At 38.0% G+C, this 288,358-nt stretch overlaps 16 protein-coding genes across 28 annotated transcripts in view; 10 read left to right on the top strand and 6 right to left on the bottom strand.

The window, feature by feature from the left end:
- cxxc5a (CXXC finger protein 5a) overlaps nucleotides 1-14,847 on the bottom strand; it is a 24,794-nt gene extending 9,947 nt beyond the window's left edge. The window contains exons 1-2 of one of the 5 annotated variants that reach the window (XM_084138052.1): nucleotides 14,306-14,847; nucleotides 2,035-3,065 (exon numbers count right to left, since the gene is read on the bottom strand). In XM_084138052.1, the coding sequence (XP_083994178.1) occupies nucleotides 2,035-2,841 (807 nt within the window). In that variant the 5' untranslated portion in view covers nucleotides 2,842-3,065; nucleotides 14,306-14,847. Of the gene's footprint in view, nucleotides 1-2,034; nucleotides 3,066-14,073 lie in introns of all 5 variants that reach the window. The other 4 variants (XM_084138049.1, XM_084138053.1, XM_084138051.1 and 1 more) reach the window with 4 other exon arrangements.
- A 12,922-nt stretch (nucleotides 14,848-27,769) lies between these two features.
- On the top strand, nucleotides 27,770-87,412 carry ppp3ca (protein phosphatase 3, catalytic subunit, alpha isozyme). 2 transcript variants are annotated; one of them, XM_084137432.1, is made up of 14 exons: nucleotides 27,770-28,018; nucleotides 49,562-49,762; nucleotides 58,138-58,262; nucleotides 63,745-63,856; nucleotides 66,105-66,250; nucleotides 66,382-66,521; nucleotides 76,582-76,659; nucleotides 76,852-76,946; nucleotides 77,422-77,547; nucleotides 77,679-77,756; nucleotides 78,507-78,591; nucleotides 81,435-81,532; nucleotides 82,113-82,160; nucleotides 86,656-87,412. In XM_084137432.1, the coding sequence occupies exons 1-14, from the start codon at nucleotides 27,964-27,966 to the stop codon at nucleotides 86,832-86,834; spliced, it is 1,566 nt and encodes a 521-aa protein (XP_083993558.1). In that variant the 5' UTR covers nucleotides 27,770-27,963; the 3' UTR covers nucleotides 86,835-87,412. The 2 variants fall into 2 exon arrangements, with proteins under 2 accessions (XP_083993558.1, XP_083993559.1); XM_084137433.1 differs by lacking the exon at nucleotides 82,113-82,160 and having other exon boundaries at nucleotides 27,778-28,018.
- A 1,447-nt stretch (nucleotides 87,413-88,859) lies between these two features.
- ecscr (endothelial cell surface expressed chemotaxis and apoptosis regulator) lies at nucleotides 88,860-93,484 on the top strand. 4 transcript variants are annotated; one of them, XM_084136562.1, is made up of 10 exons: nucleotides 88,860-89,206; nucleotides 89,574-89,651; nucleotides 90,093-90,212; nucleotides 90,300-90,344; nucleotides 90,497-90,589; nucleotides 91,475-91,591; nucleotides 91,661-91,759; nucleotides 91,857-91,890; nucleotides 92,812-92,882; nucleotides 93,016-93,484. In XM_084136562.1, the coding sequence occupies exons 1-10, from the start codon at nucleotides 89,146-89,148 to the stop codon at nucleotides 93,075-93,077; spliced, it is 780 nt and encodes a 259-aa protein (XP_083992688.1). In that variant the 5' UTR covers nucleotides 88,860-89,145; the 3' UTR covers nucleotides 93,078-93,484. The 4 variants fall into 4 exon arrangements, 2 of the variants coding, with proteins under 2 accessions (XP_083992688.1, XP_083992689.1); XR_014609190.1 differs by having other exon boundaries at nucleotides 88,867-89,206; nucleotides 92,789-92,882; nucleotides 93,016-93,315; XR_014609191.1 differs by having other exon boundaries at nucleotides 88,873-89,206; nucleotides 92,760-92,882; nucleotides 93,016-93,315.
- An 8,682-nt stretch (nucleotides 93,485-102,166) lies between these two features.
- Nucleotides 102,167-112,588, top strand: dnajc18 (DnaJ (Hsp40) homolog, subfamily C, member 18). The gene is made up of 8 exons (XM_084137665.1): nucleotides 102,167-102,658; nucleotides 105,861-106,056; nucleotides 106,135-106,280; nucleotides 107,961-108,173; nucleotides 108,480-108,592; nucleotides 109,818-109,927; nucleotides 110,773-110,945; nucleotides 111,245-112,588. Exons 1-8 carry the CDS (start codon nucleotides 102,517-102,519, stop codon nucleotides 111,367-111,369), a joined length of 1,218 nt encoding a protein of 405 aa, XP_083993791.1. The 5' UTR covers nucleotides 102,167-102,516; the 3' UTR covers nucleotides 111,370-112,588.
- A 1,658-nt stretch (nucleotides 112,589-114,246) lies between these two features.
- Nucleotides 114,247-132,806, bottom strand: brd8a (bromodomain containing 8a). Of its 2 annotated transcripts, XM_084137662.1 has the most exons (20): nucleotides 132,571-132,805; nucleotides 132,033-132,126; nucleotides 131,376-131,445; nucleotides 130,936-130,985; nucleotides 130,725-130,847; nucleotides 130,569-130,649; nucleotides 127,276-127,340; nucleotides 126,960-127,084; nucleotides 126,697-126,888; nucleotides 125,443-125,536; nucleotides 123,577-123,711; nucleotides 122,278-122,417; nucleotides 119,414-119,825; nucleotides 118,151-118,194; nucleotides 117,812-118,038; nucleotides 117,170-117,262; nucleotides 116,995-117,063; nucleotides 116,359-116,641; nucleotides 115,150-115,194; nucleotides 114,247-114,687 (listed from the first exon to the last, which is right to left on the bottom strand). In XM_084137662.1, the coding sequence occupies exons 1-20, from the start codon at nucleotides 132,707-132,709 to the stop codon at nucleotides 114,628-114,630; spliced, it is 2,541 nt and encodes an 846-aa protein (XP_083993788.1). In that variant the 5' UTR covers nucleotides 132,710-132,805; the 3' UTR covers nucleotides 114,247-114,627. The 2 variants fall into 2 exon arrangements, with proteins under 2 accessions (XP_083993788.1, XP_083993789.1); XM_084137663.1 differs by lacking the exon at nucleotides 115,150-115,194 and having other exon boundaries at nucleotides 132,571-132,806.
- Nucleotides 132,807-134,318: 1,512 nt separating this feature from the next.
- Nucleotides 134,319-140,264, top strand: hnrnph1l (heterogeneous nuclear ribonucleoprotein H1, like). Its single transcript, XM_084136688.1, has 11 exons — nucleotides 134,319-134,423; nucleotides 134,890-134,997; nucleotides 135,083-135,238; nucleotides 135,482-135,625; nucleotides 136,053-136,191; nucleotides 138,455-138,636; nucleotides 138,731-138,840; nucleotides 138,947-139,082; nucleotides 139,184-139,267; nucleotides 139,493-139,591; nucleotides 139,684-140,264. The coding sequence occupies exons 2-11, from the start codon at nucleotides 134,913-134,915 to the stop codon at nucleotides 139,770-139,772; spliced, it is 1,224 nt and encodes a 407-aa protein (XP_083992814.1). The 5' UTR covers nucleotides 134,319-134,423; nucleotides 134,890-134,912; the 3' UTR covers nucleotides 139,773-140,264.
- Nucleotides 140,265-141,026: 762 nt separating this feature from the next.
- On the top strand, nucleotides 141,027-144,574 carry hbegfb (heparin-binding EGF-like growth factor b). The gene is made up of 6 exons (XM_084137996.1): nucleotides 141,027-141,248; nucleotides 141,607-141,825; nucleotides 142,327-142,516; nucleotides 143,029-143,184; nucleotides 143,280-143,368; nucleotides 143,697-144,574. Exons 1-5 carry the CDS (start codon nucleotides 141,206-141,208, stop codon nucleotides 143,347-143,349), a joined length of 678 nt encoding a protein of 225 aa, XP_083994122.1. The 5' UTR covers nucleotides 141,027-141,205; the 3' UTR covers nucleotides 143,350-143,368; nucleotides 143,697-144,574.
- A 757-nt stretch (nucleotides 144,575-145,331) lies between these two features.
- Nucleotides 145,332-161,989, top strand: pfdn1 (prefoldin subunit 1). The gene is made up of 4 exons (XM_084136378.1): nucleotides 145,332-145,402; nucleotides 145,935-146,101; nucleotides 146,185-146,269; nucleotides 161,560-161,989. The coding sequence occupies exons 1-4, from the start codon at nucleotides 145,370-145,372 to the stop codon at nucleotides 161,641-161,643; spliced, it is 369 nt and encodes a 122-aa protein (XP_083992504.1). The 5' UTR covers nucleotides 145,332-145,369; the 3' UTR covers nucleotides 161,644-161,989.
- Nucleotides 161,990-162,720: 731 nt separating this feature from the next.
- slc23a1 (solute carrier family 23 member 1) lies at nucleotides 162,721-173,543 on the top strand. Of its 2 annotated transcripts, XM_084137928.1 has the most exons (14): nucleotides 162,721-163,783; nucleotides 166,010-166,180; nucleotides 166,286-166,443; nucleotides 166,525-166,613; nucleotides 168,264-168,331; nucleotides 168,424-168,605; nucleotides 168,696-168,816; nucleotides 169,003-169,159; nucleotides 169,360-169,507; nucleotides 170,446-170,551; nucleotides 170,795-170,924; nucleotides 171,991-172,134; nucleotides 172,234-172,329; nucleotides 172,461-173,543. In XM_084137928.1, exons 1-14 carry the CDS (start codon nucleotides 163,751-163,753, stop codon nucleotides 172,712-172,714), a joined length of 1,857 nt encoding a protein of 618 aa, XP_083994054.1. In that variant the 5' UTR covers nucleotides 162,721-163,750; the 3' UTR covers nucleotides 172,715-173,543. The 2 variants fall into 2 exon arrangements, with proteins under 2 accessions (XP_083994054.1, XP_083994055.1); XM_084137929.1 differs by lacking the exon at nucleotides 162,721-163,783 and having other exon boundaries at nucleotides 166,045-166,180; nucleotides 166,541-166,613.
- Nucleotides 172,990-178,782, bottom strand: LOC311097920 (uncharacterized protein). Its single transcript, XM_084137927.1, has 3 exons — nucleotides 178,671-178,782; nucleotides 178,487-178,539; nucleotides 172,990-178,034 (listed from the first exon to the last, which is right to left on the bottom strand). Exon 3 carries the CDS (start codon nucleotides 177,948-177,950, stop codon nucleotides 174,129-174,131), a length of 3,822 nt encoding a protein of 1,273 aa, XP_083994053.1. The 5' UTR covers nucleotides 177,951-178,034; nucleotides 178,487-178,539; nucleotides 178,671-178,782; the 3' UTR covers nucleotides 172,990-174,128.
- A 2,124-nt stretch (nucleotides 178,783-180,906) lies between these two features.
- Nucleotides 180,907-195,258, top strand: ccnjl (cyclin J-like). Its single transcript, XM_084137661.1, has 6 exons — nucleotides 180,907-181,181; nucleotides 181,770-181,865; nucleotides 186,552-186,762; nucleotides 191,355-191,654; nucleotides 192,630-192,789; nucleotides 192,899-195,258. The coding sequence occupies exons 2-6, from the start codon at nucleotides 181,788-181,790 to the stop codon at nucleotides 193,371-193,373; spliced, it is 1,224 nt and encodes a 407-aa protein (XP_083993787.1). The 5' UTR covers nucleotides 180,907-181,181; nucleotides 181,770-181,787; the 3' UTR covers nucleotides 193,374-195,258.
- A 2,972-nt stretch (nucleotides 195,259-198,230) lies between these two features.
- fabp6 (fatty acid binding protein 6, ileal (gastrotropin)) lies at nucleotides 198,231-199,575 on the bottom strand. The gene is made up of 4 exons (XM_084138308.1): nucleotides 199,448-199,575; nucleotides 198,624-198,799; nucleotides 198,449-198,538; nucleotides 198,231-198,366 (listed from the first exon to the last, which is right to left on the bottom strand). Exons 1-4 carry the CDS (start codon nucleotides 199,512-199,514, stop codon nucleotides 198,304-198,306), a joined length of 396 nt encoding a protein of 131 aa, XP_083994434.1. The 5' UTR covers nucleotides 199,515-199,575; the 3' UTR covers nucleotides 198,231-198,303.
- A 3,545-nt stretch (nucleotides 199,576-203,120) lies between these two features.
- pwwp2a (PWWP domain containing 2A) lies at nucleotides 203,121-211,616 on the top strand. Its single transcript, XM_084137021.1, has 2 exons — nucleotides 203,121-205,157; nucleotides 209,550-211,616. Exons 1-2 carry the CDS (start codon nucleotides 204,079-204,081, stop codon nucleotides 211,483-211,485), a joined length of 3,015 nt encoding a protein of 1,004 aa, XP_083993147.1. The 5' UTR covers nucleotides 203,121-204,078; the 3' UTR covers nucleotides 211,486-211,616.
- A 4,257-nt stretch (nucleotides 211,617-215,873) lies between these two features.
- ttc1 (tetratricopeptide repeat domain 1) lies at nucleotides 215,874-224,058 on the bottom strand. 2 transcript variants are annotated; one of them, XM_084137022.1, is made up of 8 exons: nucleotides 224,009-224,058; nucleotides 222,883-223,422; nucleotides 222,703-222,763; nucleotides 221,515-221,627; nucleotides 220,825-220,861; nucleotides 220,499-220,647; nucleotides 218,823-218,877; nucleotides 215,874-216,318 (listed from the first exon to the last, which is right to left on the bottom strand). In XM_084137022.1, the coding sequence occupies exons 2-8, from the start codon at nucleotides 223,396-223,398 to the stop codon at nucleotides 216,185-216,187; spliced, it is 1,065 nt and encodes a 354-aa protein (XP_083993148.1). In that variant the 5' UTR covers nucleotides 223,399-223,422; nucleotides 224,009-224,058; the 3' UTR covers nucleotides 215,874-216,184. The 2 variants fall into 2 exon arrangements, with proteins under 2 accessions (XP_083993148.1, XP_083993149.1); XM_084137023.1 differs by having other exon boundaries at nucleotides 223,991-224,033.
- Nucleotides 224,059-227,324: 3,266 nt separating this feature from the next.
- Nucleotides 227,325-238,104, bottom strand: adra1ba (adrenoceptor alpha 1Ba). The gene is made up of 2 exons (XM_084136561.1): nucleotides 236,856-238,104; nucleotides 227,325-231,865 (listed from the first exon to the last, which is right to left on the bottom strand). The coding sequence occupies exons 1-2, from the start codon at nucleotides 237,781-237,783 to the stop codon at nucleotides 231,294-231,296; spliced, it is 1,500 nt and encodes a 499-aa protein (XP_083992687.1). The 5' UTR covers nucleotides 237,784-238,104; the 3' UTR covers nucleotides 227,325-231,293.
- A 46,916-nt stretch (nucleotides 238,105-285,020) lies between these two features.
- Nucleotides 285,021-288,358, top strand: part of havcr2 (hepatitis A virus cellular receptor 2) — a 4,011-nt gene continuing 673 nt past the window's right edge. The window contains exons 1-6 of one of the 2 annotated variants that reach the window (XM_084136821.1): nucleotides 285,021-285,144; nucleotides 285,713-286,051; nucleotides 286,140-286,208; nucleotides 286,758-286,826; nucleotides 286,930-286,979; nucleotides 287,155-287,239. In XM_084136821.1, coding sequence (XP_083992947.1) covers nucleotides 285,102-285,144; nucleotides 285,713-286,051; nucleotides 286,140-286,208; nucleotides 286,758-286,826; nucleotides 286,930-286,979; nucleotides 287,155-287,239 — 655 coding nt within the window. In that variant the 5' untranslated portion in view covers nucleotides 285,021-285,101. The remainder of the gene's footprint in view (nucleotides 285,145-285,712; nucleotides 286,052-286,139; nucleotides 286,209-286,757; nucleotides 286,827-286,929; nucleotides 286,980-287,154; nucleotides 287,240-288,358) is intronic. The other variant, XM_084136822.1, reaches the window with a different exon arrangement.

Here is a 288,358-nt window from a genome sequence, read left to right as displayed (position 1 = left end):
ACAACCCATTTCACTTGTAATGTCAGTGAAACAGGATATTCATGAAGAACACTCGATTTCATCCACTGCGATCATGAAAAGCCAAAATGAAAACTGCTAAAACTATGCAAAAACACCACTATTCAACAGTTTGGTGTCAGTAAGAGTTTTTCTTTTGAAGTATACAAATACTTTTTTCAGCAAGGACACAAAGTTTCTCAAAATTTGACTGTAAATATATTTATTATGTTACAAAAAGATTTATATTTCAAATAAATGCTGTTCTTTTGAACTTTCTATTCATCAAAGAATCAAAAAATGTATCATGATTTCCACAAAAATGTAAAGCACCACTAACTGTTTTCAATAATACGAAATGTTTCTTGGGCACCAAATCAGCATGTTAGAATGATTTCTGAAGGATCATGTGAATGATATTTTAAATTAGAAAAAAAGTTATTTTAAAGTGTAATATTTCACAATATTGCTGGTTTTACTTTTTACTGTACTTTTGATAAACGAAGCCTTGGTGAGCATAAGAGACAAAATTTAAAAAGTGTCAAACGTGAAACACTTTACAATGAGGTTCATTAAGTAAACACTAATTAATGCAATTGCTAATATGAACTAACAATGAAAAATATGTTTACTGTTTATAGCATTTATTTAAAAATCAAGGTTAATGTAATTTTTTTTTTACATTTGCTAATACATTTTTTACATACACAAACATTGTTAACAATGAACAATAGTATATTTATTAGTGCTGTCAAATCGATGAATCACTTATATAACATATAAGTTTGTGCTTATATAACATATGTGTGTATATATACTATTATATTTATATGTGTGTATTTGTGTGCACACACAAACACATGTAGGGGTGTGTATGTGTGTGTGTGTGTGTGTGTGTATACAAACAGACAGACACGTGAACACACACACATATATATGTATATATATATATATATATATATATATATATATATACATATACATATACATATACATATATATATATATATATATATATATATATACATATATATACATATACATATATACATATATATATATATATATATATATACACACATATATTATATAAACACAAACTTTTATTTTAGAATCAATTAGTTGTGATTAATCGATTTGACAGCACTAATATTTATAAATTAACATTGTATGCTGTAAAATTGTTGTTTATTGTTAGTTCATTATACCAAATGCATTAAATAACGTTAATAAATCAAACAGTAGTGTAAAGTGTTCCCATTTTCTCTGGAATAGCATGCACTGATCATTCACAATGAGCCCATGTGCATTAAGTAAATGGGGTTCATTTTAATTTCATGATGACTTCAAAATAAATAATCCGCCAAATTCGTCTGCCATAATTCAAACACTATTGACATTTGGACACTCTGTAATAAGTTTGGAGGACCATCAGCCCCAACTGATGAGAGAGAGTAGGGGGTGGGCTGTTCGTCACTGACACCTGGTGCTCCAGATGACTATAGCCCTATAGCCAGATGGATTACATAAAAACACATACACAAATACGTCCACATCATGCCCACCGCTACATCCTCAAACATACTAGCGGGTTGAAGAAACTCACTACGATTCTTGATCTTAACAAAATCAGCATCTCTCTGTAAAACCGGTCTAATGAACGCAGGGACCTATAAAAGCAGCCACACCGGAGGGCGTCATGTCTCTTAGGAGTGTCCTAGTAGTGTCACAGAGGCATGATGTGGGAAGAGTGACGTGATGCCGCAGTGGGGGGCAGATTAGAACAAACCCCATGGTGCATGTCTGGCCGTATCTCCCTCCCCCACTACTGTCAGTGCCACCTGTCACCCCAAAGTCTCATCTCCCAGCCTAACCCTCAGCAGAGGCTCTCTCAACACCACCATTGAGTACAAAGTTCACCCGAATTTGAAGCAACAAATGTTATTATGCTTTCTGGCCACAAAACAATCCCTCTGTAATGTTAGTGCACACAAGCAAAGGAATTAATAAAGCTCACAGAGTCTCAGTATCGTTTACCTCCAGTGCAGCAGACGGTTTCTTCTTGAGCTCCTCGCACTTGCGGAACTTGCAGATCTGGTGGCCCGTCTTGCGGTTCCGGCAACTGCTGCACTGCTCGCAGTTAATCCTGCGCCGGCAAGGTGGACACATCCCACAGCGTTTCCTTTTCTTCTTCCCGGAGCTAATCGCGGAGGCTAGCTCGCTTTGCACTGGGTACTCCGTCAAGCCGGCCATGTGCAGTGCGCTGTCAGCCAGGAAGACTCCGGCTGGCGTCATGATGAAGAGCCCCGGGTTGAAGGGGAAACCGCCGCCCACGCCGTACGGGAAGTCTGTGTGACCCCCGACCGCATCGGCCACCGACGCCCCCTCCAGGTCGACCGTCCCAACCTCGCCCGCGCCCACGCCCACTCCCATTCCCCCTGGCAGCAGCATGTGCTCCATGCCCGCCCGCTTTAGCAGCGCAGCTGCCTGGGCAAAGTGCAACAGGCCGTTCTGTCCCTCCAACACCTGCTCCAGGGTCCGGTCCAGCTTGCTCGACACCAAGGCCGAGGCGGAAGGCTGCTGCGGCTGCTGCTGGGCGGGCTGGGGCTTGGCCGCGTGGCTCTTTGCCTGGCCGTTGTGTTTCAGTCCGTTGGCGGTCTGGGGGCATGCGGCGGTGTACTGCGAGAGGGTGCGAGACCTCTTCAGGCTCTTGCTGAGGGGCTCGCTGATGATGCCGCTCCGGTTGCGGCGTTCGATGACGGGGCTGTCCTCCCCGCAGTCCTGGTCCGTGTCCTGGTCCTGGGCCTTGGGTGTCCGGCTACCCTCCGGCTGCCTGCCAGACATGGTCCAGCCCCGGGGTGTGAGCTCGGGAGGGGGGGGCGGGGTTGGGGAGGGGACGGGGGCTGCCGAGGGAGGAGCCAGGCAGCGTTCGAGATCCGTTCAGTTCCCAGGTGAGGGTGGAGCCTCCCCGTAACGGGCGAAATGGCCGGCCAATGGCAGGCAGACTCCGATGCCCTCAGCTCTAGACTTCAGCCCTCATCCACATCTTTCCGCCGGCAACCTGTAAACTAAGACACAAAGACAGAAGGAGAGAGAGACGGAAAGATGTTGAAAGCGGTCTGATGTTTAAAAGAGACCTTGACAACAAAAAAAGCAGTGGCTGTGAACAGTGAGAACCTTTCTTTCGCATGGCTCCAACATTTTATTGAGTGCTGTACCGATGCCCCTACTGTGCCTGAGAAATCAATATGTACATTTATCTTCAAACGCTATTTAGAAGGAGTAAAAGCAAAAATGAGACAGAAATGAACAGTAGGACAGCCAGACGATGTGATAAAAAGCACCCTGAATAATAAAAAAGCAAAAAACAAAACCATGAAATCATTTTCACAATTAGCTTTTAAGAAAAGCGAGACTCACTGCTTCTGTAAAAGATGACATGAGACTGAAGACGGTGCAACATACTGTACAGTAAACTTGAACCCATTAACTTTATCAGCGTATGTGTTATAGAAAATGAATAACATCAACTTTTGTGAAAATAAATTAATATGTCTTTGGCAAGTGCAAGTCAAACTTCTAATGAATGAAGTCATTTAGATAACTTTTAAAAGGTCAGCTGGGCAAGCACAAACCTGATCACCTGTCTGTTCCTTTATTCACTGCAGTAAGAGTGGGAGTACAGGGTTAAAACTATGTAGTATGTACTCATTTTGAAGGGCCGAGCACAAGTACTCTGAAGGGTGCAGGCAGGGCATTATACTGTCCCATATGTATACATTTTTTTTGTAGGCATTCATATGTGTACATCTGCTACATATTTCACTGCCACTTTATTTTTGCTTAATCGATAACCTAAACAATCTCTAATCACATATACAGGTAGATACTACACTTGTTAAAGAGGTCATTCTACAAAACAGGTGCCATTTGTGTCCCTAAATGATGACATCAGCTATCTATTGTTAAATTACTTCTTTTACTATGTGCTAATTTAGATATTTCTCTAAACAGACAAAAAAATTATAATAATTACTTTCTTTTTCTGCAAGACCCCACTTCTTATATCCACATTTCTGATAAAAACAAATAAAAACAGAAATAAAAAAAAACTATTTTGTTTTTCTTCTCTCTCTCTGTATAGTATTAGTTCCCATGTTATACTTCATCCCTGTTACCATAATTGTTGTGTCTTTTAAACCATTTCATAAATCCCCCCAAAAAACTCTTCTTCCTTTCAAGAAGGGAACTTTCCAAGGACAATTAATGTCTCCTCTTTTTTTTTTTTTTTTAGCACGATAGCTTGTGTTTTGGTACATTTGAGAGTAGAAGCCCATCTTAAAATGTCATATTAATATTTGTAATGTCAAAAAAAAATAAAAAAAATTCTGTAACACTGTCAACCCCATCAATCCCTGATGGCCTAATTATATCCTAGAGTGTTTATCCCCGAATAATTCAAATGCATTAAAGTAGTTTAAGATGGCGCAAAGTAATTTTTTAACACTTAATAATGTTTAAAATCTTACAGAAAATTACTTCAAGATTTTGTAACATAACACAAAGAGACCTGTTGTCAATCACACTGTGAAATATGAAACATGACAGAACGTTGTTAAACGTCCGGACACAGAATTTTACAGAATCCAAACAGCAAAAACTCAACTTGTTTTTTTATTGGCTGGCCCCCTGTCCACAACAGAGACATCCACAAACACCCACACACAACCCCACTGAGAAAAGCTGAGGAAATGGCCGGGCCAGTCCTTATAAGGGAAACAAAGGGACAGGGAGGGAGAGAGGAGAGGATGAGGGGTGGTGGAGGGGATCTACGCAGTGTGTGGAAATTGGAAGGCCAGAATTAGTGGGAGGTAAAGCTTCAAAGGCAGGAGCGCAGCCCCCGCATTCTCCCCAGCTCAGGGGTCTGTGGCGCCAGCGGACCACAGCCAGCCTCTTTCTCTCTTTTGCTCTCTCTCTCTCTCTCTCTCGTTCTCCTTCTCAAACCAGGGGCCACACTGCACCAGGCTGCCTTACCTCACGCCTGCCAAACCTTCCCTGCCGCACACATCTCTTGCTGGGACTATGGAAGCACCCGACCTTCACGTCCCAAAAGCACTGAAATTACATAGCAGCGTTTTTATTCAGTATTAGCAGCAATGACTCACTTCCCATCCAAAGCTAAGGAGAAAAACATGTCTCTAACGGACCATGCTAGCTTGCGATGGACAGCCCGTGGTTTCTCTTTTATCCTGACTTGGAATGGCAATATGGCACATCTCAAATCCGTTCCACTCTTATGGTTGCTGCACCAAGCCAACAGTTGGCCACACACCGCCACACACCAAGTGTTATCCTAACAGCGTGTTGTAGTCTGTCCCCATGATATGCACTCCTATCTGCATTATTGTTTTGTTTCTATGTTATGATATGTTGTAATCCTAGATCAGTGTACACTACCATTCTAAAGTTTTTAAATAGCAAGGATGCATCAAATTGATCAAATGTGATAGTAAAGACATTTGGGCAAAACTTTAGTTTAGGCTCCAATTCTCACTATTAACTAGTTGCTTATTAGCATGCATATTACTAGGATATTGGCTGTCATTTAATACTTATAAAACACATATTAATGCCTTATTCTGCATGACCATATTTTACCTTCTACTACCCAATAAGTAAACTTAACAACTACCTTACTATTAACAAGCAGTAATTAGGGGTTTATTGAGGCAAAAGTCCTAGTTAATAGTAATAGTGCTTTTTATAACATTCTATTCATCAAAGAATCCTGCAAAAAACTGTATCACAGTTTCCACAAAAATATAAAGCAGCACATCTGTTTTCAACATTGATAATAATAAGAAATGTTTCTTCAGAATAACCAAACCAGCATATAAGAATGATTTCTGAAGGACGTGGACTAAGACGGCTGAAAATTCGGCTTTTCCATCACAGAATTAAATTGCATTTTAAAATATATTGAAATAGAAAACAGTTTGTATGTATTGAAAAAGTTTTTACTCCATTTTTGATCAAATAAATGCAGCCTTGGTGAGCATAAGATATTGTTTCAAAAACATTAAAACATCTTACTAAGCCTATAACAGTGCAAAGTTCTGAAAAGTCTTGTTAAGAATGACAACGTGTGTGAAAAAGGCAGCGTGGCCAGTCAGATGGGGTAAGAAAAAGGCAAGGGACAGGTGGCTCAATGTTAGCACTACTTGCTTAATTACTGTTCCCAAAGTAACCATTAGGGTGATGGAAATGGGCCCACAAAATGACTTGGCAAATAAGCCCACTGGACATAAATTAATCGATTTGCTTCCTCCTGTTTTGAGACGTTTTTTCCCTGTTAGGAGTAAATTCAGTCACAGAGCTTCCCTGTGAGCCGGATGCTTTAGGCGATATATGATACCATTGATCTAACAGTAAATACAAAAATGCAAATACAGTGTATGATGGTTACTAAGCGCATTGTCAGTTCTCTGTAGTTTGTTGTCTTGTGCATCCCCCCCCATCTGCTCCTGTAACATATGACCTGTGTTTGCTGATGTCTCGTAAAAGCTGAAATAAGTCAATTTGTCTGTCGCTGCCTCCACACCGGTTCCTGTCAATCATTGTAACCTCTTCAACATCAGGTCCACCTTTAAGTTAAACTATCTTCCGGCTTCTCTGCACAGTATTCACTGAGGACTCGCGTCAAATCATGCCTCCTCAGACCATCTGATTTTATCAACTCATCCATCTACAAATGTGTAACTCCCACATTCTGTCAAACACAAGCACTTTCACGCTCTTCCAACATTTTTGTCTAATTAACTCACAGATTTTTCAAATTAAGTCAACTGATTGTCATTGCAACATTTCCTTCATTCCTCCTTGACAGTATCATTTTTTTTTCCTGCCACATATAATTGCTGCTCACTAGCTATACTGTTTCAATGACCAGTATGCTTGAATATATAATAGTAAGGACTTAAAATAATCAGCAAATTTGTCTCTTTCCACACTGAACTCAAAACTGCTGTATGATGTGACACTAGAGAACATATTTCATGTTTACCTGTGAAGCTAAATTTTGGACCAATGATCTTTCACAATAGGCGAGGTTACTCAGTGTAACGCCACATAAATAAATATGGATGCACAATGTTTGAACTTTATCCGACTGATAGCCTAAAATATATACAGTATGCGCAGATATTATATATCATTCTACCTTTTGTGAGACTAAATACAAAAAAATGCTCACCTTAAAAGTCCAAATGTCTATGACAAACTTCACATAGAAAATTGCTTTTAATTTTAAAAAATAGCGCAACTGCAGAAAGCAATCTTTCTTATAAAAATTATAGAAAATAAATTATACAGTATATGCCTATGTAAAACATAAAACAATATAAAAAAAAAATTAAAAAATTGTTTCTGCCAAAAATAATTGTTACTGTTTATCTCACACTTCTTTTCTCAGAATTGTGAGATATAAACTCAAAATTGTGAGTTATAATGTCAGAATTCTGATATATAAACTTGCAATTGCACTTATAATTTTTTCTCGCAATTCTGACGTTGCAAGTTTACATTTCACAATACTGAGGAAAGAAGCTAGAATTGTGAGGTATAAACTCGCAATTGAGAGTTATAAAGTCCAATTCTGAGGAAAAAAAGACTGACGAAATTCTGACTTTATAACACTCAATTGCGATTTTATATCAAGCAATTCTGAAATTATAACTCGCAAATTTCGGGTTTATATTACAATTCTCGGGGAAAAAAGTTGCAATTGCGAGAACAAAAAGTCTGAATTGTAAGATAAAAAGTCGCAAATACTTTTTTTATAGTCTCAGCCGCACGGACCGCTGGCTGAAAGTCTGATGCATATGACACACTTAAAGGTACAATATGCAACATTTTCTGGCGCTAGAGGGCGCTACATTCCAAACAACAACAACGGCATAGCTTGATGAAGATGTGAAGGAGCGTGGAATGATGGGAACTGTTGTTTTCAACTCCACCGTGGATGTAAATCAGTCAGATGGGAATCGAAAAATCATGTTCATGGATGAGGCTAAGTTCTATTTTTATAAATGTTGCGTTTAACGACATGCTTTTTGTGGCGAGGGGGGCGTGGTTCAGCGCGGTCTGTAACGGGAGAGAGAGAAACGAGACGAGCAAAAAGTAAGTAGGTCAAGTGCAAATGACGAACACCTGTGTCTTATTGCAGTATTATTGGCGTAGAGAGAGAGAGAGAGACTGAGGACTCGTACGAGAGACTGGAGAGAAAATTGGACGCAGAGAAAGAAAACCGGTGGATCCGAGCTCTCATTTTTGAACTGTTTTGTGCCGTTGCGGTTGCCACGGTGAATGCGCGTTGTGCGCGACTTTTGTTTGTTTTGTATTATTTTAATAAAGTACGAGTCCCAGTCACGCCGACCCCTGTCTTCTTCCTTCCTGACTCTTGAACCGTATCACACTTTTATTTCACTAAAATGAATTAACAGCAAGACAAGTAAGGTTTAATACTAAATTGGTTATCATAGATGTTACTGTATTTGTCGAATTCATTGTTATGATAACGCTGCGCAGTTTTACGTGTTCTAAACAATTGTTGTAAAAGTACATTCGAACATACCCACATCATTTGCCAAAATACTGATTAATCTTTATGTATAACACATGCTATATTTATTTACATGGCCATAAACACCAGACGTGATAAACAATGTCAATAAACTAAACACAAACCTAAAGCAATACTTTCCTTACATAAACATAACTATTACCGAATGCTACATTTGGAAAATATAAAATTAAGCATGCTTTGTCGACAGGACCAGCTGCAATCGGTAAAGAATAATTGTGTTCCATAAGGACTGCACGAAACAAGCTAACGTTTGTTGCTTGATAGACGCTACAACTACAACTTCCGCATTTGTCCAGGACTCCACGCAGTACGAGCGGAAACTGAGGGTAACGCGGATATGACGCAATTGACTGGCGACTCCCAGCTCACCCCTGCTCACCCCTGCTCTAACGCCCCGTTTCCTTGGTTAAAATCGCAATTTTCTCACGATTTAAAAATAGTTGGAAACATTTGGGATATTGTAAGTAATCAACTTAACAAAATATATAACACTGGCCTTGAGATTTTGGGATATTTTAATGCAAAAATCTTACATATTGTACCTTTAACTTGAAACATTTTCGAAGTCGTCATCTGATTGGTTGAATTCTAGGCCTACAGTAGCCTATGTCCGGGAGATGTGTGTGTCACGTTCTTTAACGGTCTGCCTGGAAACAAAGATGCCGTGATGCCAAACCCCCTCATGGAAGAGAAAAGCTGTCGTGTTTACAACTGTGACAATGAGCGCTTATCAGGATCAACTTAACGCTAGATTTTCAAAAGGATTTCAAAAGTTTGTTCAGTTCGCGGCATAGACTCTTTCAAAATATTCAAGAGTTTTACATGCCGGTCAGTTATTGTAAGGACATCGACGTTACATTTTCACACCCATAAACATGACGCGGTACAAAACGAACTGTGATTGGTTGCTTTACATGTCAGTCAGATGGCCTCTGGGTGGTCATTGGCCAATGAAAGGTGCCATGGAGTCCAGACCTTCTACAGTCAGTCTGAAGGTCTGGCTATGCCAGACTACCTTTTTTATTTTTTTTATCCAGTGGCGGAAACAAGTTTCCATAAAGAATCTTACAGGCTCTGAGTAAACTTTTTTTAATTAGGTATGCCAACTTTTAGTATGGTAATGTGGGTTCCCATGATCATTTATTGTCATATATATACTGTATATTAGCATTTTTACTAATCAGACAAATAATGATAACTTTAAAAAGTCTTGTTTATTGGCTGAAACGGAGCATCCCTAATTAGAAGTGATCGACAAAATGTCCTGTCAGTCTTCTCTGACAAGATGAAGACAAGTTCATCCGATCTCATCTGTCACATGGTTCAGCTGGTCATTGGTTGCTTCTGTCAGTCGTTTCACACAAAATGCAGATATAAATGCAATAAGCACATTTTTGTTCCATCCTTAAACTGAAAGTAATATGTAATAACTTGGTGTCAGAGATGGCCAATATACACCAGTTTGATCAATTCAGCTCTCCAGTGATTTAGAGAGCCGCTTTACTCTTCATAATCAATAATGTTTGACTGGTTAGGGGTAACAAAGGACAAAATGGGACTGTGCTGTAACGGCAAACGGCAACATTACCTCATATGATCTAAAAACAGAAGTGAGTATGGAATATAAATAGCTCTTTCCTAAAGCTGTCATTAGGTTACGCAAACTACAATATCCTATTTTGTTTCAAGTCCAATGTGTCACAAATGTAAGATATTAGCCTCTGAGGATAATATGCTTTGATCAAAGGGAAATTATGAGCAACGACCTTGGTGAATTGGACTGACAAGAGAGGATTCGTTTTCAAACAGAGGTTGAGAGGTCAAGAAACTTACAGCTGAACAGGAAAAGGCAACACCGACCAGACAGCATGGAAAAGCACTCAAAGTTGAGAGAAAAAGAAATTAGTGCTTTTTTTTTTTTGTTCAGCTATAATGACAGTTAGAGCGTTGATGTTAGCAAATAGCATTATTTGTGGTTGTTGTGTGAATACTAACTAGGCCACTTTTGTGACACAGAATCAATGTTGTTAATGGTATCATATTACAGGATATGACCAATTAATTCAGATGCTAATACTTTCGGAGCTCATACTGTTAAAGTTTGAGAGTGAAAAACTGCTAATGTTCTGATCAATTGAACCAATTAGTCGCACAACAATTATACGATGGAACAGAACAACAATTGTAGGCTTCATCTTCCCTCTCTCAAAATAATAGTAATTTCTAGGTGCCAAAGGTAAAAAAACAACAAAGTGTTTTAAATAAATATGATAATTTTGATTTGGAAAACTGCAATACCCTGCGTGTCAAAAAGTATAGAAGTAGTGCGGCTATGATAGCTGCTACACACATATTCAGCAGAATCATTAATGTACTAAAGCACAGGATAATAGCTACATAAAGATGTGTCTGGAGAATTTTATGACTGATATCGCTACATTAAAAGGAAGGAAGTCTAGTAATGGCTAATTACTGCACCCAAACAGGAATTTGAGAAGATTGTTTGGAAATATTAAACTTTGCTTCCTGTAAATCCTTAAAGTCTTTAAATCACAGACAGTTTCTCCTCTCATTTCCATTTGCCGTGTTTAGCAATTATTGTGACAGTTTGACATTATAACTGTCAGTAACTACAATAACTTAACACACATTGACATTAATTTTATATTATTAATTCATTAATTGGAAGAAACATTCAGTATGTGTTTAAACATTTATGTTAACTGACAAAATGTATGCATTTACGTTTGCAAGGCCTCTAATGGTAATATGTCATGTGAAGCGGTTTGTAAAGAGAACTCGTGCCTCCTCCCTAGGGACAAACACGCGACTAATTGGTCCTCCCCCTATTGAATACCAACCCTACAATCCTGCAGTGAACATGAGTTTTACACTTTAAATAGAGATGCACCAATACTCAATTTCTCTGCTGATACGATAGCCAATTATTCAGAAGGATATCTGCCGATATACCGATAGTTTGATTTTCTTAAGGACAAAAAATCTCTCCCAACTAATGCTGTAAACTATACATCTCATATATCCTACATACTACATCCTACATACTATATATCTCATTTGGTACATTACTATAATATTAGAGGTTAAAATTAACAACAGACCTATTATATTCAACTGGTATAGTTTCAGAAATAATAATTACACTCAAAAACTGAAATGTTTGTCTGCTTGAATGGGGTAAAGTAGTTTTCATAAAATGTATTCAAGCATACATGCATAACTAACAGTAAATAACCAGTGTTTTTTGATAGCTAACTAACGTACTGGGAACATTGGATAACTTTCCTGAGGTAGATGCAACGTTATATGATATATTGATCACAAGCTGTTTTATTGACGTCTTTCCGCGGTTTAAACACTTATTGAGCGATTACATGAGACATAATTCGTTCCGGTAACTTGCATTAAAGTGGAAGAAAAGATTTATCAAAATAATGTTTGGTGTAGGGAAAAACTGCAGACCTGACAAACCTGGCTTGAACTACGGATAATTCAAAGGGTCAAAATGCTTTTATGTTGCTATTTTTTTTTTTTTTTTTTTACTTTTAATGCATTATTGTCTCATTAACTAAGTTCATGCATTTTCTTCACAAACAGTATACACAGATACATCGGTGCATCTCTAGTTAATTTTTTTTTTTAAATAAATAAATATTTTTTATATATATATATATATATATATATATATATATATATATATATATATAATTTATTTATTAATATATATATAATTTATTTATTAATATATATAATTCAGTCACAAATATCACTAATCACCAATGCAGAGAAGTTATACATTTTATATTTCAGAGTATATATTAAGGATGATAATGATTAATGATGAACGCCGTTGTTGTGTAAACAAACGGCCATAAAAAGTTTTAAGTATTTAGTTGAAAACGGTGTCCTGTAAACAGCCCCTTAAGCCAGGGACACACTTAACAACTGTAAGGCCGATTATGAATGAAATTTGATACTTGACGTATCATGCCCAAACCCACCAAGACAGTTGCGTTCAGGCGGTGTTTAAAATCTGCTTCAGTCGTTGAAAAGTCTGTAAGTGTGTTCAGTTCAGTCTTAGAATGTTTCAGCTAGTCGTTGTGTGTCCCTGGCATTAGTGGCGCCCCCCTGCTTCGATTTAAGATTGGTTAACGATTCATCGATTAATTGATCATTAATTACAATGATCGATTATGGGAATTTAATTGACAACCTTATAAAATCTCTCTAACAATGTTTATCTGGGTTTTTTTTTATTTAATAAAAAAAAAACAGTCAGCAAATCAACAACACTAAACTTCTAACATTTGTCAAATTAATTTCCAAGACAAATTTGAAGTAATGGATAATCTAATGCCACTAAAGCGCTGAAGCCTCTGAGAGGAGAATACAATAACAGATTTCATCGCAACGTCACGCAGCCAGGCTAATATCGAGCAATTCAGGTACGTAACATCTCCCACAAGACACGCACACACACACACCTATCTCCCCCTGCCGCTGTCTTTCTTCCTCACAGCGCTTCACGATTACACACACACTCACTCACTCACGCACGCTCTCACACGCAAGCACACACGAGCACACTTGCGCACGAGATCCAGAGGACGTTGACAATAATTCATGTTTTCAGAGCTCGCTCAGCCAGATGTGAACTTTGTCGAGCGGCGCCCTGAGCATTTGCATGGCTCAGAGTTAAATGCGCTTGAAAACTTCTCCAACTCTTTGCGTCATTGCGAAAGTTAATGACTGGCAATCACACAAACAGTGCGTGCATGAGCGCCGCGCGCTGACGGACTGCAGCAGTAAATCCCCGCGCGCTCTCAGTCTCCGCGGCGACATCCTGATAATGTCCTCTCAGTGAACAATGAAGCGCACATTTTTGCCTAATCCCACCGCGATGAGTTGCACTAATCACCACAATTCACGAGCGACTAAACAGCAAATTGAAAATACATTTTAAAAACCCTTTATATTTTACAACATACCGTCATAATAACAACCACAGGGTTTTAGTAATGCACAGGTGTGCTGCCGGTAGACCAAAAGTTCCGCGTCTATAACATAACGCATCATCAACTACAATACCACCTGTCGTTACATGCTGGAGCAACTATCATAAACGTCATCGGCATCATAATTTTACTAGCACTTATTCAAGAAAGTGTTAAGTTTATGCAGCCCACCATAGCATTTAAATACGATTACAGTTTGTACATTCAGTCAATTAAATGTAATTCTTGCGTTCTATAGAATTAAAGCAATATTATACTTCCTGGGCTGGGAAGCGTAATCGTGTTTCCATAAGAAAATAAAGCAAAATATCTGCTGCAACGAGTCAATATTGTCCAGTCGCTAGAAATATGTGTCGGATCTTAATTCAATTTGACATTAAAGCAGCACAAAAATACCTTTTGTCTAGACTCAATGATCTGAAACCTGGGTCTCTGCGGTGCCAGTGTACGGTCTGCAGCAGCACGACTGACAATGTACGGTACAATCATTCTCCCGTTCTCCCAGCCAACAAGATCGTTAGGAAGATGACATCCCAACTTTGAGCAGACTTCAACAAAGTATGATTCCCCCCCTTTCTATGTATCTGCATATTTGCAAACACTGGCCCCTTTTTTTATTCGCACCTACCAAGGCAGATCCGAGCAGAGGGGAGGGCTTCCACTGTCCGAGCGCCCCTTCTCCAAGCCTGTCGTTGAGATTGATGGCAAAAAGAAGGGAGAAAAAGCTTATTCTTCACTTCCAGAAATCATGTAGCCTTCGACCGAGCCGTGCGCGTGAGGAAGAGAATAGAGAATTATTGCTAAACGTACTTTCTGGGAAGCTGAGCGTGTGGGCTCACCAACCTTTCGATTCTCGCAATCCCACCTCTACATCCAGAAGAACATGCAAACACATTTCATAGATTTTTGGAGCTTCACGTAAAAACCGAACTGGACTTTCGACGACGCTGAGACGCTGAGGAAAACACACAGATTAACAAAGACATTTCGCGTTACGCAGCGCCTCTTTTTGGCGACGTTTTAAATGTCGAAGCGTAACGTGTAGGGTATTTCTCGATGTGCGCGTACATCGTGAAAGATCTGAGGGTTAATGTTACGGACGGAGAGTGTTGATGGCTCTGTCTCCCTTTGCACTGTGCAGCCTGTGATTTTTTTTTTCTCTCTAGGAGCAAAAGTTGATATGTCGTCATACCGCTTTAAGACTGAACTTCCATTCAACACATTCATATTTACCATCAAACAATGTCAGAGGATGCACGTGGTGGCTGCATGACTTTGTAATCCTACTGTTTGATTTCATTTCGAGAATTTCTTTTTATTATTTAACGGAATAAATTAGTATGGAATAATAAAGTATAAACGTTTCAATCATGTTTTGCACTTTTTGAAACTTTGTTATGCAAATAATATAATATTAAAATATATTCTGCATGAATTAAGATTTAGCTGGCTATCGGTAGAGCAAATTCTTCAGCGATACTAGACTAGTAACATCGTATTAGCTGCCATTTTAATGTTATTGCATTGTGGGTCAATGACTTTTTGTCCAGATCTGAGGTTATTCAAAAATGTTTTTTTCAAAAGTAAAAAAAAAAAAAAAAAAAACTCTTATACGATTAAAATGTTTATAATTTGTGATTTGTATGGTTTTGTAATTGAAAAAAGAAAAATCTTGTAAGTAGTCTGATGTAATCTTTTAATAGTAGGCCTAGCCTATTTCTTTACATTAAGCATTGTTGCATTATTAATATTTTAAAAACACAAAATCGATGTGATTTTGTCAATGTGTCAATTTTGCCAGTCAATGTGATATAATCAACATGCAAAAATACATTTTGTTGTCATGTGATGTAAATGTAATCATGACCCATGATAACTGTCAATGCCATTCAATATTTAATCATATAGACCTATTACATATTTAGATCTTTTTTAGGCATGTTTAGTCCAGTCAAATTGAGTTATCTAATTGAGTTATCTAAATGTATATATATATATATATACATACATTACATACTTTTATGTCAGACTCGATTAATCGAGATTAATATGACAGCAGTATATATATATATATATATATACTGTTTATGTTGTGTACACTCAAGTGTATTTAATGTGCAAGTCAGTTTTTAAATACTTTTTAGGGATTACACCACTTGACATTTTTAGTTATTTTTATTATTTAAAGTTATATTAAATAATTTTGTAGAAAGTGGTCTGAACATTCAAAAAAATATGAAACCAACTTGTATACAAAAATTGCATTTAAAAAACTAGACATTTTATCATTTTTAGAGCCATACGTTTTTAAAAGGATTTTCTCTTTTTTATAAACTCGGACTTTTTTATTTCTCATTGACCCATGAAACTGTGAAAATGAAATGCAAACATGAATAACATTTCATTAAAGCACGCTTCTTCTTTTTTTTCTTCTTTTTTTAAGTGGCGCAGAACACACGTTATACCGCTATGAATTGTGTGGTCTGCTATGGTAAACAGGGGTCAGCTGTGGTCGTTCGGCTCCTGGTTTCGCTAAGTCCACTCCGCTTCTTTTGAATGTCCTGTCTGCTGGCAGGCGGCCAAACGAAGTGTGTGGAAATGACACCGCCAGGGCGGCAGAGATTTTCCTTCATTTCTCTCCTTCCCGATCGCAGACGGGCTGACATTGGCTAGAAAGTGGAGCAGCTCGTCAGGGACAATCAATGCGAATCGATCGAGCCGCGCGGGTTTGAGGCTCCGAGCTGGAAAATAACGCGCGTGCGAGTGAGAGAGAAAGAGAGAGAGAGCGCGCGAGCGAGAGAATGGGGAGGGGATGTGTTACCAATGCTCACCTCTCTCACACACAAATATCGCCTTTACTAAAACCTTCACTTCATGGAAGGCACGTCAAAGACAGTTTACTCCTGAAGCAAGGATATTTTATCATATTCATCAACATTAAAAGGATATTGTTTTTCCCCAGCTGTCAAAGCTAGGCTTGGTTGCAGTTACAGGTTTATATTAGCAAGAGTGCCAATACTTTAATATAAACACCAAGAGTCTGAGACCACTATTAAAAGGCTTCCATTTTTGCTTTTTTCTTCTTAGAAATGACAATATGATCATATTCATAATTTGAGTGAAAGGTTGAATTAAAACATTAATATTAATTTCAGAATTACTTAATATTTAGGGTGAATTAGGGGTGATTGGGACAGTTTTTGAATTTACACGTTGTGTAAGGTTTCTTGCCTAGTTTCCATAAATTAAAACATAGGCTGATACTTTTGAAGATGTTACCTATCAATTTAAAGAGGAAACATTTTTTGGGGAAACATTTAGGTGTTTGGGACAGCACATCTTTTCATTGATTTAGGCTAGTGTACGCATATTTACTGCACAAGTTAGTTTATATGATATAATTTCACATGCTAGATTTCCTTTTTCAGTTCATCATTATTAAGAGTCCAAACTTTATTTCTCAATGTTTATAAATACATCCCTCATTCAGAACACAACATGAAATTGAGGAAAAAGTACACATTTAACCATGCACATTTTTGATGGAAACAGGAATATGGTGTATTACTACAACAAAAGCTGCCATATTCACTCAAGTTGTGGATGGATGGGACAAAATAAAAACAACCTAACATGACATTAACTCAGTTTTTACTGATTTGTTGCAGTAGTGCATCATTCATGTTCCATTAAAGGTTTGTTCAATAGTAGCTATGACAATTTTATGACCTTATTATGAAAACTAGCTAAAACTTAAGTCATTTTCCCCACTTCATGCATTTCAGGGTCAAAATTATTTTTAAAAGCATGCCCTATGTATCAAATAATCTCCAATAAGGGCATTCAGTTTTGATTATGTGTGATATGTACAGCTATGGCTCAGCAAAAAAGTTTTTATTTTCACTCATAGACGAGACAATAATCTCTGTACAGTTATACCATCTCATTTGACCTTACGTCACAATCCCTTAAAGGCATAGTTCACCTAAAAATGAAAATTCTGTCATAATTTATTCACCCTCAAGTTGTTCCAAACCTTTTCTGCCAAATATAAAAGACATTTTAACCAAGTTGATGGACCCCATTGACTTCCATAGTATGGAAAAAAAATACTATGGTAGTCAATGGTTCCCATCAACAATTTGGTTACCGATATTCTTCAAAATATCTTCTTTTGTGTTAATAAAGAAATTCATACAGGTTTGGAACAATTTACGGGTTTATTTTAAACAATCCCTTTAACCCACCCTCCACATCTTTTTTGCTTTTATGACAGCAGAAAACAACTCTGTAGTTTTGTCTAAAACTCGATGATCTTCAGCATTATTGAAATGTTCCAAAGAGAATCTTATGCTTCAGTGAAAGTATGAACATCAGACCATCCAAAGACGAGTTCACATGATCAATGACACAAATTTGCTTATTAGTGAACATAGCTTGCACATTGTAATGATTTATGTCTGTGTTCTCTACGTGTTCAGCAGTTCCCCGTTATGTTGATTAGTCTCCCCAAGTGTTTCTGATTAGCCACGCCCCCTTGTTATCTTGTTTAGCTTGTCTGTCTGTGTATTTAAGCCCTGTGTTTAGTTCAGTCTTTGTCAGTTCTTGTATATTGTTGCACCATGGTGGTTGTTCTGTTCCTGAGTCTTACGCCTGAGTTTATGCATGTGAAGTTTTGAGTTTATTTAATAAAAGATTACTGCATGTGGATCCTGCTTCCTCCTCTGCTTCAACCAAGACGTAACACACATAGCCTATCTTATTCTTTTTATATCATAATTGTTATTTGTTTGAAATTTTTTCAAAATACTACTAAAACTTTGTAGACATTGTCACATTTGCAATATTCCTTGAATATCAATGGCATTCATAGATCTGGACATTGCATCATGAAGGTCGACTTACTTCAGAAGTCGTGACTTTCGCTTCAAGTGCTTTGTTGTTGGACAGAAATCATGGTGGACACCAGGTTTAATCTTGCCTATTTACTGGGTAATGTATTTGGGTAATATTCAAAAACATCTTGGTATAGTAACACTCTGGTAATGCCATAGCAACTATGTAGTGATGCCATGGTAACATCTCTTTTGCCAAGAAAAAAAGAACAAAAATGAAAAAGCGCTGGTAAATTAATGGTGATTATATGGGAACTGTTTGACACAGTGGTAATGACATGGAATAGGCTATAAGGTAACTGTGTGAACAGCAATAGCTCTGTGAAATGAACCAAAATATTAATGTTAATAATTAATGTCTCATTTAGCTATTATGTTCTCATTTAGCCAATTTAATAAGCTGTTGCTAAGCAAAAAGTTTTGGCATAGGCTACAAAACTGTTTCATTATTAGCTGTCAATGGCCTATAACATCAACAATACAGATTCTTCTCAGTTCAGAAAAAATATATCTAGCATGTACAGGGGCCACTGTTTTCTAATCCAGGTTTGCGCTGCGTTACACGGGTTGTCTAAGTTTGACAATTAGCTTTTGTTTCACTGCTGACATATTTTCGTGGTCGTGGGCTGACACGCACGGGTTTCGTCAGAGAGATAAGCGCACAATGGACGCATCCAGTCCCTCACTGACGGGCTGGCGTGAATAAATTGGACACGCATTGCTTCGTAATCCCCTGAGTGTCTCTATGGCTCTGGCAAAGTGCCTGGCCTCACCGTATCTTACATTAAGCAGACGTCAATCCGTTCGTCCTCCTTTCGCTTTTGAAAATCACTTCCATGTCGAAGTGCCTGACCGCTTTCTGTGCCTGGGCTCCACCAGCTCTCAAGTCCTCCAGAAGAAACAGGTCCAAAAGAGGGGGTAGAAAATATTATCTGACAGTCCGGCATTGGTGACTGAAACTGATTATAACGACAACGTATAATATAGGCCTACGTGTGTTCAACAGTAGCATGGGCAAAATAATTTGATAGGAATTTCTGTTCCTCACCCAAAGTATTTAAACAAGCATATAACGTGAGCAAAATGTCAGCTGTAAAGAAGTTTTAATCATAACACTTAAGTTTTGTCATATATTATGTAATTTCATCTGTAAATGCGTGATCAATAATGAAACTACTTATTTAATCAAAAAAAGTAATAGGCCTATTGTTAAAAATATCAGAGTTCAGCCACTCTTTTGAGCAACAGTTGTGAATCCAGTAAGTATGCCTAATTACTATCAACCAATCAGGGGTGCGTTTCCCGAACAACGACGTAACTCGGTGCTTAACTAGTGCAATGCATCGTTGAAGAAAACAACTAGCTAGTCACGACTGTTTCCCGAAACCATATTGTTGCAAATTGGTCGTTCAACCATCACGCACGTGGTGGAGTAACAGCCTACCTACCTTCTTTTAATGAAACTGTTTGAGTTCGAATTAACGCTAGATGTTTTGATATAAATTCCAGACATGGCATTTGAGGACAATTTCTCATTTTTCTCAGTTATTTTGCTTTATTTCCAGATTCAATCATAGGCTCGTTCTTACATAGTCGAGCACGTTCACACATGCGCAGTCTTCAAAAGCGGTGCTTAAAATCTCTTGACAAATTAAAAGACGTAAATGACACTTTTATGTCGGCTACTATTCTAAATTAAAGACACAGGTTGTACTGAATGTCAGCTTGCTTATTTGGATCAAGATAAGGATTTATTAAGTCCACAAGTCTATGAAGAAACAAGAAACATATGCTTCTAAACACAGGTGGAGAGCTGTCGTTCCAACCACACAATTTTGCAATGGTGTTATGTTCGTTGGAACGATGGTTTTGGGAAACACGGACTCGTTGAACTATGCTGATAACGATGGAACTCGCGAACATTGGCCAACGATGCTTCTGGGAAACGCACCCCAGGCTGGTGTATAACGACCCCAGTGGTGAAAATTACGTTTTTATTGTAGTTTATGTCTATGTTGTGTTAGACATCATTTTGCTTTAAGACAGACCATGTGCAAATTCATAAGTCACCACCATTGCTGTGTATTTTCTTTTTAAAACTGCAGTGATCTAAAGACAGTCTCAAAAACGCGGTTTGAAATTGCTGGTTTTTCTTATGTAACAAACTACCTTGTTGTAACCAATCAAGTCAACCTTTAGCATATCAACATTAACTATGCTCTGAAGCAGTGGAGTCTCAAGAGAACCCAGGTTATCCTGGTATATTTTTCTGTTGATATGAAAAATCAGGTACGTTTAGCAATATATCGGGTGAATTATGCATATGATGTATATTTCAAGGTTATGATGAAATATGCCTTTCTCATCTAGCGTTCTAAGTTGTTCAAATGCTGTTTTATAAGAGACGTCACGGACAATTGTGCAACAGGTAGGCTATGATTCAGTTTACGGCACTTCTCATTCATTTCTATGGTATCAGCAAACAGTGATTGACTGTCGCACAACTGAATGAAATTAAATGACCTCAAGGCTGTAATGTGATTACTTATCAAGGCACATGTGATCCAAGTTAGCCATTACACTTTCTCCAATGGACCCTCATATCGCCCAATAAGACCATAGCTGCGTCACCGAGGCGCAATGAAGACCGTCCAAATTGCATGACGAAAGTTGTCCCAATTCGAAGGCTCCTTCAAATGCGTCCTCCAAATGCGTCCTTTGTTTCCCGTGAGATGAAGGATACAAAAGATGGCCTTCGTGGCCTTGCCTACCACAGAATTCATTGTGCGCCACTGACGACAGGATTTTCTTTAGAGGCATTGCCAAATTACACTTTTAAAAGTATGTATTGTCCCATTTAACAACGCTCAGTCCCACCTTCGTGGCCTTCAAAGGATGCAGCCTCTGAATTGGGACACAGCTCATCTCTGATCAGGAATTTAAAACTGTTGTGATTGAGAGGAGGCAGAGACTAATTTGCATATTCATATAGCATTTAAGATTGACCTCATAAGAATTGTGAGGATAAGAAACTGACATTGAATGAGACTGATAGAGATTGACCACATGGGATCAGAACCGTTGCATGGCATTGTACATCCTCTCTTGAAGGGCCTCGCAATTTAGGGTGCCTCGTCATGATCATGAGTTTTAGTCTTTAGTTCTCTGTAAATGAAATGCTGGTTAATGATAATTTTTTAACGCAGTATAGATGGCAATTATGAGCTTTTGGAAGGTGGAAAGAACAAACATTCTTAATTCTTAAAAAGTAAATTAATTTTAAAAAACTTATTTTTTTCCAACCAATAATTCAATTCCTAGCCATGAAATAAGCCTTTAAATAATTAAACATTAGCTTGGACTAAAGCACACTTGTAGATTATTAGACTGAAATGACATCGTTCACACAGCAGTGGAATATGGTTGTCCTGTGAAATTGATAAGGTTATGTTCACACACAGTTCATTATTAATGAGAGCATCAACAGCAACAACAGCATTTTATTACCCAACTAACACACTTAAAGTTGGCAAAATGAAACACAATTTGTAGTATTTTCCTCCTTATTGTGACGTATAAGAGTAACACGCTTCTCAATCAAGAAAAAAAAAATGGGACTTGATTTTGTCCATGGGGAATTGGTTGAATCGATGGCTGCGTCTGAAATCGCATACTCTCTTGAATAGGAACTTATTTTGAATAAGTAATTACTTCACGGCCACTAAAAAAAGTAAGTTCTATATAGTGTGAATGTGTGTAGTATGAATGTAATTTGGACGTGCACATTTTCCATGCTGTCATTATTATGTGACCAACCGGCATAATTTACGTCGCTTCACTGCCATTCACGAATCCTCTCCTGTGGCCTCATGGGATAGTAAAGTGTCCATTATGCAAACTGAAGAATCTCGTCCGGGAGTAGTAGGCCATCTGGGTACTTTTTGCCTATAAGTACTATGAATTCGGACATACTTCTCTTGTCACATACTGTTTTTCACCTATTATATAAGGAAGGGAAGTATGTGATTTCGGATGCAGCCAATGTTGTGGTTTACTATAGAGTAGTGCAGGAATGACATTTTTGTCGGCCAAAGCACAAAAATGAGTTTGCATTTTAGCACTTCTGGTTCCGTCGTCCTGAAGTCAATGGGGTGTTTTGAATGGGTTTTTGGTTAAATGTTCGATATAAGGTCTGCGGTGAACAAGCTCAATATAGATTCACACTTTATTCTAAGATATAAAAGCTTCTGTAGTTTTTTTAATGCTTTTACATGTCTTAAGTAAGTTACCAAGTGTGTGTCCTAAAAGTGACAGCAGAATGGAAAATACCGAGCTGCCTGTTTGGCTGAACATTGGCTGAAAAAGAATGAGTGCTATAGTAGGGAGCAGCAATGCGTGACACAGGAGAGTTGTGGTGGGCGCGCTCGCCCCGGGGCTACGGCCACACTCAGATCTTTGTTGCATTCAGAGAGAGAGAGAGAGAGAGAGAGAGGGGGGAGGTATTAGTTTTACTTTGCCCACTGCTTCTCACTCCAGTCCAGCTGCTTATAACTAGCACCGCAGGAGTGCCCCAGAAGACTTTCCGAAAAAAGAACTGCCAGAGACCGAACAGAGAAAGATGTCCGGTTTCGCAGAAGCTCAGGAATGTTGGGAGCTGTGTGAGATTTCCAAACAAACACCGCAGTGCTGCTCTCTCCTCTCTGCCCCGAGGCACAGCCCTGCACTCCTTTACATGCTCACCTCCCACCGCCGCCTCAGCACAACAAGCTCCCCATCATTCTGAATCATCTGTTCTGCTAATGCGTCATTTGTGCGGTTGTTTTTCAAAGTTGCATTGTTGCTTAACGCATCTCTCGTCTCCTCTAGACTGTTTCTAGCCCCTTTTATCCAAAGTGTTGGATTATGAGACACACTTTGACTCTCCCTCTGCGTTCAAGAGCATATGGCTCTGTGAAAAGCCGCCCCAGAAAGGATGACAGTGAAAAGCTTGTGCTATCTCTCTGTCTATGACCCAGTAGTATAAGAGCAAGAGAGCTCCATCTGAGCCATGCAGCATAGGGATCAATCTTAACACTGGCAGGCAAAAGTGAATTAGGGGAGGAGAAACTCAACAGCCAAATGACTGGGACTGTCATCAGAGGAACAGGTGTGGCCTCATACTGATGTTTTCACATGAGATGCCGGTGAGGCAGATCCGCTAGGGTACAATGTAAAAATGTTTGGATCTCATCAGGGATTCCTGAACATGAAACATCAGCCCAACTGCGCATGTTAAAGTGTCAAAATGACTAGAACAGATGCATAATGATGTAGGAAAGAAGGAATCTAGCGTCCTCTAGTCATTCGGAGAAAGAACGTATGAGAAAAACATACAATGAAAGATCACCATCTGGTGGTCATTTGGCTACATTGTGTAGGCCTATACTTAATAGAACAAGTGTGGTTTTTTTTCCTGTTACTTTCACTTATTCCATAGTTTAAGAAGCAACTAGGCCTATAGGTAAGCAAATCCTTCATATGTATTGACAGAAAATGTTTGCTTTCGCATGAGTCATAAATCCAGAAGTGATTTAGATCTGATTAGTCACACAGTTAATGCTTATCAATGTTGCTAGTTTCTGTCTTAGCACTCCTTAAAGGGATAGTTCACCCAAAAATGAAAATTCTGTCATTAATTACTCACCCTCAAGTCGTTCTAAACCCGTAAGACTTTCGCTCATCTTCGGAACACAAATGAAGATATTTTTTATGAAATTGAAAGCTTTCTGTCCCTCCATTGACAGTCTACGCAACTACCACTTTCAAGCCTCAAGATAGTAAAGACAACATTTAAGTAATCCATGTGTTCATCGCCATAGTAACTTGTGCTCCACGGCTAACCTGCTCCGGGGCAGGTTATGTTCCAGGTAAGAGATCTCAAACTGAAATTGGACCAATCGGCTGTGAGCAAAGTGACACATGTCTGATGCAATAAAGTCACTCCCCCTGTTTCTACTCCAATTTAGATGTCACTTCATACTGATTTTTAAAGATTTATTTATGTAAATATTTTACCCATACAATTTTAGTTTATCAATTATTATGCACTTAAATGAATATAAACATATAGCCGTATAAATAAGCTTTAGAATCATAGATAAAGCTATAAAATGACTACATGTGAACTTAAATGTTCACATCTCTCTATACCCATATCAACTATATAAACTAACTTTTACTTGCACTTTACTTGCACGTTTTAGTTGTCCTCTTTCATAGACAGCTCTTTTCTTCTTGCTGTGTAAATTTGTTTAAATTCTTAATATTTTTAAATCTCGTAATATTCTGCAGAAGAGAAAAGTGAATCGCAGTTTCACTGTTCCACAGCATGTGATTGGCTGTTGGCTACTGATGTCACACCTAAACTCCTAAGCTCAGGATCAAAGCCTGAGTTGACAAAGAAAGTTTATGAACAGTGTCATGGTACCAACAAAGCCTGATTGGATTTTGTTTTGTCAATTCGAAACTAATCCTGTAACCCTGAGTTTGTTTAAATTCCATCATGGTACGGCCCCTGCTCTCACGTCAGCACAACACGCATGCGTCGTGGTGCTCTCGTGAACGCGCTTTGGAGATTAATCTTTTGTAAATAAAGTGGTAAATTACCCACGTCGCTTCATAAAATTGAGGTTAAACCACTGGAGTCACTTCTAGTCCTTGAAACTGGTAGCTGTCAATGGAGGGACAGAAATCTCTTAGATTTCATTAAAAAGATTTAATTTGTTTTCCGAAGATGAACAAAAGTCTTACAGGATTGAAATGACATGAGGGTGAGTAATTAATGACATCATTTTAATTTTTGAGTGAACTAATCCTTTATATATTTAGGAATATTCAGTCATCATTTACTCATCCAGATGTCTTTTCAAACCCGTATGACTTTCTGCTATGGGACAAAAAGGGGGTGTATTAAAGAATACAACTCTTTTCCATGCAACAAACTCCCAGGCTCTTAAACAAGAACAAGAATTACAACAACAACAAAAAAAGTGTAAGAAACAACCTGAAAATTATATTTTACATTCTTTACATACTTTTGAACTTTATGTTCATCAAAGAATCCTGAAGAAAATCAATTAAAAATTTGAATATTAACATAGATATTAATAAAAAATTAAATAAATTAAAATCTGGAGCAGCAAATCAGCATATTAGAATAATTTGGAGTAATCAGTAGGAGTAGACTGGAGTAATGATGCTGAAAATTGACTTTATCTCATAAAAATTGACTTTATCTCATAAACAATCATGACTGCTGTTTGGTACTTCTGCTGTTTTCAATGTTTGGCGGGTGTTTGTGGCACATTTTAGTGAAAAATACAATTTCTAATATCTGTTATAATCTGTACTTCAGTATACTCTGAACACACAGTGTACAAATCAACCTGAATGTGGCAACAATGAATATTACTGCACTGTGTTGGTGAATGTGGCTTGAAACTCAGCAGCTGAGTTTGTGCTCGCATAACTTTAGCCTGCCCTGCCCTCTATGGGAAGAATAAGGTATTGCATAACTCTAGAAATGCACAAACAGCTCAGCCCTCTGAACCAATGGGAGTTCCCTGCAGCTGTTTTTCACCAGTAAGGAAAATAATGTGATGATCACATTCACAAATCAGCCTTAGTTGTTGTTTAACTTTTTATTTATCTTACAAAATTTACCATACCATTACCATACTATTACTATAGTATAGTATACTATTACTACCGTACATTCTGTGATTTTGATTATTGCATTTTATGTAATTTTTGTTTAATACCACAGTTTTTTGTGAAGTACCAATAACAGTAATAAGTTGTATTTTTCAATTTTGGTTGAATCTCCATAGCCCTGCTAAAAAAAAAAAAAAAATAAAAAAAAAAAAAAACCTTTTTCATCAACTCTTGTTTAATAGGCAACACTGAAATACCATATGTTGCCTACTACAATCATTTAAACAAAAATCGTTCTGTCTTTTGCCTTATGTCTCTTTTTTTTTACACATAGGCTACCAAATTATCAGTTTTAGTAATTACAGTATACTGTAAAAAAATGTATACTGTACAACATGTTTTTACATTGCTTTAACTCATCAAAATAAGTTAAGCAATTTTTAACTTTTTTATGTTATACAAGATTCAACTCTTTTTTTTTCTTTTTTTTTATAGGTTTCATGTAATTTAAGTTGAAATAACTTAAACATCCAATTTGATTAAAAATGTAAGGCAGCAACTACTTTTACAGTGATGAACAAAAACATATTTTAGATTTTTAAAGTATTCATAACTTTTGTTTAAAAATATACCACATCCATTAAAGTTAAACTATTCTGTATTTGTAATGCCTTAGTTATTATTACAGACAGTTATTTTTAAAGTGGCATATATAATTGTGATCATTATCCAACTCCCGTTTAAAATAGCACTCAAACTCCGCGTTACCAGCTAACAATTTTTGGTTGCCAGAACGTTCTGTGAATGTTTTTGCATTGCTTTAACTCATCAAAATAAGTAAGGTGGTAGAGAGGAGGTTGCGATTTAAGTCAGTTTTTTAAGTCAGTTTAATGTAGCCTAATTTAAGTTGATTATACTTTAAAAATATATATATAATTACAGTGATAAACTAAAACTTTTTTATTATTATTTTGGTGGAAACGATTGTCGCGATTACAAGTATTCACAACATTTGTTTAAAAAAAATATACCACATCCATTGTAACTATAGGCATAGGCATACCTTAAATTCTGTATTCTGTATTTTTAATGTTTTGGTTATCACAGAACTTTCCCCTAACCTACCCGTAACGTTCTATCAATCTATTTTCATCATATATTAATAAGACTCACCACTCCTAATGATGATGGTATAGTGGGACGATGTCACACATGATGCGGGACACATTCGTCCAGAGCAGACCTGAGTTGCATTTCAACTTGATTATCAGTCATGACGATGAGCGAGCGACGCCTTCTCGGGAAAGCCCTTCACCTCCACCTGATGGCAGCATACGCAGCCCCTTCACCCGGGTGCGTGCGTGGGAGTTCCCCGCTTCGCCATGTCGGGGTGGTGCAACGCGCTGAAAGGATCTCCCGAGCGCTCTCTCTCTCTCTCTCTCTCTCTCTCTCTCTCTCTCTCTCTCTCTCTCTACCGCCCCCACCCCATCAGCAGCTCCATCCTCCCCCTCACGACAGTCTCAGTCTCAGCAACAGCAGCAGTATCGTCCTCCTCCACCCTCTCCAGCATTATCCGGCGGTGAGACACGGAGTAGACGCATCCAAGTGATGCCACTGCACCAACCGAAAACACGCCGAGAATAAAGCGCTTCTTCTGCGAGGAGGGAGAAACACATTCGCCTGGAGACATCCACTGCCCATGAAGATGTCTAACGCTGACATGGTCTTGAACTCCACCGATCGGATAGTGAAATGTAAGTGCATAATTCCCCCCCCCCACCCCCACCCCCCTCCCTTCTACCTGCATCTTTCATTTGTGACCAGTGTTAAATATGGATGTCGTGCCGTTATTTATGTGCTGTTTCTTAAAATGTTGTCCCAGCTTATTAAGACGTTTCGATTTATTAATGTTTAGGACTGAATGGTTTTGAGATGCGAGATTGTTGCGATGGTTTTCTCAGCTATGGTTTGATGTTAATTGAGTCGCGGGCAGGAAGAGGGAGATGTGTTAAAAAGGCAGATCCAGTGGAGGCGGTGATGCAGCAGGATTTTAGGTGGCATCACGCAGCTCTTCCTGTATTCTTCAGAGATAATGAAGCAATAAGGGTTTTCAGTTCGTTTTTAGCTGTTTGCTTTCAGGGGGAAGCCTCCAGTCTGAAGGTAAATCATTCGAGCTGGAAACTGTCACGCCCCCGTTGCGTCTGATTGATTTTCTTCCATTTACTGGTCACGTATCGCACATTCATATTCTCACAGGAACATAAAAGCAGAGACTCAATACACGCTTCACGGTCTTATGTAGAAACTACACTTCTGTTTAATTGAAGGTGCATGCAGTCATTTTTTTCTAAAAAGGCTTGAAAGGTTGAGAAATAGTATCAACGTAGCCTAATACACACGCGCGCGCGCGTGCGCACACACTCAATAAATGTGTTTTTTCACTTGAAGCAAATGTAGTCTTTTCCTTTATTCTCTTATCAGAGTGCACTAGAATGCTTCGTTTGCATGTTAAAATCACACAAATTTGATGCCCCCAGGTGCCCCCCAGTTTCACAGACAAGGCTTAAACTAGTCCCAGACTAAAATGCATGTTTGAGCCGTTTTAACTGAAAGCAACTTGCACTGACATATCTCAAGATGCACACCATTAATGTTTTTTTTCTAAGGCATGTTTATAAAAGCTACTTAAATTGAATTAAGGCCTTATCCTGGTTTAATCGAAACCCTGTCTGTGAAACCAGGCCACAGAGAAACATGAAAAACATAAAAGCTACACAAACAGCTTCGGTAGGGTCAGCAGTTAAACTTAGTGCATCCAGGCCAATAGGTGTCAGTATACAGTCTTAAACCACTAGTATTGGGATGAGTAAGAGCATATAAATGTAAACAACAATTTACGAATGTAGGCCTACCTTTAATCCATTACTGTCTTCGAAGTTAAGGAACATAAATGCTTGAGTATTTAATTAGACATGTAATTTATTTTAAACTGGTTTATTTTATTTGCGTTACTTGGGGTGTTGGCTTGCATTGATGCGATATCATCTGACCCTGCCATGACAGATAATGGATCACCTTTTTACATTTGTACTATCATGGATTCTCCCTTCTCCTCTGAGGTCTGATCCTTTTGTCTATTGGCTCCATTGATGGATATATTATATATTTTATAATACTAATAGGTTTGTGTAGAATTGCAGACTCTGGAGGTATTCAGCCTCCTCAAAACAGTCAAATCCCAATGCTGGTCTGTGTCTTGTGTTTTTTTTGTTTTGTTTGTTTTTTGCACAAATTAACACTTCAGCCTAGCTGGTTGATTTGAATTGCAAAAATCTGTGGGCCTGTGAACTTTTGAAACAATTTAATTTGCATGCAAATGTGGCCACATTTGAATGTGTTTTCTACTGTGTTGTTTTGATAAATAGTATTAACACTTTAAACACCCCTTGTGTCAAAGACATAGTTCACCTAAAAATGAAAATTCATTCATCATTTACAGACATCCCACTTCTCCCGGAAGGTCCTGGAGTCTCCCGCATATTGATAGCGGCTCCCTGATGCCCGCAAATTATGTACAATATCCCGTAAACCGAGTGTGCATGAGAGAAGCCCTGTTTCCACCTGATATTAAGATGTGTTTTTGGTGATCTGATCTCAAATGGTCAGCCAAAACACATTACCGTTTTCTCCTGGTATTATCATGCTTTTCAAATGTGTCTTCTGTGACCTCTTGCGTTTGGCATTTATTTTTACACTACATCACTTTCACATTTGGCACACGAATACTAATGAAGGAACAAACTCGCAAATGCATATGATAACTATAATATCATATAATAGGCCTGTAATATAACAGTAGGTAGGGATGCACCGATATGAAAATCTTGCCCGATACCGATAATTCTTTACATTTGAAAGCCGATAATCAATATATTGGCCGATAAATTTAAATCCACGTTTTTATATAATTTTTGAGAGCCTGATTCCAAAAACAAAAGTCTCACCATTAAAAGCCATGTCCCAAATACTTCAGTAAATCAAACCTATACAGTACAGTAGCTGCACATTGCACTTAACTGTATTTTTCTGAAGTGATTCCAATCATATTTCAATTTAAAACTATCATAGCAAACAGTGCGCATCTAAAGTGTCTCAGCTGAAGGAAAAATACATTATTAATCGGCTTTAATATTTCGGCCAAATTTTCTTATCGGGTCGATAACATTAAAAAGGATCATATATCGGCCGATACCAATATTGTGCACCCTAATAGTAGGCCTATAATATAATATTCTGTTGTAATTCAATGTTCTTTTTTTTTGTGCCATCTTCCGGGTGGGATGTCTAATTTACCATTCAAAACTCATATGACTTTAGTTTCTTCTGTGGAGCATAAAAGGAGATGTTAGGCTGATTTAGGGCCTGAGTATTGTTCATAATCGCACATAATCACCCTGAAGATCATTTAACTTGTTCAGTTCTGAATTGTTGACATGAATATTTTTGGCAGAACGTTTGATTTTTATCTTCCTTTGAATTCAGAATCTTGTGACAAGGGCCATTAAAACTCAGGCTTTGATATAAGTCATCTGACCTCTCTAAAAGTTAAGGTTGAATTAGTCATTGCCACACGTAATGAGTCATAGCAGTGACCCCCCTCTCCCACGCAAGCGGCTACCTCATAGAGGTAGTTTAGATCTGGCCGTTTTAGCCGTAATGCCATTCTCTGAACTACCCCTGTCTCCTCTCCCCCTTATGTATAAATGAGGGCTTTTATCATCAACAAAATGCATCAATAAATAACCACATCTTAAATCCCAGTGATGAGGTTAGCTAAGCATTCATATGCGTTTAGCAGTGTGCAGCTTGCAAATACAGTAGAGAAACAAATAATGTGTCTCTGCATCCCACAGTGATCAAAGCAGGATTTCATAAAACAGTGCATGGTGTGCCATTTGCAGAGTTTCATTTACTAAGTGCAACTAGAGTTAGGCCTTTCATTTCTGCACTGGCATAATGGATTTTATGGCGCTTTCCATTTAGCGTTTTGATATGCTGGTTTATCGTCTCGTCTCTTTATACGCCAAATCATTATATTGTACCCGCACTGCTAACATTCTCAAACTCGTTTCATGCTTGCTAATGAATAAGGCCTTTTGATATTTCACAAATGCAAACTCCAGTGCAAATTTACATTCTGAAAAACATTTACAGATTTGCAAAGGTGATAAGTTCAGACTTGGGAAATCATGAAGCAGAAGCTGAACATCGTGGCTGTTCTGTGGTTGTATTAATTCTTTACAATTTACACAATTATTATTATTATTTTATAATAGTTTAATTAATACTATAGTTTATTTAATATTTTTGTTTAGTGTTTATATATTCATATATTATAATATAATATTTATAAGGACTGCATCTTTTACATGCAATAATTGCTTTACAATAATAACATAGTTCTTTTGTTAATATTATCTTCCCTATAATTACAATGAAATCTATTTAATCTCTTGAGTCTTCCATTTTCACTTAAAATTGAAAGAACACATTGTCCACAATTTGAACTAAAGTTATGTCTGCATTATTATATATCCTTTATTTTATATATATATACATATATCAAGTTTGTATGTTTACATTCAGTTATTTCACTTTAATGGCAATGAAAATTATCTATTAATTGTCACTAAAGTGAAATTACTGAACCTAAATATACGAGCTTGATAAAAATGCTCATTTTAGAAGGAAATTTCAGATGGCAATTAGAGGCTTTTGCATCTGAAGTCTTCATATATACATAATATAATGAAATATTATTGTAATTAATAATGATTAATAATATATAAACCCATAACAATATAAAGATTCAGTGAATATAAAGAGATGATTCTTGCAAAACAAACCCAGACCCCTCAAAAAGAGATCAAACTTATAACTTACATTGATCACATGAAGCATGTTTTTCCTGCACTTTTTTATTGTTAGTCTATATGTCTATATACAATGTGTCAGAAGGGCACACAACTGTAGTTACAATATTACCTTATTTATTTACCAAAATACTGAGGTATAGCAATACTAATGCATCACAATTACACTGCTTAACACTATGACTGACTGAAGATTAATTCTCTATTTGAATGTCTACTGAGAGTGAATGAGTCAAATTAGCATTTTGTTTTACTTGCAAAGTCATTTTAAACTAATTGATAGATACAAACTCTATGGAATCAATTAGGCACAATACTAAATGTTGATGTAGATAGTGTTTCAGGGCAGTTTAGTGTAGTTATCAGGCAGAGAAGAAAGACAGCGTACTTCAAACTTACAGCATGTCAATCAGTGCCTTAAAAGTGTCTTAAAGCCCAGAAGAGGAAGGTCAAGTGTTGCTTCAGCTTCTGAATGCCCACTTGCCCACTCGTGGTTCTGGGTTGCCTACATGCCAGGCTTAGAACGGCCTACTTTAGTGAGTCCAATTCTAGGACATTAACTGTGTTAGTTCTGATGGGGCTTGGCGAGCCACATGGGGCTCAAGAGGTATTGTCAGGATATAAACGGGACACCCAGAAAGGTGAGTCACCTAGCGGTGGTGGTTCTCTGGGTCATGTTCTGATTAGGACATATGGAGATTACTACAATTAGTGTTGTTACAATGCTGTTGACCTGACATGGTCATGCTTACAACTAAGAAATGTTGCCGAGTAAGCTGTGCTGTTGTTTCTACTGTGACAACCAACTTTGCTTTGAAAGTCATTGTGTCGCAAGTATATTTTCTAGGTAAAAGAACACATTACATTATTTCATTTTATGGGGAAAAAAACAAATGTTAGTTATGCTTGAACCATATCAGTTACTGGCTGATATTACATATTTTTTAATGATCAATATAGCATTTTTGGTTGTGTTTATTAAACCCACCCAAACAAATGCTCTGTCATTTAAGCTTCGGTTTCTTTGTCGGTTGATTCAAATAGCTCAGCATTGAGCCTTCTCTGGCCATATTCATCGTATACATTTTTAATGAGTTAATAAGCCTGTGTTTTCCCTTTGAATTAGTCTGATCCCTTGGGCTATTCATTGAGTGATCATCCAGAACTGTTGTTCAAGCAATAAGCTCAAAGCAAAATATGAGCATAATCTGATGGAGAGATGAAGGAGTCCATTCAGAGGCAGTGATGGCAGGTGCACAAGGGTGGATGGTGGTAAGGTGGAGTAATTACTGACAGAATTAAAAGAGACGAGATGGATGTTGGGGATCTGCTTGCCTGATATGTACATGCAGGCTTTATATAGTAGTGTGGGTGAATTATTTAAGCATTGGGTTGCAGCAGTGTTTCAGTTCACATGGCTCTTACATAACAACACTTCCCTAAGGTCTACTGATGAGATGGAGAAGAGGAGGGAGATGAGGGAATAAAGAAGAAAAGATGAAAGAAAGGATGAACAATCTTAATGCCTATATTCACACCAATGTGAATATTCAGTAGAAGGACAGTGTTGAATAAAAACAGTAGGTTCCTATAGGCTTGTTCTTAACAAGATTCTTAATCATATTCTTGCTGTATATGAATTAGAATTTTCCCCATAAACAGTTGTTGATGTAAAATGAATAATAAATACAATTAAGCTTCATGTTGAAATTATGATGTTGACTGTGTGCGTCATCTGTTGTAGCATTCAGCACCAATGTTGCACCAGAGAGTATTTGTTTATCACTTAGTCCAACAAATATGTGTTGAGGTCTTAGTGTTCCTTTGACTAAAATAGGTATTTCGAGAAGGGAAACTGAAAAAGGGAATGGGGGATGTGTGTGTGAGAAGACTGGAGAGGTGTAAGACAAAGACGTTTCCTTGGAGAAAGGTGGACAACAAAAGGGAATATGAAGAACATGAAGAGAAAGGCTGAAGTAGATAGGCAGGGCATAGGAGAGAGGGGGAGAAAAATAAGACAAGAAGTAGAGACAGAAGGAGAGCCACGCATGAGAACGCTTGTAAATTGCACGTATACATGACAGGTCTGTGGATGAAGGCTGGAGCTGTCTCAGCGTCTGCTTGTTACAGCAGTCCTGCTTCAACACACACACACATCAAATAAAAACACATGCTTCCCTACTATATAGTAGGTGACAAACAGTATGTGACAAAAGAAGTATGTACGAATTCACAGTACTCATAAAACAGTATACAAAATGAACCCAGATAACCTACTACTCCCAGCGAGATTCTGAAGTGTGCATTCGATGGACACTTTACTATGAAGCCACGGGACAGGATTTGTGAATGGCAGTGAAGCGGCGCAACTGATGATGGCAACATGGCGAATGTAGTATGTCCGGATTACATTCATACTTTGTTACTTATTCAAAGTAAGTACCTACTACTCAAGAGAGTATGTGATTTAAGATGCAGTCTATGTCTGTTTTGGTGCTCTAGCAATAAACAAAACTGCATGCGTTTTGCTTAAGATCATTGTAGCCGGAGCTACTTCTATTTGTTTATGTGTGACGAGTCACACTGTGCTACTCTGCAGAGGTTGTCGTCCCGCCCGGGATAAAATAGTCTGAATATAAACACTTATTTTAGGTGTAATGCTGGTAATGCTATTTTAGGTGTAGGTGTGATTCAGGATAAGACAAAAACCCATTTTGGAAGATGGATTCATGATGTACTCGCTCATTGTACATTTTGTACATTTTGAACAAAAAAAGGTTTCATAGTGTGCCTTGAAGTTATGTTAGGGCCGTTGCATTGGGCTAGTGAATATTGGTTCACTTTTGAGAGTTAATTTCAAAAGTTATAGTCTGCTCTTTGTGGCGCTTATATCATGTCGACATGACATGTCATTTTTCAGCTGTCCTAGCAAACAAACAACAACAAAAAAACAGCAAAAAAGCTCTAATGGTCTTTAGCGGGCATGCATATGGTCAACACATGTTACTATATGGGAGATGCAGGTTTTATTCTAGCCTGCATGATTTCTCCCCATGATTTCCTTTCAAAACAAAAATGTACAAATCCAAAAAGTAATTTAAAAAAAACTTCCAAAAAAGGCTGTTATATTATTGTTAAAAAAAATAGACATTGCGATATTTTGTTTTCTGAGATTGATATTAGGCTACGATACGAAAAAAATACAGAAACGTTGACCAGATGAATAACTATATTTGGAAGGACTTAATTATTCTAGAATGATTGGGGTGATTTTGTAGGGGAGTGCATTTGTATAGAAAATAAAAATAATTTTTGAAAACTTTTTCTTCTTTTTTTTTTTTACTTCAAAGACATTTATGAGTGTGAAACATCGTTTTAGGGCTGAATGATTTGTAAAACATTGAGTGTTCACAAATGGGTTAACTCTTTACAAGACCTAACTCAAAACTCTTTCAGTAACTAAAGTGTACAGAGTTAAAAATAAAAAATGAATTTTCATAGGCCTCATTCCCTGTTTTAGGCCCATTCAATATGACTATAAAATATAATTTGTTTTATATTGTGATTAGTATTAATTAAAAAATAAGAAATAATTAAATTGCACCAGGTCAAAATTGAATTGTTGAGAGAGAGAAAAAAAAGATACGTTTTATTATTACATTCAAAAAATAATGTAAAATACCGGTAAATAAAAACAAAATGTTTACAGCATTATAAACATGTATTTATTGTACATATATCCCTTACTAATGCCCGCCATGCCCGCTCTGGCCCAGCCCCTGCCCCCCCGTTCTCATACCAGTCAGCCGGGCCAGGCAGCCACACTAACTCCATCTCTTTCATCTCTCCTTTCTCCAGCATATTGGCTTTTCATGCATGGGTTGTGCTCAGGCCTGCAAGCTGCCACAGCCCATAAACACCACGTACGGGCTCGGCACACTTCAGGTCTGTGCATCTTTCGAGGACCACTGACGCATTTCGACACAAGCGGTGCTCATGTTTTGGGTCGAGTCTCATGAAGCAAGTGCTCCCAATTCTGGTTGCCAGATCTATTTAGTTATGAGTATTATTTTTTTGTAATCCAAACAACAACCGAGGTCGGACACAACGGCATTGGGACCGCAGGGCGTTAGTCTGAATCACTAGTCCGGAGTGATTCCTAGCTGCGCTGCTTCACGCCGCGCGCTTGATCCCGCTAGAGTTAGACACCGTGGAGGCTGTTATGTAATTCAGTTTCTTCAGTTATTAATAATGTCCTGTCAACATGTCCACTTCTCTCTGTTCTTTTTAACAGGCTTCACAGCTCTCCGTCACCTCTGAAATACCTGAAATGGTACATCGATAAAAGATCCGCTGTGCGACGTTAACGATGACAGATACAGATACATTGCGCCGATGACAGATACATTGTTAGTTTGCAGTACACAGTATATTAGTTTAAAAACATGGACAATGGGTAATGGTGAGAAGTGAATAATCTCACTGAATAGTGTCACAAGTTATTGTAAACGAGTCATGAGCAGAATGAGTAATGAAAGCTTTCTGCTCACTAGAAGCGATTGTGGGTTTGGATGATTCTGGCCAAGATTACAAAGGCTGAATGATGCCATCACGTTTATGCCATCAAGTTGACATGAAAATTAACCCTATTTATCTTTTAAATGCATGTTATTGATCTTATTGGGAACAATTCACCAGTGTATATGTTTAATTTTTTTCTGTGACACTCAATAAGCATTTAATTTCAAGGAACACATTTTTTTCGTTCTCTTTAAAGGATACATGTAATGGGACACCCGAAAATGAAAATTCCGTCATTAATTACTCAACCTCATGTCGTTCCAAACCCGTAAAACTAATGAAGATATTTGAATGAAATCTGAGAGATTTCTGTCCCTCCATTGACAGCTACACAACTACCACTTTGACGCCTCAAAAAGTTCATAAAGAGAACGTAAAACTAATCCATATGAATTTAGAGGTTTAGTTCAAATTTTCAGAAGAGGCTGGATCACTTTATATGATGAACAGATTGAATTTAGGCTTTTATTCACATATAAACATTGATCAGCGAACAGAAGCTCAACAAATCTGTTTGACACACGAGAACAAACCTCATTGATTTTTAATTGATGCTGCGTAACATTAGAATGAATGGTTATATATGAATAAAAGCCTAAATTAAATCTGTTCAGCGTATAAAGCGATCATGTCTCTTCAGAAAATTTGGACTAAACCGCTCAATTCATATGGATTAGTTTTACGATCTCTTTATGAACTTTTTGAAGCTTCAAATTGTGAGTTGTGTTGCTGTCAATGGAGGGACGGAAATCTCAGATTTCATTAAAAAGATCTTCATTTGTGTTTCGGAGATTAAATTAAAGTCTCATGGGTTTGGAATGACATAAGGGTGAGTAAATGATACATTTTTGATTCAAAATTATCCACAATAACATTTTTCATATCAGTTGATATTGATAATTATCATGATAATTGTCAAATCTTTATTTCTTACAGATTTAAAGGCAGATTTTTGCTCCTGAGTGAAAGTTGTAGAAACCAGACAGTTTATGATTTTAAATACCCTTTATTGTTAGAACATGAACAATTCTTGCCAAACAGGATCTCACAAATCCAAGGTAGAATATTCAAAACATTTATAATAAAATATTTTTTCTTCATCAAAATATGCATGTTAACTTAAGTTAAATCCTTTTCAGTCTTTTTTCCTTAACAAAAGAAATTTTGTTTGTAGAAAAAAAATATTTCTTAGTTTATACATGTTCTAACGGGTTATAGATTGTGTTGCCTGACTTTGATGTTGTGTATCTTTGGCACAGTTTGCAGTGCAAGCTGCAATATTAGTAATATTATGCCTATGTGTTTTGTCCCTAGAAATGCACTTTTGATAGTAGCTTGAGTTGACAGTAGCAGTAGCTTGAGTTGGGATGCAGATGTAAATTTATGTTCATTAACAAAAACAATAACTCCTGGAAAAATTGAAACAACCTCATAGGGTAAAATTGAAACATTCTGACTGTTTGAGTCAGGACTCTACTTGTATTAAAATTAACCACTGGTCATCCATTGTATCATCCATTTATATCATGGTAACCAGTAACCACAGATAAAACCATACGCATATAGCACCTCACTGCATGATAAAATGTAGTCATGGTAAAATTTAAATTCTGTGGTGTTTGTTAAAAAAGGTAGCCTATATACATGTTTTAGTATAAATACAAATGCACAATAGCTTAATAACAAAAAGTACTGTAATGATATTCCATTACTCCTTTAATACATGTCTACATTAATAATATAATAAAATTCAATATGAATGTGCCACATTTCTGCAAAAATACCATAGTGCAGTTCAGGGATGGACTGGCCATCTGGAGCACCGGGAGTTTTCCCAGTGGGCAGCTGTACAATGTGGGCCGGCCAGTTAAGCCCCGTTCACACCGCCAGTGACTTTGTTGCTGTATGTCACTAGTCTTTGTATTGTGAAGATGCTTGTGGGCGTTCCTAGTTCCTAGATATAATTCTAATTTTAATTAAAATAATGAATGTTCATTCTAATTAGACAGTAGCAATCTGTTGTTGGAGAGTGTTGTGATATAAACTACAGCAGTGCTCAGTGCATTAAATCATTAACCAGATTAACGATCGATCAATCAACAAATTAAACTCACTCCTACTGCCAAAAATTACTAAAACATCATTAGAATTTGACAAAATAATACAATTTCTTGTCCCTGATAATCAACATGGTGCAGGGGAAACTGTAATATGAACTGCAGCAGTCCATCATATAATTAACAACTCAAACTATCAATTTATGAAACAAACTCACTAAGACTGTACAGTAGTACATAGTAAAGCACTATATACAGTGCAATGCATAAGTGAATACACCCATGCTAAAGTTGACTAAAAAGAGGAATAAAAATCATATTTTGGAAATTGAACTTAATGCATTAATTTAAAAAATTAGGAAAAATCCAACCTTTAAGGACACCAATTTTCTTTGTGAATGAATAATGTATCGTAAATAAATAAATGTTCTTCCTTAAAATACATGGTGCATAAGTGAGTACACCCCTATGTTAAATTCCCATAGAGGCAGGCAGATTTTTATTTTTAAGTATTTTTTTTTTTTTTTTTTTTGGATACTATGCATCCTGATAAAGTTCCCTTGGCCTTTGGAATTAAAATAGCCCCACATCATCACATAGCCTTCACCATACCTAGAGATTGGCATGGGGTACTTTCCATAAGATCATCTCTCAATGCAAATCAAACTAGCTTTTAGGCTAACTGAAATAAAATCATGCCAATCTCTAGGTATGGTGAAGGCTATGTGATGATGTGGGGCTATTTTAATTCCAAAGGCCAAGGGAACTTTATCAGGATGCATAGTATCCTAAAAAAAAAAAAAAAAAAATACTTAAAAATAAAAATCTGCCTGCCTCTATGGGAATTTAACATAGGGGTGTACTCACTTATGCACCATGTATTTTAAGGAAGAACATTTATTTATTTACGATACATTATTCACAAAGAAAATTGGTGTCCTTAAAGGTTGGATTTTTCCTAATTTTTTAAATTAAGGCATTAAGTTCAATTTCCAAAATATGATTTTTTATTCCTCTTTTTAGTCAACTTTAGCATGGGTGTATTCACTTATGCATTGCACTGTAAATGCCTCATTCATTCATAAAGTACAATTTTTCTGAACTTTTGTCACATGGCTCGCGTCGCTTGACAAGCCAACATTCTGTGGCCAACGGTCACTGTCGTGTCGCCGCAAGTCGCCAGCCAAGCCCTCCATTGATATGAATGGGATCATGTCGCTGCTTGTCGCTAGCGGTGTGAACAGATGACATTCACGGATGTTACTCCATGTTGTAGACAACAAAGCAGTTTTCTTGCCACTACAAACAAACATTTTGGAAGTAAAAAAAGACTAAATATAAATGGAAATCAGTACATAAAATGCTTGATATTAAAGATGAACGAGAAACAGCGAGTGCTTTATGCCATCGTGGCTATTTATCTGCGGCGAAAGCAAAAGCACCGGTCTATCTTGGTTCACGAAACCATTCAGCATGAGGACTACCACCATATGTACTCAGACATATCATAAATTATAGGAAAGTTGCTGTCCCCTAAAATAAACTTCTCCTCCATCTTGTCTCGACACTCCACTACAGGATATAGTGATGGATCATGTGCGCTCCACTGACTTCACTCTGATTGGTTGTCGCTACTGAAAGTTGCTCTTCATTTGCATAAAGTTCAACATATCTTTGTCGCGTCGCTGGACACGCCTACATCCTGTCGCAAACAGTCACTGTCGCTCGTGTCGTCGGGAAATCGCCAGCTTACTATTGAAATGAATGGGATTGTGTCACTTTGTCGCTGGTAGTGTGAACACTGCATTAGTGTTGCTAAAGTAAATCCATGATAAATGATGGTGATTTGTAGATTGAAAAGCCTTCTAACTGGATCGCGCGTTTCTCGCGCTGCCATTTGAGGCTAGCGGACAAATGGTACCTGTGGCGTGGTTCAAATGAGTAGCGCTGTTTACAGGATTTTTTGTATGTCCATTTTATGAGGCTTGTTCTATCAGCATATGCAAAATCTTTTAAATGATTCTGGGTCAGTTACGCATATGTTGCATGCAGTGACAATTCACTGTGTATTTGATGTGTCATCATCGTTAGCATTAGCACAATTGTGTGCAGTCTCGGCCTAAGGCTGAAGCTCTTCTGTTAACATGATGAGGACATTGACAGCCATAGACAGTGTCATGCTGCCAGGTGTGCTTGTTGGTGAATCATGAATTGTCTAAGAGACACAACTGCTATGGCTGTGCATTTTCTGCCACACACAGGTAGGGGTTATTCCCATATTATTGTCCAATACGCAGGAGGGATGTTATGTGTTTACACCCTTCAGGTTTCAGCTAAAGGTTTACTGTCAGTCACAGGCATCCAGAGCTTTCCCACAGGAGCAAATGAGGAGAGAGAGAGAGGAAGAGAGAACCTGGCTGTTCGGCATAATAGAGCCATAGATTTCACAATGTAAGACAGTCAGGAAGACAGGCAACCGTAACAGAGCTTGTTAAGATGAACGTAAGATGAGGCGAGACCACAATAGACTCATCCAAAGAGGAATGTACAGCCACGGAGTCTGATATACAGACAAGATTTCACTTCTAATGAAAGTGAAGTTTGAATGACTTTGTGAGAAAATAAAGAGCTAGTCTAGGTTACTTCTACATGTGAGAAGAGAAATGTTCCAAAACTTACTAAACTGGATACCTAGACAACAATTAAGACACCATTCTGCCTAATTTTGAACAAAAAAAAGCATTGTATCAATCTTTTGCTTAGATGGAAATCCCACAATGTACTGTGACTCAATAAAAAAATCCTTTTAATAAGGCAGATGACAGATTTTTGATGTGTTCGATGGTTTTAGATGGGTTTTCGGGACTGAAGACCAGTTGTTTGAGCAGTTTCTTTTAGCAGTATTTTCAGCTATTATATTTCATTTAATACTGAACAGTTCTATAGAGTTCAAAAGTGCCCGCCCACTTTTACAGCAACCTTGGTTTTGGAAGTATTTTTCTCTTTCAGTTATACCATAGGGATTAAAAAAAAAAGAAAAAAGTATTTGTTAAAGAGTTATAACCCATGAACCAAACCAGCCAGCTATGAGGTGAATCATAACATTATAAACTTTGGTTTGAAGCATAAACTTATTTAAAAGTCAGACAAAAAGACAAAGGTACAAGTGTGTGGGGTAAAAGGCCAAACTTGCCACCTCATACATTTCTAAGATTTTTTAATAAAATAAACCACTTTTACTTACACACAAAATCTGTTGCACCATCAATGTTCAATACAAACATATTTTTTCTGCAGTCATACACCATGGGAGTTGTGCTGTTTTTATATATATTTATTTTTAGCATCTGAACATCATCTGAATATATATATATATCAATGATACTAAAACACTGAATTATGCATTTTAGCATAATTAGCTCAAGCTATATGTAATTCATTTTGTGCAGTCTTCTAGATGACTATATGCTCTGGGTGCACCTTGTTTTATTTATGTAAATACAAAGTTCTGTCATGAGACGATGGCGCAGGCTAATAGGTCCTTAACTCTGCTTGCAATCACATCATTCTCTATAGGGCGCAGATGATTGGTTCCTGCTGTATCAGTAGCCAATGAGCTCGCTGCTCAACCTTCAAAAACTTGGTCAGCAGTAGCAGTAGCAGTTGCAGCGTGCTTTCAAAAACCCTTCACCTTCCCCAGCTCCACCTGTATAGATCTGCTACGGGTAATTCATGTATACTGTACAACAACAGCAGCATGTCTGTCTTTCTCACAGCAGCATGTTGTAACGCATGTATGTATTGGCAGTAGTAAGTCCCGTACTTGCTCTGTAGCAGCAACAATAATAACAGCAGCAGCGTAGCAGATCTATACCGCCAAGACCAAACACGTCAACAACATTATCATTTCCATTACCATGCCAAACACTCAGAGAGTTGTCATGACAGAAATATGTGTAAATTATACACCCCTGAGGTGTATAAGAGTGTCACGCGCCAGCTTGACGTGATAATCCAAACAGTGAGGCATGACACTGAAGAACAATGAACTCGAAACATCAGGAACCATCAAATACAAACACCTGCTTTAAACATTAATATGAGACAATGAACAGATGATAACTGAGGGTATAAATACACAAGATGACAAGGGGCTTAATGAAGGACAGGTGATTAGTTATAATGGTAACAAAGAAGGGTTGCTATGGAAACTAACAAGATGGTAATAGAAAGAAAAAGAAACTAACTAAACCACAGGAAGAGAACACAGGCACAGCAAGACAACAGAATATCAAAATAAGAGTCCATGAAACAGCGACAAAGGGAATCGTGACAAAGAGCAGGACGCCTTTCTCCTTTGTTTTTCTTTTTTTTTTTTGCCATAGCGCACCGTGATTTATTGTTTATTAGCTCCAGAATTAAATATTTTGGCGTGTTTATGGTATACATAGAGAAGGAAAGAGCTGCTGCAGACCTGTACATTGGAGATTTAGTCCCAAATCACAGTGTGTACTGTGTCTGAACCGGCCACACTTCAGTAGTCACCGGCTGTTGCTCGGCAACATACACCACAGTCCAACATCTTGTGAAGTGAAGAGCTAAGCTGCTGTTTTCCATCTCACCCTTGAACCACTCTCTTTCTCACTCTATTCATTTTGCTCTCCATTCCTCCCTACGGAGACTGTTGTTCATTAGGCATTTCACATTCTCCTGTTTCTCTCTTGTCTATTCTTCCTATTAAGTTTCTTCTCACTCCGATAGGCCACACGTTGTGCTCTGGACCATCTCATTATTGTTCATATTTACACAAACTGCCTGTCTATCTTGTAATCTTTCTGTCTTTCAGGATGCTGTGAGAGTGCGTCTCAGCCCTCTAGAGTATTGGGAGAAGGCGAAGATGGGGACAAATAGGGACATTATGTTCTTGTGGAAGAGGCATTATGTTCAGATGATGCTTCTGCGTTGTGTCTTTCTCTCTCGCTCTCTGTCTTTCTCTCACTCACTCCGTCTGACTGTGCCGTGACGTCTTTTGGTGGACTCTCACACTGAGTCAGAAAGGTGCCAAACGATTTGTTAAAATGCTGTCACTTCGCACAAATTTGCTTCTTCAAATTGAGAAGAAAAACCCTTCAATCTTTCATTCTCCATTGTGTCTCCTAGACAAGTGCTTTCTAATTTGTGTTTTGTCTTATGAGACTCCCAGACTCGTCAAAAAGGCTAAAGGGACTATAAATCAATGACAAACCGAAAATGATATACTGCATTAACATTAATGAAGTAAAGAGTTTCAGAAATGAGTATCTGTCCATGCTATTCTGTATGCGGATGATTAGGCTAATCATTAAAAGATCGCAATCTTGTTTCAAACATCCACTCAATCTCATCCCTAAACAACAACGATTCTCCCGTGTCTAATAAACCTTTGACAAAATCTCACCCGAATATTCAAATCTGTGTTGGTGCTGCTGCTGAGCCAGAGAGAGCAGTTGTCTTGTATAGGTATGAAACAGCTTCCCAAACAGCCTTTTCAACCAAACACCGTATTATTATTTCTGTGTTATATATATTCATATTATCACAGAAGAACCTGGATAAAAGTTTATTGTTCGGATATCAACACTGATGTCTACAGAAGCAATCAAAATACAGTAAATCACCTTTAGAGAGTAACATGGCGCTTCAAAAAAAACGATTGTACCGATAACATTATTACACCACGTGCGACAAGTAACTGTTAAAAAATCTATTTGTTATTGAATCATTCATTCAAGAGATTTGTTCAAAAAACACTGATTCATCAATTAATGAAGTATTTATTCTTATTGTCATTGAAATCATTCATTCATTCAAATTTTAAATAGACTGCATCAAGCAGGATTTCATGAGATGGTGGTGGCTTAACTCATGAATATTAATTACCTTATGTAGAAATAATTTAACATAATCATTCACTTTTCTGACAACGTTAATGTGAGTTATTGATCTGGAGATCAAGTGTTTGTTCATTTCCAAGTCAAAACTGAAATGTAAACCGAAACATTACTATTACAAATGTTTGAAAATAATTTAAACAATTTCAATCCTTTTGAGTTGCATTGAGAAACTTTGTACATTTGAGTTGAGTTGAGTTGTACGTCAGTGCATTTAAAATGAATATCCATATATTTGTTGTCAATGGAGTGGATAGCAGCGAGGCGCAGAATATCTGTGTGAACATTGCCGCTGGTGCTTTCCATGAGTGATAATAACTACCCCAAAATGTGTTAATGCTTTACATGCTAAAGGCTATCTTATCAATGGAGTTCCTGAATGTCTTGCACAGATATCTTGCGTTATAGCTGACATATGAAACATTAAGTTGTGTTCACATTCATCATTGTTCTGCAAGTTTTCACAAGCAAAATCCAGTAACCACTAAAATCCACCCAATTGGGAATTTTGCGTGAGGGTAAAATATTTCCCCATGCAGATTTGGCAGCTGGTTCTAGTTGGTCACCCAGATTTGTCACGTTGACCAATAGAAAGCTGATTGGTTTGACTGTGGCGTGCTTATTACATCGCTATACTATTGATAATAGACAATGAACCTTTCTTCTCCTCAAAAATTCATCTAAACGTGACAGTCTTTAGATTTGTTAACAAACAGAGGACCAAGGAAACCAAGCATGTGCGAATATGCAGAAGTAACACAAGTGCACCCACACACACTTTTTCGAATGGGCTGTTTCCTTACCGCTGTTTAAATCCTATGCAAGGCCTAGTCTCATTATCCCAGCAGCAGGAACATGAGATTTCTCATTTTTCCCCCTCAAGTCAAACATGAATTATTTAGCTTTGTGTTGATCACGTTGAGTCTCTGCCCTGAGCTTCCCTCCCCAGTTCCCCTACTGTATTTCTCTCTCTCTCTGAGCTGTGTGTGATGTTGCTAGCCTCTACTCAGCAATATAAGATGCATGTTTTGCTTACAGAATTGCCCATATCTCAGAAGTCTTGTTCTGAAATCCTGCTCTGAGAGACTGTCATCTTGTATCTGAACAATGTTTTAGCGTTTCTTCTCAATGGCACTGTAACTACACTCCATAATTATTTCTGTACAGTGCGGAGCGAATCTTCGCTAGCATGCGCGTAAATAATTCACCATGCCAATGTTTTGTTGAAGCCAAGTCCCACATTATCAGTGTACACATTAGTGAGTCATAACGGAAAGAGACTGCATTTGCCCCAATTTTTGGTGCAGATATTGTTTTCTCTGTCTAATTTCTGAATTGAATTTTCACGCAGCTGAGGATCGGTACGTCGTCCGCTGCACCTTTATCAATTATTCAGATCCGGCTCTTTGGAAGCTTTAATAAGCAGCTTGTCAGTCAACTAACTCATAGCAGTTCCGGCTTTGTTTTTGTGATATGAGGCCAATTTTGCTTTGCTGTAAGTGAGCTGAGCTCAATGAACAAATGATGATGTTAGGCAGCCATGGTTAAAGAAAAACAGTTTTGTGAGGAGTTTAGTTGACAGAGAGCAATTTAAGAATGGGTCACTGTGGTCAAATCATACTGGTCACTTATCTAAAAAATAAGTGAGGTCTAGTTATTTGATATGTTATAGTTTATTTTTTTTTAGTGGTGGTGCTTTATTTAGCATGTTAACTGCACTCTATCCAGCTGTTGCTGAACATCCTCTAAGAAACGCGTCTCATTGGGATCAAATAGCCTTTTAGACAAGCCACTAAGTAGTTGCCTTTGAAAATATGTACATTATTGTTCAAAAGTAAGGTCAGTAAGATTTATTTTGATGAAATTAATACTTTTATTCAGCAAGGATGCATTAAATTGATGCAAAAAGTGACAGTAAAGGATTTTATAGTTAAAAAAGATTTCCATTTCAGATAAATGCTGTTCTTTTTAACTTTATGTTTGTCAAAGAATCCTGAAAACATGTTACAGTTTCCACAAAAATATGAAGCAGCACAACTGTTTTCAACATTGTTAATAATAATAAATGTTTCTTCCGCAACAAATGAGCATATTAGAATGATTTCTGCATAATCTTGTTACATTGAAGACCAGGGTTATGGTTATTATAGTTAACTAAAGGATTTCATGAGATGGTGGTGGCTTAACTCATGAATATTAATTACCTAATGTAGAAATAATTTAACATAATCATTCACTTTTCTGACAACGTTAATGTGAGTTATTGATCAGGGGCCGTATTCACAAAGAATTTTAAGGCTAAAAGTCACTCGTAACTTTAGGACTCCTAATTTTTTTTGACTAAGAGTAATTCACGAAGCATTTTAGCCCTAAAAGTAGCACCTAAGCCTGGGACAGCTTAAAAGAAGTCGAGAGGACTCCTAACTCACTAAGACCTATTCACAAACCGCTTTTTGTGGCATTTCACGTTGCGATGTTTTGAAATGCGTATGCGGCGGCTACAGGAGCTTCCAATCGCGAGGGAACAATTTTGCATTGTAGGCATAGGGATGCAATAACGCCACCAACAACAACCAAAACTAGGCTACTCATTGCATGTAAACTAATTGTAATGTTTCATTGTGAATCAAATTAAAATGTTCTTCTCTTTGCAACCGTAGGCAGAGGCATATAGTGACTGACAGATTAATTCAATAATGTTGCAAAGATATTGCATCAATCCATATGTTTCATTAGGCTACTAGGCTATTTGTTTTGCCTTACTCTTTATTCATTTAGGCTATTTATTCAGTTATTCATCATCTTCCGTCCTTCGCACTACTTGTGTAGCGCACACATTCTCAGACCTATCACCTGTCACTCATCATCGTAGGGGAGGTGTTTGGAATCATTCCCGCGTTACAATCATCAGCCAATCAAGGTGGTCACTTCAGTCAAGCTCGTGCATGAGTAATGACGTCATCCATAGCAACGAAGACTCACTCTTAGTTTAGGAGTTGTCATTTTTCTTTACTAAGAGTAGGTCTGAAAGGTGTTGTGAATAACTTTTAAGAGAAAACTCCTAGCTAAAATCTTTTAGTGCGATTTAGGAGTAGGCTACTCCTAGTGGTAAGATAAAATGCTTTGTGAATACGGCCCCTGGAGATCAAGTGTTTGTTCATTTCCAAGTTAAAACTGAAATGTAAACCGAAACATTACTATTACAAATGTTTGAAAATAATTTAAACAATTTCAATCCTTTTGAGTTGCATTGAGAAACTTTGTACATTTGAGTTGAGTTGAGTTGTACGTCAGTGCATTTAAAATGAATATCCATATATTTGTTGTCAATGGAGTGGATAGGCGCAGAATATCTGTGTGAACATTGCCGCTGGTGCTTTCCATGAGTGATAACTACCCCAAAATGTGTTTATGCTTCACATGCTAAAGGCTCACTAGCAGAAATGTATTAATGGAGTTCCTGGATGTCTTGTACAGATATCTTGCATTATAGATAACATATGAAACATTAAGGTGTGTTCACATTCATCATTGTTCTGCAAGTTTCGGTTGCATTGTTCTGCAAAATCCAGTAACCACCAAAATCCACGCAATTGGGAATTTTGCGTGAGGGTAAAATATTTCCCCATGCAGATTTGGCAGCTGGTTCTAGTTGGTCACCCAAAACTAAAACCATACACATTTTCGTTACTTGAAATAACAAAATTTAATATAATTTGAAATTATATATTATTTTAAAATAAAATATTTTCCCAGGCTAGTTTCAAAAAAAAATTCTCATTTTGATTTAGTTCAACTTGGTGTACTAAAATAACTAAATCTTTAAAAAAAACTATATAGACATATAAAACAAAATTACTAAAACTTTAACTAAAATGAAAAGAAATATGAAACATATAAAAATAAAAATGAATTAAAAATATGAATTAAAAAACTATATTTGCATCTCAATGATAATATTTTAACACTGCTGAAAGGCTGCTGAAAATGTCATCACAGGAATAAATTACATTTGAAAAATGTATTATAATTTTTTTATGTTTCACAATAGTGCTGTTTTTTAATTTATTTATATATTTTATACTCTATATATTATACATGCCTTGGTAAGCATAATAAACTTCTTTAAAAAAAATACCAACCCCAAACTTTTTAAAGTCCACCTGTGGTGAAAATCAAGTTTTTAATGTTATTTATATGTCTATGTGGTGTTTTTAATATGTACAAATTCAAAAGTCAACACAATTGCTGAGTATTTTTTTCTGAGTATTTTCACAATTGCTGAGTATTCTGACGTCACAAACTACCTTGTAACCAATCACGTCAACTTGTGATCGTCAACAAGTGGATCTCTGAGCTGGTGCGAGTGAGTGGAGGCGGGGCTAATTTGCATATTAATAGAACCGTGTATAGCCTACTAAAAGAGGCAAGGGTGTAGAGTTACTTTCAAGCTATTTTAAGGCATGAAGATTTTTTTCTCAAGGAAAAACCTTTTAAATATGTCATTTTGGTGATCAAAGATGAGTTTTAAGGGATACAATTATTGACTACAGGGGGACTTTAAGAGTAGCTTAGTTTTGCACACCACTGATGTTTTTGGGCAGCCATTTTGATTTAACAAACAAATCCTTAAACCTGTATTCCATAAACGGATGATATGGTCTCAGAATGTAGTTAGTTAGTTACAAAATATATCCCCACTGAAAAGTTATGCTTTTGTGCAACATAACTGATTCATTAAAGGTGACTGTAACATTCAAGTTCTGATGTATTCTTTCTGTTTGTGCTCCCCTCAGCCGTTCCCTTCCCCTTGAGTCACCGCCTCACCACGAAGGAGGTGTTTGACTGTGAGGGGAAACCAAGGGTGGATCTCCTGAAAGCCCACCTCACTAAAGAAGGCAGGGTGGAAGAGAACGTTGCCCTCCGAATCATAAACGAAGGGGCCTCCATCTTACGCCAAGAGAAGACCATGCTGGACATAGAGGCACCTGTCACAGGTACTTCCTGCTTCTTTTGGTCTATTGTGGCAGATTCACCTCACGTACAATTTAAAGGGTAATGTTTGCTACAAAGTGCTATGGTTTCATTTGACGTGTCTTTAAGTGACTATGTGTGCAGTGTTTTGCTGCAGGGTGGATATATTGTCAGACATTAGTCGATAAAGAGCGTCTGTGCATTAGCATCTGTGTGTACATAATGCAGTTTGTTATCTGACAGCGTCTGCATGTGTTAACTGTATATCAGTGACAACCTGCTTTGATACCGTCAGCAAACAGGACTAAAGAGTTTGAGAGAGAATGCACAATCCTGACCTCAAATACAAAAATAAACTCCAAAGCACCCGACTGGAAGTTCAAAGAATGAACAAGAGCGGAGAAAAAAAACCCAAATGGCGGCAAAGCGAACAAGCGCTTAAGGTGTTTCCGTATGAAGTTTACCTGTGAAGGGAGCTGTCACTTTAAAGTTTGATCACTTTTATGCTTGTGAATGTGCGTATGTGTGCGTTTCTCAGGTATTTTAATTCCCTCCTTACCTGTCATCGCATCAACTGTGAGGTGAGAATAGAGGGAAAATAGTTTTAAATTAAAACTAGGGTAATGCACTTACCACATAAAGCATGTCTGTATCTATTCAATGGCTCGTCTGAGCAGTGCGTCTCTTAATGCGAAGCGCTATTACGCTTTTACCAGTGTCTGTGGATAATCAATAGAGTTGAGTACTTGATACCCGCGTCCATCTGCAGGAGTGTGTCAGCCGTGATTTCCGCTGTCTCATCCGCGTATGAGCCGCTTACTCCTGAAAGAAATAGGTCCTTGTGTAACTGCAGCAAAAAATAAATAAATAAAAAATAGGCAGAGATAATGGACATAGCTTGATTAATTTTTCTTTGTAATGTGATTCTGCTCACCCAAATCTCCTTCACACTGGTGAAATTGCAGTATTTTTAATGCTGTTTTAGTGCCTTTTTTTGTTTATTTAATTTTTAATATCTGCTACGTTGCAATTTACACAGGAAAAAAGACAAAGAAGCAATATTTTAAAGTTGCTAATGTTTTGATTCAAGGAATATATGGGGAATTCAATTTATTATTTTCTTATAATGTCGGCATATATTTTTTCTCTTGTTTTAAGCATAAATCTCACTTAATTTTGTCCGATTTATTCCTAATGTTTGCAAAATGTGTAATAAAGACATTATTTTTATATGTATTATTATTATTATAATTGATATATTTTAATTAAAACAATAAAAGTATCTTTTTAAGATTTTGGAAAACAAGACAAAAGAAATACTGATTAAAAAACGATTGTTTTGCTGTGTGGGAGGGCTGTAAAATTGAGACAACTTGTGTTAAAATTCCTGAAACAAAGGCTGTTTTTGGCAGCTGAAAAAGTCACACGGTCACAAGGTTCGGTGCATCAGGAGTCGCTCACTGCTGTGTTTAAAGGCGCAAAGCATTTGAGTTCACTCCGGTTCAGTCGCAGTCTCACAGGAAGAGTTCAATTCCACGGTGCACTTAGATTTGTCTGGTACAGTGCAGCTGTTAAAATCCATCAGTTGATCAGAGCGACCTACAGAGCGAGAGAGAGAGATAAAGAGAGAGAGAGAGAGTGGTTCTCTGCTGCAGAACACACCTACACCTCTGAGTCATCTGCATCTAACAGCTCAATATTCTCTCTATTTCTCTAAATCTCTTCCCATCATCCAGTTCTGCTTGCACCCTGTGTGCCTGCAGTGGGTGATGTGAGAATAAGCATCTCCCCCCCCACCCCCACCCACACACACACACACACACACACACTCACTCAGCACTGCACAGTCACTGCCACACATAAAGAGAGATACTTACAATTATCACCATTTAGAGTTCACTGTGTGTGTGTGTGTGTGTGTGTGTGTGTGTGTGTGTGTGTGTGTGTGTGTGTGTGTGTGTGTGTGTGTGTGTGTGTGTGTCTGTGTGCGTGCTTGATTGATGTCTGTCCCTGAGCTCAGAATATTTGCCCAGATCAGCCAAAATTAGGCCAAGTGAAGTTTATGCCTGCCGATTGTCTATTATTAATATCAAAGGGATATGAAATATGCAGGAGGCACAGTGTACGAGAGGAACCGTCATTGTCAGTAGATCCGCTTCCTTTGTGATGCAACATAATGGCAAACAAAGACATATCTGCTGCCGTTTGTCACTACCTTCACCCAGCTGTATGGCCATCACCTCATGCTATTGTTAATCAAGACTGCTTACACAATCACACAGATGCACACACACATACGCAGAGCGCTGGTTCAGGCCCATTCGCTTATGTTGAGAATGATTTGTGCTGCGTGCTGCTCGCTCATTAAGTCCAGCTTACATAATGGAGAGCAGAGGATGAGGAGGAGAAGAGAGGATATGAATAGAAGAGAGAGGAGAGGAGTTATGCAGAGAGGAGGAAAGAGAACATATGGGAGAATAAGAGGAGCAGGTGAGAGGGTAGATGAGAGAAGAGACGAACAGACGAGAGGAGAGGTGGGGAGGAAAGGAACTGAAAGGAGATGGTGTGAGGAGATGAACAGATTGGAGAAAAAGGAGCAGATGAGAGGGAGAGATAGAAGGGAGAGGAGATAAGCAGATGAATGGAGAGGAGCGAGGGAAGGAGGAGAAGAGCAGATGAGAGGCGATAAGGAGTGCAGAAGGGAATTAACATATGGGAGGACAAGGAGATGAAAGAAGAGGTACAAATGAGAAAGGAGGAGAGGAAATAGACATATGAGAGTATAAGAGGTGAAGATGAGAGTGAATAGGAGAAGATGGGAGAATAAGATGAACAGAGGAAAGGAGAGAAGCAGATAAGATAAGCGGGGAAAAGAGAGAGGAAGGGAGATGAAGAAATGACTGAAGGAGAAAAAAGAGTGGAGGAAATGGTCAGATGAGAGGATATGAGTAGGAGTGGATGAAAGGAGAAAGATGAGAGGAGTCGAACAAATGAAAGGAGGAAAGGAGATGAACATATGAGACACAAGGAGCAGATGGAGAGGAGAAAAGAAGAGATGAACTGAGAGGAGAGAGAGAGGAACTAAGGAAAGGAGATGAACAGAGGTACGTGGAGAAGAGGTGAAAGAAAGGGGGGTGAATAGATGTGACCCTGTTCATCTCCAGTAGGGGTGCACCGATCCGACTTTTTCAGTCCCGATACCGATACCGATGCCTGGGCTTTGTGTATCTGTCGATACCCGATACCGATCCGATACTATAGTTGAATTAATAATAAACTGTATACCTTCCACCTTATACCTTCCTTGAAGAGACTAAAGGCACCAGACTTTACTAACTAAACATAACTAAGACAAAATAACAGATGTATGTAATGTGTTGAATTCTTATTTATTTAAAAAACAATTGTGCATTCAAATCGAAAATAGAATATAATCAAACTTCTTTAAATAAATGTAAAAAAAAAAAAAATGTAGCAGTGGAAACAAAAAAACAGTGTATTGGTCAAACATACAATAGTAATCTGACAGTTTCCAAAAATTGTAAACATGTAAAAATATAAAGTGCAAAGTCCTGCAAACAGGAATTTAAAATGCAACATAGCAGCTGTACCTGAGAATAAAAAAATAAAAAGTTGGTCGAACAACAACTTGATCACACATACAAATAATAATAACCAAACATTGTAATGTAGTGCAGTGTCACACCACCATCACAAACATGACCTGTGAATGCTCACCTAATTAGCAATGGCAAATTTAAATGTCAGTTTTAATTATCATTATGTTTCATATTTTTAAAAATGAAAACAAAAAGAAGCAGGGTTGTGTTTTATATTTCGTGTTGTTATAAATATATGCAGTAAAGATAATCAATGTACGCGTTTGCCTGAACCACATTTATGTGGCCATTAATATGTTTAATTTTTTTTTTTTAAATGAAAAGAGGCAGAGTGGTGTTTTATAACATACTTCGTTTTATTGTTGGCTAAAATATACATAAAGAGATGACCGGAGTAGCCAGAGCGAGCTGAGTGACGCGATCAAGAGCGCTGCTGTTCCATTTGCAGAATAACCGGACTCGCATCCTCTCGTCCTCGGGAGTTCGTTCTCCAAAGTCGAACTTGGCAAGTCCGAACTACCAAGGACGGACGCAAGTCCGAAGTTTGCGTACTTGGTATTGAGAAACGGCCTCTGGCTCGCTCCATGTTGCTTCTAGCATGCGACACACGTGAAGCTGAATGACGTAGGTTCTGCTGCGACGACAAAAAAAAAAAAAAAACCTGGATCGGCCCGTGGATCTGTTATTTTTTCCGATCCCCGATCCAGCTATTTTATCAGTATCGCGGCCGATATCCGATCCTAATATCGGATCGGTGCACCCCTAATCTCCAGGTGAGGAGGGGTTACAAAATAAAAAGAAAGGAGGAGATGAACACATGAGATGATGATTTGAGATGGGAGATGGAAGGGAAGTGAGATAAGCAGTTTACAGTAGAGGAGGAGAAGAGGAGAGAAAAGAGATTCTGAATGAGAGGAGAGATGGAGAGAAAAGAAGAAGGGAAATGAACAGATGGTGAGCAAGGAGAGAAGAAAGACGAGAGCAGTCGAACAAATTAAGGGAGGAAAGGAGATGAACAGATGAGAGGAGAAAAGAGGAAGAAGAAGAACAGAGGAGAGGAGGTGAATAGAGGACAAAAGAGGAGAACAGGGGAGATGAATCAATAAGATGATATGAGAGAGGAGAGAAGAGGAGCAGATGAAAGAAGATAAGAACATGAATGAAAGCATGAGAGGAGAAAAGAGGAGATGAACAGATAACAGGAGTGAGAGGTGTGATCTGTTGGATGGATCCGATATCAGGAGTAAAGGAGGAGCACAGAGAGAAAGATCACTGTGACACACATGGGATTCCATCAACATTCTCCTCGTGTGCTCGGGTGGCATGTGACCCACACGGGAATGTGAACAGGCATGTTAATTCCACGTTTAATACCTCTTTCTCCCGAAGCACAGTTAAAATCAGCTCCGCGAACCAGCCGATTCGTTTAAACAGAAGCACTTAACACCGGGACCCGGGATCATTTCCATGCACAATTCATATACCTCTTCATGCATAATGTAATGTATCAATATGCAGGATCCGCTCATTTATATACAGTAAACGCCACTTACTAACACAGCCAGGGCGCATCTGATTTGCCTATGCATTATGCAGCTCTGATGCTGCAACGTGACTGGGCATATCTGCATTCCCCCCACCACCCCCACCCCCACCGTTTTGGATTATATAAACCTAGTATCCATATCTACAAAGACTTTAACAACAGGAATTTCAGACAGCGGCAGATGAGCAGGTTTGAAGTCGCCAGGAGTAAACCAGGCGCCCAGGGGGAGAGAGAGCCCACCTGGGGATACATGGTGAACCCTAAACTCCTGTGAGACCCGTCTAACACACGCATAACAAAAGCAGTGTGGATGAAATGAATGTGTTTTTAATGACTCGATTTATAACATCTTTTCCAGATCTTGAGCCTCATATGAGGTGAAATCAGATGGTCTCCCACAATGCATCTGCGTGTTTATCGATGGCTTGGGTGCAGTAGAGGAGGCAGGGTGAGAGAAGGGAAATAAGCACAGCGTGAGAAGGCTGAATACAAGGGGGCGGAAGAATCGCTTTACTAGTCGGTGGAGGAGCGAGCGAGCGCAGATAAGCGAGAGAGTTCAACTTGTCACCTCCCTGTCATTCAGTCCTGCTCCGGGAGGAAACAAAGTGAAAGAAACAGCGCTAACTGCAGCCCCTGTGACCCCGGCCTTCGAGAAAACGGTCCCTTTAGCCATTCTCCACATCATTTCCTCTAGAGGCTTTCGTTTTTTCCTCACTACGCTGCGGTGCTTGATTACTTCTAGGGCTTTTTGCTCTATAGTGTGTGTTAATGGTTCATGTTAATGGCCCATTTTGGATGTATGTCAGACTCGGTGGACTGCTTGCGGCTGCTGTGTGATTTAGGACAGATAAGTCCGCTAATTCATTTGACATAAGGGATCTTAATTTAAGCGGCTTCCCCCGAGACATTTAAGGCTAAATAAGTGGTTTGGCTTGAGAATGGATCTATCGATTTGGGCATTGATCTGGAAGTAAAGGAGCTGTTTGGGTAGAGCCTGACAGAATGCTTATGATTTAGCATTTTAAGAAAAGGAGGACAACATGATAGTCTATTTTTGTTAAGCTTGAAACATGAATGCTTGTGTGTTCAGAAAGGAAACATTAGTGAGAGTAGATGAAGGCCTGTAGAGTCGATTAAAATACCCACAAGTTTATCTGTGAGCTAGTGTACTCCTAAATGATGATCATTTAAAGGGATAGTTCACCCAAAAATGAAAATTTTGTCAGTTGTTCCAAACCTCTATGAATGTTGAACACAAAAGAAGATATTTTAAAGAATGTTGGTAATCAAATAGCTGATGGTAGCTTGACTTCTATAGGGAAAAAATAATTGTTTGGATGTTTGGAACAACTTGAGGATGAGTAAGTGATGATATAATTTTTCTTTTTGGGTGAACTATCCCTTTAAAGTCACCTCAAAATCAAATTTGATAATTCTTCTGTTTTCAAGTGTTTTCAAAAATTCAAGTGTTGTGCCATTTTAAACAAAATCATTGACTTTTCTGTTGCTTCCAACTACATTTCACTCACACCATGAGATTGCAGATTAGCAGACGACAACAATCCAACCAATTCTCATTCGAGAAGTAATTTCACTTAAAAATCACAGAAAAAAACGACTGTTTCATGCTGACAGTATCTCTCTTCTAGGAAAGCAAGTCAAAAATATTGAATATGAACGTGTCTAAACAGCCCATAAGAAGCTGCCTGTTATACAGGGATCCCTGAAGACTGATTGGTCAACTAGTCGTTCAGGCAACCCAATGAGTGGTCGAATTTGAAAATATGTAGTTTTGCACATCCCTGTTGTATGTATTGCCTTCCTGTTCCAATAAGACATGCTCTATTGTTCAAAAGTTTGGTGTCAGTCTTTATGAAATTATTACATTTATTCAGCTGTGATGCTTTAAATTGATTAAAATTGACAGTAAAGAAATGTTACAAAAGATTTTTTATTTCAAATAAATGCTGATCTTTTGAACTTTCTATTCATCAAAGAATCTTGCAAAAAATATATCAAAAATATTTGTTTTTTTCAGCATTGGTAATCATAAGAAATGTTTCTTGAGCAGCAAATCAGCATATTAGAATGATTTCTTAAGGATCATGTGACATGACTTTTAAATGTAAATGTCATGTGACACTAAAGAATAGAGTAATGATGCTTCAACTTTGCATCACAGAAATGAATTATATAGGCTATATTAAAACAGTATAATATTTTAAAATCTTACAATATTACCATATGTACTGTATTTTTGATCAAATAAATGCAGTCTGATGAGCATAAGAGACCCCAAGCTTTTGAACAAAATTGTACATTAACAAGGAAAGAAAACTGCTTGTCAAGCGATTTCATGATGTATATTAAGTGGGAGAAACAGGAAGTGACATGCTCCACAGTTTCTCACAGGTCTCAAGCATGGTGACGCACTTACACTAGGTCATATCACACAATCTGGACTTTTGCTGTAAACCCAGATTCCTCAAGCGCCGGAGTTTGACTGAAATTCTCACAAGAGTCAGAACAGACACACTTGCCTATAATTCCACGAACCTCTATCTTCGCATGACAGCGATGTGGGCTTTGTATCTAGGTATAGGGATATGTGACGAAGAAGCTAAGAGGGTTTTAAACGTGTGTGTCCGTGGCCACACCCACACACACTACAGGCTGAGAGGCCTCTGGGGCAAACTCTTAGGCAGCATCTCCATGCCAACGCAAACTCCTCATTTATTTCATTCTTTATTCTCATCAAATTCATGTCTCCATGGAAACAGGAGTTTGCGTTGCTCTCTCTCTCTCTCTCTCTCTCTCTCTCTCTCTCTCTCTCTCTCTCTCTCTCTCCCTCTCTCACTCTCAGAGAGAGAGAGAATTATGTTGCAAAAGGAGCAACAAAGATCTTCAGGCCAGCTACAGCATGTTGGATATAGGTGTATCTTAGGTGTTTCACGGCCCTAGATGTGCACAGCTGTGATTGTGCTTTCTGTCAATTCGATCAGTTCATTATGACTCAAGCAATCTACATGTTGACATTAAGGGATTACGCGGTTACAGAATGATTTTAGTAGCTATGGCTGTATGAATCCCCCATGGATTAACATTTGTATATTCTGTATATTAAGCAAACAAACAGTTGTGTCTGTTTGCATCCAGCTCAGCTAGTCAATATTTTCTCCTCTCTCTCTCTCTCTCGCTCTCTTTCTCCGCCACCTTCTTTTCCTTTATGCAGTGTGCGGTGACATTCATGGGCAGTTTTTCGACCTGATGAAGCTGTTTGAGGTGGGCGGCTCTCCAGCCACGACACGATACTTGTTCCTGGGCGACTATGTGGACCGGGGTTACTTCAGTATCGAGGTGAGAAGAGTATGCATCCATCTATTTAGGGCTGGGTGATAAACGATGTCATATAGAGATCGCGATACAATTTATGTCGACATTTTCACTCAATATGAGTATGAATTACCCCACCAATACTTGCTCCACAGCAGAAATAGACGCTACAACAGCCAGTCAGTCTGCAGGGAGCCGGTGAGGGAAACGAAAGTGAAATTGTGTTAACCTCCAAAGCTAACCAAAGCTGAGGAAATTGTTGAAAAAAGGATAACGCAACATCAATTACATGGAGGTGGTTTGGGTTTCTCTTTTGCTCTTTTAGAAAAGTTGCCAGCCACCGCCAGCAGTTTTTAACATTTTCTCCAAAAATGTCATGGCCCCCAGAATATTTTGATCAAAAAGCTGTGAAAATAGCAATTTTGTCAAAGACTACATCTAGATGGGATTCAGAACGTAGATGGAGTAGATCGAGTCCATCAACACCCCTAATGCTTGCACAGTCCTATAACTCGTCCTGGATTGACATTTCAGCAGTTTTGATTTATATGCTGTTTAATGTTGATGATCGTGTGATTTTACAAGTCAAGTCACATTTATTCATAGCTTTACAGAGATAACAGGAAAATAATGCAACAAAGTTTGTTTCCAGAAGAAAATAGCGTCACAGTCCAGCTTAAGTAAGTTCAGTGATGATTCATTTTTGTTGTAAACAAAAAAAAAGTTATTAATTTAGTTAATTTATGTATGTAGCCGCTCTGGAGAAAACCGTGATCGTCCAGCTCAGTTTTGTTCTCATATAATGGTGTCAATGCAGGCAGATCAATAATATTGTTGAATATTAAATTAAATACATTAAATTTACGTATGCATATGTTTGCATATAATATCGCTTGTTTCTGCGTCTTCTTCACGTGTGTTTTGATCAGGGGCACGTTCAAGTTCAAAACGGTGCGCAACGTTTTGCTACGGTTTCCGGGTTGAACGTCATGTTTCCTGGAAACGGCGTGCACCGGTGTGCAACGGGGTTTGAGATACGTTTTCTCTTGTTTGGTGGGTGTGTCAGAACTGCAGTCCAATCAGCAGCAACATGTATATAAAGCACACGGTATTAAAGTGAACTCGCACAATGGGTTCAAGGAAAGTAATTTACAAATGTGTTCTATGCAGCTCGGTATACACAACAACTGAGGATATTAGAAGACATGTTTGTGTAAGTTTTATTGTAAAAATATAGGATATCAACATAATGATGTAGTTGTTTATATTTTTAGCTTCATTGCAAGTGTATGACATTTGGTATAGAAATAAACAATGGTAATTAAGTGCTTTTCCTAAAAATGAGAAAGAAAATACAGGGTATTAAAACAGTATACGAACTACAAATAAAGTCAGTATGTGAGGCTAAATAGATGTGTTTTAGTCTGAATTAGGTAAGATGTGTGCTTCCATTTCAGTTTCAGCAATCCCTTCACTCCATTGGGATGTTCTCTGTTGTTCTGGACGGCAAGTGCAGTAACTGTAACATCGGGCATATTTTGTAGTATTAAACACATATTTATACCGACTTCATCAGGCTCCGAAAATTCTTCACAAAGAACACAAAGAATGGCCTTCTCAGCTGCCATAGTTGCAACTCTTGCGTCATCAGAACAGTGTGTTCAACGCATCACCGTTTCTGTTTAAAAAACGTTGTGCAACGTTTTGTTCGGGGCTGAACGCAGCCCAGGAGATTCAGTACTCTTTCAGAAGATGAGTAACAGCGCCCCCTACCGTATAACAGTGAAAATAGGGAAAGCCGGAAAATTCCGTCAATGGCAGGGAAGCGTTTTCTCACAAATGACAGAAATTTCTGTCAACTGGTGGGAAAGAGTTAAAAGCGACAAAGCTAAGGGCTAAGTGATAGACTAAGACTAAGTGCTAAATGATAGACTAAGGGCTAAGTTATAGAATTAGACTAAGGGCTAAATGATAGACTAAGACTAAGGGCTAAGTGATAGACTAAGACTAAGGGCTAAGTGATAGACCAAGACTAAGGGCTAAGTTATAGACTAAGACTAAGGGCTAAATGATAGACTAAGGGCCAATCCCAATTCTACCCCTTACCCCTTCACTTTCCCCTTCCCCTCTGTTTTGCGTGTGCACGTGAAGGGGTAGGGCTGTCTCAATTCTCTTTTGGTTGGAGGGGTAGGGGTAAGGGGAAGGGCCAGATAGCCCTTGAAACGAAGATTTTTCGGGACCACACTTCAAACGAAGGGGTATGAGAAATGTACCTGCATACACCGGCTACAGAGGCAACATCACTGCCAATAATCATTTTCTTTGTCACATTCAATCTTGTGCTCATATTTACGGTCATGTTCTTTAAAGAAACGGTTGCAAAAAAATCGTTAAAGTTCGTTAACAATATGACGCGTGTAAAAAGCTAAAGTTTGAAGCGAAGTGGACGCGCGAATGAGGCGAATTCGCGTCCACTGCGCCACACTAAACGCCTTTCATTCGCGCCGCAAGACCTCCAGACGCGCGTAAACGCGTCTTAACATTGAAATCACACGCGCCAGACGCTCTATTCGCGTTTGGTGTGAACGCAGCTTTAGGCGTCGAAGATATCGTCATCTCCGTTGTTTTCTGCAAACTTCAGAAAAAAATACAAAAAATAGCTGTAACTCACGCAAGACTACAGCTGACGACGGCATCTTGGAAGTTTGTGATAAACATTGGTGCATCTCCTGTGACGTAACTTTAGGTGCTAGCGACGATGTATAATGACATGTAACGGTGTAGTAGTGGTGTCCCATTTCTTAGGGGAATATTTTCACCCCTACGCCTTGACACTCTGTTTCAAGGGGCAAGGGTTAGGGGTAGGCGAAGGGTTAAGGGTAGGCGAAGGGGTATAAAATAGAATTGGGATTGGGCCTAAGACTAAGGGTTAAGTGATAGACTAAGACTAAGGGCTAAGTGATAGACCAAGACTAAGGGCTAAGTGATAGACTAAGACTAAGAGCTAAGTGATAGACTAAGACTAAGGGCTAAGTGATAGGCCAAGACTAAGGGCTAAGTGATAGACCAAGACTAAGGGCTAAGTGATAGACCAAGACTAAGGGCTAAGTGATAGACTAAGACTAAGGGCTAAGTGATAGACTAAGGGCTAAATGATAGACTAAGACTAAGGGCTAAGTGATAGACCAAGACTAAGGGCTAAGTGATAGGCCAAGACTAAGGGCTAAGTGATAGACTAAGACTAAGGGCTAAGTGATAGGCCAAGACTAAGGGCTAAGTGATAGACCAAGACTAAGGGCTAAGTGATAGACCAAGACTAAGGGCTAAGTGATAGACTAAGACTAAGGGCTAAGTGATAGACTAAGGGCTAAATGATAGACTAAGACTAAGGGCTAAGTGATAGACCAAGACTAAGGGCTAAGTGATAGACTAAGACTAAGGGCTAAGTGATAGACTAAGACTAAGGGCTAAGTGATAGACTAAGACTAAGTGCTAAGTGATAGACTAAGACTAAGGGCTAAGTGATAGACCAAGAGTAAGGGCTAAATGATAGACTAAGACTAAGGGCTAAGTGATAGACCAAGACTAAGGGCTAAGTGATAGACTAAGACTAAGGGCTAAGTGATAGACTAAGGTCAGTGGAACAAAAAGTTGAACATCTTTTAACTTGAGCGGTGCCTTTTTAGTGCAACGGTCAAACACATCTGTCTAGTGCAGGTTTACATAGAAAAAACAATAGAAAAGTGAAATGGAAAAACGCGTTCACGGCCTAGACGGTGTGCAAAACATGTCGTTGGTTGGTTCCAACCAAGGCAGGAAACCCAAAAAACCTTTTCCATCATCATCCCAAGTCCCAACCACAACACAGAGTGTACAAGAATGTGGTCCCATGTTAATCTGTGTATCATAATGACTGGTTTACAATGTTTATATTTTGCACTTTTTACTTAAATTACTACCTCTAAATAATTTCATAGATGTAAAATCAGTTCATAGTTAATATTTTTTTTAACTTTATTTTATCCAACTTTATTTGTAAAGTTTATTTACAATATAAAGTAAATAATTTAATTTGTATTTGCAACCTAACTTCTATTGTTTTAAGGCAGAAAAAGCTTAAATTTGCACAGCTAAAAGTTTACGTTATGTTATTCTATTTTTGCTAATAAAATATAAAAATGTAGTTAATGAACCTTCTGGTTTCTCCAGGCTTCAGTCATTGTCTGGATACTCTTCAAGCTGGCAGCATTATCAAATTATATATTGTGATAAATATCGATATCAATCAATATGGAAAGAAAATATTGTGATCATATTTTTGCTATATCGTCCAGCCCTACATCTATTCATGGTTTCATGGTAATCACGTTAATTGAAAGAACTGAAAGAATTTGGATTAATTTGAATGAAAAGGTTAATTTGTGTCATTACCATGTCTAGATTGAATTTGCATTTCAGTACTGATTTTTAAGAAAAATCGGCAGCATTTTATTAAACATAGTGAAACTGTGTTAAAAAGAATAACTGCACTAGCTGAAAGCATTATTAAAATAGTCAAAATATTTAATAAACTAATTCTACGAAAACTGGCAGAGGTTAAATGTTGTAATATGTATGTATGCATGTATGATGACACATGTCTAAAAAATAAGAAATATTCCATGTAGTCTTTCAATTAATAAACATTATAACTAATTTAATCAATGAATTAATTAATTTAAGCATTATAATTATAAAAGCATTAAAAAGCTTTTGTTTTCGATGGATTATAGCATGCCAAATTGCAAGACACCACTGTAACTGCTTGCACCATGTGACAAAAAGTGTTTTTTATTGAAAAAAAGTATTAATAATAAGAAAAAAATAATATGACAACTTTAAAAATCCCCCCTAAAAATGTCCATTTTCCATTTTCAAGGCAGTCGGTAGGTTTTGAAACTCACATGAAAGCATAACCTACAGTTTCTTTTGACCAAGCAGACATGGTTATTGGCTGATAGTTATCCCAGTTATCTTGTAGTGTTCCTTTGAAAACAATTCTTTCACACACGTCAGGGAATCTTCCTCCAGCTTCAAATAGAGAAGAGGAATCAGTCATCCGTGAGCGCTGTGCTCTGACATTCACGTTCTTTGACATGTCCAGTTTCTGCCATCTTTGACTGTAGGCCATGATTAGCTCTGCGAACACATTTCAACACAGACTGCTCAATTCAATCACTCAGCTCCCAATGTTTTTGGTGGAGAAATCTTCTTCTATTTGTTAAAGCATAAATACATGAGATCAGCATGAGTTAGTCAGCCTGGAAACCCATGTATGGTTTGGTCCGCGGGCAGCCAGTGAATGTGATGAGGGCTGACAGTAGATGTGATAACATATGTAATGTAATTGGAAGTGTATCATTAACACTACACAGACATTGCGCTGGCCTGAATTAGCATGATGTCTGTAGGTATCTCATGGATGTGGCCATATGTTTCAGCTCTTTTTCTCTCTCCTTCTCTGTAGTGTGTTCTGTACCTCTGGTCACTGAAAATCCTCTACCCAAAGACGCTATTTTTACTGAGAGGAAATCATGAATGTAGACATTTGACAGAATATTTCACCTTCAAACAAGAATGTGAGTATTCCCCTTTTGCGCTTGCAATGCTGTTTTAATGTGCTGGTTATGTCATTTGTAATGGCGAAAGAATTACTAGTGAAAAGTATCAGTAGTAAATTAATACTTTTATTTAGCAAGGATGCATTGAATTGATCAAAAGTGACAGTAAAGTTATTATTATGTTACTAATGTTACAAAAGATTTATATTTGAGTTGTTTTGAACTTTCCATTCATTAAAGAATCCTGAAAAAAATTGTTCACGGTTTCGGAAAAAAAATATTAAGCAAGCGGTTATAAATGTTTTCAACATATTTTCATAATTTGACACTTAAAGACTGGCGAAATGGCTTCTGAAAATTCAGCTTTGCCATCACAGGGATAAATTACATTTTTAAAAATATTAAAATAGAAAACTAATATTATACTAATATTTCAGTATTACTGTATTTCTGATCAAATAAATGTAGCCCTGGTCTAAATACTTAAATACTAAATACTTAACTTTTGAATGGTAGCATATATATTTAACATCATTTATTTTTATATTATATTTCAAATCTGAATTTACATCTGACTTGTAATTCATAGCTCAGAATAATGGTTTAAAAAGATTGGAAAGGTGTAGATTCCATAGCGATTTATTTTTCTGTTTTCCAGTATATTTAATATAATTTTATAATTTCCTTATTTAGAATAAATAATTGTATTGTATGTTTTATAGGTAAGTTTACAAGAAGTTTAATTTGTTAACATTAGTTAACAATAACAAAGGTTAATATGTCCTGTACAAATAAGAGATATTGCTGATTGTTAGCTCATGTTAGTTAATGCATTAACTAATGTTAACAAATGAGACCTTATTGTAAAGTTTTAGCTTTATCTGTATATTTGATTTGTAATTCATGTTTCAGAAAAATGACATGTTTAAAAGGGGTATATGAATTTCCATATCCCTATATTTCACAGTAAATAATCAAATTAGATTAACAGAGCATAACCCTCAATTTCCTACTATGTCTATTGTTCCTGAAAAGGACAAATCTTTCCATTTAAGGTGAATGAGGTTTATAACGCAGAGCAGTTGGGAGGGGGGAGGGGTGGAGGGGGGTGGGATGTGGAGTATGAGGTAATGCTTCAGAACGGAGCCTTCCCATGAGGCAGAGCGGCGGAGCACAGAGACAGGTGAGGTGGGAGGGAGAGGTGACGGCAAACTCTTTCTGTGTCTACTCCACTGACGTGTCGGCATGGTTACATATGCTTTTGAGAGGTGGCGTATTGAGACATAATGAGAATAGGACACGCGTCGACACACTGAGAGAAAAAAAAAACCTTCTCTGTCTCGAGACACTGTTTATCTTGTGTGTGAGTGTTTGTGACGCACTGAGACACATGGGGCTGACCATTAAAATTCGGTCCCAGTAGGAATCTAATGAGGCCAGAGAAAAACATGATAAGTGCTGTCATAACAAAATAGCTGTTGTTTGCAACAAATATTAGGTTGTTTTTGGCAAAAGAACTGTAAAAAACAAACAAAAAAACATGATGTCACCTCTGGTATCTTTCTTAAAATGACTTTCCTTCATTTAGCCTTAGGGGGCATTTCGTGGGAAAACAAGATTTTTTTGTTCTTTTGAAATGAAAGAGCTTGATGTACTATGTCAACATACTTTAATGTTAACGCATGCTTGTGATGTCAGAACCTTTACTGTATTAGAATGACCGCCCAGACGCCCACGCTTACGTATTAATTTATGTAGCATATTTACATATGCTCATTTAGTTCAGCAACTTCTCCCTGATAACAACAGTGCCATTTTGCTGAGAATAACCAATCATAACTGAGATCATTTACATAAATACCAAGTTTATATAGGTCCTTAACGGTCACATCGTTAACTACATGACACCAGCTGAATTGTGAATGCTGATGGTACCATTTACTTTTTACTCTTAAGAAAGAATTCTACTCATTCAGCAAGTTAATGAGGTGACAGATGTGTGCAATCAGACTACATTTCCCATCATGCTCTGTGGCAGCACAAGAATGAAAAAAAAAAAAAAAACACACACAGATAAAGCATCAATTACACATCTAATGCATATTCTTTGGTCTTCATTTTGTTATGCTAGCACTAAAAATGTCTTTGGAAAGTGAAAAACAGAGTAACAGATATTGGCTCATGGCTGTCTGTGTACATTCATTTTCTATGTATTTGATAGTACCTTTATACTCACTTGTTCTCTTTCTCCCTCTCTGTGTATCAGGTAAAATCAAGTATTCAGAGCAGGTTTACGATTCCTGTATGGATGCGTTTGACTGTCTGCCCTTGGCAGCTCTCATGAACCAACAGTTCCTGTGCGTCCACGGTGGCCTGTCCCCAGAAATACAGAGCTTAGACGACATAAAGAAGGTACTGCCAAGCCATGCGTTAACAGCAGCGCTGTGTGTGGGAGGAGAAAGATGTCATGCATGGCCACAAGAAAGCAGTGAATGTGTGTGTATTACTGTATTCTGTATTATATTTGTGTCTCTGTGGCCTAGTTGGACCGGTTCAAGGAGCCCCCAGCATTCGGGCCTATGTGTGATTTGCTTTGGTCTGATCCACTGGAGGACTTCGGCAATGAAAAGAGCCAAGAGTACTTTAGCCACAACACAGTCAGAGGCTGCTCATACTTTTACAGGTGGGTGATTTTTGTGTTTTTAAAGGTGTGTGTTTTGATGTGCCTGAGTGTGGACATGTTGTCACACTATATGAGAAAAGTCACAAAGAATTCTGCCATAAAATGGCCTATTATGGAATACCTTTAAAAGTTAACATACAACCATTGTTTTATACTAAATATATTGTAATCAACAAATAAATTTGTTAAAACGTGAATGGCAACTTGCCCAAATAAAAATATGACAACAAAATGTATTATTATCAATGTTGAAAACAGTTTTGCTGCTTGATATCTTTGTGGAAACCATGATACTTGTTTTATTTTATTTTATCACAGGATTCTTTGATGAATAGAAAGTTCATTAGAAGAGAATTTATTTGAAATAGAAATCTTTTTTAACATTATAAATGTATTTACTGTTACTGATGCATCCATAATGAATAAAAAGGTATTAATTTATTTTAAAAGAAACCCTACTGAACCCTAACCTTTGAAAAGTATTATATTTTTTTTACATGAATTTTCAAAATATTTTTTACAAATCTGTTTATATAGGTTTTATTGTGTTCACCTTTTTACACACCTATAGAAAAAGATATTAGGATTTTAGTTTGGAAGACAAAATTATAATTTTTTAAGATGATTTTGAATGAGGTGTTTGAAACCAACACACAAAACCACTGTTTGAGAAAATGAGTAATTGAACTTTTCACTCAAAGTCTTATAGTTACTTAGAAACAGCTTATATGACAACTAGCCCCAGTTTCCCTTGAATGTATAAATAGGCATATGTTATATATGTGTCAGCGTGTATGTAGATGCTTGTGTAACAGATTGTGTGCACATATTTGAGTGTATTCATGTGAGTGTGTGTATGAGGACAGCCGAGTCGGTGGGGGGTTGTCGGGTCTCTCCAGGTGTTCAAGGTTGCCCTTGTTTTCTGCCCTCTGCTCTGAATGCATAAAGCAACAGCCTCTTAATATTTCACACACTGCTGAAAATTTGATGGAACAGCAGTGAGCATGTGTATGTGAGAATGAATGTTTGTTTCTCATAGCGAGAGTAAAGATTGGTCTTTGTTTTTCAGCATTTTGATGTTGTGCTTTAGCATTAGCATTAGCATTTCATCTTCTGTAGCTATACAATAGCGTTGTGTGTGTGAGAAACAGACAGAAAGTCCTCCTGTCTATATCCATCCATTCATCCAAATTTGGGCCAGTGATTTGTAGCCTTACATTTATTAGTATGTCTATGCGTAATACCAGTGGCAGCCATGTTACAGGACACACAAGACTGAATTTATTACACATACACACAATGCTTCATACTCTACTTAGACAGATACATACCCACACACATTTATGTTATGCAAGGCTCACAGAAGCCATTTGTTTTAATCTGTGTTGTCAGTGTTCCTCGAGCTGCCCACCTCCCTGAATCACCATGTTGGTGTTTAATCACTACTCTTTCACTCCATTCACTCCGTTTGTTTATGTGATTGCCTTCATGCTAATGCAGGCTCTATGTATATGGTTATATGGTTCCTATACAAATTAAGACATTTAGAGTATAGGATAAGCAATTAGTAGCAAATTTTACATTTTATCCATAAGCAAAACTGTAAATTATTATTATTAATTTTTTTACACAGAATATTTTCTGGTTCAGTTAACATGCATATTGTTTACTTCCTGTAGCTATTGAAATAGTGAGTATTTTTACTTTTACGGATTGACTTCCATTGTAATGGTGCAGTCACATTAGGTCAAATTAGCAGTAAAATTAAGACAAAATGTTGGACTGGTCTGTTGTCAGTAGTTTAGCGAAGTATGAAGCACTTGCTCACACAGAATAATTGTCAGAATAATCTGAAAGTGGACCAGACTTTATGCTGATAGCCAAATGTCAGACTACGCGAGACTAGGGTGAAGATATCAGACGAGGAGAAGGGGGGATGCCTTTTCAGCCTCTTGATCGTACTGTAGTCAGCAGAAAGAGTGAGATGGAAGGAGGGAGTGAGTGAAGGGCTTACACTGCGGCCAGCAACGGCAACGCAGCTTTGCGATCTATCCCACAATCCCCAAGGGCTCTGCAGTGTGGTGTTGCCATGACGACCTGTTTCCTCTTCCCAAACTGGAGCGACTGATAGAGAGAGAGAAAGAGAGATGCAGAGGAAGAAGTGATTGGTAGAAAGCAGTGGTAAAGCAGCAGTGCCCCCTCATTAGCCGATGACACGAGAGAGAAAGACAGAAAGCAGCTCACACACCCTTTTACACACTCTCTGTGTTATAAGCAAACGTATGTTAGCACAGCAGCGCTTTCTCACAAAGAAGCTTGGCAGCGTCCTTCCACGTTCATTTTCATTCATTATATGAAAAAAAGCAGTGTGAACATTCTGCCTGACAGCTCCTTTTCTGTTCCACAGAAGAAAATGTTACAGGTTTGGAATATAGGTGGGAGCTCTGAGGTTATAGGATATTATTAATTTCTTGGTTGCGTTATGATTTTTTACCTTTTTCTGTGTATAGCTATTTATTTAATCTGCGCTGGACTGCGTTGTTTTCATGACAACGATGTACTAAAAACGGAAAAGTTTTTCCCTGTTCACACGGATCCACGAAAACGATTAAAAAAGCTGTGTTATGCATGCCAGTCCAGTAGTTGACGATGTCACTTTGTAAGGAAACACACTAGGCGCCTATAGACTAAACATGTAAAACCGTTCTCTTACGAGAGTCCTCTCGTACTGCGTTTTTATCAAAACGCTACGGGAAAAGTCTCTTTTCACGAAATACTGAAGCAAAAAATTATCCTTAATTTTCATACATGTAAAGCGCGTTGCAGCAGTAGTCAACTATGGCGAGACGGCTTGCTCGCTCATTGGCTGCTCTGCGGCAACTGCATAAGCCTATCGAGCGAGGCCTGAGGTGACGTCAGGCCAATGAGGGCGCTTCGCGCCCTCCTTGCCATTTCCCGCCGAGACGGGTGTGGCTAACCTCTATAAAAGGAGCTCGAAAAGGCTGATTCACTTGATTTTCATCTCTTCAGCGAAGCACACGCATCGCTGGATCACGAGGAAGCAAGCGTCGTCTGAGGCAAGCACTTCAGCGGGACGAGCCACTTGAAGCCGCTGGCCTACGCCGCCTTCTACAGCCGTACCTGCTGCGCTTTCCGACGCATATCCTTTCATTATCCTTTTTACTGTTCTTGTGTGTGTGTGTGTGTGTTCGCCTTGCGACACTCACCCCCTAAAAGAGCTGCGTCTTTTTAAAGATGCCTTCATGCGGCTCGTGCCGAGCCCCACTCACCGAGGGAGACCGCCATGTCATCTGCGTCTCCTGTTTGGGTGAGGACCATGCAGCGCTCGCGCTCGCTGACGGCGGCTGCCCTCACTGCGAGCTTTTGCCTATGGTGACTCTGCGGACTCGCCTGGCATTCTTCTCAGAGCCTGCATTCCCCGCCGCGCTGCCGCGCCGTAAGAAGCGCCGCTCGCAGCGGGTCCCGGAACCCGCTCCAGCCCGACTAAGCTCGCCGGTTTGCCCGCCTGCTTCACCGGCTTCTCCCGAATCACTTCCTGATGCTCAGCGCCCGCAGTCTGCCGCCGCTTCATCACAGGAAGTCGGTTCCGAGGCCGCGTCGGGGGAAAAGGATTCCTGCTCTCTGCTAGCTTCAGGCAGCGAGGACTGGGCGAGCTCCGAGGATCTCGCGCCTGCTGCCCGCAAGCCCACTACGAGAGCCAACATTGAGAGAGAGCTCATGCGAGTACTCGCGCTGGCCGCGGCGAGCCTCGGCCTCGAGTGGTCTGCTCCGGAGCTCCCCTCTCGCACCCGGCTGGATGGTAGCTTCCTCCCTGGTGAGCGCACTTCTCCGGATTCAAAGCCCGCTCCTTTTCTTCCTGAGCTGCATGAAGAAGTTGCGAAGGCCTGGAACGCGCCCTTCTCTGCGCGAACGCGCTCGTCTGTGTCACCAGCATTTTCCTCTCTGGATAATGCGAAAGACCGAGGCTACCTTTCACTTCCGCCGGTGGAACAGGCGATAGCAACCCACCTTTGCCCGCCCTCTGCTGGACGGCGGACTAAACCGGTGTTGCCTTCAAAAGCCTGCCGCATGACGTCGACGCTGCTCGCGCGAATTTTCTCCGCCGCTGGGCAGGCCGCGTCAGCGCTACACACCATGGCTACACTGCAGATATTTCAGGGTGATCTCCTCCGTAAGTTGGACGAGATGGGACCTGAGGCTATCTGCATCGCAGATTTGAGGAGTGCTTCAGATCTAACACTCCGCGCTACCAAGTCTGCTGCACAAGCCATGGGAAAGTGTATGGCTTCCGCCACTGTTGCTGAGAGGCATCTATGGCTGACGCTCACGGAGATGGCTGATTCCGAGCGCAACGCGTTTCTCGACGCCCCGCTGTCTTCCGCTGGCCTTTTCGGTTCTTCTCTCTCCGAGTTCGTGGAGAGATTTACTGAAGCCCAGAAAGCGTCTCAAGCCTTCAAGCACTTCCTCCCGAAGCGCTCTGGTTCTGCAGCGGGTCGTCAAAAACAGACTCCGCGGAGCTCTCAGCCTCAGCCCCCGCCTTCGGCCGAATCCTCACAGCAGCGACAGCAGCGCAGCTCCGGGCCCCGCTCTCGCTCAACCAGCCGACGCCCCGCTCCGCGCGGGCCGCGATCGAGGATTGTGGTGAAGCCGGAAGCCCCGAAGAAGTCCTAGCTCGCCTAGGAAAGCGCAGGTGTGTGAGTCCCGCTGCGGCCGGTCTCTCACCCAAGCGCGCCGCTGTTTCAGTCCCAAGACTTGCGACTGTTCCAGCGTTTTCTGCAAGATGCAAGCCTGCTCAGCCGCCCGCTTGCCTGCACACAAAAGCCGTTTTTACGGCTACCCAGATATATCCCGAAAAGAGTGTATTTTCTGGTGTCCCGGCCACGGCCGATGGTGCTATAAGTGTAGTGTCTATGCCCACTCCTCAGTGCCCATCTCTACACACAAGCACAGCCCTACACTTAGGGCTCGCGCACATAAAATCGACTCAGGTCGATTGCGCTTCCAACATAGTGAAAGTGCCCGCACAAACACTATGTCTCACAGGCCACAGGCTCTCTGTAAAAACGAGACCTGTGCGCGCTCGCTCTGCTCAGTCAGACAGTGCGCCCAAAGCAGTGAATGTGCCCGCTTCCCGCCCACATTTACTCGCAGACATGAGTCCCACGGGACCCGCTCAGCCCTCCCTCACTCAGTCAAGCGCTGTAGTAAGGTCGAGGACGAGCGCTCTGCCCGCTGTAATAAGCGCGCCCCCCGCCTCGAATGCCACAGGCATAATGCCTACGTTATCGCGCCCCGAAGCGCCTCTGTCGCACGGCGAGCAGAGCGCGCTTCGCATCCAGCCCTTAGCCAGCCATGCAGAAGCATGGGCAGCGCTTCCAGGGGTTTCGGACTGGGTGCTAGGCATTATAGAGAGAGGCTTCTCGCTACAGTTTTGTCGACGCCCTCCCCGCTTCACAGCGCGCGTCCAGACTACGGTGGTTTCAGAAGTAGCACACCTACTTCGCGCCGAAATATCAAAACTGATAAGCAAAGGGGCGATAGAGCGTGTTCCCCGAGCTCAAAGCGAAGGGGGGCTATACAGCAGATACTTTCTAGTCCCCAAAAAGGACGGCGGTGTCAGACCCATTCTGGATCTAAGACGGCTAAACAGAGTATTAGTGAAACGCAGTTTCAAAATGCTCACGACCAGCAAAATTCTCGCGCATGTTCGCCGAGAAGACTGGTTCATGTCGATAGATCTGAAGGACGCGTATTTTCAAATACAGATAGCGTCACATCACAGGCGATACTTGAGATTCGCCTTCGAGGGTCAGACATACCAGTATACAGTCCTGCCTTTCGGCTTGTCCCTGGCACCTCGTACATTTACGAAATGCATGGACGCAGCGCTCGCTCCTCTCAGACTCAGAGGCATGCGAGTGCTGAACTATTTGGACGACTGGTTGATCCTAGCTCAATCACGATCTCAGCTCGTGAAGCACAGAACCATTTTACTCGATCACCTCGAGAATCTTGGTATCACGGTCAATTGGGCGAAGAGTTCACTGAACCCCAGTCAAACGATTTCGTTTCTGGGTATCGTTCTGGACTCGCAGTCTATGACGGAAGTCTTTTCGCCGCGGCGTTTTCACCCCGCTCAGGAAGTTTCAAAGGATGCTGGGTCTCATGGCCTCAGCATCATCAGTTCTCCAGCTGGGCTTGCTCCGCATGCGCCCGCTGCAGTTCTGGTTGAAAGCGCGAGTAACGCGCGGAGCGTGGGTGTCCGGCCGGTTACGCCTCAAGATCAATCAAAGCTGTGTGACAGCCCTGATACCTTGGTTGGCGGACGGCTGGTACCAATCAGGTGTAAGCCTGGGGACTTCCTCGAGAGTGAGGATGGTGTCGACAGATGCATCCACCTCGGGATGGGGAGCGCTGCTCGAGGGCAGACCGTTCTTCGGCCTGTGGTCGGAACGAGAAAAGCTCCAACACATCAACTGCCTGGAAATGCTGGCAGTGCACAATGCGCTGACGCGTTTTTGTCCCCATATCAAGGACCAACACGTCGTAGTCCGTTCGGACAACACGGCCGTGGTGTCCTATATAAATCGCCAGGGCGGTCTGAAATCCACATCCCTGTACAGGCTGGCGAAACGCCTCCTAATATGGGCTCAGCACAATTTGCGCTCGCTGAGAGCAGTGCATGTGCCTGGGCTCCAGAATGTGGGCCCAGACAGACTGTCCAGGAACAACATTCCCCTGGGCGAATGGTCTCTACACCCACAAACAGTCCGGCTGTTGTGGGAGAGATTCGGCAGAGCGGAGGTGGACCTATTCGCGTCCCGCGAAAACGCTCATTGCCCCGTGTTCTTTTCCAAGAACGACAGCGCGCTGTCCCAGATGTGGCCGCGCTGCCCGTTATACGCTTTCCCCCCCGTCTCCCTCCTGCCACAGGTGTTAGAGCGGGTCAGGGAAACAGAATGCCCAGTGCTGCTTGTAGCACCGTTCTGGAGGAACCAAACATGGTTTCCAGTCCTGATGCAGCTAGCAGACTTCGCTCCATGGCCAGTGCCATTGAGGAGAGATCTCCTCTCGCAGGCCGGGGGCTCGATTTGGCACCCACACCCAGAGCTGTGGTCCCTTCATGCGTGGGTGCTCAACGGATATCCGTTGACCTCGCAGAGGGAGTGATAAATACCATCACTCAGGCCAGAGCGCCGTCGACTCGGCGGCTTTATGCCTCAAAGTGGTCGGTTTTCTCCGGCTGGTGTACAGCTCGGAGCCTATCACCTCTCGATTGTGAGGTGACGGAGGTTCTCTCCTTCCTACAGGAGCTGTTGGATAAGGGCAGATCCCCTTCCACGCTCAAAGTTTACGTGGCGGCTATTACAGCGTTCTCCGGAACAAAGCTGGGTCAGTCACTAGGAAGGAACGATTTAGTCATCCGCTTCCTCAGGGGAGCTAGGAGGCTGAATCCACCCAGACCTCCTTCAGTTCCTATGTGGGACCTTTCTACAGTCTTGACGGCCATGAAAGGTGCCCCTTTCGAGCCTATCCAATCTATTAGCCTCAAACATTTGTCTTTCAAAACAGTGTTTTTGATGGCTCTCGCTTCGGTGAAGCGCATAGGCGACCTGCACGCGCTCTCCGTGAGCCCAGCGTGCTTAGAGTTTGGACCTAATGACTCTAAAGTCATACTCAAACCTAAGCATGGCTATGTGCCAAAGTCCCTCAACACGCCGTTTCGGGCTCAGGTTATCTCCCTGTCTGCCCTGCCGGGGTCAAGTGAGGAAGGGGACTCAAGTTTTCTTTGCCCTGTTAGGGCTTTAAGAGCTTACGTGTCCCGCTCCGCTGTCTTCAGACAGACTGAGCAGCTTTTTGTCTCGTTCAGTGGACGTTCCAAGGGAATGGCTGTTTCGAAACAGAGCTTATCCAGATGGATAGTTGACGCCATAGCGCTGGCTTATACTGCCAAGGGCATTCAGTGCCCGTTGGGAGTCAGAGCGCACTCCACGAGGGGCGTTGCCTCCTCGTGGGCTTGGTCCAGCGGGATTTCCTTACAGGATATATGTACGGCGGCAGGCTGGGCCTCGCCGTCTACATTTATCAGGTTTTACAACCTAGAAGTTCCCGCCTTGCAGGCTAAGCTACTATCGGTGTAGTCGATTCAGCTGTTTAACTAGAACACTGAAATCGCATGCGCAACGCGCTACCGACTGTCTTATGGGCAGAATTGTGTAAGACCCACATTTCCCACATTCAGTTCAGGTTCCCCACCCTGTCTATGTGATGTCATATTCGCGTCTGCTGGCGCGACCATATAAGGACGGAGGGAATACCCTCTTGTCTCTAGACTCTCTCTGTGAGGTCATGTTTACGTCTGCGGACGTTACAGTTTAGGGAATTAAGGTCCCCCATCCCTTAATCCCGGATTCTTTGTGAGTCTATCTGGTGATTATGCACTGTACATCTGGCTTAGCTTCCAGTGATCGGTGTTTTTATCCCAGCACGCACGGCGTTTTACAAGGGGTTCCCGTAGCGTTTTGATAAAAACGCAGTACGAGAGGACTCTCGTAAGAGAACGTACTCGGTTACTAACGTAACCTCGGTTCTCTCTAGAAGAGGGAACGAGTACTGCGTTCTCTGCCGTGCGTACGGTTCACTCTGGTTTGCTTCGGCTATGAAAATCAAGTGAATCAGCCTTTTCGAGCTCCTTTTATAGAGGTTAGCCACACCCGTCTCGGCGGGAAATGGCAAGGAGGGCGCGAAGCGCCCTCATTGGCCTGACGTCACCTCAGGCCTCGCTCGATAGGCTTATGCAGTTGCCGCAGAGCAGCCAATGAGCGAGCAAGCCGTCTCGCCATAGTTGACTACTGCTGCAACGCGCTTTACATGTATGAAAATTAAGGATAATTTTTTGCTTCAGTATTTCGTGAAAAGAGACTTTTCCCGTAGCGTTTTGATAAAAACGCAGTACTCGTTCCCTCTTCTAGAGAGAACCGAGGTTACGTTAGTAACCGAGTACGTTTTCACCAGTTCACGTTTTTGTAGTTTACACAGAGATGATAACAGTATTGTGTTCTGGTCCCCAAAATGCTGTTGCCATGTAAATTAATGGCCAAAATGCATAAAAAGTTTTCAGTTTTTAGTTGAAAACAGTGTTGTGTAAATGCCTTTTTAAATGCTTTATGCACATATTTGTCGGATTTATGCATTTCTATCTATCAACACTTATCAACGCCTAAATTAATCTGTAGCAGTCAGGTGGTTCAAGTACTGTAAGAGCTCTGTAAGTTGTTTACATTCATTATTATTGTAATGTTATTTGAGACATGAGGTAATTTAATGCCATCTTGTGACACTTTGCAGACTGTTCATTGTTAGTTTATGCTCATTAAACAGTATTAACAGATACAGATACTTTTAAGTATCAGATTATTAACAGATACAGATTAACAGATACTTTTCAACATTAGTAAATGTTGAAATGAATAGGCCTAATGTAGTTAACTTATGCTAACAAATTGCAAAGTGTTACCGAAATGTCTTATCATAAACTTGCCCTGAATCTTCTTCTTTTTACCACAAATATTCTTTTGAAAAATGTACTAAACCATATATCTAAAATTCTTGGCATGAGAATACTGATACAGCTTCATGAGATAAAGTATCACAATACTTTGAATTGAAATGCCATTGAAACACAAATCATGTCAGGGTCTGCTGAGACTGTGAGTGCAAAAGTGTGTGAATGTTAATGTATATCTAAACATATATGAACTCTGAATTGCATATACATAAGAACAAGGCATTTCTTTCTCAGGATATCTGTAAACATGGATATTGAGTGATAAACAGTTGAGCGCCACACTGCCCCTGCTGGACACACATGGAACTGCACTCGTGCTCCATTCACACATGAGTGTTTTGCTTGGCTGACAGTGGAAAGCATTGAAAAAACAATACAACATTAATGAGACTCGTCCACCCACAGTTTCTGAATGTTGGCTCTTATTTTCTCTCTCATTCTCTTTTCCTTTTCTCAATCACTGTGTTGCAGTTATCCGGCTGTCTGTGACTTCCTACAGAATAATAACTTGTTATCAATCATTCGAGCACACGAAGCACAAGATGCAGGGTATGTATTTCCTGTCTGTAGCTCTTTATTTTATTTGTATTATTTGTGTACTAATATGCGCCTTTTAGTGGTATATAAGGTACAAAGGTGTCCTTTTAATGGTACATCTTTCCATACAAGTACAGTTTTTGCACATTTTGTCTATGAAAGTAAATGAAAACATTTGTATCTTCCCTTTCCCTCTTCTCACAGCTACCGGATGTACAGGAAGAGTCAGACTACTGGATTCCCTTCCCTAATTACCATCTTCTCTGCACCAAACTACCTTGATGTTTACAATAACAAAGGTGAGTCCTGCTTTCCCTTACAGTGAGATATGTGTGAAAAAATGGAGTTTCGTGATGAGAACAGAGAGCGTGGGCAGAACCATCAGCTCAAGTGACTCCATCCATGTGGTCTCATCATCCGCTGATGGAACAGGGTCAACCTCTCTGCAGTACCATCTAGTGGAGGCTTTTTGTGAAAATGAATGTTCAGCCACTTACAAATTGATGTACTGTATATCAGGATGTATTTACGCCATTTTTGATTGGTATTTTTCCTCAGAAAGCTCGTTTAGCTGGGGTTTTGTCATATCATTGTGTGTACACACTATTTTAGCGAATCATTCCAGGAACACAGTTTAGAAAACGATTCCACTTTAATTAGTTGATACAAACCCAGAGGCTCAGGAAGCCACGGTCTCTTGAGATTATTTCTCATATTATCGATTAGAGAAAACTCACATGCTAGCTCACTTTTTCTTATTACTCACTTCCTCAGCTGCCGTACTGAAGTATGAGAACAATGTAATGAACATCCGGCAGTTTAACTGCTCCCCTCATCCTTACTGGCTGCCAAATTTCATGGATGTCTTCACCTGGTCACTGCCATTTGTGGGGGAGAAAGGTACCTCTGTCACATAAATATTGACCGGCTTGACAATTCTTTTTGCTTAATAAAACATTTTGCTAATGTCCGATTACTTTCAACTAAATGTCATTTTGATATGTTGTGGTTGACTGTTGCTTGGCCCGCAGTCACGGAGATGCTGGTAAATGTGTTGAGCATCTGTTCTGATGATGAGCTGATGAATGATGGAGAAGAGATCTTTGACGGTGAGACATCTTCACTTGTACGCTTCACTGTCCTATGCAGAAGATAAACATGATTTATTCCACATGAAACATGATTATGATTTCTCAACAGAGAGGGCCTTTTCTTTGGCGTCAGGTACATCCTGAATTATGACTCATGGTCATTTCAATATCTTTCCTGTTAAGTAGCACCGTTCTGATATTGTGTTTGTAATAGCCCTTAAGTTCTGTGCTTGACTTAGCTAGCCGCTACAGGAACTAACTCCAGCAAGTATTGGGAAAGCTACTTTAAAATGTAAGCATTTCAAGTTACAAGCTACTTATAATTAAAAGCAATTTAAACCACAGTCAAACTGGTTGGAAACAAGCTAGTAAACAATAGCTATTTTGTAGCTAATAATATTTTAGCATTATTATTTACTTTAATCAGAGCAGTATATCTCTGATTCCAAAACAGTTAAACAATTTACACTTTACACCATATACAATGTGACAATGTGAGTGTTTTGTCACTCTACGCATTGGAAAAAGTAGCTTGTTACTTTAAAAGCTTCATGATTTTAAGAAAAAACTGAGCTACACTACTGAAACCTGTAGGTTAGTTAGTAGTGTCGCTTCTTTAAGTTAGTTACTCTTGAAACTGCCGCCAACACAATACATACTTTCTTGTGTGTCTACATCTGTGTATATAAAAGAAGAAAAGTTTCTGTAGGTTTTTAGCCTCTGGTCATACAAACTGAGACCGCTTCATGTTTTTCTTTCCGCCCACAGCCAATGCAGCAGCTGCTCGCAAAGAGGTGATTAGGAACAAAATCCGTGCCATTGGGAAGATGGCCAAGATGTTCTCGGTGCTCAGGTACAAATGGGGCTTCCTCCAGCTGAGTCATTCAGTCTGCGGTCAGCTGGGTCACATGCTTATGAAACCGTTCTTGCTTGTCATATATGATATATAGAAGAAAGGCTTCTTAAAAGCAAGATATTGCTGATATTCAGTACACCATAAAACTGGGAGTAAGAAACTATTTTAAAGGTAGTATTTTAAAGGTTCAGTATTGAATTCTTTGGACATCTGTGGTTGTAACATAAAAATGCAAGTTTGGGGAGGATAATTATGTCAGTAAGTATTTTTGAGAGACCCCTTTCCTAAAATACAAAGGCAGCTGTATATTTTGATTCATAAATACCCATGTATACTGTCTAAGAATAACAGTAAAAGTAATTTTATAAAGATAACAATTATATTGTGAATATATTTAAACCAAAATATGGGCACAATACTTTTTTTTATTTCTTATTTATTTACTGTAAAAAAAAAAAAAAAAATCACAATTTCTATTGTGATTTCTGTCCAGCCTTAATGCAGAATGAAAGCATAATAATTTAAGTTTCAGTAAATGTTAACTTTTTCTTGTCAGAAATTTTTGGCAGACCCCAGTTTAATAACTCCTGGTTTAATCTGCTTGGTTTTTTAAATGTACTCAATATAAAGTTCACTGATAACTTATTTTAAATGTACACTACTTTTCAAAAGTTTGGGCTCAGTGTGGATTTTTCACCTGCTTGCACAGACATCACACGTCATCAGTGTGTTTTGTAAGGCTATGCAGAGTTGTTGTCAGACAGTCACCGAGCGCTGCAAACAAACAGCAGCCGTATTTACAGGTCCTCCTGAACCAAAACAACAATCTTATGCTGCCTTCACGCCATGTCGGAAACATAATTACAAGATGGCCACCAGTGACGTTCTACCCGGAGTTGTTCACGTCCTCAGACTCGAATTTGAGTTTCTGTGTCAACACTATCAACGCCAAAATGAATCTGCAGCAGTCAGGTGGTACAAGTGAGAGCTCTGTTAGTTGTTTACGCTCATTAGGTGAGACATGAGGTCATTTAACGCTGTCTCTCATGATGCTTTGCAGAATCTGCTGTGTGCGTTCATGTGTTTTGAAGGAAGCATGGTTTTAGAGAGCACTCTGAAGGGAGGGTGGGATGTCATGCTTTCAAAGCTAGCTTGCTATTGCTAGCCTCTCTGAAATTGCCCATCCTACCTTTAATACTTTTATTTTTGCATTAAATTGATCAAAATTGACAGTGAAGAACATATATACACTCACCTAAAGGATTATTAGGAACACCTGTTCAATTTCTCATTAATGCAATTATCTAATCAACCAATCACATGGCAGTTGCTTCAATGCATTTAGGGGTGTGGTCCTGGTCAAGACAATCTCCTGAACTCCAAACTGAATGTCAGAATGGGAAAGAAAGGTGATTTAAGCAATTTTGAGCGTGGCATGGTTGTTGGTGCCAGACGGGCCGGTCTGAGTATTTCACAATCTGCTCAGTTACTGGGATTTTCACGCACAACCATTTCTAGGGTTTACAAAGAATAGTGTGAAAAGGGAAAAACATCCAGTTTGTGGCAGTCCTGTGGGCGAAAATGCCTTGTTGATGCTAGAGGTCAGAGGAGAATGGGCCGACTGATTCAAGCTGATAGAAGAGCAACTTTGACTGAAATAACCACTCGTTACAACCGAGGTATGCAGCAAAGCATTTGTGAAGCCACAACACGCACAACCTTGAGGCGGATGGGCTACAACAGCAGAAGACCCCACCGGGTACCACTCATCTCCACCACAAATAGGAAAAAGAGGCTACAATTTGCACGAGCTCACCAAAATTGGACAGTTGAAGAGTGGAAAAATGTTGCCTGGTCTGATGAGTCTCGATTTCTGTTGAGACATTCAGATGGTAGAGTCAGAATTTGGCGTAAACAGAATGAGAACATGGATCCATCATGCCTTGTTACCACTGTGCAGGCTGGTGGTGGTGGTGTAATGGTGTGGGGGATGTTTTCTTGGCACACTTTAGGCCCCTTAGTGCCAATTGGGCATCGTTTAAATGCCACGGCCTACCTGAGCATTGTTTCTGACCATGTCCATCCCTTTATGACCACCATGTACCCATCCTCTGATGGCTACTTCCAGCAGGATAATGCACCATGTCACAAAGCTCGAATCATTTCAAATTGGTTTCTTGAACATGACAATGAGTTCACTGTACTAAAATGGCCCCCACAGTCACCAGATCTCAACCCAATAGAGCATCTTTGGGATGTGGTGGAACGGGAGCTTCGTGCCCTGGATTTGCATCCCACAAATCTCCATCAACTGCAAGATGATATCCTATCAATATGGGCCAACATTTCTAAAGAATGCTTTCAGCACCTTGTTGAATCAATGCCACGTAGAATTAAGGCAGTTCTGAAGGCGAAAGGGGTTCAAACACAGTATTAGTATGGTGTTCCTAATAATCCTTTAGGTGAGTGTATAATGTTACAAAATATTTTCAAATATATAATTTCAAATAAATGCAAAAATATTACACAATAAAACACAACAATATTAAGCAGCACAACTGTTTTCAACATTGACATTAAGAAATGTTTCTTAAGCACCAAATCAGCATATCAGAATATTTTCTGAAGAATCGTGTTACACTAAAGACTGAAAATTCAGGAATTACAGTTTACAGTATTACTGTTTTTACTGCGTTTTTTGATCAAATAAATGCAGCCTTGGTGAGAATAAAAGACTTCTTTCAAAAACATAAAACAATCTGGTTGACCCCAAACTTTTGGACAGTAGTGTAAAATCAGTGTGTGATATTATTTCTGATGGTTATATCCTGTCTTTGCAGAGAAGAGAGTGAGAATGTGTTGACCCTGAAGGGCCTGACCCCTACCGGCATGCTGCCCAGCGGGGTGCTTTCTGGAGGCAAGCAGACTCTACAGAGTGGTGAGAACACGACCCAGTACTGGCCATGTTCCTCTCTTGGTTCTTGTCTCCCTCTATCTCCTACTCTCTCTCTCTCTCTCTCTCTCTCTCTCTCTCTCTCTCTCTCTCTCTCTCTCTCTCTCTCTCTCTCTCTCTCTCTCTCTCTCTTCTTTTTTATTTCCTCCTTTACTGTCTCTATAGTGTCTGTCCCTGTCTCTTCCACCTGTCTCTCCATCTGTCTCTCTCTGTATCCTCTGACAAACTCCGGGCTTTGGGGTGCTGCTCTTTTAGTTCCCCCAAAGCATGGACACATTAGTGGGTCGGTTTACCCTTCGTTGGTAAACTGGGGTGAGAATGAGTTTCTGAGAGGCCTCTAGGGTGTCCAGAGCACAGCAAGCGTGAAAAGCAGGAGAAGCCTCCTGCAGAATGTGCGAATGGTCGAGGGTATTGTCTGAGTCTGTGGTCCATAGTCTGGTTGGCGTGCATGTGTCTCTCAGGGTTGTCCCGACGCCCGCCGTTGCTTGTGCACAACTGCTGCCTGTGCGTTTCTGCTGTTGCATGGCTTGATCAGGTGTAACACACTCCCCATCTCTCCCTCCAGCAACCATCGAAGCCATTGAAGCCAACGAACCGGAAGAAGACGGAGAAGGTAATTCCTGGACATGTATCTGGGTGTAATCCAGCATAGACTGGTAGAACATGGTAGATGGTTTCTAGCTGGTGAGACCAGGTGGTATCGGGTTTGTTTCTTGTTTCAACATGGTCTACCAGTCGAAACCACATTTCAAAACACATCTACCAGTAGATGCTGGATTTTCCAGCACACTGTGAAGTTGACTGCTCTGACTAGCTATCTAACACACCATATTAGATTTAGATTAGACCAGAAAGCCACCACATCACTACGAAAAGGTACCGCACATGTCTGGGAACAGATTGGAGTCAGACTGTTTTCAAATAATCTGACATAGCCTAAATTGCTTACTGGTTAACAATGTGGCTGTGTCCGAAACACAAGGTGTTATTGCCCACTCAGTCGATGACTAAACAGACAGCACCTAAGGAAGTGATTTCACGCAGACTTCCAAAGCACCATAATATCACATTGAATGACCCAAAAAAATTCATGTGATTTTTAGAGATAAGTAAGCAAATTTTCACTGCCGGGCTCAACGATATGGATTATTATTATTTTTTTTATATTCTGCTTGTTTTGCAAACATTTTCACACAAAAAAATATAGATTTATACATTACCATTAAAAAGTTTGGGGTCAGTAAGATTAAAATAAACACTTTTATTTAACAAGGATGCATTCAATTGTTCAACAGTTAATTCAAATTGTAATAATATTTTATAGTATTACTGTTTTAACTGTATTTTTGATCAAATAAATGCCTTGGTTACTCCAAACTTTTGAATGATAGTGTATATTTACATGTATAATGTTATATTTGTAACTTTACCTGTATAATGTTTACATTTTTAATTTTATTTATTGTACATTTTTCAGGAATACTATTTAAGAAAAAAAAGGCAATAAAAGCTCTTCAGCTCTTCACTCTTATCTTCAATAAGAGTTCTTCAAGACAGCAATTAACTTAAAATGGCATCCATGGCATAACATTACTGATTGGTTTGAAATTTTCAACACATTCTTACTATCTGACCATGCCTATCACAAGCCACTGACCCCAGGTCAGCCATCCTTATTGTTGAGCCCTGCACTGACTACAGTATGTGTTTCTCAGTTAATATGCATCTAGACATTGACAACAAGAAAAAAAAACATTTATGAATTAATTTACTTCTTTGAACTGCTCCGTCAGCCAGCCTTTTCCACCAACCATCAAATTGCATGCAGAAAGGCATGGAAGGACGCATCTACTGAATGCTGCCCTTAAAAACAAACCAGATGAAGGCATCTTAATATATTAGGATTCAAATTTGCCTTGATGCCTTCCTGCCCCCCTATATTGCATGCAAATGCAGTGTTCTTTTTTTTAGTTTTAGACACAGCCATTATGCAAGTCAGGCATCACAGGATCCTATTTGTATATCATTTTTATTAACAGCAACAGCAATTTAACCAGATATTTGCCATGCCCTTTTTGAGTGGTGACATTAAGGGAACATTCCTTTTATATCTTGCATGATGGTTTGAAGTAGCATCTAAACTGGAGGCATGATTTTTTGATGTGGTATGTCGGGCTCTGCATTTCCTCTGGCCCTCATGGTTCAAGTGTGGGCATAGCATGTGATTAACCGCAATCAGGAACTCTCAGCCAACCAGAGTGTGTTCCTCTTCTGCAACCTCTCACTTTCTGAGACCAGCTCACCTCAGTGATACACAAATGGATGGACACAAGGGGTTTGGATACTGCTTTCTATTTCTACAGTTAATCGGTTGACAAATAAAGACAGAGCTACTGTGAGCTACGAGGTTGTTAGTCTATGGTAAATGCTTCTCTCAAAACCGGCAGCCTGCAATATTTCAAATTATTTTTTTAAATAATCATGTTTAACAGCTGAATTTGTGGTGAAAAACTACATCACCCATGATGCTGTACAGAAAATTCCACCAATCAGAGTCAAGCAAATCATGACAAGCAAATAGCCTCAAAAGAGCTTACGCCCTCTCACCTGAAGCACTGCGAATGACATAATCAAGTCGGTTTCTCTACGCTCTCAGAATACTTAAAAATGTGTGCACACACAAACACACACATATATATATAACTTGCAATAAATATTGTTTCTATGAATATAATCAACTTTACATTAATAGTTTTATATTTCTCCATCATTTTTTTAATTCGACATGTTGTTTGCAATGCTTCATGGGATTGTGGTTCTTTCCCTCTTTAAAGCCGTTAAGTACCTTTGTTTTTTTGGTTTAGTTTTTTCAATTGAAAAAAATTTTTTTTGCTTCAAAGCAAAGTGTATGATGTTGTGATTCACCTCGTAGCCGGTTGGTTTGGTTTGTGGCTTATAACACTTTAACGAAGACTTTTTAAAAATCCCTATGGGAAAAATAAATGGAAAAAATATTTCTGGAACCAATGCCTCTTAAAAACTATTTGATGGGCACTGTTGCATTCTAGGAAACGCAACTGATGCATGACTATAAAAGCATTTACAAATTAGTTATTAAATTATTTATTTTTTTAAATAAATAAGTGAATATAGATATTTTAAATATTATACATTTAAACATTTAAAATATTTTTTAGTATGTGTGTAATAAAAATATGCTAAATATAAGTGCATTTAACTTATTCTTTATGTCAATTTTATGTCATTTGTTAAAGTGCCCCTATTATGGTTTTTTCGAATATTCCGAAAGTGCACAATAAATAAAGCTATTTTCTCCCAAAAGAAAGAATAGACTCTGAACCGCCTAAACGAGTCATCTGTAATTCAAATCCCACTGCGTTACGGTTCTTTGTCACTAGAAGATACATTTGCATAATGCCTGCCTATATTGTACGTTGTCTTGTAACTTGTACGGTAACTTGTCCCCCCCTCAAACACGTAATTTTACTAACGACTACTTCTCAAATCTCAGAGTTCAATGCGGGATTCGCAAAATGCTTGCGCTTGAAAGATGGGTCAGTACCCAGTTTATTTGGATCAGTTTGCTCCGTTTTGTTGATTGGTCTACCACACAACAAAACAAGTTTGTTGATGGACATACACTTGTTAATGCTGATGGTGAGGAATTACAGCTGCAACATCTCATAATGTACATGAAACTGAGTAGCGTATCACTGAGAAATGTCCTGCTCGAGTCGTCCTTGTGATTGAGGTTCGGGTTGAATAACTAGTTCTTCCAATATTTCACCATCGAACTTGAGCTCGAATTGATATGGTAAAATCGACTTCATCGTTACTGTCTTTACAGTTTGTACAATCGGCGAGGACTGAGAAAGCCTCCGGAGCTGAAGTTCAGTTATGGTAATGGCCGTTTAGCTTCTGACAAGCGCTTTAGGGGCCAGTCACTTGTCGAGTCTTTTGCACACTCAAGTTTATTATATTAAATGTAGGATCAACACCGCATCGAGATTTCTTCTTTTGTTCACCGCATGAAAAGATGAATGAACAGCGGATATTACTTGAAGGCTTACAGGGTGGGTTTTTTATTGTTCATCTCCATAAATATATCTAGTAGTAGAGCTATTGCAAGGGATGGAAATCCATTTATCCTTTGCTGAAACTTCATCGTCTTCATGGAGAAGCGGCTCATGATTGCTTAGCATAGTGACATGTGAACGGCCACTGAAGTGGTAGACCAATCGTAACAGACTGGGCCGTCTGGCCAATCAGAGCAGAGTAGCTTACAGAAAGGAGGGATTTAGAGAGACTGATTCATCCGACAAGTCGTTTGAGAATCATTGAAAATGAAAGTGTGTTTTTTGACCTTTGATACATGTAAACCTGTTATAGGAGACTCCAAAACAAAATTAGGAACCTTTAAAATAGCATAATAGGGGCACTTTAATGCTTCTTTTTGTTCCACTTATTTTTATTTTATATAAATTAAACAGCTTTAAATATGTCTATTTATTTCTCAATTTCTCTACCAATTTCTCTTTTTATTTATTAATAAATTGACAATTGATTCCTTTATTTGAGTTCTATTCATAGAATATATTTTGAATATTCAAGATATACACTACTGTTCAAAAGTTTGGGATTGGTAAGATTTATTTTATAAAAAATACAGTGAAATATTATTGGAATTTAAAATATATAATAACTGAATTTATTATAATAATAAAAATAACTGTTTTCTATTTTAATATATTTTAAAATGTAATGTATTCATGTGATGGCAAAGCTAAATTTACAGCATCATTAAATCTTCTGAAATCCGTCTTCAGAAATCATTCTAATATGCTGATTTCCTGCTCAAGAAACACGTCAAAAACAGTCGTGCTGCTTAATATTTTAAATCTGCGATACAATCAGAATAAAATGATTAATTTCTTTTTTTAAAAATCATACTGACCCCAAACTTTTGAATGGTGGTGTATATGCAGTATAAACTAGTTTATCAGACTCTAATAAAGAGAAATGATGTAGTGGCTGATGAGAACCAAGAGTCTTGCTGTTCATTATGGGCTTTTCCCGTCTCTCTACAGCCATCCGCGGCTTCTCTCCACAGCACAAAATCAGCAGTTTCGCGGAGGCTAAAGGTCTGGACCGCATCAATGAGCGCATGCCACCCCGCAAGGACGGGGTCAACCACGTGGGCCAATCCATGGGCAAGATGAACGTGTCGGAGACCAACGGCACCGACGACAACAGTAACATCCAGTGATGAAATGGCTGCCCACTCACCTGCACCTGAGTCCATGCCACCGCCACGACGCATGGCAGGACAATGCCAAACTTGTGATTTAAGGCCTCCTGCTTCCAACAAACACCCAATGACATCACCTACACATCCCTCCCTGCTCCAATGTACAATTAGAGAACCAAACTATCTTAAATGTGTCACTGAAAAGGGGGAGACTGTTTTCTTGCTGTCAGCTTGCTGCTTGCAATTTTCGAAGCGGATACCTTGCCGACGGCAAGTTTCTGCCTTTTTTTGGGAGTGTTGAATGGGAAGGAGGGGTGGGAGGGGGGGTGATATGCCTGTCAAGGGCTGAAAGTGTCTTTATCAGAGAGGGGGCGGTCTCAGTTCCTTTCCGACTCCACCCACAGACCAAGTGGGTGGGGTTTAGGAACTCTCTTAAGCCTGATCCATCCGGTTCGTCGGTGCGGGTGATGAGCCTGTACTGGTTCCACGCACACTTTTTTTCCTCTTTTCTTCATGGTCCCATCTCATAATGAAATGATCTCACTGTTGATGATGTTTTGCTACTAGTATTAATAAATATACAAATTTGAAATGACAAAAAAACGAAAAAATCTTTGTAAGAAAGGACATTTAACGACAAAACCTGTACATTTTATTACTTACGATGCAATCTTACCTGGGGGTTTTTATTTCTTGATTTGGTTTTTGGTAAGATGCCATGAAGCAGTAGAAGAGATGAGCGGTTCTGCTTGTCCACTGTAGACACTCGTTCAACCGTTTGGATTGAAGAAAATCCGCAGCGGGAAATCCAGCTCGACCTTTGGCGCCACCTTCCTGATTGTTTCTCACTTGCCTGTATCTCAAGAGAGAGAATGCACATAGTACATTTCGCAAGTCAAATAAATATTATATATAAATATATATATAAATATATTTAAATATACGATTATTAACAATGGTCGAGGACAATGATTTTTAACAGCATCTATGGTACTGAACGCATCAGTGCATGCAACTAAGTTCCTTATTGATATGTGAAATTATAATTGTGATGTGTTTCAATATAGTAGACTTGAATTATTTCCCTTCAGATTATATTTGTAAAGGTCTAGTTTGTTTTTATATCTCTATAAATAGATATGATTTTGTAATCTTTTATTTAATTTTTTTTTCTTTTCTTTTTTTTTTTTCATCAATATAATTTTATTATCGTTGATTTTATTTTTGTATAGTTTCTCTGTACAGGCACTGACGCTCTTTCCGAGGTGTTTTTTCGTCATCTTTCGTTCTTTCTTTTGGTTCTCTCTGTTCAGTTGGTGTACAGAAGTTGTTCAGTTGTGTGAATGAACATATTACTCAGTGAAAAGCAACATTCAGGCTGCCAAAGCATGATCGCATGGTTTATTCAAATGTAAACTAATTGGACACGAGGAAAATTCAGTGTCTCACGTTGAAGAGGAAAACTATATTATCATTATGACTCTTGATGATCTTCTTCTTATTCTTACAATTAAGCTTACAGTTCTTTCATTTCCACTGTTTTCTGATCCTTGTTTGGTCCAGACGTGGTTTATTTCAAAGAAGGAATTTTATGGATTTGTGACTATTTTTCTTGTAATTTTCTCTGGAACTAAGTTTTCGCATTTGACTTCCTAAATGAAAACACATATTGTAAGCATGCCCTATGGGACAAATCACTTTTTTTACTCTTGAATAAAATATGCATGAACTAATCATGTCTTTCCCCTTTTAATGCTGGTTTGAAAACAAAAAAAATGTTAATGTATTCATTTATTATTCTCATTTAAGAAAAGCAAACTGATTTTTTCGACAGACAATCAAGAATGAAGATGCCATTTTAGATGTAATATTAGTGTTTAGAAATGCAAAGACCATAGTATGCATAAGGTTCTTCATAGGAACTGCTAAGTTTCAAACGCTCAACTTATGAGAGCTTTTTTCCATGAGGGCTTTCCACCTGTTTCCTGCTATTCTTCCACAGGAAACTTCCACAGGGGCCACAGTAACTTCTCCCTGAAACCAGACCTCAGCGCCCACTGACACACACCCATACACACGCTTCTCAGCAGGGCTTTGTAATACTATGTGCTTCCGTCATGTGTTAATATTATACAAAACAGGAAACCGATTTGGACATACTGGTTCATACTTCAGCCAATATCACTTGCTCAAGAACATTTCCATACAGTTTTTCTGCTTTGTCGTTTTCATACACATTTAATTATTGCAATTATATCCTGATATCTGAGATACATATACGGCTGGTTCTGTGAAGACGGATGAGAGTAAAACCCATCTGGATTGAGCCATGGAGCTGCTTCTCTTTCTTCTCATTCTCGTGATTGCATCTTCATCCATCATTTCAGCAGGTAAGTGTCAGTTTATTTATGTGTGTGTATATATATATTTATATATCATATATGATCACTGTGACTTTGCCATCATATCAACATTTTGCTGATCCTGGAACAAATGTTTTGTCTGAAAATGTAGTCCTAACACTACCCTATCCCCACCCCTAAACCTAATGTGACCCGTAAGTTATCCCTAAAATCAGAGGGAAAAGATAGGTGAATAACACTGATGGTTTTAAGTCTAAACTTGAGAAACTGTATACTTGCCCCTCAAATCTGATTGGTTGATTGGAATGTTGATTAAGGAACATTGCACTTGGTGAAATTACCACTATATATATGTAATAAAAAATAATGTATGTTTTCCATGGGACCTGCACAGGAAATGACACAAATCTTACAAGTATGGCACCTCCAAACACAACTGCTTCAACTCCATGGTCTGTAGATTCAAGTACAAGTGAGTTATATTGTCTATGAATCTCGGTAACAACATTTTCAATTCAAACAAGAATTTACCATATTAAAGATGTTTGAGCATATATTGAACAATTACGAACCATCATATTACCATTGTTTAGATAATAGCAATAGATAAATGTCCAATAACATGCTTTCTAAATGTACCTGTGATGGTGTACTTTATATGAAGCAATTACACATTAAGCACAAGATATCATTATTTTAGTTAGTTTAGTTTATCCTTTCTTGTCTCCATTAGGATAACTTTTTCTTGGGCAATCGAATATTGCTTTAGCATGTATATAATTTATAAAATATACAAATAAAATAACTTATTATTACCATATAACTTATATAACTTCTGTATATTCTCATTTCACTTGTAAATTATATTTATCCCTATCTTGATTTAAATGTATCTGTCTTAATTTTATTTCAGCAGTCCAAATTCAAAAAACAGTGTCTTCTACTTTTTCATCTCATCATGAGGATGACAAAACCAGGCACACCTCAAAAACTGTGAGCACAACCACAGCTCCTTTATCTTCCGGGCACACAGGTAAGGCACAAATATAACTTATACAGTATAGTTTGCACATCAACTCATTCAGCTCACACACTGAACCCTGTACCTCTGTTTCTCCAGGCAGTACTGATGGATCCAGCCTCGCTTCTTCAAATAGGCCATCAGGTAGTAATTATTAACCGCTTTTAATTAGAATATTCAGAACATGGGAGAAATTTTGTCTGTAATCTTGCTTATCTACTAGTGAAGTTCTTTCTTTGAACTGTGAGGATATCACAATAAATGTTATGAAAAGTATAAGTGTGTATTCATTACAGGACAGTCCATGATTACCAGCGTTACATTTACACCACCAAAATCCATAGACACAACTCTAAATGCCATCTCATCCCCAGCGGCCAAAACAACAGGTTTTATCTGTACCTTCTTCTGGCTTTTCCACCCAACAATTCTTATTTACTGAAATATGAACAATAAGTATTAAAGGTGCAGTAAGTGATTTCTGAGAAACGCTGTTTATATTTGAAATCACCAAAACAAACACACCCCTACCCAAGAGGACCACACCCCTATCTTGATAGCTTATGAGGGGACACGCCCCTTACTGCTGATTGGCTACAAGTGTGTTTCGGCACTCTGATCAACTTTCAACAGCTTTTCTCAGAAATCACTCACTGCACCTTTAAGTGTAAAATGGACATGGTATAATTCGTTCAAGAATTTTCAAAAAATAATAATAATAATCTAAAAACATTTTGCTAACGTTCCCATATTATCCCATATTCCACATTATTTCTCATTGTTTTCTGAACGTTCAAAACATCCAGCTGTTTTTAAAATGCTTTAAAAAAAATCTTGATAATACAAATGTTAAGGGAACATTCCATTTGATCATTTTGCACACATTATGGGAATGTTACTTTTGAATTTTCTCATAAATTTAAACGAACATCCAACTTATTTTTTGAGAACATTAGGTAACATTTTAACAAACATTCTATTACCATTACTGGTATGATGTTTGTTCATATATTTGAGAGAACCTTGCCAGAACATTAGCCAAAGTTCTGAGAATGTTCCCTTTTAGCTGGATGGTTGAATCCCTGGGTTTAAAATCAGTGAAAGTTGATGATACCCAATTTGAAATGTATGGGGCGAAAAATTTCTTTTGAAGAACATTTTATCCCTTATTTGAGCTGTACTTTAAAGAATTGTTCATGTTGTACAGTAAAGTCTAGCATTTTCCATTTCAGACTACATTAAACTATTATTTCACATGTTTGCTCTATGTGCAGTGGGTGTTTCTGCACTTCCTAAGACTTCAACAACAGTTCATTCAAACATCAGCATGTCAGAGGTGACGGCAACGCCTTCACAGGCACCAGACAGCAGTCTCACTATGCTCGCCTTTGGTAGGTTTTATACTGATATTCTCATGATGCACATTATTTCTTCTGCTGCATAATATTTCCTGTCTGCAGGTGTGATGAGTTTTATACTCATTTTAATTGTTGTCATGGTGATCTTGGTGATCACTATCAACCTCAGGGGACGGTGTAGAGATACCAGGCAGAACAAGGGTGGGTTTCTCTCTCGTTCTGTCAGTTTTAAGATTACTTTTCAAAGCAAACATGGCTACAAGCTTAAAATCAGTTTTGTTTTGGTTTTTGTTTATAGATGTTAAAGGCTATGACTCTGTGGTATCGGACAGGTGAGGACTCAAAAACCCACACACATAAATACAAAGTGCTGTCATGAGACTCTAGATGGCGCAGGCTAACAGGTCCTTAACTCAATCTGCTTGCAATCACATAATTCTCTATAGACATTATGCGGCAGAGAAACTAGGGCGCAGCCATCTTTAGAATATTGTCTTTGAACTTCCGTTTTAGCGGTCGCTCTGTATATCTCTATGGCATTGCTGTCCAGGAGTAATTAGCTTTTGAAGTGGATTTACTTAATGTAAAGACAACGAAAGTTATCATGAGGATTGTAATGTTTTAAGCAGATGTCTTAAAAAATGTCAGTAGACCGGGAAGATTTTAAAATGAGCCGTTCATTCATAAATACGCAAGATCACTGTGAAAATACAGACCGGAAGACAACAGACAACGAGCGCAGTGCTGAAAAGGGGCGGGGCTACATTAGGTCTATAGGGTACAGCTGATTGGTTCCTGCTGTGTCAGTAGCCAATGAGCTCGCTGCTCAACCTTTAAATACTTGGTCAGCATTTGCTGTAGCAGTTGCAGCATGCTTTCAGAAACCCTCCACCTTCCCCAGCTCCACCTGTATAGATCTGCTATGGGTAATTCATGTATACTGTATTGTAAAGCAGCAGCATGTTGTGTATGTATTAGCAGTAGCAAGTCCCGTACAGCAGAAACAGCAATAACCAGCAGCAGCGTAATAGATCTATTCCGCCAAGACCAAACATATCAACATTGTCATATCCATAACCATGCCAAAAAAAAACATGAGTTGTCATGACAGAATTGTGAATGTGCAGTTATCAACATAGCTTGTTTTATGTAGGCTATATATAATAAGAATAAATAAATAAATATTATATACTGTGTTTAGATAACAGATCTGTTGAAAATTAATTTAAGCTACTGCTTCAATTTTGATCAAGCAACATGATCAGCAACTGTGAGAAAGAGACCATCACTCTTGTCTCTGTGAGGACAATAAACACAGAAAACGGTAAGAACGTGCATTCCCTAAAATATTGTTGTGTATGTGACTAAAACAGGGAAAATAGCACCCCATTTGACATTATTGTAATATATGAAAGCGTAAATGTCCTACTGTGAGATTTCACCTCTGTTCTCTGCAGATACAGATTCTCCTCAGATCTCTTCAGTTCACAGCACTATAGTGGACAATGAGGACCAATAACTTACCAGAGACCTGCTGGGCATCAAAGATGGAGTTTGAGTTCACTCATTCATTGTGCATGGAGATTGGAGGCTGCACACTTATTTTTGATATTTATAATGTTGACTGAATGTGAATTAATGTGCCTCTAATAATGGTCAGTGTACAGATCACACATTATGTTTATTACATGTATTGCACTTCATATAAAAATATAATTATGTCTGCCATGCACTTAAATATTAAACATTTCTGTCAATTTTTGTTTCTCTTTTTCAGATTAAAAAAGTGCATTTATGTATATAATGTCAAGTATAAGTCAAAAAGGGAGATACTGAATATCTTGGTTATTATAAGGTTCCAAGATAAAAGTCAAATTATACAATTAAAAAAAATATATGAAAATAAATTACTTATTTTTTTCCCTGGGCAATAGCAGAGGTTTTTTTATATAGCTAAGGCTTTATGCATGCATGCATAGTGAATTTGATATTTATTTGTTTATTAGGTAAATATATTAGTCATTTTGTCATGTCACTGTCTTGATCACCCTTTCAGATGTTTATTTTGCGATAACGAACGTATGACTCTACATAAGTGGTTTTCAATATTGGTCCTGGAGGCTTACAGGGACCAATGTTGAAAATACGCACATTTTGTATGTCTCCCTTACCTAACACACCTGATTCAGATCAGCTCATTAGGAGAGGGCTCCATGAACTAAGGCTGCGTCTACACTAATCCAGAAGGGCTACCTTTGTTTTTCTCTGCGTTTTGGCCTTCCGTCCACACTGAGACAGCATTTTTGTCTTGCGAAAAAGCTTTTTGAAGATGGTCTACCAAGTGGATAAAGTTGACAATGCGATTTTCGCATTATATTGTGGGCTCGGATTTATTTGAAAACGATGCTGCATGTTTAGTCATGTCATGTGATGTATAGATATCGGAGACCGGGGGTGGTTGTAACATGCGTAACACTATCAATTCCACCAATTAGGGATAAGACAGAAGTAATATGATCACTTTAGTATTTTCCTACTTCCTACTTGATCCCGAATGGTGATTGTCAATGCTGGAAACAGGCAAATGCAGAATATATAGAGAAAAAGTTATTTTGAGGTCAGAAAGTAAAGATTTTAATATGTTTAGTATGTACTATTGTAGATCAAATTGTATGATTTATATTAGATTAAATAGTTTCTTAGGCAATATGTGATGCGTTTTCCCCCTGCTAATTTTAAGTGTTTTAAATAAAGTGGTTTGCATGGAGCAATTTAACAGCACAAAGCCAAAGAAGGTTTGGGTGAGATGTGCCCTATGCAGTTTCTGGGCCCATCAAGGAACAAAGGAACACCATGTATTTGACATCAACTCACAAGGTCTGTGATATTCTTGGAGAGGGTTGAATTGGTTCCATTTGTAGTAAACAAATGTGGGTACTTTGTATAAAAGTTTGAGAACTCAAGCTGGTTCTCTCCTGTGTTCCTGCTATGTGCTATTCACTTTCACAGTGTTGCTAAAGAGCAATGTTACTTTGAACAATGTTCATATTACATTCCTTCTAAGATGACATCAGAAAAGCTTGGAAAAGGTGGATTACAATTATAAATGGTGTGTCTGACCTTCTTTACTTATACCTGAGTAAATGTGAATTACCACACTCTTGACTGGTAAAGGGTCTTTTTACACTCTGATTGGATTTCTATCTGATTTGTTAAAACGGTTACATTTACACTTTTACGTCCACAAAACGAATATAAATCCGATCTTCAATTCTCGCGCTATATGCAAATTTAACATCACGTCAACGAAAGCAACAGACGTAAACTGCATTTTATTTATCATCAGCTAATTTCAAGATCAAAATTTCACAGCTACCTGTTGGCAATCCTTGCAACCGGTCCCTTCAAAATATTCTTCTTATGTTGTATATCGTCCCTTCTTATATTGCAAGAAAAAATATTCTAGTTAATTTAATTTCTAACTATTCAATAAAGCAGTGTCCTGCAGTATAACTTGCACTTCCAAAACTATTTTAACATTGTTTGTAATTCTCATAATCATTATTATACCTGTACTATTAATTACCTCATATTATTTGAGAAATATATGGAATGTAGGCTATTTGTTACACTGCAGACTAAGTGAACTGCAATCCTTTATTTTCTTTTAGATGTGTGTGTCTGTGTGTGTGTTTTATGTTGTGTTATGGCAATAAACTCACCCTTGATCCTCATGATGTCCTCGCAGTCCAGCTGTCTCAGCAGATGTGGTGAACTGTCTCACTCTCTGACGGACTGGCTGGATTGTCCTGATCTTGAGGCTGGAGCTGGACGTCCTCCACTTGCTGGTCCAGTAGAGGATAACTGGAAGGAGGTTCCTGATGATGTCCTCTAAGTCTAAGTCTTATCTAAAGAGAGGAATATCAACCAAAAGCTTGTTTTAATCAAATAATCTCAATCAAATTTTGCATACTCATAATAATTCTTCATTTAGTGGAAGCTTAGGTTACTTGAAATCTTAAAAGATTAAGCGTCTTCATGTTTTATCTATTTATCACTTGTCTTGGAAAATAAGTCATTGATCTGCATTTTTAATGTATGATTGTGCCATTTATATTGTGTGTAAATGATTAAGAGACTTTTTGATGTTTTGCTGGTCATTTACCAATAGTACACCTCCTGGATAGGGGTTCATCAGTGTCCTAGTGCTGCCTGAGCTTTGGTGGATTTAGGGCGATACAAATAAAAGATAAAACAGGCAAACATTCGAAACCTCTTCTTTTTCTGCCTCTTCTTCTTTGTCTTCTCCTCCCCTCTCACCTCCTCCCTCCGCTTTCTCTTTACGAGATAGTCACTGTCCCATAACCAACACGATAAAACACTATTAACAACTGTAAACACACCGTAAACTGTTGATAAAACAAACAATGTTAAATGTTAATGTCACTCATTTGATGAAAAGAGAGACCAAATACAATTCTATTTTGTATTTTTACACTAACTAATGTTCTATTTATTAAAACAATATAGGCTACATTTCATTTCAAGTGTTTTATGCATATTTACATTTATTCCAAAATACTAACTAAAGGCAGTAACTATTTAAAAAAATATTTTCATGATTTGTTATCACAACTTTTTATCTTTTGTCAAATCACCTTAGATAATTAATGTGGTTCAGATAACATATTTTGAGTGTATGTTAATTAAACCAATCCCCTTCATTGTATTAACTCAAATATTTAATTTCAACGAACTCAAAATTTTAAGGCAACCAGGTAACTTACTTTTTTTAAGTTAAACCAACAATAACTTTTTACAGTGCTTGATTAGATGATTATTTTTCACCTGAAGTTGTGTTTTTTCTCACAGCCACACGAGGGTGGCAGACAGCGCTTTCATCATGAAAATTACTGTGTGCATCTGATCTGCATTACCCTACCAGCCTATGTTTTAAAAAAATAAATAATAATATATTATTATTATTACGGAATGTAATATGAATTCGAGTGCCTTACAAACCCTAGTGACTGCCCTGCGTATACCTTTTGGGGTGTTCATTTAAAATAATTCTAATTTAAACGTGAAAGGTCATTTTTCTCAGTGTATGAGCAGGGGCGTAGCACCAAATTTTGGGCCCTGGGTACAAACCATCTTGCTGGGCCCCCTTACCAAATACCATAGTGATACCAATGGGTGGGGTATTGCATTTTTATCATAAAAACACTTAAAATGTAAACAAAATAAGCCACACTCTGATTAATATATTTTTGTTTTATTATCTTATCAGTAAGAGTTGTTGGCCATAATCCTGGGTCCTCTGACAGTCCCTCAACAGTATCCCTAAGTCTCTCATTCTCTTCTCTTTCCTCTTCAGCTCTGTCCTCCTGCTCCTGACTACCTTCATCACATTCTTCACTTTCCCTCTCATCACTTATATGAATATCAACCTCATCTTCTATTTCTGCCTCTGCTACAAGAGGAAATAAGCAAAATGGGTACATTGTTATTGTACACATTTAAACTTTAAACTGTAATTAGTAATTACAGTTTAAAGTTTAAATGTGTACAATAACAATGTACCCATCTTGCTTATTTCCTCTTAACACTTACTAATTACTAAGTGTTAAAACAGGCTAAAAGCTAAAAGCTCACTATGTCTCACTGTCACATACACCTCACTGTCACTGCTTTCACCTGGCCATGATGAGGGGCCTGCTGCTGCAGGGTCTGAAACTGAAATATATGGCTTCAAATGGTTGCTAAAATATCCTTTATTGTCACAATACCTTTTTTAAAGTGTAGGCTAAGTACAAGTTAATTGATGATTATTTGTCTGTTTAAAATAAATGCAGACTATAGAATCACAGGGTACACTAACCACCAAACTAGACATTCAGTCTTTGAATTAAGTTTTAAAATAAGTCATTTTCAATCATTAAGATGAGCATTAAACTGAGAACAATCCTGTAGCCTACTTAATGTAATAGCGTGCGCGAGCTAATTTGCATAACAATGCGGTAAAATAGGCGCTAATGATCTGTGTTTTCGTGGGTGTTAGATTTTGACAATGGAGGGAAATATACAGTGTTTTCATGTAAACTTCTGACTCTGGGGAGAACTGCAGCAGAAGAGGAGACAAGCTGCGCAGCTGCCTGGAGTGGCAGTGTGTTGAACTCCCAGCTCCACCTCCATCTGCTTCTCACTCCCTGTTATTTACCCAGAAACATTGTTTGCTCGCTGTGTGATACTATAAAGTATTGGTATATTATTCAAATAGAGTACAATCATAAATGTATGCTATTCTACCTGGAGTATATTTATGTTAAAACAATGTCAATGCTCGATGAGGCATTTGGAGCTCACCTTTCTTTTCAAAAAAACTGAGTGAGCAACTGCTTGGTCTCATTTGCCTTTCTCTTTTTAATCTTCTTTTCTTTTCGTTTTTGAGCCCCTGATTTTCCTTTCTTAAGGAAAGACATGACTCTTCCCCTGTCTTCCTAGTTCCTATCACGGCTCACTCCAGCTCCTGTCTCATCAACTGATTCACCCACCGCAGGTCCGCAGCAGAAGCACCTGGGTAGGGTTGCACCAGTCGTTCGTAAGTTCTTTCTTAAATTGGAACGTAAAGTCCACACTAGAGGCTTAGTAACTACTAGCTAGTTTGTAACTAACTCTGAACTTTATTCCGTTGCACCATTTGTTCGTAAGGCAGAACATAGCTAGTAGGTCGTAAGCTCTCCGTAAAGTAATGCGTAGTCGCATAATATGACGTTTAGCCTCGATGATCCAATAGCAGCCTTCAAATACGTGAACAGATGTTGTGTTGAAATGCTGTGAATTTCAGTTTATCCTTCATTCTTTTGCCTCACGTTACTAACGGTAAAAATAAGTTTCCATTAAATACGATACTTGATCATGAATAGCATAAGTGTTTTTATATGTAAATAACATTCAGAAACTGTATTTGAAATGAAATGAATAAGGATCAATAAATAAATATTGATGCAAAAAGCATAAGAAATTACGTTTATTGATTATGACTGATATTTGACATGCACAACATGGACCGATGCGCACAGCGGCGTGCTGTTTAAGACGGGTTCGTGTTAAAGATAGCCGCTAACAAAGTAATCTTTTCACATAATGTTCTCTCTTAAAATGTAAGCGAGTGTAAATGTCAGCATAATCATATATGTCTAAAGAATTGAAGTCTGTCAGGTAAAAGAAGAGCTTATTGATGCAGTTCAGTCTGCCTGATATTTTATTCCATCCGTTACTCCTGATCGGAGGCTGCCGTAAATATTTAGTTTATACGTAGAGTTACGATTCAACTAAGTTTAATGGTGCAACGCAAAAATATTTAGAAGTGCGTAAGTCGTAACTTAGTGTCCATTTACGTCAAAACTAGGCTAAGTTATAACTCACAGCTGGTGCAACTGGCCTGCGGGTCGTACTATTTACATTGATTCGAGAGGGGTGGTGGGGCCCTGCACAGCATGAAAATGACTTTTTTTATACCAAACCAGTGCCTAACTACTAGTTTAGTTTTGCACAGGAACTTTTTTATTTGTACATAAATGCTATACAAATGTTAGTGCATGTATATGTATGTATAGAAAACTGACTTCTAAGGGCCCCCCCCCCCTGCCTCGGGCCCTGGGTACTCGGTACCCTTTACCCCCCCCAGTCCGACGCCCCTATGTATGAGAGCCATCAAAGCTTATGCTTATCCATCAAATGACTCCGAACTATACCTACAAATAACGGGATGATCCATAAACACACATGCCAGCATCACCCATTAAAGGCAGGGTAGGTAGGAATGGTCTAAAAAAATTATTTTTCAAATTTGTTTAAACTTTATGTACATATCAATACATAATTAAAATGTAAGTACTCTGAAAAAGAAAGAATAAAAATCGAGTGTCTGTAGACCTCTCAGGACTGTTTTAAAGACAGTTCATTATTTCCATTCACTCCACCCCCTCCCTTCTGGGCTCCTTCCAAAGCCACGCCCCCAAAACACATGAACGCGCGACTCCAACCGCTGAGCTGAAGACGCATTATTTACCTGAGACAAGCAGAGAGGAAGGAGCACAGTGCATGTAGTGACATCATGTCAGAATCACATGTAATAAAAAAATCTAACGCTAATTGCTTATGAATATAAACAAATAAGATGTATTTTAGTACTCACTATCAAGCTAGCATATTGATATTGGTAAATTTAAAATATATATTTTTTGATTCGCTAACGAGCTAGTTATATAAGCTAAAAACAGGTTGCATTGATACACTTTTTTACATTACCATCAGTAATATTGTGATGAAGATGAATTTCGTGTAAGATTCATAACATATATGGTGTTCTGCATGTAGGGGTGGGAGATATTGACAAAAATGAATATCTCTATATTTTTTTCCAATATCTAGATATCGATATTCAGGCGATATTTTTGCCATCCTTCAAAGAAATGTGAGCAAACTGGCAAAGAAGGTCCAGTTGGTCTTTTGACTTGCTGCATTTGACCTATATTATACTAGGCTATAGAAAAAAACAATAAAGGAGCTAACTAAACAGAATCTGTGGCAGCCCCTACTTTTTCCACTTACAAAAAAAACAAAAAAAAACTTAACTAGGCACTTCTTGCAACAGTGATTATTAAATCAAACAACAATATGGTTGATGATCAATTCAAAGTAAAAAAAAAATAACATTTTCAAAACGGTATAAATCCATTCATTTTTCCCCCAAAACGCTATAAATCCATCTTTTTTTTTTTTTTTCTAAATTTATGGTTTGTCTTTTTAAAAAAGTTTTTGTCTTTTATTTTTCGTGTTTGCATTTATGAAGAAAAAACAATATTACTTGACAGTTCTCCATTATGGACGCGAGCGCTCTGAAAGCTGCACTAAGACTTTCAAACTTTAACAGAGACCTCAAAACAGAAAGCACAAAGCCTTTCTTTAAAACGAATTTCGTTTTGTATTAATTGTATCTTAATTTTAATATATATTTTTTTTCATTAATTCATTAATATTTTCATTCCTGGATTAAATACATAAAGTAAATATAGGCTATCAATCACAACATAAGGTGCTTGAACTGGAGATTATATCATCGTGAACCGAACCGTAGCCTCGCCTCACAGGCCTAAAAAATGTGGAATATATTTACAGAAATCTGGTTCTAAACAAAACCATCCAAAACAAAATAAAACTATGTAGCCTAATAAATGTGCATTTCTCCGGTGCATGCGTTCACTAGCCTACTGCGAAGATCGCGAAGATCGCGAGTCAAATATCGTCAACTTCATCTTTGCAGCCGACACAGAAATTAATAAACAATTAAAATGTCTTATTGCAATATTTTACACATTCATAATCATTACTTTTGCTGGTTCTTTGAGGCAGCTTTTTAGGTTTATGGCGTTTTGGAAAAGAGCTCTTCACGTACAAACATCGTTTCACCAAGGCACAGCAGCCCTTCAGCACATAAGAACAAAAAGAGAAAAAGCACGGACTTACTAATTACGAAACTTTGATGTGGTTGAACAGGTGAAACAGTCACAAATTCCTCTGCAACTCAAACATTCTCAGTACGAGTTATGAAGGAAGAGAACAGCATTTCAGTTTTCAGCGCGTCCTCCTTTGATTGCTGTGTTGTGACTGGAAAAGTGCATGCAGGAGCACATGCGCAAAATGTAGGTTTGTAAAATGTCCTTTTGTAAAATAAAAAATAATTTTAGGGCGAAGCAGAGGAGGTCGTGCAAGAGGCCGTGGCGTGCAACTAGGGTCCGAGGAAGTAGAGGCTGAGGACGGGGTGGTCGCTGGAAAGCCACGATGATATTGACACGCGTTTTATTTCTTTGATTATCCAAAGACTTTTTGTTCATTACCTTTTCTTGTACTGTCTTCTTTTTTTGCCTTGTTTGCCTTCACTAACTGCATGCCGGTAATGTGAATTTTGATTGCTCTTTCTCTGCCATTGTTTTGCTATTCCTAGGTTCCGTGCCTCTCGAATTCCTCAAATCAAACGTGCGCGCGCAAGTGGGCAGATCCCGTGGCAAAAGGGTGGTTGCCATGGTTGCGAGAGAGAGTGACAGTCGCCTAAGCCAATCCTTTGATTCGTCCCGAATCGAAATAATGAGCTGTGTTTAATACAGATTAAACGGTCTAGAGTCACTTGATTTTTATACTCTTTTTTTCAGAGTACTTACATTTTAATTATGTATTGATATATATAGAAAGTTTTAACAAATTTGGATCTTTTATTTTTATATAGTCCTACCTACCCTGCCTTTAACGCCGGGTACCATTTAGGACAGGGTTCACCAATCTCGGTCCTGGAGGGCCGCTGTCCTGCAGAGTTTAGCTCCAACCACAATTAAACACACCTGAACCAGCTAATCAAGGTCTCACTAGGCATACTAGAAACTTTCAAACAGGTGTGTTGGAGCTGGTTGGAGCTAAACTCTGCAGGACAGCGGCCCTCCAGGACCGAGATTGGTGAACCCTGATTTAGGATTATATAGCGTGTTGCCTTCATGCCCTTTACGGCAAGGATTGTCGCTTTCTGATTGGCTGTTTGGATTGTAGTCCCGCACCACGCGCGTCCGCTTCCGGTTAGCGATGGAGGTTGCAAGCAGTATTGCATTTCTGTCTTTCTCGCACATTTTACAGTGACGAAGCCAAAGGGTCAAACATGAATAGTTTTGATAATAAATTCATATACGATTAAGTCGCGTCGTAGAGGTGTCATCTAAGTGCGGAAGATGTCTAGAATCGGAAGTTAAATTGTTGTGGTTGCATTAGCATAGCGCAAAAGATTTAGCTTGATGTCAACAACATCGCGAGTCATTTTTTACACCCAGACAAGACTTATTTTGATTATTTTGCTTCACTTAGTTAATTGGCAAGTCATTTAATGCGGGTTTGAGGTGTCATTGCTTGAAATGACCATGTTTGAGATGGACAAAGAGGAGTCCGACAGGCTGATAGAGAAAGCCAAGCTGTGCTTGCGGTCAGGACGCAAAGAGAAAGCCTTGCAGCTGCTGTACGAGGCGCAGAAGATCTACCCCAGCACCCGGGCCAGAGGTTTGTATCATGCTGCTGTTGTTTGATTGACAAATCAGGTGTGTTTGGTTGGTCAGTGTGCTGAATAGAAATAGAAAGTGCAGCGTCTGGATGTTGTGTGTTATACAATCTGTCATTAGGTCAGCGGTGGGTTTGGGTCTGGGTCTCTCACTCTCTGGTTGATATCAAGTCAAGTAACCTTTTATTTCTGTAGCGCTTTTTACAATACGGTTTCAAAGCAGCTTCACGGTGATAACTGGAAATTAATTAAACAAATATTGTTTTGGCTGTACAGCAGCATTGTCCAGTTGAAGTAAGTTCAGTGTTGATTCATTTCCACTGTAAAAAAAAAAAAAAAAAATCATTAATTAATTTAGTTAAGTTATCTATACAGTTTCTCTGGAGAAAACGGTGACGTCATTGTCCAGCTCAGTTCAGTTCTCATACAATGGTGTCAATGCAGGCATATCAATAATATTGTTGAATATTAAGTGTCCCCAAATAAGCAAGCCAGAGGTGACAGAGGCAAGGAACCCAAGCTCCCATAAGGTGACAAAAACCTTGGGAGAAACCAGGCTCAGTCTGGGGACCAGTCCTTTTCAGGCCAACGAACTGTAATAGCTTTACAGGTCAGAAGTCAGATTGGGATCAGAACATTCAAAATATTGAATCCAGTTCCATCTGGTTGAAGATTGGATTCATCTCGCTGTTAGGGAGACGTGTTTGGATGAGGATCTGTGCCATTGGCTGTCGTGCCAAAGCCTTCATAGGGGAGAGACTAGTTGCATTGTGCTGCATTGTTGTTGTGTTTAGGCACTGGTCCTCCATCTGATCCGGATACGGCCCAGATTTGGCAGACTAAGGTAACCTCGGGATAAACAGAGAGACTAATATTAGCGTAGATGCCATTCTTCTTATGATGTAACATCAGGTGTTATGGGAAGTGTTCCCTGTTCTGACTGACCTAATTTATGCAACCTAAAAAGATCTGACATAGGACGTTTTGAAAGCTTTGATGCCTCTCAGTGGAGGCTGATCTTGTTAGACACGCACCCCTTGTGATCCAATCTTAAAAAAAAAACGTATGTATTGTTTACCCTCATGTGGTTCCAATCTATGATGTAATGAATAAATCAATTTGAATGATTACCCAAAGTTTATTGGTATTATTGTTCTCTTTTTCAAATTATAAATGATATAACTAAACAAATTCATTAATTAGGTTGCATCATACATCCTATGCTGTGCGGTGATTTATTATTGCTCATTATTGTCTATTTAGGGTCTTTTAGTCATTTGAATAACATGGGTTATCTTAGTGATAAATTACATTTTATTATAATATTACACCATCCAAATATGTATTTATTTCCTTCTATTTCTTGTTGTCATTGCAGGCTGGTTTAGCCTATATTCAGAGTTATGAAAAGTGATTAGTGTTGCCTGCTTAAAATAGCCTTGAACATAAAACAACAGGACAAAAAAAATAAGGCGCGTCCCAAATCACGTAGTTGTGCACTATTCTACGTCATTTTGTAGTATAAATAGTGCGAGTAGTGCGTTCACACTGAAAACTCTAAAAAGAAAAAGTGCACTTTAAGTACCCGAATGATGCACTTGTTTAACCGAAAAAACGAAGTGTGGAACATTGGACACTTTATGCACTCAACTGTCACAGCTTTAATTACGTAGCGGCAGGGGAGGGGTCGATTTCAGACTTCGACGTTGAAAGACGAAATAAACTTATAAAGTTCATACACTACACGGTTGAGTATATAGTGTATATAGTGCATAGTGCGTCATTTGGGACACAGCTATAGTTGATGACTAAAAAATAATAATTTCATGACTCTAGATATGTGAAGACAGTGGCTTAATACAGTGACATAGGCTATGTTTTTTAGCCATATCAAAACATTAGTCATGTCATGTGCATGGGTAAATTTTACCTGCTGGCGGTTTTAGGTATACAACCACCCCTGGCGGTTCTAGTGTTAAATTTGCCCTTGTATTCTTTAATCTAAATAACTTCCCCTCCCTCTTGCAGCTGCACCTCTTTCTGATGACGTGTTAACTGGTGTGAGGGCGGGACAACACAGCAATAGCAAACCACAACCATCCAATCAATTCCTGATGAACAAAATCAAGTCCCTCCATAGATTTTTTTTCTTTTCTTTTTTTCTAGAAGTTTCACAGGGATATGTGTCTCAGTAGGAAAGAAAAGACTATCGCAGTTTCTGTTCCTTGCTGACTTTAAAGGCACAATATGTAACTTTTTTGCTTTAAAAATAGCAAAAGTCACTATATCTATGTTATATATATTTTTTTTAGTTGTGTACTTCCATTATCCCGACTGTTTCCAACAACTTTCAAACCAGGAGAAATTTGTAATTTAATTCGAAGACGCGTCCCGTTTCTTTATTTCCGTTTTGTCACCGTCAATGGCGTCATATCCGCGTTGTCCCTGGTTTCCGCTCGTGCTGCCATAGCAACCACAAATGTGTAGTTCGCAATGTCTATTTGCACGCTGTTGTTGTTTCGTTCAAACATTATGGACCATGGCAAGCAGACTTTGGATAAAAAAGGAGAACTAAAACGAGAATCAATATTAGCGCGGTGTTTTCGAGATGCCGAGAGCTCCCATAGACAGTATATAAACGAGAGCTCCACGTCCGAGACTTCGACCGCTCCTACATGACTTTATTAAACAGGTGAGCACATTTACATAAAACCTAATCAATGTTTTATAGTTCAACAATGATAAAATGTCAGAATATGATCTGTATGTTATTCTAATGTTGATTGGCTTACTGCTAGTCTCATACAGACAAACTAAGTTAACATACATTTCAACACATTTAAATACAGTTTAGTGTGCTAGTGTAATGTTAGACCAAGTGAAACAGCGCTGCGTTACCTCACAAGTTTAATTTGTCTAATAAACTGACTTGTGTGTTGTAATTCTGCACTTGCGTGTAGTTCGGCAGAATGAAATGTCCTTATTCCTTTTATATCCGCGGGACTCTCGTCACGTTTGGAGCTGATAACTGTCTCTTAGCAATCCCGACCAAGTGGACCAGCAGAAAAAGTCGTAATTGTGGAGTCCTAATACTAATATATAGTTGTTGTTTTTTAATACATAGTAAGCAAGTAAAAGCTGGTTCTAAAAGTCACTACATTCAATGCAACAATATGTGAAATGATTCCCAATTTCTCTCGTTAGTACTGATTGATGCCATCGTGAAGAATGGTGGGACTCCCCCTGAAGATGAGCGCACCTTCACGCCTCCACCTGGCTGGAGGAGCTCCGATGAAGACGGCCCAGCTCCACATCAGCGGATCAGAGGCCAAGAGAGAGCCGAGGGGTCCAGTGACGACAAGAAGAGCTACACCGAGGAGCAGCGGCAAGGAGTGCTCAGGTACTGACAGAGGAATTGTCACCCAAAAACATTCAAATTAAGTCATTATTAATTTATTTACTTCCTAAACCTGTGCAGGATAAAAAGATGCAGAGACTTCTATGAAATTCTGGGGGTGCCAAAGAATGCCAATGATGAGGACTTAAAGAAAGCTTATAGGAAGCTGGCACTACGCTTCCACCCGGATAAGAACTGCGCTCCTGGAGCGACCGATGCTTTCAAAGGTAAATGCTATATGATATATTTTTTTTCAGTAAGGATGCATTAAATTGATCAAAAGTCACAGTAAAGACTTCTACCATGTTACAAAAAAATCTTAAATCCTTTTTAACTTTCTATTTATAAAAAATAAAACATTTCCACAAAACTGAAGCAGCACAACTGTTTTCAACATTGATGATAGTTATAAGAAATGTTTCTTAAAGGGGTCCTATTATGCTCTACACTTTTTTTAACTTTAGTTAGTCTGTAATGTTGCTGTTTGAGCATAAAAAAGATCTGCAAGGTTACAAAACTCAAAGTCCACTCCAAAGAGAGATATTTTATTTAACAGAATCCACTTTACAAGAACTACAACGAATGACTCATTTGGACTACAACGCATTTTTTTCCAGGCTTTATGAAGTCACAATGTTACTAATTTAAATAATCCCCGCCCACAGAATACGTAAGAAAAGGGGACTAGGCCTGGATGAGCTGCGTTAGAGGAGACAGTGTTGTCGCTGTCCAAGAGACGCTGTTTCCAAACATTTCCAAAACTCATTTGTTCGACCTTCCTAAAGCTGACGAACTTAGAGTGGTTAAAAAAAATGTAAACACTGTTTCTGAACATTATAATCCCAACATTTATCTGTGTGCTGCACATTTTACGGAGAACAGCTTCCAGAACCTCAATGCCGGCTACACACAAAAGCTTCTCCTGAAATGGAGCAGTTCCCACTTTGTCGGGACAATCTGTTGTTTTTTGTAGTTGCGTTTTCTATGAACAGTTCTAATTAGTTTTTTTATGTTGTTGCTGTGATGTAAACAAATGGCAAAGCTTTGCCTCTGCTAGCCTGCTAGCCAACATAAGTGTTGATATAGTGTTTACTGTAGCTTTTGTAAGACGGTTCACCATCCCTTAGGAAAATTTGTATTACCATAGTTTTCCGACAAATATCATGATTAAATGGTGTTTAACATCATATCTAAAATGTATAAGAAAAAAAAAAAATGAAAAAAACACACCACTCTAAAATGTCCTGTGAAATCCGAGCTTGCAAAGTCCATGCATGGAATCCTTTCTGGACGATTCTCTTGTTTGTTAACATTTTTAAAATCTGAATCAGGCTTGAATTCGTTTGAAATTTACGCCATCCTTTATATTTACATCTGAGTAGAGCTCGCAGTTATGGAGGTGCGGGACGTTTCCCGAACACGTGCTTAGCGCTGCCAATCACAACACACTGAGCCATCTAACCAATCACAGCACATTTCGTATTTCAGAAGGAGGGAAATAAACGGCGCGTTTGAGCCTGACTGGGGAGAGAGGTGCTGAATAATGTGAAATATGTGAAAAATAATATTGAATCATGAATGCATATTCTAATACACCCAAAAAACAAGATCAAGACTTTGTAAAAGGGCATAATAGGACCCCTTTAAAATCAGCATATTTAAATGATTTCTGAAGGATCATGTGACACTGAAAACTTGAGGAATGATGCTGAAAATTCAGCTTTGCCATCACAGGAATAAATGACATTTTAAAATAATTTAAAATAGAAAAAATATTTTAAGTTGTAATAATGTTTCACAATATTATTGTTTCTACTGTGTTTTTCATTAAATAATTGCAACCTTGGTAAATATAAAATTCATATAGCTTTGATATTTGGATTTCTCTAATCCTGTTCTCTATTCAGCAATAGGCAATGCATATGCAGTGCTCAGTAACCCAGAGAAAAGGCAGCAATATGATGAATGTGGGGACCAGGGCCCTGCAGAGACATCCAGTCAAACTTCAGCCCAAGCCCGTCATGCGTACGGCCACCACCGCTCCTTCGGCAGAGACTTCGAGGCTGACATCTCCCCTGAGGAGCTCTTCAACATCTTCTTCGGGGGCAGATTTCCTACAGGTCTGAACCTCTATGAAGCTTTATAACTAACTAAATAGTTTTGTTTATAAAACTGGATTTGAAGTATTAAACCTTGGCTCAAATTTCACCCTGTAAAAATGTACATTTGTGCATTTCTGAAATGTAGTTTAGTTTCTAATTGGTTAAATAGAATGATTTACTTCATTTTTTTTTTTTTGCATATTTGAATTTTGCCAATTGCTATTCTTTTGCAATGTGTCCACCACAATTATCTGCTCCAGTAATTAATATAAACTAAAGATTTCTCACACATTTAAAGAACAAACAATCCTTTTCCTCATGTAGGCAACATCCATGTGTACACCAACCGTGGAGCTTCATACGCTCATTATTACCAGCCCCGCAGACGCCGTGCGTACGAGAGACGGGAGGAAGAGGTGGAGGAGAGCCACAGTCAGGTGAGAGGATCCTACAGTCACCTAATCATGTGTGGACACAGGTCAAGGGCTAAAACAAGACCAATCCACTAATAAGTGTTCATGAAAAAACGTGTACCAAGGTATTACAAACAAATTTACTCTTTGTATGGATTTGTGGGTTTCATATGACTTTGAATAATATATATATATATATATATATATATATATATATATATATATATATATATATATATATATATATATATCATGTTTACATCATGTGTAATCATCAAATAAAAAAGTAACAATCTCATTACATCTCAAAACAAATTTCAGTGTACACATCTTAATCATTATTTTCCAAAATGTTATATAAAAGTATATCTTTCAAGGTAAAAAGTTTTTTTTTTTAATCAAATTAATTATGAATTAGACAATCTCATCAAGTTTTAGGCGTTTAACCATAGGACATTGACACATCATGTGATGTTCTCTGCGATATCATTTCTTGTTGGTTCTACCACACGACTTTGGTTCAGTAGATGCATTTTGCTTAATTTTTTTTTTAATAAGGCAGTTTTGTTAAAATATTTTCATAAGAAATGATAATAGATTAGATTTAAATAAAATATGTAAGGTTTTCAATTCAATTTCATCCTTTTAGTGAGGCTTTATATATATAATATAATATAATATAATATAATATTATATATATATATATATATATATATATATATATATATATATATATAGGATAGGTGTATCACCTTAAAAACTATTTTAAATTATCCAAATTAATTTTAGTTCAGAAATTAAAAACATGTTCATGATACAAGAGGCATATTCAAGTCACTGTATGTATGAATTGCATTTCTGAATAATTTAAAAGATCCAGACATGAGAGTTGTGTCATAACCCATAAAACACCGTCTTAAGGTGGGTCACATTTACCGTTCAGTGAATTTTCACGAGTGAAATCCAGTCATTTCAATAGGAATACGTGCAGTCTGGAATTTTGTCTGAGGGTCAAAGTTTTCATCACGCAGATCTTGCAACAGAAATCCGCCTTGTTGACTAACAGAAAGCTGCTGGGTTTGAAAGTGGCTATGCTGTGCTTCACACATCGCAACACTATTGAAAACAGACCATGCCTGCAAAATTTTACAGAAACTTTGTTAATGTGGCCGCACCTTTATTCAGTTTCTGATTGTTATATTGTAAACATGGCCCGTCTCAATACTTTTTCCTGTTTCTCTTCATGTAGAACAACTTCACAGCTCTCCTGCAGCTGCTGCCGGTGCTGGTGCTCATTCTGATCTCTGTGTTCACTCAGCTGATGGCCACCAACCCTCCCTACAGCCTCTTCTACAAACCGTGAGTCAAACCTACTGCTAACTTTCTCAGCTATTTAGAAATTTAGTCTTAGTGTCAAATGTACTTTGTATTTTTTATCGTATTAAGTCAAGCTATAGGTAAACGTATTAAGTTTACCTACAAGCAGAAATCAAGAGAATGTCAGCTCATACTCATGGTTTATTTGACCTATTTAGTTTCCTTATTTTTTATAGGCTATTTAGCATATAAATTAACACATTGTCTACATTATAAAACAAGAACATTTAAATGGAAGTAATTCCAATAATTAATACATTAATGTTTTTAGAAAAATAAAATAAAAAAAAACAGCAGAAAAAGACTGCAATTATAATGACGCAATTATAATCGAGATCCATGTTTGGATTTATTACAGTTCATCATTGAGAAGGTAGAGAGAGTGCATGCACATGGTTGCCAGATTGAAAATGTTAAGTAAAACACCAGGTAGAAAATCTATCCTTTTAACAGAGAAGTCAAAACTCTTGACATCTGGCAATTGCAAACATGAAAGCTCATAGAGGCTTGTTAAAAACAGTCTGTAAATATTGTCTCCTCTTTTTTTTTTTGTTGACAAAAACTGTTTTTTTTTTTAATGAAATGTTAGTCTCGTCTTTTTTGTCAATGATATTGCATGTTGTTATAGTCACAGTTATCGTTTAATGACGTTGGTGTTGTCTCGTCATCGTCTCTTCTATTCATGTAAAAAGTGGTGGTCAACAAACATTTTTCACCATAGACTAGTCAAATGATGCAGTATGCATCATGAAATGATGAAATGAAAATGATGTATGAAATGATACATATGCTTTAAGGTAAGAACTGACATACTCTCCGTCTAATAGGTCCATGGGTTTAGTGGTGTCCAGAGAAACCCAGCACATGGGTGTGCCATACTATGTGGATAAGAGTTTTGAGAAGGAGTACCACGGTGCTGCCCTGGACGAGCTGGAGAAGACCATTGAGAGCGATTATATTGACCACCTACAGACCAGCTGCTGGAAAGAGAAGCAACAGAGTAAGATGTCTTCTCATCCATTAGTTTTAGTAATAGCTGTAAATTGCACAGCTGTAATACAGGGCTGCAAACTTTTGAGTTCGGCTTGGAGTGAGAATTAGGATGGGATGGGGTGGGGGGGTACTGAGATAAAATTCCCGTTTTGATTCATAAGCTTGCGATTCGATTTCAATCTCAATTCAGTATCGATTAATTTGTGTGTGTGTATATATATATATCCTGAATGCAGAATGCGTGAGAGTTGGCAGCCCTGCTGTAATATAAAGCTCTATTATTAAAGCTGAGCCGTTTTGTTTTAGAATCTGATCTAACTAACCTGGGCCAGCTGTACCGAGACGAGCGGCTGAAGCAGAAGGCTGAAACCATGAAACTGGATCACTGTGAAAAGCTGCACCGCTTCATGGGCCGACAGAAAGGAGAGTGAGGCATCGTCGCCCTCCCAGACAGCATGGTCAGCCTAATCAAAGAGCTTTTAGTATCAGTTACATATTTCAGTTTAATCGGGTGGGTCACCTTTTTTGGGAAGGAGAAAGGCAGGGAAATACGTGTTCTAGCCAGTAGCCCAAGCTGAGCGTTTGTGCCTTTCATCCGTTAATAGGGTGAAATCTGAAGGCCTTTGAGATGCTCAAGCATCTGATTCAGCTGCGATGCACAACCACGTGTGGAAGAGGGTAATTCGTGCGAGAGCCTGGTATTTTTTTTCCTTACATTAAGGAGCACCGGCTCCAGGCTGGCCGACAGGATTAAAGCTAGTGATTGTTGTTAATTAGACGCATTTAAGCTTCATTCTCTATAGGAGTTTAACTTATTTAAATTAACATATTTCATTTCTTTTTCCTGAATTTGTGCTGTGAATTACATTTGACAATAGTTATAACTTTTAATAGGACATAAAGCTAATTATTTTGTTTTTGAAACAACAAACACTTCTCAAAAACAGGGATATAAACCACTACAGCTTTTCAAAGCTCTCTGGACGTAGCAAAAAAAAAAGTGCAAATGTACAAAAAACGTGTGTACATTAAAATAATGGTTCGGTCATTTGTTACGGTGCTGTATGTTTTGGAGATGAAAAGGTATTAGGCAACTGTTTTTTTTTTTTGTTTTTTTTTTTGATAAAAGTAAAAATGGCCAGCACACTGACAGAAATGCTAAACGCCATTACCTCGGATTTATAAATCTGCAGTATTTGATTTATTTATTTATTTAGTATTTGGCACTTTATTTGTCTTAACTTCTTGTGTATTGCATGCATCCATCCATGCATTCTCCCTTCCTTGTTAGTGTTCTAAGCTGTTAACCGCACAGTTTAATATCAGTAATTATAAATAGGCAAATAACCGTTACTGAGCAGCATCTTTGAACTACAATTAATGTTTTACTTCATGTCACTGAACACTATGTTCTATATATTATAGCATATACTGATCTTTAGCACAAATTTGAGCGCGAGATGTTCAGAAGCGCTACAGGAGGCATCCTTATTCGAGATGAAATAGAGGAAGAGTATCGGTTGTGTTGTGGAGAGTTTGTGCCATTAATGGTATTGTGATCTTGTTTCCATGCAGTACGCGAACTGTTGGAAGTTTTGTTTGGATTGAGTGCGTTTTGTGCCGCTTAAATAAAACATTAATCAAACGGGAGTTTCTCTGTGGTCTGTGATTCTTCAAAGCTGTACGCTTCTATGTTGAATTCACTAAATATTGACCAGAATTGTCAGGAAGAGCCAGTATCATAATTGATCATTTTAGTTTTACAGCACTTTATATTGCATAAAAGGAATAATTAACTCTACAATTAAATGAAAATCATTTGCCTTTTGGAAACTGTATGACTTTCTGCGTGGAACACAAAACAAGATTTTACAATGAAAGTGAATGGTTACCAAAGATTTTCAATAAATAAGGACTTAAATTTGGCAAATTCAACCGATCTATTTTCTAAATTCATGTTCTTAAAGGGATACTCCACTTTTTTTGGAAATAGGCTCATTTTACAACTCCCCCAGAGTTAAACAGTTGAGTTTTACCGTTTTCGAATCCATTCAGCCGATCTCCGGGTCTGGCGGTACCACTTTTAGCATAGCTTAGCATAGATCATTGAATCGGACAAGACCATTAGCATCTCTCTCAAAAAAATGACCAAAGAGTTTCGATATTTTTCCTATTTAAAACTTGACTCTTCTGTAGTTACATCGTGTACTAAGACCGACAGAAAATGTAAAGTTGCGATTTTCTAGGCTGATATGGCTAGGAACTATACTCTCATTCCTGCGTAATAATCAAGAAACTTTGCTGCCGTACCATGGGTGCAGCAGGCGTAATGATATGACGCAGCGCCTGAAAAAAGGCTAACTTCCGTCAACATAACCAACGTGACAACCTGCTTGCCGGCTGAAACTACGCAAACTTAGTCCCGGTCACGTTGGAAGTTAACGAGCTGGGGACTTTTTTCAGGCGCTGCGTCATATCATTACGCCTGCTGCACCCATGGTACGGCAGCAAAGTTTCTTGATTATTACGCAGGAATGAGAGTATAGTTCCTAGCCATATCAGCCTAGAAAATCGCAACTTTACATTTTCCGTCGGTCTTAGTACACAATGTAACTACAGAAGAGTCAAGTTTTAAATAGGAAAAATATCGAAACTCTTTGGTCATTTTTTTGAGAGAGATGCTAATTGTCTTGTCCGATTCAATGATCTATGCTAAGCTATGCTAAAAGTGGTACCGCCAGACCCGGAGATCGGCTGAATGGATTCGAAAACGGTAAAACTCAACTGTTTAACTCTGGGGGAGTTGTAAAATGAGCCTATTTCCAAAAAAAGTGGAGTATCCCTTTAATTGTAAACGATTCATTCATTCCTGTTCCAATTTTGACCTCAATCTTCCGATAAAGATCCGTTGACGCATGTCAGACTTCTCCAATCATTTTGTTCGCTTTAACTCCACCCCTTTCTTACCACATTCTGCCTCCATCCAATCAACAACCAATGCACCGAACCAAGTCCCCACCCTACATTGCTTATTTTTTTCAAAAAATCCGTTTCACTCAGAAAGAAAAAGAAAAAGATCTGTCGCTACTTCCATTACATTGCGACTTTAAATTTCTCTCACCAATCTTCTGTATTGCTTCAGAAGACAGAAGACAAAAAATGTTATAGATACCATCATTTCTGATGCATTTTTTTTTTGGAGCTTGAAAGTCCTTGGTCAGTGTGAACATTTAAAAGTAAAAAAATTAAATATTAATTGGTTTGAAACAAGAATACAGCATTGTAGGGGAAAGTGAAAGAGGATAAAATATCAGTAACGCGTCCCTTCATCAGGTTTATTCCCGGTCATTCATCAATACCTATAAAGGCACTATTCGTACACGAAACAATTTTAGTACAGCACAACACATCTCACAACAATTACATACAGACAGACACATATATGCACAGATTTTGAGGCTGTCCCATCATTGTCCAATCCCAAACACCACACACCAGTGAAACCCTCATGAATTTTCAAGTCATCTGTTTAAGCGTGTGGGAGGGGGGGGTGTTAGCAAAATGGTTCCGACAGATTGTCCTATGCTGTCTTTATCAGTCAGTCACTTAGGCTCAGTGCTTATGGTGCCATTTGGGACAGGGCCTTATTAGTGCTTCAAAGGAGCCCGTCCTCCAGCCAGTCCAGTCGCTCATTTCTTCATCTTCAGGTCTGCTTCTATAGCGCAGCGTCGCCCCCTGGTGCCCCCGTCCTGCAGAGACAGATTTTCATTCAGTCACTGTCCACTGGACCACTTAATTTTTAATGTAAAAGTGGGCACTTGAATGTGTCTGGCTTCCAGTGTAATTCACCTCCAGTTATGCCGTTTGATACTGAAAACTGTTATTTGTTACATTATTTTAATTTCATAATTATAAACTGGTTTGTAGCGCAAATAGTTTTACAGTTGATTTTGTTATTCTTCTAGTTATTTACATTGAGCGACTAATAAATCTGAAGTTTTGCACATTCACAGAAAATAGGTTTTTCAAGATTACTTTAACATGTCAAACTGGAAAGTCTGACAATGACGCCATATAAAAGTTGAGCTTCTTTAGCCAGTAGACTCCAGTAAACAAAAAGGGGATTGTTCTTTCTCCTTCCCGTTACATTGTCTCTGTGGTTGTTCTGTAGAAAGAATTGTAGGGATAGAAGGAGCAGACAGGATACTTACAAAGAGAGAGAGAAGGAATGCAGGAGAGGCCATGGGAACACAGTCCTGTGAGAGGACAAAGGTTAGCATCAGAGAGAGAGAGATAAAGGTGCTTTGAATATACGCAACACTCAAATGTAAAAGCAGTTAAAAGGAGAATGTTGCATTGAAAAAGAAAATAACAGAAAGATAGGGTGGTCACACTTTATATTAGGGTCTAATTCTCACTATTAACTAACTATTAACTACGACTTTTGCCTCATTACCGTTTATTAATAGTTAAGCCCCGTTCACACTGCCAGCGACACGCAGCGACAAAGCGAAAATTACTAATTAGAATTACTAAAATGATGCATGGAAAAGAAACTGTCGACAGTTTCAGTGAGTTTAATTCATACATTTATAGTTTGAGTGTTGTAATTTTATGATGCAAGTTTAGCACTGCTGCAGTTCATTTTACAGTTTCCCCTGCATTATGTTGACTATTGGGGACAAGAAAATTGATTATTTCGAATTCGAATGACATTTTAGTCATTTATGACAGTATGAGTGAGTTTAATTTGTTGATTGATCGATTGTTAATCTAGCTCTCCCAACAGCATACTGTTTCTTTTGAGCCTAATTCCTATTCAAATTAAAATGATACAGTTGTATATCACGTGTGATGGTATTTTGTATAGATATGGCCAGACGTGCAGTCTACCAATAACATTAGAGCGACAGCACTATGAACGAGCGACAAGCGACATACAGCGAAAGTCACTGGCGGTGTGAACGGGGCTTTAGTAAGGTAGTTGTTAAGTTTGGGTATTGGGTAGAAGGGATGCAGAATAAGGAATTAATATGTGCTTTATAAGTACTAATATCCTAGTAATCCACAGAAATATTAAAAGCACAACTGTTTTCAACATTGATAAAAATAAGAAATGTTTTTGAGCATCAAATCAGCATATTAGAATGATTTCTGAAGGATCATGTGACACTGAAGACTGGAGTAATGATGCTGAAAATTCAGCTTTTCCATCACAGGAATAAATTATATTTTAAAAATAGATTAATAGTTATTTTCTAATTGAACTTTTAATTGTTACAGTACAGTACTAATTGTTACTTCTATCAAAAATCTTTTGATGGTGGCGTGTTTATATTTATGTGGACTAACATTAGTGATCCAGAATGTTTTTATGTGCTGAAGCGTGCAGAAGGTCTGCTGTGTGTAGAGCGCCGCACCTTGTCATTGGGGTCCTGTTTGCGGTTGGCCTCTCTCCCGCGCAGGCTCTTGGCACTGATGCCCGATTCCGAGGTCTGCATGATCAACTGTGTAGCCAGAAATTGCTGGATCTGCTCCAGAACGTCCCTCTGCATCTCCACGGCCATGTGGAACACATCGTGGTCTGAGCTGTTGTACATCACCGCATTCTGGAACATCAGCATGATGTCCCGCTGGAACTCGGCTGTGGTGCGGATCAGCCCGTTCTCAATGTTCTTCTTGATAGTGGACAGATCCATTGGCCTAAGCACCCCAAATTGTGGCAAAGCTATTTATATTACCATTTAGAATGACTTTTATCTCAAAACATCAAAGACAATTGTATTCCTCCTGATAAGTAGAGGTTTCTCTAATTGCAAAACCTTTAAAGATTGCACTTTATTTTTCAGTATGTGTACTTATAGTGTACTTACCTAAGAAAGTACTGGGTAATTAAAGTTAAGGTATACATGGGTTAAGGTAAGGTTCAGGGTTAGTACCCAGTTATCACCCAGTTATTGTAATTACTATAATAAGTACATAGTATGTACACTGGGAACAGGACTGTAAAATAAAGTGCTACCTCTTTAAATGTACCTTAAACGGTTCGCTCTCACCTGTGCACAATACTGTGGTAACCAGGGGCGATGTCATCCGTCACCGGTTGCAGGAATACATTTGCATACCTGTTCAAAATGACCAATTATCACTCTGGCTGCACAGAGCTGATGGGTTCTGATGAGCCAGATAAAAGGGGGCGGGGATTTGGAACAACATAATTAAGACTCTCGCCTGTGATTGGCCGCTGCTCGCCACACCAGCATAATGGCTTTCTTCCAGATCTTCTGAGCCTGAATCGCTTCTTGGTCTTCACTGCAGATTGAGCTGAGGAGGAAGAGTTTATTTAATGTCGATTAATTGAACATCAGAGCATAAACACAGGCTTGTAGTATAATCATAATCATCAGAACTATTTACACAGAGTTTGATTTTCTTTATATATTATATTAAATTAAACATTTAGGCCCTGGTTTCACAGACAGGGTTTAGATTAAGCCAGGATTAGGCCTTAGTTCAATTAGGACATTTAAGTAGCTTTTATAAACATGCCTTAGAAAAAAAAACATTACTGGTGTGCATCTCGAGACAAAACAATGGCACTGATATATTTTAAGATATGTTTGTGCAAGTTGCTTTCAGTTAAAACAGCTCAAACATGCATTTTAGTCTGGGGGTTAATTTAATTTAAAAAATGGAAACTATTTATTAATAAATTAATAAAACAACATATTATCACAATACTTTGGACTTGATCTAAAGTTGCTTACTAAGGAAGTTGCTTGTTTCACTTTAAAGTTTTTTTGCACATGTTTTTCTATGTCAGACAATCAGACTTGGTGTGAAAGCTTAGTTATGTGTAGTTTGGGCACATACAACTGTGAGGAGGCAGGGCTGCTGGGAATGGAGTCGGCAGTTGTGTGGAGCTGTACGGAAGAGGATGCCGTGTGCATGCTGTAGCCGTCCTCGCTCTCGCTGACCGGAGGGTCCAACTCTGGCTCAGAGAGATAAACGCCGTCTCCATCCTCCTCAGCTCCATCCCCTTCTAATCCAGCTTTCATCTCCTCTGCATCACTCACGGCTTCCTCCTCCTCTTTCACTTCCTGTTAACGAGGAGTGTTAAGAAAATACTAAAAAGGGCAGAGTTAATGGTTTCCGGGTCTATGTGTACTCGTGGCTGGTACATTATGTGTTAGCGTATGCGGACAGTCACACCTTTGAGTGTTGTTTTATCACGGGGTCATCTTCTGACCGTGTATCTGGAAGAAAATGGAACATTTGTGAGTTCTTACCGATCATGTTTACAGGGTGTCTGAGTGTGTAAACTAGGGTTAAAGTTAATGTGTTATCACATGCAACCGGGGTCAATGACAAATAAGAATGTCCAAAATAAAAAATAATGTTTTTACTTTAAAACACTTAGTTCTTAGAATGTACTCATGATGGTTTGATCAAATAGATGGGTTAATTTATTTATTTTTTATGACAAATATATTATTTTTAGAGATATTATGAATTATTATTATTTATAAATATCATGACGTTTTTGGGAGGTCACACCACTTGACATTTTACAACCTGAACTAACCTTCCCGTGTCATAAAAGTATCAAATTACTGACCTTGACACACAGTCATAATGGTCTATGATATTATTTCTTTTTTTTTCCTGCATACTGGTTGCACCACATGACCTTGATTTAGCAAATCTTAACAATTTTGACAAAGCTGCTAAACTGCTTTTTCCTAAGAAATACTCATAAATGATTAGGCTAAATTCCAAAAGGATTTCTTTACAAGAATTTCATTCCTTTAAAAAGGCTTTTTTTGTGCATTATGATATTTAGACAGGATGTCTTACAATGACTCTATGCCCCAAAATGTATAAATTTTAACAAATTTATCACAGAAAATGTGTATTCAAGGATACACTATTGTTCAAACGTTTGGAGTTGGTATATATATATATGTATATATCTTTTAAAAAGAAGTCTCTTATGCTCACCAAAGCTACATTTATTTGATCAATAATACAGTAAAATACTAATATTGTGAAATGTTATTACAATTATTTTCTATTTGAATATATTTTATTCCTCTGTTGGCAAAGCTGAATTTTCAGCATCATTACTCCAGTCTTCAGTGTCACATGATCCTTCAGAAATCACTTGAATATGCTGATGTGCTGCTCGAGAAACATTTCTCATTATTCTCAATGTTTAAAACAGTTGTGCTGCTTAATATTTTTGAGGAAATATTTTCTGGATTAATTTTTTTTTTTTTTTCAGGATTCTTTGATGAATGTAAAAGTATTTATTTTATAGAAATCTTTTGTAACATCATAAATGTATATATTGTCACTTTTGATCAATTTTATGCATCCCTGCTTGTTGAATATACAGTAGTGTATGAATGGCATTTTTAAAAATAGAGAAAATAGCATAATTATATAATTTGCCCAATGCAAAACATGGAGTACCTGACTGAGAACGTGTCCATTCGTTAGTCTCACTTTTGATCACAGCATGCAGTGATTCTGGCTGCCCATCCTGGGCCTCATCTGTGTGCTCTGGTCTGTGGGCATCTGGCTCTGAATGGGCTCCTGCTGTCGGAGTAAGGTCTTGAGGAACAGAGGGGACAGTGGTGGAGGGTGTCGGATACCCCTGTGCGCAGCCACTGCTGGATCCACACGTGTCAGGACCGTCTCTCTTCCCCTCTAAGAGATGCAGGGAGTGTGGGTCTAAGTCCTCTGAGGTGCTGGAGGGCTCAGGGCCGATAGGCCTGAAGGGGTTTGGCTCCCAGGTACCTGACAGGCTGTGACCCGTGTCCTCACACAGAGACAGAGCTGCTTCCACTGCTGCAGCATCCAGCGCCTCGGCATTCTCCTCACCCTACGGGAACACAGGTCGACAATGATTTTCTGTTGGACTGTGCAGGACAGACAAAAAGATCTGAGTGGTAAAACACAAGCTTCCATGATTTACAGATGGTTTATTTTCTTTCTGCTCAATATACTGTTTTACTTCTTCAAATGGTTAACTGAACCTCAATGGAGCTGGTTTAAGAAAACTGATTTTGTCTTATAAATGATTCATTTCTTGTTTATTTTTACAAATTCATCATTTTCAAACTTGGAAATTCTACATAATCAGATTGTGTGTTTAATTATCATTTGTCCTTTAATGTTGTTCTTGAAAGCATACCTTGTCCTCACTATTGAGCTCCTATTTATGTTGCCTTTTCCTTGGATCATTAATCAAAATGAGTTATAAATAAATATGATTATTTAACTATTAACACTTAAATAACTGCATAAATATGCTACTGTTTAAAAGTTTGGGGTCATAAAGATTTTTTTAAAGAACTTTTATTCAGCAAGGATGCATTAAATTGATCAAAAGTGACAGAAAAAATGCTGTTCTTTATTTGAAATGTGAATTTTCTATTAATCAAATAATCCTGAAAGAATGTATGGAAAAAGTTTCCACAATTAAGCAGCACAACTGTTTTCAACATTAATAATAATAATAATAAATCAGCATATTAGAATGATTTCTGAAGAATCATGTAACACTGAAGACTGGAGTAATTGTGCTGAAAATTCATATTTGCCATCACAGGAATAAATTACATTCTAAAATATATCAAAATATAAAAGTTATTTTTAAATTGTACTTTAAATTGTGTCAAAAATATTAAAACATCTTACTGACCCCAAACTTTTGAATGGTTGTATAAATAACGAAGAAATCATTACTGGCAACAAAGTTATTTTGTGTATGTGTGCATGAATTTGAAATATATTATATTGTATTGTGTATTAAAAATAAACCCTTGCACAAAAAAATTGACTTCAAGAAAAGAAATAAGTAAGAGATAATACACGGCTAGCTGTGCATTAAGTGATTTTAATGCACGATGTGGAGGCAAAGAACCGCCCAACGGTATTCAGATCGTTTAATGCACAGATAGCCGTGTATTATCCCATGGTAATATGTGAAGGGTAAAAATTATGTTTATTTTCGAGAAAGATGCGTGTGTGAATTACCTGTGTCCAGAGGTGGACGAAGTACACAACTTCCTTACTTGAGTGAAAGTATAGATACTACTGGTCAAATATTTCTCCGTTACAAGTAAAAGTTGTAAAGACCTATTTTTACTTAAGTAAAAGTACAGAAGTACTCGTTTTTAAAAATACTTAAGTATCAAAAGTAAAAAGTAAATGTCAATGCATTGTTTTATTATTGTTGCATTGTTGAATGTAATACTTACAGTACCGTATGCCTCTGAATCTATGCCTGCCTACCCTCATATCAATATCAAATTTATTTCTAGAACACAGTTCCAGTAGTGGGATTGAATGTGAGATTGAATGTAAGATTGAATAAGTGCACTCAATAACGTCCACAATGGTTTCGGACACCCAAATGGCTGTTCCCTCAAATATTGCTTTATTTAAAGTTTTTTGGCTTTTAGTATGAATATGTTAGCCTTACTGTTATCTATAAGCTAGTGTGCTCCAAAAAAGTGACAAAAGTCAACATTTAGAAGACCAAACCCAACGTTGAAAATGAAAATCAGGTTTATGTCAGAATCCAACGTCAGTCGGGTTCTGACGTCAATCCGACTTTTATTTTCAATCAATATCCAACATCAATCTGACGTCGGGTTCTGATGTCAATGAGATGCAGGGTTCTGACGTCAACCCGACTTTCATTTCCAACCAAAATGCAACCCCTGCAACCAAAATCATCCACTGACTGATGTTACTTTCTACTCAAGGACCTTGACAGAATTGTAGTGGAGTAAAAAGTACGATATTTGTCTTTCAAATGTAGTGAAGTTAAAGTAAAACGTTTCCAGAAAAAATAATACTCAAGTAAAGTACAGATACTCAAAAAGGGTACTTAAGTACAGTACTCAAGTAAATGTACTTTGTTACTGTCCACCTCTGCCTGTGTCTGTGCGGCATCTCTCTCTAATAACTAGCTTTGAGTTTAACTTTATAAACAGCGATTTTACCCCCTCGTTGCTGAGAAAAATTAAGTAGCGATTCAGTAGCGAATCTATTTTATTAATAAAATCTGCGGGCTGCGTTGATATCAAGTTTCTGTGCTCTTGAATGATTCTGTGTGTGCGCAGCATGATCTCCGATCTCTGTGTGCGAGTGATAGGTGTGTGTGCTTCAACGAAAGCAGTGCATTAATATAGAATGGTGATTAAACTGCCTATGCATTAAACAGTTTTAATCCACACCTTCCAGCCAATCAGAATCAAGTATTCAGACAGACCATGGTATAAATGTATTTATATACAAATATATGTAATATACGTATGATTTACCTTCTCCTCAATAATGGCTATGATGTCCCCAACTGTCTCTAAGTCCAGCTCTTCTGCCATATAGGACACAGTCACCAGGTCCTCTTCCCCTAAAACTGCCACCTTATTATCCACTGAAGCACTGGGGGCTCCATCACCTCCTGTTTAAAGTATTACACACATATCAAACCCACTAATTGGCTTTAGACAATCAATTCATTTGATTTGTGTTCCAACTAGAGACCTGCACTCCCGCGGGACCCGGGACGCAGGAGCCGACGCAGCAGAGTGCAGCATGGGACAAGATTTGATGGGCGAGCAAGGATGCGGGTGGTAAGACACTCGTGTGTGTGGGTTGCGGGAGAATAAAGTGATTTGTGGGACTCCCGCAAAATAGCAATATCTAAAATATCTTAAAACAAACAAATTGTTATTCGTCTATTGCAAAAAAGCAACAAGAACAACTAAAATGAAAGGCTTAGCTTTCCCCTGCCTGCGGCTACTTCTGATTGCTTTTATAGGGAAAAGCTGCCCACAACTGCTGGTTTAGGATCAGTTTTCCCCAAAACAGATTTGGCAAGCGATCGAGCGCTTATCTGTGTAACCTCAAAGGTTTCTATTTACAACGTGTTTTTGCAGCGTTGAGCAATGTAGCCATCACAAACATATCTGTTGATTTCTGAGATGTGTTTAATTTAGAATCCACTCATTGGACAAAAAGTGAGTGTTTTTGTTCAGCGCTGAGTTCTGGACATTCGCGAATCCTCTCATTATAACAAACAAAGAGTAGACACAATGTAAATAAATGATTCATTGTGCAGTGTAGACAGCTTAATTGATTACAACGGAACTTTGTGAGATTGCGATTAACTAAATAAGAGTGACAGCTTTTTTTGCGATTATAAAGGGTGTGCACTTTCTGCCATGCCAAATCATGGCATTAGAATTTATTGTGAGTGTTTATGCTGGGATGTGTAAGTTGTGGCTAGGCGACATGTAACTTGAAACTATTTCATGGAAATTTTATGGACGTGCTGAAAAAATATGTATACTTTTACCTGCGGGCATTTGCTGGTGGGAGCGGGACAAAACATGAATGTTGCGGGTGGGAGCGGGAGAAGGTAACATATTTTTGTGGGAGTGGGCGGAAGCGGGACAGAATCCCACGAGAGCGGGAATGAAAAATCCGTCCCACGCGGGTCTCTAGTTCCAACACACCAAACAAACAAGAGACAGTTGATCAAATGTCCAAAATAAAGAGTTAATACATTAGATATGAACTAAAGATAGGAGAAGTATAAGACAGCATCTAGGAGAGACCTGTGCTGAGCGGGGCAGCTGTGTCCACTGCAGACGTGGCAGTGCTGGGGGCGGAGTCTGCAGTGGCCAATGAGCTCAGCTGAGAGGGAAATTGGGCGGGGCCAGCTTCCAGTAGACGAGACAGTGTGGGAGCACCTGAGAAACACACACACACGATGCACAGAGAGAGCGGGCTAGGCGTTAAGCTGGTAGAGATACCCATATCATGACAAATACTGAAACACAAAGATGCTGATGATACAGAATTTGTCACTTTGCTAGACTTAGTGCACAGATAAAACGTTGTCGGGATAATTCGGTTCACGTGGCTACGCGGAAGCGATAAATAATTATTTACTATACATTTTTAAGGCCAGACAAGTAGTTTGTTGAGGGTTGGTTTGTAAAAAAGGACTACACGCCTGCGCACATACATATTCAAACTCAACGTGATGCGCATGTGCACGCCGTCTGCGTTTTTGAGGTTCGCGCAGAGATAACCTTTTTTTCCAAAAATTTTCAAGGCTTGCACCTTGGAATCTATTTCAGGGTTTGCGTTCTCGAGCCACCAGGCACTGTTTTGTGCGGATGAGGGGGCCGGAGCGCATTGAGTGTTTTCTGTTAGAACGGTGTCGTGTTAGCGGCCCCTAAGTTAATAACTAATGATCTTTGCAACGGAAGTGAATCAATCAATAAAAACTAACTTTAGCTGGACAATAACTTTATTATAGAGGTGCTGTAAAACCAAAACAATCTCTGTTACTGTAATTTCCTATTATCACTGTAAAGCTGCTTTGAAACAATATATATTGTTAAAGGGGTCATATAATGGAACATGCACTTTTACAAGTTGATTGTACTGAAATGTGTGTTGGCAGTGCCTGTACACAACCATCATAAAATGATAAAAATCCATCCAGTGGTTTTTTTTTAATCTTCTTATATGTTTCCTCCTGTCTCAAATCAAGCTGTTCGATATTGTGACGTCACAATATCGACGCCCCTCCCACGATGGGTGATTGACAGCAGCGTTTCAAACACAGACCCGCCCTCGCGCCCTCGTGAGCGAGCTGTCAATCATAGCACGCGCCGACGCGCGTTCATTGTTGATAGCTGGAGTGCTGAGCAGAATGGCGTCCAACGATTGTGGTGTTCTGTTCTTGGGTGTAATAAGGAACACAGCAGTCATATTGATGATGTTTCTAAATCCGTACAGCTGAAGACGCAGTGGCTGAGTTTGTTTTCGAAGGGAATATTCCCCACGATCAACGTCAATGCTGTCATGTTTGCGCGAATCATTTCACCAGACTCGAGTGCTTTACAAACGAGGGTCAGTATAAAGCTGTTTTTGCTAAGAAGCTGCTCCAGAAAAAAGGATCAGTACCAACTATTCGTGTTCCTGCTGAACCTCCAGAAGAACAAGTGAGTGTAACGTTTTATTGACCTTTATATTAATCTTTGCAAATAGCTTGCACGCTTCACGATGAATGTGGCTATTTTTACACTCTCTTTTTGTGGCATGTTTTCTATGTACGACGTTATCATTATAATTCATAATCCCACGTTTATAATGAACAACGCGTTATGGTTTTTGTATTATTATTTTAAACGGTGTACGCACAGAACAGAGGGGCGGGGTGAGCAAAGCTCATTATCATTTAAAGACACATGCACTGAAAACAGCTGTTTTTGACCAGGTAAAATGAGTGTTTTCTTACAATACTGATGAGAATTAATGAGTATATTACAAACTTTTAATTTAGACCCTAAAGAATCATATTAGCTTGTACAAAAATGACATTATATGACCCCTTTAAAAGCGCTAACGTTATATAAATGAGGGATGACATGACATGACATGACAGATAAGTGTGTATGAATCCATACCTGTAGCTGCCTGAGAGGCAGGTAGTGAAGAAGTCATCATCTGATTATCGTGACTTCCCGTAAGTTGACTAGACGGAGATTCTCCCTCAACAGCCTGCAAAAAAGGTTTTCTGTAGATTACCATCTTTTAAAAGCATTTGGGCCAGATTTACTAACAGGATTTACTAAAGACACGCAGTAAAAAATTAGCGCTGAAAAGGCATGGACTGGATTATTTTTGCGGCTGACCTTACTGCATTTGTAGGAGTTTCCCTTTTAGGCGCAAAATTTATGGGAGGAGAGTTTTTAAATGAATCACGCAAGATGATTTACTAAGGTTTGTGCTCATCAATTTACTGGTATTTGCGCCATTATTTACCGCCCAAATAAAAGCATGTCTTAAACCAGATGCTAATTTGCGCTGCTCTTGATAGATTATGGTGGTTTTATTTTTCTGTCACTTTATATGTTTTGGACATAAAGAAAAGTTTGGGGTCAGAAAGATTTTTTTTTTTTTTTTTAAGACTTTTAAAAAACTTTTATTCAGAAAGGATGCATTAAATTGATCAAAAGTGACAGTAAAGACATTTATAATGTTACAAAAAAATAATCATATTTAAAATAAATGCTGTTCTCTGAAATGTTCTATTACAGTATTCAAAGAATCTTGAAAAAACTGTATCAGGGTGTCCAAAAAAATATTCATATTAAATATGAACTGTTTTCAACATTGATAATAATAAGAAATGTTTCTTGAGCACCAAATCAGCATATTAGAATGATTTCTGAAGGATCATGTTACTCTGAACTTTGGAGTAATGATGCTGAAAATTCAGCTTTGCATCACAGGAATACATGACATTTGAAAATATATTAGAAAAAAAGGTTCTTTGAAATTGTAAAATCTTACTGACCCCAAAAACGGTAAAAACGGTAGTGTATCCCACATTAAATCTGCACATTTTTCTTTATCTTCTTCACTTGTTGTGGAGGAAAATCAGCAGAATAGATTTAAATAGCATAAAACTTATGATTATATTATCCAAAATATATTTTACAGTTTTTATAAAACTCAAGATACAATGGACAGGTTATGTGTAGAACTTTGTAAATGAATTGGTTTCTTTCGAGCTTTCTGCAGGTGCAGATTTATATACATATACACACACACACACACACATATATATATATATATATGTATATATATATATATATATATCTACAGAAAGCTCTAAAGAAATTGTGTGTGTGTGTGTGTCTGCAAAGAATTCTGACCAGTCTGGGGCTGGTGGGCAGGAGACTGCCTTTCTTCAGCAGTTCTGACAGGAGAGGGGACGGGGGCGGAGTGATTTTCTGACCCAAAAGCTTCTTCTGTGTTGATTCATCTAGCAGAGACCCCAAACTCGCCTCTACCACAGCAGGACCTGGCAGCTCCGTCAGCGGCACAAACACTGATGATCCTGCCCCCTGCGCCGGGGACGGATGATTGTTAAAATAAACGACAGTATTTAAAAAAGAATAATAAAAAAAAAACTCACAGTTGTGCTATGATCTTCAGATGAATCTCCCATAGGAAAATCCAGGCTTGGAGAGCAGGCCCCAGAGGGGGAGCGCACAGTCACACTGGGCACACGTTTAGGAGTGTTCTTCACTGCCAGCCTGGCTGAAAAGAAAAGATAAACAGCTCTTACTATGAAGCATTTATGAATGACTGTTCAGAATATAGAATCAAATAGAATCTCGGATATGAATTACTTTATAAACCACGTCTTTAAGACAGTGAGACCACACGAAACAGACAAACAAATGTGAAAAAGACAATTCTGATGAAAGCGTGTGGGCTTTCTTTAGTACCCTTGTACGCTGCATCTGTGGCCGTTCTTTTCACCTCAGCTTCTTCTTCCTCGTGTTTTCTGCTCCTAATGAAGATCCAGAACTTAAATCACTAAACCAACAAACATTCACATTCGTTTGAACCTAGAGAGGCGTCTATACTCTCACCTAAGCTTATGCTACTCCTACATCCTACGTCATGCGTCAGGTCAGAGGTCACTCTTACGCCCGTTACCGGAAGACAGTGATTATAGTTTATAAAGTTATAATTATGGATATTTTTCTTACAAAAACGCATCGTTTTGTTTCAGAAGGCCTTTATTAACCCCCCAGAGCAGTATGGATTACTTTTATGATGGATGGATGTGCTTTTTTGGGCTTCAAAATCTAAGGTACCATTCACTCCCATTATGAAGCTTGGAAGAGCCAGGATATTTTTTAATATACAATCATACTTACAACCCCATTTCCAGAAAAGTTGGGACATTTTGTTTAATGCAATAAAATAAAGAATCTGTGATTTGTTAATTATCTTGAACCTTTATTTAACTGACAAAAGCACAAAGAAAGGATTTCCAATGTTTCCACTGATCAACTTCATTGTATTTTGTAAAGATAAACAAATTTGGATTTTGATGGCTGCAACACACTCAAAATAAGTTGGGACAGAGGCATGTTTACCACTGTGTCTCATCATCTTTCCTTTTAATTACACTTTTTAATTCGGGAACTGAGGATACTAGCTTCTTCAAGTGGAATTTTGCACCTGTTGCTGATGAAAGTCTGGGTGGTCCCTTTTGTCCTTGGGACTGAGAACCCAATGTCTGTTTTTCCCAAAAGCAAGCTGAAACATGGACTCATCTGACCACAGCATACATTTCCACTGTCTTTAAGACCATCTGAGATGAGCTCGGGCCCAGAGAACTCTGCATAGAACTGATGTACAGCTCTTTGTGTAACAGAGACTCGAGTGGCATTTCTTGAAGCAGCAGCAGACTGTGTTAAGTGACAACGGTTTTCCAAAATAATCCTGAGTCCATGTGGGTGTATTTAACAGAGTAGCGCCATGGTTTCTCATGCAGTGCCATCTGAGGACTTGTAGGTGACAGCTTCTCGTCTTGCCCTACACCTAGCCTGAGATTTCTCTGGATTCCCCGAATCTTTTCACAGTATTATGAACGGTAGATGGTGAAAGACATAAATTGTTTGCAATCTTGCATTGAGAAATGTGATTTTTTTAATTGTTTGACAATTCTCTCATGAAACTTGGCACAGAGTGGTGAGCCATGACCCATCTTTGCAAGCAAAGACTGAGATGCTCCTTTTATACCCAATCAAGATACCCTCACCTATTGCCAATTCACCTGCTTATTGTGGGCTGTTTCTAAACATTTTAACTTGGATATTCTATAATCTTTTCACTTTTATTTTGCTCGTCTCAACTTTTTTGGAGTGTGTTGCAGCCATCCGAATCAAAATGTGTCTATCTTTACAGAATACAATTCATTTGGTCAGTGAAAACATTGGAAATATTTTCTTTGTACTTTTTTTTTTGTCAGTTAAATAAAGGTTTAAGAAAATTAACAAATCACAGATTCTTCATTTTATTGCACTTTACAAAATGTCCCAACTTTTCTGGAAATGGGGTTGTAAGTATGATTGTGTTTGGCTGACAGAATAAAGTCATATACTAGGATGGCTTGAGGGTGAATAAATTATGGGATATTTTCATTTTTAGGTGAACTAACCCTTTAAAAATCTATTATAAAACTATTAATATATATATATATATACAGTACCAGTCAAAAGTTTGGAAACACTACTATTTTTAATGCTTTTGCAAGAAGTCTCTTATGCTCATCAAGCCTGCAGTTAAAAACAAAAAAAACAGTAATATTATGAAATATTATTACAATTTAAAATAATGGTTCTCTTTTTTAATATACTTTAAAATGTAATTTATTTTTGTGATGCAAAGCTGAATTTTCATCAGCAAGTACTCCAGTCTTTGGTGTCTTATGATCCTTCAGAAATCATTCTAATATGATAATTTGATACTCAGTTATTATCAATGATGGAAACAGTTGTGCTGTTTAATATATTTTTTTGGAATACTTTTTTCAGGATTCATTGATGAGTAAAACGTTAACAGCATTTATTCATAAAAACAGCATTTATTCAAAATAAAAACATTTCTAACAATATAAATCGTTACCATCACCTTTTATCAATTTAACGCATTTTTGTTGAATTAAAGTACTAATTTCTTTTAAAAAAAATAGTTATTGTTCCCAAACTTTTGAACGGTAGTGTATATTGTTACAAAAGATTTCTACTCTAAATAAATACAGTTCTTTTTAACTTTTTATTCATCAAATAATCCTGAAAAAAGTATCTCAGGTTATAAAAAAATATTAAGCAGCACAACTGTTTCCAACATTGATCATAAATCAGCATATTAGAATGATTTCTGAAGGATCATAAGACACCAAAGACTGGAGTACTTGCTGATGAAAATTCAGCTTTGCATCACAAAAATAAATTACATTTTAAAGTATATTAAAAAAGAGAACCATTATTTTAAATTGTAATAATATTTCATAATATTACTGGGTTTTTTTTGTTTGTTTTTTGTTTTTAACTGCAGGCTTGATGAGCATAAGAGACTTCTTTCAAAAGCATTAAAAATAGTAGTGTTTCCAAACTTTTGACTGGTACTGTATACCTGGTCTGGTATATATATATATATATATATATATATATATATATATATATATATATATATATATATATATATATATATATAATTATATATTATATTAATATAAAAAAACTCATACTTAAAAGCCTAAATGGAAATTAGAAATGTTGCATTGGCAACTAAATGAAATAAATGTTTAAGTTAAAGTACAACAATTACTAAAACTAAAATTAAAATAAATTAAAGCTAAATAGAATGTTTTAATAGCACAAAATAAATTATATATATATATATATATACAATACAAAAACTCATTGAAATGACAAAAGCACATAACAAACTTATTAAAACTTAAACTAAAATGAAACTGAAAATTCAAAACATGAAAATAAAAGCCAATTCAAAAGATTAATAAATACTATAAAAGTATATAAATACAACTAAAATAACTCCCCTATATCAGTCACATGCCTTGTTGGATCATTGTATGGATCCATGTTAGGATTCTTTAAAAAATAAAATAACAGCTAATACATAACATAAATGACAATTTTGCGGGGAACTATTCCTTTAAATGTGGTATATTTATAGCAGCTGGTATAATTATTCTTACCGTGTAATTTCCTCCCATAGCTCCTCAAGTTTGGAGTCCAGATGACCTGCCTGGATGAGTTCAGTTTCTCTCTTCAATTTCCTAAAGGGACAGTAATAGAGTTACAGTCGGTCGACAATAGGAAATGGTCCAGGTGAGCATGTGGACATTTGGTACCTGTGCTTCTCTTGTGTGTCCTTGATCAATCGCTTCAACTCCTCTATCCTCTCCGCCGTCAACCTGCGAACGATCACATCCTCCACCGTCTCAACCACCTCCCCTTTCTCACCTCGCTTTCTTCTGTGAACATACACACATACACTGACCATTAACTGCTGTCGGGAATGGAGCGGGTGATGGAATGCAAATGAACAGGAAGCTGACTCACTTTGGCGCCTCAGTTGTCTCCAGGAGCTCAGAGTATTGTGATGCACAATGCTGTGAAACAGTGAGGAAAAGAAGAGAGAGAGTGTGTGTGTTATAAGTGTCTTATTAATTGAACTTTAAAGAAATAGTTTACCCAAAATATACAAAGACTTGGGAAACAATACATGAATCATATGGGATATTTTTGTGATCCTTTTATGCTGCTTTTTTGTCCATTTTGGGGCTTGAAAGCCCCAGTTTCCATCCACTTGCATTGTATGCGAGAGCAGCATTCTTCAAAACTTACTTCAAAACTAATTTTCTGTTCCAACCAAGAAAAATGTCATACAGGTTTAGAACGAAACAACAGAATTTTTTGAAACCGCAGAATTAACATTTTTGGGTGAGCTTTTCCATAGTTTTCATGTCATTGGATTGTTTTACTGCATGCTTCCCCAATACCTTCTGAGAGAACCAATCAGGAGGGCGTCCAGGTTCTGCAAATGGCTTAATGGCTCGGCTCACAGACACCCTAGAACAACCATTGTACAAAAACACGACTGTGATGTTGCATGTTAAATTGGTTTTTGTATTAATTTATAAGGTAAAGTTTAAGTAACTGAACATGTTTCTATAAAGAACAATCCATTATACAATTATTTATTTTATTAGGAAAATGCCATATGCTCTTTGCAAACTAAATTTCTTAAATTTTGAAATGACTTTAAACTATACAAAAACTTTTTTGAACAAAACAGCCATTAAACTAAAACCAAAACAACTAACAAATTAAGAGATTTCCCAGTCTTAAAAAAAAATGGATTTATGAGGTAGCATATTTTATATATATTATATATATTTATATATACTATTTTTTTTTACAAATATTGATTTATAATGAATTTACATTCTTCTGGTAATGCAAAGCTCTAAACAATTTTATCGAGTAGAAATTGTGAGTCATTTTTTTATTCTTATCCTCCTTATCATGTAAATCACAAACAACTAGAAAAGTCATGGGGCCTTTGGATATTTTTATGGTCAATGGGGGACCTTGGAGTCAAAAACGTTTGGGACATCTGAATTAAAGCTATGATATAAATATAAAAATAAAATCACCAGTTTTGGTCTCCACTCTTCATGACAGAGGAGGCAAGGCACAGCTTTTCCCTAATTGACCATGGCTCTGTCGGGCCCAACATCAATTTATGTTCTGTCCAAAGAATAAAATGGCAGATAATAAAGAGAAAAATGCATTTCAGGTGTAAACAGCATTTAAGCATATGAGTGTGTGCTACGCTGCCAGATGATGAATGGGTCGGCAGTTTGACAACTAATAACGGTGCCATTTTAGATGGTCGAAGCATCATCGCCGTCTCACGTTCCTCTAACAGATGGTAAATGTGATGTACTCACGAAAGCTAGAATGATGTAGTCATAAATGTGTCATTTTGGTTAAGTGTCCAGTGATTCGACCAATGAGCGTCATTGTAATCAATGACTTCTGTGCGCAAATCCCGCAACACGGCGGCACGCGCACAGCTGCATCCATTATGCACGCGCTTGACATGCATCAATTATAATCTGCCCTCCGCCCCATGCAGGACATACGCCGTACATGCATTTGTATGATGGAAATATAGAGAGCAATACTCACTTCCAACTCCGCTCGCCATTTTGTCATGACTGGACTGTTTTCTATTGCTCCTTTGGCATGACAAGTGTCTGGCTATCAAATGTAAATGTGCATATCCGGTGTGAATTTTCCAACAATCATTTTGCAATAAGGTCTGCATAACCTCAATGTAGTTAAGTCACGCATTGCTGAATTTATAAAAGTCTGTCATTTTGACCAGCATTTTGCGCTGTCCAAGTCCATATTTTCTTAATACTTGAAGATATTTAAATGTCACTGAATGACGTGCAGTTTACAATAACTAAATATATAATAATAATAATAATAATTGGCGATTTTGAATTATTTTCTTTTCCTGCTTAGTAAATTCAGTTGTGAATGAAAGTTTCTTTAAAAAAAAAAAAAAGTTGCTTCCTGGTGCTTATCTCATGTAATGACATTTTGATTTTGGAATGTAAAGAACAATTCATTATGCAATTATTTAATTTATTTAGAAAATACCATATACATAAAAACAAGTGGGCACTTTCCAAACCACTGTTCTTACATTTTTATAAATTATACATAAACTTTTTGGAACAAACTAAAACAAAACAAAAAGCACGGAAAACATGTAATATTTTAAAAGCACTTAAATGTATGTGACTTTTTTTTCTGGCAGTTATTGTGACTAGTAATACCTCTTGTTCGTGTGGTACTGAATAATATAATTAGTCCAATGTGCTGTGAATTAAAAAGAAAGAATTATATTGGAATCAACACCAGTGCAAGCAAATACGTTACTTTGGATAATTTAATTGCATTATGGTATGCCGAGGCATTATATACTATAAAGAGCGCGAAGAAAAACAAATGTATTGTCAACCAAAAAATATTAATATGAGGACTTAACGAGTGGATTCACATTAGAGGCTCCTTCGAAAATAAAAAAAATAGCTTTTATTTTGACTGGCTGATCCTTACAGGAAGTGAAATGAATAAAATGTATTTCAGAACGTACTATCTGTTGTTTTTGTTTGCCTAGTAATTTATTTACTAATCACGAACTGTATTTTTTTATAAAATGTATTAAAAAATCTGATCATATATTTTGAAAGCAATGTGTGTGAAATTTGTTATGGCGTGTGTGTTTGTGTTTTTTTTTGGCAGCGCCGAAACTATGGGTGCCGGAGGGGGATTAGCTCAGATGGTAGAGCGCTCGCTTAGCATGCGAGAGGTAGCGGGATCGATGCCCGCATCCTCCAATGTTTTCATTTTCCTGCATATCTGTTTTCGCTATGACTATAGTGCTCTATGCTATATAGTGACATATTTTTAGTGTCATAATCATTGACGGTCATAATAGATAAATACCCCACGTATGAGACAAGCGGTCGATGATATTATACAGTTTAACATAATTTACATCAAATGTTTCTTTAAATATAAAAAACAATGACATTGATTTGTTTTATTTTTGCTTAATAATAATGTATAACAAAAAAGGTTTTTTTAATAATAAAACTAGCTGCACATAGTTTTGCATAACATTATTATTGCTTTGCTTAAAAAACTTGCGGGCTTAAAGCTGCTTAAAAAATGTTTTAGGTGCCCTATGTGGTATAAAGTAGCAAAGTGTGAAACTTTTAGCCCACAAGTATAAAAACATATACGCAGTAGTAATAACCTAACAACAATGATATAAAAATAAATAAATAAAATAATAATAAGCAAAATAAATTCCGGGTTTAGCAACTAGAAGCAACACGTTGGTTCCGAATGCGGAAGTGGGCGTGGACACTCACCGGAAGTTGTAATGAACCTGCGCTGAATGAGAATCGGAGAAACGTTTAAACGTGACCACGCCGAGCGGAGAAAATATCAATTATACCAAGGTATCAGTTCCATTATTCTTTTTCAGAAAAATCGAGTTCGCAACGCACCGTTTAAACGTTGTTTTACAGGTTTAATTCCTGTTTGCGTTAAAGGAGTGTTTGATGTGAAGCTGCCGGCCTTTGAAGGCCTACATGCGCTCTTTGTTTCGCTACTAGCCGTTTATCTGTCCTAATGCGCCTCCACAAGAGAGTCGGTAGACGCTGTTTTTTTCCATTGTAAACACTAGCAGTCAGGAATTTAAATGATGTAACATTTAAAGCGGCTCCCGAGCCAGCTTCCACTAAAGCTTGAAGTGGTGTGGACGCCACAATTGTAAAGGCTATAAATACTCCGTGTGCTTGAAGTTTCTGTTTCATTTCAGTCACTGACTAGCAGCTAGAGTGTTTTATTTGTCTTCTTCAGTAGTAATGCTTGAGCAGTGAACATTTTTCTTTCCATTGTTTACTAATCTATGTGTTTCTCTAGCTTAAAACACATTAATTGTTATCATGGCCGATGATGAAGGATTTGTCGTCCGTGTTCGAGGTTTACCTTGGTCGTGCTCTGTAGAAGAAGTTTCCCGGTTTTTTTCAGGTAAGAATGTGGAGTCTTCATACTGATCCTCATAATACCCTTATTATTGCTTAAAAGTTAACAGAAAGTTAAAACTTGTTTTCAGGCTGCAAAATTGCCAGCAATGGAACAGCCATTCATTTCACATACACAAGAGAAGGCAGACCGAGTGGAGAAGCGTTTGTGGAGCTGGAGTCAGAGGAAGACCTGAAAATGGCAGTCAAAAAAGACAGAGAATCAATGGGGCATCGATATGTGGAAGGTATGAAATTCAGAGTCTGTAGAATTGTGTGTATGCTATCATTCAAAAGTTTGGGTCTGTACTAGGGATGTAATGAAAATGTCTCTTGTTGATCATGTGACACTGAAGACTGGAGTAATGCTGATGATAAATTCAGCTTTGCCATCAGAGAAATTATAACTAAAATATATCAAAAACAGTTATTTTAAATTGTAATATTTTACAAATTTACTGTTCTTGTCCTCTTTATGCTCTTTTTCTCAGTATTCAAATCAAACAATGTGGAAATGGACTGGGTTATGAAGCACACTGGTCCGAACTGTCCAGAAACGGAGGGAGATGGACTGGTCAGATTGCGCGGCCTTCCTTTTGGATGTAGCAAGGAAGAGATTGTGCAGTTTTTCTCAGGTATATTCAAACTCTTTCCTGCAGCCCTTCACATAGTCATCGGGAGAGGTAATGGCCAAGCGTAGTCCTCATTGAGGTGAATTTGACCATTCCCATGGTTGCTAGAATAATTTGGTACATTGATTTCGTTAGTTAATCCAGCATTGTTGTTCCAAATTATTCTGCTCCATTAGGGATATTACCTTTTTAGCTACCAACTCTTGGGATGGCCACTTTATCAAGTCTAAGCCAAGTTAGTGGAACGCTTGCCTTCTTGTAGGCCATGTTCCCAAGTGGTGGAACTCTCCCAGTAGGATTCATTGCAATATGCCTTTTTGTTTTATGTTTTTTTATTTTAATTCAAGAAAAGAACAAAGCAACACTTGTAAATGGGCATGTGGATTTATTTAATATGTCCCCGTTGGGGTTATCTGTCCTTGGGTTGAAGGGTTGGAAATCGTGCCAAATGGGATAACATTGCCGGTGGACTTCCAGGGGAGGAGTACGGGGGAGGCCTTCGTGCAGTTTGCTTCACAGGATATAGCTGAAAAGGCTCTAAAGAAACACAAGGAAAGAATAGGGCACAGGTGGGGATGGATGGTTGGATGGTTAAGCTGTTTTTCATGTGGTAAACACTACTATAGTAAACATTTAAAGTGGTATGCAACATGAACTTACACACGCCACACGGACATGCAAACGTCTTTACCAGAGGGCTCGCAGGGCCTTGATGGAGTGCTACTGTTTTGTTTTCTTATGTGTTTATTTGTGAGAAGTCATCAATGCTGAAAGAAAATGTCTGGATTCAAAAAGGCTGAATGCATAGCAATGGTGCACTTGAACATCATGGGATTTTCTAATTCTTAAGCACACAAACGTGTGCCTTGCAGCAGCCAGTTTGAATACCATTTTAGACTGGATCCTGTAATGGGTCTCTATTTACTGTCATACTGAAGTAAGCGTTAGAGTTTAGTGCATGAACGGCACAGCAAAATTTAACGTTGTTTAATACTTAGAATTCTGCAATTTTGGGATACAGAAAAGTATTATTATAAGTATAGTCAGTGCTGGGTAGATTACTTACAAATTGTAGTCCATTACTGAATTCAAATTATATGAAAATTGCAGTTAGTGACATGATCGGTTACATTACACATTTTAGGTTGTTCTACTTTTTCATTACTTTTTTACCTAACTCAACTACTGAAGCTTGCTTCTGCCAGAGAATAAAAAAAGAAAAGGTTAATTGCAATCTTTTTTATATCCCAGAATTCTGTTTATATGTAGACTCAGAATTGCGAGAAATAAAAAGTCAAAATTGCAAATTATAAACTCAGAATTGGGAGATATAACTTGGAAAGGGCTGCACAATTGGAAGAAAACAAAAGTTTTTCTGCAATATATGTTGAAAACAATTTCACCAGATGACTTAACCTCCATTTCGAAATAATTAATAATTCTAGAATGATTGGGTGATTTTGTAGGGGAGTGAATCTGCATAGAAAATAACAAATTGCAAGCATAGATAAATATAATAGAACAAAGATTCAAATTAAATAAGCAGTGCTCTCTGTTTTTCAGGTAAGTCTTAACCGTTTTCAGGTACAGAAATTGAATAATCAAATGTAAAATAACACTTCATAGTCTTCACTGAGTAAATTAAATATAATTATTATTTGTTAAAGCTACAATAAGTGATTTTCACTTTGTATTTTGTTGTTTGATTAACAACACAGACAGCAGCAGGAATATTAGGCTGCTGTCACGATCCAATATACTGACACGCATCCCTTTTCTTTCTCAATTATTTATATTCACGTAAGCCATAAGTGACTGTGTTTATGAGGATACTCACAGAGATGGGCATTTTGACATAATTTTGCATGTGTGCTATAATAATGTAAAACGTGTGCAAGTGATAAGCTTTCACTCTGTGATGGTTAATCTTTAGCTAATCCGAGAATCACGCACATCCTGCAATGTGAGACTTCCCGATTCGCACATCGTGATATCGATGCTAAAGTGATATTTATTGTGCAGCCGTAAGCTCGGAATTGTAATATGAAATGTCTCTAACTCTTAAAAAAAACAAAAAAAACATTTTGCTTCCATATTTATATTACATTGATTTGAATAGGATTATCCTGTACCATAGTGATATACATTTTCAAAGAGAACGAAACAAAAATTGTTTAAAATTCATCAACAACATAAAGTGCATTAAACATTACGTCAGTGTTTTCCAAACTGGAGTTTGTGAAGGAACTGCAGATGGTTTGTAAGTTGATGAAAAGGTAAAAATTAAGCCATAAAAATATCAAAATAAAACACAAAAAAGAAAAAATATTAAAAAAAAAGATGCTATGTGGCCTCTGACTCATGCAATACCATAAAACTGGAAGATTTTAGTCAAAATATTTATAGACAAGCAATCTGCAGTTTTAGAAAGGAAAATTGAAAAGGAAAAAAAGGAATTGGTGAGAGAAAATGAGTTACGAATTGACTGCCATTTTGTAAATATTAAGTAATCATCTAATCAAGTATTTATTTATTTTAATCTGATAACATAAACTGTTACTACCCAGCACTGGGTATATTTAAAAATGTATATATAAAATAAAAAGGGCCCAATTTTCTTTTATAAATCTAGAAATTGAGACAATTCTGTGAAATGGATGGTATCAAGAAAACTTGTTATTGAGCTCTCAAATGCATGGATATTATACATGTTGAGCAGGTGAAGGTCCACTTGTTTGTTTTATTTTTTTTGCAATCCATTTAACTCCTGAACAGGAGTGTTTTGTGATGAGTTCATGCATTGCACCTTAGTGCTCATCTGTATGTTTGTAGGTATATTGAGATCTTTAAGAGCAGCCGAGCTGAAGTGCGGACACATTACGAGCCCCCGCGTAAAGGCATGGGCATGCAGAGACCTGGGCCTTACGACCGACCCAGCGGAGGAGGCCGGGGCTACAATGGCATGAGTCGCGGGGGATCCTTTGACCGGGTGCGACGTGGCGGATACGGTGGAGGTGAGACCAGCTTCTTTAGAAGATGTGCCACATTTTTGTGCTTTAGCACATACTTGCTTAGTGTATTTTTATTATAATTTTTTTTTTTAAATAGGAGTGTCAGATGGGCGTTATGGTGATGGTGGTAATTTTCAGAGTACCACAGGGCATTGTGTTCATATGAGGGGACTCCCTTACAGGGCAACAGAACCTGACATCTACAATGTAAGTTGCCACTGTTTGATTTGCTTGATCTTATGACTTATATGAACATTACGTTTCATTTGTAAATGTATAATAATTGGGTGTTAAATACACTTTTTCTGTGCAGTTTTTCTCTCCTCTGAACCCGGTGCGTGTGCACATTGAGGTTGGTCCAGATGGGCGAGTAACCGGTGAGGCTGATGTGGAATTTGCGACACATGAAGATGCAGTAGCTGCAATGTCAAAGGACAAGGCAAACATGCGTAAGTTAGGTGTATTCTGACTTGTTTTTGTGTTATTGATGTTAAATGTGGGAATTTTATATTCAAATCTTAAATGTCTGTTTAAATCTCTTTGTTTTCAGAACACCGTTATGTTGAGTTATTCTTAAACTCAACAGCAGGAGGCAGTAATGGGAGCTACGGAGGGCAGATGATGAGCGGAATGGGTAAGTTATTAGTTCAACTAGCTTTTTATATAAAGAGCAACTTGCTGTGATATTAATATCATAATAGAACAGCATGCAACAGTCATGTCTTTTCTATTTCTAAACTCTTTTAATGGTTGTACAGATGAAGCAGCTGACATGAGGTTGAGACTTAACTAGTGCTTATTAAATATGTATAACATTTGTATTATAATATTATAACAGTGTAATATTTGTTCTTTCTAGGAAACCAGTCTTCTTATGGGCATGGAGGGCAGCAGATGAGTGGAGGATACACTGGAGGGTACAGCAACCAGTCTAGCATGGGAGGCTACAATGACTACAGTGCGTTTTAACTTTGTACTATCATTTAATGTATATTTTCTAATTTTGCACACTTACCTGGTTCTCACATTTGTATTCCTGTACCTCAACAGATAGCCAGGGTGGAATGAACAACAGTTATTATGGCGGCAGCCGTGGCTCAGTCGGCATGAATGGCATGGGAGGAGGCTGGGGCATGTAGATGCACCTAAAATAATATATTTTAGTGTCGGTTTGTCTCGATTCTGCTGAGGCCGTCTGTTTTTTTTTGTTCTTTGTGATGACGACTATGGGAAGAATCAGATTCACTCCTTGCCCACCTGCACTCTGAACCTCAACGTTGGAATCCGTATTATATTTCCTGCAATTCCTGAGTTGAAGGGTCAGCCGTTGAGCTCAAGCCGTGGCGATTGTCCAGTAATGCTTGTAAATATCCTCCATACATATGGTTCACTTCAGAGACTGTAGAACACCAGCCTCGCATGGCATGAGGTGCTGCAACTCCACTTTTTATAATGCGGAAAGAACTTTGTTGAAATTGATTTTTTTAAAAACTGGAAAATGTTTTTCTTTTCTTGTCTGGCTACTTCACAACATGAATATTTTAATTTTCATTATTGTAGATGTCGCAATTGCATCTATTGGTCTGTCTTTGACTTCTCATATGTATGGTAAATAAACATTCACAAATGTATTCTCTGCTTCATGCACATTATTTTGTCTTAAAGTAAAGGTCCAACAATAAACTATATTTTAAAGACTAACCAAATTAGTAGATTTTAGATTTGTTTTTGTTTTTTTGTTTTTTTTTTAGGCACCTCATGACTATAAAAGTGTTTGAATCTATAATAAGATTTATGTTTGCATTTTGTCCGATTATTTTTGAGCACAAGGTGGTGCCAGTGATCCCACTGAGGTTAATTAAAATAATTTAATAAACTTAATCATGAACATGAAAAAAATACGCAAATGCATGTTTAAAAGTAGTCAGTTTAGACCTTTTTTAACTCTGCCTTTAAACTTTTTAACCTCTGATATTTTTCTAAAAACAAATCATTGGCGCACAGATAGAAAACTTTATAACATTTTGAAGCGTCTTGACCATATATTTTACAAATATTAGACTATATTGGTTCCCTGGAAAATTTCAGTTTAAGCACGTATAGCAGTTCCAAACCTGTGGACCAGCAACGAGTTGGTCATAACAGTTTAAGTTTATTATGGTTTTGGAACATGATAGTAGGTCAACCATCTTCACCTAGCAACCATATAAAAATGTATTTATTATTAACTAGCCTACTGGACAATACAACATCAGTAACACTACTTATCCCCTCATATTAACAACTTGACAAATTATGAATCAATCTACCTCAATATAAGCGTTGGCTTTATGATTGATTAGGTGTGGCTGGACACAGTGATTCATAGGAAATGTGTGTCGTCGACTCGTCGTACTCGTAGGTCTATATAACCATCGGCGCGCGCTCTTGATTCCAGCTCGCAGCACGAGCCTTTTGACACAGTCCCCAGCACGCGCATTTGCGTGCAGGTCGCGGTCGGTGCTGGAGGCACGGAGGTTCAGTGAGACCAACTTCTGATCTTCCAATATCTCAGATTGTACTTAAAAGGAATATGGAAAAGTTGTGGATTTTGATCGTTCTCTCCTATTGTCTCGGTGAGTGTTTAAAACAATGGCTTTTTAATCAAATAGCCTATGCTGTTATAACTTTCACGCGGACCTGCCCAATATTTGGCACTTGGTATGGGGTTCTTATAGGAGTAGGCCTACGAGTGCAATTTTTTACTTTTAAAATAATGATTTCTTGCTTCAGTGTTAATCTAACCACTTTGGACACATTACTGGTTTTGTTCCCTATTTATTCGTGATTTATTTAACATTTTACATTTTACACTGTATGTAATCACCACCAGCTTTATTGCCATTGTGTTTATCTTCTGCATATTTACTGTATCTACTAAGATACACAAAATATGTGTTTTAGATATATAAAAAGTGTCTTGTTCTGTTCCAGTGTTACTCAAGGTGTGCAGTGGCGCCTCTGTGGACAGGTATGAGAGTGGCAAACCCAGAACAACAGTGGTCAATCTCTTTCACACTCTAGAGAAAACAAACACAACAGGCCACCAGGTCCACAATGAGACAAATGTGTATCGTGATGAAGAATATGATGAAAATTATGACGATGATTATCTCTCTGGAGATTATGACGGTGACCTTTACGTGCCAAAAGGTAGAGTTGCTTCTTTTTACTGAATGTATTTTTTATTTTATTTTTAAAGTTAGTGCTGTCAAATTGATCAATCGTGATAAATCGCATATAACTTACGCATATACATATATGATATTTAACACAAACTTTTATGTTAGATGCGATTAATCACGATTAATCGATTTGCCAGCACTATTTTAAGTGGTCAACTAATATGTTTTTAATGCCCAAAGCTGATACCAATATCTTATGAATTACAATAAACACCATTTTACACAACAAGTACTCAACAAAATAAATAAATAAAAAGGCAGATTTTAGAATGACAGTATGGGCACTTCTGTTAAATTGTATTAACAAATCATATAAAATATGATGACATATTTTATTATAAAAGAAAACTAAGTGTTGTGTACTTCTGCAGGAAATGCATGTAACATTTTTATTCAATGAGTGTGTAAGGCCTGTTATTAAATATTAGATCATCACAGACTGACATCACTGTCCTTTCTTGCTCAACAGTGGCATTTTCCACCAAACCCAAACATCCGTCGGTGATGCCCACAGCTGAGAAGAAGACAAGAAAAGGAAAAAGGAGGGGCAAAGGAAAAGGCAAGGGGAGAAAGAAGAACCCCTGCCTCGGGGAATACAAAGATTTCTGCATTCATGGAGTGTGTCAGCATCTGAAGGAGTTGCACATTCATTCTTGTGTGTGAGTTTCATGCAGTGCGTTTGTTCTTTTTCCACCTTTTGTTGATAAAAATAAATAAATTTGTCGTTCCACTTGATAGTTGGCTTTCCTGTAGCTCAAACAGTAGAGCGTTGTCATGCAACGCCAATGTCGTGGGTTTGATTCCCAGGGAAAGCAAGAACTGATAAGAATGTAAAATGTGTACCGTCGCTTTGAATAAAAGCGTCTGCCAAATGCGTAAATGTAAAATAGTTGTTTAGCAAAGGCTTGACATTTACATTTATTAATTTAGCAGACACTTTTTATCCAAAGCACCTTACAAATGAGGAACGATTAAAAGACATGCAGTTAATCATAAGAAACCAGCAATTATACAAGATACAGTTTCAACAGTAGATCAGAATAGCACAAAATTAAGTAGAACAATAATAGACAACATAATTATTGCTTTTCTAGAATAGGAACTGAATCTAAATGAACTGATCTCTCTGCAGTTGCACTGATTTTGAACTTTTGAATGATCTTTCTTCCAGATGTGAAGCAGGTTACTCAGGGGAGAGATGTCATTTATTCACCCTACCATCAGCTAAGGTGGAACAGCGTTACAGCAGGACCACAGCTCTAGCTGTCGTAGCAGTGGTTCTGTCCCTCATGTGTCTCGCAATCATTGCTATTCTGCTGGCACTAAGGTATGTCACCATGAATCAGCTTTGTATTATTCTCAATCATTAAACTGTTAATGTTTTACAAACTTCCTAAGATATTCAACATTCTGTTCTTACAGGTACCACAAAAAAGATGACGCTGATGCAGAAAGTGAAGAAAAGGTCAAACTTGAGGCAATGTCAATATAGTAGTGATGAGGAAAGAAAGGTAAATAGTTCTCAATGAATGCTCAAATTTGTCTATTATTTGTTAAATGTATATATATATACATATATACATATATACATACATATATATATATATATATATATATATTTATTAGTGCTGGCAAATCGATTAATCGCATCTAACATAAAAGTTTGTGTTTATGTAATATGTGTATTTATATTATATTTATATATATTATATACATATGTGTGTGCGTACATATATATACACACACACACACACACACACACATATATATATATATATATATATACACATTATAATTCTTTATATAATATTTTTAATAATATTGATTGTTGTTTTACAGGATGAAGAAAGTCAAAACAACACATGACCCATGGATAGATGGCATTATGGCTGAGGAGCAGGGGCATCATTTCTACATTTTTCCAGTGGTTATCATTACTTTTCAAAAATTCTTTCTCTCCTTTCAAATGGATCCTACATACCTGATGTCCTGCAATTATGGTGGCTGTCTACATTGGGATGAAGGACGTTTTGAACACTGCTTCCTTGTACAGAACAATGTTCTTCCACCTGGAGAACATACAGAGAGGACTTAACCGGATGAATGTATTGCAACATCAATCAAGTTGCTTTTTTATTCGTTGCTTATTTATTTATTTTTAAAATGGGCGTTTCTGGTTTATCCCATCATTCTGAATCTATAGTACTGTCAGAAACGCCACAAAGCATTTGTAATTATTTATTTATAATATGTTAGTATTTATTTTGATACGTAACGATTTTGTGTACTGAATGCACTGTAAGTTTTGTAAATGTGTTTTTATTGTATGGATATTTATTATCGATAGATACAATCAAATAATGTTCTAATAGGACTGAAGTTGCATCACAGACTTTACAATCATATATGGAAGACCCTCCAATAAGGTTTCAATAATATTACTGCTAAACTGTGAAAAACTGATTTACAGAGCTCAAAAAATGGAGGAGGATTGTCAGAGGCAGGGCTCTGTAGGTCTTGTATCTGTATTACTGAGAAAGTGTAGCTTAAATTAAGTGAAATAAAATTGAGAATTTTAATCAAAGCATTTTTTGAAGTACTATGTGTAACAAAATAACACAATTTAATTGACTAATTTCAATCAATGATAACCAAACATTTTCCATCAATGATATTACTGTTGTTTGACTTTAATAAACAATTATTGTCACATTGTGAGTCTGTGATCATGTTTTTAGTGTTTATATTGGAAACTGGGAAAGATGCAGGTCTGGCAGCATATTTGTAAACTTGTGCAATATATATATATATATATATATATATATATATATATATATATATATATATATATACATATTTGTAAACTTGTGCAATATATATATATATATATATATATATATATATATTTGAGTAGGGATATGTTGGTTATGTACATGTTGAAAGGTTATATTATTGAGGGGTCACCGGGGTGAGTAAAGAATAAATGTTATATGTATACATCTGATATACTCATTTTGTTTAGTATGCTCAAGTCCAAAGCCTGAAGTTGGTTCACTGTAGTTTAAATCCCACACGGCAGAAGAAGCAGTGTGAACATACATGACTTTACAAGACAAAAAAAACATGTTGATAATTACAAATATTTTCTCTAGCAATGTTGCACTGAGGTGAAACATTCTAGAAGTAGCGCAAACTACGCTGTAAAAGTAGAAAAGGCAGTATGTATTGTATATGTATTGTAAGCATATGTGACTTTGCCCTTTGTAACAGCATTAGCCTACACATAAACATTAAATATGAAAAGACTCGTGCACTGTTATTCCTCCTGGGCTGCACTATTTTGAGATTGAGGTAGTGCCTAAAATCCTACCGTGCTGCCTACCTAGAGAGCATTTTTGCCCATCAGCTGATATTTCGAAACCGAAAATGCTGTCTATGTAGGTCTCTCACTAGGTTTTGCAACTAACTCTTTGTTTCACGCATGCGCGGTGACTCATTCTTCTCTTAGCATCATGGCGGCTCCCGTAGACCTCGAGTTGAAGAAGGTAAACGGTGGTTTACAGGTTTATTCACAAAAACTAAACGGGTTTATTACTTCCTCACGATACAATAGTGAATAAAGGTATTTTTTAAACTAAGGTAGATCGGAATTTTGGAATGGAACTGAAAAAGCAATGTGAAATGGCAATATGTAACCTCGGTGCACAAGAAACCTTTTAATTTTTGTATACATTTTTTATTTTTGGTATCAAGTCAAAATATAATTTTACACGTTTAGTAACTACTGTAAATCTTTATAAATTAATATGTATACATACATAAAACTGTGTAAGAGGCTTTCAAAATATGTCTGTGATTTTCTTAAATTCTTTTTTGTATTTTGACTGTTGCAGGTTGTTTGTAACTACGTTATATGGTTAAGTCTATGGTTACCATTGTAAACCTTTAGCAAAAGTAGAGATTCTAGTCTAAACTTTTAACTTTCATTCATAGTCGAGTATAAACCCTATCCCGGGTTCCTCTATAATAACTCTCATTCACTTCCAATAAACATGTTTTAACATCTGTATGCCACAGGCCTTTGCAGAGTTGCAGGCTAAAATGATTGACACCCAGCAGAAGGTGAAGCTGGCAGACCTGCAGGTCGAACAGCTGAGCCGCATGAAGAAGCACGCCAACCTCACGCATGCAGAGATCACTTCACTCCCTGACACCACTCACATGTATGAGGGAGCAGGACGCATGTATGTACAATTCTGTTGGTGTAAATTCTGTGCCTGAATGAGCCCTTTTTTGTTGATTATTTTGACCTCCTCACTTTTTCCAGGTTCATTTTACAGTCAAAAGATGAGATCACCAAACAGCTTTTGGAAAAGCAGAAGACGGCAGATGAGAAGATCAAGGAGCTTGAGGTAAGTTAGGAGCACAAAAACATAAAGCATCTCTCTCAGACAGTTACACACTGTCAAGCACCTCAAAACTGTGTTACTTACACCTGGTATTAACATCCATCTCTCACAAGTGGCCTATAAATAAATACAGGTGTAAATGAGGTCCAAAGCGTTTTGCAATGCAGTCACTAAAGCCACATTTTAGAGGTGTGGCATGTTACACAATGCATTTGTAGAATAAATGCTAATAAAATTTGCTGTTAATGTATTATTTCTTGAAAAAATTGGTAGAATTTCATAGATATAGAGTTTAAACAGAGCAATTTCAGAATGCGAAATGCATGAACGCCCTCTCAAGTCGTATTTACCACTGGGAAGCTCGAGGACCATTTTGATATCCAACTTCTCAAGTTGGCCGGAGAACGATTGGTGCTGTGACTGGTATTCTTTACTATTTTTTTCCACAACAGCTACATCCCCTTGTCTTGTCGTTAAAGTAGTGCATATTTATGAATAGTCATTTAAAGCATATTGTATGTTTTATACACAGCAAAAATAGCCTGTATTTGACTGAAATTCCAGAACTGTCAGCAAGCTCACTATCTAGATAGCGCGGTGAGTGTTTATAGGTTGTCAATGAATCATGGTACGCTAAATATCATTATGGCTTTAATAAGATTTTCCCAATAAATAGGCAAGAATAAGCCCGGTGTCCTCCATGATTCCTGTTCTTTCAGACAAGAAATCACTTGAATGTGATAAGCTCGTAGTCATGACGAAATTTCAGTGACAGTAAAGACATTTATAATGTTACAAAAGATTTATATTAAAAAAATCTATCATGGTTTCTACAAATATATTTAGCAGCACAACTGATTTTTACCATTGATAATAAGAATTGTTTCTTGAGCAGAAAATCAGCATATTAGAATGATCTCTGAAGGATCATGTGACACTGACAACTGGCGTAATGGTTTAAAATGTAATATTATTTCACAATATTCCTGTTTTATATATTTGATCAAATAAATACAGCCTTGGTGAGCATAAGAGACTTTCAAAAACATAAAAAAAATCATACAAACCCAATTTTTTTAGCAGTAATGAACATACAGTGACTTTTAGTAATGGATGCACTCATGAAATGAAAGACCCTCCCTTTGAAGAAATCCAATCACAAGCATTCACAGGAAATGCTTTTGAAGTGCATGTGGTGTAAGTGGTTGACCACTTCTGATCCAATGACCCGAGACGGATGTTAATACCAGGTAACAGCCTAGTATCTTATATTTGTAGTGTGATTTTACCTTTTCTTTTCTCTCTTCTTGAATTTCAAAAAGACAGTATCAAAAAGCAGTTACATTATTGAGGCCACATTTAAAGACGTAATAAAATGTTGAAATAATGGAATGCTAATGAATGAATGAATAAGATCATATTTTTACGCAAAGAGTAGCTTATCTATGTAGCTTTTAAGTGTTTACACATCAGGCATTACTGTAGCATGCTCAGAAACTGAAATGCTTGTGTGGTTATGTTTCCCCCCTAAATGCTTCACCCACAGTTTTGCAAGTGCAATCAGAATTTCACACTTGTTGTTTGTGGGTGGAAAAGCCCCCAGGCTTGTTTTAGCTCCTTGGTGCGATCGTGGGGGCATGCATGGTAAAAATGATGGGCATACATCAGCGCGTTCCCATCACTATTGTAAAAACCACATGAGCTGCATGGCCCTCATGATATACTTATCTTCTCACAAACATCCACATGCTGCATGTCACATTATTAGAGCCGTCATCCTTATACCTCCCTTTTTCCCTTTTGCTTTATTTGACGTGAAGTCTTTATTTGTGAATAATGCAGCGCCAACCCCCCATGTTTGGTTTTGTAAAATACCTTCTAAATGTTTCGTGAAATTCGCACTCCTCTGACAATTATTATAGTCAGTGAGAAAGTTGCACTGGAACTTTGTAGGTGGTCTGAAAAAAATTCAGTGAAAGAGCGGATGTGTTCATTCTTGATTTGACTTACCAAGACCTCATTATAAGGAAATTGTGATGACAAATGTCATCGTCGTCATCATCTACGTGTGGGCCTCTATGAAAATGACTGCAATTGATCCAGTGTGGCGTCATGTTTCCCTTTTGTGGGGTGTTGAATCGTAGATTGTCTCAGGTTTTCTGAGATCACCAGCATTCTATTTAAAATAGCAGCTCGTCGGTTCGAAATTTTCATAAATAATACTCTAGGAAAATTTTAAAGTGAACTGTTCTTTGAAAGAGCTGTATTAGTTTATTATTTCTGAAATATACTTATTACTATAATATATTTTTCTTATAAATGTTAGTTATAACCCTATCACAGTTGCTTTTTCTAAAATATAATTGATTGTGTACACTACTGTGTTAAAGTTTGGGGTCTGTAAGATTTTTATATTTAATTAACACTTTTAGTCAGAAAAGATGTATTAAATTGATCAAAAGAGATAGTAAAGACATTTATAATGTTACAGAAGATTTCTATCAAATAAATGGTTTTCTTATCAGTTTTCTGAATCCTAAAACAATGTTTTCCACAAAAATTAAGCAACACAACTGCTTTCAACATTGATATTAATACGAAATGTTTCTTGAGCAGCAAATCAGATTTCTAATGGATCATGATTCATGTGACAGTGAAGACTGAAGTATTGATGCTGAAAATTCACAGGGATAAATTACATTTTAAAATATATTTAAGTCGAAAACAGTTATTTTAAATTGTGAACATATTTATTGTATAACATATTTATACAATATTGCTGTTTTACTCTATTTTTGATTTTGTCTTGGTGAGCATGACAGATTGTTACTGACACCAAACTTTTGAATAGTGGTGTAAGTTTGACACTCAACCATTTACAAAATACATATTATACGTAAGGGATAGCTGTGCATTAAATTATGTTAATGCACGACGTGGAGGCAAAGAAACATCCTGATGCGAAGCAGTTAAAATGACTGTTATTTTTGATTCAGTTTTCAGTTATGGCTCATCAGATCTAGCAAATCTGCCCACTTTAAATCATCTTTGCTAAGAAATATAATGTATCGATTCAGTAGTGAATGTATTTTATCAATAAAAGTTGCAGGGCAGCGTTAAGTTTTTGTGCTCCTAAATATTTCTCTGTGTGCGTAGCACTATCTCCGATTTCTGTGTGCGGATTTGTGCTCCAGTGAAAGCAGCGAAATAATATAGAACTGTGATTAAAATGACTAGAAATACCTGTGCATTAAACGGTTTTATTGCCCACCATCAGAATCAACTATTCAAACAGACCATGGTATAATGAAAATTAATGCACTTTTTTCTTTCTTGGATGGTTGCTCACTATTAAGACAACCTGTTTTGTAAAATGGAAAAATGTGCATGACTTTAAGTTTGTAGCATTTTCATAACATAGAATATAATAGGAAAACTTTAAAGTCCCCATGTAGTCAATAATTGTATCCCTTAAAACTCATCCTTGATCACCAAAATGACAAATGTAAACGTTTTTTCCTTGAATTTTATTTCTTCATGCCTTAAAATAGCTTGAATGTAACTACACCATTGTCTCATTCAGTATACGTGGTTCTATTAATATGCAAATTATCCCCGCCTCCAATCACTCACACCAGCTCAGAGATCCACTTGTTGACGATCACACGTTGACTTGATTGGTTACAAGATAGTTTGTGACGTCAGAAACGCCTGCAATTTCAAACCGTGTTATTGAGACCGTCTTTGGTTCACTGCAGTTTTAAGGAGAAAATACTCAGCAATGGTGTTGACTTATGAATTAGCTCATGGTTTGTCTTAAAGCATATTAAAAACACCACATAGACATATAAACAACATTAAAAGCTTGACTTTAAATAATGAGCTGATGAAAGCATCTCAGCTGGCTACACACAACCTTTCTCCGTGACCTCGGCCAGTTTTCAAACGTGTCTTATCATACTAAAATATTTTTTGCTACTGTAAGTGACAACAATCCATAATGAGATTACCACCTCAGAGTTGCTTGGCACTGCAGCTACATGTCATACCTCATGAAACAGATTTTGAACTTGCATGAACAAATGTGTTCAGACAAAGTTCACATGTTTCACTGATGTCATAGTTCATGACAAGAGTGAAAAGGCATCTGTTCAGGTGTTTTCCTGAACTTCAGGTGCGTTTGTGACCACCTGTGGCCTCATGGGAGGTCCTGTTTCTGACACAACAGCCTCCTATTTCAAACAGATTTCAGATGCAGTTATTTCTAAACTGCATGACATCAGGGGAAAGCAGCAGGCTTTTACTGGCAACATCCCTTTATCATTTTTCCATTTTATTTTTCTTACTGAAGATATGACCCCCGTCAGGGGGTAAGTTTTAATAAACCAGCACAGCCTGTCATCGAGGTGTCATATCATGAGACCTTCTGTGGATTTTGCATGAGGGAAAAATATTTTAAAACTTTGCAAGTTCATGAGAAGAATGGGAGGAAGTGTATTTCCGTATGATGGGAATTTAAAGTCATGTTCTAAAGATACTGTTAACTTTATCTCAAAACGCACAGTGTTGGTTTAGAAATGCTTTATAGAGGATCCATATGTCTTATCAGACTGAATAAATAGAATAAATCATTCCATGAACGTGTGAATTACTGAAAACGTCTCTCATCTTATTCAGTATTATCCCACCTCATGTCAACTGAGATGTAATTTCTCCCTTGTGGTAAATCATCTGCATGGGTCATATTTTCAGCAGAATGTGAGATATCAGTGCAGATGAATTTCACTTTTATATGAGTGTATAAATAAAGAGATGAAGGGAACCACAGTGACCTGTGATGCAGTGAAACACAGGCACATGCGAGACATTTTGGCCCTGTTATACCTTGCAGTAAGAAGCGTTTTGACCGGATTCCTTTCCTAGTGTAAACGCTCATGTGGTCGAATGCGTTTGAACAGCCACAAAAGATTGCCTGCTCTCCATCTACTAACCTATCGCGTAAACATTATGGGAAGCGCTCTAGCCAGACGGGTTTAAACTGTCACCTGAAGACCCAAGTTTGGTTTGAAGACGAAAAACCTTCTGCTCTCTGTTTGTTTTTCGTCGTTTCCTTTCGCGTTCATGTGTAAATTGCCCGAGCATATTTCGTCCGTTAGATCGAAAGATCTAAGACCCATAGACCCTCCCCTCAAAGAAATCAGGACAGAAGTGGTTAAAAATGGACAAAAGAGACAGATTAAAACACCAGGTGTAAACAGATATGTGTCTGCCTCGTCTACTTGTGATCCGATCAAACAAAACACATCTTAACACCAGGTGTGAACAGGGTCTTTGTAGATCAGGTACAGTAGTCTAGTTCCCCTTTTGTCTGGGTCTGATGTGTCATGCAGTCGTTTCTTCATCTCTTTCCAGATCTGAGTCTGTGTTGACAATATAGATCAACACATTTTTGATGAAGTCATGACCTTGTGCAAGTATTTACCCTTTGGCTATAAACATTATCTAGCATCTTTTTACATATAAGGAGTATAAGAAACTAAATCGTCTTTGTTTCTTTCTTTCTTTCTTTTCTGGTTTTCTTTTGTCTTGATCATTTGAGCCACGGGTTCCTGGTAATAGACATAGGCAAATTTTATTTAATTTTGTAGCTCAGTTTCCACAAAAATATTAAGCAGCACAACTGTTTTCAACATTGATATTAATAAAAAATGTTTCTTGATCAGCAAATCAGCATATTAGAAGGATTTCTGAAGGATCATGTGACACTGAAGAGTAATGATGCTGAAAATTCAGCTTTGCATCACAGTGCAGTCTTGGTGAGAATAAGATAAGCTTTCAAAAACTGATCCCAAACGTTTGAATGATAATGTATAAACTTGAGCTCCTTCTGAATTTGCGTATTGTCAGAATAAGTACTGCATTTGATAAAGAACTTCTCTACCGTTAATTGCGACATGCAACTTTTGCCATACGATATTCATTTCAAGTAGAGATATTTGTCTCATTTCTCAGGGTTTGTGTCATATCAAACAATAATTGGTGAAAGTTAGCCTATTTGCCTGTAATAAAATGTGCTTTCCTTTGAGTGGCTCTGCGTATATTTGACGTCAAAGTGATGTGGAAAATGTATTTCCTTGTTAAGGCTGATCAATTTGCATAGTTTGAAAAATGTATTTACTCTCTAATCAATTACTCATTTAGATCCCAACTTTGCATAGGCACATCTGTTACTTTGCATGTTTATTTTGCAGGAACTCTTCATTGAAAAGGCAAATGAGTTTAAAGGAAATATACCTGAAGTGTAAATGAGGGCTGTGAGATCATAGGCGTTCACTCATATAAAGTATTTCTGAGCTTTGTGTGTGTTCTGGCCCGGAGCGTGTGTTCTGCACCGTGTCTGGGCCTGTCTGTCTTTGGCTTCGGTGCACTGGGCAGTTTGGGTGTAATTCCAGGCTCGGTCGTGACATCATTGTGAATAAATGCAGGGCTGGTGACATCTGGAATGAGGCCCAGGGCTTCCCTCAACAGGCAGAGAGTGAGTGAGGGCGCAACATGTGATGAAGCCCAACCCCAGTGGAAGAAGTATCTCGTAAAAAAACGACTACAGATTTTTTTTTTTTTTTCACTGTGACCGTCACGTATCTCATGGTGGCCAGGGGCTAGATTCACAAAGAATTCTTAAGAATAAAGCTATTTTTTATTTTTATTTTCTAATTTAAGAATACATTTAAGAACATTTTGCATTCCCAAAAACCTTTCTTAATGCAAAATGTAAGAATTTAAATTCCTGAAAAGAATGTTCTTAAAAATCATCGAAACTAACCTCTTAAGTTGCACTTAAGAACATTCTTACAAACTTTATCATTTATCTTAAAGGGACAGTCATTATTTACTCACCCATGTTGTTTCAAACCAATAAGACTGGTTAATTTTCAAAATACAAATTAAGATTTTTTTAAATAGAGAGGTTTCTGCTTCTCCATTGAAAGTCCAGGTAACCAAAACTCAGACGATCCATAAAGGTCATAAAGTCATTGTAAAATAAATCAAAATGAATGGGGTGGTTTAATCCAAGTCTTGTGAAGACACATGGTTGCATCCTATGATGAACTGATTTAATTTAGGCTTTTATTTACATCTAAAATCATTGACACGCATGCAGCACATCACATTTGGTAAAGTCATAAGCTGAAACACTTGTGCGTGATGAGCGTTTGAAAGGCAACCCCTGAGTCACACAAATGTTTCAGAAGCCTCCTTGCTTTTTTAACGCCTGTGTACAGTCAAAACACATAGCTGTCATTTTCCGCCTAGTACATGCTGGAACCGCTTTTAGATCTCAGGGGGCGAATGAACTCATGGCTCCTTTGACCTCCGTATTCACACAGCCTGGATGCGAGGCATTTCGTTACGAGGTAACATGATGTCGTCAGCATCAGAGCAGCGCCTTGGCCCACTCTCCACCCTCGTGATCCCCATACATGACTGATGACTCCTGGGGTGACAATAACCCCACTGCTGGTTCCGTTATGAGGTCATAATTGGCCCATGATGCAGATGGGCCTCGTGCCCGCGGTGGGGGGTGAAGCCTGTCTATAGTGAAGCATGTGAGAGAAACCTGTTGACATGACTGTAATGGATCTGTCAGCTCCCTTCCCTGAGTCTTGGCGGGGTATTGTTTGCTGCATTTGCAGTGAAAGATGGGAGAAGCATGTTATTAATACTCCAGTGGCAGCAGGAGGGAGATGCTGCAGAATTAGTTGGATGGCTTGGGTGTCAGTGCATTGGGGACAAATGTCCTTACATGGCACTTTCATGCCCACATCTTCTTTGAGACGCTTGATAGATCTCCTCACACCCGCCGCTCTGCAACTCATTTGACTTTGTACTCTTGACTGAGCTCTGCAGTGGCACAGAATTATGCTTTCATTGAAGACTGCCCATCAAATTCAAAGAATTTGGAGGAGAACAGTATTAAGAGATTATATATAATCTGAGATGAACGTTGAACAGTTGTGCTGCTTAATAGTTTTGTAAAAAAGTGATAATTTTTTTCCCCGAATTATTTAATCAGTAGAAAGTTAAAAAGAACAGCATTTACTTAAAATAGAAAAAAATTGCTGTCACGTTTGGTCAATTTAATGTATCGTTGTCGAATAAAGGTATTCGTTTCTTTCACAAAAAAAGACAAAAGTCTTACCGACCCCCCCCCCCCCCCCCCCCCCCTTAACTTTTAAACGATGCTGTATGTTACAAACAAAATCGGCAACATCTGGAAACTATACAGATAATGTAAATAAAATATTGTTTAAAGATCGATTTGTAGTTTTCAACAATTCTTATTGATGATTACTAGACTATCACAAGCGCAGTTTTGACAAAACCTCATATATGTCTGCCAGCTAGATTAACTAACATTATATAACATCAGGTCAACTGCCCCAAAACTCTACATGGCCGGATATTGGGAGATATTAGTTGCTTGTTGATAGTTATTGATGTTCCATAAGCCTGTAACCTGGAAACTGTGTAAACATCAAATTAAACATGAATTTATATTGGACTATAAAAACCCAAAGCAGAGAGGGGACTTTGGCTTGTAATATAAGATGTCCACCACATTGCCGCCACTGAATTTTATGGATTCCTCATCCCTTTAATGTTCTGTAGGTGTTACTGTAATAATCATATAGTTAATGCAATCGAAACTACTACTAAGTTTTTCTTTTGCAGGATTTAATCTCAGGTGAATAGGGTAAAAATAACTAATAGATATCACCATACTTCCCCAGTTGATTGATTACATTAAGAATTGCAAAATAAATTGTATACAAGTTTTCTTAAATGATTAAATATGCACTAATTTGCACTTAAATATACACTCTTTTTTTGACCTATTAGTCTCAAATGTTTTTAAAGAAGGGATTTTTTATGTCTCTTTTTGTCACCCCATAAACCAGAAAATACTGTGAACAGCCAAAAAAATTAATAATAATGTATGTAGATAAATTTGGTATGTACTAAAGTCGAGATTTCTGGCCCAGTGCTGAAGAAAAAAACTAATTTAAAGAAATGTACTATGGGTGTAATGAGAGGTTTTGATGCATCCATTACAAATCCTGATGATGCATATGCATCGATCTTGAAACATGGATTTTTGAATTGTGTATAATTAGTTTCAGTCCATAATCAATTTAATCGAATGAATTGCAATTCGATAGTGATTCAATGCTTTAAAATATATAAGCATTCAATTATTACATGCGTGTATTAATGGAGATGCTGCGGCGTGATTCGCAACCACAGATCTCCTTCACAGATACGCGCTGCACTCTTTACCGCCTTTCACTGGATTGCGCTCGCTCTCCGTTCTGAGCCGTTTTAGAGCAGCCCGTGTTTGATCTCTCCTCAGAACTGCCACTGCTAACAGATTTACAAATGATAGCTCTCTCACAATAGTGCTATAGTCTTTAGTCAAACCACTCAAACCATTCATAAAGTCATGGAAATAGATAAAATCCTGTAACATGAAGCTTTACTTGTAATTTAAGCATGAAGATACATTTCTATAGCTCAGATTGAGGCTCAAGGATGCGCATTAATTGCATGGATGGAGCAAAACCGATGTAAGTGTTTAAAATGGGATGGCAGGGACAGGGCGATAACCATTGCAAAGTACCTGCGTGACTCTATACATAAACAGAGAAGTAGCTCCGGCTACAAAGACACATGAAACTAACATGAGCTAACATCTAACAATGGACAATGTTTTTTTTGCAATCTTTGTCCCATGAAGGTCGCTGTGTAATTCGACTAAGGGGCAGCCCAAAAGCTGTCCTCGAGCAGATCGGGAGGTTTAAGGGTGTGTTCACACTTCTTTTGGTCTGGACCAAAAAAGAAAATAATGCGTTTAGTCCTGGTTCGTATAGCATACACACTGTCAATTTTTGTCAGCAAAAAAACAATGCTGTGTTCTGGGCTAATCGAATCGAAAGCATATAATCGTGAATCAAATCGATTTGCTACCCCAAGATTCACAGCCTTAAATGTACTGTAATTTGAAATCTATAGACACAAACAGATTAAGTGTATATATAATAAATTTGTAGGGCTGCCCTCGACTAAAGATTTTTCTAGTCGACTAGTAGTCGATCATGTAAGCGATTAGTCGTCTAATCGCACTTGTATATTAATAAGTCATATGAGCCTTTAATTACTTATACATAATACATAGCCTAATCAGCGCTCAAGTGCCACAGCGCACCGCCAAAAGTAATGATTATGAATGTGTCTTGAAAAAACAGCAAGTAGACGGTCTAAACATTTTAATAATTTATTGATAATGTGTTCTGTGTTTTCCGCTGCAGAGATTAAGTTGACGATGCTGACTCGTCATCTCTGCAGTAGTGGACGCACCTGTATGCACGTTTCATACGGATTACATAATCTGAGAATATTTGTTCATTTTTGGTCGACTAAGCCTCTTTTAGCCGACTAACGATAAGTCAAATATTAGGGGGCAGCCCTAGTATTTTGAATGTTTACTTTCCACTAGTCTGAAATAACACATTAGGAAAAGCCAAGTAGGCCAGAATCTCAAAATTGAAGTGTGCATGGAAAAAAATTTTTTTGCCTGTTGTGTCTTGCCTTTAGACAAATATTGCAGGGGCGGTGCAGCTACAGTTCCTGTTTCAATGGCACTTTTAAGAATACATCTTTTGTTTCTGCAAGACAAACTGTAACTCTGCAACTCAAAATCCAGTTTGTGTTTTCTCTTCAAAACGAATTCCTTCAAGGCATCTTCCACCCTTTTTTCTCTAGAGTTATATATCGCTAAAGCAACATTCCTTTGGCAATTGTTTATGTTTGATTTGCTAAAGCGGAATGTTGGCATATGAAGATCTGCAGCTGTTCTTTGCCGCTCATCCGTTCTGTTGGCCTTTGTGGCAGGTCATCGCTTTTCAGAAGCGTCACCTCTGCCTTTTGTAGCGGAGCCGGCAACAACAAAGGGCTCTTTTACAGCAGTGTCTGCGCAGACTATCTGCCCTGTCATCTGTGTTCTGACAGAAGTCACTATGGGCGGCCCTCACTCCCATGAGAAGATCCATTCAGGCCACAACAATGAAGGCTTCTGCTGTCCGATTCATACAGAACCGCAGAAGAGAGAGCCACAAGACCTCTCTTTGTGCCTTCTTCCGCATTGTTCTGGGAAGGTCAGTCTTCTGAGGTATCATTATCCGCATGGAGAGTAGTGTTTCCATAACACAGCGTGTTTGGGCAATGGGGAATTCCCCATTAGCTGTTGGGTTCTTTGATGATAACCAGTTTAGTGCAGAATTTAGTGCATTGATCTTATATGAATGTTATTTTGAGTGACTTTTTAGTGTTTTGATGTTTTATTATGGTCCTGATTTGATTTAGAGAACCAAAACTGAAATGTTGTGAAATTACGGCAGAAATTCACTGTAAAAAATAATGACAACGTTACAGGTATTACGTAATGGCAAATTTTTCAACTTATTACTGTATATTTCATTAAATGATATTATGTTAATATACTTTTTTTTTCTCTATAAGTTATATAGTTTATTTGCAAAAAACATAAATTTGACAGTATTTTACAGTAAAATTAATGTGATGTTAAACCATTTTTCACCATAGATTGTATGTTAAGGCAACTTACAGTTAACCAAATAACAGATTTTTACCCTAGCGTTTTTTACAGTATTTTTCTGTAAAGATTACCAACATTTTTTAGAGTCTGGCTTTCTTTGACAGATTAATCAAAGAGATCAGCATTTAAATGGTGCTATTTCAGAGCTTAGTGGAAATGTCCAAAAGTGAGCGACACACATACATATACCAAACAGGGCATTCATGTAGTCAAAAGATTGATTGTTTGGCACTCAGCTCAGCAGAACTGTGTAGGAGGCAAGCGACATTGAGTTGGGATAATTTCTGTTCCTGCAGACACTTAACGGCTAGTTTCAGCTTCCCAAACACGGATGTAGTAGTAAATGCAACATTACTACACCGAATTTCCCATGTGTATCTGGAGCATCTTGTCTTTTGCATATGATTCACAGAGAAAACAGGGAACAGGATTCCCCCTTTAGTTTTTCAGCTTGTGCTCCTGTGCTCTTTTTAGGCATGCCTGCCCCACCCAAAATGAGATAAATCTGTAAATAAACCACTGGAATAAACTTTTTATCTTCTTCAGTACAGCCGGCTCCTTCATTCAATGAAGGATGTGTCATACTGATTCAAACCAGTAACTTCCAAGTTTGTGTGTCTTTTTGAATGATTTGTTTAAAGAACCGAGTCATTTGCTTGGGAATCAGACTGCACAGGCCACACTTCTTGTGTTTTTGCATGCAGACTTATGAAAACGTGTTTCCTTGCCATAACTTTGCAGTACACATTCAGTTCGGACTACAAGCTCACAACTCGAATAAAACATAAACACTACTGTTCAAAAGTTTGGGGTCACTTTTTTTTGGGAAAGAAATAAGCAAGCAATGACGCAAAAATTGCATCACGATTTCAAAAATATTAAGTAAATTAAGTAAATAAAAAGTATAATTTTTCAACATTGATAATAAGAAATGCTTCTTGAGCACCAAATCAACATGTATTAGAATTTCTGATGGATCATGTGACCCTGAAGACTAATTATTGACGCTGAAAATGTAGCTTTGACATGAAAAAAAAAATTTGTATTTTAAAATTTGAAATAGTAATAATGAATCATTAAAAAAAAAAATAGTAGTAATGTTTTGCAATGTTACTGTTTTTACTGTATTTTTTAATCTAATAAATACAGCTTTGGTGATCTCTAAGACACTTATTTCACCCCAAACCTTTCAATAGTATTGTATATATATTTTCCACTCTAAGTGTAATACTGTGAAAATTTCATTTGTTTGTACAAACTGAGGGTTAAGTGATGAGTGGTACTTTTGATAGAAAATTTTTTGCATTTAACCCAGAATAATCATGTTTCTGTACATGCATTCTGGGTGTTCTGATGGTGGTGACATTCCTTGGTAATGGATGAAAATATATATATATTTAAAGGCAGCCAAACAAGTCATCAGTGTGTTGTACCACTCGCATTCCAACTCTTATCAGTTCGATGGCGGGGGTAATGCAACATTCTGCACACCCCTGTTGGCTATTGTTTTCCCTCCTGTGTCATTTTCTGCCCTCTTAAATATTTTCATGACCTTTCTTCTGCCTTTCCTAGCACTGCAACCTATAAATAAGTGGCTTTTCTGTAGATGTCCATAATGGGGAGGTATGGGTGAGCTGATATTAATTGTTATCATATCTCTTATCATGCTTGCTCAGGGAATATTTTCCTCACTATGGCATGCAGACTTATCACAAAACAGATGCCATGGTGTGAAAACCCCATTATCAAACCTCACCCTCTCATGAAAAACAAGCAAGCATTTTGGTAACCTGTATCATCGGTATCTACATAGGCACGTACAAAAATCCCCAAATCCCAAGCAGCTTTGTACGCAAACAAGCCGGATGATATTCCAAAAATAAACCACCACTTCAATGAACAATTGACTCATGCATTTATAGGACAGAGTTTGGATATTTGTCTCATTCTGCATTCTTTTTTTTTGTGGCATATTTGTGACACATTTGGCGTAGTTTGAATAGAAAGTCTGTTTGCGGGAATAAAACCGTAACCGAATACCTGTTTTCATACAATAGGCAACACATGAGCCCGTTACTAGGAAAACAAGACAATGCATTCAAAACTCAGTGAACAACAAGAAGTTATTTAAAAGCAGAAATAGGTAGTTTGCTCTTTTTTGTGGTAAGCCACCAAAGGTTTAAAGGGATAGTTCACCCAAAAATGAAAAGTCATCAGTTACTCCCCTTCATGTTGTTCCAAACCTATAAGATTTTCGTTCATCTTTGAAACACAATTGAAGGTATTTTTATTGAAAGTCTGTCCCTCCATTGTAAAACCACACCAAAACCGTTTCAAAAAGTTGATAAAGTTGTCCATATGATATGCAGATTTTGGATTGGCTTCAGTTGGTCATGCAGATTTGCTGTGTTGACCAAAAGACTTTCAAAGCAAGCAGCTTTGTGTTGGTTAACTTTGCAAATCCACTTAAACAGCTTGAACTACTTGCGAAATCTGCTTGGGGAAATATTTCGCCCTCACAAAGAATTCCAGATTGTGTGAATTCCTATTGAAATGACTGGATTTTGTCATCTAAAATTTGCTGAACAAAAGTAAATCTGACCGCACCTTAAAGCCTACTTTTACAGTCTTTATGAACCTTTTTGAAGCATTTTGCTGGAAAAGACTTTCAATGGAAGGACAGAAATCCCTAATGTTGCATTAAAAATGTCATAATTTATGTTTTGAAGATGAACGCACATCATACAGGTTGAGTAAATGATGACAAATCCCTTTAAGGTTATTGACATCTCATTCGGTTTTTGAGAACGTAGCTGCATTAGGCTATTCATACGTCACTGAGGGGGGATGGAGGAAGGGTGGGATTCCCAGACAGCAGTGAGCTAATGTGCAGTGATGCTTGGTTACAGATGTAAACACATGCCTACTTAAATCATTACAGAGATGTCAGCACACAAGCCTCGTTTCGACCTACAACCACATACAATTAAAATACAGCACACTTTCGGTTCTTTTTTGACCGCTCACAGACCGTGAAATTGGAATATAAGGTAAAAACATGGATTGTTTATGTTATTATGTATATGTGTCGCACAACATTTGTGGTATGTTAAAAATGTCTAATTTCTTATTTATTGTGTTTATGAGATTGTGCCACATCGCCTTGGGCAAAGGTTTTCTGTGCTGATTTGACTCACTTATTTTGCAACACATTGCCGGAAGACTTCAGGTAGAGGCCTGTTACTCTACGCAGTATCTCGGCCACTAAACCAGGTGTTGGCCTGTGATGAAACATCCTGCCACGCGTTGCGTAATACATTCACACTTTCTCTAGCATGCATGCAACACCTTTAACAGAATCTCACTAGTCTATTCTGATTTTTGTATTTAGAGACAATGAGAAACCTTTAACCTGATTTATCCTGAGCAATCAAAGTTAAAGTCTGGTCACAACCGTCTTTGAACTTGATTCAAAAAAAGATCATCTTATCTTATCTTAAAGAATTTTAACAGCTCTGTCACGCAGTTTGGGGAGTAAAAGGGTGTGTTCAGAATATGTTTCCGAATATGAAGTTACAGCTAACTTAATTTAGTCTTTTCCTCTTTGTTTTCTCCACAGCAAAAGAAGACATACCTGGAGCGCAGCGTTAAAGACGCGGAGGACAACATCAGAGAGATGCTGATGTCTAGAAGGGCCCAGTAAAACACTCACTCACAACCATCCGCACGCAAAAAAAACCTTCTCGTCACCTTTGTACACCGTGCCCTTAGTTTGAACATGTTTATGCATGTATTGGAGAATACTCATGACAGTCATTTGTCAGCTGAACACAGGAAGTTTATTTAAGTTAATAGTTAAAAATGAATGTACTGTGATTCGTGTGACTTTTGACACCTGAGTGTTCTGTACGTTTTTTTAAGTTATTGATTGTTTTCTTCGACAGGTCTTAATGGGGTTTTTTTTCTATGGTTTTGTAATAATGCAAAATATTTTTTTTTTAATGTAAGCAGGTGTTAACATGGTAATAAAGGTGTTAAAAGACAGCAAATTCTGTGTATGTGTGTGTCATAGAGGGCGCAGACAGTCATTTAGATATGATCTGAATGATGTGGTATTTTGATTGCTGTGTTTTGGGGATTGCTGTGTTTGTGCCTCTACATCACTGGTTTCCTGTCAGTCCCCCCGTCTCTTTTCTTCTGATCTTAGACATTTGTTGCATAAGCCTGTGAAAACTTGTATTTCAGGCTACTGCCTTTTAAGCTGGAAAAGAGAAATAGCCCAGACTTCTGTTTAAGTGTTCTCCAGACAGCCCTTCCTGTGTCTTTCCTGTGAGCTCAGTCATTTGTGATGCAGTTGTGCGTCTGTTTGATATCCTCCTTCCTCAGTAGGGAACTGAATTGCATAGATAAAGCAATGGAGGATTTTTCTAAATGTAAAGCTTCGAAATTGATATGGTCATTGTTATGAAAGCCAGTGAGTTTCTGGTTTTGCCTCAAATTTATACATGTCGCTCTTGAATATTTAATTCTGACTGGTCAGTCACATCATTCTACGGTCAAATATATCAGATCTGATATTACTCCATGATGTCTTTTCATATAATAATATGCTATATTATCTCAAAACAGTATTTAATGTCCATTTATTTATTAGGTAAGTGTCTGTGTAATATATGGGAGAATGTAGCCTACAATGTAGCCGTGTTGTGGTCCTGATCACCCTATCTGTGTTTATTTGGCAAAATATTCTTGAGACAGATCAACGAAATATGATCCTCAGGTTCACGCAGATGAGGGGTTGATCTGTTGCGCCCTCTACTGGCCGCAGAAGTGAATATCGCAAACTCCACATATGTGACCATAAAACCAGTCACATGGGTCACAATTTTGAAATTGATTCATACACATGAAAGCTGAATAAATAAGTTCCATCGATGTATGGTTTGTTAGGATAGGACAATATTTGCCCGGGATACGACTATTTGAAAATCTGGAATCTGAGGGTACCAAAAAAAATCGAAACATTGAGAAAATCGCCTTTAAAGTTCTACACTTATGTTCGCGATTGTGCTGCATTCACTCACAAAAATAAATGTTTTATATATTTACGGTAGGACATTTACAAAATATCTTCATGGAACATGATCTTTACTTAATATCCTTATGATTTTTAGCATAAAAGAAAAATCGATAATTTTGACCCATACAATATATTGTTGGCTATTGCCGCAAATTTACCTGTGCTACTTGTGACTGGTTTTGTGGTCCTGTGTCACATAGTTGTGAAGTCACGTGTTCATTACTGCAATATAGGGGGGTCCAAGAGTACAGTGGAAGATTTGCACCAAAGGTTTGTACTGCTTTATCCACTGAGGTCCATCTACCAGACACACATATTTTGTGTTTTCTTTAACAGCTATAAGATTGGAATTTACTCTTGCCACTATAGACCACACTTCTTTAGAAAAAATGAAGACCTTTTTGCATTTAGATAACTCTTCAAAAGTCTTCGCCCTGAAGAATAACCTTACATGTTGTGTTTTTGAAGGCCCCTGTGTTCACATCCAAAGGAGACTTCCCATTGCTCCATGAACACAGCTCCTGTTGTGTTCACATTGTCGGCTTTTTGATGAGCACAGGCAGGGGGAGTAAAGTCCAGGACCAAGGGCAGATTATTAACCTGTGTAATCTGGTCCCCTTCTGTCTCTCGCACTCCCATAAAACCAGCGCTCTGCGGCCAGCCGGGTCTCAGGTCTCACGTGGCCTCTGGGAGACAGCAGCACAGAGCCCCGCACATCCTCCAAGGGCCAATGAATCAGTCAGAACCTGCAGAGGAGTTTAAGGTAAAATATCCTTGAAGTATGGTGTCATTGTTGGGAATTAAAACACTGATTTGGGTCACACTGCACATGTTTATGCCAAGGAATGTAAGAACAGGAAGTATTTGTTTAGTTGAATGTCACATTGGAATGCTAAAGATTTGAGATGACATCACAGTAGAATTTAGTAATAAAAAAAAACGGCTGAAAAATGTCTATTTTATATTGAGGAAAATTGAGAATTTTTATTATTTGAGTGCTAACAAATTCAAATCTGAATCCTGGTCACGCAAGCACATTTAAAAGAAGGCCTTGCTTATATGGATGCACACAAATGTTCAGATATGAGATGCAAAGAATTGTGCCAGATTATTATTTAGAAAATTAGTGACTCAAATGCAAGATACTCTAAAACAAAAACAAAAATCTCAGGATATGAAGAGTAGGTAAATATATTTTCCTTTATGGTCAAAGTTTTTTGCTTTTTGGCAGTTTGAGTCAGTGAATGATTAAAGAGCTCTTTTTTTACTATAAGTCTGAATAAATAGTACTTTTATGTAGCAGGGTTTTTTTGTTGCTTGTGTTAGTTAAATGCTTGATGGAACATGTAACACTGAGAGGTGGAAATGTAGGTGATAGATTGAACAGTCCGTTCTGGTCCACTGATTTGATTGGATAAGTCACATTCCTAGAGTTATTAGGTTTTTGCACTGTTTCCATCACTTTTGTAATTATTTTCTCAACCCAACTTTTAAGCTGACTATAAAAAAGTTTTGCAAAAATAGAGAGAGAGAGAGATTTCAAAGTTAGCAAGGCTATGACAATTGATTTTGTAATCTTTTAATGCTTGTTTTCAGCTCTATTGTCAGTACGCATTGGTACAATGTGTGCAATATTTGTTTGGAATAGCACCTGCCTTGTTGTTCATAATGACATAGCATTATATGGTCTGGCTGCTTAATGATGAGTCGTGATATTTGTTATTTTTCCCCATGCTGTCTCTGGTTTAACACCTAATTGAGCACTTAACTTGTCATGCGTATCATTGAAATGTCTACCTTGCAAAAAACTGGGATGGGACTAAACTAGAACATGCCAAGTGTTACAGCCTAACTTATCACTTAAAAAGCAGAAAGAAAACCGAATTATATTTGAAATATTAATGTTTGTTTTTGTTTTAGTGAATTCTACTAATTATTTGGTTAATGGAGGCCGCTCATATTCAGTATCATAGACTTTACTGTGGGGTCTGTTTGCTGTCTTTTGCAGTTAGATACATTATCTGTAGTTAAATATTAAATATTAAGTGAATTATAAATGGTAAATGAGAGAGTAACTTGCCAACTTTTGAACTTGGGTTCTTTGAAAATGCAAACAATGTCAATTTTACTTTATGATGTCATTTAAAATTGTTTAAATTCACTATTATTTTACTATAATTACTATTATTTTTATATATAGATATATATACACTGTATATTTGATACCAATATGCCAATGTGTTACTTATATACCATTAAGGTATTTATTTATATTTTGAATTAGCTTTTATTTTTATATTTTCAGTTATCATTTTTTTTTTTTTTTTTAAGTATTTCTATTTAGCTTGAATTTATTTTTATTTAATTTTTAGGTTTAATAATTTTAGTACTTCAACTTATCTTTAAGTTTTTCATCTAATATTTATATTTTATTTTAACTATGTCTGTAAAAAATTACGATAAGGTAACACAAGTTAACACATTAACTAACAATGAGAAATATATTTTTACAGCATTTATTACCCTCTTTTAATGTTAGTTAATAAAAATGTTCATGTTAGTTCACAGTTCAATAACTAATGTTAACAGATGCAACCTTTGATCTTACAAATGTATTAATACATTCAGATTAACATCAACAAAGATGTATAAATATTGTTCACTGTTAGTTCATGTTAACTAATGCAGTTATCTAATTCTAACAAACGAAACCTTGTTGTAAAGTGTTACCTTCGTTTCAGTTAACGAAAACTATTTTTAATGATTTTAGTTTTAGTTAACAATAACAGCACTGATACCAATACATATTTTATGAAAGTTCTTACTTTAATTGTCTTAATTTTTTTTAAATAGAAGTTTATCATTTATATTTAAGCTTATGTATTGTATACATGTATTAACAGATTGTTTAATGCACTTCATCAAAAGCTGTGCACACAAATAGTCCTATTGTCATGCATGATTCATATGTGTGTTTGTTCTCCATCAGCTCCCACCTCCAGATGGAGTTGTTCCAGCTGACGGTACAGAGCTACAGGAGATGCCTGCTGACCTGGCCAAGGTGTCTGATGGGAGTCCGAATCAGGCGGCAGGATTTGATATGATCTACAGAATCGAGGACGTCCCGCCTTGGTATCTGTGCATACTGCTGGGACTGCAGGTACACTTTTAACATTCTCATCTCTCTTCAAGTCTGACTCACCCAACATCCCTATCCCGTCTAAACCCTCCTACATCTGTATACGTTCTGCCTCTGGATCTCCAGCACTACCTGACATGCTTCAGTGGAACTATTGCTGTACCATTCTTACTGGCCGAAGCCATGTGTGTGGGGCAGGACCAGTACACTGTCAGCCAGTTAGTGGGCACCATCTTCACCTGTGTGGGGATCACTACGCTCATACAAACTACATTTGGTGTCAGGTGAGTTATTTAATGTGTGCTTCAGTACAGAAATATGTGATTAGTTGTCACTGTATGAATGTTTTTATGTGCCATGATCAGGTTGCCTTTGTTCCAGGCGAGTGCTTTTGCCTTTCTCATCCCTGCTCAGGCAATTCTGAGGCTGGATAGATGGAAATGTCCTCCTGAAGGTACAAACAGTGTGACTTTTTACAGTCACAATCAGTGGGGGAAGCTTTTAGGCATATTACATTTGCACAAACCAAAGATTAAAGGGATAGTGAAAATTCTGTCATAATTGACTCACCCTCATGTTGTTACAAACCTGTATGGGTTTATTTCTTCTGTTGAACACAAAAGAAGATATTTTGAAGAATGTTGGTGATCAAACAGTTGACGGCACACATTGACTTCCATAGTAGGAAAAAAAATACTATGGAAGTCAATGGCTCCCGTCAACTGTCTGGATACCAACATCCTTCAAAATATCTTATTTTGTGTTTTCATTTTTGGGTGAACTATCCCTTTAATTTTCCATTTTGTTGATATTTTGTCTACTACTGTAGTATGGTAACCTCCTCAGGTCAACATATATACTTTGCAAGCATCTATTTGGCTGTACGTTAAAACGCAGACTAAATATCTCCCATAATTAGGTATTACATCAGAAAACCGGAAGACTAATTTGCTTATTGGGTTTTATAATGGGGTTTTTCGATTCATGTGTAAAATAAAGCCTGTGGTAAACATGACCTGACGATACTTTGACGTTTTGTTCGACAACGAAAACGGCACACACCCAATGCAAATTTTGATGCAGTTTTCATTTTTATTTTGAAAGCGTATTTTTTTAATAAGTAACTATATAGACAGTTTAGGTCTGAGTGTGTGCCGTTTACGTAGTAGAACAAAATGTCAAAGTATTGTCAAGTTATGTTTACCACAGAAAAAAACCATTATTAAACCCCATAGGAAAATCTCGAAGAAACTATAGTGGCGAATTAGACTTCCGGGTTCTGACGTCATACCTACGCCATTATAGATGAACAGTGGTTACTGAAACATTGGGTGTGCTCCAATTCAGAGGCTGCATCCTTCGAAGGAGTCGAAGGTGGGACTGAGCGTTGTTAAATGACTTTTTTGGAAGTTATATTAAACTGTCTGAAAACAAAACAGGGTTCACAAACTTTTAAATATGTTCACCATGGTCCATTTCTGTAAAGAGTGTAAACTATATATAATCACATCTTAGTTAGATGTCAACGTGTACATTTTTATCATTAGATTTTTGAGTAAGTTGAAACCTAATACGTTTAACATTGTTACGCAATGAATTCTGGGGTAGGCAAGGCCACGAAGGATCCATCTGTTGTATCCTTCATTTCACGGGAAACGAAGGACGCATTTGGAGGCCGCATTTGAAGGAGCCTTCGAATTGGGACAGCTTTCGTCGCGCCGCGGTGACAAAATCGGCCTTCAAATGCACTCTTCGAAGGATGCAGCCTCTGAATTGGGATGCAGCAATTGTTGTTCAAGTGTTTATTTGGGGTGACAAACTCCCTAAACCACCAAAACAGCAAGACCAAGCACAACAATTGAAAGTGTTTGCACGTCTCGTGAAATGTTTTTAAAAGTTTAACTGCTTTTAACTTGGTGTCTTAAAAAGATTGTACTCTCATTGAAAAGGCAACGAGAATCAAGTTTACATAAAAAAAGTTGTGCAATGTGAGTAAATCAGTCCTTCTTGGAAGCATTGTCTATTAAGAATCTATTTACATTCCACATTGTGCAGGTCAAGCTGTGTGGAAGTTAATGCTTAACCATGGTTTTGGGTTTCACAGAGGAGATTTACGGAAATTGGTCTATTCCTCTCAACACGTCTCATATTTGGCACCCACGAATGCGAGAGGTGCGTGACTAATGTCTAAAGATTGAACCAGTTATCACTGCCTTCGTGACGTGCTGCATCCTGACCTGCGTGTTTGTGTCAATTCTCTGTAGATTCAGGGCGCTATTATCGTGTCCAGCTTGATTGAGGTGGTCATAGGGTTCGCTGGAATCCCTGGGATCCTGCTTAACTCAATCGGGCCCCTGACTGTCACCCCCACAGTGTCCCTTATCGGCCTGTCTGTCTTCCAGACGGCGGGAGACCGCGCTGGCAGCCACTGGGGCCTGTCTTTGCTGTCAGTTCTTGAACTCTTTAAATGCATTTCAAGCTCATTTATCTCTACACTAGCTGTGATTTAATACATCTGTGTGTTTTGTCGTTCCAGGTGCATCTTCCTTATTGTTTTGTTTGCTCAGTATTTGAGGAACTGGGCTTGTCCTTTTCCCAGCTATTCCAGACAAAAAGGCTGTCACATCACACATGTGCAAATATTCAAGATGTTTCCCGTACGAACCCCCAGCTACATCAACTACATCATCATGCATGCCTTTTGATAATATTACATAGCAATAAAGGCCTTAGAACAAAGTTCACATTACCCCATGTGGCGCTTGTTATCAACACATTTACACACTGAAATGCTCACTTCTGAACATTTTGCCCTTAGTAACTGATTATCCTGATTTCAGTAGATCATCATGGCAATCATGTTGGTATGGCTGGTTTGCTATATTCTCACCCTGACGGATGTGCTGCCGAATGACCCAAATCGGTACGGCTACAAGGCTCGCACTGACTCCCGGGGCGATATTATGACCCGGGCACCGTGGTTTCGTTTCCCCTATCCATGTAAGAACTTTGCTTGCTTCCTGTAACACCTATGATTTATAATGGGTTGTTTATCAGAAAATGTCACTATGACTTATACCTAATCTAAGACTTGAAATTTTTTTTCCACAGTAAAACGATTAGAAGGGAATTATATTGGTGGAGCAATGGCCAAACTCTTTCCAAATCAGATCATTTTCTTGATTTTGTGTGTGTCACAGGTCAGTGGGGTTTGCCGACAGTGACGTTAGCAGGAGTGCTAGGCATGTTTAGTGCAACTCTAGCCGGTATTGTTGAGTCTATCGGGGATTATTACGCCTGTGCTCGCCTCTCTGGAGCTCCGCCTCCTCCTGTGCACGCTATCAATAGGTAAGAACAAGAAGAAGTAGAACACTTTTTTTAAGGGGGTCATATCATGAGAAATCAGATTTTCCTTTTATAAATAATTCAAATGACTATGAAAACATGCTGTAACATCTTCAAAAGCCAGTTGTATCATATTTGATACTCTAGTCTAGACTATTTAGACTATTTTAACATGATTTTTCTCAAAAAATAAGAATGGATAATTAAGTAAACCCAAGTTACATCAGTCCAGTAAATGTTCATCTTAGAATATTTCTAACAATGTAAAAGTTATTCTTACGTTTACGTTATAAAAATCGGTAAAGATTTCACAGCAAAAAGACAAGTTTACCAAGACATGAAGAGGGATGTTTTAGAATTATACTAAAAGGCCTTTTACTTGCTGAAAAATATAAACAATCAACCAGACGACAGAAGGCATGTAGTAAACTGTGTTGAAGTCCATTAAACGTTGCGCTCTTCCTGGCTGTGTGTAGCACCTATCACTCTGCATATCCTTTTGAAGAATACCAGTATTATAGGGAAGAGTGTCTGAATTAGATCATTTTTAACATTTTATAATTTTGAGTTGAAGTGCCACATTGCAGCTCAGATTTTGTTATCGTGTCACTACTACACGTGATCCGACAGCAAAATTGACAGTGTTAACATAGAAATATTAAAATCACAGGAGCAAGATATTTTTTTTTCATTCTCAGGGTCATAAAAGGTCATAAAAATTTTTTTATAAAAAAATGTCCACATCAGTGGAAATCAAGGACAAAAATGTAATTATATACATATATATATATATATATATATATATATATATATATATATATATATATATATATATATATATATATATATATATATATATATAAAAACTATAATATTTAGTGGTTTTAGTTTTTTCATGGTTTATGTATAAGGAATACATGGTTTATGTATTTCTTTTCTAGGGGGATCTTTACAGAAGGAGTGTGCTGTATCATAGCGGGGCTGCTGGGCACAGGAAATGGATCAACCTCTTCCAGTCCTAACATAGGGGTGCTTGGCATTACAAAGGTGAGATAGTGCGAGCTTTTAGGCTCTGTGTAACACTAGTGTATATAGACAGAATTGGTAAATGCAGTTCTAGTGTCTGTATTTGTGACAACCGATCAGAGTCCTTCAGGGACTGAAGCTGATATCAGATGTATACAGAAACACTATCCACAATTCTCCTGTCTCCTCGGTTTCTCTGTTTTCAGTGTCGTCATTATTTTGTGACAAGCAGTGGTTTCTCTGGTGTCTTGATTTCTCCGACAGGTGGGAAGTAGGAGGGTGATACAGTATGGAGCAGGCATAATGTTTTTATTGGGAACTATTGGGAAGTTCACCGCCCTGTTTGCCTCCTTACCTGACCCTGTCCTTGGAGGGATGTTCTGCACCCTGTTTGGTAATGAGCTTATTGGACCTATTTGCATTTGCCGATGTTTTGTCACAGCTTTGTCCACAGGGTGTCAGTAAAGAGCCCAGAAACTCCCTAGGAAGTGCCCTGTCCCAAATTGGCACACTTCATGTGTACATGTGGTTTTGTGGACCCGTGGACAATGGCTGCCGCGTACGCATGTCCGTTAAATTCACAAGACCGTAGGATGTACCATTTGTCATTTTAGGTTTCAGAAAGGTGCTCTCAAATACCCCTTTGCAGCCGATATGCGCCCTCGATGTGCACTTTTGCAGAGCTGGCACTGAAGTAAGCTCTGCAGCAGACTTCTACCCAACAGTCAAAGCAGCATTACGTCACAAAAGTGTGGATGCAGAGAGAGATTGTGAGGGCTTATGGTTCCATTTGGGACAGGGCCTAACAGTGCACATTTCCACCCTTTAGAGTTCACATCCAAGTTGACAAAATGCCATGAACGAATTTTGTATTTCAAATAAAAATTTTTAGGGGACCAGACATCGTTTAGTTACACACACCACCATTGAAAATTGAAGATTTTTGTTTTTTGTTAAAGAAATAAATGCTTTTATTTAGCAAGGATGCATTCAATTTATCAAAAGTGACAGTAACGACATTTATAATGTTACAAAATATATCTATTTCAAATGAATGCTGTTCTTTTGACCTTTATATTATTCAAAGATAATGAAAAAATGTATCAGGGATTTCACAAAATATTAAGCAACACTGATAATAAGAAATGTTTCTTGAGCACCAAATCAGCATATTAGACAGATTTTTGAAGGAGCTTTGGCATCCCAGGAATAAATTACAGGTTTAAAAAGAGAAAATGGTTGTTGTGGTAATAATAGTTTTCAATATATATATATATATATATACAGTATATATATATATTCACTATTTTGATCAAATAAATGCAGCATTGGTGAGCATAAGAGACTTCTTTCAAAAACTGTTTTACAAATCTTACCAACCCCACACTTCAGAACGGTAGTGGCCTTTATATGTATTTTGTGTAGTTTTAAACTTGTTTTCTGTTTTGGTTTGTACACAGGTATGATTACAGCTGTTGGACTGTCAAACCTACAGAGTGTGGATCTGAACTCCTCCAGAAATCTTTTTGTTCTGGGTTTCTCCATGTTTTTTGGCCTCATGTTGCCTAATTACCTGGACACTCATCCTGGCAGCATTAAAACAGGTTCATATGTCTGATGGTGTTTTCTGATATATTTTCTTTTGCAGCAAGAAAGCTGTGGATGTTGTCACCTATTACTGTTCTTTTGATTGATTTTAACAGGTGTGGCAGAGCTGGACCAAATCATCACAGTGCTCCTGACAACAGAGATGTTTGTAGGGGGATTCCTAGCATTTGTACTTGATAACACAATCCCAGGTATGCATCTGACAGAGTGACTCATAATATACAAATTCATTAGATAAATAGAGAACAAAGGCAGTGTAAATTTACAAACAGGCAGTCACGCAAGCTGTTCTACATTCAACATGTCTACATTGTGTGTGCAGGCACCAGAAAAGAGCGAGGTCTGGTAGAATGGGCGGCTGAGAGTTCTTCAGGAGCAGGAACAGTAGCATCGGACACTTATGACTTTCCAATTGGGATGGGGTTGGTCCGAAAGCTGGGCTGCATGCGTTACCTGCCAATCTGTCCCACTTTCCAGGGCTTTAAGCCATCATGCCGCAAATATGAGGAGGAGGACATAAAAATAAACAAAGGTGTGACTGATGCTCCAGTTGAAATGGTCTGCACCAAAATTTAGGCAGATTATTTATTTATTTTTCCTTTTCAGAACTGAGCACCAGTTTTGCTGTCGCACAAAATTTTTATTTGTTTCGTTTTGCATCACAAACAAATAAGAAAAATGTCATATTAGAAAATGGGTGCATATATTTGAAGTAAAACTTGGATGAACAGGACAAAGGGTCTTTGTTCGTCTAACATCCAACCAAATGTGAAATTTGAGTTAATTTTAAAGAATTAGATATTTTACTGAAATGACTTAAAAAGAAAATGGTCAGTTTTTTTTCTTTTATTACATCTTGATTGTGTACAAAATACGCAAGTGATTAACACTAAACAAAATATGCTCAGAAATGTTTAGCTTAAGAAAGTGGTGAAAATTGTTTAAAATACACATAAATCAAAATGTATATACATGTTATTGTAACTAATAATGTTTATAAATACTAAGAGTGTATTATGTATTCTATAAGAGCCATAAGACAAATTATCATGTGGATATTGGGTTTTGACAAAGATGTGCTTAAGTTATTTTGTATTAAAATATAACTTAAAATGTATCTTTCTGTCTGTCTAAAATATTTTTGTCTTTCTCATGTCAATTTTGATTTATTTGTAACTTTAATAAGGGTAATAATATTAGTTATATATCAATAATACAGCCTAAATCTCAGATAACGGCTCTGTGATTTGAAGCAAATGGCTCTTATAAAGGTGTCAGTAGCAGAATGGACAACATTTCTCAGGCAAATTCAGTTTAAATGCAGTTTACATCAAAATTGTTTAGTCATTTGAGACACTAATATGCTGTTTATATATATTTACAAAAAGTGTTCGTCAGAAAGTGCTTAAAGGGATAGTTCACCAAAATATGAAAATTCTGTCATCATTTACACACACTTCTTTCTTGATAAATGACGATTTTATTTTTGGGTGAACTATCCGTTTAAGTAAGCCATAGTTTACATGAAACTGAGCCATGGTTTTGCTCAAACTACCATTTAGTAAATATAAAAATAGTGACCTTTGTCATACTTGCTAAACAAGCTCAGGACACTTAGGTCCCTTGGTGAGTCTCAATTGCCAATACCAGAGGTGACCTGAGCCCTTCTACCCTTTAAAGCCCCTGCTCTGTTTATTTAGCCTGAATGTGTGAATGCATATGCATCTTACAACATTTCAACAGATATAATCAGTCTCACCCAACTCAGTTGCCAAGTCCAGAGGTAGCCTTTACGAAGTAAGGAGTGTTGAGTGCAATGATAACAGAATATGCTTTCAGCTTAGATGCCTTGAGACCTGGGCAGCAGATGGTCATCATGTTTCACTCAATCAGTTGCTTATAAAAACTCTTATCCAGCATTAAATAGGCACTGAGTAATGTGATCCTTGGGCATGACTTATCTTCTGCAGTCTATAAGTCCCATCAGGTTTCATGGTCCTGGCGGTGGGAACACCTGAGGATGTGACTGTATATAAGGCAGGCACTGTGGGGTGTACATGGGTGGGATATGAAGAGAGGCAAAGGGTATAGCACAAGGTGTGGGCAAAACAGCATTGGGAAGGGTCTGCTGTTGCAGTAGGACCTCAACATACTGGCAAGTTTCTGGATCAAACAGCATCTTGCGCTGTGGCAGCTGAGGCATGTCAACATAGAAATAGCGTCCAGTTTCCGGGTCCAGCAACAGTTGGCGAGGGTTTTGTCCTACTGCTATACTTCCTCCTGCTTCTGGATACAGCACACCTGCAGCCCCAAGCCTAGCCTCTCCACTCATGGGAGCAACAAATATTGTGTTGTGTTGGCTTTCTGGAGAAGGTATTTTTAGCCCTGCTTCTTTGTTCTGAGCTTGACTGGTTGAACCATCTGTTGGCTGGATTAGCACTTTTCCATCCTCAGAGAGGGATCTCAGTAGAGGGGTATGACTGTTTGATGCAGGAGGCTGGTTATAAAAAGGTGTTTGAAACAAGACAGGCCCTTGAACGTAGCCATGAACTGTTCCAATATGAGGAGAGATTGTTTGGTAGCCCATCGGACTGGGTTTGTAATAATATGAGGGAACTGAAGCAACTGTTAGGACACAAGCAGACTGAGGTCCCACTGAACTCTGTGACCTGGGAGGAAGGCATGGTGTCTGGAGGCCATCACTGATTATCCTGCCATGGTCCTGTTGCTCAGAACTTGCTGTGGGTGAACAATACTGCAGTGCTACTGGGAGAAGTTGATCTTTGTCAGAGCTGATGGTCATCTCATGCTCTGCTTTGGTCAAGTCTCTTTTTGTAGGTTCTTCAGTAGAAGCCTCCTCTCTAGTTTGCAATTCCAGGTCTGTCCTGTTTGTTGGTTTCAAGATTGCATCACTGACTAGAACAACAGGTTTACTCATGCAAACTTGGCTATCCTGTGTCTCTGAGGGCTTTGACAAGGCACAACTGTTTGCCTTGGTTACACTAATTTGGCTGACCTTTGTAAATCCAACTGTATGACATTTGTCATTTGATTCCACATGAGCCATTACCTTCGTTGAGCATCCTCTCGGTGCAGAGTGATCTCTCCTTCTGTCCAGTGGAAGAGGTGGAGTGACTTTCCGCAACAGGGGTTTTTCATCTTGTTTGTATCCCTTTCCCTTTCCTTCACTCTTGTTGTTGCTTAGAGTGTGTATTGATGGCTGAAACAAAGGAACACTCCCATCTATTCCATTGGTTAATTCCCCAGGGCCCTTAAAAGGCATATTGTATGTGTTTTTCAACAGGCTCCTCATGTCTCTTACTACATGCACAGGGGCCATGGCTTTCAATTTGCCTTGGCTTTGCATACCTAGGCTTGCAAACTGTCCTGGTGACCTGATGTCCTCTCTGTTACTCTCCTGCTTCTTTCCAACACCACTCTCGTCAACTCGGGGGATTGTATTATCCACTGCATTTGCTTCCAAATCAGAGATTAGGCATGCAATATTAGTAGGGCTGAGTGTACTTTCCATGCTGTCAGCCTGTTGCTCCTGCTTTTCCAGCACATTGGTTAGGGTCATGTTGTGCTGTTTATGTATTCCTTGCTCTGTATAGCATTCTTCAGGTGTGGTTTTCACAGAAGCCTGTGTGCTGAGGGCTACATTTGATGCTGCACTCCAGTTCCATGCTCTGCCCTTTGCTGAGTCACAGGATAGCTTCACTCCAGGGCTCAGGTTAGGCAGTCGCAACGCCTCCTCTCTTAGGCTTAGCTTCTCTGCTTTCTCATTCTCTGAAGGGTCTATTTCAGTACCACTACCTTGAACTTCAGACCTGCCAGTTCCACTTAAAAGAGGATTTAACCCATGTTTGCTTAACAGTTTGGGTTGTGTTTTAGAATTAACACTGCAATGCTTTTGAACAGAGCTGCACTCTGTCTGGGCCTCCCACTTAAGTGTAGCACTCTGAGTTAGTTTGGTAGTTTCAGCATATACATCCTTGCCAGATGAATACAGGCATTCATCAGTGGTAGGAGTCCTGTTGTTCACTTTGGTAGACGCAAAAGCTTTATCAGAAACATCCAAGGTGCGAAGATTTTCTTCATGTTGCATCTTTTTTGATAGGACACTTGTTATGATGCAGGAAGCCATTTGGGTTTTGCTGGATGTTTCATCCAGGGAAAATGACTTCTGAAGCCTTTTCTTTCGTTCGGCCTGTACTGACTTTTGATTAGCCATGTGGGACTCCTGATTAAATGCTGCAGGGGTGCTATGCTGACGCTGAAATACGTCTCGAGCACGCACAGTTGTGTTTGGAACCTGAAGGGGTTGATTGTTGTTCTCTCTGACGTGTGACTCTGCTGCGTCCCGTCTCTTCAGTTGGATTTGTCTTTTGGGAACAGTCTTTAAGCCTCGCTTTACTTCATCTGTGGTTTCCAATGCTACGTCAACACACTCAAAGCTGCTGGATTCTGAGCAAACAGATGTGTTTTGAGTGTTTGAATGCATCTGCATTTTGAAAGAAAGAACATCTTCTGTCCAAATGTTGTCGTTTGCATCAGTAGAAAGCTGACTTGAGGGCCTACAGTTTGAACTGAAAACATGCATGTAGTCAGTTTCAGCACAGGAAGATCTTACCTGGGCCAGGTTAACAAGGCCCCCCACCTTCCTACTGGCCTCAGCGAGCTTTGTTCCCATGCTGGTTGATCCTCTGGTATTGTCTGTAGAGTGAAAGGGTTGCCAAGAGCTGCTACACAGCGTGCGGGAGAGTGGTTTGGACTGCCAGACGCCTTGCCGGCTCTGCTTTTCCAGCCTCCGAATATCTGCAAGACTCTGTAGCTGGTGTTGGTGCCTGGTTGCGGGGATACACTCTGAATAACAGTGTGGCGGGATTCTTGACTCCTGCTTGCTGGCTGTGAGTGTTGAGATGCAGTTTGCAGACGCTTTTCTATTTCTAGACCTGACTGACAGCTCAGCCTGCTCCTTTCTGCAACTCACCCCTCTAGCCTGCCCCTCCCCCTCATTTCCCACATGACCCAGAACATGTCCCTCTCTCTCAAGCCTGCATTCAGCCCCAGGTGCACTCAGACCTTCTCTGGATCTTTGCTTTTGTGTCGCGTGGTACTCCTTTGGCTCTGTGCCACCATGCTCCTGTTCCCTGCCTTTGCTGTATTGATTTCTCTCAGGCGTTATCAAAATAGTGTTTGAAGTGAATCTGGGTTCTGGAGAGCTGTGCTCCTCAGCAGTTCTAATGTTAGTGTGAAAAACAGACTCGCTGCCTCCAGAATAATCCTGCGGTTTAACTGGTGAATCTTTTCCTGATAAATTAAACTTGTTGGAATTATCCTGCTTTTGTATGGGGTTACTAAAGGCTGTATTTACAGAATGCAAATCCACATTTGTACCCGTCAGCAGATGTTTTGACTCAAATTCTATGATGATCTCAGATGATGAAGATTTATCCAGTTCACCTTGGGACACCTCAGGCAGCACTTCTGTACCTTTCTCTTCTTGTGTTTCGTAGTTTTGTGATAGCGTGGTGGCTTTGATAAAGGATCTTGAAGTGATGCCTTCTATAGAGGTAGCACAATCCAAGAGCTCAAATGAGCCACCTTCAGTAGGATGCTCTGTAGAGAGAGATTGTGTTCTGTCCTCTGAAGCATCACTGTACTCACTCAGAGAACAAAGAGCAGTGTAGTATGAACTTGCCGAATCATCCATGATATCATCAGTCTGCTCTAGGTCACTTTTCCCTTCATCTCTTTGTTGGAGAGATGGACTATTTTTTTCTTTGATAGATGAAGATGACATAGACATTCCTCACTTCCTTCTGCAGTGCCTGAAAATTCCTGATGCAATAATGTGGGACACCCTAGTGTGGGGTGGATGTGCAGGTCAGACCTAAAGTGCAAGAGCAGAAATGTTTCCATCAGAGATTCCATCAAGCCTAGTGATGAAACATGAAATCACATGTCCAGAGTCTAACTGATTTTGCCTAGGAAAAATAAGTTATATTATATAATAAGAGTTATATTTTTAGATGCTTTAAATTATACAGAAAATATATTTATATATTGTAGTATATTTTTCACTGAATATATATTATGTTATTATAAATTATTTGTATAATAAAGGAATATTTCTAAACACTTACTTGTGGCAGCCACACCCTAAAAATACTGCTTAGAATCTCATGCATTTGATTTGTGATGTAACATTTGTGACGTGACAGCATTGTTTCCATTGTGTTTGACTTAACAGTGTTTATCAAGGGAAATACTGTGTATCCTAGAAAGACAGCTGCAGATCTGGTGCTTGAAGCCATCCCATCTCTAATGAAAAACTTCACTCACCTGATCCAAACAATCCAAAATCTTCTTTGTTTAAATTCCAATGGATGCTAAATCTGAATGAAAAGTCAAGGAAAAAGTGTCAAAGAATTATGTCAACAGGCAAAATGTCTATAATAAGAAATAAGGACAAGTGCCCTCTTAAAAAGTATGCTAAGCTAGGGACAGCAGAGGAGATGAATCAGACCTTATTTTTTGGCCGCTGAGGGTCTGGATCGGGAAATGTGGTCCAGGCCCAGTAGTAGCTATAAGGTAGTGGTGTGGCAGTCAGCTTTGACAGCAGGTGCTGGTCTGGCTGTGCTGGAGCATACTCTTTGGAATCTGACTAGCATAGCCAGTGCAGTCACAGGGCCAGCTAAATATAGTTCCCCAGGCCCCATAACACTATCATCAGGGAGATAGAGCTGAAGTCTTATGAGTACACTGCGGTAAGTATTGGGCCTTTAAATGGCCGTTGCAAATAGAATGGTCACGCAGGTTATGTAGGTATCATTTGATGGTGTAAATTGGTCCTTTTTAAAGTAGGCATTAAAGGTATCAGTATATCTAAATTAATTGTACATTGATCTGAACTTTGTTAATGTGAAGTTAATTTTGATGTGAAATGTAGTTGCAACTGGCAACTTAACTATGGGAGGAAGCACTGTTGTTCGAAAGCAAAAAAGTTGTTCGAGAGCAGATGTGCACTTCCTCTCAAGTGTTTGTTGTGTGTTGCCAGCCAACTCTGGGACTTTCACTGAACTGGACATGACCATGCAGGCCATGACAGCTATGGCATTTGACCCACTTGGTCTTGGCTGTGCCAGATGGTTTAATGACATGATATAGTGGGCAGCAAGGATATAAGACTGCTTAATTTCACACAGCGGTGCTCCAAAAGTTTATCATACACATTCATCAAACCGAAGGGGACCACCGACACGCTAGTGTTAAGTTGTGAGAAGTGTATAGCATTACAGAGAGTTAAGAGCATTAGCCTATAACATAACTTCCATATTAGCATTTCACACTGTAACTACAGACTGTTTATACATGGAAATGAGAGACATAATAATACATAAGAGTGAAGATTTCCCACATCTCTCATTTACATTTACATTTATAAGCATTAATGCTTTTAGCAGACACTCAGAGCAACTAACAAGAGAATGAGCAAAGTGCCTTGGTTTAGGGATGTGAAGTGATCAAATGCATCTTGCACAAATGTGTAACACAGTACACCAAATTCAGTAGTTACAACAGTAAAATAAGGCTAAATTAGCCTGGGATCTTCTTTGTGGAGTAGGCCTACAAAAATATTTCAGAATCTGTGCCGTTTTTATTATTTTGGATGACACTTTCAAAATGGCATTTGTAGGCCTGGTTTCACAGACAGAGTTTAGATTAAGCCAGGCTTAGGATTTAGTTCAGTTATGGCATTTAAGCAACTTTTATAAACATGCCTTAGAGAAGAAGAAAAAAACATTACTGGTGTGTGTCTTGAGACAAAACAATGGCAGTGACATTTAAGATTTGGCAGGTTGCTTTCAGTTAAAACAGCTCAAACATACATTTTATGAGACTAGCCTTGTCTGTGAAACCGGGGGATAATCTGATAAAGCTGTCTCGTTCCTAAATAGAAAAGCAACATTTAATGGTTGGTAGGCTACATGTCTTACCGTACTGTTCAAACTGCCGTTGCACACAGGAGCCATAACCCTCTCTACAAATAGGCTATCAATTAGATTTTTTTGACTCTTTAACTTAAAATTTATTTGATATCTTTACAGCTAACTGATCAGACATTGCTGTTTATATAGGCTATTAGGCTACATAGGAGATACATAGCTAGACGCCTCGTATTATTTTACGACAACTTAGGTTTAAAGCATCTACAGTCCTAAACTCCTAATGAGTAGGGTCCACCTGCTGGCCAAATACATGCAAAACATCTAAAATATTATTATATTATTAAATAATACAATAATAATAACTAATATGATATTGGTCACTATTTTACAAAACTTGGATGGAGTTTTCACTAATAAACAGCCATTGGTACAACCACTATCTGTACAAAAAAAATATTTTTTAATTCCATCAACACCCATTATTATGCAAAATGCGCAATTATTTGAAAAAGGAATTATTGATCAGATAAATACATAAATAAGGATAACAATTTTATTTATTGGCATTAAATTATAAAACATTTAAATATAGGCTATTCTGTTTTTCGCACTGTCCTCTACATCACAATAACTTAATATCAGTAATCTCAGGAAACCGTATCACCACCTGTAGATTTAGATGATAGTTGAATAATAACACACACAAACACAGATTTCAGTCTTACATCTATCAATGTTTTAATGACGTTAATGTCCGCGCGCGGACTCCTCCCCGTTTGGAGCGAGCATGCAGCTCCGCTCACCATCATCATCAGATCTGCTCCTCTCAGGCCGCTGGGGGAGCACAGCTCAGCACACGGGACGGCGAAAAAAAGTCAAAGGGTTAAACTTGGACACACATGCGGCGGTGTTTTGATTAAAAAACCCATCCAAGTGTACATTGAAGCGACGTTGTTATTCGCTGGAAGATTTTCCTTGATATGGGATTTGTTTTGAAAAGTACACACGAGCGTAGTTGAAGGATATAACTCCAGTATGCGGCAGTTTTGAAACAAAGGGGTCTGGTCCGGAGCGCCGTTGTCTCAGTGGTAAGACGCGCTGTTGTCTTAATAAAGAGCGTTTTACGGTTTCCTATAATGTTTCATTTTCAGCTTCTGTTTTAGTTTAGATAGTCGCGGTCGATTAACGCGTTTAACCCTAAACTCATTGCTTTATTCGTTCACAACTCTCGTGTATACTTGATATCGCTGTAATAGGGGTCTCGTGGCGTGCCGCAGGGGTGGATGTGCGGCGCCGGTCACTTTCATTTCGGACAGATTCTATTATTATTATTATTTTTTTAAAGAAATAAAGTGACCTCAAAATACCGAAGCTTTGTCTATGTTTATGTTATTAATTAAGTATTCCACAAATAAATAAGACAAAGTCGTGATTTTTGGGATGGAACTAGAGGCTGTTGTAGTTCAGCGTGAGATGAACTGCTTGAACTTTGCTGGAGGACTTCAAGCTCACAGTAAATCTAGAAAAGAATTTCCCCACAAGCACCCACTTATATCATGTCTTTAGTTCCCCTGAAGAACTGTGACATTTTCCCTGAAATAGAAGTAGTGTGGTTGAAGTGCCTAAACTGAACAGACATTGCTTCTTTCCCTCTCACACTCTTGTTTGTGTTTAAGGATTGGGGCCCTTTCTGGATGGGAAAGATGGAAACGGAGGGGCAGTGGTGGAAAAGCCAGCTCGCAGCGGACATCCATCAGTCTCTGCGAATTAAGGTGAGTTGATCATGGGTTGTTGTCACAATGCAGTTGTAATCCAAATATACATTACAAATTCCAAACATTCCAAATGTCATTATCCAGGCCTCTGTCGCTTGGCTTGATTGCCACACATTAAACCAGGATTGGTTTGACTTGCCCAAGCTTTGATGGGGAAGTGTGAAATGTCACACAGCCCTTAGAAAACATCTCCTGATTGTGGCTTTATGAAGGTTCCTGGCCATCGCATCGTCTACATTTGTATGCAAAACACACATCCCTGATCATGATCATATTAAATATCATCTACAACTAGGAACACTGTCCCAGGACTTTGTGACGAAACCACCAGGGTCCTCTATTTTTAGCCTACTTTTAGTTTAAATTGAACATATTTTCTAATCTAATTATTTAACTTTTTTTTTTTTTTTACTTTAAAGTCATATATGCATATTTTTACGTGTACTTTTTTTTTTTTTTTTTACAAAACGTAACTTATATACATAAAGCTCTGCACTAGTCTAGACCTTTACATCATTTGCTGAATAATATATATATATATATATATATATATATATATCATTTAGATGTAAATGATGTAAAAGTCTAGACCAGTGTAGAGCTTTTATGTCGTTATTGGTCAACACACTTTTTGAGTTGGAACACTAGAAAGTGTATTGCTAAACCATGTGAACTTTTGTTTCCTCACCACTGAGTGAATTGCACTCATCAGACAGTGAGGTTTAAGTGCATTTATTTAGTGCAGTCTGTTGTCTTTTTATTGTCCGTCCTGTTTATTGCAGGGTGTGCTCACATCCGGTTTGGAATGTGAAGTGTTCTGTCTGCGTGTGTGTGGGTTTGTACTTGAGTTTGTCTGTTAGCTTGAGATTACTAAATCCTGCTGGGTTTATTCAGCATGTGTCAAGGAGTGGCTAAATGATGTATGCAACAGAAAGTGGGTTTTCTTTCGTGGCACGTTATTCTCTTCACCACCTGGTTGGTCAGAGTTGCACTATGTGAAATCTAGTGATGTGTAGGACTAATGCACTGGAGATGCAAAGTGATTCAGCTGTTTAGTGAATATCTGAAGATTGGAGGTTTGGTGTTGGTGGATTTTATTTAGACGGAACAATCTCTCTCTGTTCACCAGCGTGCAATGCTCAGTTAATGTTGTGCAGAAATGTTTACGGGTTAACTCTTTGCACAGATAGGCTATAGTTTAATTTGTTTTGTGTGGGAGGTTGGCAGACTTCACATCCCACTACGTCAATATAGAAAGCTAAGAGGCTTTGAAATTAATTGAAATCTTTTAGGAGGTTAATTAGCAGCCTTGCTCTTAATTTTGCTTAATTTTTTTAGCACAAATAAAATTTTGCAAGAATATGTTTTCTGTAATGTTGTGTTTTCCATCACTTTAAAATGTGTTAAAGCTATAATTTAGTCTGTCTTCAGCAATGTAAATGGTAATATTCAAGCAAGTCTTTTCTCTCTTTTTTTGTATGCGTGTGATGTTCAAATGCCAATTCCTATTATCATTGCGCAATCCATAAAAATGTAAGGCCACAAAGAGGTGCCAAACTAGTTTTATTTCCTTTAGCTTTACCTTGTATTTATAGATGCTTTGAAAATGGTCACAATTAAAGCTTGTTCTCTTGAAAATGATTTGCATCAAGATATGCAGTTGACAATCTGATTCAAATACAGCAGCAGCTGTAGGGCTGTCTAGGCCCTACAAAAGGGCTCGTTGAGAGGGTCAAATCCCAGCCCCTCACCCCACAGGGGACAGATGGCTGTGAGACATGATGGCTAGGCCTGTAAAAGAACCAGCTTTTTCCTCAACAGTCACTATAAAGCGGCACACTCTGCCTGTGGGACTCATGTCTGGAAAGAGTTTGACAATTTACCCGCTTATTAAGTGTGACTGCAGCCTTTTTGGGTATGTTTGAATTGTAATTTTTATGCAGTTGGTATCAGATGGATTTTTGAGAGCTGCTCTGGTTTGCTAAATTACAAAGAATGCTGACAAAAGGACATTACTATAATGGGTCTTATTTATGGAAAACAATTTGTTAATCTATTTGAACAGTGCAACACTATGTAAAAATGGTTTTAGAATTAGATGCAATTTATGCTCTTGGTTCATAAGTTTTTACTTTTCTAACCCTTTTACAAATGTATTTATTTTACTTCAAAATTACAATTACCATCATACATAGTAATATCACAGAATAATAGATTTTTTTATGTTTAAAAAAATATAACATGGTCATTCAGAAATCATTCTAATATGCTGATTCGGTGCTTGAAACATTTGAAATCAGTTGCGCTGCTTAATAAATTTGTGGAAACTGTGATACATGTCAGGAATCTTGAATAGAATTTATAAAGTTTAAAATAACGGCATTTATTTGAGAAATCGTTATGAATATATTTTCTGTCACTTTTGATCAATTTAATGCACGTTTGCTGAATGAAAGTATTCATTTGTTTCACACAAAAAAAGTTAAATTTGGAATCAGCAATTTTTTGTGTGAAAGAAATTAATACTTTCATTAAGAGATATGTGTGTGTGTGTATATATATATATATATATATATATATTATATGTTATTACGAGTGTCACGATTCCTCAATTAAAGTAAAGTGCTTGATTCCAATTTACAGATTAATAAGCAAAATACTGGAAGTGGCGCATTCCATGGATGAGAATTCATTAACCGCATTATTAGACCGTTTTCTAAGGCTGCACAATATATTAAAACCATTTAAAAATTATAATATAGCTTAGTGCTATTGTGAAATCACAAAGGTCGCAATTCAGTTAAAGAAATTAAGACTTAAGATGCAAAAACCTCTAAGTCCGTCTGACATTTTTCTTTTAAGTCAGCATTTTTTTTTTTTATAAGGCTCCTATGTTTAGGTTTTGTAATTTCACTTTAATGGCAATTAAAAGGTTATTAGTCTGTAATTGAAATGCCCTATTTTAAAAAAATGTCACTTTAGTCAATTCAGCGGTAGTTAACCAATTTGATTGTCTTTTGTCTTTTGGTGGACTAGTGGGTCACATTCATTCACAACACCTGAGGAAAATAAAACATTATATGCACACTTTGCATATACAGCCTCTTGTAATTGCAACTGTGTATCCTGTGCATTTTTGTATACCCTGTGTACTGTAAACATATCTACTGTTGATCATTTTCTTTTGTATTTTGTGTTTATTCTGTATATTTGTACACTGTTAATCTTTACGTAGTGTATAATATGTTTGTATTTTTGTATAGTAGTGTATTGTCCTGAGAAGTCTGGCTGCTTATGCATCACAATTTCCCCACTGGGGATTAATAAAGCATCCACCCATCCATCTATCCATAAATAGAAAACATTACACAATAACTACACCATATACATTACGCTTAAAATAAACAAAAATATATTATATAATATATTTTTAAAATATAATAACCTATATACAATTTTAAATGTATATATAATACATAAATATAAAATTGATATCAAATATAAATAATAAATAAATAAATAAATAAAAAGTGTACAGTTAAGTAAGTTTTGCACTTAGAAGTACATTAAGTCAGTAAACATTAAACCGATATTAAATGTCATAAAATGTACCTTTCTAGTATAAACTTCTAAACATCTTGTTTAGTTAAATCTATTTAAACAGGATAAAAACTTGCAGCTCGATTATTGAAAGCCTGCTCATACATACCCCGTCATTCATCTTGAAATCATATAATTCGATTTGCGTCTTCTGATTGGTTCTGTGAACTCAGAGGCTTTATCTGGCAAAGGGAAGTGGAGTTTAGAGGGTTCTGCAAACGAAGCGGTATTTTTGAATGGGCTGAGGCTGGGATTTAGCGGGTTTGAAGCGAAAGTATTTAATGAAGGTGTAATCTGTGCGGAGAGCAGTCACTCAATGTCGTCCTCTCTTTTTTGACGGAGGTGGCGGAGACCAGCTTTTGCATCTGAAGTCTTCAAATATATGTGCTGTGTATTTCAGAGTGAAGCGCGACCCATTAATTATTTAGATGCGTACAGGTTACATGTTTCTTCCAGTGTCTGAGAGTGGCTCCGTTTACAGTAAATGCTGCTCTACACAAACTCTTTCGCTGCATGTGCTGTTTGTTTGGGTTTCCAATAATGTCTAATAAAGTCTGACGCGCTTTGTGTTTCATAGCGAACTGTTGCACTGTTAGAATTTAAATACACAGAGCGCATCTCAGCAGCTCGGTTAAAAACCTCCATCTCTGCTTGAGCTGAGAGTTTGGGTTGCTTATAACATTCATCTAGGTATGCAACGTTACGTGTGTCATTTCATCAGATTTGTAAACCTATGCCAACTCAGGAGAATACATCAGTGTTCTGCAAATTGTTGTTCATTGTGATTTCAAAATAAAAGTTTAAACCCTCGCTGCGAGTTAGCATCTTTTGACGTCCACATGTTCTTGTTCAAGAAATGACAGTGGCTGTAGCATTTCTGTCATAAAGAAGTGGTTAAATAATAAAGATTAAGTGGACGTTTGGATTAAATGTTGTTTGGCCAATTTTAAACAAGAATTTGATCATGCTGTAAAGTGTAATAACAATTACCTAGCATGTTTTCTCTTTTTTTTGTAATGCACCATGTTACAGTATTTATATATATCATACTATGGTACTATGTAACAAACATTTTCTCCATAGGAGCTGAAGTTGCCGACGTACCAGGCCCACTCTCCACAGATCGGGATGCGCCGGTACTTTGCCGACCTGCTCGCTGTTCTCAGTAACCGATACCAGCTGTGCCCTACAGCACGTCACCTGGCCGTCTATCTGCTCGACCTCTTTATGGACCACTACGACGTAGCGGTGCGGCAGCTGTACGTCATCGCCCTCTCCTGCCTCCTCCTGGCCAGTAAGTCAAAGAGTAATGTGATTGCACTGTAGTTACTGGTGTTTCATCCCCTTTACCTGTACCTGATCCGGCTGTAAACTCATTGCAGGTAGCCGAAGTGAAATTGAACTCAAGAAATTTCATTTTGTGAGTGCTCGCATTGAACGGAGCAAGCGTGTGTGACTCTAGCTGGCTGTTGTATTGTGCCTGTGTGACAGCTGTGTGCATAAGAGGGCATGGCCTCCGCTGGCCTCGAGACCTTTTAGTCAGTCTCCAAGGCAACCTATCCAACGCACAAACCAGAAAGATACAGCTGCGTTGGCATGATGCAAGCCTCCTAAATCTAACCGATGATTTCTTGTAGATTAAAGCAAAAGGAGAGAGGCCGTCTTGCAGTGACGCAGAAGTGTCGCCTGATGTCTCCAGTTGATATATAGTGCAGGAAACAAGGAAGTCTGACTCAGTATACGTGTGCTGTGTAATGTAGCATGGCGTGTTATCAGTGGTGGCACGTCTGCTTGCTTACACACAAAACAAAGCGGGACAGATAAGATAGAGGGGGTGACTTGTGTCGCCATGTGTTGGTGTTTTTCACAGATTAAAATCTGGAGCCTAGATCAAGGCGGCCGAAAACAGATTTCGTAATGACAGTTATTAATTCAGATTGCTTTCTGCATATGCATCTGTGCTTAAATGACCTGAATAATCTAAAGGTTGTCTTTAAATGCCAAATCTCTCTCATACTTCTGACCCTCATTATGGCGGACTCTTGCTGGGGGAGGGTTGTTTTGCGCTGGCCGGCAATTGGCAGTGTTCAGGCATTAATTAATTGCTTTGACTGAATGAATAATGGCTTTGGCTCATGTTCCTTGTTAAAATATCCCTCCCTCTCCCGAAGTCATTGATTCAGGCGGCTGCGGCCATTGTTGGGTTTCTCTAAGAGTCGCCTGGAGTCAGTGTGTGTGGGACAGGGCGCTTAAAGCTGAGAGCTTAGCAAAGTTTCCATTCAGACCAAGATTTATTATGACAAATTGTAGGGAGACGCTCGCTTTGCATTAAACAAACTGGCTTGTGATTGCATGTTATAGAAAATCCCATCTTACGATTCATTTTAGTGTTGTTCGTGTGCTCCTATTTAGAGGTTAATCGCACACTGCCTGTCAGTGTTGTTAAAAACTGTTTTTGTTCATTAAAATAAAGCTAAAAAAAGAAAATATTGGATGAAAAATTAGAAATGCTATTTTGGCTACGAATGGAAATAAAAGTACTAGACTAAAACGAAAACTGAAATGAAAATAAATGGTCCCGTTAGTTAATTTTAGTTAATGTATTAACAGTGTTAATACATTGTATTTATTAATCTTTGTTAAAGTTTTAGTCAATAAAAATACATGAGTTCATTTGTTAGTTCATGTTAGCTAAACTTCATTAAATAATGCTGAATTATACAACTTTTATTTTTGTAATGTATTAGTAAATGTTAAAATTCACATTAAGATTAATAAATGCTTTAGAATTATTTTTCATTGTTAGTTCATGTTAACTATGTAGTCAACTAATGTTAACTAATGGAACCTTATTGTAAAGTGTTACCAAATAAATTAAAGATATAGAAATATAAAACTAATAAAAATGTCAAAAGTACATAACAAATACTAAAACTTAAACTGAAATTTAAAAGAAAATGGAAAATATAAAAATAAACGCTAACTGCAAATATTAAGGAATATTATAATAATACTACTAAAATAACACTGCTGACTGTCTAACGCTCATTTTAAGCTCGTATAATTTGAAACCAGAGCGTAACCTCGTATTAAGTCGGTATTAACACTGGATGATCATCCTGAAGGCTGAGTCTGCAGAAATTGCACCATGCCGAGAGCTTCAGCTGAGAACATGTGAAAATCAAATTTTTAGATGATAATGTTCAGCGATGAATGATGGCTTGAGGATATGCATGGACGAACACTTGAGCTTGATGTTATCAGCACAATTAGCCCCCCACACCCAGCCGCTCTCATTCTTTTAGCTGAAAACTTTGGAGGAGGAGAAGAGGGCGAGATATCAGGCTCATTTCCTCTCCTGAGCTGGGGTGATGGGGGTTTGTTATGGTAACCGGTTTAAAGTACAATGCATGACGTGAAACTCGTTTTTCTTCATCAAATCTAATAGCGTGTAAACATAAAAAAAGTCATCTTTTTGGATATTAAAGGTTTATTCTCTGCATGTTGAAGGAATAATGAAAACAAGATGAGTTGAAAGCTTAGTCGTGTGGTACTTTTCCATCTTCATCAAGAAGCCCTGTTGAAACGGCATCTGTCCTGTAACTAATGGGGCTGCAGCTCAGAAAACGGTGTAGAGTAGCATGTCAAATGCAGGCTGGCCCTTTCCTCAGGAGGGTGAGGGAGGGGTGGGGGAGCTGAGGGCCCTGGAGGGGCATGTTTGAACTGAAACACTCAGCAGGGTTCCTGATATTCAGATTAGTGTGACAGATTCCCCCTTGAGGTTTGATGCTAATGAAAAGAATTTGTACACCCCAGGTAATTAAGAAAAGACACTGGGCAGTGTTTTTTTTTGTGTGTGTGTGTGTGTGTCAGCTGGGCATTTTTGACTGTGAAGGTCCACCAGTGTCTCCTGTTCTGCTGCTGGATATACAGTGAAACGAAAAAAGAAAAGAAATTGTATTTGTCCTGGGTTTTGAGTTCAAGTCTTTGTGTGTGTGTGTGTGTGTGTGTGTGTGTGTGTGTGTGTATATATATATACAGACAGACAGACAGACAGACAGATAGATAGATAGATAGATAGATAGATAGATAGATAGATAGATAGATAGATAGATAGATAGATAGATAGATAGATAATTGTAATTATATACTTATAAAATACAAATAATTTGAAATAATGTTGTAAACTTCATATTTGACCCAGACTTTTATTCTTAATTTTTTTTTTTTTTTTTTTTTTGTTAAATTATGCAAAAGAAAATATTTAATTGTGCATTTAGGGAACATAAAATGCTATTTATAAAATTCAGCCTGAATACTACTAAAACGCTATTTCATGTTTGAAAGAAATCGTGGATGTTTTAGGAAAATCACAGAATTCTCCTGTGATGCATGTATACACTGTTGAGAAACTAGAGCGAGAGTTTAAAGTGCATTTTAAAGATTATTGCCCAGTTAATTTCAGGGGTTACTTAGAGTAAATGTTTTAGGTCGTAGAGGTTCAACTGGATGAACACATGGTGTAACGAATTACTTACTAAATCTGTGAGAGCATTTATTGAATTAACATCCGACTCTTCTAATAACTGGGTGTTTATATAACAGCTTGCAGTAGATGCACAGTTTTTGTTATAATAAAGGGTACTTTTACTTTTAACAGCAAAATATTATTCAAATCAAAGTGTATTAAAACAATAGGTACACATCCATATGTGCAGAGCGAGTATATGTGACCCTGGACCACAAAACCAGTCACATGTCGCACGGGTTTATTTGTGGCAATAACCAACAATACATTGTATGGGTCAAAATTATCGATTTTTCTTTTATGCCAAAAATCATTAGGATATTAAGTAAACACCATGTTCCATGAAGATATTTTGTACATTTCCTACCGTAAAGATATAAAACATTTATTTTTGTGAGTGAATGCAGCACAATTGTAAATGCACAACTTTAAAGGTGATTTTCTCAATGTTTCGATTTTTTTGTTCCCTCAGATTCCAGATTTTCAATAGTTGTATCTCGCCAAATATTATCCTATTACATGTACTACAATACATCAATGGAAAGCTTATTTATTCAGCTTTCATATGATGTATAAATCTCAATTTCAAAAAATGTACCCATGTGACTGGTTTTGTGGTCCAGGGTCACATATGATGTAAAGGCCTGATAGTGCTTTAAGATGTAGCTTTCATTTAATAGGACAAAGACCCGACGTTGTCTATAGCATGCGTTTATTGAAAGTGCCAAGGAATGAAGGAGTGACCTTGGTTTGTCTTTGCTGTTTGGACTGTGTCTCTTCCACGCCAGCCAGTGATCTGTGGGGGACTGTGTGCGCTCAACCATGAGCTGCAGAAGTCAGAGGTCGTGGGGCCCTTATTGTTGGAGCATTAGACTGCAGGGGAAGCAATACTAGGGAGCCTTGGACTTTGGGGAAAAGATATTAACACCTAGCACCTAGAGTCAGGAAGGGGAAACCAAGAGAACAAAGGAATTCTGAAGAGAAGGGCTAATTCACCATGAGGCAGCTGTGCTCTTTCATTATAGGAATTCATGAAATGCCTCACCTTGATGCCAATGCATATCCTTTTAAAGAAACCTAAGTGTGTGAATGAAGCACAGAGATGTATTGTTCTTAGATCAAGAATGTTTAAGATCTCAGTGACATCTGGAAAAAAAAGAAATCGCTATAAAATTCCCTTGCTTTCATCCATTACACATCATGAATCTGTAACGTGACATCTCTGATGTGATGTCTGGGATAACAGCGGGATAATCCACAGGGAAATCCATTCGTATTTTAACATTGTGATTTAACCAAGCATGTAACATTGATCAAATGAAATGCACGAGCTCAAATATTTGCTGGTCTTTTCACAGGTAAGTTTGAGGAGAAGGAGGACCGTGTGCCCAAACTGGAGCAGCTGAACACTCTGGGCTTCATGTGCAGCCTGAACCTCACCCTCAACAAGCGGGACCTCATCAAGATGGAGCTGCTGCTGCTGGAGACGTTCGGATGGAACCTGTGCATGCCCACGCCTGCCCACTTCATTGACTACTACCTCCACGCTGCTGTCCAGGAGGGGGACCTACACAACGGCTGGCCTCTCTCCTCCCTGTCCAAGACCAAAGCTTTCATGGACAAGTACACACACTACTTCCTGGAAGTCTCTTTGCAAGGTAAGAAAAATAGTCATTTTTATTTGAATTTTATTTCAAATGAAATGAGTAATAGTGATGATGAAACGTTTAGCAAGTAAAAGTGTAGCTTGAGAAGATCAATTCATATTGTAAATTTGATAGAAATGTTATAATTTTGATATCGTCATTATATAACAAACCTCTAATACACATTAGCGTTCAAATTAGCACAATTAGTCTGTACGATTTTTTTCATGTTTTTAAAGTAAGTCTCTTATGTTCAACAAGGCTGAATTTATTTGATCAAAAATACAGTAAAAACAGTTATATTGTGAAATATTAAATTGAAATGTAATTTATTCCTGTGATGCAAAGCTGAATTTTCAGCATCATCAATCCAGTCTTCAGTGTCACATGATCCTTCAGAAATCATTCTAATATGCTGATTTGCTGCTCAAGAAACATTTCTTATTATTATCAATGTTGAAAACAGTTGTGCTGCTCAATATTTTTGTGGAGACAGTGATACATCTGTTTCAGGATTATTTGATGAATAGAAAGTTCAAAAGAACAGCATTTACTTAAAAATATATATATATTTTTTTTGTAACATTACTGTCACTTGATCAATTTAATAGAAGTATTCTATCAAACTAAATCCTCCTGACCACAAAGTTTTGCACAGTAGTGTGTATTACATTATAATAATAATAATAATATACAATTCCTATAATAATGTAGAATACAATACAATGTACAATAATGTACAAAAGTCAATATATGTGACCGAACCTTAATTGAATAAATTCTTTTTTGTTGTTTTTTTGCTTGGCAACTCTTTTTTTATCAAATATAAATTTAAATGCTTGTTTTATTTTTTATATGCTTTGTAAATAATCATTAATTGATATAATTTATTGCTTATTTTTAAAGTCGTTTTATATGCAAGCTCTGTGCCTAACAATCTCTTACAAGGATATAATATAGCGTGTTTTGTGTGCGTCTTTGTTGTAGATCATGCTTTCCTGAGCTTCAGGCCCTCTCAGGTGGCAGCTGCATGCATAGCTGCGTCCAGAATCTGCCTGCAGATCTCCCCCAGCTGGACCACTGTCCTCCACCTGCTCACGGGCTACTCCTGGGATCATCTGACGCAGTGCATCCAGCTCATGTTACTGTAAGAGCAAACCGCAGTATATGCCCTCGTTCATTCAGCATAATGTTCCCTGAAGTAAACCGCACATGCTTCGCTTGCCCTTACAGTTGCCTTTCGTTTCATTTTTCAGCGCTCATGACAACGACGTAAAAGAGGCCAACAAATCCAAATCCTCCCCTTCCGCCGGTCAGAGTCTCCAGCCGCAAGGTCTCATCCCCCCCAGCCCCGCCACCCCCTCTCTGCAGAGGCAGCCCACCTCCAGCACCCAGCAGCTGCTCCTCCAGGCCAGCAACTACCCACAGCTCTCCCAACACTCGCCGGCACTGTCCCAGCTGCACATGCTGGCCGACTGCCAGGCCCTGGGACCGGTGGGCTCTCGGGAATATCTGCAGCCCCACCAGGCCAGTCTGCTTTCGGCCTCGATGCCGGCCAGCTCCTTCGCTTCTTTCCCCAGCTTGGCGTCGGGGCTGCGAGGCTTGCCCCTCCCGGGTCCCATCTCCATGCAGGTGAGCATGGGACCCGAGCGCCACTGCCTCGGTCTGACTTACGGGAGCGGCTACTTGAGCTCCCACCACACCTTCACAGCCGGCTGCTTTGACAGGTGACGCCAGGAGAGGGAGGACAAACTCAACCTTGGGCTGCCACCGTCCTCCGCCCTCTCCGCCCCCGAGGGGCTTCGTCTTGGACGCCGGCGAAGACTTTCCAAACAGAAGGCCAAGAGTCGCGCGGACCCCACGGAGGTTATAGTATTAACTTAAAAAACGGCCTTTAAGCTCTCGTTTTTTAGCTTTGGCTGCTTCCTTTTGGGATTTTTATGAACTGAGGATGTCTATTTTTTAAGATTATTTAGCCAAGTGAGGACCTTCATCCTGTGCTGTGCCACAAACTGTCGACCTCAAAAAAAGAGGAAGGATGCTCTTTTGACTTAGGGATTATGACAAATATCCTTTTTTTTATTTTTATTTTTTAAAGCATACAGCCTTAAGAAGAGAAACCGCGGAGATCCGCATTCCATCCCACCAGCATTTTCAAACGAATCCTTGAACTTTCACACTGGATTTTGCTGTATGGTCCTTTGATGCTGCTGCCTTTTATATGAACCGATGGCTTTACGACCAAGAATCCTGTCTCCCTTCTGGTCTTGTTTACAGTGACATGCCACAAATCAGGGATGTACAGATATCTTTAATACATACACACAACATACCATTGAACCAGCTGATGTTTGTATGAAGTAGCTCCTTTTGTTTCTTGCCGATGCGGTCTGTGGAGAAGGTTGACGTTACGCTGAGGCTCCGGTTCCCTCAGGCAGATGGAAGGAGACGCCCCGAGGGACGGAGGCATCTGTGCTGGAGGAAACCATGCTTTACCAGTTCCTCCTCCCCACAGGGAAAAATAGCCATGATCGCCCTGCAGTTCTGCCGTGCGCTATGAAGACGACTTCATTGTTCCTATCAGACACTGTGGCTCGTAAAGATTACCTCACTGTTACACTGTCGTTCACATTTACCTCCAAGGTCATGCTAAGAACTGGTTTAACCTCACCGCTCGGGTTAGAAAAGATGGTTCTGCTGTTACAGTGTGCTTCAATTTGTAGCGTCATACCTTTAGATCAACATTTTAGTCCAGACGTCTTTGTTTCTGTTAAACAAACTGGATATTTTAAAGCAGACTGTAATATTTGGTCCAAAATATTTTATTATTATTGTTGCAAACTAAAGATAAAATTAACCAAACATTCTTTCCTGTTCTTTTTTTTGTTGGGTTCCTAGACTACACAATGAATTCCTTTATGTTGACTGGCCTTTAGACCAAAGTGTCTGCTTTACGTCCTGCTGAATGAGAAGCTTTTTCAACCACTTTACTGGACTTTGGATCAAAATCTTTCTCCTACAGTCCTGAACTTTGAACTACCTCAATATATTGCCATTTACTTGCTGATTCTGCAGGGCTTGTCTTTTCGTTTTATGTTTTTTCTTAATTGGTCAGAACATTCACGTGTTTCGTTGCATTTTTTTGATCCAGAACTTCGTTTTTTTGTGTTAAAGTCCCGTATTTTGTATAGGTAGAGAACGGTGTTCACTGTAACAGACACGCACTGTTTGATATTTCAAGTCATTCTCTTGTTGAAGCCTCTGTGTGTGCAATATGTAATCATTAGTTTGTTACTTTTTAGACTGTATATATTTTTTTTTTTTCATTTTGTACCACTACTTTTTTACTATGTAGAATTAGTTTTTTGTTGGTTTGGTTTGTTTTAACACGCGATTACTGCTTCCAGGCAGTGATTTATTTTTCCACCAAGAAAATGTTGCACATTGCAACCAATGTCTCCTGAATCTCTAGACATTTAGTAGACTAGAGAATTGATTCTGCTCATTCAGTGATCTAATGGGTTTATTTAAAAGCCTGTATTTGGGTAGGGGAGGAGATAACAGGTGTAAATTGGATGAAAACCCCAGAAATAAAATGAAAAGAAAAAGCACAAAAGCTTGGTAAATGTTTCGTTCATGTGTGAATCATACATTTTGAATAGACGCTGGATTTGCATGGCTCAAGGCGAGTTGTTTCATGTGAATGTCTGGACTCATTGCACATGAAAAGGTCTTTGGAAGTGGTGAAGGGGGCGGGGGGATGGGGGGGTGGGGTCGTGTTCGTTTGGCTCCACCCCAAATACCACTGCCCTCCCCCTTCCTCCCGGCATGTAACGTGCTGGACTGAAGACAATGGGGGAGATTCCTGCCCCACATGGTGGTTCTTCCTGTCACTAAACACCACTAAACAAATAAAGCGCATCCAACTGAGTACCACTGATCGTTTCGGAGATAAAAGCTCTCGGGCTCAAAGAGCAACCGACAATAGCTACAGTGAAGTTGGAGTAATGGGCAAAAAGTGATTTTTCTGTCCGTGGGTGTTTTAAGGAAACATCTGCGTGGTGCAAAACACAGAGAAGAAGATAAGATTTAACATTGGAATGTACAGAGATCATTTGATTATAGTGGTTATAGGCTTTTACTAATACAAAGTGAACTGTTTTATGTTTTGTTTTTTGTTACACAAAGAGTCCTTTAAAATAATAGAGGCAGCCATGATGTAGCTTGGTTGACGTGTTAGACATTAAAGGGATAGTTCAACCAAAAACATTCCAAACCTGTATGACTTTATTTCTTTTGTGAAACACAAAAGAAGATCTTTTGAAGACTAACACCGTTTCGACTTCGAAGTCAATGTGAACCGAAAACTATTTGGTTATCAACATTCTTCAAAATATCTTCTTTTGTGTTCCACGGATGAAAGAAAGTCATACAGGGTGCGTAAATGATGACGTGACATCATGAAATGTGATGAGTTCACGTTTTTGGGTGAACTATCTCTTTAATTACCATATAAAACCTTTCTTGACTTAAGCCTTATTATACAACCTTATATCATTTTATTCTTTTAAGAGGCCATATCACTTTATAGGCTATAAAACTGGTCTAGGAGTATGACAGTTGGCTGAAAGTGATGGTTTATTATTAAATTAACTTTTAAAATACTAGTATTTTTCTCACACACCTATTGTTTCACTTCAGAAGACATATGGGGTTCTATGAATCACTGTTGTGATCTTTGTGTTCATCTGAGGGTGAGTACATTTTTAATTTTTGGGTGGAACATCCCTTTAAAATGTTAACAATTAATTCCCGAAAAAGGTGGAGCTCGCGGATTAGGGGTTTTGCAGAGATTGGCCTCTTATCTGTTTAATTAAAGAGATTGGGTGGATAGCAGACCGAGAGAGGGGTCCTCCCTTTGTGCTGGAGGCTGGTGGGGGGTACATGCGCAGACCCTGGGAGGTGGGACACATGTCTGAGTTGGTGTGATGATGAAGAGATGTCAGATCAGATGAGGGGGGTTGAGAGCTGGCAAAGGGGCAGTTGGGTAATGGATCATTTTCACAACCTTTGTTTGCAAAGCAAGGAAGGGGAGGGGCTGGCACCTTTTTTCTTAATTATCAGGAGGGGGTACCTCTAAACAGAAGCGCTCACTCGACTGCTTTTGTTTTATTTCTATATGCATTCGTAGTCAATTACAATGAACTCTTTTGATGAGTTAAAGATTAAACATGCTACACCTTTAAAAAAAAATGTTTTTTTGAATTGCTTATGTCTTAATCTAAAAATAATTGCATTGAAAAATAAAGCCACATGTCCTTATTTATTAGTATTGCCCTCAGAATTATTTTATTTTTCTTGTTTCTTAATATCTTAAAAATGCCTTAAAATCAAGCCCCACCTACTTTACTTTATTAGTATTGTCCTCAGTATTTTATTTTATTTATATATTTATGAGTATATGTAGAGAGTGTATATATAGTGTGTACATAGAGTGTGTACATAGAATGTGTACATAGAGTGTGTACATACATACATGAATATATAGAGTGTGTATACACACATGAATATATAGAGTATGTGTATACACATGAATATATAGAGTGGGTATACACATGAATATATATATAGATATACACACACACACACACACACACACACACACACACATATATATATATATATATATATATATATATATATATATATATAGTAAATACACACATATATATATATATATACAGTCAAACCCAAATTTATTCAGACACCTTCAACATTACTCACATTATCACAGTTTATTTGCTATAGTTTAGAAAATGGTAATAAAATATGAAAATAACTCAGTTATCAAATCAGTTGATATTTCACTGGTTTTGGCCATTCTTCTGTTAGACTGTCTCAAAGATGAATTAGGTTGAATAGCCAGCTGTTTAATTTAAGTACACAATTAAATACTACCAATTTAGGTCAACCAGTTACCAAGCAATGCTTAATTTTGTTCAGTCTGTGTTGTAAAAGGGCCGATTAGCAATTGAAGAAAAAACACTTAAGCAAAACATGGTCAGGTCGAAGTGTGAATAATTTTTGGTCCCAAAATTTTATACATTTTACTGGTAGTCCACTGTATGAAGAATTTTTGGGTTTAATACGTCACAGTTTACTTTATTTTGCGATCCTCACTTACATAAATTAACTATAGTCTCCTGCACCCACTATTAAAAAAATATCAAAATTATATCTGGTGTCTGAATAATTTTTGGTTTGATTGTATGTGTGTGTATTTGTTTGATTAAGAATGTCTCAATCTTGAAGAGTTACCTTGAAAAATCAAGCCTCTACCTGCTTGCTTTGTTATCATTAGTGTTTCCATAGGGATGCATTAAAAATGGATTCTTGTGTCTTTGTTAGAGAACTGCCTGTGGGGTTCATGCAGGATTTAAGTGTGGACTGCCCTCCAGTGGTGGTCATGCTGTCAGCAATCATTCTAATTTGATTAGATATTTCACCTCTTTATAAAGAGACATCATTAGATGCTCAGTTCATCATTTAATAGACAGATGTAGAGGAAAGATCAGGAGACAGTTGTCAGTTTAACTCATACACTTTATTGAAGTAAATTGGAGATCAGGGCAGAAGAGGGTCATTTATCTCAATAATAGAGTTAGATCTTCTTGCTGGTACGTACATAAACAACTGGACCCTTGGCGCTTGGCACTGTGGAGGTCTGTGAAGCAAAGCAAGGGGACTTTAGCTACTTTAGAAGAATTGCATATCATTTCATAATGTCTACAATGATAATACCTCACCTCCACCAGCTTTCCACCGCTGATCTCAGATGTATGGTGGTACTTGGGGAAACTTATGGCCAGCTTGGCCCCTTCCATGGAGACTACGCCCTGGTGAGGACAGATGAACATACTAGCATTAAAGAATCTCACTTAAGTTGGAGATACACAGTCATATTCACTTTCTATGCCATACCTTAAATTTCTTTCCTCCAACAGTCTCCATCTCACTCTCTTTGCCAACGATGAATTTGTTGGTCACAACGTGGTTATTTGGGTAGTACTGGATCCATGTGTAGTCCTCTCCGTTCTGGATGATTTCTGTCACAAGCTTGAAGTCATGGCCCTTCGAGATGACATCATCAGGGATACCTGAGGTGTGTAAGAGCGATCAGAATTTAGAGAACCTCAGTTTGTACTATCTGGCTTTTGTGGTGATTTTATTAAATTCACAAATTTGTAACAATAAACACTTAAGAAGACCACCCATATCAGCTGACAGTTATAATACAATTACCGGTAAATAAAATACTAATAAAGATAGGAGGTGAGGCTTGATTTCTTAAAGCATTTTTTAAGATTAAGATATTCTTAAACAAAAATATAATATGCACACATGTATATTCAAATTTAAATCTACACTCTTAAAAATAAACCTTTCATTGAACACTTTGTAAAATAACCATTTTTTCTTAGTGTGATTTTATACCGTTCCAGTATAAAGAACCTTTGTAAAATGGAAAATTTCCATGGATTTTAAAAGTTCTTCGTAAAACCATAGATGCCAATAAAGAACATTTATTATTTGGGTGACAAGAACCTTAAGACATGCTTGCAAATGATATGCAGGACAACATTTTCTTGTCCAAAGCAATTCATGGTACAAGGATCAGATCAGCCTGTGATTAAGTGGATGGAAGTGTGGCCTGAAATTCATGAATTTTTCGAGTAGTAACTCTTCCGCTGACGTTACCACCAGCAACACAACAAAAAATAGTAGTTTGAAAAGAAGCGGCTTACCAATCAGTTTGCAGAACTCTTCATATCCGTCCTGAGATTCGGTTTCCCACTTTCCGTTGAAAGCCATGGTTTGGGTGTTGAGTGTTGGTTGGAGATGAAGAGCGAGCTGAGAGCTGAGGTACTGATGGGTTGAGTTTCCTGCACTTATATACCCTACCGCTCTTCAACTCTGCCTCTTTTTCATAAAATTATGGGTACACCATCATCATAACCGAGCCATAAACTTTTACGATGGCCTCACAAAAGAGCAAGTCATCAAGTGCATGACCGCAAGGCTGGTTACCTGGGTAGCAATGATGTACCATACATGGGCAATGAAGAAAAATCAGTGACTTTTCCAGTACAGCTTATAAGTCTGTACAGTGTGATATAAAATTGGATATGGAAATAGCATTTGTCTTCTATAAAGTCTATTTATAACAAATAGATGATTAATGGGAGCAATATCTCTCATACTACCATATATCAACCAGCTACAAAATAGGTTTGCAGCTGTCGAGTACTGCTAGTACTGAAGGCAATCTGCTTTGACCTTGCTTTTGAAAGGAAAGAAAGCTCTTTATGTCAGACTGAACTAAATGTTCCAGTAGATAATGATTCATAGCCACACAAACCTTTCATACGTCTAGAAAACTGAAAGAAAAACATCAGGGTGTACACGCTGTTCTACAGTGACTATCCAATCCTCTTTTCCATTTGAGGATGGGATACTCCACACAAAGATGAAAATCCTGCCATCATTTACTCAACCTCAGTTCGTTCCAAAATGGCATGACTTCCTTTCTTCTGTGGAACATAAAAGAAGATATTTGGAATGAAAGTCAATGGGCTCCAGTGTTATTTGGTGTCCAATGTTTCCATAGAAGACAGAGAGTCATACAGGTTTTTGACAAGATTTCTATTTTTAGGTGGCCTGTCCTTTTAAGCAACTGAAATTCATCAATCAAAATGCTGGTATATCAGAAAAAAAAGTCTTAAAATTGATTATCTGGAAGTTTAAAAAGAGGGAAAGATGTGCCACAGGTCAATGCCCTTCAGCACATAAACCTCTGCTAGTTTCTCATAGAATACAGCTTTTGTTGCATCATCTCCGTTGACCTTGGAAAGTTTCATTTTTTCTCTTATGTTGAGATTTACAGATAAATTTCAGCTTCAAAGATCTCCACCCCTCACAAATCTAGCAGAATGATGAGCTGAAGAGAGAAAAAGCAGGATCAGAAGAGGATGAGATCTCTTTTTCACTTCCAGAGCTATAGCTGCAAGCTCTCACCTCTTAAAAAAGCACACGTTGGTTCTTGGGGAAGACAAAATGGTGCGACATTTGTCTTTGATTTAGAGATTTCTTTGAAGCATCAAAGGTCATTTGAGGATGAGATATTATCAGTGAAGTTGAGAATTATCATGATAGTTCTGCAAGGAAGATTTTTGTCCTTTTAAATATATGTAGGCCTATATATCATTATTTAGAAATTTAGCAGTAAAAGTAGACAAAATAGATTAGGAAAGTTGCTACATTAGCAAACTAGTATGGTTAAATGACAAAAGGAGGTACTTGGATTGTGTTGTCATAAAGAACATTTCACTCACATTATATGGTTTGATTGCAAACACTCGTTAAACTTTGCCTTTCGCAATAATTCACCAAGAGAATGGTTTAATAAATAAAAACCATAGTGAAACATAAACTTTTATAATGGGACTTGCCATTAACACCCGCCAACCTGACAAATGTGGGTGGATTTCAGCATTGGCGTCAGAATTTTTTTTATAATAAATTTTTTATTTCTTTTTGAAAAAAAAAAAGTGCAATGTAGAGTTGTCAAAAATATAGATTTTTCAATACATATTGATACTGAAATATCTGAAACGCTTTCAATACTAATTTTCCGCAGAATAGATTCACGAAACCAGCTGTGCTTTCTCATGAGTTGACACACAAGCCCTCCTCCCCTTCACTCACTCGTTCCAGTTGCTCTGGATGAATATTGTTGGTGTTACAGGGCTTGAATTTCAGCATGGTATTGCCCGTATTGTGCATAATTTTACTCTTTTCCCGCAGATTTTGTGCTGCACGCACATATATCCGCCTCTCCGAACTAAATTTAGTTGTTTTTTTTCTCTGCTTATTGCACTTAAACAGTCAAACACACACAAAATGATGTCAAAATGCCGTCTTGGCGAGTATTCACATGGACAGTCAGTTATGTTTTAAGTGAACGTAAACAGTTGAGAAAGAAAATGTGTAACAGTATAATGGGTCTGTGTGTCAGCCTAATATCCCTGCTAATATCCCTATAATATCCCTAATATAAAAATATTGTCAGTTTTCCCCCATGGTATCGATGTCAAAATTGTGGCCAGTGAAAATGCAGAGTGGCTAGTAACTTTTGGAAACCACTAGTCACAGTGGCTGGTGGTGAGCAAAAAAGTTAATGTCAAGCCCTGACTATACCTTTCTTGTTGAAATGTCTCATAGTTTGACAATAAATGTGTCATGTTGAAACAATATATGGTGACAAATCACTTCAGCAAAGAAATCTGATTGCCTATATTCTTTCTTTATAAAATCACAACAATTATCAAATAATTAGTATTTGATAATTCATATCTGATGTCATATATTAGTATTAGCCCTGAAAGCTAACTTCACTGAAAATCTACACACACACACACACACACACACACACACACACACACACACACACACACACACACACACACACACACACAAACACACACACACACGCACACACACACACACGCACACACACACACACACACACAAGCAAAAAATGAATTCACTGTATTGACTCCTTACACTACTGAGGTTTATCTTACCATAATGAAAGATGAAAGGTCAGTGCACTGATGATCAGTAGGTCATTACATACAATGACATGTAGCCGCTGGTTTAGATGAGCTTATCAAATATGCAAACGTTAGCTTCTGAGAACTACACACAGATAACACTGGTGCATACCCGTGTTTTATTGCGAAACAGAACCACCCTTTAGCTCACCAAATTCATTTACAAGTGAAATTCCATGAACCATTTTGAATAAAACTAATTTTATAAAAATGTGAATAAATCTGATTTTCTGAGGGTGTTTCCCACAGATGACATTGTTATTATGCTGATTTGTTCAGCATTTTGGCAAGTGTTATTTTATTATTATTTAGGCTATATTATTTATAGACTATAGGCTATTTATTAATAGCCTGATACTTTTTACATTTTCAGTTTTCATTTTAACTTTAGCGTAAAGTTTGAGTCATTTTGCTTACATCATTTTAGTAATTCATTCTAGTCCTTCAACTTTTTATTTTATTTCAGATGGTTGTCGAGGCCACATTTCTAATTTTCTAGATACTCTAACATTAAGTCTATATTTTATTTCATTTTGAATTTATTTAAATTACCGAAAACAATTGTTAGTAGTTTTACTTTTAGTTTTAGTTTTAGTTAACGACAACAACACTGGCTTGCAATAACAGCACTATTTTTTTTTTTTTTTTATTGCAGAACTTATACATGATCAGGAAAATGAAGCGTGGTTGTATCTCTTTCAATGAACAATAACAACAACAAAAAATAAAAATAAAATATTTATAAGTCTAAGGGATGAAATAAAAGAGTTAAATTCAGCAAGAAAAAGTGGAAAACGTAAAGGAGACAAGCCATTTTTATTTGTGAATGAAGAATTTTGCATACAAGATATAGAGATTAACAACATATTCAAGGGATGGCAGCTTTGGGTTTTCATAATAAAAGATAACCTCTTTAAGGATGAAGGTGTGGGTCACATTAGTAGGGCTAAAAACATAAGTACTTAAATCAGCTCGAAATGTATTGGTTATACTACAATTACAAAATAAATGAGAAGCTGTTTCTTCAACAAAACCACAAAAAGAGCAAGTTTCATCAATATCAGAATATTTAAAAACAGGATAGATTTTATGAAGGATTTTATAATGAATTTCCTTAATTTTGTTGGATAGGCCTACACAACATTTACTTGGCAAAAGCCATGCCTTTCTCCAATTTACATTTGTTACAAAAGAACCCCACTAGAATTTAACCCTTGGAGTAATCTTTCTCTTCATTTGAAAGATTTTGAGAATTTGTCTATTTGTCATCTAAAAGGTCAGCACCACCTAAGCGTAAAGCCGGATAAACACTGTTACCTTTGCTGGACTTAAGGTGATTTTTGCTTAATTGGGTTAAACCTGCTGGCATAGCTTTTATCAAGGTAGTATATTTCTTTGATGGAACTGGAAAGATAAGTTATGGATATTCAGAAATTGCTCGAAAGTTAAAATGTTACCAAAATCAAACAGCACTGTTTTTAGAATATAACAAATGGACCACACCAACAAACCCTGACGTATATACAACTCGACATCGCCCCTGGTGGTACCAAAGTTGTATCCTCATAATAAAGTATATTGACATAATATTAGCCAATCACAATAATGTTTCCAGGGATTTCCTTTGAACGACACGACCTTGAGCCAATCAATAACAACCGCACGTTGAAGCAGCTAATGGAAAGTGTCAGTAGTTGTAAGTGGGCGGGCTCTAATCTTATCAGGAGGAGAGGGCCAAGTAGTAGTTGCAAAGCGGAAAGAAAATGGCGGCCGTGGCTGCGGAGCCAGGAGCTGCTGCGGCATCAACAACAGCGGGGGACGGGGTGGAATACGAACCCGAGCCAGGAGAGCATGTGGTCGACCTAGAGGCACACCCCGTCCCGAAAATGGAGCTTTGTCACCAACCCGAGGATGTGGATGCAGTTCAGGAATGCAGCCAGGTCCAACTGGAAATCAGAAGGCCGGACCTTCAAGCCGCGGGAAAAGCCCTCGCTGCCCATGCGGACGGTGAGAGCACCGAAACGGGGGGTTCATGGGGCCGCTTGGACACTGCCGAGCAGCCCGTGCATATGGACTACAGGTGTAAAGGCGTTTCTGACTACGGGGGCTCCTTCTCGCCGAAGGTGGAGGCTGCAAACGAGGTCAGTCCTCTCGAATCCAGCCCCTGCCTTTTGCTCCCCAGCTCCATCTCAGACTCCCAGCACTCCGTGGTCTTCTTGCATTCCCTTCCCTCTCAGGTTCCGTCGGAGCCTGAAACCGGACTGTCTCTGGCTGTCGAATACGACTCCAATCCCGTGTCAAGCCACCCTACCGATCTGGAGTGTGAACTCATAGGCTTCACGCAGCCTGAACCGGAGCCCGAACCCGCATACGATGCTCTCGGGTCGGAACTCAAATCTCACGAGGAGGCTTTTCATGACATCCCACACCCCTCAGATCACCTGGACTGTCTGTCCAATGCAGAGGAGACCTCGCTTGGAGAATCGGTGGGTCAGAGCTGCATTAGTGACTTTTCTACTGTTTCCAGCAAGGACTCTCCGGGACTTCCAGCGGTAGTGAATCAGTCGCTCATCTCATCGGTAGAATCAGAAGAAGTGCGCTCGCATCCTCTTCATCATCCTCCTCATCATCAGAGCTTCAAAACGGACCTCAGCGAACCCGAGAGGGAGTCGGAATCGAAAGCCCCGGTTCTGTGTGCGGCGGAGGCCGACACGGCGGAGCGCCTGGTGCTCGGGTCCGAGGTTCGAGTCTCGCTGGATCACATCATCGACGATGCGCTCGTGGTGTCGTTTCGCTTAGGCGAGAAGATCTTCTCCGGGGTACTCATGGACCTTTCAAAAAGGTAAACACTATTTTGCGCAAAGAAATTTTAGTGTCCACTTTTACATTCAGCATACTTCCCAAAGTTGGCTTTCCTATGTAGCTGTCAAAAAGATGGAGTAAAGAGCGTCTTCATTACATTTTAGGTTATAAATTATCATTATAGTTTAAAGCAAACTGTCAGTATAGCTTGGAGTGTAGGTTAAGCGTGCAAGTTATTGTTTTTATCTGTCCTTTTTCATAGTTTTACTCATTTTATTCTCCTAAAATGTTTATGTTTATAAATAAACTGTATCATTTACTATTGTACATATGTTAAAGGGAAATTATTAATTGCGGCTGGTGTGACTGGCAAAGTTTTTTTTTTTTTTTTAAATACTATTTTAATCAACCTTTTTTATGTATAAATGACGATAGTAAAATAAATTTAAGTATTCCAATTCATAAAAATGACATTATACAAGAATAAACAAAAACGGTGTTGAAGTCTGCATGACACTACTATCACTGTCAGCTACACATATTCAGCTAAGTAACTAAGGCTATGTTCAGACCGCAGTTAAATGTGGCCCAAATCCGTAAATGTGGCCCAAAATCAAAAAAATGTTTTGCTCATATGTGACTGATCTGTTTTTCTCATGACAGGCTGAACGGCACAAACCACATGGAATCTGATCTTTTCAATTCTGATTTGTGCCACTTCCATATGTGATACTAGGCCTACATCCGAGACAGGTCTGAACAGTCATATCGGAATTCATGCGATTTTTACGTCACTAGTGCAACATTCGTCACAATTCTGTGCTCATCGTTGTCACTACATACTCGAAGTTATCAAGACAGCTGTGAAAGGTAGTCAGCGAAGGACAGTGATGTGTCAGAACTCACAAGTATCACAGTGACAGCTCTATATACAAGCAAAACACGAGGGCTCGTATTATACATGTTTAAAAACTCTTCTCTCTTTTTTCGCATCCTCGTCTTTGTTTTTTATATTGCCTGGTTTCCGCGGCAGATCACACTGTAAATAAACACGTAATCACTTACTTAAATGCTCTCAATGTTTACTTCTGTATGACAACGTGCTGTGTGTCATCTTTTTATCGTTCTTTTGCGCTTGCTGGTCAGTTCAGGACCATTATCTGTTCACACTGGAATCTGATATTGGCCACATTTAAAAAACACAAAAAATTGGATCTGAGCAATAAATCGGAATTGAGCACTAATGCTCGCAGTGTGAACGTAGCCTAAGTAGACACAAGAACATAAAAACCAAGGGGGAAAACAGTGTTATGCTGGTGATTAACACCCTACAAATTGCTCCCACAGTTTGTCTGTCTCAACACCCTTGTTCACAGGTTTTCTCTCAGTGTCAGATATGACTCATAGCTGAGCCCAATTTATAGTGCCATCCATGTGGCCTGCAGTGGGATCTCCAGTCTCTCAGTTCAGTTCTCACTTTAGATAAGTCAGCATGAAACATTCTTGTGATGTTACTGTGTAGGAAAGGTGTCTTGAAGAACCTGTCCAGCAACATTGTTAGGAAGTGGTCATTACATCAGCTGGAAATTATGGAAGATTTCTCTATGCTGATAGACCATATAAGTCAACCAATTAATTACACAGGCCAGGATTAGTTAAAAGCAAGATTTGCTGTGATGTGGTTTCAGGATGGAAATTATGCCGTGGGCATAGCCCAAAAATGCCCATCATCTTTAATCTAACACAGCTGACATAGACCAGGAATTACCCAAACGATTTCTCAGCTGAACCCCTTAGGCGTAAAATATTTACTTTAAGTACCCCCTGAGATTTCAAGTTAATATTTCAATAATTTAATGACTCATTCACATGTTCACAGTTCTATGAATTTGGTTAGTGGTCACATGACATGCAAGTACATGGATTAACTATTTAATCTTTTTTTTACTAATTTATTTATTTTGACTTTATATATGGACTTTAAAGTGGACACAAGACTCTTCTAAGTTGATTGTGTCTCAATCCACATATCCACACTGGTATTTGAGAAACCCAATCAAACTGAATAATAATACTGTTTTAACTGCAACTAAAAACAAAGACAGAAAAAATATTACTGTGTGAATTACAATTGTACTGTAAAAAAAACAAACAAAAAAACAATTATGGCTTTAATTAGGACAGTAATTTTACACTACAAGTTTCAATAATATTTATGTCTTAAATCAGGGGTGCGCAATCCTGTTCCTGGAGATCTACCTTCCTGCAAAAGTTCAGCTCCAAACCTGATCAAACACAACTGAAGCAGCTAATTAAGATCTTCAGGAGATCTTGATAATTTCAGAAAGGTGAGTTGGATCAGAGTTGGATCAGGGTTGGATCTGAACTCTGCAGGTAGGTAGATCTCCAGGATTGGGCGCCCCTGTATTCAATTTTTCACATTCAAAAGTTAAAACCCTCAAGCTTTTATATTCGGGGGAAACACTAGTGAAATGCTTTAAACTTCTGTCCTCAAACATATTGGATATTATGTGAATATATAAATAAAGTAAACCAAGTGCACGTTGCATACACTAATGCAAGTTAGCTGTGAACCAAGCCGATCTGAGCTGCTGAAAACACCAGAGCACGAGCTGCCCACCCTTCACTTTGAAACACGCAGCGCATCAGACTATACAGTTGTTTAATTAAATCATTAGCATTTGATTAGCATTAGCAAATCATTATATCACTCTTTTATCTGATTCTGGTTTTAATTTCCTTCACTCTTATTTTGATTTCCTTTTTATATTTAGATGTAAAGCTCTAGAAAGGTGCTATAGAAATAAAATTACTTGATTTAACTATAATTAATTATCATTCCACCAACTCACAAACCCGCTTTAGTTCCCTCACAAACTCCCAGGGGTGTTTGGGGAACCCTGACATGGCAGACCACTGTTTTAAAGTAATATTCTGGATTTAAAAGTTAAGCTTAAAACCTCCATTGTACGTGCTTGTTTTTTTATTTGTACAGACTGTGGGATGAAATTAAATGATGTTCTGTACTTCACAGCATGTCACAGATGTTGCTATTGAAGCTTAACTTAATTAAAGTCTTTGTATTCATCTAAGGCCCCCAGCATTGGTATTTTGTGCTCTAACATGTTAATGATGAAACGTGTTACAGCTCTAAATCTCAAACAGAAGCAAAAATATGTTCTTAAGTGTCACTAGCTCAGCTGATTTCATGCTTCCTGTGAGTAGGGCCATCTGTGAGAGTGTGGAAAAACTCAAACGTCCTTTCTTCAATTTCCATTTAGTCTTTAATGGTTTCAGTGTAATTGCTCATATTTTGGAGTGGTGACAAGATGTACATAGATGGATATTCATTCTATAATTGGTTTAAAAACAACTAATGTCCTGGGTGTGGAATAATTTCCTTCTGAAGGTCCCACTTTTCCTCTGTGATGTAACAGCCACAGTACATCAACTGAACTTGAACACAGTCAGTGTCATGGCGTTGAAGTGTTTTGCCAGACATACTGTCCAGTTTATTTTTAGCTTACGCTCTTGAGTGCTTTCTTAATTTGCATTTTTCAATGTTAGGCCATTCCCAGTTTCAGTTGCAAGTCAGGAACAATGTATATTCCTCTGACATTCAACAGATCACAGACTCAACCCATTTTTTTTTTAAGGGAGAGTACTTCATTGTCACAGTTTTTTACACTCTCTTATTCTACACCACAGTATCAAAATCACTTGCATTTTGACAAATTCATTGTACTTTTTTATGTAGTGATACAGATAGACAGGTGGCGATTCACTTCTGAAATAAGCTGTATGGTTAGTACTTTACTCTGCAGAATTTGAATTATTAATTTTTATTGTAGAGTAAGTTCTTCTTGGCCCAGAGTTGCATTTTATCTGTTGCTGTACTTCTACTTTGACAGTTAATCATCATTCTTCCCTTCTGTAGTCATAAATACAGACATGATATATAAACCTAAAAGGTTTTTTGTCCCTCTATTGAAAGTCCAGGTTACCAAAACTGAAATCCATTTGAATCAAGTCAGTGGTTTTAATCCATGTCTTGTGAAGATATAATTTAAATGAAACCAGTACAATAGTGTGACTGATGATTAACTTTTTTTTTTTTTTTTTTTTTTTTCAAAATAATGATTTAAAACTCTCCAGAGTAACTGCAAAATTACAAAGGAAGACTAGGCTATGAATGTAATGCTTTCAGACCTCAGAGTAACTTTTCAGTTCTATGACTGAACAAACAACTCTGCTACATTTTGTTGTTGCATATTAGTATCCATAATCTATTAGTAGTAATCCAGTATCTTGATATTTGTGTTTAGATTTGAGGAAACAGGGATTAGTTAGATTAGATTTACTGTTCTGTTCAGTTTAACCTTAGTGTCTTTTCTCATCCTCTGTACCTCAGGTTTGGACCTTATGGGATTCCTATAACTGTGTTCCCCAAGAGAGAGTATAAGGACAAGCCAGAATCTATGCAGCTGAAGACGGAAGCATTCCAGTCAGAGACGGATAAGGGTGTTGCTCAAGGAACTAGTGATGCCCCAATTAAGGACCCTGTGGATGCCCCGGATGCCCCTCTGAAGGACCCTGCTGAGACTCCTGCAGCACCCCAGCCCTGTCCCAACCCTCAACCTAACCCATGGACCTCAAAACCACCTCCTTTGTTTCAGGAGGGGGCCCCTTATCCACCTCCATTGTTCATCAGGGACACCTACAACCAGTCGTTACCTCAGCCTCTACCCCGCAAAATTAAGCGGCCCAAGCGTAGGCTGTATCGAGAGGAGCCCACTTCTATAATGAATGCCATCAAGCTCCGACCAAGACAAGTTCTGTGTGATAAATGTAAAGGGGCTGTTGTGCAAGGGGACAAGCGTGAGACACGCAGAGGCCCCATTTCCGACTGCCGGAGTGACGATGCCAAAAGACGGCGTAATGACAACGTGACGGCAGCTGCTGGTAAGCGGCTCCGTAGTGATCCACGTTCTGAAGAGAAGGGCCGTAGTACTGATGGGCCCAAACGGCAGGGTTCAGCCATACGGGTGTCATCATCCACCGCCTCTTCTCTGGGCCATAGTCAGGTCAAAGGTGCAGCTGCAGGGAACAAAATGGTAAAGGGGGTGTCCACTACAACAACGTCCTCGGCCAACTCTCGAGTGCAGCTCAATGCCAAAAAAGTGCTTCAGAGCAAAAATGTTGACCACTCCAAAGTACGAGAGGTGCTGAAGATGGCCAAGGCTCAGAGAAGACAGAAAGAGACAGTCACAGGCAGTAGCGGAAACACCAAGGCCATAACCAGGGCCGCAGCCCTCCAGGAAGCCCACCAGAAGGTCCACTTCACCCGGCGACTGCAGCAGATTAGCGGAGGTCGAGGTTCCAACCCCCTGCCGCCCAGGATGCGCATCAAGCCCCAAAGGTACCGTAATGAAGAGAACGATTCTTCCTCATGTAAGCCGCCTTGCTTGGAGAAAGTGCCGGGAGGGGGCCGTTTACCACTGCCTAAGCCAGCCGTACCCCGCTGCACCTCCACACGCTCCTCCTCCTCCTCCTCCTGCTCTGCTAGCCAAGTCACCACAGCTGTAGAGCCCCAGAGGCCAGACAAACCGATTGAGTCCCCTCTCAACCAGGCCCAACCCGATCCCCTCCCAGCTCCAGAATACAGGGAACCCCAGGCTGAGACAGAGGAACAGGAGGGGCGGGAGGAAAAGCGGGAGACGCGTGGGAGCAAGGCTGGTAACCTAGTGGTCTACATGACCCTTAACCCCAGCCAGCCCGACTCCTCTAGTACATCCATGTGCAGCATCGATAGTGCAGATGACTTAAAGTCATCAAACTCCGAGTGTAGCTCTACCGAAACGTTTGATTTCCCCCCTCCTGGTGATTTGCGTTCGGCCCCTGCCCCTGGCACATCCTCTGCTTTTGCCTCTGCCTCTCCCTCTGCTCCTAAGGACGACAAAAAGCGCAGTAAATCCCTCAAAGCTACCGTCTTTTCCAAAAACGTCACAAAGTGCGTTACCCTGGATGGCAGGACAATTTGTGTTGGGGACATTGTTTGGGCCAAAATCCTTGGCTTCCCCTGGTGGCCCGCCCGCATCCTAGCCATCACAGTGAGTCGCAAAGATAATGGGCTCTTAGTCAGGCAGGAGGCCCGGGTCTCTTGGTTTGGGTCGCCCACCACTTCCTTCCTGGCCATTACTCAGCTTGCCCCGTTTCTAGAAAACTTCCAGTCTCGCTTTGACAAGAAGAGAAAGGGCCTGTATCGTAAAGCCATCACTGAGGCTGCCAAGGCTGCCAAGCAGCTCACTCCTGAGGTCCGAGCCTTGCTAACTCAGTTTGAGACGTGAGGTGATATGTCTTGGTAAGGTAGGCAAAACAGGCAACCGAGTTGGCCCTGTACCCCTTCTGACACATCTCAAACTTTGCTGTACCCAGTCAGCTTTCAGAGTGAAACAGAAAAATGTCAGCCAGGCAACCAGGACTAATTTATTTTTGTTGAGAAGGCAAGAGAAGGGGATTGAATTGAACGGTTTTCATGTTAAGTATCTAATGTTCGCCCCTATGTAACCAGTCTTTTGATCTTTTCATATCATCATACCTTTATTATAATGAAAACGGATGACAGAGATTTGTAGGAAAAGGTTTTATGGGTTCTTAAGTGGCCACAATATTTCAGTTTGCCTTGAACTGAGTTATTCTTGGTCACTGTCTGCTGTTAAAGATCCCTGTAAACATAACAGCAAATGCTCTCAGAGTGGAATTTTTATTGAGCTTAAATAGCTTTCATGAAGAATTAGGCATGTGAAAAATATCTGCTTGAACCCATTCTCAAATGATTACCAACTAAATGGTGGCCCTTACAAGTCGATTGCTACTCTATCCGCATCCCTTACTTAGCACAGTTAATGCTTCCTTTTGTATGATCAGAGGAAGTGTTATAGGTTCACAGTGTCAGATCATTCCTGCTGCATTTAGTTATTTTTTTTTTTAATCATCACTACAGTGTTTCTAGACAGCGTCTCTGTCCAATCGCCCTAAGATTATATGAGCTAAAGTCTTGGAATTCAAGTTAGACCATCCTTTAATTGTTTTCTTTTATTCCGGAAGTTGTGTAACTGTAAAAGTTGACCCTGTTGGGTAGAGTGCCTCGCTCAGGTAGAAAAAGGGACTTAATTGGTGCTGATCTTTCTCAGACGTTCTGAGACGACTAATCCAAGTTCAGTGATCTGAGCAGACGGCTGTTGATCTGGGCGTGGCTCTTGGCCAGCCGTGGTTGTGCAGCCAGTCGAGCTGCCGTTACGGGGGGAGGTGCCGATAAGCCGAAGTCACCTCAAGTGCCACTGTGAGGAGAGCACAGCGACTCTGTAAATGCAGAGAGTACCACCTCAGACACGGAGAAACCTGCCAGCCTAACTGTGCATCCTCTTTCCCAACCCCTTGCAGCTACAACATCTGCTTCCCAAGCTCATTCCTCCCTAATCTACTTGCCCTGTTCGCAGCTTTTTTTTCCCCCCTCTTCCTCCACTTGTTTTGCTCCCTCCTGCCGTTGTCATGTTTGTGTCTTCGACTGCTTTTTATATATCTGATTATGGCGAAAATGTTCCTGTTGTTCAGCCAACCCACCGACCACCCCGACTGTCTTTGCATGGATTTGGGAGTGCATACATGTTAAATGGAATAATGAGCATTTGTAATGGTTCCATGTGTTTATCCAATTTAGGCATATCACATCACGAAGCAAAGTTTTGATGTAGCTGCAGTGGAATGCAAAACTCTTTAACTTGAGTTCTTTAATTAACTCGATTAAAACACTTGTCCACTGTGGTGTCCCGCTGCAAAGTGGGACATTGGAGCACAAGGCAGCAGTTCTCATGTGTGATTGTTCGTCATAATTATGGGCCTCTGGCTGGTTTAGTTGTTCAGTGATTTGTTCCGATGCCAGTATTCATTGTCTCTCATCTGAAATGTTTTGCTAAGGATTATTGTGTTTTAAATTTATTTGTTGTGCTTGAACTTTATTTTCTGTCATTTCACTATTTGCATAATAGGTCTGAAGGTCTAGAGTACACATTTGTATGTAAAACTGTTCGAAATGTATTTTACCTGATTGATTGATTGATTGGAAGATGAAAGGCCTGGATCTTATTTCAATGCTGAGAGCCAATGATTTTATTTGTGTGGATGAGCATTATCTTTTTTCTTGTCTGTAATCATGGTTCTGTCCTTGCATTGCATACCCATTAGCATCTTGAACTGTCCAGTTTTATTTACACATCTGAGAAGGGAAATATACTGTATGATATCTGGGTCTTTTCAAATATGACTTGCAGGTAGAGATCAATGACTTGAGGGAGAAAAAAACAATGCTTGGTAGACCACACTGACTGACTGATGGAGGTTTGTGTAAAGGAGTAAAAACGGTATTTATTTTGGTGGTTGGCTTTGTTTTATTTCAGCATCTTTTTTACTTTTATTTCTATCTGTTTGCAGGTCAGAGAATGCTGTAAAACCATTGAAAAAAAGTAACAGTTGAAGATATTGTGTACATGTTTTCTGATGTTTTAAGAGTATATAAATAAACTGTGAACTTCAAGAATTTTATCTAGTTGTCATTATTTTTGTATTTTATCTTCCTATTATCATTTCTCACTCCAAACCATATTTGTCTCAGGTGTAAGCCTAGTGCACAACCCTGCTTTTTCTAAACTGAAAGTTTTACTCGATTAAATCATGACAGCCTTACCAAGACTGTTCTGTCATTTCACAATTAACCAATGCATGAAAACAACAGATTTTTTTACCTGCAAACAGATGAGAAAACAATAGGGCAAGATTTAACAAAAATGTGTCAGACTTTGTTCTACAAAGTAAATTTAGTCTACACTAGACAGTAGTTCAGTTTACACTAGACAGTAAATTAAGCTTCACAGGGTTGTCTTAAATAGTCTTATTGATTTGTAATTTAGGTGGATCTGTGCTGTGCCGTCCCATCCACGTGGTCTTGGCTTCTTTCTTTTTTCTTTTTTTTATAAGATCAGACATTACAATAGAAAAACAGCTTTGGATGGTTATCAATCATGAAACAATGTAAAGTGACCTTAATTCCATCATATGTTTGATTTGCTTTTGAATATACATGTTTAGTTGGTCTAAAAAAGTTTTTTTATGTGGTTCCCTGCCTGGTGTCATATGAGCAAATATTCATCCATAAATTGTAAATATAGAGAATGTAAAGCTCATCCATTTCTAGATTGGATTTTTTTTTTTTTTTTTTTTTTGAGATTCTGTGAATCAAATCTTCTGTACAATAATGTCAGTTTTGGACCAGGAAGCAAGTCAGTATTATTCCAAAATGAAAGTCAGATTAAGCCTAAAAGAAACCATTTCAGTTGTTTTAAGTGCAGTAGGTCTATGGTTCACCGTACCAACACAATTAGTAAAGGGAAGATTTTCTCGTTCTTCAACTGACATCTGAAAAGCAAATTAAGACTAGCAGTTATAGTTGGTCAGAATACTGGTTACTGTATACTGCGTTTCTCACATTATTCTTTAGGCCCTAGAATCTTAATGTGTATATAGTTTATAAATAATAATTTAATAATCCTGAGGGAAAAAATTCTGACCTTCTGTTGTCTTTTTTTCTGCAGTGCTGCAACTCTGAAGAGCTGCTGATTGGTCTGTTGCCCTAGAGCACTTCCATTGGTCTAGAGCCAGTCAGATGAGAAGAGCCATCCAGTTGGAGAAGCAGGTGTAATGGAGAAATTATTTTTATTTAAGAAAAGAATTATATATTTATTACAGTGAATTACAGACTTTCTCCACCCATTTCCTGATCAATCATGCTGAAAAGAATTTTTCAAACCAGACTTTTCTTTGCGCAGGCTTTTGTGTTTAAAGCATGTGAGAGAACACTTGCAAACACTGAACAGCACAGAGATACAGCCGTTGTGGATTCGAGGTGGTGATCCGGCACACGTTAATGCAGGGTTTTTAAGATAACTTATAAAGATTTAAAAAAAATAATTGATGTAAAAATGCAATAAATAATGCATGTTGCTATGTTTCACAGTACAATTGCAGAGGATTGGGTCTAACTGTGCTTGTAGTCTTGGATTAAATCCCAGTGTCCTTTCCTAACATCTACACTCCTTTATATTGAGAAATGCTGAGCCTTAATGCAGTCTAGACTGTTCTTGAAGAGAGCTTGAAGTTTTCCACTCTGTGACACAGCATACATGAAATGATCAATGCAATCTGTACAGCGTTACGAATCACTCTGAGCCACTGTTTAGTTGACTTTCCCCTTTTTGTGCTCCCCTGCATTTATAAATGATTTTCTAATTATACAAAGTCAAACATGACAGCACCTTTTCTCAGTCGTACAAAGCTTTTTCAGATTGTTGGCCTCAAGGTTTTCCTTTAATAGTCGTAGGCGGAATCAGTCATTGCACATGCTCAACCCGAGTCCTGTAAAAAGGGAATTTAGAGCGAGTGAAGAACAGCTTGCTGTTGTAAATACTTGTGTTTCAGTACAATCGGAGAGCTCTCCTGACTATACAAATGAAGATGGGGGTCATGGGCATACATTTGTTTTATTACTGTATTAAATGTATATCTCTTTATGAAATTAAACCTGTTTTTTTTGCCTTGTACCAAACTGTGTGTCATAATCTTTAATAAATCATGCTGTATTAAATACATCAAAGAAAAGTCACAATAGGCAATGCAGACAGGATCTCAAATAACCACTGGTTTAATGTGAACGCAGGTTTGGTTGATTACTGCCATTATTCTCATTGTACACGACTGACAGTCTGTGGGTCACTGATACCGGCTTCACTGCACACGTAACACTCTGGCATGCTGAAAAAATGGCCAAAATAATACAAACTTGAAAGCCGACTGACATGAGCTGATTATGTGATTGGCCAAATCAAATGGTAACAGTTTACATTATTCGTCCATGACAGGGAATATGATTGGATAGTCCGAACACTTGAACGGGGGAGTTGACAGTTTATCACTATAATAACGGACTCTAGCTTGCTATCTGTTGTTGTTATTGGGATTCTGAACAAAATTAACGGAGTAGGATCCTGTGGTATCTTGGTTGACCTGGAAGTTGGAGGTGGAGAGACCAAAGGGTCGTAAAATCATGTTGCCCAAGTCTTTCAGCTTACCTGAGAAGACAAAGCGAAAACAAATTATAAATATGACCTGCCAATAAAAAATAGCTCATTTTATTGATCTTCAATATATATATACACACACACTTTGGTTCAAAAGTTCAAATAGAAGTCTCTTGGGCTCACAAAGGCTGCACTTGTTTGAACAACACTGTCACTTTTTTCTCAAATCTTTGCTAAATAAAGGTATTAATTTCTTTCAAGAGAAATCTTACTGACCCAAACTTCTGAACAACAGTGTCATTTTTATGGAAAAAAAATACAAATACAGAATTAACTTTTGTTTGACCCTCCCTTTGAACCTCATTAAAATGCATTAAATAAAATTGAAATGTAAAGCACATATGACTCCGTACATCCATAATGATTCATTTGATTGGATTTGCAATTAATGAAGTGTTTAAATACATTAATATAAGCTAGGCTTCAAATGCAACTCTGAATTTTATGCAACATGTAACAGGGTCCCACTGCTCCAACTCTCCACCAACAAGTTTCTAGGCCTGAAAAAGGTTAAAGACTCTAAAGTGATTATGGAGAGTCTCTGTGACTGGGAGGGACTGCAGTGAGATCAATATAAAGTGTTAAACAGAAACACCCTTCACTGTGAGCTGCAGTAAGTTCAGCCTGACAGCAACACTGGAAATCTGATCTTTAGAGGAAACATACAGTGTTTGCAACATTTATTAATACCTTAAAACAGACAGTATCAGCATGTGCTCTGAGAAAGCATAGCAAAAATAACAAGAAACATTTAACCAGTAATGGAAACCAGAGAAAATTGCATGTTACACTAGTTATCATATTGCTTTACCTATCTACTAGAGAAACATACAGATGTTATTTTTTAAATTAGAGATCAGCCGATGTTTTATGATTGATAAAATCAGTACTAAATTATTAACACTACACAAAATTTGTATTAGAAGTATTGATAATAATAATAATTATTATTATCATCATCATGATGTAAATTTTGACAAAATAGAATAAAAGAGGAAGATTTAAGACATTTATTAATCTTTCTCTAGTAATTGCTTTTCATTTTCATTGTCTCATGACTCTATTCTCATACTAAAATGTGACCCTGCACCACAAAACCAGTCACATGGGTCAACTTTTTGAAATTGAGATGTATACATAATCTGCAAGCTGAATAAATACGCTTTCCATTGCTGTATGGTTTGTTAGGATAGGACAATATTTGGCGGAGATACAACTATTTGAAAATCTGGAATCTGAGGGTGCAAAAAAAATCTCCTTTAAAGTTCTACATTTATGTTTGCGATTGTGCTGCATTCACTCACAAAAATAAATGTTTTATACATTTACGGTAGGAAATTTACAAAATATCTTCATGGAACATGATCTTTACTTAATATCCTAATGATTTTTGGCATAAAAGAAAAATCTATAATTTTGACCCATACAATGTATTGTTGGCTATTGCCACAAATTTACCCGTGTGACATGTGACTGGTTTTGTGATCCAGGGTCTCAAATGATAAGTGTTGGAAAAAAATGTAGTGTTAGAGCTCAGCCGATGTTGTTTTATGATTGACACCAATAGTAATTTATTAATTAATGTTTAAGTGTCTGATAACTGATGTTTATACCATTGTCTGGGTGAATACTCGATTCTGATTGGCTGCAGGGTGTCCGTTAAAAAGTGATAATGTACACCTAGGAAAGGCGTCCCGTCAATTTGCCTGATGACAGTTCTAAATGATTGCGCTGGCTCAAACTCACTGATCAACTGCTGCGGTCGGGTCGCTGTGGCCACGTTGCTTGGCAACGCCTGTATACGGGAGATATTAAATAGTGCGCTCGACTTAATAAATAAAAACCCTCACGATTTTTACTCTAAAACACATTAAAGTATTATTAATTGATTAAATATTTCTTTCTTTTGTAAGTGACCATGGTATAAGCAGGTTAATGCCCTTCGAGGTGTGTCCATTATCAGGCGCGGAAGCGTCGGACGGTTCACGCCTCGCCGTCGTCCATTAATACCTGATAATGGACACCTCATCGGGCATTAACCCTTACGTAAACCATGTTTTATTTCTTCTTTTTAAAAACAAAATAATCATTAAACATTAGATTTAAAACAATTTATAATAATATATACTAATTATTATTATTATAATGGTAATAATAATAAATGTAAATTATGACAAAAGTGGAATACATTTATCCGTCAATGATGGTCAGTACATAAAGTTTAGGTCATTAGCACTTAGTTTATATTTTAAATGCTCATTATTATGGTTTATTATTTCTCCCCAGACTAATCGACTATTGGCTTAAATGACGACTAACAGTCGACTAGGAAAATTAGCCCTAAATTTTAAAAAAGAATGGACCATAAAAAATGCATTTTATTTTTTATTTACCGTAGTACTGCCCTAAATAAACTAATCTCGCACCTCGTCATGGTGTTTCTGACCTTAGACAGACAAAAATATTAAATACAAAAAAGAAAAATGCAATCTTACTCATCATCTCTTCTTTCAGCTTCTCGTTGCGCTCTTCAATTTGCCGTGGCAATCGCTAAAAGAGAAATAGAAATTTAGAGACTTTTATTTTTTTATTTTTTTTATTTATTCATCCTCATGTTGTTACAAACCTGTCTTACATTCTACAAAAACAACTTAATTTGAGGCTGTTATCCCTCAATGACTTTTTATTTTTAAGAATTTAAGATCATGCAGTTTTAAAATGAATCAAACAATTGTGATTTTCAGTTGACTCTGTAACACATACATTAGATGATAAATATATTGAAGCCTAACTGTGCGTTCACACCGCCGCCGGCGAGAGCGTCAAAATGGCCGGAAGTCATTCATTTTCAATGAGAATCGTCGGCGAGCTCCGGCGAGGTCAGCGCGGATGGTGAGAGCGGCGAGGAGAGTTGAAGTCAGATCAACTTTATGCTAATGAGCTATGATGCGGTTCGGCGGCAACCAATCGGAATGTAGTCTCGCGTAGCCAGACCTTCAGACTGACGGCTGAAGGTCTGGAATTCATAGCAGCTTTCTTTGGCCAAGGCCCGCCCATAAGGCCGTTTGACCGACATGTCAAACAACCAATTACAGTTCGTTTCGTTCAGCGTCACGTTTCGGGCGTGGAAATGTCCCCACAACAACAGACCGGCGTGCAACAAGTCAGTCAGGATAGAAAATCAAAGAAGGAGAAGAAAACAAGCAGTAAGTCATTGATCTGTTCGTGCACGTGTACTTTTGAGAATCCTACGTTTAGCTGATCTTGATAAATGCTCATTGTCACTCATGTAAACACAACAGTTTTTCTTCCGCAATCACACGTCTGCGCTTTGTTTCCCGGCTGACCGAAAATAAACGCGACACTCGCGCCCCCCGGAAATCCGATAAAATTCAACCAATCAGATGACGACTTCGACATTCCTGAAGTGTTTCCAGTTAAGTGTACCATATGCATCAGACGTTTAGCCAACGTTCCGTGGGCGTGACGTCTGAGGCTGAGACTAATCGGAATGTAGAAGTCCTCCACTTGAGAGGAGTCCAGAGAACACAGTCAAGTAAACTTTGGTTTCGACCACATTAGTTCCCAAGCAAAATAGAGGAGAGGTTGATCATGTGAATTTGATAAGGCAAATCACTGTTTATAGGCAACATTTTTGCGCTAGAAGCTTGTGGGAATGCAAATTAGATTAGCACTTAACCATGACCACAAAAGCCACACCACACAAATGGCTTTTAATTGGTTAATTTCGTAAGCAAACATGTCACTAAAGTTCTTTCCATCGATCAATTTCTTACTTTTACATTTAAAAGATTCCATGAGGTTAACTTATACCCTACTAGGTCAGTTTACACAAATAACGATCAACATGCTTGTTTGCTTTGCGGCCCGTTTAAATAAAGTTTAAAAATAGATCAAGCATTCGATCTACGTCAGAGCATCAGAGCGTCCACGAATCTTTCTACGGCGTCGTTGGCAGGCCACGGCCAAATTCGCTCTCGTCGGCGGCGGTGTGAATGCACAGTAATGATGAGGACGAGTGTTCCTCAACCAGTATTTTATATACACTGTGTGAAGAACACTCAGCACTTAAAACCTCTGGAATCTTGATATTTAACTAGGTGTGTAAGGCTTTTGGGAGTCAAAAGGCCACTGGCATAGAAACACTCACCATACAGGCCTCTCTAGCTGCTGGGATGCCCGGGTCTTTCTCCAAGACAGTTTTGTAGTCCTCTAGAGCTTCATCAAGCTTTTCTGTCTTCTCGTAGAGTTCTGCTCTCCGCAGAATGGCACGGACATAATTTGGATTCAGTTCTATGGCTGTGGATGACAAATACAATACACATTGTCTGAAACGTCTTTGTTTCAAATCACATTTCCTCAGGAAAAGGAAATAAAGAGATAGAATCAGAGATAGAAAATAAAAACAGCCAGTAAATGTATGTTGTGAGACTTTCTCTAGATACAGAACACAATGTGTACAGGATATACTCTCACCTTTAGAGCAGTCACTGATAGCGCTGTCTTTTTTATCCTGTCAGATAAAATTAAAAATAAAGTTAATATGCAAAACTATGAATGAGTAAAAGAACACACACTGGAAGAAAAACAATCAAATTTGAGCACTTAAAGTACTGATTGTATCAAGATGCTTTTACACTAGACTGGTTCCAAAAAAGAGATAAAAAAATCAAATAAAAACGTTGAGTGTGCATTTGATTATAAGAACATAGTTTAAAGTCAGCATGAAACCGAATTTGCCATAGTCTTTTCCCTATTGTGACGTATATCTGAGTGAAATGGCTTCTGGAATAATAAAAAAAATAATAATAATAATAAAAAAAAAACATAGGGCGGGGCTGGGATTTCATCCTCGGGCATTGACTGGATCGTACAAAATTGGGCGTTGCTAACTAAGATTATGAGTGCACATGAATTTAAAAAATAATAATGATGTGAACTGATAAATCATTTAATGTAAACAATGCAACAATCCGTAAAAAATTATGATCAATTTTGGTTTCATGATGACTTGTACAATGCAGTACTGTAAGCAAACACTATGTGTCCTCAGAGGACATCTCTTCAAACAAACCTTTACACAGACAGTGCACACCTGACCCACACACCAGAAAATAAAACAGAAATATACATTCTGTATCTGTACATAAATACCCTGAAGTTCACCTGATGCAAGCGTGCGGCAGCTCGATTAGAGAAGAGTATGGATCTCTCTTTGCTGTGGCACACAGGACACACACGCAGGGCAGCCGTGTAAGACTCCTCAGCATCTACATGCTCTGGAAACAATCACATGTCAGAAGCTCATCCACAAACACAATATCTTTAATATGTATATGAGGCTTCCTTACAAAACGAGGGATTTTTCAGCCAAAAATGAAAAAATGATAGCATTATTTATTTATTATTGGTATTTTCTTAGAACATACAATTTGTGAAGAATCTTGTAAGTAGCTCTTTTCGTTTTGATCACATAAAACCACTAGAAAAGTGTTATAAAAGTAGACTATAAGACTTGTGCACTATATTCAAGTAATATGATAATGTTGGGAAGGAACACTAAAAGTTAAGTTATTCACTGATTATCATAATATTGTGAATAATTACTTAGATTTTGGTGTCATTCTATGCATTCAGATTTAACTTGAAACACACTATTGTTCAAAATTTGGGGGTCAGAAAGATTTTTTATTTATTTTTTAAAAATAAGTCTCTTATGTTCATCAAATTTACATTCATTTGATCAACAGAAGAAGCAGAAATAGTAACAATATGAAATATTATTTTAAATATTTTTTTAAAAATGCGATTTATTCCTGTGATGTCAAAGCTGAATTTTCAGCATCATTACTCCAGCCTTCAGTGTCACATGATCCTTCAGAAATCATACTAATATGCTGATTTTGCTGCTCAAGAAACTTATTATTATCAATGTACAAATTCCAAACCGCTTGTGCTGCTTAATATTTTTGTGAAAACTGGATTTTTTTTTTCAGGTTTCTTTGATAAACAGAAATCTTTTTTCATATTATAAATGTCTTTACTGTCACTTTTAATTTTTTATTTTTTTTTATTTTTACGTTCTGACCTCAAACTGTTAGTAGTGTATAGTGCACAAGTTACAGACTACTTATATGAAGTCTTATGTGTCTGTTTTAATGGAGTCTTTTATGGAGCTTGAGATATGTGACGAAGCGTCACTGTTTTGAAAAGAGCTGTGTAAGGACTTCAGATATTCTTATTATTTTTGGTCAACTATTCATATGCAAACAGAAGTTAGAGCCACTTCGCAGATTAAAATAGGTGAGAACGGACAGCAAGAAACCGATTTATCTTTGACTGGGATTGTCTAACCTCCACTCTTGAACTGCATGTTGCCCTTCTCCTTCAGCTCTAAACTCTCTTTTCTTCTGCTCTGTAATTAGAAGAAGGAAATAATACATATAAATATCAAGAGACAGTGAGCACATCAATGACAATGGTATGAAATATGAAACAGGCTGAACTGGATGTGAAAAATAATAAGAGGAGAACCTCTTTTTCTTCTTCCGTCAGGTCTTTCTCCAGCTCGCGCAGGTATTCCTCATCATACTCCGTCACCTTGACCTCCTCTTCTTTAAATTCTGAATCTGAGTCACTCTCTCTCTTCTCATCGTTCTCCACAAACCTCTCACATTTCTCCTGTTCTTCGTCATTGTCTTCCCCAGGATCTCCAGTTAATGAGTCATGCCTCTTTTCAGCCGACCTGTCCTCGTGCTCTTCAGAATCCTCTGATGATGTGTTATCCAAACACATACGGTCAGTGTCATCCATGTTTTCTAGGCTCTCAGTTTCTACGCTGTTGTCTTTTTCTGTCCTGGCATCTGACTCCAGTCTATCGCTGCGAGCCATCTCTGTGCTTTTAACGTCAGTGTGTCCATCTTCTCCGGGTAATTTGTCCTCACAGTCATAGAAACAGTCTTCTTCGTGGTCTGCAGTGGTTTCTCTGGTCTCTGACACTGTTAAGGTGTTAGCCATGGCGGCTGAGAGCGTCTCGGGCTCCGTCTCCATCTGGAGTTGTGCTGTCACCACAACCTGAACAGTATTTAAGTGAAGCAAATGTAAATTACCTCAAACCATATTCACCTCCACCAACACTGCAAAACTATTTACCCATAAAATGATCATACATTTAGCCTATTTGGGGGGAAAAATACAGCATGTCATATAAAGCAAGCATTGAATAAGTCTAAAGTACATACTTCAGCTTATAGTACCATGTACAGCTAAATGTGCTGAAATATCACAACAGACTTTGAATCGCCGTATTGTCATCAACATAAATGGCATGCTTACTTCAGAGCTGGTAAACCTCTTAACATACTTCATTTATAATGGAATGTTTCTTCAGCATTCCAGAAACTTCATTAAATAAAAAACCGCAATCACAAAAACATTCGACAGTGAAGTATAGTAGCTTAGATTAACAGGTTCAGATCAAAATATCAGTCAATACATACTATTAGCACATGTGTTAACAAGACTGATTTCACTTCAGCAGCTCTGCACTCGGCAAACACGAATGCATTATTTTAAGTTTAACCTGCATTTATATTAATATTTATAAGTATTATGAAAATAAGACATTTTAAACAGAGCATACTCAGTACTTCTTCCTCACCTTCTAGAAATGAGCCATAACGTCTCTTCCGGTTAATCGCGCACTGCCTGACGCACGCGTAGAAACGGATTCTGGGATATGTAGTTCTAGTTCGTACATACATATTTATCTAAGAGTGATATTTCAAATCACCAAAAATATAAACGTAAGATATATATCTGAATTGTCTTCATCATTACAAACATTTTCCATAGTGACCAAAATCAATAGTTTCAATGAATGAATGAATATAAAGACCATTGTTTGTGATATTTTAATTATAAATATATACCAATAATGTACATATCAGCAAAAATGGGACATCAGGTAAAGTGGGACAGATAATTTTCAGTATTGATTGTGCTTTAAATGTCAGGAGACAATTAAATGTAAATGAATAAATAAATAAACAAATACATGTTTGTAATGATTTTATGTTAATAATAAATACACAGTATATATAAATAATAATGTATATCAGTAAAATGGGACATCAGGTAAAGTTGGACAAACAATTTTCAGTATTGATTGTCTTTTAAATATCAGGAGACAATTAAATGTAAACATAAATAAATACATAAGTAAATAAATAAAACGACAGAAAGATTATGATTTATTTTATTTTATTAGCCTAATAAATATAAAGAATATGCAAAAATGGGACATCAGGTAAAGTGAGACAATCAATTTTACGATTGACTGTCTTTCAAATATCAGGAGACAATTAAATGTAGCCTAAATATATCATTTGTGCTTCAAAATTCACATGGCTTCAAAATTTACATGGCTGAGAATATAAAGCTTTTAACAGTGCTCTAACACCAGTTTGCTGAAACTATATGGCTACCATGACAATGTTTTGTAACTATGGGCCGCATGGTTTATTGTATTGAATGGTTAGCATGTAGGGCTAGGTTTTTTGTTTGTTTTGTTTTTTGACCCTGAGTGCAACAGTGGTTAAGGCCAGCAGAACATGAATACTAATATGAAGCCAGACAGAGTTTTGGCAGTCTTCCTCTCTCATTTCCGAGTTCTCACTTGGGTAGCTTGATGTGTTGAGGAGCTGAGAGAATGACATGATAGACGGTTCTGGCTCATACTGCAATGTGTCTCTGTCTGGCTCGCCTTTGGGCCACCTGGTAGATCCTGGCATGGCAAGAGATCATAAAACCCACCGATAGAAATAAATTGACTTTGAAAGTTAACATATAAGCCCATATTTTTAGTGTATGACTTCATGTTTTCCACTGACAACAGTGAAAATAAAAGGACAGAGAAGGACCAAGATAGTAACAGAAGTCTGTGTGACATCCTGGAATGCTCATGCAAGGTCTTGTGATACATGTGATGTGAAATTTAAATATAGAAACAGAGGAGAACGTGACATTCAGGGGAAAATAAACAACACACACACACAAAAACTTTTCAAATGTCTAGCAGACCATCAAATAAAACATTACAAGCAGCAGCCAGAAGTGTGTAGCCAATAGAAGTGAGTCACAGAAATAAGGAGACAATTATAAAATGTTAATAGGGAAGTGACGCTGTGTTGCAGTCGCATTAACAAAAGTGTTTTTCCTGTAGATTTGTCTTCATTAACCTTCCTTAATTCCTTGTGCAAATGAAAGTGCAATATTTTTAAAGCGACAGTTCACCCAAAATGAAAAATCTGTCATTAATACTCACCCTCATGTTGTTCCAAACCCGTAAGACCTTCGTTCATCTTCGGAACACAGATGAAGATATTTTTAATGAAATCTGAGATATTTCTCTCCCTCCATTGACAGTCTACACAACTACCAGTTTCAAAGGGTAGTTAAGACATCATTAACCCTCTGATGGTTTACGGGGTCTTTTTGACCCCAAATGACTTTTGCTCAAATTAAAAAAAAATGTTCCCTTTGTCCAAATGGTATGAAACCTTCTACGGCTCTCAACACTTTCTAGATCTACAAAAAAAAAAAAAAAATTGGAATGATATCTGTTTTTATGTTAGCGTGACAAAAATTGTGACACTCGTGGTCTTCGGGGTCTCTGGAGACCCCGCAATCAAAATGGACAAAATTCATCATCAAAATCAGAAACAACGCAGAACACATCGACAGAAATGGCACAAATAAAGTGGCACACTTCCACCAATGCAAAAAACATCCACAATGCTAAATTATATTGCTCACAACACGCGTGTACACACACACACACACACACACACATATAGAGGAATACATTTTTGAGACTATAAAAACTGTTCTCTTATCATTTGTAAAATAAAATCATCCAAAATGCAGAACCAACACAAATATAAAGTGGTGACACTGACACCGACAATGTGTACTCACACACTCTCTCTCTCTCACACACACACACACACACACACACACACACACACACACACACACACACACACACACACACACACACACACACACACACACAGGAACATTTGTAAGGCTATAATTTGTCAAATAAAATCATCCAAAATGCAGTACCACCACAAAAAAAAATTGGTGACACTGGCACATTGAAAATGTAAACACACACACACACACACACACACACACACACATACACACACAGGAACATTTGTAAGGCTATAATTTGTCAAATAAAATCATCCAAAATGCAGAACCACTACAAATATAAAGTGGTGTGGTGACACTGGCACATCGACAATGTGTACTCACACACTCTCTCTCTCTTTATCTCTCAGACACACACACACACACACACACACACACACACACACACACACACACACACACACACACACACACAATTGTGTGTGTCTAGAATCTAGAATTAGATTAAAAATAAATGATTGAAATAAATGATAAAATATTAAGACTCCAATATTTCTCTTTGTAACATTTTGTTCAGGTTTGATTCTAATCATAATGTCATAATGTCTCTAGAGACCCCAAAAAACTCGAGTGTAGACATAAATAAAGACCATCAGAGGGTTAAAGTGATCCATGTGACTCCAGTGGCTTAACCTCAATTTTAGAAAGCGATTGTTTGCGCAAAAAATATAATTTACCACTTTATTAACAAAATAGTAATCTCCAACACGAGAGCACCACGGCGTATGCGTGTGGTGTTGACGCGATAGCAGACGTTGTTGCATGAGCGCGTGTTGGAGATTACTATGTTGTTAATGAAGTGGTAAGTTGCACATGGACCATATCACAGATACAATAGGGCTCATCATATAGCATATGAAACACCCTAATACACATCTTTGAATGTGTTTTGCATTTGGCATATTTGGTTATGTCAAGCAGACACTAAAAGACTTTCATGTTTTTTTTGTTTTGTTTTGTTTAATAGAACACAATAACTTACAAAATCACGGCAACAGGGCCCTTCACAAATTAAATTTATTTCTTCATTATGCACTTGTCTTTATGTACTATAGCACACAATATAACACTTAATATAGGGTGACACATTTTATATGGTCCACTTAGTAAATAAGAAAATAGTAAAAACATAAAAGGAGAAATTCACAACTTCTCTTTTTGCTAATGATGCACTAATGTTTCCTTTTTTTAAAAAAAATCGTTTGCACAAAAGAATTAAGGCTGAATGAAAATGAAATGGAAAGATATTTTCCTATTATATCCACTGAATAGTTGAAATCGAATGGTAAATTAAGAACCAATGGCCATGTTTTCTTTTTTAAGTATAATGTCTTGTTGTATAACATTTACACCTTGAAAGAATCAAATTTGCAGGTTCAGAGCACATACAATATGTTGGTTTGTGCCTTGAATTGTTCAGTCATAAATAAGCTTTTCATGCCATCCATTCATTTGTTAAAAAGTGTGCTGTAATGACCCAGAAGCACAACCAGTTTCCTGACATCCTCAACACCTTCACCTATATTGAACTGGAGATCACAAGGCGTCATGGATTTATCTCTAACTGTGAATCTAACAGAATAATCTTGACCAGGCCAATAAGCATTATTATAAAACTGACACAACCTGAATAACATGAAGATCAAAAAGGGATTTAAATAAAGGAGGTGAACAGACCAGTGAGCAAGTCATACTGAGTTTTATCAGCTGCTCACAGCTGTGCACAGTAAGTCCAGGTGCAGAGCTCATCCCTTTATTCATGCAAACGTTACTATCATAGCCACTACAATCAAACAGGCCAAATATAGACTCTTCATAAACTACTCATTTAAAACAGTATGTACACAATAATACACAATATGGATGTTAAAAGGCTAATTTTGGTATAACCCCACATTTCCATTCCAGATTTTTCAGTGACATGTATTTCTGCAAAAATTAACCTTGCAAACCTAGCAAAGTTATTTTTTTATATTCATTATTCACTTATAGAGTGCAACAGCTGGGTTCCGGAAGTAAAAAGCCCATTCCTTTTTTTCAATACAGGAATTAATTTTTAACAAACTCATAAAACTTTGAAGGCAGACTTACTGTGAGCTACGAGGTGTTCATCGATGATATGTTTTTGTGGAAACAATCAGCCTGCATGATTTCAGCGTATTTTTTTATAATCATGTTTTCAAATAATCATGTATGACCATGAAATTCCTGGTGAAAAACTACATTACCTCGGATTCTGCAAAGAAATCTCCACCAATCGGAGATTCTGAAAAAGCAAATCATGCCAAAACAACTTTTTTATGCCTGCCCACTCCCATGAAGCACTGCGAATGACGTGATGGCGAATGACGTTTCTCTGGGGGCCACATTATCGTTCCTGACTATGATGGGGGGCCGGGGCCGGGTCAGCTATATAACATAGAATTGTATGACCCAGACCAAAATGACCACCAGCAGGCCTCATTGTGTAGTAGAGATTACTAGCCTGGCACAGCCATCCCCACTACTATATCCACATTATCAACACTTGATTCCTGGCACATATTTGTTTATCTTTACTAGTGGTTTGCAAAAGTTGTAATCGAGTCTTCACACTTTGTTTTAATTAAAGTTATTCTTCACAAATAATCGTTGGTCCACTATTCTTTGAAAACTCTGCACTCTCTTTTAGGGGTGGAACGGTACACAGAAGTCACGGTTCGGTTCATACCTCGGTTCAGACATCACGGTTCGGTACGAGTTCGGTACAATGGAGGGAAAAGCAAAACAAAAATGCAGAAGGCTTGTGCATGTCTCAGGCTGGACCACCAAAAGAAATTTTTTTTTTTTTTAAATAAGTTTTATTAATAAAGTAAAAGCATAGAACCAGTTTATTTGTAGTGCACTGACAATAGTTTTATATAATTAGTTTAATTAATTAATACCTTGATATGTTTGGTAATTGTACCTGAATGAATTGAAAATTAATCTGCTACATTTCAGATTAATAATTTGTTTTCCTTAAAAATTTAATTAACAGTAACAAACACTTTGCAGTTTGAATGATGTCCTGTATAAACTGAATGACGGAGTATGTTTTTATGTTTCCACTGTTCGATCGCGGCCGCGCCTCACACACTCTCACACACACACACGCACACGCACACAAATATAAGTAAACACTTTACGACTTTTCGATCGCGCCCACACCTCTCTCAACATATTCCAGCATAGCAATCTTTACATCGCAGCCTGCTTCAGAGCTAAGGCGGAGCTACAGATTAGGTGTACCTAAAGAATCCGCGTAGGCTATCTAACAGTAGTTCTGCATTACATTAATAAAATTGCACGCGAGTTTTATTTATTTTTATACCGTGTATTCTCCGTGTAAATGTATGCACCAAACCGTGACGCCCGTACCATGACGTACCGTCCATGACGACTTTTGGGGATTGCCTCATAGGGCCGGTTCAAGTAGTGGGGGGCAGAGGGGCTGGGGGTCCAGTCAAAGGGGGGTGGCGGGCCTTAGTTTGGTGACCCATGCTCTAAGCTCTTAAACTAATTATACGTAACGTGAGTTACGTAATCAGACTACTTTTTTCAAGTAACAAGTAAAGTAACTCATTACTTTTAAATTTACAGAAACATATTGGAGTTCATTTTTCCATTGAATTGACTGACAGCTCTCCTGTCCTCATGTTGAGTAAAATGGTGAGTAAGTGCAGGCGTTGTGTGAACATGACTAGTATTGTAGTTCTAGACTAAATGTGAGCAATTTACTCATCTCACATGCACAAACACAGATTGACTCACTATTCCTTAATGAATAAAAAGAGTAAAAAGCAAGCTATTAAAAACCTGCAATAATTATGTTAAATATTTATGTATTTAATCTCACTTTATTAACCAATTTCTTTGCTGTTGGCCTTTGATGATCCAATACTAATAAGCAGAAATGACTTTAGTTAAACATCACATTTGTGTTTACTTTTTTACTTTTTATTTTATTGCTGAAGTAAGAGTGTTGAACTTTTATTCTCTTGAGTCATTTCACTTTTGGTGTGAAAGGGCCTTTACATTTGGCAAATATAGAACTTTTGTTATTATAAAAAACATAAAACCAAGTTCAGCACAGGTGTGAAAAAGTAACGCAACATATTACTTTCCATAAAAAGTAATGCAATTAGTTACCTTTTTTAGGGAGTAACGCTATATTGTACCGCATTTAAACTTTGTACCGCTTAACTTTTCCCAACACTGATTACATATGCATATTTTGCAATAAACGCAAAATGTAGTGTTGTGATTCACCTAATAGCTGATTGGTTTGGTTCATGGCTTATAACTTTTTAACAAAGACTTTTTTTTAAATCCCTATGGAAAACTAGAGGGAAAAATACTTCTGGAACCAATGCTGCTGAAAAAGTGGGCGCGCACTAATGCCCGCTATATTCGTCATCATGCATGGCAACTGGGTCAAACTGCTCAGTGTAAAACCATTATTTTATGTCCACAGTCTCGCTGCCTCTCATTTTACACAAACGCAATTGCCACCATTTTGCGTCTTAGCTGCCAATTTGTGAAGTCTGTGTTAATATACTGTAATATTGTTCGCCTTGTTGCAAGGTCAATTGATTTGTACATTGCCATGGACTACTTTTTGTTAGCGGAAGCTTTAAGACAATAAGCAGATAAAATGATAAAATAATTAACTCAAATCACGTCCACGTATTTATTTACTTATTCACGTCTGCGTCCTGATCACCTTGTTGGGGTTTATTTTGTAATAATTACAAGCTGACTGTACATTATCCCTTACATAGCTACTGCAACTCTCAAATTAAACAACGTAGACATGCACGACAAGAAGCCCAATGTATTTCTCATCTACAATAATGTATCAGATCTGTCCGGAAAAAAACTGAAAGACTGAAATCACTGGCAAGTAAGTCACTCTTGACACCAAGCTAGATAGTAATCTCAGGTGCGGTTCTAGATATTGGCTCATGCTCTATGTCTCGCTTCCCATTCTGTCCATTGGCATGCTGAGGTCCTTTGGAATGCGTCCCACTGGGGAACAGCGAAGCCATCCTGTTAGATTCGCAGGGACTCGTCGCCCTAGAGCTGGATCTCATCGTACCAGGAAAAGGGCTCCCAGATAGGGAGGAAGAGGAAGATGAGGTACAGGGAACCCAGCCTGGAAGAAGGCCTGATGCTGGACGAGAGCCCACAACTCTGCTGAATAATGTTGGGCTGGGGTGCGTTGGGGCCAGGGTCTGCTGACTGCCATTCATGCAAATGGAGCTGGTGTCTGTGTAGACCTGCATGGCCGAGCCCGTCTGGACGCGGTAGTTGTACGCCCTCCAGCCCTGTTGTTTCTTCTGCTGACACTGGCACCTGAGGATCCGAATGAAAGCCTGCTTGAACTCACGGCTGTAACAGGGGTAAATAATGGGGTTCAGGCAGCTGTTGAAGTAGCCCAGCCAGAAGATCACTTTGAAGAATGTTTCAGGAGTTCGTAAACTGGTGTTAAATGACCCTACAAATAGAGGAAACGAGAGGTCATTTTTAGGAAATGTAGACTTTTTTCATTTGTCACCAATAGATGGCAGACATTACCAACTCGCATGTATCTGCAGAAACACAACTAGAATCTTTCATCATTCACATTCAAGGTTAAATCAGCAGTGTTACCTTAAAGAACTTGAAGAATCAAAACCATCAAGATTTTTTTTTTTTTTAGTCTTTTAATCTTCTTGATAATAAATATATCCCCAATTCTCATTAGCGTTTGTTTTGTTTCCTTAAAATCAGCATTAAAGGCACTACAACAAGTAATATCACAATGTGTACAGACATTAGATTTTTTTACTTTACATAAATAATGGATTATTATTATTATTTTTATTCATTTGCATTTTGATAATGCAAATGGAGGGTAGGAAATCATAATTGTCATTAAAATGTCACAATGGCAAAAAATCTATACTGTGCAAAAATCTTAGGCATGTTAGTATTTTCACCCAAATGGTTTTAAGCCAGTTATTTATATATTTTGCTGTAGTGTGTGTCAGTAGGAAATATCAATTAACATTTCCAAACCATCATCTCACCATCATCGCGTCTGTCTGTGATTACATGAAGAAACCGTAAACTAAATCCAGAAGAACTGCAGCAATGTCTCCAAGATGATTGAAGAAACACACCTGCAAAGCTACAGTACTGTGAAATGTTTTAGGCACATGTGTACAAATGCTGTAAAGTGAGGATGCTTTCAAAAATATTGTAATAAAGAGATATTATTTATCAAATAACTTAATTTAACTAAATCAAATTAATATTTGGTGAGACCACCCTTTGCAAAACAGCTTTTTTACCAGGTACACTTGCACAGTTTTTCAGGTAGCTTTGCAGGCTATAGTTTCTTCAAGCGTCTTGGAGATGTTGCCACAGTTCTTCTGGATTTAGTCTCGTATTCACAGACAGACATGATGATGGTGAGATCAGATCTCTGTGTGGATCATACCGGCTGTTGTTAGACTCCTTGTGCATACCAAAATCTCACTGGATTATTACAATTAATGTCAAAAGGAATGTTTGGAAATGTAAACTGATATTTCCTACTAACACAATACAACAAAAGATCTAAATAACTGGCTTAAAACCATTTTGGGGGGTGAAATACTAATGTGCCTGAGATTTTTGCACAGATATAAAGAGTATTATAATTTTAAATAATAAAAATGTATAATAAAAATTTAGCAAAATATAATTCCTTATTTCTGTGTATTGATTTTGGGGTGGAATATAATCAATTTATGTTCTTGACTGGTTTCGTGAGATTAATATTTTTTCCGGTCAGCCTCTAATTCAGCATTAATTCGGTCTCTGTTTAAAGGTAAAACCTGTCTATTTTTGGACACTCTCATCCTGCCATAAAGAGCATAATTTTAATAACCTGCTCTTCGCTGTGCACTCTGTAAGCTTTTATTAAAATGGTTATCTTAAGTTCTTAAATTCCAAAACCTCATAAGGAAGATTTATAGTGCTTTTACAAATTCACTCCAGCTTCAACCAACTATCTGTTTAAAGCAACAACCAAAAAGTCTGGCACTTCTAGTGGTGCCATTTTCAAAATTGAAATCTTTCTCAGGTTTCCACTCCCTCGCTCTCTAAAACATTAAATAAAAGGTCACACAGATCCATCATGCTTTTCCCAGACTCTGACTGTAGTTCATCTCTGCTAATGAATTTACTAACTCACTCTTCCCTGAGGAATTTACCACGTTTTCACTCTTCTGTAAATGCCTGATGTGCAGCCCGTAACCTTTTTTAGCTCAAGTCTCCTTCAATCTGGTCTGATCTTACTAATAAGACAAAATAAGTCAACAAGACATAACTCTGTTCAACTGAAAGTGTATATGTTTTATATTTTCAATGATTCCTCTGACATTTTTTTGCTCAGATGAACAGGATGCATGACTGAAGCGAGAGATGATCTGGTCTAATTTGCTATGGTATATCAGTACAAGTCAGAATGAGACTTGGGTTCATTACCACACTTCAAGAAGAGCCACAGGTGTGAAGCCTTGCCCTCCAGTCAGCTTCTGTCTCTGCCAGTAAGTGAATTATTCCATTACGCTAAGATGTTCTCACCTCTTTCTTCTCTAAATCACATGTCACTCAGACATCTCTAATGCCAGAGCATCTATTAATGAAGACAATCTGCACTATAAGAAGTCAACAAACAATCTTACAGCAACCTTGTTTCTTTCTTTTCAGTTCAGTTGTCCAGCTGGCATTTTGAGAAACCTCGCCGCACATGACAGGGTTGTTGGCTATTTATTTAATCCATGATTAAATAAAGACTTTAGACATCATTGCCCATAATAGTACTGCTTTGAGAGAAAACATCACTTGATGGATGTGGCCTGGTGGCAAAGTGGTCATTGATTTTTCAATGATCTGTATTCACTCTGTATTCAATCTGCCATTCAGAAAAGAAAACGTGTTATTCTGCAACATAAAAAAAGTTAATTGATGTTTGCAGGCCTTTTAAGCTAAAGCAACACTCGACAGAGTATTTGTGGAAGTAAAGCATAATGAATATCATGATAAAAATGAGAATGTTAAAGGAAGTCAAACGTTGCCTGCGAACATTAACCATCATGACCAAATCTTGATGCAATGCAACCTTCTCATTTACCAGTTAACTCCAAAATTCATAACATGGCATATGAAAACAAAGGCAGCTCAAAGAAGGGAAGTTAACTCCTCAAGGCCAAACACATATTTGCCTTCAAAATATTTCCTTACTCATTTGCAGGAAAAACATATCGGCCCATCTGCTAATATGACCCTTTAGAAGGTCACTGGGAGTTGAACTTACAGGTCATGAAGTGAATCTAGGAGGGTGATTAAATTTTGACCAGATTTTTCTGTGGTGGGAATGGTACCTCTTCTATATTCCCACACCTCATCAGAAAATTCTGGGTTAAGATAGGGAGTGAGCCTGGGAATGAGAGAGCTCTGAAGACATTGGCATCTCCAGTGCATTCCACCAGGAGACCTCGGCAAGCTTCAGGGACCAGCTCTGTAGTAACTCATCCATTGCTAAATTAAATGACCACACATCAGGTTAAAATGACAGACGTTGCTTTCAATTCAAACCAGCGCACGAGTCAACGCTTCATACATTGTCAGTGATTAGAATATATTGCAAAAGAAAAAAATAAAGTGAGGTCATATGTTATGTCCTTGCAATTAACCTTCTGCATCTGTTCCACTGGATCTCGTCCATGACAGAACTCAACACTATTCTTTTCCGTGAGTAAACAGTATTGAACTTTAACAGTTTAAGACATTTTGGACTGAGAGGTCTGAGATGGCTACCACAAACAGAACCTGAATTAACTAATGAGACGTGTGGTTTTTCCTGGCAACAGGATCACATTCTAAAGTGTCAGAAGTGGCACTATCTTGACATTCAATCTGTAAAATTACTGCCTATGATTATTTTAAATCACGGAATAGCAACGTGACTGTGCAACCGTTCATTCAACTGCGTATAATACCCTTGCATGTTTTATTAGTAACTACTAAACCAAAATAAACTATAAATATATCATTTAAAATACAATATAGCATGCTATTTTACATCATGGTCTCTTGCAAACCAGCAAAGTGCCACAATAAAAGAGAAAGATAGGCCTAAATGATACCCTAAAAATATTTACATGATCCATATTCCCTTTCTAAAAGTGTGAAAATGCGCAATACATCTACATGACATGGTTCTACAGCCGACAAGAATATTTTGCATGCATTCAACTGTTAATAATCCACCTCAGGAACGGCTGTAATTGGCGATAAATTCCATTGAAGACACGCGCTGCTTCAAATATTTATAAAAATCAAATTATTGTGGTAATGTCACATGGGTTTGACTCTCATTTGTCCAACAAGGTTGAACTTTATCTCTTATCAAACACTAATGAAATAATGGGGCAGACTGTCTCTAATCCTACATCCTGGACTCCTTTATGCAACAACATTAATACTTTGAAACATATGTGTGCGTGAAATATATGTGATGCAAGTGTGGTTCTGTGTTTAGAAATATAATTAGGATGAATACGCATCATGACTGAATGTTGAACATATCTATGCACTGATTTAAATGTGGAACAGATCATGAGCTTAAGTTTATAGCCAAGTTATATGTTTGCTGCAATTTATAAACTACAAATCTGATTTCTAGTAGGGCCCACAAGACCTTGATCAGGCTGGTAGACCACATTAGCCCACCAAAAAACATGTTCTAAAAACACTGTTTTCAAACAGGGAGAGAGATTTTTTATAGACAAAAAATTCAACTTTTTTTTGCATATAAAGTGCATCAAACATAGGCCTTTGCTATAAACCTAAAACCATTGTTTGACTTGTACTGATCTGTCTTAAATACAGTTTAAAGTCTAAGTTAAGTTTAAAACAGTGCCTGTTATTTTCACATTTAATTACATTAAATATTGTTTTGTTACATTTACATGCAAGGAGGACCATAGCACCACAGAACCACAAGTGAAACATTTTAAAGGGATAGTTCACCCAAAAAATGAACATTCTGTCATCATTTACTCACTCTCAAGTTGTTCCAAACCTGTATGAGTTTCACAAAAGAAGATATTTTGAATAATGTTGATAACCGGACAGTTGACGTTAGCCATTACTTTCATGTAAAAAAAGATAATAATAAAACACTATGGAAGTCAATGGCTATCGTCAACTGTCTGGTTAACCAACGTTCTTAAAAATGTCTTCTTATTAGTTCAACAGAAGAAAGAAACTCATACAGGTTTGGAACAACTTAAGCGTGAGTAAATAATGACTGAATATTTGGGTGAACTATCCCTTTAACTGAAATGTTTAATTTGTTGACAATGAATTTGTGAAGATGGTGTGTGAGGGTGTAATTATACTTAAAGGTTTGTCTTTTGATTTTTGGTTGAGGGTTTATAAAACATACGTACCGATAGGTAGTGCGAGGAAAAATGGTAACCAGCACAGAATGAACATGCCCACTACAACACCAAGCGTTTTAGCAGCTTTCTTTTCTCTGGAAAACTTAAGTAATTTGACTGTCAGCGAGCTCCTCATGTGGCCTTTGCTGCAGTCATCCTGCGTCTGAGAACCTTTATAATGGATCCGGAGCGTCAGCTCATTAGAGTCCATGTGCTCCTTCATCACTCCGGCCTCGAGATTTTTCGTGGTTCTTTTGGCAACTATATACACGCGGAAGTACATGACCAGAATAACCGCTAAAGGGATGTAGAAGGAGCCCAGCGAGGAGAAGAGCGCGTAAAACGGCTCCTCTGTGATGAGGCACACAGTGTCATCCTCTGAAGGAGGCTCTTTCCACCCGAGCAGAGGTCCTATGGAGATGACAAACGCAAGAACCCAAACACCCAGCATGGCCAAGAGCGCCCTTTTCTCGGTCACAATGCTCGGGTACTGCAGTGGGTAACGCACCCCGATGTAGCGGTCTATGGAGATTACGCACAGGCTCATGATGGATGCGGTGCAGCACAACACATCCACCGCAGCCCAAATGTCACAGAAGATCCTCCCGAATACCCAGTAGTTAAGAATTTCACGCGTGGCAGACACCGGCAGGACAGTTGTGCTCAGCAACAGGTCTGCAATGGCTAAATTGATGATGAAGTAGTTGGTTGGGATGCGCAGGTGCCTGTTGCACACTACGGAGAGAATAACGAGAATGTTGCCCACGATAGCAAACACAATAAAAGCGCCCAGAACCATGCCCAGTGGAAGCGCGCGGCTGAGGCTGAACGAGCTCGGCTCGGTCCCGTTTCCCGCGGAGCTCGAATTGTACACGTCGGACAGTTCGGAGGAAGCATTACTCAAGAAGTTCACGGAATGATCTGTATCAGAACTCATCTTGCCTCTGCAGTACCTCCATACCAAAGTAAGAGCAGTTTTCACCTTCAAATGCGCAAATTGTTATTTCTGTATTCCAGAAAAAAAGATCAGACATGAAAATGACCAATTCAAAGGATCCGGTTCTGTTGCGCAACAAGCGTGCAATAGGAAAAGTCCATAATAGTAAAGGTTGTAGATAGTCCAGTTGAAGATGTACGTGTCCACAAACTTGGTGGCAGAGTTCTCCGCAGTGTCTCTCCCGGTGTTCCCGCACTGCTTCTGACCACTCCTGCATTCACCACCAAACCCCCTCCTCCCCTGTGGAGACTACAGACCTGGCAAAGAGGTACATCTTCACGGCATATTAACCTGTACACATATGGCAAGCCGTTGTAACCTTCATTCCTTAAAACCTTTACTAGTATCTATTTTATTGTTACCAATACTTGTTTTTACTAAGTAATCCAGTGGAGTCTTTTCAGTTTCATCAACTAAAATTTTTATTAGTCATTTATTCATACTTAGCCTATTCCTTTGCTAATCATGCAGTCAGTGTTGGGGAAAGTTACTTTTAAAGGTAATGCATTACAATAAATAAAATAAAGAAATAAAATAAAATAAAATAATTAATTAAAGTTACCTTTAAAGATAATGCATTACAATATACTCCCTAAAAAGTTACTTAGTTACTTTTTATGGAAAGTAGTGCATTACATTACTTTCACTTGACTTTTTCTAACCTGGGCTGTGCTTGTTTGTTTGTTTTTCAAATGAAGGTCAGCAGCAAATACACTGGTTAATAAAGTGAGATTAAAAAGAGTAATTACATATACATTATTTAATAGTTATTGCAGGTTTGCATAATATTTTATGCATTTCACTGTTTTAATTCGTTTTGAGGAATACTGAATCTTTTTGTGCAAGTGAGAGTAAATGCATGCTCACATTTAGTCTAGTACCAAAATGAATAACCATCATGTTTACACTTACTCCCGATTTCTCTCAACATGAGGATAGGGGAGCTGTCATTCAATAAATTGGAAAACAATGTAATTTGCGTTACTTATTTGAAAAATGAATTCTTTATTTTGTTGTAAATCTAAAAGAAATGTATTACTTTACAAAAAGTAATCTGATTACGTAACTCACGTTACTTAATGTGTTACCCCAACTCTGGCGCTATTAAATTCTATGGCGTAGATGTTGAAAGCCAAAATACGTGGATCCCTCTTTATCTTCCGGTTGACTCATTTCCAGCTTTACTTGTTACTAATAACTATTCAAACTTCGATTTTCCTGTAGTATTAATTGAATAGACTAGTTCCTGTTTATTTACTATTTATTAGACAAATCACTGTAAAAAAATTGTATTATCAATAATTTATGACAACATGGGTTTTTACATTGCTTTAACTTAAAATAAGTTGACATTTTGAACCTTTTTTATAAGTTATAGAAGATTCAACTTTTTAAAAAAAATTCAGTTTAATGTAATTTAAGTTGAAATGGCTTAAACATCCAAGTTGATTGTACTTAAAAATTTAAGGCATCAACTTTTTTTTACAGTGTGGTATTATAATTGCTATTTACATTTTTAATAACGATGAGCTCAAATAAGCAATTTTGACTTGTATTTACAAATGACAATTAAAATCAAATCATTTGTAACTATTGAGATAAGGAAAGTTGCTGGTTACAATAAATGGTTACAATAAAGTCTAATGGCAAAACTGTGATCTGTGGAATAGTTAGGCCAGTCACTAGTCAATAAATAGAGTAATGATGTATCTAAAAGATCACTACTGAAATAAGTAGTATCTAGTAAGCAGTGAAAAGATACTTCACTACTGTATTACTTGCTAGAAGGTAAAATATACTAGTTAGTTTTAAAGAACAAATGTCACAACAGCTTGTCATATTACACCTATTTTGTCGTCATGGTGACACATGCAAATTATAATAAAGGGGTCACTAAAGGCCCCACAGAGTGCTGTCAGGTAATGTAATGCAATGTCAACAGGACAGCATGCCAACGCATACCAACCGCTCTATTCTTAGGATCATTCGCGATTTAGAATATGGAAAACTTGCAAACAATATCAAGGTTGTTGATGCGTGATGCTATCTAGGTACAAATTTAAGTCTCAAGGACTTACTGTGCACATAAACAATACCAAAAATGTCACACATGCACTTGTCCACAAGTTTCTAAAAAAAAAAGACATTCAATTTAATGTCCTAGAACACATTTTCAAGTGTCTGGTCCTACGCAAATGAACTGCAGAAAGCACAAAGTCATTCACTGGCAAATGCCGCCTGGCTGTGCCATCTTTAAAGACTGCCATGAGTGTCCAAATATTCCCGCAAATCATCTGTAATTTTATAAACTAGCCACTAACTCAATCTCTTTGCAAATGCCAGCCAAACAGGAATATACTTTGACAATGATGAAGCACTTAATGGCTTGTGCCAAAAAACAAAAACAGAAAACAGATAACTCAAACAGATGGATGAAAACCCCCGAAAGTCAACTAATTTATTCTGAAATCAAAGTAAATTACATCTAGCAGGGGTTATGAAAGAGAAAACAAGCCTTCTGTTATGCAGGAATATCCTTGTTGTGAAGAAATTAAATAAGCCTTTTCATTAAAAATTCAGAGCACAGACTCTGAGAGAGTTTGCAGTGACATAAAAGTGAGCCCAAACCTTAAGGATAGTTCATTACAAAATGAAATAGACAGTCACAAACTGCACTCTTACCAGAGGCTAATGGGAAACAGCAGAGCATGTGACGTGAAAGGGAAAGTTATATCCTTTGTGGATGGGTCGGTAGGCGATGGCACCAAATGTATGGCTGATGCATTTCAAACCAGACGTAAGTGCTGAGCTCAGGAAAAACAGAGGCCAGGCCGCTGTGTAACCACTGCAGTAAATACACACATGCACACATACCCCACAGCACTGTATAGCTCTTGAAAACCATCCAACTATTAGCTCAAACACACGCCAAGTGAATTAAGGCGATTACATTTAATACCATCACCGCTTTGGGTGATGAATGGCATAAGGTGATATGAAGTGAAAGGTGAGATTTGAAGGCAGGAAAATGCTGAGCTGTCAGCCAGACCACACTAAACTGCTCCAACTTTTCCCAGCACAGCGGCGGCGGAAAGCGTCTGTCAAATGCCACAGCGACAGTATATATAATCCATATCAGAGAGAAAGCATTTCTTTATGAGTAACTCTCTTGAATGAATTACATTTACATTCTAGCCACAGTATGTTCTCATTCTTGAATAAAGAATTGCTTTTAAAATAATGAACCAAAGTAGCTTATTCATTGTTGTGAAGAGATAATGAAAAAGAAAAGAAAAGCTAGAGGTGTTTTGCAACTCAGTGCGCTTAATTAAGTGGGTATAATAAAGTATGGGAAGGAAGTGCAATTATTTGGCATCCTGTGAGTCCATAATTGCAGATGTCAAATAGTTTTTTTTCATCTTCCGTAAGGATGAAAAAATATCTTTGTCTATAAAATGGGAACTGATTTTGTTTCAGACCCAGATTTTAAATTGGACATGAAATTGAGGCCCAACGCCATATCAAAGACAAAAATGTCCTTAAATTCAAAAACTTAAATGTATTAATATTACATCTTAAATAATTACAAAAGCTAAATAGAAAAATTGGTTTCTAAAATTTTCGGATCAAACACATTGTGACTAACCTGATCTCATGAGAAAATGTAACTATTTTACGAGTTGACGATTTTGAATTTGTATGATTTGATTCAAACAAAAGCATATGGTTTTTAGAAAATAATAATAATAAAAAAGTCCACCCCTAAACCTAACCCTCAATGGGGTGGGAATCGATTGTGTGAAAACGTATGAATAAGATTGCACAAATTCACCACCATTTTGCCAAACCGTTAAATTGTTATGCATAAAAACATGTTGTTGTGGTGCAAAATATTTATTTTTAACAGAAGGTTGCATGGAATTCAATGATTAAGCTGTGTTACATTTTAAAGAGAAGTTAAGTATTTGAGGTATTTTAGTACCAATCCAAAAACCAAAAACTTCCCTGTGGCGACATTTCTGCAAAATGATATTACGTTTCTTGCACATCTCGCAACACTTGCAAAGTCGATGTCCAGTGAGTGGTGATAAAAGCAGGTTCAGTTTTATCCAACATTCAGATGAACATGAATCTAGCAACATTTTATAATATTGGTTGTTGTACATATTGTGGCAGTTTGGACATTAAATGCCTGGTGAGTGGCTCTACATAATGGTAATTACTACAAGCACTGTAAGCGGTAGACCAATCACAACAGACTGGGCCATCTGACCAATCAGAGCAGAGCAGGCTCACGGAAAGGAGGGATTTAGAGAGACTGATTCATCCGACGAGTCGTTTGAGAATCATTGAAAAATATGGTGATGTGCAATATATATGAGAAAATGAAAGGGTTTTTTGACCTTTGATACATGTAAACCTGTTGTAGGAGTCCTCCAAAACAAAACTAGGAACCTTTAAAATAGCATAATAGGGGCACTTTAACATCTATGGAACCAGTAAAGGTTCTTTACAGTGGAAAAAATGGTTCTTTTAAGAACTGTTCACTGAAAGGTTTTTTGGAGAACCAAAAAAAAAAGGTTATTCTCTATGGAATCGCTGGAAAAAACCTCTTTTGAAACCTTTTTTGAAAACTTCAGATGCATAAGCCACTAAGTCCATCTGACATTTTTTCGTTTAAATGAGCATTTTTATCAGGCGTCTATGTTTAGGTTCAGTAATTTAATTTAATATCAATGAAAAGGTTATTAGTCAGTTATTGAAATGCCTTATTTTCAAAAATTGGTATTTAACAAATTTGACTGTCTTTTGCTACAATAATAAGTCCATGTGTGCTTTGGACGAGACAAACAGTTGCAAAATCACTCAAGATGCAGCTGGAAACATTGCAAATGATGGAAGCAGAATTCAAAATGTAACAAAGAAAACAACTCGCGAATTCCTGTCACGATTTTCTTTAGCCTCAGAACGGACAGAATTATGTTTCCTTTTGTCAATGACTGAAACTACCACAGGTTCATCCATTTCATAATACTCCCCCATCTTGTTTCACGAGTTTGTGTGCCCATAAAATCTAAGCGTAAGTGGTAAACAGATTTGGCTTGCTGCCGTCATTCATCTTGAAATCATATGATTCGTCTTCTGATCGGTTCTGTGAACTTAGAGGCTTTTGCTGGCAAAGGGAAGTGTAGTTTAGAGGGTTCTGCCAACGAACAGGTAAATGGGCTGAGGCTGGGATTCAGCAGGTTTGAACATATACCATGTGCGGAGAGCATTTGCTCAATTCGTTATCTCATTTTTGACGGAGGTATCTGCATCTGAAGTCTTCATTTCCAAGAGTGTATGTTGCAAAGTACACAGGGGTATTTTAGTCTAAAGTCTTAGGACTCCTATGAATTACTCAGTATCTAACAAATTTCACCTGTTTTCATCTACATCAGTGCAAATATTGTTAGGCTGGTTAGTATGCTTTACAAAACACACATAGTGCCTGTCACACCCTTGAAATGTTTATTTAGGACTAAGTGCTGAAATAATTATTATGATCTTAAGAGCTATTTAATCATGTATGAATTAGACAGCTGAGAAGGATGGTTATGATATTATGGTATCCATTAAGAGTTCAACATTAATCCCCTAGTCTTGTATGAAGGGCACAGACCATTATGGAATCCAAGCTTTTCTGAGCGACTCCTGTTATGGTAGCAAGGAAAACTAATCGTATTTCATCTGTCTGGACTGTGGCCAAGGGTACGAGACATTTAGCTGCAGAGTTGTGAGGGTTTTAGTGAGAAAGGCAAACAATATTATGCTCAAATACTGTGGCTAGGTATTCAGATTAATACAAAGGTTTGTTTAATCAAGTAAAAGTGATTGTAAGTTTTGTTTATCGCTATGAACTTCTTGCCGGTTTAAGTGATAAGGTTAAAATTGAATCACTGACAGTGAATTTCTCTTGAGCATTGCCTAAAAACTCTGTGATGGAGATGATGAAGCTAGACAGTTATGTAACTCAGAGTCAAAATATAAAAATGTTTGCCTACATGTGTGGGAACGTTTGAATTTTGCTGTCACCCTACCATTTCAAAACCCTCCCTTCGACGCACAAAGCAATTGTAAAATGACTGGTGTATAAATATAACGTAATATACATTCAGATGTATATTAATGATTCCCCAGAGGACCATACATTTACTAGAGGATCTACATATGCCGCAAATGGTATTTTACTGTAATATACTATTGTTTGTCCTCCTCATGTCTTATTCCCATGGCCTTTTTAAAACTGGCTTTTGAAAATGTTTTTGTAATTGTATATTACACTTAAGATATTCACTACCAATCAAAAGTTTGGGGTCAGTAAACATTTTTGGTAACACTTTACAATAAGGTCTCATTTACTGACATCAGTTAATGCATTAACTAACATGACCTAACAATGAGCAATACATTTGTTACAGTATTTATTAATCTTTGTTAATGTTCCGTCGTTGTTTGTTCATGCTAGTTCACATTGCATTAACTATTGTTAGCAGATACAACTTTTGATTTTAATAATGTATTAATGTTGAAATTAACATTAACTAAGATTAATAAATGCTATAAAAGTATTGTTCATTTTTAAAATAAATTAATTTATTCAGCAAGGACAAATTAGTTTGAGAAATGTTGAAAAAGAAATTATAACAATATTAGAAAATAAAACTGTTTTTACTGTATTTTGATTAAATAAAGGAAGCCTCGTCATTTTCCAGCATATCTTGTCTATATGCTTTTATAATGCCTTTGGTCACATTGCTCTCTCAGCAGTCAAATATGTGGCAAATTTGTAAGATATATGCACATAACTGCAAAAATGATATTGCTCTTGACGGCTGTGGAATATTCTAATATGAGCATTATTTTAAAACACGTGTTTGGAAATATCACACAGTCTCAAAGGCAGAAGAGAAGAATGCCAAGAGTTTATCATGGGATACGAGCCATCAGTCCATGAGATTTATCTTAGTATTAATATCCTAGATGTTATGAGGATAGCATCTCTTACCTTTTCTTTTGTGCTTCACATATTAACGCTGGAACACAAAGTACCAGACGTCGGTATAATTCGCCCATTGCGGGAAGTGGCTCCATTTGAATTCCGTAGTAGATATGAGATAGTTAGATATAGCGTGAAAATACAATCAAATGACTATCATATACCCAGACCCATTGTTGGTAATGTAACAAGCTTTATCTAAAAGTAATGCATAAAAATAGGTAAATTATCATAAACTGCAGAATTGGATTTCTAGGAAAAAGGCATTCACATAAATGTAGGCTACATATTGATGGTTTTCTCCCTTTCCTGCATTTCAGAACCCTTTTCCTCTTCCCGCTTTGGGAAATGCACTTAATCTATCACTCTTTCCCCCAGATTTTAATGTGGGACAGAATGGAGAGATGCAAGATAGAGATGCGGGAAATTATACAAGGGTCATATTGCCCTGATAAAGGAAAAACTCCAGAAATGGAAGATCACAGTGAACACACACATGAATACTAATTCTTTACACTAATTTGAGAGCATCCACAGCAAAGGCAAAGAGTACTCTAAAGATAAAATTAATGGAAAAGAGTCATCAGATCTGCATTGCATTATACATAATTACATAGCAGACACTTTTATCCAAAGCGACTTGCCTTGAAAATCACACGCAATCACATGCAATTTCATGAGTAATCCAGAGTAAGCAGGAGCATGACTGGAAAAGTTGAGGAAAGAGGGGGAAAAATAAGGTAAAAAGACATGCCGTTAATTAATATTAGATTCATATTTGTATATGCAAAATAAACGAGTAGGATGGTCATTGACATTCCCAGTGCAGTCTGTTGACATACTGCCATATTTATGTATTGGTGTCCACTTATGCATCTGTGTTCAATAAACAAGAGGGACCATGAGGCTCTTTGACTTGCTTTTAGGCTTTATTGAATAGCATAAAATAAATACATAGCAGATAACTGTCGAAACTTGCAATAAAACACTTCTTCTACCTAATAAGACATTATTTTATATTGGTATAGCTCCTGGTGTGTTTTTCTTCCTACTATAATAACTTGAGACATCTGCAACATTACAATGATGTCCAAACACTAGATCCATTTTAAATAACTGTCGCCCTCGTAAATAATAATAACTAATATTTGCTTTCTGTTAACATCTGACCTAACCCTTAGCCCTTTGTCCACATTTGCAGCAGCTGGTTTCGCAGTGCTGTCCTCCCTTGTGCTCTAAAACAGAGATACAAAAATCAGGACAGCAGTCAAACTCTGGCTGCAGTTTATTATTGTTTGCTGTGTAGATGTTTCTTTAATTTATTTTTGGTTATTATAATGAATCTCAAGTTGTAATCACTTGTTAAAAATACTTCAATGTTTATGTCGCTGCTTGCTGTGGCTGAAACATTTTTTTAAAAACGGTTAAATCTCAAGTTGCATTTTAAAGTACAGTGAAAGAATGTACATCTGCATGTCATTTATATTTAATCCACAAATTCCCAGGTAATTTTGATAAATGTGTCCCGAGATAGAGCGTATGAAGTTTAAGTAACTTCAGTATATGATCCTTAGGGACCGAAGAAGATTCTCCATGCTTCCGAGTTTAAATGAGTTTTGCACATTTTCTCAGCTCCTGTGAGACTTTCTGGAAAAACAGCAGAATTTCCCAGTCTGAAAAGATGTGATTTCACAGTGATTTAGTGTTCTTTAGCATTTGTATTGCTCAGCAGGTCTCTCTTGTCACTAGACTGGAATGAATGACGCTGGATGTACGTTGGAGCTGGAGGGTCAGCGTTCATCTCCAGTAAATGTGGAGTTGAGTTTCGTCACAGCCTGACGTAAAAAAAAAGACAGTAATCTATCAAAATCAGCAACTTCGATTGGGTAGCATGAAGTGTAATGCCTAAAAGACATTTTTGTAGCAAATTAGCTCTATGAAATATTAATAATCAATAATAACTGGTTATAATTGATTATGAATATTTGGATCAGTTAAAATAATGAACTTAATGTTGTAAATTAATATTACAATCTATTAACCTGTTTGTCCCATGAACACTCAGTGTTAATTGTTTATTAATTCTAAGAAATGTACATTTCCGGGGCATGGGAAATGTCTTTCTTACTTTACAGTACTACTAAGATCAAGTAGTCAAGATCTATGATTAGAGACTCCAGATATGATCTTGAGACACGGACAACTTTATGTGTGACATGAACAAGATTTTATTAACTAGACTAAACACTTAAACTACTCTAACTACTCTAACAACGACTGAAACCTTTCCTGCTCTCTTGTCTCTTTTGGGGGGATGTTTCATTCCTAAAAGTGGGATTTGAAGATTATTTGTTAAATCTAACAAATAGTTATGTGTCTGATTGTCTCAGTCGTTACATTTCGATCCGAGACTGGGCCGGTGATCCTGAGGGTGGTCTCCTGTTACCCCCAGGCACACGGTGGACAAGGCTATGGGACGCGAAATGAAGGGGGCGGTCAAATTCTCAATTGCACAGAGGCCCACGATCTGGTCATTGCCAACACGTTTTTCAAGAAATGTGATATCAGCGGTGGACGATTGACCCAGATTGATTATTGGCTTATACGACGGCGCAACTTCAAGCTAGTCATGGATGCCAAGGTGATTCCATCTGAGACAATTGCCTCCCAACACCGGCTACTAGCCACCATGCCGACATTTATGCCCAGCTCCACACGCCTGAAGGAGCCAACCGAATCTACAAAGTCCTTGCCCCACTGATTAATAAGATCATTGACAAGGGCACCACTCCCCTCAACGTGGGCTGCCAGTGTTACGGCCCCGATCTGGAAAGGCAAAGGCGACGTCGGTGAATGCAACACCTACCACCCGATTCGCCTGCTCTGCCATGCCACGAAGATATTCAAGCGCGTAATTGACGTCTGTCTCCGGAACATCGTCTCCATCAATCCCAGTCAGTGCGGATTTGTTAGAGGAAGTGGCACTACTGATGCGATCCACGCCGCTAGGCTGCTGCTGGAGAGCCACCGGGAGAAGAACCAGCAAGTACACATGGCCTTTCTCGACCTCGAGAAGGCATTTGACCGTGTGCCACGGGATCTCATCTGGCATTCCCTCCACTCTAGAGTACATACGGTTGATCCAGCTCCTCTACACCAACACCACCAGCGTTGTCCGATGCCCTGCAGGCCTGTCTGAACCGTTTCCAACCACCGTCGGCGTGCACCAGGGATCCGACCTCTCCCTGCTCCTTTTCATCTTTTGCATGGACGCTGCCACAGGGGATATTCAGGCGTCTCAGCCCTGGCCACTTCTATTCGGTGACGACATCTTCCAAGCTGACGAAGCCCGTCGTGGTGTTGAACGTCAAGTGCAAGACTGGAATGAGCGGCTGGACGCGCATGGATTGCGCCGCAACATCAAAAAGACTGAGTATATGGTGTGCGGACCCCAGACCGACAGGACAATCAGAGTTAGAGGGCAGCCATTAAACAAAGTCATCGAATTCAAATATCTCGGTTCGCTCATTCGGATCGACGACGACTCCCTCCCTGATGCCCGAGTCAACACGGCATGGCTCAAATGGCGACAAGTCAGGGGCATTCTCTGCGACTGCCGAATGCCCATACCACTCAAGGGCAAGATTTATAAAACCGTTGTACGCCCAGTCAAGTTGTACGGTTCCGAGTGTTGGCCAGCCACCACCAAACATCAGCAGGCCTTCCACGTTATGGAGATGAGGATGCTCCGCTGGTCCCTCGGCCTCACACGGTTCGACCACGTCATGAACTAAGATGTCCGAAGGCGCATGGGCGTGGCGCCCATAGTTGCGCCACTATGATGCGTGAAGCCCGACTCCACTGGTATGGCCACGTCATCAGAAGTGGCGATGAGACAGTGGTGAAAACGGCTTATCATCTATCACCACTTGGACGACGACGGCGCGGCCGGCCAAAGAAGTGGTGGCTCGATCGTCTGGCGGAGGACATGGGCACAGTCAGTATCACCACTGATGATGCCCTGGATCGAGCCAAGTGGCAAAAAGCATGCGAACAAGCGGACCCTATACAAATATGGGATACACGCTAGGACAAAGAAGAAAGAAGAAGAAGAAAACTGCTAACAGCTCAATCATTTAAAATGAAAAATAACCTCATCCTGAATGGATTGGTTTGGCCAAAAGACATGGAAAAGTATTAAAAAGATGGACTCTAAAGCTCTTCCCGCTGGAATCAACAGTCATCAGCACTCTAATTTTTTCATACTCAAAATAAAGGCAGGCTGAGGGAAGCCTAAAGCAGAAAATTACAAATTGGCCTCACTTCGGTCCAAACTATTCTGTAGAGACAGAACTGTTTACACTCAATACTGTATGATCCAAAATACACTACACTCAGCCATAGCTTATACAGTATTTCTATCATGAAAGCTCTCTGAAGATTTTTAGCATGGTAATGGATATGACAATGTTAATGCATTTGGTCTTGCCAGAATAGATCTGCTACGCTGCTGTTGCTGCTGCATAGCAAGTACAGAAACTTGCTACTGTCAATACATTTATACACTGTTGTGAGCATTAAAGACATTCTGCTTCTGCACAAATAGAAAATTTATTACATTTCGCATTGCAGATCTATACAGGTGGAGCTGGGGAAGATGGAGCGTTTTAGAGGAACTCTGAAAGCACGCTGCAAACTGATAAAGTAAACGCTAACAAAGACTTTACATGTTGAAAGACGGTGCACTTGTATTACTATGAATGGGAAAAAGTGCAACGCGCAATATGGCAGAATAAGTCCCATCTCCTAAAGAAAAGAGCCAATCGACGATTGTTTTCACGTCACATTTTAGTATCGCCTCAGCTCGCTCAGAACCTCGCCGGAGGTGGTACGAAAAAAAGTACCTGGAAGCAGGTACAGGTTACAACTTTTACACAGTGGAAAACCAAACAAAGCCGAGTCGAGTCGAGGCGAGCTGGTACTGTGTAGTGGAAAGCGCCATTAGAAGCAAAATTTTATGAGACGGTTGCTGTCAGATTTCATTGGTGATTTCAAATTTGAAATTTAATCCTAAACTTGACGAACAGTTTTGGAGAATTTGATGTTTCCCCAATTCAAAGAGATAGGAGCTGCCCTTGCATGCCTGAGAGGCCTTTCAAAGATGGCCGCCAAGTGAAATGACTTGTCTTAAAGGGACTTTGATGCTAACCAGCTATTTTAATGTTGAGCAGCAAGCTCATTGGCTGTAGATGCGACAGAAACCAGTCAGCTTGTCCCATGTAGTTAACAATGTCAGTATCATCAGTTTGCAGTAAGGACCCATCAGCCTGCACCGTCTAGAGTTTCACGACAGAACTTGGTGTATTAATATAATGTAATATAATATAGGCTAATATAATATAATATAATTTAATATAATATAATTGTGGCGAGGGGCCACTCGCTGGTTCAGCGAGGTCTGCAACGGGAGAGAGAGGCAGGAGATGAGCGGTAAGTAAGTGGGTCAAGTACCAAATAACATACACCTGTGTCTCGTTGCAGTAATTGGCGTGAAAGGGGCGGATAAAAAGGAGAGAGAGAAGCTGTGGACTCGTGTGTATGCTGAATGCTCTAGAGTCTAGAGAGCTGCCTGTGAACTAAGTTTGACTGCGTTTGAGTTTGAGAGAACACTGTGAGCGCAACTATTGTTTGGAAGTTTGAATTATCAAAATAAAACAATAAAAGCCGACCCTGTCTTCTTCCTTCCATATTTTGAACGTTGTTACAGTGACGAGACACTGGTGTATGTCATTTGGTACCCTGACCCACTTACTTGCCGCTCATCTCATGCCTCTCTCTCCCGTTGCAGACCTCACTGAACCACGCCCCCCTCGCCACAATAATATAATATAATATAATATAATATAATATAATATAATATAATATAATATAATAATTATTTTTAAATGAATGCAGTTTCTGCACAAAAAAAAAGAAAAAGAAAAAGGAATATATTCCTAAATCCATGATGCAAACCTAAATCTAATTCTAATTTTCAAACATTAATATAGTACCATGTTATTAGCACATAAAAGGCTATTTTAGTGGGTTTTTAAGTTATTTTACTTAATGGATTCTGTGTACTTTACTATAATCTTCATTATGGAGGACATTCTTTGGTAAGTTCCCCACAGTGATGAAATAAATAAGAAATGCTGTATCACATTCCAGGGATGAGATAAAATTCAACTTGGGCATTCATAAATAAATCAGAAGTTATAAAAATAGGCAGGTTAATTTTGTATCTATGTCTACGACATACCTGTCAACATTTGGGTACCAAAATACGGGAGACCTGGGGGGGGGTTCAGTTCAAACACATGCGGTTTCATGTCATACATTACACACCCCATCGCCAAATCATAGAAAAATTCAGTTAAGACAGTTGTATTCATCTTAACAATACACAACAAATCAATATACAGAAAAACAGATTTCTAAAATAAGGTATAGGCCACAAATCTGTGAGTACAGTTTGCAAAACTGCACAGTGGCCAGTTGCATAAACTGTTAAGACTAGTCTTACAAGTTAGTCATCCAATTTTATTCTTTAAAATTGTTAATAACTTTTTAAAGTCAGTAACATAAAAATGTAGATTGGTCTAATTTGACACCGAACAGTAAGACTGATTACCCTTAACTAACTTCTAGTTGATCATACTAGTTCTTAAGACACAGTCTTAACATAATGGCTATATTTATGCAACTGGCCCCAGGTGATGTTGTGTAATATTCGGTTAATTTAAGAAACTGTTCCAGCGGGTGGAGTTTAGCCTACTGGTAGGCCTACTGAATATTACACATCACCTGTGTATAGCCTACTCCATTAACTGGAACAGATTTTCATTGGAACTGAATATTACATCCAAATATTATGTAATCAATCAGCATATTGTTGTGTAACTTCACCTATTGGAACAGTATTTCACAATTTTTCTCAGGAACTGAATATTACAAACAACTATTGCGAAAGAACAATTTACAAAACAAGATTGCGAAAGCGTGCACGGATTATGAATTTGTTAACTGTTACCTTGTACGTAGGTTTTTTTTTCTGTATAGTTCTATTTTGTTAATCAATTTTGCAATTTTGGCTTTCTCGTGTGTCCCTATTTTTGTTGTGTCCCTTTTGAGCCACGGGGCGAAACGGATTGAACGGACTGAAAAACCAAAGCAACTCTAGGCTACGGTTTACAAATCTGAGCACAGCTGAGACTTTTTCTCTGGTACTTTTGGCGTAGGATATGTCAAATGTATTCCCAGGAATGAGTGATGCGCTTTCCGCTTTTAAAGTTTTATAAAATAAGTAATATATGGCTTGAATGGTTTAAAAGCATAGCAAGAATAAAAGCGCATCATATAATGTAAAGCCATGCAGCCAAAGGATGACAGAAAAAAGCGGATGCTGCGTTAATTGCGTTAAATATTTACCCCTTATTCAACTTCCCGCGTCTACTACCTGCGCAAATATCGACGGCACAATTGGGTTGTAGTAGATTGCCAGGTTGAGCTCACAAATGGGTTGAAATTTGTATGATGTGTTGATTGCGCGAGTAGGATGGGTTTCATACAAGATCTGGCAACTGGAGAACCTTGGAACGGGTTGATTATTCATATAACGACGTTTGGGCCATACAAATTACGGGAGTTTCACGGGAGAAATAACAAAACGGGAGGGGGGGCGGGAGATGGGTGTGAAATACGGGAAACTCCCGGGGAAAACGGGAGTGTTGACAGGTATGAACGTGCATTCTTCACGATATTAACAATAGAGATTTGATGGCTGTTTTAAAGAGAAACATTATTCAAGCCACCATTTTAATGGCCCTGTTAATTTTGCTAAAAAAGGATCATGTTATATCACTACAAGATAAATGCTGTAAATCTGGAAATCATGAGACTAGCTTGTGATTGAACAGTTCTGTGTGTCTGCATTCAAACAAAACATTGTTTTCTCTTTGTATGTTCATCAGTACATTGGAGACCTCATGTTTTGAACAATAAAAACATCATTATTGTTGTGCTGTAATGTGAAGAAAATCAATTAAATTTTAAAGGCTTTTAAAGTTTTAAAAGAAGATATTGGATGTTATTCTTAAAATGTCACTCACTGAATTTAGACAATGAGTATTATTATCACACCTGGTATTAAGATGCATTTTGGTCGGTCAGCTCACAAGTGGACAACACCAAATACAGGAGTAAATGGGGTCTAAAACGTTTAGAGCTCGTTTTTGAGCTACAACTTCCAGAGAAAACGCATTCGACTGGATTGCTTACGTAGTGTAAACGCTCATGTGGTCGAATGTGTTCAAACAGTAGCAAAGACCACCTACTCTTTGCCTACTGACCTAAAGCATAAACATTATGGGAAGTGCGCTAGCCAGACAGGATTTAAACTTTGTTGGCTGGAGACCCAAGTTTGGTTTGAAGACGAAAAATATACCAAGCACAATGTTCTCTCACCATTCCTGATTTCTAACACGTTTTAGCAAAAATGAAAGCTTTTCTGCGTTCATATGTAAATTGTGCAAGCTTATTTTGTCCATTATATCAAAAGATCTGAAAAAAAAAACATACATTTACCCGCATAAAGACCCTCCCCTCGAATAAATCAGAACAGTGGTTGAAAGTGGACAAAAGATACGGATTAAAACACCAGGTATAAACGGGTATGTGTCTTCCTCGTTTACTTGTGAACTGATCAACCAAAACGCATGATACCAGGTGTAAACAGGGCCGTAGTTGCAGAGTTACTTATAGTCAGTAGAATATTTAAAGTGGCCCATCAAAATAAAGGGACACCATGAGGGTGAGTAAATGATGAGAGGATATAGATTTTTGGGTGGAGAATCCCTTTAATGAGGTGCAAATTAAATCAAATGTCACAGAATTGTAAATAAGGCATGCAAAGCTTTTGCACAGTTAACTGTTTTTATTTACCTATAATTCATATGACTTATGATTATTTTGTGAAATATATTTTTTTGAGAGATCCAAAGGAATTTGTTTTGGAGAACATATATTTTGATGCTGCAATCAATCAATCAATCAATCAATCCATTTTTTTCTTTATTTTTTTTTTTCTTAATAAGTTGGCACAATCTTTTTCCAAACATTTCTTCCCTAGGTGAGCATGCAAACATTCCTTTAAAGCGAAATTTTCCAGGAAGTCAAAAAGTCAGAACACCTGCAAAACTTTGAAAATCTAAGTTTCATTGAAAGTAGATTCTAATTTTAACACAATATTCTTTGCCATGATTAATAATATTTCATTATATTCATTCAGCACTGCTTGGCCTAAACATCATAATGGTACTGTGTCTGGCATGACTAATTTACGGTGAAACAAATGACTGAAATCCACAGACTCTAACTGTCTGTATTACCAGACTGGCACGGCTTGTAGCTGTGAGGCTGAAGGAGTTCTGGAGTGACTTTGAAACAGGAACAGAGATCAAGCCAAGAAAATTAAGGGTTAATCTCCTGAGGATGCTAGACTCATCTCTCCATTCTTCCTTCACTACCCGCGGCTTTAAACTCTGTGAATGGTCTCCTTTTCCAACATCACCTGTTCCCACAGTGCTGAATTGTGGTACCGGTGTTATCATCAGAAAATCAATAGTGGCTGCTAGGCGAGTAAACAGGCTGAAGCACATCTGATTCATCCAGGTCCATATAGTCCAAAATGGACTCAATGGAAAATTACAAGTTGGATTAATAAACTTAATTCGTCCTCACTATGACCTGTGAGAACTGGTGACGACAATAGCACGATACAGCATAATCTGTTCACGTTGGTTGCTTTTAAAAAAAACAAAATTCATATATTCATATATGATTCATATATTTAATTGAATAAAAATCTAAAGATAATTGGAATATTGGATGCACACATTGCACTTGGGAGGATTAACAAAGCTTATCAATGGTTGCATTCAAAATGCATGTAAAATGACTAATTGAATGAATGAATCATGAGGATTCCTGAATATGCATGAAGCATAAGAATAAGCCCTTAATTAGCCCTGGACACTGAACAGTGAAGTCTGAAGTCTTTTCACAAGCTCTCAAAGCTCTGAATGAGGCACTCACACAAAATGAACATCAGGGGCCAGTTGCATTAAGACAGTGTCTTAAGATCTATAATCCACTAGTTAGTCAATAGGCAGTCAGTCTTACTTTTTGGTATCAAATTAGGCCAATCTACGTTTTTATGTATCTGATTTAAAACAGTTGTAAAGAAAACAATGGATGATTAACACCCACTGACCTAACGCGTAAACATTATGGGAAGCACGTTAGCCAGACAGGATTTCAACTTTGTGGAGTTTTTGTTTTGCTGGAGACCCAGTTTTGGTTTGAAGGCGAAAAACGTACCAAGCACAATGTTCTCTCACCATTCTTGATTTCTAACACTCACTTTTTCCACTGTCTCTGGTCGCATTCATATGTAAATTTTGCGAGCTTATTTTGTCCATTATATCAAAAGATCTGGAAAAAAACACATACATTTACATAACATAGACCCTCCCCTCTAAGAAATCAGGAAAGAAGTGGTTGAAAGTGGACAAAAGAGACGGATTAAAACACCAGGTGTAAATGGGTGTGTGTCTACTTGTGATCCGATCAAACAAAACACATTTTAATACCAGAAATCCTAATCCGAAACCTATTATTAGTACATGTAGCCTATTTATATTATCCAGTATTAAATGTATAATTACAGTGTAACAAAGACACCTTAAAATAAATTATTAAAATAATGGATCATCCGCAAGTAATACATAGACATAGGCCTGGTTTCACAGACAGGTCTTAGAATAAGCCAGGATTAGGCCTTAGGACATTTAAGTAGCTTTTATAAACATGCCTTTGAAAAAAAAAACATTACTGGTGTGCATCTTGAGACAAAACAATGGCAGTGACATATTTTGAGATATGCTAGTGCTTTCAGTTAAAACAGCTCAAACATGAATTTTAGTCTGGGACTAGCTTAAACCTTGTCTGTGAAACCGAGAGATAATGTGCTTGATTTACTCTCTCCATCCCAAAAAACAACATTGAGAGAAATTTAGAGGATAAAAAAATAAATGAAGCGGCCCTAGTCATCAAGCAGAGGGAAAAACTGGAATGCTTCATGAGTGCTGACAGCTCTGTATACACTGCGCAGTTGTTATGAGCCAGTTTTTTTTCTCTAAGGGATCATCCCACTTGAACTGGATGTGTCCTCTGTCAAGAGCAGCAGATATGGATCATCCATTAGGAGGAACACTTAAATGTTGTGCTTCTATGAGAAACAGGCCAGTAAGACCATGTCTTCCCATCGAAGCATCTCCCCACTGAGCTCCAGCAGGCAGAAGCAGCTCTACTAATTCCCATGAGATAAATCCCATCATGGCTCCCAGCCAGGTGGAACCACGACCGATCTGCACGGAAAACACAATTTCTAATTACTCTGTTTATATTCTCAATGAACTTTTTAGCTTTGTCCAGCCCATAAATATACTTTCCATTACTGTTGCTAGGGACATATAAGAGTATAGTGCACTGTTTTGGTACATTTATTTTAAAGATCAAGCATCCTCACTCACATTTAGACAGCGCCTTCATGGGAAATCTTTGGGAATCGTGATGATTAAATCCATTTCAAGTGGTCTCAAATAAAATGTCTGAGCTTGGCAGATTACTTAATGGTTTCAGCAATGTGGAAAATCAGTCTGAATAATGTAACAGTCTAAAGAAAATAAAGACTAAACTAAAAATAACTCATTCTAAATTGGCATTTTTATTATACACTTCTGTTCAAAAGTTTAGGGATGGTGAGATTAATGTTTTTGAAAGTCTCTTGCTCACCAAGAATGCATTTATTTGATTATATATATATATACATATTATATAGATTACAATTTCAAAAAACATTTGAATATATTTTAAAGTGTAATTTAGTTTATGGTGAAATCATTATATATGCTGATTTGATGCTCAAGAAACGTTTCTTATTATTATCAGTGTTGAAAACAGTTGTGCGGCTTAATATTTTTGTGGAAATTAACCGTGAAACATTTTTTCAGGATTTTTTGATGAATAGAAAGGTCAAAAGAGCATTTTTTTTAAAATAGAAATCTTTTGTAACAAGATAAGTGAACTGTTTTGATCAATTTAATGCATTCTTGATGAATAAAACTATTAATGTCTTTAAAACAAATTGTATCTTAAATGGATATCAGCATAATGGCCCAGCTTTGGTATTTTTAATGCAATCCTTGGTTAGAAGCACATTAAACAGTTTCTGTTTGCCCAGCACTGTAAACCAATTAAAGAGACCACACTGAAAACTCTCTGCCCACTGTGTTATCTACATGAATTTATGAAGCACGACTCACTGTGTTCAGCTCAATTCAACAGATGGAGCCGTTGTGTAACAGGATAGCCATGGCATTTTCTGTTCAGCGGCCATTAGAAGAAATCTTCAAAAGAACTTTTTAAAATATCATGGCCTTTTCCCAGAATTCTTTTTATAGTCATGCACTTACGCTTTGCACATCATCAAGCGTTTATAACAGTGGTGTTTAAAAAACATTGTTACTCCAATTGTTGAAATACACAATGCAAATCTTCACTTGAATCTCAATAAGCACCAAAGTCTCCTGTGTAAACATTAGCCTGTATTTGATCTTCTCTGTTAGGACTATAATGACCTTGTTTGAATATCAGCATCGAGATGCAGGTGTGTGTTATGGGGTTTAGGGTAACGGCCCCAAGAGCACTGAAGCTCTTCAGCTGTGGAGATTTTTTGTACGAGGGGCCGTGAACCTGCAGTGTCATTGTAACTCACAGCACGCGGGGGACTGAATCAGCACTTGCTGCCTGCTTGGCTCAATCCGTCCCTTTTCCTTCCCACTCGGGCTGATTTACTTTCACAAGAGGTGTAAAAGTCCTAATCGCTGAGGATTCATTTTTATAGACAGCAGTGTATGCCACCCCCATGTTGTTCTGGGTTTGCCTGCTGGCTCACTATCTTTCTGTCAGCATTCACACATCAACAGAATTTTACATAATCAACAGAAGTGTGGAAATATTCATTTTATTTATTAATTTATTTCATGATTCCAATCCAATTATCAAATAGAGTAAACCTATTTATTTTGCTGGCTAAATAGCTTGAAAACAGCAAGATCTACAAGTTTAGTATGAATATAGTAAGTAACTTTGTTTAGGCGTGAAAAACGAAGGGAGGCGGTTGGACTGAAAAGAACAGAGAAAGTTTAATGCCAAGTCATTCAAATCCACTGTGATAAATAAATCTGAGTAAAAATAAATGGAGCATAATGCATTTCCATTTGTCCACCATAGTGGACAACATGGCAGGAACTCTGTAATAATAATAAATAATTGAACTTCATAGAAAGAAAGTTGCTGGCTCTTTTAATTTTGTATTATTTCATTTGAAATACTTGTATTGTTTATTTTTAAATACTTATATTGTAACGTATGTTCCGTTTTGGTTTGGTTTCATTGAGTTTTGGTTCTGTTTTCCCTGTTCTTGTTTGCTCGTGTTCCCTAGTTAGTCTCCTTGGTAGTTAATTAGTTCTACACAACTGTTCAGTTGATTAATCTCCCTCTGTTTCCTTTGTTTCATTGTCTGGTATTGTTTTTGTTTGTGTGGTTATTTCCTGAGCTTCTTCCCTGTGAGTCTCCTACATGTTACTAGTGGAATTTACTATTAAAGACTCATTTTGTTTTCCTTTGTGATTGTGCACTTACTACCACCTACACAGAGCATGACAATTATTTATTTTAGTTATTTTTAGTATGATGTTCTTTTATTATTAAATAATATTATTTTAAAGCATTTTTCCCTGAGGTCCATTTATGCTACTTAAGTTATTTTTTACCATTTACCTTTCTGACCTTTAAAAAGAACCCTTAAATGCATGAATGTTTAGCCAATTCTTATTACATATTGTGGTCTTTAGCGACCCGGATCTATATCTAACACGGATTGATTTCTTCCTGTTGCAATAATATAAAACTCTCCTGATATTGGAGTAGCAATTACAGAAAAATAAAATAAAGTTGTTGTTACCTTTTGGAGCCTGGAAGGGTTTATTTTGAGCAGATGTTTTATACCATTATCACTGTCCCCGTCAGAGCTCATTACCCAGTACATTCAGCATCTGACTTATATCCTCGATATCAAACATATTCTCAAAACAATCATTTTCAACAACTTCAAAATCAATACTTTGATTGCTGACAGCTTCTTCAACAGATCCACCATGAAGTGACAGTGATATTTGCATTCAGTACTTATAGTGAAAAATAAATATACTAAAATGTATTTGAAATACATTTATTTTATGCTAAGTTTACTACAAATACATTTACATATTTATGTACTTGATATCTGTATTAAGTTACTTAATTGGAAAAACTCATTTTTCACTAGGGTTGCTCTGCAGTAAATCGCTGAGCCATTTTAAGTTTTGCTGATGATTCTTCCTATTCTTTTGTTTTCTGCCTGCGGTAACTATGAGTGAAACGTCACTTTATCATTGTGTATCAGACATTGACACCTTGTGGAATAAAGGTGAATTGCATTTATTCAGTCGTCAAAGATTCAATTATTGTGCAGAAAAAATATACTTACACTGTTACACACCTCAGGTCGTTTAGCGACCCTATACAATTTTTACGAAAAATGAATGCGAAAACAGTCAGTCTTTTATGATTTTATCATTTTTCATGTTATATTGTTTATAATTAATTGATTGGGGAATACTAATAAGTTTGACATCTAACTTAAAAAAAATAATGAGGAGGAGGGTAGTGAATGACGACCTGGGTCACTAAAGACCCGAGGTATGCTTTTAAGGGTATGTTTTTGTTTTGTTTTTTGTTTTTTTGCTGCTGTGCCCTTTTAAGAAACGACCCCTTTACATGTGAAATGAGCAACAGCTAGGACACATGACACAGGCTTGCTGTCATGTCCAATATAGTTTTTAACTGCCCCATACTTCGAATACAGCCTCTTGTATCACATTTGTAATAGATTCGTAAAACAATCCAAGTTGAAAAGGAAAATTTGATTTCTCACAATTTGACACCTTAAAACATTTCTTTGTTGACAGCTGGTCCCTCTTCAGTTTCATCAAGCAAACAGTTTGAAATGACGGCGGTAACTCTTGAGGTTTTCCTCAATTGCTATGAATTTATGATGTTATATCTTGTCTATAACTGATGACCAGTTCATGCAGAAATGAGATCTGTCTCATTGTGTATTTTTTTTATGTTTTGAATTTATATTTATACTGCATGTTATTAATTAGTTCCTTTCCTTACAATGCTCACAATGTTGAGACAATATATAAGGGGTCTTCAAAAAAATAAGCACTATTTTAGGTAGCAATATCCCTTAAAATTCTAAATATAACTAGTGAATAGAGTAATACATTTCAAAATGATACTTAGCAATAAAAAAAAGAAAAGAAAAAGTGCTGAGTAATTTCTTGAAAGGAACTGTTTAAGGTGAAGTCCATTTCCAATCTGAGTTTAAGATTTAAAATATTACCTTGCAAATGAAGGAGACCGAACACTCGTGAATAGTATGTGGCGAAAATTAATAAGGACTTCTTAGGATCAATTATTTTCATGGACTGAGACCCCCCCAAAAAAGACCCCTTAATTTCATGGACTGAGACCCCCAAAAAAAGACCCCTTAATTTCATGGACTGAGACTGGCACTGAGGAAAAACTTGGCACAGATGAATCATTCAAAATAAGGCCAGGAAAGTGTATTACAAAAATAAATAAGCTTAATATTATACTAATATTTTATATAATACTGAATTAATTTCGATTTTTGATAACTCAAAGCACCGTAATTCAAGTATTCCGCTGATTCGGGTTCATCCTCCTACAGGATCTCTCACACCCTAAGGGAGATAAATCTGTGTGAGCGGAGATGGAATGTCATCTCCGCTCGTGTGATGAAATGAGTCACGTGTTCCGCTCCGATGGAGACCTCTAACCACTGACTCATGATGAACGATTTTTTGCGAGTCTGGCAGAGTCTTGTTGAGCATACAAAGACTGTAAAAAACAACTCCGCAATCAGCAACAAATCACTATGAGCCATGAAATACGTACTATAAATTATCCCTGGGTCTGAGGATGGAGCCCACTCTGCAATAACTCGATGACATCACTGAAATGACCGGTTATTGATTTCCAGCATACAGGAGGTTTTGAAGAAAACTGTTGAAATCATTTGGTCATAGCCTTCATGTAGGCTATTTGTGTCATATAAATGTAAGAATGTCTAGTTTTACTTCCAAACAAAGAGTTCCCCTTACAATCCACTCACAATTACACAATTTTGGTGACCTTTTAGCACCTTTTCTGCTAAAAAATGACCAGTAATATATTTTTTGTGAAATATATTAATGTTTTTTTAGGCATTTGAATATGTATCTCTAATTACATTGCTGTAATATGCCAGTCAGAGAATAAATTAATGTTAATATCACAAACCTAAAGTATGCATTGTAGTAATGGTTCATGTTTCATTTTGAATCAGACCAAAGAATGACTCATAAATTGGTAAAGGAGTCAAATGTGAACACAGTAAACGCTCTGAACAATTCACTTACTTAATGAATTTGACGCTGAACTGAGTTCGTTTCATGCAGGAAAAATGGTGCAGACTCAAAATATTGATTGAATTAACGCCACATTACAAGATTAAATCTAATGAAACTGCATTTGGATGTATACAATTTTTTGCTAAGTTATTGTTACACTTTTTTCTTGTCACATCTGCAATCATTTTAGTTATAGTCTAGAGGTCTAATACCAATATGGTCATCATCATACACTCTTAAAAAAAAGGTTCACTGTAAAAAGTGATCAGTTGACTTAACTTAAAAGAAGTGAGGAAACCCTTTGCCTTGATAAATAAACTTCATTGTCAAGTTCACATAACTAAATTTTTTCAATTACTTAATAATGTTAAGGCAACGGGTTTCTTCACTTTTTTTAAGTAAAGTCAACTTTTTAAAGTGTTCCAACCCAGCGAGCAAAAAGTCGTCCAGAAGACGTCTAAAAGACGTCATTCTTAGACATCCAGAAGACGTCCTCACAGGAGCCAGAATGAAAGTTTTTTTGACGTCTTTTCTGGACATTGTATAGACGTCAATTAAAGACGTGCTAAAGACGTCATTCTTAGACATCCAGAAGACGTCCTCACAGAAGCCAGAATGAAAGTTTTTTTGACGTCTTTTCTGGACATTGTATAGACGTCAATTAAAGACGTGCTAAAGACGTCATTATTAGACATCCAGAAGACGTCCTCACAGAAGCCAGAATGAAAGTTTTTTTGACGTCTTTTCTGGACATTGTATAGACGTCAATTAAAGACGTGCTACAGACGTCATTCTTAGACATCCAGAAGACGTCCTCTCAGGAGCCAGAATGAAAGTTTTTTTGACGTCTTTTCTGGACATTGTATAGACGTCAATTAAAGACGTGCTAAAGACGTCATTCTTAGACATCCAGAAGACGTCCTCACAGAAGCCAGAATGAAAGTTTTTTTTACGTCTTTTCTGGACATTGTATAGACGTCAATTAAAGACGTGCTAAAGACGTCATTCTTAGACATCCAGAAGACGTCCTCTCAGGAGCCAGAATGAAAGTTTTTTTGACGTCTTTTCTGGACATTGTATAGACGTCAATTAAAGACGTGCTAAAGACGTCATTCTTAGACATCCAGAAGACGTCCTCACAGAAGCCAGAATGAAAGTTTTTTTTACGTCTTTTCTGGACATTGTATAGACGTCAATTAAAGACGTGCTAAAGACGTCATTCTTAGACATCCAGAAGACGTCCTCACAGAAGCCAGAATTAAAGTTTTTTTGACGTCTTTTCTGGACATTGTATAGATGTAAATTAAAGACGTGCTACAGACGTCATTCTTAGACATCCAGAAGACATCCTCACAGAAGCCAGAATGAACGTTTTTTTTGCGTCTTTTCTGGACATTGTATAGACGTCAATTAAAGACGTGCTACAGACGTCATTCTTAGACATCCAGAAGACGTCCTCACAGGAGCCAGAATGAAAGTTTTTTTTACGTCTTTTCTGGACATTGTATAGATGTCAAGTAAAGACGTGCTACAGACGTAATTGTTAGACATCTAAAGGCAGCCAGAATAAAAGTTGTATTAGACGTGTTTTCTGTAGTAGAAATGTCAAAGACTGTTAAAGACCCATACTGACATGGAAATCCCATAGGTGCATTTTGCAAGGATCCAACTTTAAAAAATATTTACTTACAAATATTTATAAAACAGTGGTTGAACTTGTGAGTGAGCTAGTTCTCACTGAGAAAAACCCAGTTACTCCTTGTTAATGGTTGTCGTGTCATGAAACTGCAGACACACAGACCATAGACCTAAATAAGATTTTAAAGAATATTGATAATATTGTATATTCAATTGAATAACTGTGGTGTATATACTTGCATTTGTATATCTTAACAATATAACTGTAATAAACTGCTTACCATTTTCCTGTAAACCAAACTAATCACTCCAAGAAATCAACTATTTAAATCTCAAGATATATTTTTATTACTATTTTAAATCTTAACAGCCGAAAGAGTAAAGTATAAATTAACACAATAAAACTTAAAAGACAGAACAGTAAAGTTGTAAATTAACACAATTTCCCTTTAAATAATCTATAAAATGTTGTTAAAAAAATATAACATAACAGTTAACAAAATATGGCTGCTATAAGGTTCACAAGCTTCATTTATAGCAGCAAGCAGTTCCAGATGATCGGCTACAGACTTTCTTTGGGCCTCTGTTGCAGCTGGGTCCCATTTCATGACAGCAGCTACAATCAAAGCAAAAAAATCCACATGTAAAATAAATAAATACAAATGCCACTGTTGTGGTTTAGCTTATAGCAGAGATGCATAGTTGAACATTTGAGTACTCGAATCAATTAAATGAAATAAATCACAAATCAAGTAAAATTACATCAAGCCTGATATAAGGCATTCCACACACACACACACACACACACACACACACACACACACACACACAGGGGCCATTTACAACTTCATGCGATTTTAGTGATCGGATTGCTATATGATCTTGAAAAGACCAGGTGTAAATGCCCTCCGAAACGCATTCGTGACGCATTTGAATCTGAATGCTCAAACCACTTCAGGAGGTGGTCTGGGTCGCATTCCAGAAGAAACTGGACATGCATCTGGTTGTTGAAACCACATATGTAAATTTTACTCCTCCCAAAAACGCTCTAAAATAAAGGTGTGAGAGCGTGTTATAGGCTATATGTCATGTTATAGCCAGTTATGACGACGCTACTGCCGCATCGCCGCTGACCATCTAACGTTATTCATCAAGCCAACGTGCAAACTATCGCAAATCAAAGTGAAAGTAAGTCCCAGATTCTTAACACACAGTTATCATCATTAAAAGTAAAGAAACGAAATGATCTTACCAGGGCTGTTGCGCTCTCTCCTATTGCGGTCTTTGATTTAGAAATTTTAACGGATGATCAATAAAATGCAGCTCATATCTGTTGCTTTCGGTGACGTGAACGCCATTAAATTTGCATAGCGAGGGAATCGAGGGAATTATGTGACCAGGTGTAAATGGAATTGTTGTGATAAAACAGATAGCTATCCGATCTGAGAAAACGCATCAAGTGGCCAGGTTTAAACAGCCCCATATACACACACACACACGCACATATTAGGGGTGTAAGTTAACGGTTCACAAAATCCATGGTTCGGTTCAGTTCAATACGATACACTTGTGTCACGGTTCGGTACGTTTTCGATACAGGAAAAAGAAAGAAATACCAGAGAAATTTCCTTGTTTTAATATTTTTAACTTTTTTTTTGTATTAAACCTAACATCATAAAGTATGATTTTTTTTTTTTACTTTGAGGAATGATGAAGCTATAATTGACTCTTAGAAGCATGTAAAACAGCTCCTTGAAAAAAATGAAATGTAATATTGTAGTTATAAACAAAGGTTTATTTTAGTTCAGATTAACATTTGAGGGCAGTAATTTTATTTATGTCAAAAAAATAAAACCAACGTAATGTAACTTGAAAGCATTATAGCCTACTATTCCTGCCAAACTTCCATGGTTACAGTTAGTGTTACTACAGTAAATCCATGGTGAATGTTGCTGATCTGTGGACACTGGATTGTTCATTCATGGCACAATGTTTCTACGTCAGCGCTGTTTGATCCGTTAATAACAGAGAAATATGAATGCTTCTCACTAGATCTCGCAGCGATGTTATTACTTCAGTGGGGATCTATTAGCGCCGTGTAGTAACAGTGTCGCTTGATCAAGATCGGCTCGCGCTGCACTGGTCCAAACTGATAAACGGCCCGTGAAACACATAATAACAGCACCTGCTTTCTGGTCAGTTAGCCTACAGTACCTGCTTTTTTTGTGGAAACCAAAACTTTTGATTGTGAGAGAGCCATGTGTTAAAAGTCAGATGGCACTTAAGCTACTTTATGATTTGCCCTATGTCTGAACAAAAGAAATAAAAGTTAACTATCTATACCATATTGAATTGCATAGCATCATATTTTTGCAATACGTTGAATCGAAATCGAATCGCACCGGATCGTAATAATAGTGAATCGTATTGCATTGCATTGGTAGCTGGCAGCTGCTTATATGTATCATTAATGTATTGTATCGTTGGCTATGCATCGAGATGCGCATCGTATCAGCCTCAGTTATGGAGATGCACATCCCTAATACCTACATAGGAAAAGTAACTACATTTACATACTGTGAATCGTTTTTTTATTTATCGAGAATCGTTTTTGAATCGAAAATCGCAATTGTATCGAATTATGACATTTTCTTAATCTTACACCCCTAATATAAACATACATATAGTACTTTGGAGACCAATTGTGTTGAAATAACATTGAGACAAAGGAGGTAGAGGACGAATACTCACTTCTCTTGGTAGCTGTTCTGATGAATGACGGATCCTGGCCACAGAAAGATAAAAGAGAGAGGTAAAAGGGGGGAATAAATTAGCATGGGTCACATTTCATCTGTTTTGTCTGGTATCTAAAACTTATGTCTGATAGAAAAATGTGCATCACCAAAAGAAGGAACATGTAGATTAACACAGTGGATCTGTCCAAATGGTAATCGTTTTAATAACGTTGTCATCTGAACAAAGAAAGAACTCTTCCGTTTTTAGTACATTGTTGTTGAGTAAAAGTTCCTTAAGTTTGTGTGTTCTTGACGTCTTTTCTTTTAACCCTGCAGGTAGTTACATTAACGCATCTATTAATAAAAGTTTTACCTATGGAACTTCGGTATGATGAAAATGTGTGTAATATAGCAAACCCAAACAAATGTTAAATGGAACTCTTCCACCATATCTAGTTTTAAAATGAATCACAGGAACTTGCCATCCTAGGTCACATTACCATAAATATAATATAAAATTACTATAAGATAAAATTACTTCAGTTAATTTACCATCGCATGCATGTCCCCCTTTGCTAACCCTTTTGTGGAAGGGCTCTTTGTGAAGGGATTTAGATGTTTGCTTGGAACACCCCTTTAATTGTACATTTATTAAATCACATGTAAGGTTTATAAATAATACTAGGTAAAGGAGAGCAAACTGATTCCCCCTTCATTTTATCTACCTTATGCCGACCGAAAGGTATATGATTTTCTTTCTTCAGATGAAAACACATATTTTAGAAAAAATAAACTAGACTTTTAGAAATATTATCCATCTCTTGTGTTTGTGTGTCAAATAATGCAAGTGAATAGACACCAAAATGCTGAAGGTCGAAAAAGTCCAAGAGCATTGTAAAGCTCACATGATAAGTGCAGAAAACATCTTGTGTGAACAACACAGCAAGCTGTGAGTAGGCTGTATGAAGTTTCTGGCATATGCACTTGCATTATATTGGCTTAGAATAATGGATAATTAAAAAATATATATTTGTGGAAAGAAAGTCAGATATACATCTGGAATGGCACGAGTGAAGAAAAAAAAGAGATCATTTTTTTAATTTCGGAGTGCATTGTGCCTTTAAAATTGACTGCGGATTTAGATACTGGGTAACACTTTATTTCGATAGTCCACTTTAGACATTCTACTAACTATAAGTAACTTTGCAACTACGTGTCAACTATCTGTCATTAGAGTATTAGTAGACTGTCTGCTTAATATTTGCTAACACTCTGTTTTGTTGGTCCCCTAACAGACATTCTACTGACTATAAGTTACTTGGCAACTACAAGTCAACTTATTCTCCTAACCCATTTCCTAACATCTAAACTTAACCTACCAGTCTATTGACTGTCTGCTACAGCCTACTAATACTCTAATGAGAGTTAGTTGACATGTAGTTGAAAAGTTATAGTTAGTAAAATTTCTAAAGTGGACTATCGAAATAAAGTGTAACCAGACACTGCAGTGGATACTTACTAGTGATGGACTTGTTTCTCTGTTGGTGCCTATTCTGCTCCGTAAGTCCAATGCTTGATCTAAAAAATTTTTTTTTTTTTAAAAGAGTGTTAATAGGATTATTGATCGGGTAACATAGGACCATTTTTTTAATGTTCCATAAGTGTTATATAAATCTGGAGAACCCTTACTAAAAATTAACACTGTTTTGCGACACTAACCAAATGGTAATAAATTATTGTAATACGTAAAATAGGAAAGAGGCCGCACTATGCATAAACTTTTATTTGCAAAAACACGTTTCGGCGTGTGCCTTCATCAGTTTGCACGCGCCGAAACGCATTTTTGCAAATATAAGTTTATGCATAGTGTGGCCTCTTTCCTATTTTACGTATTACAATTATCCAGGCCAGCACTCTAAAACTTTATTAATATATGCAGTGAAGCCTGCTCCTATACTTACTTAATAAATTGTTGTATTAAATCCACCATAAAAACATGGTTTCTACACTATAATAAATAAAACATGGTTAATTTAGCAAATGTCCTTAAATGATTAGTTCACCTCAAAGTTGAAAATTGTGTCATCATTTACTCACCCAAGTTGATTTAAACCTGTATGAATTTCTTTCTTCTGCTGTACACAAAGAAAGATATTTTGAAGAATGTCGGTAAACAGACAGACTTGGGTCCCATTGACTTCCATAGTAGGAAAAAAAAATACTATGGAAGTCAATGGGACCCAAGTTACAGACATTCTTCAAAATATCTTTCTTTGTGTTCAGCAGAAGAAAGAAAGAAAGAAATTCATACAGATTTGAAACAACTTGAGGGTGAGTAAATGATGACACAATTTTTAACTTTGAGGTAAACTAATCCTTTAAAAGAACAGCTCATCCAAAAAAAAAAAAAAAAAAAATAGAGTTTAAAAATAGAACACTCACCCTGGTGTTGAAATTTTATGAGTTTAATTTTTAAAATTTTAAATTTTATCAATTTCTTGTGTAGAACCATAATTAAGATATCTTGAAAAATGCCTTTTATTTTTGTCATACAATGAATATAGGCCTAGTTGTTTTATTCCCAAAATTCTTGTGTTTCACAAAAGTAAGTTATAGAGGTTTGAAAAAAATACTTTCATTTTGAAAGACATTTATTTTTGGGTCAGCTAGGCCTGTAAACTCAAGAAGATAAAGCTTGTGTGTTCAGTGCATTTGAGCAGAGTTTACATGTTCTGCCTCTATTTCACGTGTATTTTATGACAATACTCACCGCATTTGAACATCGTGTGGCTGGATAATATTTATTCCCAAAATGCCTGGATCATGAAGGAAACACACACATACACATCAATATTAGTTATTTGTTTTACTTACTAACGGAGACATTTGCAAAAGCTTGCAAAATTGACTCACCAGCTCCAAAACATATTATTACGACTCGTTAATTTAACTGATCGGTTAGCCATCCCGCGATCAACAATATAAAAGCCTAGTTTGCAGATTCTTATAGTAAGACTGTGACAGTTCCTTTCTGTCTAAAGATACAATATTCTCAGTTCACTCGTTGTAAAGCATTTATTTTTTATCATAAAGTTAGACAAGTTAACGTTACACATCCTAGCAGCACATAACATTAATACATTGGGAATACCGTATGCACTAATAATATTGCTCTAATCGCGTTTAGATTCTCAATTTAATACACTATATCTTGATGTAGCAGAATTTGTATAAAATAAAGTTATTTACCTTCCGTAGATTGCAATATGTCCGTTGTTAAAATTCTTTGTCCATTTCCTTGTTTGTTCTTCATTTACACCCAGCAACACCCAGCAACTCGCTCAAAATAAACATTTAGCAGTCCGATGTAAAATAATCCATGTTTTAAACGATGTAAAACCCACAGAATAGGCTAATATTGAAGATCCCGCGCAGCAGCAAAGCAAACACCGACTCGCTCAACTGACGTTTATTCAAACTTGACTCATAAAGGCGCGCTTAGTTGTCATTGGCTAGATTCCTGGATGACAGTCAGAATAAACAGAGAATAACCAATCATGCTCAAAACAGCTAGGAGAGACAGCCAATAGTGTGGCAACATTGCAATTACAGGAAAATATGAATATATATATATATATATATATATATATATATATATATATATATATATATATATATATATGTTTTTTCATTGCAGTGCATGATTAAAAATTAAAGATTAAAAATTAAAGATTAAAAATACTGTAAGAACTTACAGTAACTGACCATATATAATATGTATTTACCACTGTTCTTATAAAGCGCAATTTAATAGAGCAAACAGTATATTAAACAGAGCAAACACTGCATATATTCATATACAATTCTGTATAGATCTATATGAAAATCTAATGAATTGGTATCATGGTGGTGACAGTTACATTCATGTGACCCATAATGACCCTTTTACACTTTCACAAATTCTTGACCTTTCCTTTAGAAACACTCTTATGCCTAATAATGTCAACATCCTTTTTCACCCTGTGTGGCACTGGTACACAACCTGTTGGTTTAGAGTTAATCCTCTGTCCAACGCAACACTTTGGTAACATTGGCATAATTATATACAAGTTACAACATAATACCCCGGGTTTCACACTTTCACAGGCAAGACTTAAGCCTGTAGTCCCAGACTAAAATGCATGTTTGAGCAGTATTACCTGAAAGCAACTTGTACTGACATATCTTATGGCAGTGCCATTGTTTTGTCTCAAGATGCACACCAGTAATGTTTTTTTTTTTCTAAGGCACATTTTTAAAAGCTATAATTAAATACCCAAATTGAACTAAGGACAAATCCTGGCTTTATCTAAACCATGTCTGTGAAACTGGGTCTGGGTTAGAAATTAAGGGTTAAGGTTAACCCTAACCCTAACCTTAAGACTTGCCTACAGACTTTTATTTAACAGCTTGGTGTTAACTGCAGTGGTTAGGCCTTTAGCATTGATAAAGGACAAAAATCTTCTCACTGTGACAGTCTGTTTAGTAAAGATTGTTTGTATGGATTGTCCCTAAACTAGAGCTATTGATGCATTCAAAACATACCTGTATCATAAAGATCGTATTTACAAATTGAACATACATGAACGCCGCCACAATGATGAAAATATGAGTAGGAAGCTTGGGATTTTCTTTTAGCCCGATCTTGAAGAGTTATGAGTGTGTCAGTGAGAAACATGTAATACCACAATACTTTGGTATTTAGCAGTTACATTGTCAGGCTTTTCTATTTACGATGAAGTAAGCTAATGCCTGCACAAAATATGACAGTAGTATTACAATATAACATGTAATGATACATTTTACAGTGGCTTCATAAATTAATTTCAACATAAATAGTAAAATAGTAAAACCTCATGAATACAAACTTCCCAGGAGGACTTAAAAGCATCATGTGTGCATCATGAACCCTGTTGGTGTCTGATCAGCAAGATCAATTTAACAGTTAATGATATAGTCTGTAAATTAACAGTCAGTTAATTAATTTACAGATATTGTTTGTCATTTTGTTCTGAACTAGTTCTGGCTGTCAGTGGACGTTTAGATTATGGCTGGATTGGACATCATTATTCACGTCATTTATGGACTGTTTCTGGATGTCAACGGACGTCCAGATTATAGCCAGTATGAACGTCTTTTCTGAACTAGTTCTGGCTGTCAGTGGACGTTTAGATTATGGCTGGATTGGACATCTTTATTCAAGTCATTTATGGACTGTTTCTGGATGTCAACGGACGTCCAGATTATAGCCAGTATGAACGTCTTTTCTGAACTAGTTCTGGCTGTCAGTGGACGTTTAGATTATGGCTGGATTGGACATCTTTATTCACGTCATTTATGGACTGTTTCTGGATGTCAACGGACGTCCAGATTATAGCCAGTATGAACGTCTTTTCTGAACTAGTTCTGGCTGTCAGTGGACGTTTAGATTATGGCCGGATTGAACATCTTTATTCACGTCATTTATGGACTGTTTCTGGATGTCAAAGGACGTCCAGATTATAGTCTGTATGAACGTCTTTTCTGAACTAGTTCTGGCTGTCAGTGGACGTTTAGATTATGGCTGGATTGGACATCTTTATTCACGTCATTTATGGACTGTTTCTGGATGTCAAAGGACGTCCAGATTATAGCCAGTATGAACGTCTTTTCTGAACTAGTTCTGGCTGTCAGTGGACGTTTAGATTATGGCTGGATTGGACATCTTTATTCACGTCATTTATGGACTGTTTCTGGATGTCAAAGGACGTCCAGATTATAGTCTGTATGAACGTCTTTTCTGAACTAGTTCTGGCTGTCAGTGGACGTTTAGATTATGGCTGGATTGGACATCTTTATTCACGTCATTTATGGACTGTTTCTGGATGTCAACGGACGTCCAGATTATAGCCAGTATGAACGTCTTTTCTGAACTAGTTCTGGCTGTCAGTGGACGTTTAGATTATGGCTGGATTGGACATCTTTATTCACGTCATTTATGGACTGTTTCTGGATGTCAACGGACGTTCAGATTATAGCCAGTATGAACGTCTTTTCTGAACTAGTTCTGGCTGTCAGTGGACGTTTAGATTATGGCTGGATTGGACATCTTTATTCACGTCATTTATGGACTGTTTCTGGATGTCAACGGACGTCCAGATTATAGTCAGTATGAACGTCTTTTCTGAACTAGTTCTGGCTGTCAGTGGACGTTTAGATTATGGCCGGATTGGACATCTTTATTCACGTAATTTATGGACTGTTTCTGGATGTCAACGGACGTCCAGATTATAGTCAGTATGAACGTCTTTTCTTAACTAGTTCTGGCTGTCAGTGGACGTTTAGATTATGGCCGGATTGAACATCTTTATTCACGTCATTTATGGACTGTTTCTGGATGTCAACGGACGTCCAGATTATAGTCAGTATGAACGTCTTTTCTGAACTAGTTCTGGCTGTCAGTGGACGTTTAGATTATGGCTGGATTGGACATCTTTATTCACGTCATTTATGGACTGTTTCTGGATGTCAACGGACGTCCAGATTATAGCCAGTATGAACGTCTTTTCTGAACTAGTTCTGGCTGTCAGTAGACGTTTAGATTATGGCCAGATTGGACAAAATTACTCCGTGTCATTAATCGACTAATTCTGGCTGTCAATGGACGTTCAGATCATGGCCTGGACGGGCGGACTTGATATCAACCTGTTTTGTACGTCCACAGACGTCGCTTGCTCAGTGGGAAACTGTTTTTTTTTTTTTTTTTTTTTTTTTTTTTTTTGCAGTGAAGCCATAAAATAACCATCTTTGGTTCCAAAACGTTTCAGTGAACAGTTTTTAAAAGAACCCTTTTTTATTAGCGTGAAGAACATTTTAAGAGTCTAAATACCTTTTATCTAAACAACCTTTTGTACGATGAAGAAGTTCCATGGATGTTAAATCTTCATGGAACCATCAGTAGATGCCAACAAAGATCCTGTTTTATTGTGTACTCTTTAAGATCTTCAAATAACATATTTCAGTATTTGCAAGATATGCCCTAAAAAACATGGTATCACAATGGTACCAAGTCAAAAAAAAAAAAAATCTTGGGTATTACTGTGGTGCATTTAGATTTTTATTCAATCTTTTTGTCAGTGCCAACTGTACGGCCCACCCTGAGAGACCTGCACAGACAAATATCTGCAGTGCCACATTATCTATCTACTGTCTTTCCTCTTGCTACTGCATCCTGTTCCCTTCCCAACACCCAGCTCTCAAGGGTTTCTGTGTTTGTGCCTCAGTAATCTGTTTCCTCTGCGTGTGGGGACAAGTCTTTGGCACACGCGTCGCTCATATCTCCAGCAAGGACCTGCAGACAGAACCTCTCTCCATGCAGTCACGCTGGGCTGATAAAGGAGCTCTGGGCACTCCGACTGTACGACGTCAATGAAGCTATTAGAAGTGTCCTCAGCGTTGCTAATCCATCTCGAGTTCCCCTACAGTATTCTCCTTTTAAGGTCTCTGGCTTAGATTAAACACAGATCATCATCTCGGATCAAAATTGATAGTGTCTTATGTCATTTCTGATAACCCACTGATTTGGTGATGCTCTTCTGATGCTGTTGATCTCTCAATGGCTTTGTGCAAATCGACAACAGAATGTATCTTTTTCCAACCCTTCCAACAAGAAAACAGATTTATGGCTAGATTCATAATCTCATATTAACTGTCAAAGCAGGTTTTCTGTAGCAGCTGTGAGCCTGTTATCAGCCTGGTCCAGGTTGTCCATGTGTCCAAGTTCAGCCGCAGCCAGTTGTCCACAGAGACATTACGAAACGTGCAGGAAGTGACAATTGGCTTCTTTTTATGCTAATGCTTGTCACACTTTCAAACGCCTAATTCTAGGATCCAGAATGCAAAAAGAAATGGCAGCAAAAAAATTCAGCCTCATGAATACCATCGATTTAAAAGCCGACGTTTAACTCCTTATTGCATAATGGATTTAACCATAACAAAGATATTTCAGCGTAAATAATAATGAATTAATAACCATTTAGAAATACTATTTTCACACTGTTGTAAAAAAACAGGTAATGGTGAGATAAAATGTAAAATAATAAATATTTATGTGATATAAAGGTTCAACGAGGAAATACATTTGTAATTATGAGGGAAAAAAGTCAAAATTGTAACATTTTGTTTGTTTTTGTACAATAGACAATTTTGGTTCTGTGTTGAGTCAACATTTAAAGTCCAATGTAAAATGGCGCCCCCCCCCCAAAAAAAAGGACCACTGCCCATCCTTCCAGGATTTGTATGGTAAATTAAATTGTCAGTGTAATGTTCGGAGCAATAAATCCCAGGTGGTCAATATCAATACTTTTATTTGTCACATATGCATTTGGTTCAGTGGCACAAAACACTCTGTATTACAAGTCCCCTACTTTAACCACGATGATAAGAAAATAACATGATAACATGCTCGAGTCACAAAAGGTCAAAATTTGTAGAAGTCTAGGCTATACACAAAGTTGTGCAAGTAGGAAGTGAAACTGATGGTGGAGAGTTCAAAATGCCTTGCTGTGTCAGATGTATTTTTGCCCTTAAATGTGTTTCTAACGGGTCTTTTTGATACAAATCAATGGATAAACTACCTCTGCACTGCATGGTGCTGCTCCTCTGGCAAAACACAGTGAGAGCTAATTCCCAGGAACAGCATAATTAATTCAGGAGCATGGCAGCATTTAGGAATACACAATGTTCAAGATTAAGGACAAGAACAGCCTGTTAAATTGAGTTCAGTGTTTCATTTAGGATTCTGTTTGGTGAAGCGCATAAAACACGATTGTACAACAACAGGTTTGTTTCAACCAAAATAATTACCCACATTGACCATACAGAGAATCAGAAAAAGGTCTGTTAAATGAGAAAACGCAAACTGCTCTGGATGGCAATGCCTGTGTTAAATATACCCATTAAAGAAAATGTGGCAGAGTTTCAGTTAATATCAAGCACCAATCTGTGCCGTAAAATATGGACGTCCACGGCTGACATTCTCACAAGATGCTGACAGGCTGACACAACACTGTAATCTTTGAACTAAACTCTCCCAGATTTACAATCCAATGAACAAAGTGAAAGCATGAAGAGCAATGCAAATTTGTATCAACCTTGCCTGCCAAGTTTGATAATAATGATGTCCTGTAAAAGTCTTAAAAGCATCATGTGCTGAACTCTACAAACCAATCAGTATTGTTTTATGTCATTGTTTCCAATAAAACTGTGTTTATGAATTTATGGAGTCACATCATCCACCTTTTCTTGGGGAAGTAAGCTATTTTCTGTGAATGTGTGTGAACGTACTTACTTACATAACCTCGGTTCCCTGAGAAATAAGGGAATGAGTATTGCATTGCAAACGCTATGGGGAAAACTCCTTTTCTCGAGAATATTGAAGCCTTTATTTTAAAATGCAGTGCAGCTGCACAGCGAGCACATCATAGCTGGCTGAAGCATGCTGATTGGCTGTGCTGCGACAACTGCACGAACCTATGGTGATCCAGCAAGGACGCGCGATCCAATCAAGCGCTTGCCACCTTGCTCGCCTTGAGCGCGCCAATATGGGCATGGCTGAAGGGTATAAATTCTACAGAATTCGCCATAGGGACAGGTGAAATTGACTGAAGCGAAGCACCTGACATGAGCAAAATAGCACGGCTGGCAACGCAATACTCGTTCCCTTATCTCTCAGGGAACCGAGGTTACGTAAGTAACCGAGTACGTTCCCTTTCGAGAACGGTTCACTGGTATTGCGTTGCAAACGCTATGGGAACCAATTTTAAAATGCCATGCTATTAGCAGATGACTACTCTGAAGTTGTCCAGGGAAGCCCGAGACTTATAACAGAGTAGTCTGAATCATCGGGGACCAGAAGTGTCGGGTCCTAGGATGTTATATACTGCATACAGTGATTAGTGCAGAGGGCCACCGTGGGGGAGCCTCAGATATACATAGGTCTGGACCCGTAGGGGCCAGGGTCCTAAATGGAGAGGACTCGTGCCTGCAGGGCAGGAACATCTAAGTTGTAGAATTTAGCAAATGTGGACGGTGCAGACCAGCCGGCCCGCCGCACAATGTCTTCTATAGGTAGTCCACTGGACCATGCCCAAGAGGAAGCCATGCCTCTTGTGGAGTGGGCTCTTACACCTATGGGGCACGGAAGGCCCATAGAAGCGTAGGCCAGAGAGATAGCATCCACTATCCATCGTGACAGTCTATGTTTCGTGACCGGAGAACCCTTGGTGCGGCCACCGAAACAGACAAAGAGCTGTTCTGACTGCCTGAATGGGACAGAAGGCTCCAAATAAATTCTCAAAGAACATGCTCTCATATGAACGAGTCAGAGAGGCAGAAGAGCGCGTGCGCGCTGAAAAGTGCGTGCACCATGATTTCGTGAGCTCCTCGTAAACCTCTGGAAAAAACGGAGCCAAACGCTGGCGAGGGGCCTGCTGACGTTGTTTATGATTACAATTATAAATTAAAATAATATAATAACAAGTAACAGATGGCGATATCAAGCAGCATAACAGACTGTTTTTGTACAGCTAAAATAATTGGAAGTGGATGAGATCGGAACCCTCAACACATTCAAGTTACAGATGGCTGCACCTGCTCCTATGTTAAAAATAAGAGGATTAACTGTTAATTTCCAGCTTGATGCATATTTTATTTCTGTAAAAAAAAAAAAAAAATAGTATCTATAAATATAAATATCTCTAGAAAATATAAAAATGTGTTGCTAAAAACAAAAATAATTTTCTCAGATTAGACCATATTTTTGTGTGGGGTAAGTGAAAATGTTGCAGGGCAAGTAATAATTGGAACTACTAGCCAGATTTGACAGTAGAAGAATCAGTCCTTACTGTTTAGCCCTGCAAGTGTTCTGAATGGCATAAATGATGTTTTTGCAGGGGACATTAAGGGAGAACCATCATGGCTGCCATGTTGTGCACTAGGAATCTTTCCAAACCCAAGTTGCCAAAAATAACCACTTAAAGGTGCAGTAAGAGATTTCTGAGAAACGCTGTTGAAAGTGGATCAGACCAGGCATCACAGCGCACTTGTAGCCAATCAGCAGTAAGGGGCGTGTCCACTCATGATGGGGGAGGAGAGAGAGAGGGAGATTTGAAGAAAGACTGTAGAAAGAGAGATGGCTGAGAGACATTATAAAAGGTAAGAGGAATATTACTGGAAAAAGAAGGGTTATGATCAGACAAGAGCTTTATGACCCGCGTTAATATTTTAAAAGATTTCCTGCGCTGGAGAGACTTGGAACCAGCGGGAAGGCCTGAAAACGGAAGCCGAGGTTGCGTTGTTTTTGCTCCATGAGTAACATTGTTTTTGCTGTGTTTCACAGAACCAAGATATGCTGTTGTTGTAATGTTAGCTCTAGTAACAGGACAGTATTGAGTGTCATTATTTGTCTGGAGTTGCTGTGCTGCTGGCAACTAACAACAAACTCTTGTATATACTCTTTTGTACTGTGTTCGTTTTTTGTTCTTCATCTTCTTCGCTTTATTTTTCACAAAGCATTATTTTGCTTCACTTCTGCTTTGATAAAGAGACATCCAGTCTTGCAGTGGGTGTTTGTGTATTTTGGGGCGGGGCAATGAAGGGAAGGGTGTGTTTGTTTGGGTCGGTTTCAGTGTTTGTCAGAAATCGCTTACTGCATCTTTAAAAGGGCCCTTGGAATTGAAAGATTTTTGAGGGGTTCAACTGATAGGAACTCTCAGCCTTGACTAATTAAGCATTTTATTAGCATCAAATATTTGCAAAATTAATATATTAAGGATTCCCAAAGCAGCTAGCCCCGAAAGTACAGCTTGCAAAGCTTATATTACAAAAACCTCACCACTAAAATCTGACAAAATGCTATAACTTTTAACTTTAAAATCTATAATAGAAAGGCATGATATCTTTCACCATTTTTGTATAAGCTCCCATCCCTCAGAATGACATTTTATCATAAGCACACTTGTATGGAAATATCAATAGCATCTTCCAGTGCAGCTGACGTCTTGTTGGTCTGTCAGCAGATTAGCTGCATATCATAAATACATATAAACATATAACAGAGCACATTACTAAACAACATTGATACTAATACAATTTTGTAAACCCAATGGGCTTTTAATGGAGGCCCAAGTTAATATTTAAGTATTGTTTAATCAACAAAATAATTATGGATGAGGTCAGTTCATATTGACTGCTCCTGATTCGTTAAAGGATCCATAAGACTAATTAACATTGATTATGTCCAGCAGGACCAAACTGCATTTAATGGGTTTGCTTTGTAATATGTTTGCTCACAGAAATCGTGAAAGGGAAAAAAGTCACTAATGTAAGAAATAAAATAAAAATTGACAGATATAATGTAAAAAAAATAATGCAAGCTATATTGTCACAATTAAGAAACAAAGTCGCAGTTGAGAGATATTGAGGCCTGAGAATGAGACTGAACTCGGTTTTTAAGTTCTGGACATAATTAATTAATGTAAAGTTAATTAATACAATAATAGAAATAAGAGAGATAAAGATGTGTATGCGAAATTGTAATGAAATAATAACTTAATTTATCTCCTGTCATTCTGAGAAGACCCAAAATGAGAAAGATGCTAATTACTAAACAGTATATTTTTTCACAGGTGTACAAAGGTGTCACACTTTGTCATTTCCATTTATTGCTAATTTTGCTTGACAGTGTGTGATGCTGCTGTTGAATGGATGACAAGACAATAGCTAAACCCTTTAATGCCAAAAATGTGAGTGTGTACAGGTGCGGATATCCACAAATAAGCAAATGGTGCCTCTCATTTTTATTAAGATAGGATATAAAAAAAATTATATTTGTAAAACAAGTCATATATAAGCCTATGCATCTGCTTATGTTACATGAAAGAAAAAAAGAGATGCCTGCAGCCTTGTCCAACCAATGTACCAGCGCATGACCCACGTAAGCTTTTATATTGCATTTATCTGCGTTTACAGCCTCAAATAAACCTCCTGTCCTGTCTTCGGAATGTTCCTTTGGAAAAGTGCAATTACCCAGCAGGTTCGTGTCATTCTGGATGGTGGTCAACCTGCAGTCACCTCAGATAAGAGCTGACTGAAATTGAATCACATGCCAGAGTGCGCCTGCATTTAAGACATATTGACTAGCACTAGGTTGTTTCCTCAAAGGAAAGCAGAATGTGCATGAAGCATTCAATGTCTACAAGATTAGAAATAAACCTGTTTACTTGCATCTGTTATTACATTAAACAATTACGACACGCTGCCCGGCGAGTCTTTGTGTTCAACTTTTCTTGGGTTCAAACTATATGCCACTGAAATAACACTCTCCCACTGAGTACAGTTGCACTGATTATGATCAGTTCATACTGTTATATTACCTTACAATATGATTAATGATTACAAAATATAAATAGTCCCCTCATGGTTTTGCTGAGCACTCTCCAGATACTGGCAATTACAGAAAATGAAAAGAGAGCTCTTAAATGACTGCGAGTCACAAAAAATAATTACCAGTTCCATGAAAAATTATAATAATGAATGCCCCCGTGGACCACCATGTGTTTACCCTTCCAGCCGTCACACTTAAACAACTGTTTAAGTGCCTTTTTGATTTCATGTCATATAGGATTTTTGATTGTTTTGACCTCCAGCCAGGCGAATGGCCAAGCTGGAAGTATCATTTAGAGGAATTGTCTCGTAAAATAAAAAGAGTAAGCAGCACCATTACAGTAATGCCCTGAATGAGCACGAGACAACCAACAGAACTAGACTGCCAACTGGGCAGGAGAGCAAATAATTCGATTTTGTGAATAAGCATAGCTGATGTCTCTGTTCAGAAGTAGTTTCAGTATTTGTCTTCTTTTGAATATTGGATTTGATTTATAGAGTTGGAGCGGATTGGGGGTTTTTTTCTGTCAGAGAGCATGAAAATCTTTAAAATTCTATAGAAAAAAAAAATTCAATAGAACAAAAGTGGATTAAGGCTCAGTAGGATGATGAGTTGATGAGAATGAAGATATGGATGATGAGTTAAAGAAAATAATGTGTCTTAAAAATGTTGAATTATATATATTTATACCATGGTCTGTCTGAATACTCTATTCTGACTGGCTGGAATGTGTGCAGTAAAACTGTTTAATGCACAGGTAGTTCCAAGTCAGTTGAATCACCTTTCTATATTAATGCACTGTTTTTATTGAAGCGCACACACACACACATACAACAGTCGGAGATTGCGCTGAGAAACATTCAGGAGAGCAGAAACTTGTTAAAGGGGTCCTATTATGCTTTTCTACTTAGTTAATGTGTAATGTTGCTGTTTGAGCATAAAAAAGATCTGCAAGGTTACAAAGCTGAACGCTTACAATTTATTTCACAGAATCCTCATTTTTAATAACTATACAACGAACGGCTTGTTTGGACTACAACATGGTTTTTCCAGAACCCGACACAAAGCAGATAGTCTACACGAAATAGTAGTCTATATGTGCTTACATCCAAGATATGTCATTGTTTTTTGTAAAAAAAAAAAAAACACAGTCAGAAATTCAAGTCATAATTCGCTTTTATTGCACCCCCTTTTGAGAACCAGCCCTAACAACAACAACCAATTAATGAAGTGTGTAATATTTAGCTTACTAATGACTTATGTAATGCTACCCTGTATTTTTATTAGTTTAATAAACTTGAACATCCAGTCTCTGTAAACACCTATTTGCAGCTATGTAGGCATATACGAGTTTCAGTTCACTGCATTTGACTTATTATGAAGAGGGTACTTGAAAAAAAAATATATGGAAAGATGAACATCATAAATGAGAACATTTTCAAGCTGATATAGGACACAATGTTGTGTTCATGCGTGAATTATATTGTGACTATATTCTGAAGTGATGTAATGATGCAATTTGTGTGAGAACGGAAGTGAAACCGTAAACAAGATGGATGCAGTTCGCTACTTCTGTCTCATGTGCTTTATTGCCATGTTTATTGCTGCCTGGCAGATGCTGTTTTGCTGCTGCAGTATATTTGTGACAAAATTGTTGCTTATGAAATTTGTGTCTGGTTGTGCCATGTAGAAACTCTGACACTGAAAGATGGAAATCTGTTAGCATTACCAAAACGTTACATCACCTTTCCTCAAACTGAGCCTCCAGTCTCAAGGAAATATGACTGTCTAGTCTTGAAATGCCCTGTCAAGGAACTGTATTGTCAGCAGTGGTCAGTGTCAAAAAAAAAAAAAAATATTCCCACTTAAAAGGAAGTTGACGGGGATTTTGTAGACATGTGTAGCATTTCTTTTGGCCATCTTTACTGAGCCGTAAGGGAAAATTTGGGGATTTCCTTTTCACCAAATAATGCTGCTTTCTTGGAAACTGAAATATAAAGATTACACATTCAGTACAAGCATTGACAGCTAACCATTGATCTTTAAATCATCTTTTATTAATCATTAATAAATCAATACCTGCTTGTCATGCATGTACACAAACTGTGTCACATGTCAGTGCTTGTTTGGACTTTAAGTTTGTGTTTTGATTGGTTCCTGTTTTCCTTTGTTCTTTTCCCGCCACTCCTTCGTTGCTATGGTTACTGTCATTAAGTTCAGCTGTATCACCTGTGTTTAGTTTATCATCATCATCTGTATCACCTGTGTTCCGTTAATCAGTGTCATCTGTGTTTGTATTTAAGTTCTGTCTGTTCTGTCAGTCTTTGTCTGATCTCTGTTATATTTAGTGTGTTGCTGCTTGTTCTGCTGTCCTGTATTTTAATTACATTAAAGTTCGTTCTTGGAAATATATCTTTCCCTGCGTCCCAATGTGCATACTATCCACCCTATCTGCCCTAAATAATATTGACAATTACTAATGTCACATACTATTTAGGATGGATAGTATGCACATTGGGACGCAGGCTTTGTCTCTGTCTGACTTCTTCCAACCACCCGTGACAGAAGATCGGACCAGCCCATATGGACGACAGGGCTATTTTTGTTGCCATTGCTCAAGAGAGCACAGAATTTTTCGCCTTCGTGGTGAACTTTGTTCGTCGAGCTGTCATTAGCCCCTCGACGATGAAACCCTCAAGCTGCTTTTCTGAATCGGGGCCAATTTCCACCAGGCCATTGACCTCCCAAACACCGATGGACTGAACTGGAGGGAAGCCATCAGCAGGTGGTTGGTGAGCGTCGTGTCTCGATCCAGAGAACAACCACCATCACGAGCAGCCGCCGAGACCGCCCTTCCAGAGTCTCGTCCTGCCGAGACCGCCCTTATAAAGCTTCTTCACGTCATGCCTGTCGAGCCCTCAGCCAAGGTGGTTACCGCCTCAACGCCTGAGCCTTCGGCCAGGATGGCCGCCGCCACGTCAGAGCCTGTTCCTGTCCCTAGATCTGTTCCTGCCCCAAGAACTGTTCCTGTTCCCAGACCTGTATCTGTCCCTGAGCCTGAATCTCTTCCAGAACCTGAGCCTATTCCTGAACTCCCACCCAGCCTCCCTCTCCCACCTCCTCCCATCATAATCTCCTCATCCACGCCTCCGCTGCTTCCTGTCAGCCCCTCAGCTCACCCTTATTCCACCATCAGGGATGTGGGGTCGCCGCGGGTCTGCCAGTCTGCAGTTCCATCATGGTCGGTGGATCCCCGGTTTCCGCCTCCGCGACCAGGACTCCACCTCGGCCCATTAGCTCCTTGGCTCCCACCTCACTCATCTCCACCGTGGTCCATAAGTCCACCAGCTCTGCCAGGCTCCCTCGTCCCTCCGGCTTCGCCTTGGTCTTTCGTCGGCCTGCCTTCGTCTCGGGACTACACTCCTCTGGCTTCGCCTCGTCCCTCTGGCTCCATTAGGCTCATCACTCCCTCCAGCTCCACCTTGGTCCTCTGTCGTTCCGGCTCCACAGCGGCCTTCTGGATCCCCGCCTGTGCCTCGGTCGCCAGAGCCATTGCATCGCTATGTCCCTCGGGATCCTCAGCATCACCAGGGCTCGTCGGCTTTCCGGGTCTCCACTTCCACCTGCTCCACCTCCGTCAGTCAGCTCCCTGGAATCGCCTGCCCTGCCTCCACCATGGCTCCTCCCTCCGCCCCCGCCGCCTGCACAACCTGCTCCGCCCTGGTCCCTCCTGCCTTCTGTCTGCCCTTCACCTGCTCTTTGTCCCCCCCCTGAGCCCCCTCCCTCCCTCCCTCCGCAGTTTGTCTATCTACGGCGCGAGGATGCGGCTACTGGGAGGGGGGAGTACTGTCACGTGTCAGTGCTTGTTTGGACTTTAAAGGGTAAATAAACCCCTGGTCAGAGCCTGACTCCACCCACTGGCAATATTTGAAAAATGCTGGAAAAGTGGGCAGAGCCCAGCGGAGATAGAGGGGACGAACCGAGGGCGGGGCTGTGGACTGCGGACCCGCAGTGACGGATTAATTGACAGCTGCTGTCAGACTCTAAAATGGAGAGTGACTGGAGTGACGCAAGTAGCTTTGCAACAGAGCTGTCATTTGAAGTCGAGGACTTTTCTCCCCCACCTTCACCTGGAGGTGAAGTGGAGGAGGGTGAATTGTTTGTGGACACAGGGCCAGAGCCATATCAATTCGAGCCGTTGGCTCAAACTGCGGTCTTAACTCCCGCATCACGATCGGCATCCGATGCTAGCGAAGCAGCCGCGCAAGGGAGAATGGGGCCAGTGTCTGAGTGAAAATAAATACTTCCTCACAGGGTCGCAAGACGACGTAAAGTACATGCATCTGATGAGTTTTATCGAGTTGATGTCAATAGCGCGCACTCTCTGTAGGCATAGTCATATTTTACCGCTATGTGAAAAAATCCAGCAAAATGCGCCGGCGCGTTTGTCGACCCCTGAGGATTAACTTTAGCCTAACCATAAATTGTGATTAAAATATATATGATCACTCACATCAAGATGCCGCTGCGGTGGTGGAGTCCATGCAGGAGGAGCAGTGTTTGGCACTGCGTCGCTTTTCAGTGCGAGCTGTTCGGAGAAGCCCATTTCTACTCTATCCTGATCGTTTTCAATACTCGCAATTCCAACTCCTGACTCGCTACAGTGGTTTTGATGAAACAAGATGGTTTTTATACCGCCAAGGGCGTGGTGAGCTCGTACCAAGGGCGTGGTGAGCTGGAACCTGCTTACGTCACGTAGTACCGCTTACGTCACGTAGTACCGCAAACATCCAATAGGAAAATTCAACTGCAGTAGCCACTGTTTAACCTGAAGAGGGCAGCACTCGGACGTTTTTACACCATATATTGTAGAATTAAAACACTTTATACCCAAATGTCAAAAAAGTACTCGAATCAATGAACAGCACTAATAAAGCCCCTTTCTTACAGATCATTAACTAAAAAAAGTTGGTTAAGTTTGTGTTTTGATTGGTTCCTGTTTTCCTTTGTTCTTTTCCCGCCACTCCTTCGTTTCTATGGTTACTGTCATTTAGTTCAGCTGTATCACCTGTGTTTAGTTTATCATCTGTATCACCTGTGTTCTGTTAATCAGTGTCATCTGTGTTTGTATTTAAGTTCTGTCAGTCTTCGTCTAATCTCCATTATATTTAGTGTAGCTATTTATTTGTTCTGCTGTCCTGTATTTTAATTACATTAAACCTTCGTTCTTGGAAATATATCTTTGTCTCCGTCTGCCTTCCTGCAACCACCCATGACACTATATGACACATGAGAAGTTCCCAACAGGTTTTAAATAATGCTTAAGTTACATCTTTTATCATTAAAGATTACTATTATTTCCCAGTATATCTCTCTTAAAAGTTTGTAGTATCTTATTTGATCAATCATTTATTTGAAATCTTTTGTAACATGCCTTTTACTGATTTAATTCTTGCTTCTTGCTGAACAAAATGATTAATTTCTTTTTAAAAAAACGTTAGAATAATATGTATATTAAAATCCATTACATAAACAATTACAACAAGGATACAAATTTTCTGTCTGGCTTTGGAACCAATAGCACGTTGAAGTTATTCCCATTGGCGAACAGCCGTCATGGAAAAGAGAAGTTGTATTTTTAGTATATGAGCCATTCACACATGAATTAGAGACTTACTGAGTGTACCACAGCAAAGAAAATGATTGTTTTTCTATTTATCTCAACAAGTATACATGTAGCAAGTAAGTACAAATAATACTTCTATCAGTAGTGCAATAATGTACAATAGGCTACTGTGTACTATATTTCATTCCTGTGCAGTGCAAAAATACTATCAGTATCTTTTTGTCTTGTTTTACTTCTCTTTTACATTTTTTTCTTATTTTAAGCATAACTCTAGCAACATTTAATAAAGTTTATGCTTAAAAGAAGAAAAAATGCCTAAGGGATACAAAAAAGAAACTTAATTTAAGATAAAACGGGTCATACACAATTTACAAGGTTCTTTAAATGTTTCTTGTTTTTAAGAATTTCAGATATTTGACTACAAAACCAAGAAAATGTTTTTTTTTTTTTTTTTTTTTGTGGTCTGTGTACAATATTATGTGTATAATGTTCTATGTAATTTTGTTTTTACAAAGTTGATTCACTTCAAGTTTATTTGATTAGTTTGATATGTTGCCCATAGTGAAAGTTATGCCTTTATAAGGGGAAAAAATGTGTGAAATGCATGAGGAATCTAATATTTTTTTACCTTATATATGATGTAATTAACAAGTGTTGATACTTCTCTCTGTTTTTGTGTTGTAGCCTGCAGCGAATCATCAAAACTGGTGTTTGGACAGGTTGGGGATACAGTTACTCTTCCATGTAAATATGACATTAACGCCAATGGCCTACTGAACGTTTGTTGGGGGCGACATCAGTCATGGTTCCACTGTGAGAACACTGTTATCTCCTCTGACGGCTTGCAAGTGAACTACAGAGAGTCGCATAGATTCAGCTTGGTCAGTGGACTCGACCGAGGAGATGTTTCACTTACCATAAGGGTTGCTCAAAATAGGGATGCTGGGTTGTACGTGTGCCGTATCGAGATCCCTGGACTATTCAATGACATTAGTCACAATGTTTATCTGTTTATCAGCAATGGTGAGTAACCACTCAATTGAGTCTTTTTTTATTAATTTTAATATGCTCAGACATGATGATGTATAGTATTTCTGTTCTTCCATAAAAGGTCTGGATCCAAAGAGAGTCACCTCAGAAACACAACTGGTCTCTACAACGTCAAAGCAGGAAAAGCAAGGTGTGAAACCTTTCAGTAATAAGTGTGTCACAGCTCTGTTCTGAGCAGGGTAAAACAATGGTAATGCATCTAGCGGTTTAACATGCAAATTGTAGAACTGCTTCTTTTGTTGCTGATGTCAGAGGTCGTACATCCAAGGACATGATAAACATAGACAGGTTGCCTGACAACCTGACAAAGAACTTCATAATATTATGCAGCAAGCATGCATTAAATTGATCAGAAGTGACAGTAAAGACATTTATATTACAAAATATTTCTATTTTCTAAATGCTGTTCTTTTGAACAATCTAGTCATAAAAAAACAAGACCAAAAAATGTAAAATGGTTTTCAACTGTTTAACTCCAACTGTTTTTACTGTATTTTAACTTATTTTATTGTTAATGAAAATATTTTTTTGTCCTTTTTCATTCATTAATTTCAATAATGAATCAATAATTCATTATTAGCCAATACATTGATTTATCGTATTATTAATCATAATGTATATTATAGGAATTCCCATGAGATAAAATAACCCTGACTAACCATTTTTGTTTCACACACAGTATACCATGCATCAGACCCAACCACACTCATTACTGAGCTGTATATCACATCAGAAAAGATAACTGCAGGTATGAATATAATCATGACCACACTTAATCAACATTGAAAGTGATTCAGAAATATGAGCCAATATCTGTCAAGAGGAAATGTAAACATATTTATTTATTTCAGATATTACTGGCATCTACATAGATGAACCCGTTGCAGTGGTCCATACTGAGGTAATGCAATCATCTGTTTACAAAGACAGAAACATTAGCTGTTCTGCTTTTGCTGTCAGTCTATATTTTGGCTTCAATGTGTTGATAGTAATCTATGTAAATGTATATGCATCTTGATTTTATTTGTTTTGGACATGATTTGGACACTCATTCCATACTTGGTGTGTCATTTTAGGAAGCAATGGAAGCATTTGTCATTAATACTGTAAGAGTGGGAGCCATTGTCTTCATCCCGGGTTTAATCATCGCAATTCTGTTCCGTAAGTAGATTAGCAAGTAATTAATCTTATGGTCTAGATCTGGAGAAATATTTAACACTTGTAGCATAAATGGGTGAATGGGTGAAACCTCTAATGAACATGTCCAGATCGCATTTTATTCTGAATTCATTCTAAAAAAAAAGTTTGCATTAAGAAAATGAAGTTTGTTTTCAATGTGACATATTTTAGCTTGGAATTCTTATTATAATGTGTCATAAAACATTAACCCCTGGTTTCACAGACAAGGTTTAGTCCCAGACTAAAATGCATGTTTGAGATGTTTTAACTGAAAGGAACTTAAACTAACATATCTTAAAATACGTCCATTGTTTTGTCTCAAGATGCACACCAGTATTGTTTTTGTTTTTTTCTAAAGCATGTTAATAAAAGCTAATTAAATGTCCTAATTTGAACTAAGGCCTAATCCTGGCTTTATGTAAGCCCTGTGTGTGAAATCAGGCCTTACTTTTTATTAAGGTTTTTGTTTGGTCTCAGTGGTGATTCTCAATGTAATTAAACTGTAATAAATTATCTTTTAATTCCACGTAAACTTAAATTAGAGGCAGTACAGCAAATCCTAGCAACTGTATTGTACAAATTTAAATAATTCATTAATTTTCTTGCAATATATTTTGTTAAAGGGATAGTTCACCCCAAAAATGAAAATTATGTCATTAATTACTCACCCTATAATGTTGTTCCAAACGCGTAAGACTTTCGTTCATCTTCGGAACACAAATGAAGATATTTTTGATGAAATCTGAGAGATTTCTGTCCGTCCATTGACAGCTACGCAACTACCAGTTTCAAGCCTCAAAGACATCATTAAAGTAATCCATGTGACTCCAGTGGTTTAACCACAATTTTATGAAGAGACGGATATGAAAATAAGCGTTTGGTGTCTGACCAGTCACGGCAGACTGGGCCATCTGACCAATCAGTGCGAGTGCATTGTTTGCGCAAAAAATAAACAATTTATCACTTAATTTACAAAATATCAATCTCCAACACGTGTTCATGAGAGCACCACGTGTTGACACGGGAGCAGTGTGAACTCACATTGGAAATTTTACTCATTACTTAATATATAATTATATATTGGAGTGAATATCTTGGCAT

This window comes from Abramis brama (genome assembly GCF_963993115.1).
Source record: "Abramis brama genome assembly, chromosome: 15".
Lineage (NCBI taxonomy): Eukaryota > Metazoa > Chordata > Actinopteri > Cypriniformes > Leuciscidae > Abramis > Abramis brama.
This window is presented reverse-complemented; position numbering and strand designations above follow the sequence as displayed.

Excerpts from the sequence above, each read along its gene's own strand:
- ppp3ca (XM_084137432.1), top strand. The coding sequence starts at position 27,964 with ATGAAGATGTCTAACGCTGACATGGTCTTGAACTCCACCGATCGGATA. Across the intron at positions 28,019-49,561 it reads CACCGATCGGATAGTGAAAT|CCGTTCCCTTCCCCTTGAGT; the intron begins GTAAGTGCATAA and ends TGCTCCCCTCAG. Across the intron at positions 66,251-66,381 it reads GCTTAGACGACATAAAGAAG|TTGGACCGGTTCAAGGAGCC; the intron begins GTACTGCCAAGC and ends TCTGTGGCCTAG.
- ecscr (XM_084136562.1), top strand. The coding sequence starts at position 89,146 with ATGGAGCTGCTTCTCTTTCTTCTCATTCTCGTGATTGCATCTTCATCC. Across the intron at positions 90,590-91,474 it reads CCCAGCGGCCAAAACAACAG|TGGGTGTTTCTGCACTTCCT; the intron begins GTTTTATCTGTA and ends CTCTATGTGCAG. Across the intron at positions 92,883-93,015 it reads GACAATAAACACAGAAAACG|ATACAGATTCTCCTCAGATC; the intron begins GTAAGAACGTGC and ends TGTTCTCTGCAG.
- dnajc18 (XM_084137665.1), top strand. The coding sequence starts at position 102,517 with ATGACCATGTTTGAGATGGACAAAGAGGAGTCCGACAGGCTGATAGAG. Across the intron at positions 102,659-105,860 it reads CCCCAGCACCCGGGCCAGAG|TACTGATTGATGCCATCGTG; the intron begins GTTTGTATCATG and ends TTCTCTCGTTAG. Across the intron at positions 106,057-106,134 it reads CAGCGGCAAGGAGTGCTCAG|GATAAAAAGATGCAGAGACT; the intron begins GTACTGACAGAG and ends AAACCTGTGCAG.
- brd8a (XM_084137662.1), bottom strand. The coding sequence starts at position 132,709 with ATGCAGACCTTATTGCAAAATGATTGTTGGAAAATTCACACCGGATAT. Across the intron at positions 127,085-127,275 it reads CACAGATGCAGCGTACAAGG|CCAGGCTGGCAGTGAAGAAC; the intron begins GTACTAAAGAAA and ends TTTTCTTTTCAG. Across the intron at positions 125,537-126,696 it reads TGCCCACCAGCCCCAGACTG|GCTGTTGAGGGAGAATCTCC; the intron begins GTCAGAATTCTT and ends CCTTTTTTGCAG.
- hnrnph1l (XM_084136688.1), top strand. The coding sequence starts at position 134,913 with ATGGCCGATGATGAAGGATTTGTCGTCCGTGTTCGAGGTTTACCTTGG. Across the intron at positions 139,083-139,183 it reads AAAGGACAAGGCAAACATGC|AACACCGTTATGTTGAGTTA; the intron begins GTAAGTTAGGTG and ends CTTTGTTTTCAG. Across the intron at positions 139,592-139,683 it reads GGGAGGCTACAATGACTACA|ATAGCCAGGGTGGAATGAAC; the intron begins GTGCGTTTTAAC and ends GTACCTCAACAG.
- hbegfb (XM_084137996.1), top strand. The coding sequence starts at position 141,206 with ATGGAAAAGTTGTGGATTTTGATCGTTCTCTCCTATTGTCTCG. Across the intron at positions 141,826-142,326 it reads TGACCTTTACGTGCCAAAAG|TGGCATTTTCCACCAAACCC; the intron begins GTAGAGTTGCTT and ends CTTGCTCAACAG. Across the intron at positions 143,185-143,279 it reads GCTATTCTGCTGGCACTAAG|GTACCACAAAAAAGATGACG; the intron begins GTATGTCACCAT and ends CTGTTCTTACAG.
- pfdn1 (XM_084136378.1), top strand. The coding sequence starts at position 145,370 with ATGGCGGCTCCCGTAGACCTCGAGTTGAAGAAG. Across the intron at positions 146,102-146,184 it reads TATGAGGGAGCAGGACGCAT|GTTCATTTTACAGTCAAAAG; the intron begins GTATGTACAATT and ends CACTTTTTCCAG. Across the intron at positions 146,270-161,559 it reads AGAAGATCAAGGAGCTTGAG|CAAAAGAAGACATACCTGGA; the intron begins GTAAGTTAGGAG and ends TTTTCTCCACAG.
- slc23a1 (XM_084137928.1), top strand. The coding sequence starts at position 163,751 with ATGAATCAGTCAGAACCTGCAGAGGAGTTTAAG. Across the intron at positions 168,332-168,423 it reads GGCACCCACGAATGCGAGAG|ATTCAGGGCGCTATTATCGT; the intron begins GTGCGTGACTAA and ends AATTCTCTGTAG. Across the intron at positions 170,552-170,794 it reads GGGTGCTTGGCATTACAAAG|GTGGGAAGTAGGAGGGTGAT; the intron begins GTGAGATAGTGC and ends TTTCTCCGACAG.
- LOC311097920 (XM_084137927.1), bottom strand. The coding sequence starts at position 177,950 with ATGTCTATGTCATCTTCATCTATCAAAGAAAAAAATAGTCCATCTCTC.
- ccnjl (XM_084137661.1), top strand. The coding sequence starts at position 181,788 with ATGGGAAAGATGGAAACGGAGGGGCAGTGGTGGAAAAGCCAGCTCGCA. Across the intron at positions 191,655-192,629 it reads CCTGGAAGTCTCTTTGCAAG|ATCATGCTTTCCTGAGCTTC; the intron begins GTAAGAAAAATA and ends TCTTTGTTGTAG. Across the intron at positions 192,790-192,898 it reads TGCATCCAGCTCATGTTACT|CGCTCATGACAACGACGTAA; the intron begins GTAAGAGCAAAC and ends TTCATTTTTCAG.
- fabp6 (XM_084138308.1), bottom strand. The coding sequence starts at position 199,514 with ATGGCTTTCAACGGAAAGTGGGAAACCGAATCTCAGGACGGATATGAA. Across the intron at positions 198,800-199,447 it reads AGAGTTCTGCAAACTGATTG|GTATCCCTGATGATGTCATC; the intron begins GTAAGCCGCTTC and ends TACACACCTCAG. Across the intron at positions 198,367-198,448 it reads GCGGTGGAAAGCTGGTGGAG|ACCTCCACAGTGCCAAGCGC; the intron begins GTGAGGTATTAT and ends TTTGCTTCACAG.
- pwwp2a (XM_084137021.1), top strand. The coding sequence starts at position 204,079 with ATGGCGGCCGTGGCTGCGGAGCCAGGAGCTGCTGCGGCATCAACAACA. Across the intron at positions 205,158-209,549 it reads CTCATGGACCTTTCAAAAAG|GTTTGGACCTTATGGGATTC; the intron begins GTAAACACTATT and ends TCTGTACCTCAG.
- ttc1 (XM_084137022.1), bottom strand. The coding sequence starts at position 223,398 with ATGGAGACGGAGCCCGAGACGCTCTCAGCCGCCATGGCTAACACCTTA. Across the intron at positions 218,878-220,498 it reads CAGCTAGAGAGGCCTGTATG|CGATTGCCACGGCAAATTGA; the intron begins GTGAGTGTTTCT and ends TTTCTCTTTTAG. Across the intron at positions 216,319-218,822 it reads GCTGAAAGAAGAGATGATGA|GTAAGCTGAAAGACTTGGGC; the intron begins GTAAGATTGCAT and ends TTGTCTTCTCAG.
- adra1ba (XM_084136561.1), bottom strand. The coding sequence starts at position 237,783 with ATGAGTTCTGATACAGATCATTCCGTGAACTTCTTGAGTAATGCTTCC. Across the intron at positions 231,866-236,855 it reads TTTCCTCGCACTACCTATCG|GGTCATTTAACACCAGTTTA; the intron begins GTACGTATGTTT and ends CTCTATTTGTAG.